Genomic DNA, 245,690 nt, shown 5'->3' on the forward strand with positions numbered 1-245,690 from the left:
AACCCCACCCCAGACGATCCTATAACCTCGACAAATCCCTTCTCTAGGCCCCACCACACTCGCTGCCTGTCATCGTTGTGAACTTGAAGTCTCGTTGACCACTCTGCCCCACTACTACCTTCGATGACTATTGCCCGTTGGTGGAGCATCTGTGTTGGTGGATTGCGAATGGCATCAACTCTACTTCTTGATACTGATGACTGTGGTTACAGATGGTCTCCTACCAGACGTTGAAAGATGTTTTAATTCTCAGGTTTGTTCTCGGAAGTTGTGCAGTGATGTATCCGTTGCGTACAGCTGTCAGCCTTTTGAACTGATCGTCATGGTGTCCCTTCATTAGGGTCCGTCTAGACAGGGAGTGTTGTTCAGTGCTGCCCGTCGTCTGAATGACAGAACGACTCGTCCTAACCGTCGGTACACTCCTCTACCGGGTAGGTAGGTCGTCTTGGAGCCTTCCCAAGCGCCATCTACAATACACTATTGTCAAGCTTGTTCTCTGGTCATGTTTGTTTTAGCTTTGTGATCACCTTATTCAAACAGGTAAACACCCGGTAACCATTCCTTGTTCTACCCGGGGTTTGCGTATGCGGTTGAAGGAGGTTATTTTCCTAGATTTTCGTACGTTGTAAAACCATTGTGTAATTTTCTATAAAAAGAAATTAATGAGAGCAAAAGAAGTATGGATCATTCAAATACAGTTTATTATCATTTCATAGTTTCCAGTTCATTCTTCAGTGCTTTAATGTATGTATCTCCTTCAGCAAACCTCAAACTTCCCTTAACTTTTGACGAGAAGTAAAGTTGAGGACTGGGGAAAAACTGATTAGACATAACAGGATGTGCCTTTGATATCACTAGAAAGGTGTTAATGACACAAAGCCTGCTGGGATGAGTTACAGCTGAAAGATGAAAACGACGATATACTAAAGGCTCTGTTGAGAAAGGCTAATGAGAACAGGAGCTGATAAATAACTTGATCTCCTAACGAACTTCGCGATCCCTTGGATGAATTCCAATTCTTTGTAGTCTGGGTTTTCCCACCCACACACCCTTTATGATAAAACACGAATTCTATTCTCGGAGAGCCAGAAGAAGATGCAATTTTTGCCATGTTTGTTGTGTGCACATCCAATGCCGTTGAAACACCACTGATATTTGCTCGACAGATCAAATCTTGGACCTCAGGAGGGTGGAAATCAGTGCGTTTGTCTTTGATGCCGAAAAAAAAAATTGATCACTTACTCCTCTCCTGTTGCTCTCTAATCATGAGGGTCAACATAACAAATACCAGTGGAACAGCTCTGCTAGAATTATCTTTTTTTTCTTTTTTCTTCCCCTGTATAACTTAATAGTTTATTATTATAAAGTTCTAACACTTGCAACAGCATGCAAAACTTTTACAGTTGCTGGACTTAGATGACATGCTGGACGTGCTTCTGGTGCAGTCGGACAGCCTGTTCTTGTGGAGAAACTTTTGGTCTCAAGGGGAATAAGGCAGTGTTCCATTTACTACACTTTGTTACATTAAGTATATTGTAGCAGCAGTAGTGCCCTCCGCAAGAGCTTCAGCACCCCTTTCTTCCCTCTCTTCAATATCACACGGATGTTTACTTACAGAATAGCAAGAACTTCAAACTTGTTAACAGCTCAGACTGATATTAAAAATTCCTTTATTGCATTTTTCATTGTGATTGCTGCCCCTGATCTCATAACGGTAACATAGACCAATGACTGGTTGCCATGATCGTAGGACACCAGAACGAGACCTACTTTCAACAATCAAGTGGTGTAAGTTTGGACATGTACCCGGGACGATTAATACTCTGTTGAAGGCTGTCAGAAGTACCTTGGAGGGTGGTCGAAGCCCCAGTGGCCAGAGAAAAAAAATGTCTTCCGAACATGAAGGAGTAGATTGAGTGTCCTGTGCAGGACCTGCTCGCCATCACCCAAGTGGCAGCTGCTGATGTATCCATGTGTTTCACCATTGTCTGAGTCTCTCTCTCTCTCGTACCCACACACAACCTTTCACTCTCCCAGTTTTATCAGTGTTATCAAACATCATTTACTTGAAAGCACGAGGGTTTTTGTACAGAGCTGCACGCGCTGGAGACTGGCGCCAGAAGGCTCTTTGTTTTGGGACTCAGAAGCTGCATGTCGTCCACACTGCTCCATCAGACATTTTGTTTAGTGTCTCGGTAGGGAATAGACCGCACTGCCTCCTGGCAAAACTCCCCTTGACTAATCGTGTAAGTGGACTACACTGCAAATTGTCCTCCCTTATCCCCCACACACACCTTCAGAGATTCCTCAACTCTTGCTTTCCCTTCACATCTTGCTAACGTATCTTTACTGTTCTCGATAGTGTTGGTGGTGAAAGCAAAATCAGAAACAATGTTAATATCTGCCTGTACAATTCATAATCTTTTCTAAGAATTAAAGGTGTAAATGTTTTAATGTAAGTATTGGTGTTAGGATTAAGAGTTACTCTTGAGATGTCTGTCTTAGACCGTGGTGTAGGAGTAAAAATAAGACTTGAAAAGACTCGAAAATTGTTTGTCCTTTCTTGCATCCGGGCAACAGAGGCAGGAGTAGAAGATGTGTGAGCGGTTCCCTCCTGGCTAACTTTATTTAGATGGCAGATCAGGTTTTCGCTCTCTTGCGGCTCTGTATGGAGCTTGATGCAAATTATGTGAAATCCTTCAAATCGAGAGTGATTTAGCTTTTTTCTGGCCGCCCTCCTCAAGCTCACTGAATTAATCTGAGTAAATGATCAACTTATAGTGTAAACTTCTGAAAATAATCTATTTTGTTCAGCTGCTTTTAATGAAAATTATAGAACTTTTTGCATCCCTTATTATTCGATTTTCACACAAGTATTTTTTTTTTTCCTCTAGCTCCGATTTATTTGTCCACCACTGCAATGCTTTTGAGTGCTGTACTCTCTACCCTGATTGAGGAATCAGTGAAAAAGATAACATCCCACACAAGCTGCGAGGTTTTTGTCATTAACAAATGTAACTGAACTGTCCCATTCGGATTGGGGAGCATTTTTTGAGCCATAAACAACTGTTTTCGTCTTGTCCAGATCGCAATGCTTCAGTTTCCTCTACAAAAGTTTTTTTTTCAATCCCATCGTCTAATAATTGTTTTAGTCAATTACATTATAAAAAACCAACTTTACAACAATCGTCTTTCCCTCTCTTAATCTAGGATCACTGTAATGTTATTTTTAAAAAATAATTGGAGTCGGGTCCCTGCACTAAGTGTCTTTCCTTCTACTAATAGCAGTCGCTAATTTGCAGTAGTGCCCACAAAAAAAAAAATCAGGAGTATACCTGAGCGTCCTTGGCATCTAGGTTTTACCCTACTTTGTTATAATTCCAGAAGGGTCAGGTAACTAGGACATGGGTTTGAATGTACCACCCCGAAGACGTCCGTGGAAAGATTGGAGTGTAAGGGCTTTGGAGAAATACAGACACGAGTAATCTCCTGGCGATGTTTACAGATAAGTGGTGGAGGTCTGGAGAAGGCGAGGAGCCCCTTGGGTTGACAGGATCCTACCCATGTACACTCAAGGGTCACTGACTACGATCCCACCTGCCACAGAGAGACCAACACTTGACCTCGATACGATCTAGACAGGTAACAAACACAACATCAATACATAAGCCACAAATATTCACGATTCTCATTTATCTTACTCTCGATATTATTGTAAAATGGTTTTCTTTGGTTAGACGGGTTAGAACAAGCGTGATTCGGAGACCGCGGCGATACTCGTCTCACAGGAACAACGATCCATCTCTGAATACTTTCCAGTCCAGAGATTTTTGTTTCCGCAATTATGTAATACACTAATCATTCAGAGCTAGACAATATTATTGTAATCCTTTCCGTCAATGATAGTACAGTCCTTCTCTTGTTATTTACAACAGGATGTAACATGTCACATTTGGGGTTAGCATGGACTGAAGATTGCAACTCATAAAACTTTAATATCAAGCTTGCATGTCCGAACTAGGATTTGGACAGACCTTTGAGCTTTGAGACATAAATAAACCGCATCTCTGATTTTAAAATTGTAATGGATAAAAAAAAACACAATGATTAAGTAAAAGCCACAACAAGAAATATTCAGACACAATGTAGCCACTAAACAAAAGCATGGAGACATCAGCATTTTTGAGCCCATCTGCATGCAAGCTGAAATTTCATCTTTACTGCCTTCGGGACGGGAGGAAGAGCAATGACATTTCCGCCGAAGAGCGACTTCAGCCTGCTGATGACCCTCAAGCTCTCGAAAGGGGCATAACGCATGAGAAATCAAATTCCCTCAAGGAATTGCCCAAAAAATGTGCTCTCTGGTGAGACCGAAATATGCTTTGTGGGAGGCAGAGGATCGTCAATATGTATCTATCAATAATCCCCCCTGCATGGCACAAGCGCCAGTCGTTGGCATCCGAGACCGATCACGCCGTTAAGTGGTGCGTTAAAGGACCTTAAACGGGTTGTGATGGACAGAAAGTAGAACAGTCCTCAAATATCTTTGGTTTGAAAGTTGCATTAAAGGGACAGTGCAGCCTCTGGATGTAATATTTTTGTGTAGCATCTGCAAATGTATCTGGACCATGATGCAATGTAGTCAGGACGGTTTAGTAATTTGCTTCATTATTTATTTTTGATGGTCTTTTTCTTTAGTTTGTTCCCCAACATTATCTCTCTCACTCTTTGTACTTTTCCCATTTTCTTTCTTTAATTTTTAGGGTGTTTTTTTTTTTTTGTTTTTTTTTGTTCTTGTTATCCTCTTTCCTGCTCTTTCAGTCTTCCAGACCACGCGTCATCTATTATCTTCATCACTCAGTACTGTACCGGTTTCTACATTAGTCATGTCATGGAACGATTCATTTGGACGAAGTTTCCTACATCAGAGGCAATATTTCTTCTGTCAGTCTGACAGGAGCAATGTCATTTTTGTTTACCTGTTTATGTTTTTTATTGCGTCAGAGGTGGGTGAATACAGCGTGCTTGGTGAGCGTCGTCTTGTAGTGAAGCAGAGATACTCTATTTTGTGGCAGTTGGGCCTTGTTTTACATGTTTTGGGGGAAAAACAAGGTGCTGAAAATGTTGTTCCCTTGTTTTCTCATCAATTGTTTGGTAATTTATACGTGAAAAGCATTCACTTACTGTGTTTGAAGTAGCACTCACTTCATTCTGCAGCTGTGTAATCTTTTCCAGAAGGGGAATTGATGGGTGGAAGAAAAAAGAGAGAGCGACGAACTTGGAAGTCTTGAAAACGCAAATCTTAGAGATATCATGTAAACATTATTGCTTATTTAAAATATAACCAGTCTCTTATACACAGTAATATAACCGTAGACTACAAAAAATTTCAATCGATGTAAAAGAAACGGTTGAAATGGTAATCTTTCCAGTAATTCTTCGTGTATATGTTCAACTTCGCTCAACGAGGTGATAGAGAAAATATTTGAAGCTCGGGGATGAAGGATTAAACCACAGATTTTTCTTTTTTTAAATACAACTCACATTTTATTTTATTTTTAGACATCTCAATTTACCTGATCATCCAACGATATGCCATCAGTTCTCAAGTACTGTAAGAACTGTTTATATGAAAATGTCTGAATTCCTGGGTTACTGACATTATCCCATTGCCTGCTGCCTCATAACCTGTTTGCACTGCTTAGCTTTATGGTTTGTTTACACCTAAAGACGATTGAATCTGTTGGCAAAACCAGTATATTTGTCTAACCGAACATTCCTTGAGATAAACCCTTGATTTGTAGGAACAATAAATTTCTTCAAATTAAGAGTTCTTTTCCAGACTTTGATAAATCTTCTTCTCGGTGACTCTCGGTTCTGGAGACCTTTTGTGCCAGACATTGTGTAGATGGGGAGTTGAATACTGAGAACATTTCTTATTTTGATGACTAGGCAGGTAGATGAGCGCCGCTGAGTATGTGGTGCAATAATTATCTCTCCGGGATGGTGCGCTCTTTAAACCAGAAATATCAAAGTAAAGAAAGAAGAAAGATGTTAGAAGTTGAAAGAATGCGCACCCTCCCTACATCTGTCTTTTCATCAACACACACACTCTCACACACAAAAGCACACTCACACACTTCTCTCGCTCTCTTGTTTCCTCAAATTTTGTTGAATGTGCAGAAGATGCTGGGAGACAGCTCTCGAAAATCTTTTTTTTAAAAATGACCCTGACATAACGATCAAGACAATTTTTTTGTAGCAGGGGGAATGAGACAAGCGCAAATACAGTCGATATCCTCAAAAATACTTTTACCCAGAAATCCTATCATTCAATCTCATCCGGAATATGTGCCTGCCTGGAAATTCTCCCTGGAACAATAACAACAACGACGGCGATGAAAGCACAAGACACAAGAGCAAGAAATACATGCCCCCCACAATGCCCTATGCCCCCCATGCCCCGCACAGAAAGGTATCTGTCTGTAAGTAAGGGCATTCACTGAGCATTAAAGACAAATCACAGGAAAGAATGCTTGTGAAAGAAAATAGAAGGAAAGGATGAATGAACGAATAAATAAATGATGAAATGAATTAGTGAATAAAGTCAATTAAAGAGAAGCAAATCTTCTGGAGGGATATTATAACTGTATTTTTCAGCCATGATTATAAAGGTAAATCCCACAAAATGGGACTCGATTTCTTTTTTTCTTTTTTTCTGCCTTTCTTCTGCTCTTTTCCTCGCAAATCGGGTTAACTTACTCGCAAATCAGTTTGACAAAGCTTTTCAGAAAGCTGCATCTAAAAACATCTTTTCCTCTTCCTCTTCTTCTTGGATCGATGGGGTGGGCGGGCGTTATCTGTCACCCTTCATCTAAATGCTCACATTTTTATATCCTCTCTAAAGTCTGGTCAGGCTTATCTGCCTTGCTTCCAATCCTTCCATAGCCACCGGTCCTCTATTCGATAGGGTTATTTTTTTTACCTCACATGTTATCTTTTACCACCTTTGGGTAGATTATCTCTCTGAGCAAATTTCAGCACAATCCTCAACTGTTTCTAACTCGATGACTGGGTGTCAGCTGCATCTCAAGTTCTGTTTATCTTTCTGTAACAAATAGTAAATAGTATCAAATTCTAGTAGACATCAATGCCAAGACAAGAAAAACTAATAAATAATGAAAACTACTATAATTATTATAATTATTATGATTGTTGTTGCAGCTGTTGGTGTTATGGTCATGCTGTGGTCGACATATTTATGTTTGAGTTTTTATTTTAAGAAAAATGTTTTAAGCACTTGCAAGCATTAGATGATCGGTAATATTTTACTAGCAGACAACTTGCTTGAAGAACATAAAGTTAACCAAATGCAGCTGAACAATGAAAATTTTAAGAAGTGCGATGTTTTTTCAGTCCTTGCTTAATCTCATCATTCCTGTAAACTTTTCAGGAATCTCTCTTCTCTTTCTTCTCTCTCTCTCTCTCTCTCTCTTTCTCTCTCTCTCTCTTTCTTTCTCTCTCACACACATACATTCTCATTTTCTATTTTTCTTTGTGCAGTCAGTTCAGTTTTTTTGCCTCCATTATACTCGGCGCGAGGACGTTGGGAGAGAAAGGTTCAAGTGAGATATTTGCCGTGGACTGCCTTGTAAATAATTTCATGTAGGAAGGACTGGACATGTTTTCTGTACACCTGCTGATGATGCAGGATTAAAAAACTCAGTAAAAATACATAATATTTTTCGAAAAATTCTACTGTGAAGTTTTGATAAATGATCATGGCTGAATCAAGCTATCAAAGTTTCCACTTCGTTATCACTCTGTGAAGACCATTACCGTATATCTAACAGCCGCTGAAAGCCAGGAGATGCCAGGCATCTAAAGTGCATCCACATAATGAAGTTGGGGGAACAGGGGGATAAAACATGAAAAGTGCAAAGAACTCATACAGTTACCACTGTGGAATGGGAATCGTCAAAGTATCAGTTACAAAACAGGATCTGTACCCAGGTAGACAGGGTGTCACCATAGTGATTACTGTAGAATTTCTCGTCAAGTATCAGTTACAAAAAGGGATCTGGACCTTGTCTACAGTATTACTAGCCCCAGACTGGACAGCTTTAGCCTAATTGCTTATAATTTATTGGTCACTTATTGCCTTTGCCTTTCATGTTCTAGCACCTGATGACATTCTGAGCAGCAGGAAGCAGTACACCGGTACTTTATCAAAAGCACATTCATCCTGTGTCAATAGAACAGAAGGATTTCAATTAATGTAACATCATCAGAGAAAGGATATTGCTTTAGACTTTTCCGACAAAAACCAGCATCGTATAGAAAATTCTAGATGGCAGAAAAAAAAGACGGAATGCACTTTCCACCAACGAAGCCAAACCAAAATCCCATGGAAAAGGAAGTTGTTCTCTAGACTGTGTGCAGCTTCTGTCTGTTATTAAAAGACTTACTTAACCGATGTACTTTAGTTGAACTGATGGCTTACACCATAGACACAGACAACGACCTGTGATGAGAAAAGGCGGCACTTTTAGAGACCTCTTAGACACCTACAAAAGACAGCTGCGACCTCAATACCAACATCAAATATACGGTCAATTTTATTTTACCCAAATCCGGCATCGTATTATTTTGTAGAATTACTTAAAGGACTTCAATCTGCTATTTTCAAAACGATGAAAACATTATTCCTAGAAAACTCGTGAGAGAATGCAGAGAAACCTAAATACGGCTTCAAAAATAAATAACTAAAAAACTTTTGTCTCTCATTTTTTATTTTAAGATATGTATTGACGTATGTTACATATAGACAATGTTAAATACATTGGTGTAGAAAAATATTTGGTTGCGCTGTTGTTTTTTTTCTGTTATTGTTTCTATTAATATTGAAAAAATGAAACATTTTTAAAACAATGGCATTGGAATTGTACCACCATCAACATCTTCTTTAGAGGAGAGAAGATGTGACAGCTACTAGGGTAGTTGCTACATCGGGTAGGAGAAAACTATTTTGTAAATCTTGCATTGGTAATGTCTTGTGTTTTTACCATCAGAATACTATCGCTGTCGTTTTTTTAACATTATGCCGATAATTTTTGCTTTGATGTTTGGGAAGTGTAGTTTAGAGTACTTATCTAGTGTTATAAGTATTATTAATTCTGTACTTTCTTATCCAGAAAACGAAGATTACAAAAGCTTATTGGTAAAGGTCACAGTGCGTGCCACGATCCGAGCAAAACCAGATCAGCTAAAGGATTTCTTTCTTCTTTGCTTAGCTAAGAGATCAGGCCTGTCAGCGAGCTAAAAGCCAAAGCTTGTCTATTGACGGTCACTCCTTCCTGATGTCGGAACAAGTTGAACTTCTTTTGAAATCCCTCAATTTATGTTGTGCTTAAGAGCTTGGAAGCTCTCGGTCCTTTGGGTCAACTCTTCTGTAGCTTTAAATAAAGATCGGGTGTTGTTTTGTTCATTAGAGTTAAATGGTTCATGGGGGCGAACTGGAATTGACTATAAGAGAATGAGGTAAGTATGTCTCTATTGTTGTATTAATGATAAGTTAACATCAAGTGGCTGTCATCCCTATGCTCATCAACTAACGGTGTGAAAGGCTCTCGATACAAACCCAGCAGAGCGCCAGTGATTCATGTATATATCTCACACCTTCTGTCTGCAGTTTACCTACTAGTGTCAGTACCCTTCCCATCTCACTATACTCCGTATGTGCAAAATTAGTGAGAACGCATATGCGCTGTTATCTTGATATCCACAGACAGCAGCAGACGGAAAGCAAGAAAAAGCAGCAAGGTTTATTTATTTCACTTTCTCTTCCTCTCACTCGTCTTCCAGGTTTACTTTCAGTCCTCCATGCGAAGGAAAAGTCGTCATCTTGAGTAGCTTGGTATTTTGGGGCAGTTTTTTTATCTTTTATTCTGCCTGCCTGCCTGCCTGCCTGCCTGCCTGCTGTCTGTCTGTCTGTCTGTCTGTCTGTCTGTCTGTCTGTCTGTCTGTCTGTCTGTCTGTCTGTCTGTCTGTCTGTCTTTTCAAGACATATTTTTGTTCAGACTGCATATGTGAACAACAAGTACAGCATCCTTGTCTTAAGACGGAAGTGCCTCATGCAGTTTCTCCACAAAGACATCAATCACATTTGGCAACCAAAATTGTTTAATTGGAGATTTCTTAGCAGCGGCAGATGACTGCATTATTTTGGCATCCTGGGCGGACACTTCTTTGGTATCTGACCACCTTCAAATGTTAATCACATGGAGAGCCACACATCGTGATTGCACTAATCTTGACATCAGACTAAAAAAAAAAAAAAGAAAAAATGAGAGTTTTATAAGTATAACTACCTGAACATAAGTAAAAATTTTACAAACATTCCTCACATAAGAATGTAAAATTAATGTGTTTTACGTTTTAAAAATGTTCTGTTTAATAAAAACAGAAAAAAAATTGACATTAAAATATAAAATGTAAGGCTGAGAACAGAAAGGTTATAACCGTTTTTTAATAACAAACGTCTTTTATAAATTTTTTCTTGTTTTATTTACTAACTTGATCGTGGGGTCATCTTCCCACGACTTTCACTATTCCTTTAACCGGTTTCATAACAGTTGACATCTTCCTTCTTTATCTCCCTCTCTCTTACTCTCCCACTTTCTCGAGCTCTCCCTTTAACTGTAAATTAAAATCACATCTTGGCATTCCAAACTCCATATGCAGAGAAGAAAATTAATTTATTATTTGTAACTTTCGGCATCTGCAGTCGCGTGTAACAAACCTGCTTAAAGACTTTGAACCTGAGCAGAAGATGGTGAGACAAGGACTGTATCTAAAAATATTCAGGAGAAAAGTACAATTCTTTACACTTATTGTCTGGAATTTTCTACAGGCTATTAAGAAATGTTAAGTCTCCCTTTAAATGGCTGCTTGTTCAATCTCACAGCTTGTTACTGTTAACACTTCTTTGTATTCACTGTGACCGTAAGCACCTTGCTAAAAGCCTATAAAAATAGTTTTTGGGATGGGAGGAGAAGAGAGAAAGGATGGTGCAGGAGAGAAGGGTGTTAATTAAGGCGAGTTATGTTTTTGTTGTGTGCAGTGTCAGCTGCTTTTTAAGATGCAGCCCCGTCTTCACCGAGTTTTCTTTCATTAGCGCGCCTCTGCTGCCAAGAAGAAAAACTCTCTCGTCAAAGGTCAAGGGTCGTCTTGTAAGGCGCACGTCTTGCAGGACTTTGAAGAGAGTCGCATTGAAGACCACACTGTGCTCCTTGTCTTGCTTTCAGGGTCATTCTCTTAAGTCACCCTCGGCAACCAAAATGCACATTAATGGAATTTTGTTTGCACTCTGCATGACTAACCACGTTTGCAAAGTTTTCCCAGGTTAGGATCAAAATTTCCTTATCATTTTTGATGATGTTTCGTTGGCAAAACAAATTTTTCATCAACAACTTACTGAAGCACAAGGAAGATTTTTTGCAGGAGACCTGTTATCTGAAGTAACTTGCAATTTTTCACTACTGTTAGAGGTTATGATCATCACTGCAAGAGCTCTGACTTTTGAGCACTTGTATCATATGCGATGTGAGAAATTTTATTTGAAGGGTGAACCCGAATATACATCAGATTACATTCAGTGTCGTCTCTCATACATAGTTCGCATTCAGATGACCATCACATGATTAGTTAGAGATTTATTTATTTATTTATATATATAAACTGTGATTGCTCTTTTGATTCCTGTTTATTTGAGCCAAAAAAATCTTTCAACTCAGAAGAAGATTTGAGAAAACTTGTTGCAAAAGATCAACAAATCTCTTGCTTAGACAGATTGGAGATTGGGTTTATCTTTGTGTCCGTCTCGGGATGTTATTGCTGCAACATTACTTGCAACATGTAAGAGAGAGTGAGAGAGATTTAGGAAAAACCAAGTAAATAGAAAGTGAGTCTTCTCTCTCTCTCTCTCTCTCTCTCTCTCTCTCTCTCTTTCTGTCTGTCTCAGTTATTTAGACAACTGGATACAGTCACAAACGGACATTTTTTGCATGCACTCACCTCTCTCCAACCCACATACACACAAGCACATAAATTAGTACAGCATCTGTTGTATGTATCTTCCATAGCTTATCTCTCTCTCTCCTCTGTTCCTCCTCTCCCTCAGTAATTAGTTGTCCCTTTCGTTTGCATACAAAAGTATTCTCTTGTCATTCCAGAAATTTTAAGGGAAGTTCACATAGTTTCCAATCTCAGTGCATCTTAGCCATCAGTATTAGAGATTCGTACATGAAAGCGAGTTTTCCTGTCAACAATGGCATTGTTGACTTGAAAACTATGCTCCTCCGCACTCGTCTTCTCTCTAGGAAGGAGGTATGTAAGTTGATGCTTACGTAAATAATTCCAGTGCAAAGCTTCTGTAAGGAAGACAAACTCTCAGACACCACTTGGAAGATAGAAACTATGAGAACAATATTGGTAGTGCTATGCTAGTTTATAGACTTGTAAAGCACACTGATCGAGTGAAAATGGTTCAAGGCTCTGGGAGTGCTTGAAGATCATTTTTAGAGAGGAAAGTCTTCAGCAAGGAGTCTGCTCCACGCGGAGGGAACCAGCGAAGACAAAGGTTCCCTGGCCAGCGGAACAGAGGGAAGGGGATGTTTCCCCCCACTATGAATCTGGTAGGAAACTTAAAGGCAAAAAGCTTTCGAAGATGTAGGGAAAAAATAGATAATACAGAATTTAATAGCAAGGCTGTTTTTTTTGGTTTTTTTTTTTTGTTGTTGTTGTTAGTTTTATTGAAGTTGCCGTTGTGCTGTGGTAAGCGCGGAGATTAGTGTGTAAAAAAGATGCTGGTTCCATTCTTGGGAGAAGCTCTTCTTTTTCTTTTGTTATAAATGCTTACTCTTTCAATTTTTCTGTATTTGCTTCTTCTTGCTATCTTTATTTTATAGATATTTCATGAATTAGCATTGAGCTTAGTTTGTGGATAAAGGTTAGGATATGGGTCAGTGTAACGGTTTTTGTTTGGTATAGACCGGTGTTTAGGACTTGAGTTCACAAAAAAAAACGGGTGTCTATATATATATATAAAGAATCACACACACACACACACACACACACACCTCGCACCCAACAGGGAAGGTAACCGTTTTCCGGAGAGAAGAATACGGCTTCACTTTCACACATTATCTGGTCACGGTGAATCACATTCACCGACTGCACATTTACTTAGTCTATTATTTTTTCCATTTTTTAGAATGTTTGGAGCCAACCCATCTAACGCTTTTATCACTCCATCAACTGTGAACGTCAGCGCCGTCTGAAGCGTCATATGAAGTCTGTGGAACACGCCTGCGGAAACTCGCATCAAGTCTCGCGAGATCTCGGCACAGATGAGAAACTGAGTGACGTCACTGACATGGCGGCGATCGTTCACGTCGGCACATAGTTGTTTACAACTCTCTTACTCTGTTCCCCCACCCTTTCTCGCACCCGGCACAGTTCACCGACCTCGCCAGTGGCAAGAAGTTCGAATTTAGTTTTCTTGACAAATGACTTTCAACCTACGCGTGGTTGTTTTTGCTGACTCTGCAGTCTATTTTGAACACGATGGTGTTGGAGCCAGTTGCTTTTAGTACTCGGTGAGCACAATGGCCAATTTTTTCTCCTTTCATGATGGAGTTTTTGTCTGTCTCTGCTTTTTTCTCGGTCAGCATCGTAGGTTTTTTTTTAAAGATTTGAAGCTTTATCTTTCGCGAACTCTTGCCAGTGTATTTCTGCAAACTTATCCTCAAATCGATAGAAGACATAATTCTCGCATTCTTACCCTCAAAAGAAAAAAAAAAAACATTTTGAATACTGGGGAAAATTAAGCGTGTCTCTTGAAAATCGCTAAGTGTATTTTCGTTTGATTACTGTATTGAGCCTTTAAGACTTTCAATGATTTTGTTACATCGCACAGTAGCAGCATCTTAATACTAATCACCCGATGACAAGCTTATCTAGCGCCAGGACATAGAGGTTGCAAAAACTCTTCAGAAAATTGACAAAAACGTCAGTTGCCATAATCTTATATAGAAATTTCATAAGATGAAATATTATTTTAATAAGCCTGACGTACATTCTGGAAAAAAAATGTAATTTGTGTTTCGATTCCGGATGAGAGAAAAAAAAAAGACGGACGGATGGGATGAAGAAAATAAAAGATGAACAACAAAAAGACAGAAAAACAAAGAGACTGAGAAAGAATGAAGTAGTGATTTAGTTTTAGCAACATTATGTATTATGTTTACCATATTGTACATCGGTTAGGCACAAGCTCTAGAAACTCTCTGCTGCCTCTCTAGTCTTGAATATTCCATGATGCCGGTGGCTCTACAAACTGTTCCGGAGCTCACTTACACACAGACAGACTGACAATCACTTTGAAACAGTTTGTCTGTGGACAGCCTCACCTCGAAGTTTTTTCTGCACTCTGTCTAACGCCCCAGATATTGCCCAACTTTGTTTTTAATTCCAGCTGATGTTGTTTAAAAAAAGAAAAATGGTGTTGTAAACTCAAGAGACGCACTGTCAGTAGAAAACTGAGAATTAATTGATTTGGAATTTTTGTTTGTTTGTTGTGTTTTGGAGTTTGGGTGGGTATGGATTTCGGGCTTGTTATTTTCAAGGGTTTTTAATGTTGTTGTTGGGCTCTGGGGGATGGCAGGGAAGGAAAAAAATTTTTTCTGAAGGTCAGACAGGACAGACTGTATACCAATACGGTTATGACACTCTCAAGCCACTACGATTACTGCTGGCTGATGGCTCTGGGCTTGTTTCTTGGTGAAAAACAACAAAACACTGGAGATTTTTAGGTGTTTTTAACTCTGTTTTTGAGACTTTTTAGCCTGGCAGTTTCACTTTCAGCCTTCCAGTGTGACATGTAATAAGGCAGCGAAAGTTCCTTGCTCCTATCTTTACCGTTCAGCCGTAACAAGCAATAAATTTCTTTATCCTCCAACTTCCGCGCCAGTGAAAGCCACTCACGCAGTCGACAGGCGAGAGAGAAAATACAAAGCCGCATTCTCTTATAAAAAGGTTTAGTTTTTAAAGAAGTTATTTTCATTATCCTTCAAGCTGTTTATGTATATGAGTGTACATACGTGTCAAATAGAAATGGAGAGAGAGAGAAAGAACGAGAGAGAATAAAAATCAGAAAATTCCATGACGAGAGAGACGGCTGAGGTAACGAACAACGTGTAGCTGTGAATCATGAAATTTTTGTGTGTTCTTTCTTTTGACTGTGGAGGCTGTGGTATCCTTGTAACGATTTATGGTGATATACAGATTCTTAGAAAATTTCTAAGAGTTCTCAAAGCTAAGTTAATGGGAAAGACGAGAGTGTGTCCACTCACATAAACAAGCATCCCGACACATCCATGAGCGCGCGCACACACACACACACACAAAACATGCACTCGCGTGACTTGTATAAGAATATGTATAAAATAAGAACGAAAAAAACATTAAAAAATATAATCCATTCAGATTAAATGAAGCTCTACATTTGAACGTGAAGATGGAGAACATACGCCCACTAACGCCTACTGCCAGACTGCTAATAAATCGTCTTCAGCGCTTCCTCTAGCTGTCAGACTATGATCTCTACGAGAGGTTCTATTAAAGACAGCTTGCCTCTCTGTTCTACAGAGGCTCTTTTTAAACTTTGAAAGACGAAAGTGTGGTCTAGTTTATTTGTTTACGATGCCAAGTGTTCGTGTCGTTCTCACATGCCTTTCTTGTACATATCCTCTTTTCTGCGGCTCTACCCCACACCCCGACACATACACACCGACATCCTTCCTTCCCTCCGACTCCTCTTCTCTAACGCCTTAAATTTATAAACTATTTCTTTCTCCCTTTTTTTCTCACACCTTATGTCTTATTTCTTTTCATCCTGTTTACCCTCGTGGTCTGAGAGAAGGTTCAAATGTTCTCATCTTAAGTTTTCCCCCAAAGTTTCAGCTGAAAAAAAAATGTAAGAAACTGTGTTTATTGTTTGTTAAATATTTGCTTTCTTTTAAAGGGGTGCCTTGTGTTGCAGTAGTTAAGACTTGCTTGTCACCACCACGATGTACGTGCGTACCTATTGCCCGCCTTCGTAAAAGAGAGACAGAGAGATGGCAAAAGGACAAAGGCAGAGAGAAGGAGAGGCTGAACGAGTCAAACGTGCTAAGTGTTTAACATTGCGCACAGGAAGCGATATCGAAAGAAGAATAAACATTTTGAAATTTGATTCTTTTTTTAACCCACCAGTCATGACAACTCCAAATTTTTCTTTTCTTTTTTTTCTCTTTTATTTTTTTTTTTTTTTTTTTTTTTTGCCAAATCTTTCACTCTTTTAATATTTCAGTTAATGTACAGATCAGGCTGTCAAAGCTGTCTGCCACTTATAACAATGTCCAAACCCCTTGCCGCTCTCTGACATAAAATACATTAATAACAGAAGCAGTCCCATCATTTATTTTATATTATTTCATTTTTCAATCTTTTGTCGACTTTATTTTGTTTTGAATGCATTCCATATTTTCTAAGCAAGGAAAAAAAGTTCTGTAAGATGCCTTCAGATGTTTCAGTCACGAAAGTTCTTGATCACACAAGTTACTGCAAATTTGGTTGCCACGAGGCAAAGCTACTTAACTAGCCGCTATTCAATACAGGAAAATCGTTACAGAAAGCAATTAGGTGGCCAAACGTTCTAAACATCTACCGTCCTAGTCGCATTACATAACAACACATTTTCTCTGGTGACCAGATTGCTACATGGCGTCCTAGAGGGAAGTTTAAACATTAATTTCTGTTCAGTGAAAGCTGAGTCATGCAAAGTCTTACTCAACTAGAGAGAGAGAGGAATATGTGAGGTACCTTCTCGAAATATCTACATGTTACTCTTGAAGAAGCTGAGGTCAATAAAAGTACACTGCGTGAAGTTTTCACATTTTATTTTCATCCTCTCGCTCACTCACTCCCATCTCTCTCTCTCTCCTGTCCTTTCTTCTTTCTTTTACAATCTTAGATGGTCTGTGGATTTTGTTGAAAGAGTTTATTTTAATTGTCTCTAGCGTATGTAACAGAAAATCGAAGGTTCAGCATTAAAGTATGGTCTTAACAATGCTACAGTTCTACAGGGACATCATTCTGTTCTAGCCAGCGACACTTCATTGGACAACTATTGTCCCCAAGCAAAGACAAACTGTTAGACTTGTGACCATATCTAGTTGGAAGTCATTAGAATAAAGCCTTAAAAAGCTTGTGCTTAGGGACTCGGTAAAACCTCATAACGATAGAAAGCTAATGGTAAGTTTAGGCTAATCTTGACACATTGCCTTCTTTCGACAAGAGGCAGAGGGCTGAAGACCTGTACATACCTTCCAAAGAACTGCATGGTCGATACCGGCCGAAGCCAGCGTGCAGAGAGCAAACTGATGCTTGCTACCGTCATCGGATCCTGTGATGGATGACAAGAGCATTGCCTTGCATTTGTTTGTAAGATTCAGGGAAGCGTATGAAAAACGCCGCGAGTAATAATATACTTCCAATAATGGCGCTGCTGGGTTGCGAAACAGAAGAAAGGGAAGAGGTATGTGTGATTACGATCTCTCCTTGTGTAACGTGTGAGAGACTTTCTGTAAAGATTTCTCTCTATCCTTCGGACATTATGTTCAGAATATTTGTGGCTTTTTTAGTGTGGCTTATTTTTGAAAAAAGTAGATTTTTTTTAATTTAGTGGGTGTGGCTTGAGCTAATTAAATAGACTGTAATTTACGTAATCTTATGATAACAGTACACCTAACTGTACAAAAAACGCGCAATGGTGGTGGGGAGGAGGACCAAAAAAAAAAAATGTGAGAGCGTTTCGCTCGAAATGATACAGAAAGATTATTTACCCCAAACTATCCCATAAATAGCTGGTTGATACATAAGGAGAGAACCGTGGACCAAAATCTCTCTGTAGTGTTATTTGGGCTAAGGGGCACAACCATGGATATAGATTTTATTTCACCTGCACTGCGCATTCTTTGTTATGTCCCTTTACCTGCAGTAAATCCCTTTGACGTCTGCTCCAAATGTTTTTTTCATTGCACATTGCACAAGAAGGATAAAGTTTCGAATCTGTCACTAATAGTTAAAGAAACAGTACATGTCAAAACCATTGAAAATTTGCTTTTTGATAAAAAGAGATTGCTGTAGATTTACGATCTGTCTCAGATGATGTCTAAAATCGATAGCTCTGGAGATGGGGATGGGGATGGGGTAAGGGTGGTGATCGATCGATGTAAAGTTTCAAAAGATCTGGCAACATAAAATTCTGTCCATGACTATCGATTAACAATTAATAAGCTCTAAAGGAAATTCAATGCAGTGAAATGTCTTGCGAGATCGTAAGCGTAATAAAATTAATATTTTTACATATAACTTTTTATGTTGTTATTTAATCAGTGTGCATTTTGCAAACTATAGATACAGATCGAGAACAAAACAGGACATTTAGGCGATCAATACTTTGTACCTGATTTTTCTATTCGGTAATGTTTACGATCAACGTTTTTTTTTTTTTTTTTTTTTTTCAAACTGTCAGAAATTGATCGTGGTAGACATTTATCGATAATGAGACACATTTGCGATCCGGACAAGATGTAGCCCCTTTGTGCAGCTGCTATTGGTTGTGGTGGTCACATGGTTCGACAGCCTTCTCCAACGTGTACATGTGTCGTCTGCTTCGATATGATCCTTCACGTGGTTTGAAGGTAATCATCTCGTACTATCAGTCATCTCATCTAGCAGGCTGTTGCGGCTAAAGCTGTGTGAAATTAAAGCGGCATATGCAGTAGTCTCGGATATAAATGAGATGGTAATAACACGAATTGCGACAGCGAAGACCTGACTGCTTATAGTAGCACATCCGCACCGCACCGGTTGTAGTGACGTCAACACGATCAAATCCTGGACGAAGTCTAACGTGACAAAAATTACAGACTTTTATTTCATGAACAAACATTTGATGACACTGGCCAGACTGCCGCTGGCCTAGAACAATTAGACAAAACGACGGCTACACGATGGCACGTCTTCTTGGTAAGTCTTCATGGTGGCATGAACATTGTGTATGTACGTGCGCGCGCGTGATGGATAGAAGGAATGGACCATGCGCTTTCGGATGCTTTTCTCTTTCATTCAACATTATTATATCATCTTTTTAAAAAAAATTTAACTAATGGGATTTTTTGTATTTTTTTATTTAGTGTTAAGATTAGTGTTCATCTCGTTCATTCATCTCCGCAGAAAACACTTTTTCAATTATTGTTTTCAGTATAATCACAGGATCTAGAAATAAAAGTAATTTCAAAGAAAAATTTCAGTAATTAGAAATATATATATATCTGGTGATTAAAATGAGCACGGATGTATATAGATAAAAGTTCGTGAAATGATTCAAAAGACATCATGGAGGATGTTGATGACAGGCTTTGTTGTGGTCAGGGGGATCTATCAGGGCCATTAAAAAAAATGTTCATATCATTTATTAGATCTTTAAAAAGAAAACTAGGAATTCATTAATGGGCCACTAGCCAAGGCATCTGTGATTTTAGTAAAATTCTGAGGCCTCCGAAAAATGGGAAAGTTAAGGGTTTACTACTAAATTACTGCTTAACTTGATTAACTCAATCCATTCAGCTTCAGTAGGGCCTGAGTGTTGCTGCTGACTAGCAGCTTGACTTCCAGTTATTGTGAAAATTTTCTTATCAAGAGCTTCTATTATTCTTGGCAAAGTATCCTGCAGTACACAATCAAAAGTGTAAACTATTTTCTTTAGTACGTATCTTGAAATTTATTTCTCAATCATGATTGAGTTAATAATAATAAACATGAGATTTATATAAAAGATAATCATGCTTATGAAAGAACATGCTCTCAGCGCTTGAAACAAGATTGAGACATGGACAGCATACAAAGAACAGAAGGATAAACAAAGTACTGATAGGTAATAACAGACCAAATATAAAGGATGCAAAGATCAAGGAGGTAACAAATAAGCAGTAAGACTTGAGATTTTCATCAATCTACAGAGAAAGACAAGCAGGCAGACTAGTCAAATAGACAGAAAAGTGAAAGAAAGGGTTAGAAGATGAACAGCGTTATGTGGACTGTTTGGAGTAATTATCATGTGCTTTTAATGTACATTTAAAGGATTTGATGGTTGGTATGTGCCAAACGTGGAAGGAAAGTTTAACAGTCAAAGAACTGTATAATCTGAGATGTATCTGCAAACTCTTTGTAGACAAGATCATTTCTGTTATTGAAATAAGACTATGGAGAGAAAACTGCTTTTGGTACCTTCTTTAAGGCTGCTTCATACGCTGTTTTATGTTTCTCAGAATGTGCAGATGCTAACAGTGATCCTCTGCATGTATGTGTGTGTGTGGTAAGAACTTTATTAACTTTGGTCAACACGTGTATGTACCTAGCTGTATATTGCTAACACATGAGCGCCAATAAATCTTACCTGCAATTGTCCTTGTGAATTAATAAAGTTATAAAAATTATTTTAAAAACATTTCTGACTATAAACAGTTAGAGACATTTTCAGTGACCTAAAATGATAAGTAAACAAATTATTCAATAAACCTTGTTGAATAAAACTGTCAGCACTAATTCATTGTAAAGCGTAAATGAAGTTACCAGCTGCCAGATTGTGGTAACAGATGTTGCCAAAATGCAGTGGTAAAGAGTCCTGATGTACAACGCATGGAGGCAAATAGGAGGAAGATTAGAGGATATTGATTGAAAAAATAAGCTGTGGTTGAAGTGAGCACTAGAGCTTTAGCTACTGTTAGTTATTAATTAATGAGATGTTGTTTACTGTAGCAAGCATGTAAAGTGTTCAAAATTTGTAAGAAATCTTTGTTCTGTGTTGCGATTTTGCATTTCAAAAGAAAAAAAAATCAGTTTATTGTTTAATGCTTTAAAAAAAATATAAAAATATAGAGTTACAAGCAGGTAGAAAAATATAAAAAGACTTTTCCTTATAGTAGCATTTCAAAGTGTAGGATCGTTCCCTCATAACATATTGCATTTAGGTATGAGTGATTTAAAGGGGGATTTAGGCTGCTTCGCACAAAAAAGCACAAATCAGTTAAGTTAAAAAGTTTATGTTCAGGGTCAGCACTGTTTACACAAAGACAGACTATGAGAGTACTTTTGGTCTGCAAAATGTCATTTCCATTCACTTTTTGTTTTTAATCTTCTTTCATTTTATTGTTTGTCCTTGTAGAGGGAGCTCTTCGAGAGAGACTTGCAAAAATGTTGACAGCTGTGAGTGACACGTAAGTTCATCTGTGCTTTCTTGTCTATAATCATAAATATTTTTTACTTGGGCATCTGAATCCCTACTTCTCTTTTTATTGTCATTTTTCCTCACTCTTTCTCTCTCAACACTCACTTAAGTTGGGCCATGTAAGTTTTCTAATCTATTTCAGGCTGGTTTTTTGTTTTTTTTTTTTTTTAAACTAGGATGAATTTTTTAAATTTTTTTTTTATTTCTTGTTTCAATTGCAGGGTTATCTTTTAGAAAGTGAAGTAAGGGCATGTCTAAAATCAACGATGCCTTCAATTTTTTAAAACCATGCTATAAAATTTATAATTTCAGGGAAAAAGAAAACCCTCCACTCTGGGGGATGGGTGTGGTGGCAACAGCTATTGCAGTCAATTTTTTTGGATCACTGGCACAGAAGGAACTGAAGGTGATGATCATAGATGACTACCCTGATTCCAGCCAGACACTTCTGACCTTTGGTCTGGCACTACTGCAGATACTGTCAGCTGTACTTGTTTTCCAATCAAGTAGTATCAGCTTTTCAGGCTCACCAACCAACAGGGAGGCAGCCATCCTGGCAACGTTTGCTCATGCTGGTTGGCTGTACCTGACTTCATACCGACTATGGGGACAGGACACGGGTGCTTCTGTGTCTTATGGAGCCTTGGAGCCTATCTTCTGCATTCTACTTTTGTGTATTGCAGCTGGGATTCCAACAGAACTTTCCAAGGTAGGTGCCGTTGCCGCAATCTGCCTTGGAACAGGAATGATGACTGCGACTTCTCAATTTTGATTGACAAGACAGCTTTAATTAGGATCATAGCAGCTTTGTTCTGCCTTTCACGGAACATGATCATCAAACACCTGTACGACAGCAACGTGAAAATATCCCTTCGCGGCCAGAACACCTTGCTTTCAGTTTTAGCCAGTGGAACTGTTACTGCTGTGCTCTTTGGGCTGGCTGTCTCAAGTACTATGGTGGTACCAGCTATGATCATAGTGGTGTCATGTCTGTTGTCAGTGGTGTCGTTACACCTGACCTTCATGCTGCTGTCTTTGTATGATAACACCACTGCAGTCGTCTTTATGCTATGGGCCCAGGTGGTGGACACAGTGGTGTTTGTCAGCTCTGTATCACGACCAGACATTTTGCTAATCCCTGTGGGTGCAGTACTGTTCGCTTTAGGCCATTACTATTATTTCAAGGATGGTGTGGAGTCAGGTACCATTCATCTCAACATGAAAAGAGGTGAGTATGGGTTCAAAGTAGTTAAAAAAAAAAATGATGCACTTTTTACACATTTTTCCCAAGCACTATTTACTTAAATTTCAACAGTCCACCTTTAGACACTTTCACTGACTATTCATTTTGTGCCACTTTTTTAAGGCTAAGGAGTGTAGCGTAATTTCTTTTCTTCATGTGCGTTCATTTTTGTTGCAGTAGGTGTCAACGAAATGATAACACGTCTTCAGTTTGTCCTGTATGCCTGCAGTATTATTGCTCTGCTAGCCATCGTTTTCCAGCCCAAACTTAGTGAGCGTGACATAAACATTCTCAGTTATGTTGGCCTGGACAGGATTGCTCGCAAACTGCTCTCTTTGAGTGCAGACCACCAATGAAGTATGGAGGTTTCCAGGTCTGGGGATCCAGAAGTCTCAGTGATAAAGCTTCTGTTGGTTTGGAGTACTGCTTTAGTTGTGGCATCTGCATTAAGAGATCTGATATGTCATGTAATCTAAATTTTGAATCAGGGGATGTAATTGTGTAATCTACACAGATATAATTGAGTGCTTCAAGAGTGGTTGTTTTGACCTAATACATACATTTTTCAAGTCTTAAGGCTTAATCTTATTGGTACGATTGGATTACCATTGCATGCAGAAAGTGTCTGGTGTTGTACAACTCTCCACCCTGACATGATTGAGCATTAGACTCGTACATTTTCCCGTATATAGATCTCCATAGACAAAGAATTATTTTGGTAATATGTTGATACAAATCATTGAACTATTCTAATGAAAACCCATGCACATTTAAATGTAGAAAATCTGTCAAGATCTCGTTTGCATTACTTATTTTGAGTATATGCATGCAAATGTTTTACTATTTTGAGGGATTTCTTGGTGAAAGAGTGGATATATTAAGGTATTTATAAATCAAGATATTCTTGTCAGGATATTCTGTGAAACTGCTGCTATAAACTTTGTCTGTCAAAAGATAACATTATTATAACCAAGAGTGTTATTTTTAATTAATAGTAACTAATAGCCTTATTAGTTTCATGTCACAAAAACAGGACTGTTCTCATATGGTCATTTTTAGTTTTTATTTGAATAGTTTTCACCATATCAGTAGGGTTAACATAATGGTATTGGAAAGGTGGTATGTGGTTGTTTATACCTCGGTGTAGCACAGCTGTTCACGTGTGGTTATTGGGTGAATAGAACTGTAAATAATTTTGCTAACAAGAAGCACACTGCTACTGCACTAGGTAAAAGTAGTTGAGAGAAAAGGGTCTGTTTTGTAATTGCTCATTGCAGAGATTGTTGCCATTTATTTGCTTTGTAAGACCATGATGGAGAGATGTCAGCATTTTGTACAAGTCGCTGTTAGTCTCAAATAACAGAAAAGAAAAATACTGTGATATTTATCAGTCCTTATACAGTTTTTGTGCATTTATAAATGTTCTATTATATTTTATACAAAAGAGCAGTTTGAAATGGCTGGTGTCATTATTAATCATGCCTCGTGTATTTATATTACCTCATGCCTCATAATGTTATTTAATGGCTAAATTATCCATTTATTTTACGAAAGATTGGCTAGTTTTACACAAGAAGTTTAACCCTTCAACCATGAGATTGCCGTTTATTGCAGACGCTGTCCATGCACATTCCTCTCCTAATCTGCCAAGCTATGTTCTGCAGCACTAGAGCTTCATGGCCCTCGATCATTGTAGTATGTCTTAACAAGCAGTGGAAAGCTTTACTATGATTTCCTGAAATATTTGATAGTACAGTATACATTTAGATTTATAATTTTTGTGGGTTTTTTTTAAAGGCATTTAAAAAAATATTTAGCCATCTGGTGGGCACTACAGTCTCTATCTTACTGGTCGAGACACTGTATTTTACATTCATTCCTTCATTTCTTGACTGGTACAAGTTATGTTTGTCCACTTGTACTGGTCTTTGGGACATGGCACCTGACAAGCCTGCCAACTCAAGCTTATCTTGAGCAGGGGCAAGCAGGCAATGTGCAGAACGACCAGTCCACATCTTCCAGTTTGTAAGCCAGTTCATCCTCTCACCACCTTTGTTCCAAACTCCCTCTAAGGTATCATAGTGTCATGCTAGGTCTAATGGCTGAACTAGGTCAGCTTATGCCATTTTATCTTTCAAAGTAAAGGTTCCTGGTGTCCTTTGAGTGTGGTGACCATGCTTCGCCAGTATTTTACAGTTTGACCAGAATGTTTCAGAAAACTATTTGGCTTACTCTTTCTCTTTTTCAACCATGTTGACAGTGCATTAATGCAGGATTTTTGTTTTCACTGGCTGTATTTTACATTGCCAACTGTGCTCATTAGTACTAACAAACGAGATAATTTTGTAAAGCTTAAATGTGGTTGTGCAAAGACATCTTAATTAATCTTTATTTCATATCATCATGTTAATTGTCCTAAAAGCAACCTTGAATGCTTCAGCTATGAATTTGTCAAAATGACAGTGTGTTTGGGACAATGGATCAGATGAAGTAGATAATCAAATCAGACAAATAACTTCAGTATTTTTACAGCAGTGGATTAAGAGGTAGCTAAATGCATATACTTTTCTTTCATTCTGAATTCCTCATTTTAAACTGCTTGTTTTGAATGCATGTCAGTTTCAGCTTTGCTAAAAAATCAGAAACAACACATATTTCTGATCAAAACTTGCAACAAGAAGCTTATTTTGTTTAGATTTGCTACTTGATGATGTAGACGTTTCAATGGTTTGAGCATTTAATTCATTTGAGGTGGTTCATTATACCTAAAAAAAAATGTTTTCTTCTGTAAATGACAATCAGGAAACATCTGACAAACATTTTTTTTTTTTAATAAATACAGGATGCATAGTGAGATGCAGATTCTAAAATGTTGATAGCGAAACTATTGAACTAGTAGGATTTACTTCCCTTTGACTATAGATGGGCCAGTTAGTCTTAGAAAGTTACCTTCCCATAGAATACTCAGTTACCACCTGCTCTCATTCATAGTAGACTGATGAGTAGACCTTGCGGGAAGTACAGATACTTTTTCCATGATAGTGGGTAATAGACATTCATATCTTTTTTGACTTGTACCCTGTGACCTTTCATAGTGCATTTCTGTTGAAATGAATGATTTAGATATTGAACATTGAGTATAAATGTGACTACAAAATAGAAAATTCAAATTCTTCATCTGTAACTATAAAAAAGATTTATTTTTACATTTCAGTTTACTAATGCATTTGTTGAAATTGACATTTTTTGTATCTTGACATAAATCCAAGACTAGTACCTTGAATGAGCACCAAACAATCTTTTGTATAAAAGAATGTTGATTAGAAGGTACTTTACTGTTAATAAAGGTCTGCTATGCTGTTTCAACTTTACAAAGGTCACTGTGGCAAAGGTTTTATCACAAAGTCTCAAAGACAGGCAAAAGAAGTGTAACCAGTTTTTGGTATTCTTTTGAAAAATGTTATCTTCATTCAGCGCCTTGCAGTGAACTGTTACAAAGGGTTTCACATTTAACATTATTCGTCTTACATTTTACAGCTTTTTCTCAAAAAAGAATATTGGAGAAGACACTGCATGTGTTTCAGATTTTTATTTGCTATAGGTTTGATTAAAACTACATTCTCATCTACTCTGTAGTGGCATTGTTATATAACTTGCTCTGTGGGATGTTTGAGGGGAATCAAGATTTGCTGTGTACAAACTGTACAAATACCTAAGGAAATTTGATGGCTGTTGATGAATTTGTGGTTGTGCTTCTATCAGAGAACTTCTCATCTGTGACATGGTTGTAAATCAAAAGTGAGCAAGAACTCCATTTGAGACAACCTTTTTGGTTTTAAAGCAGCTATTTTATATTTATATTCTGTTTAATGGAATTTGTGTTTATAATCCTCTGCTTGGTGTACAGTTCATCATTAATTTTTGTCCTGCACAGGCTGTGTGAAACTCTCTCTTAAACAAAGCTTTGCACAAATGAAAGGCCAATGAGTAAGATAGAGTTTTTGAAAGGGGGAAGAAAATTGTGTAACATTTTTTCATCACTGCGTTTCAAGAGGATAAGCATCGTTTTTTAAAAATTTATCTCCTGGAAAAAATTGCTATTGTAAAATGTAAATGTTTGAAAGTGAACACAAATTTTAAGCTTTACAGATGTTTACAGTTTGACACAGTGATACACCTATTAGGACTTATTTCTGCAAACACTTTGTTTTACAAACATTTTGTGGGTTTTAAATAAAGTAACAGGTTCATGGTTTTTTTGTTCATGTGCATTTTTACTAAATCTTTATTTCTATAGTGTCTTTTTCCACAATGCCCACATATACAAGCACACAATAAGCAAGTATGAAAGGTACTGTTTATTCATTCATGCTAAAACTCATATTGCATGTGCATACACACACAATGGGGGAAACCAGAGTACCTTTAGAAAACCACTGATGGATAGCCCTACAAACAGATGCCACAGAGATGAGTATTAAATGAAATTCAAATCCAAGTAATTCATTTCTCACAGTTCTTCCTCAGTATGCAGGAAGCTCTGATAAGACTATTGTCACAATAGTTGCTTGAAAATTCTGATGCAGGGGCCCCCTTTGCAGTGCCATATTGTATGATAGCCAGCTATCAAGGGAGGGGCCCTGCATCCAAGGCCTGGTGATTAGATCTTATAGCCACTCTGCCACCAGCAAGCAGTGTGTCATTTGTCAGCAGCATGGAAATCAACACAAATCTAAAAGCTTATCAGAATTTATTTCCTCTCCTGGTTTTTGAGAAAACCTGTCATAACTGCTTTTAAATTTTCAACATGAAAATATAAAGCACAGAGAATGAAAACAAAATGTCAAATTAACACCATGATAAAAAAAATAGTTTCATGTCTTTGGTTATACCAGTATAAGGGCAAAGGAATGATGCATTGGAATGCACATCAAATGTCTGCTGCTTGTGTCAGCTTTTAACATGGAAGCATGTTCATATTATGCCTGAGCAGATATGCAATCATAACAGGCAAGATTGTGAATATATATGATAAAATTTTCCATCCACAGAAAGCTTGTCAGAAAAGAATTGCCCTCTGCAGTAGTGTTTAACATATTATTTTTACAGGATGATCTAAATGTGTTTATGCTTAACAAAACACAATATGTGTCAGAAGGAAAATATAATACAGAGTAAATGTATGTCCCAAAAGTAATCTGAAACATTTTAAAATGCAAAATCATCATATAAAATATAAGCAACATACAGAATGAATACAGTAAAGACAAAGGTATTTATGATAAAATCTGTAACATGACCTAAGTTTATTTATTTTTTGCAGTATCACCCACCACAAATACCAAAGTGTTTCTAGCCAACATGCATACACATGTACTCTCCCTTTCTTGTGCCCTACAAAATGCTTTTCACACCAATGTTTACAAACATCCTGCCATTTTACACAATGAGGAGATGATCCACTTCATGTAACGCAGGCTGAGCAAAATTTTACTGCTGATTCACTAGCAGGAACATAAGTTAATTTTGCATTAAACAGCAGGAAATAATGCAATGAGACACAAAGGAACTAACTGTTATGGTGACAAAACTTGCATATACAGTGAATGAGAAACACACACGTGGAGATCATGGGGTAGACAACAAATTTCACCACTTCTGCCAGAGCTGCTTTTTGTGCTTCTAACACCACCACTGGCTGTACTGGTCCAACTACCAAGACTACTACTGTTTATGGTGGGGATAGGAAGTGAACATTTAGTTGACTAAAAACAATACCCATCACCATCATCAGCAGAGAGTCTGATGAAGGATTCTGAAAGACCATGTCCAGTCTGAAGGCACGTGAAAACTTTTGATTCACACTGTTTCTGGGTCTGCTGCTAATGCAGAAGCAGGCATAGCTGAAGCACTTGTGGTGGAAAAAAAGCATGCATATTAACACGTAAGTCACAGTTATAAAAGATTACAAGTAGTTGACATACTTTTGGGGCCATTATAACATCAGTTACTAACAACTGACTATACAAGTGATCCAATGGCTGTCAGTTTAAGGTCCTGTGAGAGATTCACAACAAATGGGTGTACATCAATTAGATAAAAGACATAAGAATATATCTTCAACTAAACATTTCTTAAAACATAACTATTGCAGTTCACGTTTAGTCTGTTGCGTTTAATTCCTGAAATTAAGTCTCCAAAGCAAAACAAACTGAAAAAAATGCAACTATTACAATACAATATCTCCTTGCTTTTGAAAAAGCCAACGGAGCATGCAAAAAAAAAAAAAGATAACCTATATGTATAGAGAAAAATCATGTTTCAAACTGAAAGCTAGGAAATGTAAAATGACAAAAATCTACCCTTAGGAGAATCTCAACTTAAACAAGTGTTTTACTGGCCATATATAGTAATGCTTTTTTCACATCACATTATCAAGCATAACATGCTTTGAGCAGGAATCACACATCGTAGACATAACAAGAACTCAAAAATATATTTTCCAATTATTATAGCAGAAACTGGTCACATGCACCTTGACTAACAACAGGCAGTGAATAGCATGATAGAGAATATTTGCCCAAGACTGGTAGGTTGCTGTCTTCATTTTCTAATTCTTTCGTTCATGTTTTTTGTCTATTGTCATTAGTTGTGATTATAGGCTATTTACTAATTTACCTGCTTGTCTTCCTCGGAATGATTCACTCCATCCTTTCTCTTTGTTTCCTGATCCCTCTTTGCATCTTCTATGTTTGTCTCATTACTTCTCTGCACAGTAGTTCCTCTTTCCCGCCTTCGTATATTGTCCATGTCTCCTTGTCTTAAGCGCTGAGAGCATGCTCCTTCGTGAGCATGATCATGAACTAAATAAATCACACATTTTTTAATTATTATTATTATTGTGTGTTTTGACTAGACTATGCTTAGTTATGGAAGCTGTTCACAATGAGTGATGATAGACTCCTCCTGGGAGAACGACTCAGGTACAGAGATAGCAGAAGTGATCAGTTTGGTGAATAGGGTAGGTTCTGCGATTCCAAACCTAGAGGAAAATTGCGAAAGGTATGAGATTTAAGACACATCATAACACAAAACGTGGTACTTAAAAAGAAATCATCAATACAGAAAATTGAAAAAATTTCGTATCAAGAAGAAAGTTCTTCATTTTACATCAGACTGCAGTCTAATAGTTTTATAAATATGTATAAAAATATATATATAATCATAATTTCTCTTATTCACACACGTGCATGCCTAAACTGTTTCCTACCAGAAAACTGTCCATTTCCCATTACTCCAGCTTCCCTCACATTTCTTGAAATACCTGGAAACAATCAGATGTTTTTCTAAGCAATTGCCTTCTGAGAAATAAAAGATCTCAACCAGGCAACTAGCATATGCAGTCATGGTGTATTCTTCCCTAAACATAAAATTTCTGAATGTTTTATCCTCTTGACAGCATACTTCTAAGCTCATTTTTTTAAGCTCTTGCTTTTAGTATTCTAAGCAAACATCTTGCAATATATCTAATCCACATATCCTTGACTGAACTGTATGAAGATGATAAAAATTTCATTGATTCATTCATCATTTAAATGGTACTGGTTGCGGAGTGGAACGAAAGGAATACTCTTTCACTCTTAATTTGCACTGCTCTCAGGTAGGGGTTTTTGGTCACAAAAGAAACTTTTTCTAAGCCACTTAAGTTTTCAGATGAAGATTGGGAATAAGTAAACAGAAGACACTTCAAAAACAACAACAACAAAAATAAGGCACCATTCTAACCTTGTTTTAGATCAAAGTTACTTTTAAAGTTGCATTTAGACTTACTTAAGTTGCACCATATAACGATTTACTTTGTGATCTTGAGCTGAAAGTCTTAGTTTAGAAGGAAGGAATATATGTTATCTACATGGTGATTTATGAGTTTCTCCCTTAGCTTATATAACTCCAAGAAAGTGGTAAAGAAAACCAAAAATAAAACAAAAGATAACTGACTCATTGTCTCCAATTTAAATCATTCTAGTGACCCATTTCATTTCCATGTATTTTATACCCACCAAGGATTCACAGGGTTGTTTCCCCTTGACCGCCAGTACAGCTGGTGGAAGTCACGGTGTATGTGCTCCCACACCGTCTCACCAGTACCTTCTCCCTGCAGATAAGAAGTGAGCTCAGACAAAAGTGACTGTTTATAAACATTTAAACATTTTTTATATGCTATGTCACATGTCTCAGGAATCCTAAAGCAAATTCTGCAATGTGACTCATGCATCAGCAAACAATGACAAGTTACACAAAATTAAATATAAAAATATTATTTTTCATACGTTATACATTATGTTTTAAAAAGATTCTGCTTCATCAGTCTCACCTGTGCTTGGGCAGACACTGCAAACTTGCAGAGGTATGGAATATTCACAATCTTCTCTCTGAAGAATTATTGCTGCAGCAGTATATCTTCAAAATAAAAAATCAACAAAACATCAATTTTTTAAAAGAAACTAAAAGCAAGAAAAGCAAAAATTCTTGCCCAAAAGTATGGGTCTGGGTACATATATATAAAACATTATTTTAACACATTGAAGCCAGCCACTCAAAACACAAGAATCTTGCCTAGGAAATAATTAAAATATTAAGACCCACTAAGGTATGCTTATTAGGATATATATATATTAAACTTTTCAGGTAATAATTTGACCTATTTTTCATGTACAATTACCTCTCTGACAGGTAAATAGTGTGAATAGAATCCTTGATGTCTTTGAAATACGTCTTGCACAAAGTTCTGTGAAATGACCTGCAGCAATGAGATGCCAAATGTTACAAGATTATAGATGAAAGAAAACTAAGCCTTAACGCTCAAGAACAGTTCAAGAATCACGAAGTTCACAACCTTAGTATAAATAGTGTTACACCCTCAAATCAGTTTAACAGGTAATTTATGACACCCACTAAAATACATCACTCACTTGTTGAGAAGGGTTGTCAATCTATCAATGTCAATGTCCTTTAGACTGTGATACTTCTTAACTGGCTCAGTGATCTTCAAAAATGTCCCTGACCCTAAAAACACATATAGAACCACACACACACACACAGAGTGACACATACACCCATGCACACACCACACACAGAAAAATAAAGCAATGTTATTATATACAAGCAACAATTTAGCCTTACTAAGATGGGTAGTTCATGTTTAGATTACAGAAAACCTCTGTTAAAGTAATCTACTGTAAATTTTGGATTATAAGCCATGACTTTTTTCCCCTAAATATAAACTCTGCAGCTTAAACAGCAATGCGGCTTGTTTTTGGATTTTCCAAATTCAGGAGCATCAGACTATTCTTAGCTTCTCTTAACTTTGTATACATTTGCAGCTTATTTGTAAATAAAGTAGAGACTTTTAATTTAGTGGGTGCAGCTTATATACAGGTATGCTCAATAGACTAAAATTTACTTTACTCAAATGCTAACAATATTCTCATTACAAAACTATATGACAATAAGATCTAACTGCTTGCCAAAAATAAGAACTACATGACACAGTCACACGAGAAGCATCTCTATACATCTGCGCCTTTTCAACTGTCTGGCCATATTTTGCATGCTTGGTGACTCAAGTACACTCAAGTGAACAAGCAAAGCAGACCTCGATGGGTGAAAAGCTCCACAAGTACTTTGTCTGCTGCTGTAATGACTACTGAGGTGTGTTCAGGCAGCTGGTACAGCAAACTACTTATTTCTTGCACCTGTGGACAATTATGGGATCATAATATTTAGCATAAAAAGAACTTTCTACACAAAGGTGGTAAAGATCTTAAAAATCTAATATAACGTTGGCAGCATTATTTACATCCACCATATTTCATGCACTGACAAAAATATGTTGTCTCCTCCTCTCTCCTTTCTTTTCTCTCTTGATCAATAATGTGGGTGGGAAACTGTAGGTTTCAATATCCAACTTTTACATTGACTAATTCCAGCCCTAAAACCAGGAGAAGATAAAAGAGTCTGTTGCTTGAGACGCTAGTTAACTATTCCTTGCTTGCAAAGAATATATACTATGCAAATTGTGAGCATCTAAAATCTTTTGAAAAACAGATAGCTTAAGATGTTTTCCCCATAGTTTACTCAAACATTTTCTCTGGGCACAGTATTCCTTTTAGGTTCATTACAAAGTAAAGATGTAGGAATGGTACTTCAAAAGGGACAAGAAAATCTTCAACACCACTGACAACTTTATAAAAAAATGTTTTTCTATCAAGTCATTTAAAACGACAATTTCCTGAAATTGCTTTGCCGTCCAAGAATAATAAGTAAAATATGGCCCAACGCTTAAAATAAATAAGTAAAGCATACAGATATAAATGAGATTTCATGCTAAACGCATGTCAGGGACCCTATAATTGTCCTCACAGAGTTCGTCGTCACAACAAATCAAGGAATATAAAACTAGGCTTACAGTGTCAATCACTCTTTGTGTGCACCAGACTTTGCCTTTAGCAGCCTGAAAATCAAATGGCAGGCTGATGTTGGGGATCACCTAGAAAAAACGGCATGGCAAAAAAAAAAAACTTTCAGTATTAGGCTTCTCCATAGATAGATCAATGAAGTAGAGCATAGTATTAGCAGTCCTTATTGCTGAAACTCATCCTATTTACAAACAGATCAAATCACTTAGGAATACGTAAGGTACACGAAAGATACAGTGATAAAGCAAATGCTTATAGCACACTAGAAAAACAAAGATAAAAAGATATGAACATTAACAGCTTCCTCAGAAAATAGATCAAAGAAAAATAAATGTCATTAAAGTGTTTTGATGCATAGAAAATGTGAGGAAAGAAATATCAGGTATTGCTCCTTCTGCTTCTCTCTCTCTTATACGCATAATGATACATGTACGTATAACTTATGCATTTAACACCTTAATCTCAACGTACTCACATGCTGCTTTTCATCTTGAAAACCACCTGTACAGTTCACTTTAATGACTTTTAATGGATGTAATGCCTTTGCAATAGCCGATGTTATATTCCAAGCTCTTAAGGGCATAATCTGGCCACAAGAGGTCTCCCCAAATGCTGGTATGATAGGAATGGTTTGCCTCATTATACACCACTGGATCAGATCTGAGTTGACATTGGTGACTGTTTCGCTGCTATTGCTGCAATAATTTTTTTTTTAAAAAGGACTAAGAGATAAGAAAACTAAATAAGCAGCAAGGCTTGGAAACTTTCTTTCACACAGAAATATATTTTCATTCAAGATTCAAGGATGATATGAAATGCAAGAAATTGTTCTTTTTTTCAACACAAACATTTTTTTTCAAGAACAATAAAAGATGGATATAGCAAGCTTGTTTGAAACGCATAAGCAGAAAGCAATTGTTCTTACCTCCTTTTATCCTAAAGTATACTTTTCATAAATCAAAAGTAATTAGGAATGAAAGTCCTTAACACATAGAGTTATGCTGACTATGTTATCCTCTGATACTATATTCCTGCATGCAGTGGACTTAAATTGTCAGACATAAAGTAAAAAGGACATTACCCACAACCATTGCACTGCATTAAAAGATATATTCTTACCCCTGAACTGCATTTATGGTGACAGAGTTGCAATGGGAAAATTCTAAACATTTCCTGTCAAAGTTGTTTCATTTACGATCTAAGTAAGATAGTTGTGTTTGGAAATGCTTCAGCTAAAATAATTATTTTTCTCTATGAGCATAATATTACATAAGAGACATGATAGTCTGTTACACACATTTGTACTACAAGTCTAAAGTGCAACCACAAAGTGTAGGCTATATATATCTGCAAAAGAGAATGAGTTAATCACCAATGGAGAAAAATTCTAAAAACACACAGCAGGTGTTATCATTATTATTATTGTTGTTATTTGCAGCAGTTTCTGACCTTGCTTCAGCTTGAATTATGCTGCTGCCAGCAAACAGCACTCTTCCTTGTACTCCCTGGTTATCCAGCAAATCACAAAGCATGCAACTGTTGCTTATTGAGGCAGCCCTCAAGTTCTGTAAATACAGACTCATTGTTAAGTTTATATGAGATGTGCACAAATTTTAAAGATACGTAAAGACATCTGCTTGCACATATCCTCTGCGCACAATATAAGCCTGATACTTTCATGGAAACACATGCGTTGCATACTAAGCAAAAAAAAAAAAAGACCCATTTTGAAATACAATACTGGAATGAGGTGAAAATACAAAATTACCTGTACTGTTAAAGAAGTGCTGTCTGTGCTTGATGAAAGGTTTCCAAATACGACAACTGGTTGCAATGCATTTCGCTGCAAGAAGGATATTGCTGATGCAAGGTGATCCAACTGCAATTAACAGTCATGATAATTATCTGCATATTACAGCAAAGCATGTGAAACATTTCTGAACCCTATAATAATCAGCTTACACATCAAACAGTAGCCCCCACTGACACTGTCTGAACCCATTTTGTTTGTAACTACAATCAAGTGTAAAAGAGAAAAGAAAAATTAAACGATTTAGTGAACATAACAAGATATTGGAACATCAGTACAAAACTGGCATGCTTGTTGTCTGTCTATAATCTATAGCTATCACAACATTTAGAAAAGAGAAGACATTGAAATCACTTAGCAATACAACAAAAAAACTGAAAAAATGTCATTGCAAATTGATATATTGTTCTTCTGTTATCCCCTTTACCCACTCAGCAAATAAACATATAATGCAAATAGTCATTTATTTGATAGAATAAAACTGAGCTAAGGAAAGTACAAGAATCACAGTCACATATTGCTAGGAACTATGGAATTTACCTGTATTATTCAAAAGTATATTTTTAAAATACATTATAAATAAGTTCTGCAATTTTTTTTAATCGTTATCACACCTGCTTAGGGTCAGCAAAGACCTCTGAATCAACTTCCACAACTGCAAACGGTCGTTTCTGATCAATATTTAAAAACTGCTTCAACCAAAAGCGTGCCTCTTTTGGATCAGTGCCAATCTGGAAGGAAAACAATGCACAGCAGTAGTAAACATAAATCAATTCTGGGACATGTCTCCTATTACTGTCACTACTGAAAAACAGAGATATAATTACGTAGCTCCTCAAAACACCATTTCTGATTGATATGTAATGTCTAGGTGTTAAGAAAAAACTTCAAAGACTGGTTGATATTTCTTTAACTTTGAAGCAGAAAGTTCCCCGTTACAGGCTCCTATCAATGACAGGAATACTTCCCCACTACTTTGACCACCCAGCAATAAAGGGGACTGTGTAATCAAAGGTAAAATATGGCTGATGAAAAGATTTAAGCTCATTTTACCTACTTTATCCTACACACAACTTTTCATTGCTTACTGCCTCTATAACCACATATCCTGCCCTTCATGCTGGAAACTTCTCACATCTTACTGCTTCCATGCCACAAGACTTTTAAGTATATGTTGCTTATATCAATTTTTATATAATTTTTCCAGTATGGTTCTTTGTATGGAAAAGAAGAAGCACAGAACTGAAGGGAAGGGTCACAGACTCCCCCTGACCCATCACTCTAAGATTTAATACTCATTAAATAATCAATAATCTATTTAGAAGTCAAACTTAAAATAAGCTCACAGTGTTCTGTGAAACAGCCTGCCTTCTAATACTGAACAACAGAAATCTAGTCCGCAGTTCTTCAAAACAGAATTACTGAAATATTTATATCACAGCATCTGATCACTTCCCAACATTAAACTAAAATGAAGACTCATGTTAGCTTTCCATATTTACTGTCATTAATGCAACACCAAGACTGTATATGTAATAATTTTTAAACTCTAAATCAATATCTTAATTACAGATGAAAAAAGCATGTTGCTTGCATATGCTTTCACATTAATAAAGAATTGTTAGTCTTTTTAAAATCAATACAGCACACATAAACACATACACTTTTTAAAAAATTCCCCTTTAATACAATAATAAGCAAGTTCCAATTTCTATCTTTTTTTAGAACTCATATCTCTGATACACGATAGCCCTGAGACAGCAACAGGTGCTTTAGAGACATACATTTTTTTTTCCTAATAAAGTAAAGCAAGAGAGTCAGGGTTTCTAGGCAAGACTAGTTCAGTCAGCATTTTTTCAGCACACATATCTAGGAGTCAAAAGGGCAAGATGTAAGAGGGACAGAGTGTGCATGTGTATGTGAATGCATGTATGTGCACATGTGTGAATGCGTGTGTGAATTCTTTTGTGCAGAAGTTGAAAAGTCAATAAGGTAAACACAATAACATCTTTATTTATGAGTTTAGAAAAATCTTTCATGATTCAAACCTAATCAATAACTTATTATGAAAAATTATTATTATAATTATAGGCCAAAGTTCTAGACAAGTGTTTAAGCATAATTACCTCATTTAGAAACCTCATTAGATCTGGCACAAATTCGGTTTGATTCCAGGGGATATATTTTTGGCTGTTGTGGAAGCTGACCATGTAGTCTGCACCACCTTTCCTCCTGGTAGCAACTGTTCGTCTTGTACTACATGCCGCAAGAGATGGTCTATTGGCACCAAAAAAACAAAACACCAAGATACAGACATAAAAAGATTGCTGGTTGTTTAAAATCTTAAAGAAACTATAATTATCTTTGTTTGCATGTCTCAATTAATATGCATATTAATGTGTGTGATGTATATGTGTGGCTACATTTTATATATAATTTTAAAAAATTTTATCCTGTACATCATTGAAACAACTTGAATATTTTATAGATGCAATTACTCACCGTGCAGTTGAAAAGCTGCGAATGTGCTTTTCGGAATTAATCACAGATACGGCAGCAAAATGTTGATGTAATAATTGTCTGCACTTTTGCACAAGTTGTCCTTCACTTCGACCAGTCTGTTGTGAGATACTCACAGCCAAACTCAAACTGTTTTTAATCTTGCTCAAAATGTTCCGTTTCATGGCTGAAGTTAATACAGCCATCAGACTGTCAGAGTTAACCATATTCAAAGGCTTCTAGGTGTAATGGAAATGAAATTTTCTTTGTCAGTAACATGAACAATCAAAAGCTTGTCAGAAAGTAGACCCCAACATGTGGCTTGCTTTCTGTTTATTTCATCAGCATGACAGGAGCAGGAAACCATGGCTGTCTTATCAGGAAATGCACAGCTTGCAGTTTGCTTTTGGTAAGGACTGTGGCAGTACCTGAAATAAAAAGTGCTGTTACACAGACAGCTCAAAAGCATACCATAAGGTGAGCATATACCTTTTACTACATGCTACTAGACAGTTATTAGTGCAATTTTATTCAGTAGATTATTATTGTTACTAAACCTAAATATATATGACGTCTCTATTTTTACTCTCTACTCATTTTTAAACAGCAGATTTATACATATTCAATCCACCCCACTCTCAAAACTGCACACATACACAGGGGTGCAAAGTAAAATTAAAGGATGCATGATGTTTAAATAAATGATAGAACTTACTTGGTCTAAATAAGGATATAAACTGAGAAACCCACAACATTTAAAATCTGAGGTCAGCTCATCTTACTAGTCTAAATAAAAGCCCATAGGTTTGCAAAAGATTATTTTCGGCGAGACAAGAAAGATAAAGTGAGTTGCGTCACGCGTCCTCGGACATCAAATGAACCTGGTCAGTAACCTCCTGGTCCTATATGCTGCTTATCTCAAAACGTTTTCATGGGCAATAACCCTGTACAACTACTGCTGAATGCGAACCTTCTGACATTTGTTTACATATGGCAGTCTGCAGATCACGATCCTCCAGACTCCAAAATGAAATTTGTCATACCCGAGCTTGATATACACACTAATGCAGATGCTCTAATTGTTTCAAAGAAATCAGCGCAATAATTTACATATTTTCCTAAAATATGGAGAGATATAAATATACATCTGTAGAGTCCTTTTAAAATGATCACGGTCGTGTATTTACCTCTCTTTGGGAGGGAAGCTTAATAAGCACTAAGCCGAATGATTTTGGTAGCAGACGTGATCTCCATTGTCACACTGTTTGAGAGTAGTCTCCCTTCTGCCGTCTGACGACCGATTGTCGATGTGGCATTTGGTCTATATGTTGATATAGCTGTAGTGGTGTACTGAGTTGATGTAGCTCTAATGGTGTACTGATTTATGTCTTCGGTTGTAGAGAGTCGGCGTCGAAGGGCTCCAGGACTATCCCTCCCTCACGCTGGGTGCGTGCGTAATAGCTGACCTAAAGCTGCCCACCCGCGGCTACATGGGTCTATTGTTATACCCGAAGTTACGAATTAAGTTGCCTGAGCCACCTGGGGAAACAATGACCAGACAGGACGGGGTGGGCGTGACCAGTGGCATTAGCTTTGGCCCATTAAAGAGCCACCAGAAATAACAATCCCACACAGCGTGCAGTCGAGGTAGCAGTCACGCCTCCCGACGGTGGAAATGGTGAAGATGACCAACTGGTGCAATTTAGAGACATATCGAAGTCGGCCTAGATCGAGTTGAGGCCAGCGAAGCACCAGAGTTTATTCCAGCCGCGGTACCTGCAGAAAACCGGGAGGAGGAGGTAGAGCAAGGAAGACGTAAGAGAGGAGACAACAGAGAGTGACAGAGAGCAACAACCTCTACGCTGCTCTAACGGAATCCGCTGACCGGTGGACAGACTGAACCTAATGCACCGATGTGCAAGTGGAAATCAGTCGGACTGGGCGAAGTTGCATGGTGTCCGATAGGAGATGCAAAATCTTTTAGGTTCTAGTTAGGAAACTCTCTCCCGGTGATACAGTCTGTACGCTGGGCTGTAAATGAAGTAATGGAGGTATTGGAGAGATGGCTTTTACCTGTAATGGAAACGCTTGCGTAACAGCCGGCCTGGAGCTAACCCACGGCTACTGGCTATACAGCCCTAGGGCGCAGCAACGGAAAAGGGGGGAGGGGGCAAAAATGTTTTTTAAGGTAAATAATGTTAAGGAACATATATAATTTTTGTAGACTGACATTAGCAGGACACTTTTCCTCTGCTTATAATTCGACCATCACGCTATTTTCTTTGTGGATGTATTACAGGAAAGCCCCATTACTGGAGGGGGCGTTTTCAGTGACCAGTTGACTAGAGGGCGCAGGAGAGACGGCAGGAGGGCGGAGGCGGCAGAGGGCGGTGTAGGCGGATGGGTGGAGAAGGGGGTGGGGGCGCAGTCAGGGAAAGAGGCGGGGGGGGGGGGGGGGAATGTGCGCAAAAATGGCCTGCTGTTTGTTTTATTTAAAATGATGAAAAATGCTAGGGAAAATTATCATTTCTATAAAATGATATTGGCATCATATTGCAGGACACCTTTCCTCTGCTTAATTGTAGATTCACTTCACACGCGAGTTTCTCAGTTCATGTGTTACAGGAAAACCTAGCTGTCATCTGAGGGCGCATTTGCAGTAACCAGCGGGGAAGAAGGGGGTGGAGGAGGAGTGGCGGCGCGTTGGTGGATGGGCAAGGGGCTCAACAGGGCGGATCGCTAGGATGGGTGGGACCAGGGCCGTGCTTAGGGGCAGGCAGACGAGGCATCTGCCTAGGGCCCCGCACATTTCATTAAATAACAACCGTGGCGATCGTGGTGTCAAGGGCCCCGCACATACCCTATGCCTCGGGCCTCGCGGGGGGTAAGAACGGGCCTGGGTGGGACCACATGCCAGCCACACCTTTCTCTCTTCTATCCTCAGTCGGAAGAAGTTCCATGCTTATTCATTGGAAACACTGCATTTTTTTAATTATCTAAGAGTGCGTCTGTCTGCACACAGTGTGAACGGAGAGCTTCTTGTTATGCTCTTTTGACAGAATATTAGAAACTGGTTATTCAGAGATAATACGTATTAAGACCTATAGGTTATGTACTTCTCTAGTTTTCAGCAAACTCTATCAGGCCGGACACGGAACGAGCGGCGTTGATGGCTATTGGAATGTGTTTGGGCAGCACCTTGACACCATGATTTACTTTACGACTTTCTATTGTTAGCGACTCTAAGAGTCTCCATTGTACCGCCCGCCCACCTGTCAGCGTAAGTCTTGGGGCGGGAAGGGCTTTGCCATTAGGGTGACATTGTTATATTTTGTGGGAGGCGATGTGGCACAGTATTTATCTCACGCCTAGGGCGCAGACAAAGATAATGTATATTTAATTTTACAATAGTATCAAAATCACTATTTTAAGGAAGTGCTCTTTTCTTTCTCCCTTTTAAATGTCTTTAAATTATTGTACTGAGCTTTTAGTATCATAGAAACTTGCTCATCTCGGAAAGATTATAATGAATGGTGCTTCACTCTCTTGGTATACAAAAAAAGGACAGATTACATGACCTTGTAAAACATTTATGTTAAAGGGAACTAGGAGTATTTTTTTCAGATAATAGAAGATAAGAACACAAATATGTGATATACTTTAGATAACTTTGTAAGTGGAGCGAAAACTGGTAAAAGAATATGAAAACATTGTTTTGAACGTCTAATGCCGGCACGGGGTCTGAAACAGAGGACTATTTCCAGGCCCCTTGCAATAATCATTACGTGTAATAGACTAATAGTTTTGTTATTTTTTCAGTATATACCAGGACTATGTTTATAAGTTATATAATTTGACTGACAACATCTACATTTAGATAAGTAACCTACTATGTGATAATTATTGTTAAACGGTACCGTTTTATTGACAACTGTCCTCGTGATCAAGAAAGTATTGTGAACAATATTGTACTCCTAAGCCACCAAAGTCACTGGTCCTTTGTGCCTCGATTGTTGGCAACATCTGTATTCACTACTATTACTGAAGCATCTTTCTACAGATGATAAGGTAATAATTATAATAATTAGTTTCATTTCTATGCAGTGTGACAACTAATCAGACTTCTTGATTTTCCGAATCAAATTGCTACAGCCTGCAAACCTGAAGCTGTCCTACTCTAAGCCTTCTTAACCTTTCTGTCCAAAAGAGAGGTTAGTGTCCCATCTTCATGTTGCACGATCTTTGAGGTCAGCCAGGGCCGCCGAGAGCCAGCCCGGGCCCCGGGACAGACGACCTCTCCGGGCCCCTTGTACTTGTAATCGTAAATTATTTTCCCAGTATATAATGTATTGTTTACAATTCGAAAGAAGAAAAAAAAAATCCACTGACCAAGGCCGGGCCCCCATGACAGCTGCGGGCCCGGGTACACCAGACCCCCTTGTCCCCCCCCCCTCTCGTCAGGCCTGAGGTCAGCTAGTACATGTCAAAGATTAAGGTTCAAACCAAGAGTGGAATGGTTATGGCCTGCCTGGCACGTTTTCACCCCTGTATTCTACTTATCTTGCCATTGACATCATGTAGCTTTGGTGTTTTTTTAAACTGTAAAGTAAACCTCACTTAACAACAGCATTTACTTTCGCGAATTATACAATTATATCCGTCGTGTTTAATAACATGTACATTTTTCCAGTAGGGGTAGATCCCTTTTGGGGAATCGGTACATACCTTTTAAACTGTCAAGTGTCCATGTGAGCTGGAGAGATTTTGATCATAGACAACCACCCACATAGTGTAATGGAGAAAGTCGCCTGCATTGGCCACTCACATTGTCGGTGTGCGCGCGCATCACTCGATCCGGGCGAGCATCGTGCGCCTCATTTCAGACTGGTGTGGGCGAACGGTTATGAATAAACCAAGAATTAACGGTCGAGACGTTCATACGGTCACCCGATCTATGACAGCGGAGACAGGAGACACTTTCCAGAAACCAGACTTCCTGCACGGTATAATATGATAGTGTCAAATCTTTTAACAAAGAGAGAGCAAACTTGCAGACACAGAAGCAGAAGAAAAGAAACAGACACGAGCGAGAGACATGAAATATCTCTGGAGTTCGTAGGCGGTATCTGCTCATTATACGAGTGATTCTGATCTTGAGTGGACGTTGCTTATTTACATTTGAGAATATTCTCTATGAAATAACATATATTTTTTAATGTTGAAATGATGCAGATTTTGTTTTGTTTTTCTTGTGACTTCTTGGTTTTCTCCTTCCACAAAAGAAGATTGAGAAAGCAGAAAATAAAGATTTAAAAAAGCCCCTTCATCTACATTTATATAATGTGTACGCATGTATCAACAAGCAAACAGGCAAGAGAGAGAAAGGAGGAGAGAGAGGGAGAAAGAGTAATAATTCAACAGCATCCCCAACAAAAAGATAAAAAAGATAAAAGCCCTGATCTTGGATCCTTCTCCATCTCTTTTATATTTATACATACACATATTCATAGTGACCCCCACATCAGCACCTGGGAGATAACCATCACAACCACTTTTATGAGGAAAAAAAAACGAGACCAAAGATTAACAATAATCAGCCTTTTTTTTATTGCCTCGTTGCCATGGCAACAGTGGGCCGAGCTAGCGGTGACAGCGGCTGCAGGAACGGCAAGACAGACAGCTGGAGATGGGAGAAGGCGACTCGAAGGAAGATGTATGGCACAGATAAGAATGGCATCGCCCTCCCTGTCCTCGCCTGACAGTTCGCACGTGCTCGCTAAAAAGTGAAAGGTAAGAACTCATTTATCGGTTCTCTGTTTCGTTTCCGTTCAGCAAACCATTATCGTCGTCATCATCATCATCATGAAGACATGATTTCAAATTGTCAATCCAGCTGTTCTTTATTTCGTCGTCGTCGTCTTCAGCATCATTACCATTATCATCATCGTCTTTGGAGTCGTCGTCTTTATAATCATTATCATCTTTTTCTTCCTCCTACTCTCTACTCAATTTCTCGTAATTTCTTTCATAAACCTTTCTGTTTCTTGTCTTGAAACAACAATAAACAGGGCCGGGTGAAGATTTAGGATGCGTAAATGTGAAGTGTGTTTATTTTATTGAAAGAACACCTCGACATTATGGGTGTAAATTATGGGTGAGCGCCCATAAGATCGGCAGACCAAACTTGGATGGTGGACGGGGAAAGCGAATTCTAGGCTCTTCCCTTTTCTCTCATTACATGCTAACTCTCCCACTCTCTCTTTATTCATGTGGTTATTCCGTATGGAGCATTCATATATATTTATTTGTCTGTCTCCCTTCCTGAAATGTGAAACACCATCAGTATCAGACTGTACTACTACGTCATGTACAGCAAAAATGATGACAGCAAAATATGAACATTTGCATTTGTGAGCCGCAAAAGCAGCAAGATGCACTTGCAAATGTGAACATAGCCAGGCTTAGCTTTCCAGTCCCAGTGCAAGAACTCAACCGAGGACGACACTTCGGGGTCCAGACAGAACCTATTCAAGTGCAAACAGCTTTTCGATGACAGCGTCAATAAGGCGCCTCCCTTGATCCGCCTGAACATCGGCAATAACATTAACAAGCCGGCGATGATTGGGGCCAAAAGGAGTGAGTGTCAGGGTTCGCTAATCGCAGTTATGGGTGGTAACGATCATGAGCGGTGAATGTCATAACGACACAATAATCACAGTGATATTGAAGATATTCTTACAGTTCCTAGTATTTCTCTTATCGCCGCGAAGAAGCTGCTGCTGTTACTTCCTCTCCTTGTCTAACGTGATGTGCTTGCTAATACATTACCGTCGCCATCACCACTACCATCATCATCATCATCTATCCATTTTTCCCCTTTCTATCTTTGGCAAACGCTCTTTTACAGTATTTGATCCTTAGTTTTGAATTTCTTACCACTGCAATTACAACATACACTGACCCATGGAACTTTCTAAAAACCGTTACGCGCATTTGTTTCAAAAATACTTAAAGGTTGATTCTCTGTGTGTGTGTGTGTGTGCGCGCGCGCGTGATAAGTAGCCAAGAACAATCCCTTTCCTCTTCTTCTTCTTCATTCCTCTTCTTCTTGTCCACCAAACTGATTCTTCTATGCTGCCTCTGAACAATACCGGGCAGACTCCCAAATCATCCTGGCGGGACGGAAACGGCGGATATAGGGACTGGCGATTGATGAGCACGGACTACCGGTCCACTGACCAGAGCTACTCTCGTCCATCAGTCTCACTCCATAACCCACTTTCTCTTTCTCGAAGCCTTTTTTTCTCTCGTTCTCTTCTGAATACTAATTCTCTTGTATTGACATTAATGACTCGAGTAAGTCCGTGTTGACTTCCATGTAATCCTTTTTCCGATGAGAATGTGGTTTAGGTATATTTTTTATAAGCTAGATCCGATAGGCATATGGATTTGCCGGCCAAACACGCCATTTCCTCTCTTCTTCTAGCAGCAGGGCAGGTAGAAGGAAAAAAAGCGTTCAATAGTCGTCCATGGTTAAATCGTCTGCTGAAGGACCATAAAGACGTGAAATATTTCGTCCGGCCGAGGGATTCAGACAGCGAAGAAAAAAAAAAAAACAACCCTACTTCCAACCACCAGGTCCCCATTATGTCAGACCCATCGGCACAACGATTCCAACAACAGTCGTATCTTTGCCTTGCACACATTTATTGGATAACGTTTTCCACGGGACCCATGAGCAATCCTTAGAAAAATGCTACATTTATTATATATATATCCTGTGCTGATTATTTGATGAAGAGCATTGTTTTGATACGTAACATTCTCCATAAGCAAGTTCTAGAAATCTGCTGCATATTTTCCAAACAATATTACTGGCTGCCTCGAAAATGAACTATTACAAACCGTAGCTTACATCCAGCATACTCAGAATTCTAATTAGTTTTCCACTCCACAAACACGCCATCTGCGCCTGGAAAATAGAAGAAGAAATAAGTTTCATAATGCCCACACGTCGAGGCAACATCCCCAGGAAAACACGCAACCTTTCGGAATAAAAAAGACAGTAACGGGAAATATTTCTTATACTTCGACAACCATTTCCAGCCGGAATGACATGTTTGCTCTACATGTTGCTTACTTTGCAGGTGAGTATTCTTGGCTCTTGTCTTCAAGGCGTTAGGTGTGGCATTTCTTACTTGTTTTCTTTACTTTATTAATTACACCGAAAACTTGGTTTACTCAACAGCAAAACTTATCACTCTTTCTGTTTTATTCGGCTCCATGATCCTCAAAACTGGAGGCTGATCATGTTTGTAATTACTTCCTCTTTATGTCGAGTCGTTCGTATTTCAAAAGAATTAATTATTATTTCTATTTAAAGTTCTTCTTTTTGTAGAAAAAGGCTGAGAAAGAGAACGAAAGACATAGAGAAGGGGGGATGAGTGGGATGGAGGTACGGAAATAGAGATCGGAATACGGTTATATTTTTAAGATAATAAAAAAAATCAAAATAACAGACAAAATCAGGGTATAAAATAACCATTCGTTTTATGCCATTATTGTGGATGATGCACAGAATATTTAAATGTAACAGATTTCGATTGACGATATTTACTGGACGACCACAATATAGAAGTACAGTCTATGTCAGGGGTGGGCAATTCATTTTCCCAAGGGGCCGGATGAGAAACTGGAATGGTTCTAGAGGGCCGGACTAATATAGTTAACTCAGTTTTACCCTATACTGTATATATATTATATTTACTGGCGGGCGGGCCAGCAGGCGGGCCGGTCAGAGACAGGAGGCGGGCCGGATCCGGCCCGCGGGCCGGCGTTTGCCCAGGTCTGGTCTATGTAATAAAGACTATTTTTGACACACCCTTTTGAATGAAATTCAGCTGAAAATCATATGTTGAAAACACCTTACATTCACATTTTTGATCATCGTCCATTCTTCTACTGGCTCTCCTACAAGGACTTTACTCTCAGAGCCTGAAAGAGTGAACTGTCGGCCTCAGGGCGGCTCCGCTATCTCCCATTGTTTCTCTCCCATTTGCTTTGTGATGAGAGAACTGATCAAGTGAACACATCAGACGAATGCTTTTAACCGCGGTCTTTGATGTGGTAGATGGAGCAAAAAAACAACTCCCTCGTCAGCTTAATTGTTCTCGTCCATTCAACGACACTAGGCGACTTCAAGAGAAAGGTGATGCTAATGATGTGACCCGCCATGCATGCAGACGAAAGTGGTTTCCCAAGATGCCACGAAGAGAAAGTCTTAGAAGGAAAATATCGCGCATAAATAATGAAGATATGTAGAGGAAAGTTTCTGTTAATACTTTGCTACTTCGATTAAATCGATATCGATTTTGAGGTCAGTTTCAATGAGAGGTTTCTTTATTGGGCTTGATGAATGGGCAACTTAAAAAAATTACACTCTGGTGTGTGTCTTGTGCCTATATTTCTTTTGCAGCATCGGATGGGGAGCGGGATCCCTAAATGTTGGCAAAAAAATTCTGCAGCAGATTAGAAGCTCTCCTGTGGATACTGTTTCTTAAGCCTTGATTTAGTAGTGATTATGGTGACGGTAGTTTTTTTTTTTCAAAGAGGTCGCTGATATTATTTATTTAACTTACAGCTGTTCATCAAAGTAAGAGGGGAAAATGTAGCGTGCATATATATACACAAAGGGGACAGGGTGACACATTTTTTAACTTCTTCTACTTTGTATTTAAATAATTGCAACTGATTGGCTCACTTTGAGTGAACCCTAAATTACAGGATGGTGTTTATTATGCATGAGCTTTACCTATCTGAGCTAGAAAGAACTGATTCTTAATGTCATGTTGGCTTTTCAAAAGACTTATTTAATGAGTGGATACGCTGTCTTTTACGACTTTCTTTATCCTGATCAAGGATGTATTGTCAAACTGTGGTATGCTTGGCTGAAGAATTTTTCACACAATATTTGTCACTATGTCATGTGACTGGATCCCAGTAGAGTGGTCGATGTGTATGAAGAGACGCGTTAGAAAGTACACATGTGGAGAAAATGGCGCCACGAGCGCTGATCTTTATGTCAAACAAGCGGCGCTGGCGACAGACAGGAACTAGTCACTCTCCATCCTCCAGATCCTCTCGCCCTCATCATTATCGGACAGTGATTTGAAAACGATATCACAGCTTGTTTACTGTCGAAGACTGTTTGCCTAGCTCCTGAGACAGGTACATGTAATTCGACACTTCCTTCCTTTCTTCACTCTCTCTCTCTCACACACACTCATATTTATAACTACACTCTCTTGTTGTCAAGGACAATAGTGCAATAGTGTTTGATATTGATAGTATCTACTGTTTTCTGTTTATTTTATACCACTTCTCCTGTGAATGAAAATGACCACTTTTTTTTCAAGTAATAAGAGCATTTTTTTTTTTTTTTTTTTTTTGCCTCAAAATTTCTTTGTCTTGCTCTCTTTCCTGGTCAATGTTTCTCGCATTCAAGGGATGACTGCACTCCCCACTCAAAAAATCTTCAGCCACAAAACTCAGAATCTAAAAGCTTTTAAGAAGTATGAGGGTTTTTTTTTTTATCTGGAAGAATTGTGCACTCTATTTAGTCTTAAGAGGTATGATGCCCATGGCCTGTTTCAGCCGTAGTAGTGAACACTCGTTATCTTGCCATCAGGTTTTCAGAATGGTTTTTCCCAGTTATTTCTCTTAAAGAGCCGCCAGACTCGCTTCTTGCCCTCGCCTCACCTGACATTTGGCTTTCTCTGTACAACACAACTCTTTATGTCTCTAGTCGCATCTCATTGTGACAGCTTCTGACTGCGTGATACACTGAACACAGACCGGAAGACTGTGGACAATAGGTCTTGATGAATAGTTCCTGGCTGGTATAAGAGCGGAAAGAGTTTAAAGAAATTCTCTCTACCCTCATCTCTATCACTTCCTGTCTCCATCTCCATCTCACTCACACGCACCCAGTTTAGTTGCTGAGTACTCCTCCTTTTTATTATTTGTTGATCGAAGTTCACATCGAGTTTCGCTCAAAATATTGGCTGAACAGAAGCTCTTTTGCTTGAGCTTTGAGTGAAAATAACAGACCTGTCTTTATATTCTCGATAACTCTTAAAGGCCACGAAAAGAAATCGTACAATCTCAGACTATTAGGCGTCGATCTGGAGATGACATTTGCAAATAAGCAAAAGTGGCTGGATTGTAATGCAATCGGGTCGAAAAATAAATGTGGCATAAGCAAGAACAAAAAAGGAGGTCATTAAACAGTGGTACAAGCTTGGTGTTTGCAATATCGATGAAACTGGATTCCTTTCCCGTCTACTTAACGACAGACCAGTCTCTGAAAACGACAGACGAAACAAAGTGAGTCAAAGGCTGTTTGTTTTGTTTTTTTTTAAGAACAAATTTCTGTTATGATTTGTTGTAACGCAGACAGCAGTGATATGTTTACAATCGCTCAACATGGGCAAGCACAAAATCCCAGACGTTGCAAGAAATTCAATCCAGAGTTATCTTGCAAACAAAAAGAACAGATAATAAACATGGTAGACTATTTTCTGCAGTCTCTGACCGTTGAATCACGTGAAAGAGCAGACAAGTTCTCATACAAAAGACTTCAAGCCATATGGTACCAAACAACTTCACGAAAATTCACCACAAAATCTTGCGACAACGACACTCACAGTCATCATCTGATTTCTGCGGAAGTCCCATTGATCTGGTATGAGTCATTTTCACCCAACATGCTGCTGATAATGTACCCTCCTTATGCGTTTCTCACCACAAAAGTGTGCTGGATGAATGAGGTCGAGGTAATGTACTGTAACATTACCTCTGCAAAAGTTAAACATGAAGCATCGAATCAAACGTTTGGCTAGCTACAGCCAAACCTACATCTCGTACATTTAATGAATCAGTACTGATCACGTGACTTCCGAACTTCTCAAGAAGTGCTTTTGCTTACAAGTTTTTCAAAGCCCTTTCCGGTTTGTCTGCAGAGCAGACGTTTTGCAAATATTGATCATCACCCTTTGCGCGAACTGCACCTAGTAAATCTTTTCGGCAATGAGACAACTCGACAGTATCTTAAAACATAATACCACTGTCGGCAGATCGAGTTACTGCTTCGCGAACTGCAGAATTGTCACATTTTAATGTAGAAAACTTTGCTTTTACAACTTAGAGTAAGTTTAGAAACTGGCGTCCGTGCTAGTAATGTAAAAACATGGATACTGTTCAACAGGGACGTTGTATTGACGTGACGCACGAACGTAGTAATGTAATAGCAGCGTCCTCGCGAGACGTCCCGTAGTAATGAGACGTTATCAGCACTGGCACAGCTGTTGTTGAGTGAACTCTATACTCGCAGGCTAATACTGTCGAGTGCGGTGCCAAGCCGGGCGGTCAGTTGACACAGACTGACCATGCCAGACTCCTCCAGACGTGAAGCAGTCCAAGTTACGCTTCTTTCCTTATTTTGTTCCTAATTGTTACTTTGGCAAGAGCAGGCAACTGTGAAAGAGAATTTGTCCACTTAGAACGTCTGTTTGATTTCAGTCGCTCCTTATCCGACCAATAAAGCTGACATTGTGTACTCGTGAAGACGCTTTCAGGGAAAGACTGCTATCAGCTAAAACCACGAACTCAAGATGGCGGTTTGCGCGCACTACTGAAACTGTTAAGTGCTAATTGGATGTGGCCATAGGACAGCAGTCTAAACGAAACACCCTAATTGCTTTCCTTTCATTGCTAGGATAGTGGAACGTCATTGCAACTCATCCACCACAATGGACGTGCCTGTCATTCTTCATAATGTGCGCACGGCACACCTCAAGGATATATTGCACCTGGCGGCACGCGACGTCTTCATCTGGCTAACCAGCTATAGCGTACCGCATGCCACTAACACCTAGAGTACCGCAAGCCCCCGTTTCGGGTGTAGTCTGCTACTTACATCCTCGGTAGCAGAAGCTAACTGTACACTGCAGCAGACAACTCAGTACTTTGAATTACTCTGGCGTTAGTGGAAGATGTATTGGCTAAAGAAGAATAATTTTCCTCTAGGGAAATATCTTGCTAGCAGAAAACTGCGCTACTGTGGACACAAAAGTCTGATGTTTTCCAAAAGAAGACTACTATCTGCCCTATTAATACTGCTTTAATTAATTTTAATATTTAATTATTTAGAACTTATGTCGATCGCTGTTTGCGATTTTCCCACTAAAGATGTAACTGTGTGCAGCCTGCGGTGTCTTTACAAACCATTTCGATTAACGGCACAATGACAACAAATGAGTCACAGAGTTTTCTCTGATGTAGGAGCGGAAACAGAAGCTTCAGCGATGTGGCAGTAGAAATGCTGGAACCCTCATGACGGACAGAATCAATAGAGGACGAAGTTAATGTAAGTCACGTGATCACAAAAAAGCGTCCACGAAAGGCATTTGGGTTCCAAAATGGGCGGAATGTTGGGAGAGATAGACAGAGACAGTGAAGAGACCGAAAAAAAAAAATGCATTGCTACACGACAGAACGAAAATGAGAAAACAAAGAAAGAAAAATTAACGAGGGGCACCCAAAAATGGAAACTTTTTAAACAGAGAGAAAAACGACTGGCAGGGACAGGAAAAAGCAAAGTGTTTCACAAAAAGAGGGAAATGATATAGAATAGAAAGGAAGAGAAGGTGGCATGTCCTGCAGGCACGAATGAGCGAAAAGGAATAATACATTTTTTGAGAAACTACAAACTAAAAAACTAAAAGAAACTATTACAAAAAAAAGTCAGAAAGAAATTTTTATTTAAGAATCTGTATTTATTTAAGAAATAACAACAAAGAATAATTTAAAATATATTTTGACTTATGTTGGAAGACGACTTCAAGTGAGTGGTGTAGATTCTGGATCATGACTCTTATCAAAACCTATAACAAAACCACTTGACTGTCGTTATCAATGCCGGCCACCGAGCGATCTCTGGTGCGGCCGACGGCCAGCTACTACAGCGACGCGCAGCCAACAAACCCCATCTCCGACCACTCAACTCTCCAGCAGTTCAGGCCGTGCAGCTTCCCTCAATCCCCCCAGGCACCAAGAAATACGTCTGCGACGGCTAGTACCACCAATCTGTTGCCTGCTGTACGTCCTCCGATATATATATCTACAGTCTGGCCGCCGCTAATGTGTACAATGAATGACGACGTAGTCACCGCGGCCCGTTCTTTGGGTTCTTCTTCGCCTGTTTATCGGCGGTCTTCCTGTCGCTGATTTATATCAGGCCATGATAATTATACTATCATTACTCACTGACTGAGACAAGACTCTCAGTGTAGTGCACTGTTTTGGCCGTGTAATCGCATTACAGATACATCCTTTAGCTAGATTTTGGGAAATCATCCTGACGAAAGCAAATAATAATAATAACAACAACAATAATAAGACAAGACAAGCAAGAAAGGATTGGTGTTTCATATGCTAGAACCCCCAAGAAGCAGTAATACGAGCTTACACAGATGGGTCATCTGCAGACGCCATCTGAAATCCTGTCATATTATGGACAGAGGTAGGAGGTAACCATACCAACAGAATCTCACTTCAACCACTGCAGAGCCCAAGTAGGAGTCCTGATCTACACAGTGAACAGGAGCAGAGCAAGTTCAGACTCGCAGGTCGTGTTCCTGACAGATGTCCCTCAAAATTTATTTTTTTATTCTTCCCTTAAAGACCTGAAAATAGTATTGCCAAGGATACAATCACGCTGTAGCATTGAAGACAATGAGATATTGACAGAATGACAAAACGTGTGGCTGAAGACAAGCAAGACGAACCTACGATCAGCCAAACAGTGACGAAGACCCTCCTTAAGTCTCGATCCGCAAAGACCACTCCAGCCACCAGACAGCTATCATCGAAATTAGACCAAGTGATAATTTTCCGCCTCCGGACAGGACACAACAGTCTATAGCACCTCCTATACCGGAAGCTACGTCGGTCTTATCCCCACTGAGTTTCTGTAGGGAGGCAGAACAAACCACTGAGCATATTCTACAGGAGTGCATCATCATCATCGTCGTCGTCGTCGTCGTCGTCGTCGTCGTCGTCATTTTCATAATGTTTATAAGCAAACTGAAACTGATAATTGTGTTTTCCTATAAAGGACAGAGCGGAGTACAAGAGTATCGTTATCGTTAAAACAAGAACGTTCACGCCTTGTTTGGCTTGACAAGGTCTGCCAAGAAGGTGAAGAGCAATTCGGCGGCTTCCCTCTCCTCCTGAACCCCACCCCATTTCGGTCTCAGTAACGAGTACGCCAGGCAGCAATCGATGACACTGTGAGGATTATGATAAGGCCGACGATAGTAAACATGGATTTCTTCGTCTGAAACCTTCACGAGTTGCAGAAGAGACTAAATAACAAAAAGGAAAAAAAAAGAAAAATAAATTAACAAAACTAAAAGAAACAGTCAGTTTCTCTCCCTGATTGCGCACAGAATTTCGGCTTCGCGTGTTTAGCTGGCACAACCTCTCCTCCAGCAGCTTTCTAACTTCACTTGGTCCTGGAATTTCTCCGAGCACATCGCTTGAATCATCAGCAATAAATCAATACAATAGAAATAGACCTCGTTAAAACCAGTGGGTGAGGGGGATACTCAGGCGGGTGCTGATGCAAAACGAACACTTTCTTGGCTCTCTCGTACACTGTGAACGGTCCTGTAAGTAGAAAAAAACTTAACCTGCCTGTGACCTCCTATTACCTGAGTGCGTCCTGTTAATTCTTTTCCCCCCTTCTTTTTCATTGGGAGAGTTGGAATGGAGGGTAGGGGTGTTATCGAGGAGACAAACGCAGGTCTATCGTGAGCATTTCGACTGCCCCGTTTCCTCTCAGCGGAAAGTGCCTGTCGAGATCAGAAAGAGTGAAAATTTCCGACCTCTGGGTCGATTGTCGGAAATCTCGTTCGGGGGCTGCGTTATCGCGAGGACCCCCGAAGGGCAAACTGTAGAAAGGCTTGCTGTCGGGTTCGGGGCTTTACTCGGTTTAGGACAGTCGCGACATTTTGCTCAGCGCTGGTGAAGGTCTACAAGAGTGCAATTTTCTTTTTCCAATAGTGCATGTCTTTTAATGCGTCCTTTGTTACGACGGATGAATTTTGTTTCAAGAATATTCTTATAGCTCAGAAAATGAATTTCAAACGGCAATTTTGAGTCAGGCCGCAGCTTTCATTAGAGACGAAAGAAATATCCACATTTTTAATGGAATAAAACACGTTTTACATTAATTAAAGGCTCATCAAAAATCACCTCATTCAATAATTAAGCATTCACTTACATGTATTTTTAATACATAGCATTTTTCAGATAAATTTCTCTATCTCATTCGCAGAAGTAGTGCCGGCTTTAAATACAGATTAGAGCAAGTGTTTTTCTCTGAACAATATCTTTGCTTTATCTCCTCCTTTCAAGTAATGTTTGTCTTCTATTTCCGACTCACACCAGGCTTCACTGTTTTTCCGGAAAATAAATAGTAGGAACAAAGACGAACATTGATCATATGACATTTAACAGGAAACAGGATGCGATAAATCGTACACCACACTCGACAAACACTTGTATCAATCTTGGTGGATTTTTTTTTTCCGCGAATAAAGGTTATATTTTCCGAAAATGTTTATCTTATTGGAGAAGAGAAGAAGAAATATAGGGCGAGAGAGAAAGACCTGCAGCAGATGAAGAAGACATGAACAAGGGGGAGGAAAAAAAAAAACGATATCCATTGCATGACATGAAGCTGAGGAACGGGCCGAGAGGTTTGGTGAGGAAATAGCCTTTTCAACGCAAAATCGATACGTCAGTGTCGCGCGAGAATACAGCCAGGCGCTGTAACATTAAGTCGGGGTTAAAGTTTAAAGTTAGGGTGAGATTTACTGCGCGTGTCAAATGAATTTGCAAAGGCCTGCAGCGCTTGTGTGATCAAAGTCGCCGCAGGTTACGATTCGCGGTGGCGGGCGAGGCGACACACGTGATGACAGATCGATAGAAGATGAAGAGAAGGAAGTGGCGGTGGTGAAAGTTGTGGTGGATGAGGACGGAGGCGCAACGCCAAGAAAATGGTGGCAAGAAACGCGTGAAACCCTCTCCCCATTCCCTTCAGCTCACCCCCTCTCTCATTTGTCACCCTTTTCTTCCACTTCCCCAAATCTCAAGGAGGCAACAAAGACGGCGCGCATGTCAACAGGGTAACTTTGCTGCCAGAAGATAAGCAGCATCGGTCTTCTGGCACTACCCTGCTTGTTGTGCGCGGCTGCGGAAGTGAGGATCGGGTCGCTGGCTGGCCAGTGTCTAGTGAGTCACGAGAGACATCTTTGCCGAGTGGTGATGCGACAAGTTTCTCCCTGCTGCATGCAGCTGGGCGGGAGGCGTCTACTTCAAGTCCCGCCATATGGCGCCACGATGCTGAGCTCTGGACGCGTTCGCCGCGCAGCAGACACGGCATTGCTGGTGACCTGCGTCTCCCAATGACATGGCTGCAGGTGCTGGCGTTGGCATACTCTAGGACAGAGGACAATAGCGCCTCGGGAGGGAAGAAAACATCTTTCGCTGATTCATCAACATAAATGCGCGGCCACAGACCAAGGCGATGCCTCGGTTACCAAGTTTTCTGGTTGGTTCGGAGGAGGAGGCCGTGCGAAGGACTCGTTTGGCCTGCGTCTTGGGCTCACCTCTCTGAGTGTGAACTTTAGACCTGGAGACAGATAAGTAAATTATCATGCAACTTACTCTATAAAACATTTGGGTATTGCGCATATGAGTTACAGGCTACTTTTCTCAAATATTGCACTAAATGATGTTATCTGTGTAAAAAAGGAATTATTTTTGACTTGCTTGCAAAATCAAAAGAAATAATATGCCCACTACACATCTCACAGTCTTAATTGTCAGTAGTTAGTACAATGCACTTTTAATTTAACTTGCACCTTCGAACATGAGAAGATCATAAGGTACTGAGGCTGGTATCAATGACTGTGTGGTTGTGGATTTCCTAGTTAAATGAAACACTTTGATGGTGTATTCTTGGAAAGTAAAAAACCTACATGGAACTGTGCATCTTTGCTGTAACAGATCCATTGCTTCAGTGCAGTGGACACAATGATATATTGACGACAAAGATGCTCTAACTTCCTATTTTGATTGTTATTCGTCAAGAATATGCATAACATCATATACATTAACAGAGCTTAACTGACGACGTGGAAGAAGGTTGCACAGAGTAAGCAACACAAATAACTCAAATGTCAAATAAGTCAAGAATTTAACTTTCTGCTATCAAGAGTGGCAATCGGCCAAACTGTTTTGCGCGCACTGTTCCATAGGGTGGTTGTCACCGGATATTAAAAAAAAATGTACGGAAACTACTTCAGGAAAAGATTAATGACTTCTTTAACCACCAGGATATTTCAAGAATAAAGGCGGCTGTCTTCCAGGCTTCTGTTTCCACGATGCCCGGATGTGTGCAACACAACAAATTCATTACCGCATGCAGCTGGGGCAACACACGTGTTTGAAGGCTTTGTCGTGCCACAGAATGCGAGTTATAAAACTAATGGCTTTTAGCGTCCATTAAGAACAAATAAAACAGGAAAGGAGGACAGGAAACACTGAGAATAAAGACGTCTACCTCCCACGAGTTTTCAAGGAGAATCCAGCGTGCTCATACGTGCTCTGTGAGAGAATCGTCGACATGTCAAAGGCCACGAGGAGACAGAATCAGCCCAGTCGGGACAGCGTCGCCAAGATCATCACCATCATTCGATATGTGGGTGACATCCAGTTGCTTGCGTCCGTGATTAAATGCCTGTGTTTGTGTGTTTGTGTACGCATGTCCAGTGTTACTGTTATTCTTTCTCGTTGTCTCTCCCTCGACAGTTGTCATTATTCTTACAATTCTATCTCCTCCAATTGTCATTAGTGTCATTAGTGTCATTAGCGTCAATCTCGTTACATTACTTTGTCATTATGGTCATTCTCTATCGCGACAATTTCCATTGTCATTATTGTCATTTTTTCTGTACAGCTGATATTATCATTATTGTCATTCTCTCTCTTTTTCTCTGGACATTTGTCATTGTCATTCTCTTTTTGATATTGCTCGTATGCGTGACGCTTACACGCACGTAGGTTTTTTGCTTAGAAAGAAAATGTCTCCTGGTTGATTATTTTTCCCTTGCTTTTTGTATCGGTGTCTTTCAATCAAGCTTTGGAAACTGTATTTTTAGTTGCTTGTTCCTCGATACCATATGGCACCTGCTCGTCTGTTTTGAAAAAAAAAATGTTCATACTGTAACTGTGCTCGGTTCCAAACTAGACGCCCGAAGGTGTTAAGAATTGCTACGAATTGTTTGGTTTCGCAGTTGCACGTTAGCACACAGCAGACCTATCGATGCCTCTCAGCCACGAAAGAGGAGCCGACTGCAGCTCCGGGCAACGAGCGGAGGTCTAGACATTGCAGATTAGATTGGTCGCCAAGTGACGTCGACAAAAGAGACTGCCCACGCCCAGAACTCATTTTACCCTGCCATCTTTCTAGTGTATGCGTTGGCCTGCGTGTACGCATGTGGTCGAGCGCATGAGATGGGCATGCAGAAAGAAGAACAATCGGACAGCTCGTTCAAGCACACGTGCAGATAACTGCACAGATAAATCAATGTTTGATTGTTCGGTTGCAGGTTTACTGCCTGGTGGATATTAGAACCTAAGTCATAAAGAACATATGCCGTAGGTCGAGTGTCAGTCCTTAATACGATGATACTAATTTTAGAACACTACTGAAGACGAAAAAAGCTCTGATGCATTCTGTTCAACACACTTTGCCGTGACCGAGAAAAAAACACAAGACTTTGGGGTGTTCAGCCAAATTGCTGCTGTCATTTTTCGCAGTCAAATGACAGAAAGCGTATTTTTATTTTTAAGTAGAAAACTGAAAACGTCAACCCGGGCCAATTGTTGAATTTTTTTTATACAAGAAACTCTTTCTTAAAAGGTAGAGAGAAGAGCTATTCTATAATCACTAAATTGAGCGCAGTACAAGACACTATGCCCCCAAATCTGGGTGAATATCCTATACCCCTTCAGTTCTCAAAAAGCAAGCTTACAAACTTCACTATGTTCAGAATGAGGTGAAAATCGCAACGTCAACGTGTATACGATACGCATCATTGACAAATGGTTCAAGTTCCCTCCTTGGCTGAAGCTTTGACCGCACAAAATAGCATTCCAACCTGTTATCCTGTTTGCCTGAGTGTACACTCCTGTGTATGACGTGTGTGACATTTATCTTAAATGTCTAGGATGGTACACGGTTTTTCTTCTAATGATTGAGAAAAGCTTAGTGAAAAACACTTTTTCCCCAAATTTGAGTGGAATACCCTTCTGTTCTGTTCAATATCCCCATGCAGAGAAATACCAGAATCGTGTCGTCGCGGTTGTATACAGATATGCCTCGTTAACATTCTGCTGGCTTTGGCCTTCTTACATGTTTCTATTTACATCCCTGACATGTTATTATCTCTTTCTGTGCATAGTGATGTCCGTCTGTGTGTGTGTGTCGAGAACGGAAGCGGTATTTACCTTGACTAAGGGAAAAAGTGTCTTGCTCCTTGAAGCTTTACCAGTCAAATAAAAAAGTGTTGACCCCACTAGTACTTTCCGGTGAATTCAGAATTGGCGAGTTAGTTGGATTCTTTTAAATTCAACATATTTTTTTCTTAACATTCCCAAGTGTTCATATTGTTTTTGAATAACACTTCCTTTCATATGATTCAGTATTAAAGTAGATTCGCTTGCAGTTATAACAGATACCTATAAATACGTGCCAGCATGCTTGTAATCATTGTGGATTCCAATCTATGCCACTACTCATGTGTTCTGTGGTATTTGCATGAATAATTTATAACCTCGTAAAAGAGCATTTATATGTTAGCGTGTGTAAGACAGACAGCGAAGGGAAGAGAATGTGTACATGAAAGGCATGTTTGTGTTTGTGACTTGTGCAATATTTATGAACTTTTGTAGTACATGTGATGGACTGAAAGTAAACACCAACCTGACCCTTTATGTCCAGGATGTTCCAGCCAGCAACGCTCTGCCCATGGCGACCTTGGCCAACAGCACCGTCGCCGCCCCGGGTCCTCCCGATCACGCGCCATGGCTGTGGATTCCGTACGTGCTTATCGCTCTCGTCTTCATCGTCTTCCTAGGCGCCAACTTCTGGTGCTATCACAAGAAGCATCGCGAGCGCTACCTGCGAAAGCGGGAGGAGACTCGCGTGAAGGAGGGACTCCTGGAGCGCCGGAGGATCACGGCTCTGGTGCGCTCCCACTTCCAGGCCCACTTTTTGTCCATCTCCACCGACTTGAGCCACCCTCCGACGCCAACACGGCGTTCAGAGGAGACCATGGGCTCGGAGCAGAAGATCGCGAAACCGGCTTCATCGACGGAACCGGAGCCTCCCGTTCTGGATCAATGGGCAGGCCAGAACGGCTTGTGCAGGACCCTAAGTATGTGTGGTATCAAAACTGAAAGCTAGCTTTCTAATTTAATAAACTGCTTTTACACGTGTTTTCTTTTGGGGGTGGTTATGTTTTGTTTTTGTTATTATGTTTTGGGAAATTCTGAACTGTTGATGCGATTTTTTACCAGGCACCCATTGAATAGCAGCGAACAAATCAGATAGGAATATAGACATAGTGTCTACAATGAGACACTTTTCTTCTTTCATAAAGTTGTAATTTAATTTTAATTGGAATCTGCTCCTTGCAATGACCTTCGGCTTGTGGCTTTTGTAGCTTGTGACCGAAGACATATGTTACCCTTCATATCTGTTCATATATGTTTGTCTGCCTGAGCAGTGTACAGATATTTTTCTATGCTTCTGGGAGGTGTTGTCAATCCATTTTTCGTGGACTATGTATGCATACACTGTCTTGGTATGTCTATAATTAAGTGTCCTTCGTGTGACAAAGCGCTATTGACCCGTTACATGTAACTGTTTGCCTTGTGCTCATTGTGGTTTGTAGGACGCCATTGTGCTCGCGAACGCAGATATATATATACATCATGATTCCTATTGCCAGAAACAGTTACATCAGTGAATGTGCGAATGCGTGCGCATGCGTTTGTACGTGTAGTGTGATCGCGTGAGTGTGCGTCAAGCTGTATGATAATATATTTAAATATAAAGGAACTTGAGTAATTAATTGCGGAAAAAACGTGAACTGCATATAAAATATATTTTCCCTCTTTCTTTTACTTCTTGATTACACTTACTGAACATCGTGAATTTTTTCGTTTATGTAACTTGTTCTCAATACAGCAATAAAGTAAATAATAAAATAGGAATAAGTGGCAATAAACTCAAATGTCAATTTGGTAATGAATCAAAGATTTAAAAGATATTCTTTAGACGTAAAACATGTTGTAAATATGTGTAAGGAGTTTGAAAATGTAATCAGTTCAAACTGTATTTTATGACAATTAAGATCAACCAAAAATTGAAATGGGTATTTTGGGGCTTTTTTTTTTTTTTTTGCAAAACTTGTCTAAACCGTCTATTATTTATTTTTGTTTTCGTCGTTGGTTTAGCTATAACAAATAATTAAGCACCAGGAACACCCACTCAAGAAATTCTCCATTCGTTTCCCATCCACACACATACGCAGTGTGAGAGAGAGAAAGATAGTAAAAAACAGAGAGGAGAGAGAGAAAGATATCGACCGACTTAGACGATTATCAGCGTTATGTACAAGTGCAAAATTATACTTCCCTGTGACAGACTAAATCAATTTCGATTTCTAAAATCATTTTTTTCGGGATATTCTTGTTTCGTCGAATGTATTTTATCTTTTCAAAGAAAAAAAAAGCTTAAGTAACTTATCTTTTTTTTTCTTTTTTGAGAGGAGGGGGGTTCTGTAACCTTTTCAGTAGATGTTGATTTCTTGTTCAAAGAAAAGCATCAAACTGAAGGCTTATGTGGATACGCAGGGCTGACATTTACCAGCATGCATCGCTATAATTCACGAAAGTACATCTTTTTCTCTTGGTCATAAACACGATGCAGCATAATAGGAAAACAACCAACAGCGAGGAGGGAAAAAACCTACAAAAATTGCATTTCTTGTGGTTTAAGCGCACACATGACAACTAAAAGGCAAAAAACAGAAAGTCCTTTAAAAAAAAAAAATCGACCTCCTGCTAATTATGCGCCGCAGATGTCACTCGATTTTCTTTATTTGTACAAACGCTCTCTCTCTCTCTCTCCCCACCCACTCACGTTGGGTTTTAAGAGTGGAAACAGTATGAGACATGTTTGAAAGAAAAAAAAATTCACATAGGCTGGATGATCAATATCGTTCGAAGACAACTTATATGACGTGAGGAACGATTAATTCAGCACTCAATATCTCTCCTCCGTCCTCTGAACATTTTGACTCTTACTTCCTGTGATCGAAATCTTTTCTATAGTTTTTTTTTTTTGCCCTGAGACAACCAATTGGTTAAGGGGTTCATGAGAAAGTAGATTTCAGTCTCTGTGCACTGGTTGACGGATCGAACAATCCACACGTCCGTGCTGCATCCATTTATGTTCGGTTCAGGCTGTAAGAATGATGCTTCGCGGAGTCTTGTTTTAAATAAAAGTCGTTAAACATACGTCTTTAATTGTTTTATTTAAACATGCGTTTGAGAAAAAAGAGGGGATGGGGACCAGCAAATGACTGATGTCAGTAAAGATCAGGAAAGCGGCTTCAGCACCTACAACAACCACGCAAAGCAGCTAAGTCTACTCTCGATTACTCGTTTCTCCAGTGATGATTGTTTAGTTATTTCACATAAAATCGTCGGCAAAGCCTTCGATATGTAGTACTACGAACGTAAGTTCGTTTCCTTTAATGGTCATTGAAAGACATTCTGCTAAAGAAAATAAAACTACTATGTAAAAAAAATGCATTTGTTTATTTACTTTAATTTCAGTAATTAATAAAAGTAAATGTACATTATCCGATAGATACAGTAAGTTAACACATGATTCAAAATTGAAAAATATATTATATATGGGCTCACAGATATGTAAACCAAATTAACTTAAACACTTCTATGCTACGAATCGGCTTACTGATCATTAGCAAAGAGGAAAATGCATTATTTTTGAGGTACCAGCAAAAGCAAAACACGATTTAGCTGAAACTGAGGACACAAAATGATTTTAACTTGAAATTTAAAAAAAAAATTGCACTAACATACCTCTTATTAAAAGGGAGTTGCCTATTATTATTTAGTTTGGAATTGAAAATTAACTGGAATTAACTTTTTTTAATAGCGTGTTTCAATGTTCAGCCATGGAGTTATAGAGAATTTCTTAATACAGAGTGTTTTCGCTAAAAGAGATCGAGCGAGAGTCGAGATGGTATAGAGGAATGGAAGGGACGTAACAACAATAGACCCTTGCACAGCAGTGAGACACCAACTGTCAGCCCCTGCCTTTGCTAGAGATTTTAATAAAATTCTCACGCACGACCTAAATGGGCATGTGCCCTGTTGTATTCACGTTGCAGTAATGAGCATACCCTGAAAAGTAATTCAGAAAAGAACAATCACTGAGAGACACTATAGACGTGTTGGTCAACTGTCAATACTTTGCCTCAGTACACATATATATATAATTATATTCATTAACTCGCATGGAAGAGTGATATGCTTCACGAAATCCATTCTTTCTTGTCCAACATTCGTCGGAAAATTTTTACTGTATGTTGTGTAATGATTTTTTTCCCCGCTAATGTACCGATGTCGCAATTTCATTGTACAAATATTTGCTCAGTTGCGAAAGTTGGTGTCCCGTCACGAGAAAGCGTTTCAGGACAGACACAGTTTGTGATTGGAGTTGGAGTTCGCTTGAACTGTAGTGTCATACGCAGTTTAACGGTAATACGACCTCATGTCATCGAGCTGATTCTCGACATCAACCATAGTTCTCTGCTCAAGCATAACCTTTACAAGCACAACCGGTCCTCCACTAACAAAGAGCCAGTCAGGGGGAATCTACTCTTACGACTCACAGTCTATGACGCTTCCGCATTGATAACTCCACTTCCGTATAGCCATCGACGTACGCAACCTTATAAAATCCACCTTCAAGTTCATTGACATCAACATCTGACCAATGTAAGTGGATCTCTTGAGCCCATTTGTTTCAGCAATCTTTGTAGTTTTAGTTCTGTAATATTATTATAAAATTCAAAATTATAGTCGATTGCCCGACTTTCGTAACTTACGTGGGTCGTACTGCTACGTGTTGATATACAGTACTAATCGGTTGTAGTATCACTTGCATTCTTTTGATAGCACTTTTGCAGCATTATTATATTTGCGTTTCTCGTTATAGAAAATGTAGGTCAACAGAGAATTTTAGTTCTTTACGATGCTGAGTTGAAGCTTGTTCTATTTTTAATGGGGGGGATTACAACGGACTTCAGCAAATTAAGCATTTCTTCCAATGTTCTAGCATGCGCAGAGCGTCTGTAACAATTGAGGAGATCCAGGCATTTAGTAAAAAATGGAAGTGACCTGAAATAAAGAATAAATGCAACGCTCAGTTTTACCGCTCAACAAGGTCTTCTAAATTCTGTGCATAAACTCTTCAGCATGTTTTGTTCTATTTATTATATCTCCATCATTTAAATAAGTCTAACTGCCAGTATAAAACAGACTCTAAGGAATTGTGCAGGCATTATCTCATTAAAAGAAAATTAAGGCATGACCGGAACTATGTAGTCTAAAACACTGGTAAAACATGCTTGTTATGTCCTTCTTCATGACTAACACATTTAAATTCTTAATGTAAACTTTACTATTTTGTCTTTATAAAACTAGTCAGATGAGCTACCCTCCATATGGTCCCCCTAGTGGATTTCCACCAGCACCTGGTGGATATCCAGCACCAGGAGGTCAGCCTGGTTACCCAGGTTACCCTGGCGCTGGGCCAGGCTATGGAGGATTTCCTGCTTCAGGTGGACAGGTAAACCATTGCTAGTTCAGTCTTACTAAGATGTTACTTTTAAACTTCTAGTACGTGTCTACAAACTGACTGAATCACACATTTGATTTTAAGAACAACCCTTTTATAAACCAGAAGTGTAGCATGAATATTGCAGTAAATTTCCCATATACTGACTTTTTCTCAGAATATTTTCTCATGAAAACCATAAAAGGTTAATACCTATGTTTTTAAGCAATCTTTTACAAGTTTTAGTTGATTTAGGTATTGTTTCAGTATATTTGACTGTCCACAAAATTTCATCTTTATTGTAGTCTCAAAATTATAACTAAAAGTTATGTGTAAATAGGCCTTTATCTTATGTTGAGATCTATATTGCAATAACTGATCTAACTGTTGCTTTAACAGTTTTCCATGCCAACACCTGAATCGGCCTCAGCAGCAGCTTATGGAGGACCACCTGGTGGTATGCCATCATATCCACCTCAGCCAGGTGGTCTAGGTTTTGGAGTAAGTCATTCTTCATTTTAATCTATTGTCTTGCTGTGAGAATCTGGTTCTACACTGAAAATATTGTCTGTTTGATAATTTTATTTGATCCTCTCCTCTTTCAAAACCTGTGAATTAATTTCCATCCTGTTATACAGCATTTAGAAGATTTTTCCTTATCTTTTCATCACTTTTCCTTGTTTGCAAGAATTTGAAAACTTAATAGCTGTTTCTTCCTGTATATGTTTGTTTTATGTGGACATCAGATTATTTGGAGTGACTGCTTTTAACATTAAGCTTTCACAGTTGCAAGGTAAAACCATTAGCATTGTCATAAAACTGTTGGTGTTTAAACTGTGCCTTTTCATTTTATGCCTAATTAATTTTCATTGTGAAATAAAACTTTTCAGCCTTTATTAATATTTGTACTCAGTACAGGAGAAAATAGAAATAAAAACAAGCTTGTGCAAATTGTGCTAAAATTGACTTCTTTCTATCCCTTTACAGAATTCCTTTACAGAACTGCATATGAAACAGTTGTGCTTGGTATTTGGGACAATAAACAAACATAACCTTCTATCGTGCCACACATAAAATGGGGTATTTAAATTTGTATTTTAAGCAAATAAATATATATTATCTAATGCATCACAGAAAGGATCTGCTGCACAACATCATCAACAGCTTCTTTTCCTCAACAGGCTCAAGCAGGAGGTGCTTATCCACCAGCCCCCTCCGTTGCCATGCCTAATGCACCTAATGCTGCTTGTCCTACATACAGTCAGGTACAGAGAGAGCACAGGGGCTACCATAGTTTGCAAGTTAATGCATGCTCCTCTTAACAAGCAAGAGAGTGACTGTTCTCTATCTTTTTTCATCTTTGCTCATAGATATGCATCACGCTTTGGGTCTACTCTTGATTGGTGAATTTGTTATGCCATTTGCTATCTTCTGGATTATTATTAATTTTTTTTTTTGGCCTGCACCACTTGACTTCTTTTAATGGAGCACTCCATTGACTCGCAATCTCTTCTGCATCATCTTGTTGCTGCTTTGCTTTGGATTTTAGGTCAACAGCATGGATTTAACTCTTTGATCTCCTCTGGTATAGTTCCGTGAATTTTCTTCACTGATGACATGTTAAGTTTATTAGCATAACAGATTACATAGCTGAGGGGTGGACATTTTTTAAAGTGACACTGTTGTGCCATCTGTAATTGAGGGTTTATAATGTCAAGAAAGATTATTTATTCATTAAACATTATTAGAATTAGATGTAAGAATCAGTTAAGATGTCTGTTTCGTCTTCAAAGTTTGCAGTAGATAAACTTAGCACAAGAAAAAATAACTCCAAGGCTACTTCAGTGTTATCTTGTCTTTCCGGTCATGACAGCCAACCTATGGAGGTGCACCAGGCTTTGGTGGTCCTCAGCCAGGCAGCTACCCAGCCCAGCCTGTTACTGGCTACAGCCAGCCTTCAGCAGGGTATGGTTCTTCTGCTGGCTATCCTTCAGCTCCAGCTGCAGGTCAGTATGGAGCTGGTCAGCCAGGTTATGGTCCTCCTCCCACTGGAAGTTATGGAGGATCATATCCTGGGACTTATGGAGCACCAGGAGTAGGTCCTGCTGTAGGGCAGCACGGTGTTGGAGGGCAGTATGGACAAAGTACAGGCTATCAAAGTGTTCCAGCAGCAACTACATACAAAATTATGGTAAGTTGATATCATATGTTTTGTAGTGCTATTATGAGATTATTCATTGTGGACTACAAGTCTGCTGACACTGATGCTAATTCTGTGCATTCTTTTCTCTTCCTCTCCCTTGAAGAAAATATAAGGGTACACTGAAAGTAACTTACACTTCTTATGGAATGCTAAGAAAGAGACAATAGAAAGTGAGGACATGTGAACATGTTCGCAGGTTGATGTTTTGATTTCTCTTTTCTTATACAAGCCACTTTTATGTTAAAAGGTTTTCTCTTACATTTTCTCAGCTGACCCATTTTACACTTACAGTAAAGCTGAAATACTTTTATATAAGTTTTTCATTGTTAGCTGAAATTTTGCTGAGGGCATGTATGATTGTGTTTTAAGGAAGAGGGAACCCTGAAACCATTTCCACGATTCAATGCAGAAGAAGATGTACAGAAGCTCAGAAAGGCTATGAAAGGAATAGGTAATATTTGTTATTATGGCTTTATTCTTTGCCTTGCAAGATGGCTGAGGAAAATCATTAATGTTAAGGTGTTTGATGGACTAGGATCCTCCTTTGTAGTCTTGCACTGTATATTGATATTTCACAACCATAAATTTACAATATTGCTTTTGCTTAATATAGATTGTTTTGATATCTTGAGTATGAAGTAGTTTTACATTTCTTTGTGTTGTTGAACTGCATATTACTTGTCATGCAGAAATACAAATTCTCTGATTCTTATTTTGATTATGCAATTGCCAAAAGAAAATTAATTCTGATCATATGTTATTAACCCCCATGCATTAATGGATTGCTGCCCAAAACGAGGTCCACTGGCGAGATGTTGTTGCGGCCCTATGCTCCTCGAGGAGTAACCAGGACTAAACAAACATAAATGGATTAAATTATTAATACAAATTACATTGCAAGTGGAGTAGAAACATATAACTATGAATCATTAACAGGAAAGCATTAGAAAGAAAACTGAAATTCTTTATATGTGATGTGTTTACCTACCAATTTGTCAAACCTATCCATATGATGAATGCAATGAATACATATCAAAAACAGTTTTGGACCTTTAAGCCAAAACTTCATCTAAATTTAGAAAATGAAATGCTGTAAACAACAGAAACTTTTACAAAAGAAAAGTTCCTATTGCATCCTTTAGTGCACTTTGCACTTATGATCTTGCTGATTTTTTTGTAATTGAACCGTTTTTTTCAATTTGCTGATAATTAGTATTGGCAATAGATTTTTATTTTATTTTTTTTGTGTTTGTCATCACAGGAACAGATGAGAAGGCTATCATTGATATACTTGGCTATCGAACCAATGATCAGCGCCAGAACATTAAGCTCATGTACAAGACATGTTATGGAAGGGTAAGCATGTGTGTGTGGCCTTGCATTGTATATCTACATGTACATTCACCCACAGATATTATTTTTTATTTGTAACATTGCATCCAGTAAGTCAGAACATTTTTCTCCCACTCTTACAACTTGGCCATTTATTGTCGTTGCCTTATTTATTGCAAGTTTGTTATTTTTGTTGCAAGGTAGTGGCAAAAAGAGAGCATTAAGTGCCCCTGGTAGGACAAATAAACAGGCATAATAAATTAGATTGAAAAGGCAATTTTTATTTGCCAATCCCATGTTTGTGAGCAGGGTGCAACAAATGACTACCTTATATAAAAATACTAAAAAGTTTAAAGAACACAGTACTATGATGTACTCAGGAAAGCTGTAAGGTTTGGCATCAATAAATAAACTGCCATAACTTTTGATGAGAACATTTGTTTTAAATTCTTTGTCTCTAATCAGGACTTGGTTCAAGACTTGAAGAGTGAGCTTGGTGGCCATTTTGAAGATGCTGCTGTAGCCCTGATGTTCAAGCCTGATGAGTATGATGCTTATGAGCTGCGCCGTGCAATGAGAGTAAGTGAACAATCCTTTCTTTAATATGATTTCCTCATTGTTGACGAAGAAAAGATTGTTGATTTGTTATATGATTTGTTGATGACATAAATGTTAAAAAGACAGACTACAAAGATCTTGGAACTGCAATTTTATTTTAAAAACTTAGATATTTAATGTAAGTAGGAGGGCTTTTTGAGAACATTTTACAGAGCCTTTATTGAAACAGTGCCAACATTTGGTTTCCTGTGTTAATAAGAGTGTTTGAGAGTAAGGAATAAGAATGTGCTAATACATATGTTTGATTCTGAGTTCCTCCATTTGGCTCACATAGATTTAGCCTTGATAGTTAAAGGAGGCATACAAGATTTTGAAGTGACAAAGTAATGCAGGATTTGTTGTCATTTGTGATGCCACGATGTAGAAGACTTCATTCTGTCCAAATAACTATTTTCCTAGCTGAGAGTAAAAATACACTTTGCCTTGACCTTATGTTAACCAAATCTGACCATGGTTTATCATGATACTTTTGATATCGCATTGATGTTATATTTTGAATGTTGTATGGCTGTCTTAAGAATGATTGGGATTTCTTGGAATTAAATAAACTCGTCAAAGACACATAACAACTTAGGTTAGAATACTTCTTTCTGTGTTGTTCAGCACTTTTTCCCCTACTCTTTTTTGAAACACTATTGCTAAAGTTATATTGGCCAGTGTGATATGAATGCAACTATTATCTTCCCTGAATTGTCTGCAGTCATTCTGGAATCTTATTGTTTTCTTATTATGGTATTGCCATGTTACTTTACATTATTATTACATTTATTTTGCATTAGATATGATAACACTTAATTTATCCCAGAGGCCTTTATATATCCTTTTCCTGTCCCTGTCAGTCTACAGGGTCCTTGCGACATAAGTTTTTTTTTTTAAATTTTTAAACTGAAAAAAATACAGGTTTATAAAATGATTTAGTGCATACATAATTGAGCCTCTTTTCTCAGTATTTAATCTTAATTGGTGTCCAGGAATTTCACTTCAGGACTTCCAGTTTATTATACTTTGTTTGAGCCAAATGAAGTTTAATTTGTTTTTGCTGTCATAGTCATGGTCCATCTATTAAGCATTGTGGACAGTCTATATTTCTTTGCACAGAAAGAAATGCTGTCTGTAAGATGTCAAATGTCATGTTGACATTTTCAGTTATGATTCCCTTTAAAATTCTCACTTTAGAAACAATATGACAGATTTTACATAGGTCATTAGGTGTTCATGCAAATTAACATTTTGGTAAGTTTACATGTTTGAATGTTACAGGGTGCTGGAACAGATGAAGCAGCTTTGATAGAAATCTTGTGTACTCGCAGCAACAGCCAGATCCATACCATAAATAATACTTATAAAATGAGTAAGTGCAGGACCTCTGAAGCTGGTAGATTATCAGAAATTTAATATTTTTGCTGTGATTAGCACATCTCTTTTCAAGTGAAACAGATTGTCTTTAAACACATGCCTAACTGCTGTTCACAAAGTGTTTGTTTCCTCAACCCAGCTATTCATCTCATATATGCCACACATTCACAGAGATCTGTATGCACAAATATATAAGCTGCTGAACCTGTTGAGGAATCATAGATGTTTTGCACGCTATGTACAGTTTCAGCTTTTAATAATAATTTAAACATTATGCCACATTTATAAGTATGTAAATTTTTCAGTGTATGGTCGCAAACTGGAAGAGGATATCATCAGTGAAACATCAGGGCATTTTCGTAAACTTCTGGTGTCTATGAGCGTAGTAAGCAAGGTTTTTGCCTAATTCCAATAGTATTTTGCAGGAGCTAAAATAAAAAAATACATAAAGCCATGGACACATACAAATGCATGCATAAAGAATTCATAATTTATATGCATGCACATATGTACTTGCAGATGTACATGTGTGCGTACATTAATCTATCTGTAACTTTATGTCGCATTTATTGTTTTCAGTCTAATACAAGTTATTATTGTTTACATTTAAGTTGTTTCGCTTTGAAAAGAATGCTTAAAATGTAATAGGCTTTAAATGAAGATAACATCATGCTATTACATTTTCTCCATTCATTATTCCCGTACATAATATAAATTTATAAATTAGTTATAAATTGTTGTATCTCATCTTAACTAGTGTGGGCATGTTATAGCCTGGATAGTTAAAGTTCTTTGCAGGTCATGGGTTTTGTGATTCATTTTAGGGTGGTCGCATGGAAAACCAGCCTGTAGATATGCAGAAAGCTCAAGCAGATGCCCAGGTAATATTTTATCTTCTTTCTTTTGCAGATTTGTTGGTAGTAGTATTAGTAGTATTGGTTTATTTCATCTCTGCCTTTTATCAATGTTTCAAAATTTCTTATTATAGAAAAGCAGCAGATTTTATTTCCATGCTAGTAAAGTGGAAAGCTTGTTTTTGCAAGTAGTTAAAGCAATGTTTAATTTGTAAATATTTTAAACTGATATATTTGTTATAATCCTTGTTTTGGAAATAAGTTATGAGGCAGTTGGTATGAATGTATAATTGTTGTGAATTTGTCTCTTTTTTAAATATTTTATTTGTCCTTGGTTTTTTTTTGGTGTGTTAAATCTGCTCAGAAAGTCTATAATGCTGGTGAGCGTCGGTGGGGCACAGATGAAAACACGTTTAACATGGTGCTGGCATCCCAGAGTTACGAGCAGCTGCGGGCTGTCTTTGATGCTTACAGCCGTATTGCTAACAAGGATATCGAACAGGCAATTCAGTCAGAGATGTCTGGAGATTTGGCTACTGGCATGCTTACTATAGGTGAGGAAAGCAAAAGACCTGACATTCTATCAGTTAACAGAATCTTTATATGTGATGTTATAGGAATATGCTGTTTAAAAAAAAAAAAAATTACGTTTGCTTGCAAACCCATTCTCGACTTTTGCTTACAGTTAAGTTCAAAAGTGGGGTGCGTTGGCGTCATGCTGATATATAATATTTCAGCTTTCAACGTTTTTGTGACACATTCAAATCTCAGAATAAGGCATCCGTCAAATTAAAAACAAAAATAAAACATAAATATATTCATACTTTTCAAAAATAGTATAAGAGATAGGGTTTCCTTTAATGTCTGATCACTGATTCAAAATTCAAAATCAATGTAAGCTTTTTTTATTTTTTTTTTTTTGTCACCATGGTGCATCAGATACAGGCGTTTAAGGTTATAATCCATTACAGGCATTACCATCAATCAAACTAATTTTTATACATATTTATATGTATAATTATGTATATCTTAGAGATAAGATTCTTCCTGGTAAAGGGGTTTATTTTTCTTGATCTTTTTCCGACATTTTGTCAGTTTGTGCTGTGTTCATGATTTTTGACTCTTCTTTTCAGTCAGGATGATTCGAAACAAGCATGGGTACTTTGCAGACCGACTGTATCATTCAATGAAAGTAGGTGGTCTAAGTGATGGCATTAAAATAGGAATGCAGCAGCAGGCAGAAGCATATACAAAGGAGTAAAAGAAACTAGAAAAGCCTATATTTTCCATTTAGATTCAAGTCTAAAAACCTTTGACTGTTGATGAGAATCTGCAGTGACAATGTTAACTTAAAAATTGTATTAACTGTTATGTTTTATTAACTTTTTCCTCTTTTTAGTATTTTTCCTGCTCTTTACAGAGTTATCTTTTATTAATTTAAGAGATAAGAAAAATTGAGCATGCACATTGACACAACACATTTAAAGATGTTTTTTGATTCTCCCTGAAAGGGTATGGGTACAGATGACCGAACGTTGATCAGAATTATTGTGTCACGCTGTGAGGTGGATATGAAGCAGATAAAACTAGAGTTCCAGCGTCGTTATGGCCAAACTCTAGATGCCTTTGTGAGGGTAAATATCTTTGTAGTTCATTTTATGTTGTTATTTTAAAATGCATTAATATTCACTAGAGTACATGAGGCTCCCTAGTATAAATGCTATTTTAAGATTTCTAAAATTCTACAGCAGCTGTGGATCTGATATCTGGAGAATATTTTTCAGCTGATGTCCAGGAACTAGTTAAGCTTAAAATGGGTCTTGGAAAATCTATAATATGCTCTTTATAAAGAAAAAATATAGCATCCTCAGGTGTTGATCATTTCCTCATAATTTAAATAGGTGTGTCTGGCTGTGGAGTAATTTAATTTTTTGTTGTTTACTTCAAGGATGATATCTCTGGAGACTACCGTCGCCTGATCTTGGCTTTGGTTGGAGGCAGCATTTAATAAAAGTGTAAAGGAAAACAGCAGCAAACACAATTCTTTTGCATTTGGACTGAAAAATAATCCAATTTATTACAAGGAGGAATACTTTCTCATCGTCTTCTTTAATTCTATGCTCAAATGGTTCTCTCTCTCTCAAATGTTATGCACACTAGCAACATGTGCTACTTGTCCTTAAAGAGTTTAGTGCTGTTTCTTAATATTTGGATTAATCTTGATTAATATTTTAAACTAAATTCATATTTTTATGTATGAAAAGTAGTTGTTTATAGATATAGTATAGAATTCTGCAAAGTTTTACATTTTTATTTATATAAAAAAAGAGCTGTTTTGTGGTTATTTTATATTAGCAGATACAGTGGATTCTTGTGCATGCTATGTCAGTGTGGTTCACTTTGTATCCTTTCTATTATTTTATCTCTTATATATATTTATGGCATGTGAAGTCTGTCTTCTTTTATGGTATTAATTGTGCAGTTAAGTGAATGATTTTTTCTGTTAAAAGATATCTTCCTGAACATGGCAATAGTACATGCTAAATATTTTTGTATATTTTTTTCAGTTATTTTTTTCATATAGATTTTGTTTTTTTTAGTATGTTCTGGGAGACATATATATATATGTTTAATGTTTATTTTCCAGTATTATAACCTAAATGAGCATCATCAACAATATCAGAATAACTTCCCCAATCTGTATGTGCTGGGGGGTGTTTTACTTTTAAGGAATCAGTAAGACTATAACTTACTGCTGTACCTGATGGATTATATTAAATCAAGCTTTACAACATGCAGGTGATAGCAACCAGTAAGCGGTTGTTTTTAAGACTATCTTGTTTCGTAGGAAAGTATCTTAAGATAGAAGACTGAAGCTCTACATCTGCTATGGATCAAATACCTGATGTCTAAAAAGCTTTGCTGAGTCAGCAGGATGAATATAAATTGACAATGGGCAGACATTGCTGTGCCTGCAACTTTCAGAGCCATGCATTTTGCTAACCACTTCTTTTTAAAGCTGACACTTTCATTTCACACATCTATATTCATGTAAGCGATTTCTCTGTGTGTTCTTTTTAAGTTTTCTCTTGCAGATGTGTAGTTTTTATAGTTTTATAATTAGCAGAGCTATGATGGTAAAGTAAACTAACATTTAATACTATCAGCTTAAGATATGTAATTTTAGAAGATGCATTTCATTTGTCTTAGTGTTTATTTGAGGTGTGACCATGCATGTGGACTGATGACATTGAAATATTGTAATGCATTGATGTTCTACAAATGCTTCTTGGGATGTATTTCATAATGTATGTGAAGTATATTGGTTTGTACTTTTTTCCCCAGCTACAATCTATATGAATTCAAATAATAAGCAGATGTCCATCACATGCAGAATTTATGTGAGTTTTTTTCTCTGTTGTTTTCTAAGGGAAGTGCGTTGTTTTTAAGATCAGTTAAATGCAAAGGAGTGTGGTTAGTTGAAACCATACCTTTAATATCTTTGCTTAAAAGTTATTTGGGTAAAAAGTAGCCAAACTAAGTTGTAGCTGAACTGCCCCAAAGATGCCATAAAAATATAAGCTTGCACAGGGAGTTTTTTATTATTGTTTTTTTTTGTTTGTTTTGGGTTTTGTTGTTGTTAACCTTGATACTGAGAGGAGAATTTGGGCATTTGAGAACAAGTGCCTGAGGAGGCTGCTCCAGATCTTATACAGCAAACAAAATCAGTGACATTATACCTAGTACAGGAAGCACTTAACTGCTTCATTGTAGTGACATAACCTTGTCTGGTTTGGCCATGTGTCCTGGCATACTATTTCTAAGACTGTCCTTTTAGGCAGCTTGGAGGAAGGCTGACACAGAGGTGGTTTAGAGGAAGAACTGGCTCACAACATGAAGGGCATGATCGGTTCTCAGCAGAACCTGCTCACTTCCCCTTGCCTGGCCTGATGGGCAGGGTTTGTCAGCTGCAAGATCTATTCATGTGGTCCCCTCAATGACCGGTAATGGGCATCGGGACGAATGAAAAATGTTCTTAACCTACTTTTAGTAAGTTGAAAGGTGATAAATACATACCCAGACATTAAATCACATCACCTCAACTAACAGGAAACAGCAGTATGAAAGCAGAATAAATCCCCTTTGATGGCTTCATTGTAATTGCTTTGATTGTTAATGATAATATCATCCTTAATTAAATGAACATAAGAATTATCAGATTTACTCTTGACAAAGGTTTGTAGAAAAAAAAATGGACTATGTCATTCTCAACAATCCATTCACTTACTGAATTGGTGCAAATATTTTGTTTATAATTTATTTGCTGCTCATATATATAGATATATGAGATCATGGAGGCTTCATATCAAAGACATGAAAGGCTAAACTGTTGAGTTTGTAATCTTGCTTTCAAAATACTGTACAGAGTCACAAAGCTCATTGTGCACACATGACGGTGAAGTCCCATGGAATGGTATTTTGCTCAACCACAGTTAAAAAACAAAAACTTAATGTGGAGAGTGGCTTAAAGATACAACATTAAGGCTGGTGCAGTCTTTAGTCATTTTGGAGATCAAACCTAAACATTTTTATTTGGATGGGTGCAAGTTGTGCATTACAAAAGAGAATGCTGATATTTTGAGCACCACCAATGAAAGTGAAGATGGGATTTTTAAGCGTCAACATCCAAGGAGATGAGCAGACAACAAAAAACATGAAAACAAAATTTCTTATGTAATTGATATGTTCAGATTTCTGACTAGCTTATCAAGTAACCTTTTGAGTGCCATGTAAGTGATGGATAACTACAAAGCAGTAGCTGTAAAACCCTCTCAGTAAGACAGTTACAACCCTTGCTCTCATAGAGAAAATCACTCAAGCATTTCAGTTGATATGAGCAGATAAATAATCTTTATACTAATTTATCCAAGAAGAACAGCTAAATATTGCTTTCACTGGGTGTATCAACTCCTAATGTGGATTCTAGCTAGGCCATATGGAAGATCATCCTAATAGCACTTGGATTCCCAGAATATTCCCTTATCTGAAGTGTTATGGTTCAAGACATAAAGAGACAAAGTTTTCCTTTACCTTGAGATCTTCCTCCAAAAAAAAAACTAACCTGCTGCTGCACGAACAGCTAATGATAAGGCAGAGACACTGTATTAATATCCAGTTCCGTCCAAACTTTTTGTACTTTTACCCAGCATCCTTTTTGTCATTGTTCATGGGAAATCAATCCACATCTCCGCTAACTGCCTGAGGCAGTGAAGAAATAACTGAATCCGATAACACGGCTGCTGATATCAAATCATGGTTTGCCAGCAAGGATGCAGGAACGCACGGCAGAAACAACGACGACGTTAGCATCTCCGCCACGATCACGAAAACGAAGATGAACGCGATGACGACTGCCGTGTCCTGCGCGTCGCAGAACCAGACGGCTACGTCCTCCAAAATGAAGTTTGCTTTCTCGTTCTTAATGATCTCCGCACAGGTGCACACCAGGTCCTCTCGGGAAGGGCTGGCGGCCAGTGTGCGGGACCACAGGCGTCTTCTCACGGCTGAAGTCGCCTCGCCCCAGCGGCGAAGGTGAAAGCGGCTTGAGCAGTAGGCCATCCTCAGCCGAGACGAAACGGACGACCATCCCGAGATGAGAAGAGTATGCGAAAAAGCCACAACCAGTCTCACATAGTTTACCAGGTCCCTCAAAATAAGTTGCTGCATGATCCTGGATGCCAGACGCCGTGACACGCTGCAGCTGCAGAGTGACGCTGGACATCCGAGTACGCAGACCTTGCCAATGCGTCACTAAACGATCCCTCCTGGCGGCACACTCGTGCAAATGCCTCCTAATTGTCGTCTGCGGCACGGCAGTGACCTCCCTCGTTGCGTTCCAGCCAGTCGGACTCACACTGTTTAGAAGTGTGGGTCTGGCGGCGGTCGTCCAGATCCCAGGGGTGTGCTCTCGGATAGTGGAAAAAAGAAGGCGTACAGAAGAGACCCATGCCATCGAGCTCAGCGATTGGTTTATCGTTCTGAAGAGCTCTCCCAGCTTGCTTCTGAGATAGATGCACAGCTGCAGAACCGAACCACTCCGATATGTCAGCATCCCTGGACGCCTCATACTGTAAGGACTAAGGTCTGCATTGTTCCAGTTTGCATTGAACGTCGCATTTGCTTCTGCCATCTTCATCATCAACCGGAGACCTTACAGGTACGTACAGCGGGTGGCAGCAGATAAGGACGGCAACTGATTTGACTTACTTTCTTGCTGTTTGTTTATTTTACTATTTTTAAAGTTATCAAATGAATTAATCGATAGTTGTGATTGTTTTATAAATTAGGGATTTTTTGGGGGGCTTTCCAATCTCCAACTGGACTGGCGTTTGAAAATCGAAACGCGGGGAGATACTTAGGTAGTGGGTCTTTTTTTGAGGCTTCTCTTCATCTCCCGGAGGTCCTTTTTCTTCGATGCATTTTGAAGAAATTTTGTTTTCAAGCTCGCTCTTGCTTGGGTTCTGTTTTCTCAACAGCTTCAGCCGAATAATATGCTCCAAGACGTGCTGCCCCACGATCCTCATAGCAACGAAGTCGTTAACTTATCGTGGGTTACCAGTGACTAATGTGACACTAGAAACCAAGAACGGACGTTTCTCTTAAATTTCTCTCTGTGACTACTGGAGTTCAGATTGGCTCTACCTTAATGACTACCTCTTCTGAAATTGCTTGACACTCCAGAACCTGTTTCAATGTTAAAACTCAGATTCAGCAGGTTAAATTTATCAAGGAAACAGCAATTAGGTCCTTCGGATTAAAAAAAAAAAAAATGGGGCGGGGGTTGGGGATGGGGACATGGAAGATCCAATTCAGCCTGAGCCAAGCAAGAAAGACCAGCAGGAGATGTAAAACTCCTTTGTCACTATGGAAAGCGAGGATTAGGTACTTTCCAGACTGTGACGACGCAAAGTTTATCTTCTCACTTTTACGCAAATAAAACAGGTGAGGGTTGAAATCTCCATCACCGTATAACTTGCAGCAGGACAGTTTGTTATCTCGGATTCGGAAGAGTTCGGTAAAAACGCCGTAAGGGATATCTCAAAACTTTTGGCTTGCTGGGGTTTTACAAAAAAACTTTCTGTAGCTCGGTTAGCTGATTCAAATCAGGGCACAACCCTGGCCCTTTTGAGTTTTCTGACACGTCCGTTACAGTTTACAAATGCTAATACACATCTTAACTCGCAATTTTGCAGACTAGCTTTTGTTACGTATTCTAGGTAACTAATATTTTTCTTTAACGATGAAAAAAAAACCAAACCTGAGAGTTTCTAAGTACAGAGTAAAATAGAAATTCTACGTGGAGGTAAGGGAAGTCTAAAGAACCAGATGACTGTTGAGATCAGTGATAAATGTCCTTTCTTTTGGAGTCTTTGTGAAATCTGAAACAAATCATTGAGCATTTACATTGACTTTAACATTTCTAACAAAAACGTGTTCTTGTCTTTAAATTAAACAAAATAATATGCATATTTTGATAAATCTACCTAAATAATTATATCATACAAAGAAGTTGCTAGTCGTAAGAGCGATTATTTTGATTTTTTTTTTTCTGCTTCTTAGGGTTATTTTGTTGTATTCTTAGCCCTATGTTGAGGTAGTGTAAGTTTATATGTGAACTTATGACGTGTCGTCTTCATTTGTAAAAATCTTTTTGTGCGAGTCAAAGGCAAATTTCTGTTCTTAACTTACTCCTTGTGCAGACAATACGACTGGTTGATTGATTAATTGCATCCATGAGCCATCAAAAAGGCCATCAACCTACTAAAGCATTGTGTGTTTTGTGTGAGGCACAGTGCTTCATACTGAACCTTCACCGACATGTGCGACGCTTTATATGGAAGACCATCAACACAAAAAGGGGAAAATGCAACGGTCTGAACACGAAGCTTACTGGCAGTTACTTGTAACGTTTTTGGTCGACAGACTGCGATCTGGTGACCCTATTTCCGGAGCTTTCCTTTCTCCCGAGTTCCAAGGCGCTGTTAAGTCTGCGAGGTACTCTGACGGGGTAATAATCAGCGATGCTGCTCGCCTGGCTCCTGGGCAAAATTGGTTGCGAGCCTTGCGATCGTCTTGAGCCGGCTGAACTGAAGCTTAAGTGGCTGGTCCTCGAGATGCAGGGCAGTGCTTCCACGCTGACGAGTCCGACGTTAGAGGAGGGGTCGTCGATGCCCTGGAGGGTCTCTAACAGGCCAGAGACGCCTCTGTTGACGTTTTGGTCGTTAGACGAAATCGGCTGTGGAGTTGTTGCATGCACGCTGCGAGGGGTCGCTGCTTCGTCTGACTTCTTGTGCGATGCCCTGGACTTCGAAGAGAAGCCGGAGGCTGGAGAGGCAGCACTGTTGAAGAGTGGAGAGATGACTGCAGATCTCGGTGTAGTTTGTTGTGATGCTTTGTTCTCGAAGGCGGGACTTTGATCTTTCGCTTTGGCTGTTTTCCAACAGAGATATCGATAAATAGTTTTACAGGTATTTGAAGATAATGTGTCTCCATAATTTGTACCGGAACCGACGTACATACGTGGATACATATACACATACATAGATGGGATAAACTTTCCGTAAAATCACTCATAATTCAGACAAAATCCGCGCCGGTTTTGGAAACAGTGGAAGATGCACGTAAAGATATATCTCTTCATCAGTTCACATAAATTCACGATAAAACGCATTTTCTGAAATCTCGATCTTTTAAAGGTATCAATTTCGGTTCTTGATACTCAGTTTGAAATAATTTGATAAGTAAATGTATACTTACACATTATTCACAGCTCTAAAATTAATTTTCAAAGAAACTATAAATGACAAACAAAAGAGCATCGGCCAGTTAGAGGATAGTGTTTGAATGCCCTATATCGTGCAGTTTAGATGTAGTCTACAGCAAGAATCAAGACAGGTGTAGCTCGATATACGCTAACAAACAAAGCGCACAGCCGCTGATGTCCTCAGCTAGTGTACACTCGTAAGACTCGACCGGCATACAACATTTGAATAGTGCCTAAGTACGTTAACTCATGATGACAATAATAAAGCCAAACTTTGTTCAAGCGTAATAGAAGCAACATAACTGCAGCATCCTTCTCTCTCTCTAACCCTCTACTCTCCCCTACAAATTTATATGCAAGTGGTCAGGAGCTTCACAACTTTCAGATCAGTTACGAAACAACAGGCTGGCATTTATGAGAAAGAATAATAGAAGAGGAGAGGGACAGAGTAGCCCCTCTCCCATGTAAGCCTGCCACGAACCTGCAAAGAACGATAATAACAATAGTCTCCCAACCAACAGGACACATCTCTCCGTGTGGAAGTAAGCTCAAACGAAATAATGCCACGAAAAAAAATTACAAGCAAAGGCAAATTGATGACACCATGTTAAACATGAATAATGGGCGTGGATAAAGATGAGGAAAATTGCGGAGTGAGCAGGATAATATATCCTAAAGCTGTACTGAAAATCTTTGAATGCAGAAGCAGAACATTTAAAGCTCACAAAGAGGCTTACCTTAATTTATGCCGCAGGAACGAGTTAGCGAAGCTGTAAGCGAAACACCTCAACCCAAAACCTAAACTGGACTTATACCTTCTTGATAAAGTACATGCCCTGTCCCCCGGTCGCTGCTGTCGTCGACCCATGCACTATGTTGAGAAGGATAATAAGTAATCATCGTGCTCTGTGGAGGTTTGGTCCAGGGTTTCCAGTGCAACGGGACGGGATGGGGATCATAACCACTCTGTAAGGAAGTGACGTCATTGGACGTACATTTATTCTGTGCTTTCGGTCCGTAGCTGCTTTTCAGGATGTTTGCACCTCGCTTTGGTTTCCTGCAAAAAAAAAAATCAAAAAACAAACAAACAAACAAACAAACAAACAAAAAAACAACCCAGATCTCTGGAGATTAGTCGTGGCCAATAGCCCATTGTATCATCCTCTCCCTTGCTACCCAATCAATCCCAAAACAAGAGCAGTCGCTACTTCCGTTGAGGGCACTTAAAAATCTGAATCAAGAATGAAGGAAAGGGCAAAACAAGTCTGTAGTCTTCATGATGTTTGCAGATAATTAAACTAAAATTACTACGTAAACTACTCGTCAAGCAATAATTAAATGAAATAGAATATCGGCGACTGTGGCATAATTCTGCAATGAAAAACAGGTTTGGTGTTTCAATAAGGTATTGAAAACATTAATGTGAATTACAGTGAAATTTGACGGGCTTACCAAACTGGTTGGTAGAGGTTCGTGCACCTTTCTTCCACCTGTCTTCTAAATTCAGCCAACTAAGCAGCCACAAATGAAAATACAAGTTCAGATTAAGATGCTGAACAGAAAGACTTTCTTCAGATGGTGCTGTATGTACCTAGGCACCTTTAACCACAGCACTCTCAGTGGAATAGGCATTGTCGCTCAAGCAGCTTTGAACAGCAGCTCTCCTCCTCCTCCTCCTCCTCCTCCTCCTCCTCATCATCATCATCATCATCAGTATACTGAGCTATGGTGGTTGGAGGATATCCAACCACTGCATTTAAAAAAGTATACCGATGGCCATGAAAAAGAAGTACAACCATTTTAAATGAAGAAGTAGATGTAGGCTTTTTTCATGTATTAGACACAGGAACCAAACATTCAACCTTGATTAAGGGATTTTTATTTGTAGACCGCTATCATGAACGTACTGTACTTAATAATACATTGCGGTCAAAGACCGTGAATAGAATACAGTCTTCGTTGTGATGCCTTTCACTGACAGGCCAATATCATCTATATAAATGCTTCCCCGTCAACGATGAAGGGGAAATAAATAAATTAGTTAAAAAACTTACATGGACTTGGTGACCGGTTTTAAAGGGTTCTGTGTCTAGAAAGAACCATGAATGCCATCCGACTTCGCCGGAGAAGGTGGCTCGAGGTCGATGAAAGGGAGTACCTGGAGCAGGGCGCCAGATGTATTCGACGTCAAAGGTTCTTTCTGGGGTGTATGGGCCGGTGTAAATGGGTGATGAGTCCTTTAAAAGATGTACCCGATCATTGGCTATGCCGTCTGGACCTGCAACACGGACGAGACTGGCATCATCATGCTGCTGAGAGAGAGTAGAAAGAAAAAGGTAATTAGCCCAATTATCTTAATTAAAGGTCTTTATTGCAGCCGTTTTAGAGGTTTGTGGACATTAGTCCGCTTTTGTTAAATTTTTTCATTGCTTTACTGATCCGATCGAAGTGTTAAAAGGTCCAAAGTAGGACAGTCTACTCAGGACATACTCCAGCAAACTGCACAAGTGACATTTACACACCGTATAAAATAATAATAATAATAAAACAACAAACAAACAAACAAACCCTCTTGATTGTGGGAGAAAAGGGACGACTGAAAGATACACACTTGGTGCAGTTAATCGACCTACAAAACGATACAGAAAGACTATCTTACTTAAAGACAACAAAACTCGCTCCTAGCTACGCCCATTTTTGACTATGTAGTCAAAGCCAAGTTCTGAGAACACCATCGATGTTGATGTGTTCATATAAACCCTGTCACAATGTAATACTTTCAGCCCGTAAATACTTTTTTGAGTTATCGATATTTTTGGGTGTGTGTGAGGAGAGGGTAACCGTCACAGAAAGTGATAACAATGAGTAATGAGAGATCGAGATATAATCTTTTTGTAATTGGTTTCTGTCTCAGAAAGTGATAACTATCTTGAGCTATGGGTGTTTTTTTTCATACTATTTGTCGTAAGATTGAAAAAAAACCCATCGTGATTGCGTTGTTTAGGTCAGATTGAGAATTGCTTTGTTCTGTCTGTCGCAAATAAAATTTTGTAATCTAGTTACCTTAGAAGATGTAAAGTCTTAGTTCTCCTAACAAAGCTTTACCTGTTTGCTAGGGACTCTTTGACTCCGTAAAGTGTAACAACATTAATGTAAGCTGCATATCGGAAAGGCCTTTTCAAAGCTCACTATGCTTATCACTGCCTCAAAGGAGAACAGCGGGGGAAAAAACCACACCATTAATTAAACAGGATTTTCGCACTAGGTTAGGTCACAAAAGCCACGATTACTCGACAATATCGCTCGACTATGGGACCAGTAGGGAGTGCCAGCTAACTCTTTATGTTCTGACACCACTGTTGTTGGTAGATATAAGGTCTGGCCAACGGGTAAGTTATGCCACGACAGGGGTAAGGATCGAGTGGGGTAGAAGTGTGACACATGGTGAGGGGCTTTCGTTTAGACGTGAGAACCACCGCGAAACGCTCGGCTAGTCTTCCAGCAAACACGAACACAAACGAAGATATTAAGTTGCACATTGGTGCAGTCTTATAATACTGGTGTCATTGACCACTGCTTTGTTCTGGGAGAGAGAAGGCAAAGAAAAACACCGGTTTACCTATACTGAGTGGGTGGGTTTGGGTGAATGGTTAAGTAGGGGAATGCCTGGGCAAAAGAAAGAAGAAGAAAAAAAGAGAAAAAAACATTTATCTTCCTATAAAGGCAGCCATAGCGGGTTACATTCTCTTGCTAGGAAACAAGTTTTTAAAACGTCTCTACCTTGAGCAGTTGAAGTGCACTAATGACACTGTGAAAATGTTTTGTTCGTTTGGTTTCTCTCTCTCTCTCTCTCTCTCTACCTGCAGAGTCCTAGTGCAAAAACGAATCGAACCAGGATACCGGTGTTGAAAGAATTCGCTTGACAAAAAATTCGTTCTCTATGTCTCTCTCTCTCTCTCTCTGGTATATAGTTTTCTCACTGTAATAACTGACACATAATATATACCAAATCAAACCAAATCAGCGTTGACAATTGTACTTACAGACTGCCAGACAGGTCTAACACCAATGTCTAACACCAAGTAGCTAATGGAGAGTTTCTCAAGATCACAGTAGACTAGCATACGCTATGACGACAAGCTAGATACAAGTGACGCAATTACGACAAACTAGTGATGTAATAATATTAATGACGTAATTTTGAGTGACGACGCGAGACATTGACCAAGAGATAGGGTGGGTGGGTGACACAGCAAGTTAGTTCTTAAGTGATTAACTAGCAATGCAATACTTTATTTGGCACAAACATTTATTACTATGGATAAAAAAGTGGAAAACTAAGTGGAAAAAAATTTAGAATCGGTAGATTTCTCCTGTTTCTCATACCAATATATAAATATAAATACACACATTATATATGTGTATATGTGTGTTGTGTATGGGTGCTTTTATGAATGTGTTGTAGGCATACGTCCTCATGAAGGTGAATTTCTTGCCTAACCCCCAAAAATGTGTGATCATGCGCTTTGTGTGTGTGAAGCAAAATAAAACCTGACAACACGAGAAAAGAGGAACATTGCTATTTTTCTCCCAGCTTTTAAAAAACGTTTTCATTCGGTCTCCGCTTTCTCCCACGTTTTTACAGATTTGTTAAGTTTCTTTGCGGTGAGATAAAAAGTACTTTTCAGCCGATCGACATGTATAGTCTTGACAGCTGCATCGTCTTTCCTACCCTCTTCACCATCTCCATCACAACAAGGGACGATTTTGAATAACAAGACTATTTTTCAGGACTGGTTGCAACGCCTACACTCTATCTAACAAATTTAGCTAAGTACATCCTTTGTGAACATCAAATTACAAGTAAACGGCATCATATCAACTAACGATGACAGCGATGACTTTGTGCTGGTTGTAACAATAGTAATCATATCGAAAATAATATATTTTGACTATAATAGAATTTCAAATATAAAAGTTTGTCTTTGCTGCTTGATATCGTACCTCGATGCCTGACAAACCACTTCTTCATCTTTACAACTTTAAATATATATCTCTTCAAATACGCGAGAAAATCGTTATCTTTCCTACAGATTTTTGTGGAGAAGAAAAACCTTATAATCTAAATGTATATATGTCAACTGTTTGCCAGTCTTTCTGTTATAACAAAAATTGGTATTGCTTTACCTCCGTTAAATCGTCAACGAGAGCACATCAGATTGAAGGATGCACTGAATCATACCCCCATTAAGTGCGCTCGCCTTTGCACAGTAAAGCGACAGATCGAAGGAAAAGAGAGGCATGGCATATATACGATCTTAGGTCGAGGATTAGGATGAAGAGAAGAGAAGAACATTATGGAAAAGAAGAGGGATAAAAAAGCACATTTTCAAGTTATCATGCATGCAACGGCCTCTTTCCTGCCGATTGTAGGAAGAGGATAGATCGATGACACGTACATGCCTACTTACACATACGATCGAAAACCTAGAGTATCTACAACTAACTATGCATGTATGCAAACTTTTAAAGCGATCACTGACTTACGAGCTCTTCTTTGTACAAATACGTACGTCTCTATGTATGGATACATGCAAAGCAAGTCGATCACGGTTGGTAGTCTAGCTAGCTTGCTCTTACCATAGCAGACGATTTTTTTTTCTTTAAAAAAACAACAACAAAAAAACAAAAAAACAAAAAAACAAAAAACCGCACACAAAAACAAACGAAAGAATAGATAGGCACAATGCTTACCACTGAAGCAATATAGTCCGGGGATCGGAAAGCAATTCTGGACAGAATCTCCTTGCATTTCCATAGAATAAAGTATATTTTTTTACAAGAACTTGTAAAACTGCTTCGGCCTCTTCCTGCGTAAGTTGTCTCAGGACAAGCCGTTGTCTTCCGTCAATGGCACATGAGCAAACCAATTTCATTGGCTGCGAGCGTAACTAAGGAAGCTGAGCGGCTTGTGAGAACGAGGCTTCACGCTTACGCATGTATTCCGAACTACACGCATACGAGTCGCGCCATTTTCTGCTTGCGGGTAAGTAATCTTATTTCAAAGCTCATCTTATTAGAAATGCCAAGTGTAACACGTTCGTAATTATTGCTAGTCTGGTGTTTGTAAAAAACATAATACAAGGATAGTTTCTCTGTAGATAAAAGTGCCCCATGCAGTTTACCTTGTTGACATGCTGGCGTTAGCAACCACAATACCGCATCATTAAATGTACGTTGGCTGTTGTTGATGCTTAACACCGTGTCAGTATCATGGCGAAACACTGATATAAATATATACTTGTACACACGAACTAACCGGTATTCATTAAGATGATTATGTATAAATTTCGGTCGATGCATGAAGTGGGATCAACTCGATCATCATGGACAGTGACTATTTGCAACGTGTAGTGGGAGAGTGTCTGAAGAAGTGTTTGGCAGAAGTTGCAGAAAAACGACCGTTTGACCCCATCGAGTACATTGCACAATGGCTCTACAACTATACCGTGAATGTGAAATACGAAGAAGAGGTACTGTCAAAATTTTTGTTATATACTGTGTGACAGATATATAAGATATATTTAATTGTTTTGATTTTGATGGCAGAAGATCTTATGGCAGTTTTGGTTTTCCTGATATAGATTTTTTTCGGTTAGTTTTATATTTATTAAACTGTTGAGATCCCTTTGGTGCCAGTATATATATATATATATATATTTTCTTGCTAGACACAGATATATCTTATAATTAGTGTATTCACTTTGACCCCCTCCTCCCTCATTTTATCAGTTTACATATCTATTAAGACTACCTCTCCATTTTTCTGTCTTCTTTGCTTTCGTTCCATCTTATCTGCTTTCTCAGTTTTTCAAGCACATATGATGTACTCCACACACACACACACATGTGCACACACTGACAAACATATTACACAAACCGTTACTCACACACATATAGGGGTTGTGTTCTCAGTTGCAGAGCTTAAATTTGTCTAAGCTCACGGGGAAAGTGAATGGAAATCTCTTTTTTCTCCATCCAGCAGTGAATAAGCACCTCTTTTGGGATAGAAGGCAAACAGACATTGATTTGGTCAATGAGTGTGCTGTGACACATGCTAGCTTTACATAATACCCTATATGCAGTAAAAATGCATACATAATGCACGCTACAGTAGTTACTTTTTAAAAGTGTCTGTTATCTTTCAGAAAATAGAAGAAGCCAAGCAAGTTGAGCAGGAAAAATCAGACTTTGAATTTGAGAGAAAAAAACGAGATCAGATGAAGGAAGAGGCTGTACGTTTTGCTGAAATTGCAGCAGAAAGAGAAAGAGTGAGTGCATTCATTGCTAGGTGATCCCAACTGTTCACAGAAGCTTGAAAGGTTGAATGTTTTGTTTGCTATCAGGTTCAAAAGGCTTGTGAAACATAGTTTGTTTCATGAATGCACAGTTTTCAAAATTTGTAAATTATCAAGAAGCTGCCAGTCTGTTTCATATGTGCTGATACACTACAAATTTGTTTGGCTGTATTATGGGAATCAAGCCAGAACAAAAGTTTGAATCTTAAACCTTTGTGACAGCATATGTTTACAGTGCATATGGTGTGTTTTTTTTAACTGCAGCAAAAAGAAGAACAACAAAAAAGAGAAGCACAAGCAGCCTTAGCTTCTAAGCTTGCTCCAGTGGAAGAGAAAGAAGAACCACCTGAAGACAGTGTTAAGACAGCTGAGGTGATCACTTTGTGTGCATGTGTATGTCAGTGTGGGCAGGACTGTCTTGCAATGTCTTAAGATTATTTATCACAACTCTAATTGTACTAAAAGCAAATTTTACCATTTAACTTAAAAAATAATAAAAAAAATAAAATAGAAATATGTAATCTTCTGAGACAAAAATCATGTCTCAGTTTCTGTTTGGCTACTATTTTTCACTTTACAGATTTGAAAGCCTTTAATAGTAGAAATTAAACAAGCATGGATAGGGAATGATTTAGGCTAGAGAATGAAACACACAAGCATTGCTGTTGTTGTGGCAGCAAGGATGTGTAGAGGTGGATTGCTGTCTGTCTGCCAAGACCAATGCTTAGCCTCTTGCGAAGTGAACTGCTGTTAGTCTTGGCGAGCCGTAACAAAGACTGTGACTAAACTGGAAGCTTTCTTGTATCATGCCTCGTTTTAGTAGTTAATCTGAAATGTGAATAAACCGGAAACTTTCTTGTCTCATGCCTCGTTTTAACAGTTATAACTGAAAAAAATTGTCTGCCAACAGTCCAGTGATATTAGTTTGTGGTGGCAGTGATGGGGATAGCAGCAGCACTATTGCAGTGTTAGTAGCAAACAGAAGCAATATCATCAGAGTCTGCTTTGTCAGTTTAGCAAAGAAGATAAACAAAATGAAACATTCACAGACTTGTTACATAAGGGAGACATTTTAAGAAATTTCTGTTACTCCTATTATCCAGATAATCTTTCTTCTGTTGCATGAGAATATTGAGGGTTAACTCATTTTCCAAAACCTCTACAGTACAAAAACTATATAGATTTTAGAGAAATAGGAAAAACGAAAAATTTATATTCTAAATATAAACTGTTTGCATTTTTCAAAGAGTAGCAACATAGAGTTTCAAATGCAAGCAAAAGGAAGTTACTGTAGACAATGTTGTTGCTTCATGTGAGTGGAAAATGTTTTAAAAAATCCCACTTCTGATGACTTCTATATGGATGTTTCAGGTGACAGTAGAGAGTGTTCCTCCTTCAGAAGCTGTGGCAACAGAGACACCTGCAGGAGAAGAAGGGGCTGGTATTGCTGAAGTCCCAGAGGAAGAGACAGCTGTTGCTGCTGATGAAGGAGGAACAAGCGAAGAAGCAGGGGAGGCAATTGAGGAATGAGATCTCATAAGGAGGAGCCTTATGTTCTTTCTTCCTTGGTTTTGTGAGCATAAAAAACAATTCTCAAACTGATTGACTTGGATGCTGATTAGCTTTTTACCTCACAGATTTTAGCTATTCCTCTTTTCCTACTCACATACCTCATTTTTCTGTTTTTGTTTAAAATATTCTTTACTGAAGTAGAGCATAGAACAAAATTCTGTGTGTAAGTCAGTCTTTCTCCATTTTGTTTTTTTAATTTATAGATGTGACATAAAGACTTACATTTTGTGTGTCTAATTTGTAGGTGTCTCAACATCAGGTGTCAGTCATCAGTACTGTCCATGATGAGGACATTGAGGTAATCGACTCATAAATATTTAGATACTATCTTTGATAATAAGCTTAAATGGGATGTCAACACTGACATGATCCTATTGAGAGACAGCAGCGCCTTTACCTCCTACAGAAATTCAAATCTTTCTATGTCAAATCTGTCATCCTCACTCAGTTCTATCAGTCCTTCATTGAAAGTCTCATCACTTGGTTCCACAACCTCTCCCTAGGGAACAGGAATAGTCTTGTCTAGATCAACTCTACTTGCCATGATCTTCTATTAACCTGTGGTGACCTAAGGTCGCCAACTGTATCTTACTGTTGCTGGGAGTATGCGTATATATAGTATGTGCGAGAGAGAAATTATTTGAACAAGTATGTGTATTTATCTGTATATTGCTAGTTGCTGGAATTGTCCTTGTTGGAATTATGAAGTTGTATTAATTTTTTTACAGTTCAATTTCTTTCCTGTCACTGAATAAATATAGTCTTTTTATGATAAGTGTTTAACATTGAAAACATATTAATACTATTATACAAGGTTTGTTAACATAAGACTTTGATATTTGAATGATGCTTTTGAACGTGCTGTTACACTGAAATATTTGATTTGTTAAAGTTATTGATACTTTCGAAGAAAGTAATGTGTATATGTAAAAATATATCAGTTAAGATGATTGACAAAAAGTGTTGAGTTATTTTTCATTCCTTTGTGTAATTTATTATTATTATACAAGATGGGGTTTGCTTCTGATCCCTGCTAAGAGAGCTTCCATATTATCTTTGATGGTTAAGTCAAAGAAACAATTTAAGTAATATGAGATAAAAATACACATGTTCTGTTTTACTTTATGAGTAATAAAATTTTAAAAAATCAGCTTTAAAAACTACTTTCTGCTTTACATATGGATTTTAATTATTCCTATTTGAATCTTTAGTCTCTAAAAGAGGTAGACCATGACATGGCACCAGTTATGCAGTACAGATTAGGTTTTGGTGAGCTTGATCTGTGCGACTACCTGGTTAGCAAGTGAACCTTTTGTCAGAAATAAATCTAAATAATAAGAGGCAGATGATATTGAAAAAGATGCAGTTTGTGCTGGTAATTTGTGGCTGTAAAGGGGAAGCAGATGTTAAACTAAAAACGCATCTTTTCAGAATGACGACTTAACTATCACCCTTTCCTGATCAAGAGTGTGCATAACGTGTGTCTGTAATTTACTTTGTGTATGAGGGATTGTTGTAGAAGTGTGTCTGTTATATGCGAATGTGGGTGCATGGTTGTTGATGATTTAGACCAGGGATGCACAACCTACGGCCCGCGGGCCATATCCGGCCAGCGACGCGGTGCCATCCGGCCCGTGAAACTTCTGCCCACAGTGCAGGAAATCGGCATGTTAGTAATAAAAGAAGACCTTATAAAAACGAAAAAAAGGAAGAAGAAGTATTTATCCCCACGTAGGGGCGTTTCCCGATCTTTTTTTTTTTTGCGATGGACGAATATTTCGATTCAGTGCTCCGACTTGGTGTCTCTACGATGAGGCCGGACATTCAGAAGTTGGTTTCGGGAAAACAACTTCAAATATCCCACTAATTAATATATAATTAATGGTAAGTACAACTTGTTTCTAATAAAAAATGGTATCTGCTCTATTTTTTTTTCCTTTTTGTATTTTTGCGGTGAAGTGGCCCGCGACACGGCTGTCCGAAATGGATATGCCCCGCAGGCCGAAAAAGGTTGGGCATCACTGCCCTAGACTGGCCTAGAGCAAAGAAACAAATCAGAAGGTGACCGGTAATCCAATGCAGACAACAACCGCGCCACCCTGACCCAGACGACCACATACGTTCCATGGAGACAACCCGAGCTCATCTCAACCCTCAAGTTCCACCATCTGCACGACCCACGATCAAGGAGCGCCATGCCAAAGACAAGCAGCTTAGTACAGCTATAGACTGCGCCCTAGGTGACAGCCTAGTTTTCCTAAAAGTTCTTGTTTTTGTCTAGTTAATAAGTACTAAAGCTACTGAGGGCAGGGTTGTTTCCCTTGTTTATGCTCAGAAAAGATAAGTACCGTTTAAATTACGATGTTTCTTCTGTTTTCTTAGCGACAAACAAATGTAAAAAATATGGTAAAACATTTATAAAATATGCAGAAACCATCACCATAGTAACTAGTCGTCTGTACAGTGAGTTCAAACCCTTTGTCTACAGTTGCTTGGTGTTTTGCTCTTATCCTTAATTAAAGTCAAAATGATTGTTTCCACGCTGAACCTCACAGCTACACACCAACAGTGTTATGTGGAGTCGGTCCAGGCTGACTGATGAAAAGAAAGTAATGTCTCCCTCTCCTTGAGCTTGATGTATCTAGTGTATGTCCTGATGTAAATAATGTATGTCGTGATGTAACGGCTGTTCACATAGCGGGTGGTGGTGGTCAGGGAGCGTGGCCTTTTACACGAATGTCTCTTATTTTCGTACAAGCACATCTGGTTGTATCAAAATAAATTTCTGGTTACTTACGTACTTATCTGTGCTGATGCGTTTATGAATATCTGTGAGAGCGTGGGAGGTGTTGGTATTCATCTTTAGGAGGTCTGTGCTAGTGTGTGTGAAAGAGAGAGTGTAGGTGTGTGCACGTGCCACTGTGGTGCTGTCCCACGCACTATCACAAACCTTCCCTAAAATATCCTAAATTGTGCAGCACATAACGGGTTGTGCCGCCCACTTTTTGCCATTCTGTGTTAATGAAAGCTCTGCACCAAAGATGAGACCCACTGGTTTTATTATTTCCTATGTTCTCAGCAATCATTAATAACACCAGTCCCATTTAATGTTTTTATGTCCACGTAATCGTGAAAATAATCCAACAGAATCTTCGTCGTCAAGTTTTATGACCAGTAAATGCTGAAAAATATTCGTGTTCATGGTGTACGTGGGCGAGCGGATACATTGGGAAGCGATTGGCACAAACGTATAGATGCTGGGAAGTTACATGCTGAATTTCTTGTAGGTTGGCAAAGTTCGCGTTGCACCAGTCAGAGACACTGGTATCACTATCATGTACCTGTGCCCACACACACATGTGGCTGAATAAATTGAACAAATCGGAATGTGTATTTACTGTTAATATTAGGTGATCCTGACTGCGAGGATGATGTTTTTCTCTGATGTAGGCGCCAGTAAAGGCTCTCACTTTGCTCTCCCCAAACCTGCGGTAGTGCTCATCTACAAAAGGTTTAATAAACTCATTAACACAACCCGCATGATGTTCACAAGGCGTTGCAACTTAAGGTAATCTCCAGGCAGGTGTCACAGGTAAGGCATTATAGTGACTGCAGCATCCTCTCCCCAGTCGTTAACTACGGTATCCACAAACATCAGATTATTTCCAAAGACATCGTCGTCATACTTTATGTTATTAATGTTACAGTCGATGGGACAGCTGAAGCCATTCGTTATTTATGCCTATCTCGAGTTTGACAACTTCCGTTTATTTAGGGAACGAGCTAGGGAGAAGGGTGATATAGGGAGTGGGCTATTCACACAGAAATGGCTAGTATCTTGCACCGAGTGTTACAGTCATTAGAAACAAAATTGCATTTTACTAGACCAGGCCTTTAATTGTTCTCAAAGTAACTGCTTGTAATACCAGATGACGCCAGCCCTTGCTCTGCCTTTTTGTCCCTGACGCTGACGTGGGCATTGTGGAGAACATAGTACCTCAGGGGCTTGTCTGTCCACTCCTCAGCGTACCCTATGTTAATGCGCGCTGTGACCACGACCTGTTCCTCTGGAATCGGCTCGTCTGCTTCTATCCAGATGCAATCGTCTGTAACCAGATCCCTCTGGTTGATGCTGGCTTTGGTGATGGCCAGAGACTGGCACAGTTTGGACGGTCCATTTCCCAGGTCTCTAGCCTTTAACGTCTTCTTGGACGAAGACTTGCTCCCTCTCAGTTCCAGCATCTTCTCCGTGCCTTCCACTGGCTCCACGCTTCGAATCAACACGGCGGCTCCCTCTCCTGAGGAAACACAAAAAACCCCAGACAGGTGTATCAGGTATATGAACTATAGTCTCTTTGATCATCAATGCTCCCATTTTTCTACCATAACTGACTCTTCTGATCGATGAAGCAATTTTCCAGCCACTCACTCTTCCCCAACCCCAAACCATTTTACGTTTTTGAGGAATTAAAATAAGAGCTACTGTCGGCTGGAAAGATTTTTGGTTTTTTTTTTGTGCAGAACCTTCACGCTCTTTTTTAATGAAAACCACCTATTCAGTCAAGTACAAACAGAAAAATGAAAGTTACAAGAATGTTTCACAAACAATTAGGCTAATTGAAAAATAGCACAATAGAGTGTTTTAGACCTGGTTAAGTGTTCTCTTCAAAGAAAAGGGGGCAAAAAAAGAAAGCACTGCTGCTAGTGAGAGGGTTTATAAGCTGGCTAGCTGGCAGGTTTCTAGACAAATAGGTAACATTGTGTTATGACATCAGCTAACAGAATAAATAGTCTGTGTAATAACAGCAACAAAACCACTGTTCTAGATCACTTAAAAAGGAACTTGTCTAACAGTCAGTAATAATACTTTAAACTTGCCTTCTGAAATGGCTAAAGAAAGAAACCTCACTTGTATTCAGAATTCTCTAATTGTAACGGATAAGTACTTAGTAGAGGGGGTTAGGCGGGAAGATCGACAACCGTGGTTGATCTGATCTAGGGTAGTGGGCTGGAAGTTGTTTGCCCTTGAGCAAATGACGTAAATTGTGATGTCAAAATAAGGTGACGTAAAAGATAGAGGAAAATAACGTTAGAGAAAACGGTGGGCAGAGAGCTAACGGCGGAACAGAAGTTGGAGTTGGTGGTTTTTCTCTGGACTTTCTCGCTACTGCTGCGACAGCGGAATAAGTATTACAGTGGAAGTAATACGGTGGTTATACTACAGGTGGATGTACTTCACAGATCGTGATACACTGTAGTCCGTGTCCGCACCGTGGGGAGCTCTGTGGCTTGGGCATCCCGCAGAATAAGTATTACAGTGGAAGTAATACGGCGGTTATACTACAGGTGGATGTACTTCACAGATCGTGATACACTGTAGTCCGTGTCCGCACCGTGGGGAGCTCTGTGGCTTGGGCATCCCGCAGTACAGTTTCTTGGTGGGGCCAAGAAACCACACACTGGTGTGAGCGAGAAAACAACGGTCCCAGAACAGAAAACTTGGTGCAAAACTGGTGCACCGACCTCCATCTGTCGCCTGGAAAGGACAGTTCCAAACAGCCTGAGAGTAAGCGTCGGTGGAGGAAAGGTTTCCTCCCGGCCTTCAGCTAACCTATCATCATCCTGCCAAACACCTAGGAGGCAACCGCATGTGCAAGACCGAGACGTTCTGCTTGTAAACTGTTGGTATCGTAAAAACAATTTGTCTTTTTTTAACAGTAAATAGACTTCTAGGAAAGAAGATTGGTGGGACTAAGTAGAATAGAGGACTTGGGAGGGTCACAAAGACTTTAATATAAAAAGGTTAATGTTTCATCAAGAACGAACATTTTATACGATAATACAGTGGATATTAACATTGGTAATTCATCAAGAAAGGACAGCTCCGGAGACAGCGGAATACTTCATCAGTGACAATATTCATGGGAATCAATTTTATTGTTAACTTTAATAGTACGTTGGATGAATGATAATATATTGGTAATATATCTTGTGTGGCGAATGAAGGAGTGAATCTATGAGTGTTGATACTTTGCCTTTGTTTCATTTAAAATTGTGTTTGAATTGAATAATTATTCGTGCCTCTAAGAAGGTACGCCCACCTTCAAGCGATCAGAATATTTTGGTTTGTGGAAAGAATGCGCATGTCCGCGGACGGTCCGTGACATTTTGGTGACCCCGACGTGATCGCTTTAGGGTGAGGCGGTACTAGGCGAGGCAGGTTTACATATATTGTACAAAAGTTATTATTGGTATCTGGTGGATTATTTTGACTACTCTTGTTTTGCCATCGTAGGATACATTTCTTTAAATTGTTCTTGAGAGACATGGAATTCCCGGATATAGATAGCTTTATAGCCCAGGGACTGAAAATGGGCTATACTGATAGTGCCCTGGAAAAGTACGTCCAACAGTGCATAGAACGTTTTGATAGATATAAAGAAAGAGAAAGAGAGATAGAAAGAGAAAAACCACCAACTCCAACTTCTGTTCCGCCGTTAGCTCTCTGCCCACCGTTTTCTCTAACGTTATTTTCCTCTATCTTTTACGTCACCTTATTTTGACATCACAATTTACGTCATTTGCTCAAGGGCAAACAACTTCCAGCCCACTACCCTAGATCAGATCAACCACGGTTGTCGATCTTCCCGCCTAACCCCCTCTACTAAGTACTTATCCGTTACACTAATCATGATCAAATTTTTGCAGAATACATAAAAATCAAAGAAAAGTCATACAATAATAAGAAAGCTGTAATGGTAAATCTAATACAAGCACTTATTACCTTGACTGGATATATTTATGCAGCAGTATATGCCATAGATATTGTACACATAGGCTGTGCCAGGCTGCATGAACATTGCTTTATTACGGTCAGTCTGACCCTTGTACGAGTGAGCTGCTTTGTCCACTGCTCCCAGATATGCTTCTGTTTCCACAATGCGGGCAGCTATTCGAATCCCATTGACCATTCGCACAATTCTTTTCCCCAGAAGAGCCATGGCAAGTTGTTGGCAAGGAACACTGTAAAAATTGCGATTCAGCCTCTCTGATAATTTAGCCTGGGGTAGGATTTCTTTTGGAATGTCATTTTTGTGGAGCAGTTCCACAGAAGTTGTCACTGCAATTTCCTTAGATGTAGTTTCTTTGATACTGAACTGCTTTTCTCCTTTGAGTATGATCGATGATGAATCACAATTCTGAAATGTGATGGGCTTAGAAACAGAGAGTGAGAAAGCATCTTCTTCTGAGCAAGAAGATGTCAAAAGAGCTGTTGAAATTGTTGCAGAGCATGATGCCTGATTTGATCTGTCTGCTACACGAAGTTTAGGCAGTGCTGAATGCTTCTCATTTTTATACCTGTCACTCAAATCTTGCACACTCCTTTTAGCCATAGAGATCAAAGTCTAGAACAAAACCAAAAAATCAATTATTTATAAGTATATTAGGTTATACTAGCACTGATCTGCTTGCATGCACAAGGGGTTTGTTTGTGTGTGTGTTTCAGATGATACCTGATACATATTCACATTAGGAAACATTTGAAAGACTCCAAAAGATTTGAAGGATGTATCATAATCACTGTCATATGGCATTATAAATACCACCCATAATACTGCACACAATTGTTTCTGGAAAGCTAACTTCTATTAATTATGAAAATTGCATCTTTATCCAACTATTAACATAACAAGCAAAATAGCTTATGCAAATTTGTTAAAGTCATAAAGCTAGTTATTATTTATGACTACATGGAAGCAGATTTCATTAATAATCAACATTACACTTGACTCTTATCACCTACCAACATGGTATGACAACTACTAATGCTAAAACTTGTATCTCCCAGCATACTGCTCAGGATTTACCATGTCGCTATATCACTCTCTTTAAAAGCTCAGCTTAGAGGCAAAGATTTACAAACTTGTTGACTGGAATACTCGGATCTTCAGCCCTCTGGTATGTCTTGCTTCTATATCACCCTCCTTACTCTAGAAACACGCATGTATAGGGGATTTAGACTGTGTATCTGTAACCAAGCTGAAGCATTTCTTTTATTTAATTTTTAATTTAATGCTACGTTTCATTACGGGAAGCCAAGACAGATATGAGCATCTGACTAGGAGTAGGGAAGATGAACTGCCTCAGTATGATTTTGACCACTCTTTGACGCAAAAGTATATGTGTTTCGTCGCAAAGCATGATCATGAAATATCAGCATCTTCTCAATGACTGTACAGGGGGCAGAAAGATGGTGTAAAGAAGATTGTGTCTTTCACTTCTAGAGCAAAGTCTGCATCAATGCTAAACAACTGCTGTTTCCAACCAAGCACAAAAACAAACCACGAAATCTACAATGTTAAGGTATACACGAATAATTTAAGTAAAATAATCTGGGCTGTATATGATTATAAACCAACCTCCAATATGCTTTCAGGATAAATTGTTAATCGCTGTTAGTATACATTCGAAGAATCAAGATATACAAAGGTAGACAACTCCCTGTTTGGTGGCTAGCAGAGAGAGTACTTTCCCTTGAACTGTGGTGTCAACAGAGAGCTTAGATGTAGAGAGGGTGCACTCCTTCTTTATCCTTACTTGTTAAGAAAAGTAGTGACGGAGTTGCGTCCCTTCGAAAAAAAAGATGCTACGCCGCAGTTGCTACTAGCAACCACTACTAAACAAAGTCGGCGCTAGCAGTGTTTATCTTTGGAGTAAATGTCTAGGTGTTTGCGATATCAAATGACCTTTATCTAAGAACAGATTTTTGTGTCTTTTATTCATGGGAATTGCTTAGATGAGGGTAGTTTGGGAGAGTTTTAATACATGTATGACAGCTGACTATATTTAAAAAGGATAACTTTTATAAATTCAAACAGCACATCCATGAGCACAAATTTGCATTTATTTAAAATCCATAAAAATCTAATTTATGAGAATTTATTAATATGAGAAAAGCAGTTAAAAACAGAATTACACATGAATATAAACAAGCCACATTCAGAAGACTTGCTCACATCTACTGAGACATATAGATTTCTGTTTACATACAAGCATGGGCAATAAATTCTCACACAAATCATAATAATCATAATTAATAACAAATCATAATACTACTATTAATAATAATGTATATATTTATATACATTCATATCCCTTGTTGTAATAACATTGGTTGACAATTGAAAGATAACAGCTATGCTTACTATGAAATATACAGCAAGCAGATACTCAAAAGGGATCATTCTCACATGTACTTTAAATGAAGATTTATAACATTTTCTTTCACACTTTTCTATAATAATTTTAAATTACTTTAGCTTAAAAGCTACAAATGATGTAACTTCAACATTTTTTGATTTCTTTTTGCTCCTTTTTCAAAAAAGGACACAGAGCTATCTTTCAAAGAAAAATGAAGGCGAACATTGATAAATAGATTAATCACACTTCCTTTCAGATCACATGCACCAAGTGGAAACAGAGGTCAATGCTTTTTAGCTCTTCCCACAGAAGTCGAATCAACTGAGATTTAACTTTTTTCCCAGGAAGTAACTGGTCAATATTTTTACAACATGTACACTCTAATATCTTGACTGTCTCACTCAGAATTTTTGTTTTTTTGGTGGTGGTTGTATGGAGAAAATAGTTAGAGGTCACTACAGTTATCATCAAAATTATTGAAAGTGATATTTACTTTATCAATAATGTCTTTGTCATTTAAACAATCGATGTCATGGTCATAGTCATTCTCGTCAATATCTACATTACATATCATTATGTCCTGTTGTTTGTCAGTGTCACAGATGTCAGAGTCAATAAAGAGCTGTCATTGTCCTTCTGGCAATTAGTTCCACTACTGTGATGAAAACAGGTTCTCAATCATGATCTGACGGAAGAATAATCTAAACTGTTCTGCGGTGGGATTATGTAGATGCTCCCCTTTTCCCTGAAAGCAAGAAAAAAAAAAGTCTTCTAAGCAGTCTTGATTCAGTTTTCTGTAAGAAGTAATGAAATACCATGATTTGTCTGAACTCATCAAAAAGCTCAAGCAGAGCCTGCACAGTCATCTTCCACCCTGTCAGACAAGGTAGTGCATTGGATGAGGGTGTTTCAACAGTGTCCAAACCATTGCAAAGTGTCACAGAGAAACTCTTTATGCCAGATGCAAGCTATGATCATCATTAGCCTTATGTGCCAGTTAGAGTGATCTCTCATGATAATGTTAATTAAAAAATAAAATATGACAGAAAGAAAGGCCATGATGGTAAAATGTGGCTTAGTAATATATATTGGAATATATCATTATCTAATAATCATAAGTTATCAACCTTGAATGGTGGATTTGGAATGGCGAAAATTGTGGGTACTGCATTCCAGACAAGACTTTTTTGGGGGTTTGACAGTTGTACTGACTTTCCTCGAAATGATCCGAGCAAAGACAGTATCCTTTTCCATACACATCAGATGGTGTAAGATGGTCAAAATCTTCCTTCTTCGTAAAGTTCATCCATATTTTGCACCTGTTGTAATGATTTTTTCAATATATTAATAACAAATCTTTTTTATAACACCTCACCCCAGTGGCGAATGCCTTAAATGAAAATACTATAACAAATTTAAATAGGTTTGTAATCAGATAAGTGAGAATTCATCACACAGTTTCACAGTATAATCAGTAAAGTCGTTTTAATAATCATAGAAATCGAGCAAACGCGTTATAGTAGACTGCTCTCAACTACAGTAGACACTTATAGATCGTAATTTGAGAATAAATTTGTAGCTTACCTCTCTTCGTCCTTTGGGAAACTGTGGAAACGTTTTTCTTTTGAGGTTGATTTAAATCTGGCGTTCTGACAGTTAATTGCAGAACAAAATTGCCCACCTTGCCTCAGACGATCGTCTAATTGTGCCGTGTTGTTTCGTAGCATCACGTTACGAAAGATAACTCTAACCGACGAGTTTTCCCGCGGTCACGAGTGAACCCTCTCTACATCTACATCTAAGCTCTCTGGTTGAACCACGCTAGTGCAGGTCCGGAAATCCCGTAGAGGGTGTGTAGTCTATGAATGAGTGGTCGTTGGTGTCGAATGCTCATTCTGACGAAACTCTCTGGAAAAGTAGTTGGTCCTGAAAAGGACCTTAAAAAAATTCCAGGCAATAATGTTCTGATTATATTTTTTTTTCAATGTTAATTTTAACTATTGAGAGAAAATATTTTTCAATCACTCAGCGCTATTGATTCTGCTGCTGATGGCCTCTTTTTCTTTCTTGTCTCCTGGCGACACCACTCGGGACAGACGTTGTTGTTGTTGACGTTGTCGTCTGCGACGTGGTCCTGCTGGAACCCGGCGTCGCCACGTCCAGAGAGACTTGGGAGTTGTTCTGGGCTCTGGGGGCTGTCACGCCTACACGCTCCTCACTGTGCTGGACGATCCATCCGTCAGCACCCGCCTGCTGTAAGGACATCTCGAACTGTGCATTCGTCATATTTGGCAGATCTCTCTGGAGTTCTTTCTTCAAAGCAGCTTTTGGGACGGTTTCTTCTGTTCTTAATCCTTTCAACCGCCTGGACGATCTTGATATGTTTGTCGGTTGAGATCTTGCGGCATCCATCTTCTCCTGCTGTCTCAATGAGCTGAGACAGTCTTTGCATCAAACTTCGTTCCTTTTATACAAAAGATCCCTCCCAACACTGACGTAACGCTGCTGTCCTAGTAACCGAAGATATGGGTGTTTTTTTTGTTTTTAATTTAACGTGGCTTAATATAAAAACTTGAACTTCGTATAATTGGTGCATGCCGGAAAATCTATTTTCCAGAATTGTTGACCTTATTGAATATTTCGGTAATTGTACAGATTTTTAGGTTGGCCATGTGAGTTGCAGAATTGAGCTACACATCCATTGACTCCATGGAATCATGACGTCTGGTCTATGGCAACACAAAGTAAAACCCTTATTATTGCTAAGCGACCTGCCGCTGTACAACTGCTATTTTTAACTATTGAGAGAAAATATTTTCAATCACTCAGCGCTATTGATTCTGCTGCTGATGGCCTCTTTTTCTTTCTTATCTCCTACACCACTCGGGACAGACGTTGTTGTGACGTTGTGTCCTGCGACGTGGTCCTGCTGGAACCCGGCGTCGCCACGTCCAGAGAGACTTGGGAGTTGTTCTCGCTCTGGGCTGTCACGCCTACACGCTCCTCACTGTGCTGGACGATCCATCCGTCAGACTCGCCTGCTGTAAGGACATCTCGAACTGTGCATTCGTCATATTTGGCAGATCTCTCTGGAGTTCTTTCTTCAAAGCAGCTTTTGGGACGGTTCTTCTGTTCTTAATCCTTTCAACCGCCTGGACATCTGATTGTTGTGGGTTGAGATCTTGCGGCATCCATCTTCTCCTGCTGTCTCAATGAGCTGAGACAGTCTTTGCATCAAACTTCGTTCCTTTTATACAAAAGATCCCTCCCAACACTGACGTAACGCTGCTGTCCTAGTAACCGAAGATAGGGTGTTTTTTTGTTTTTAATTTAACGTGGCTTAATATAAAAACTTGAACTTCGTATAATTGGTGCATGCCGGAAAATCTATTTTCCAGAATTGTTGACCGTATTGAATATTTCGGTAATTGTACAGATTTTTAGGTTGCCATGTGAGTTGCAGAATGAGCTACACATCCATGACTCCATGGAAATCAATGACGTCGTGGTCTATGGCAACACCAAGTAAAACCACTTATTATTGCTAAGCGACCTGCCGCTGTACAGACGCTATTTTAACTATTGAGAGAAAATATTTTTCAATCACTCAGCGCTATTGATTCTGCTGCTGATGGCCTCTTTTTCTTTCTTGTCTCCTGGCGACACCACTCGGGACAGACGTTGTTGTTGTTGACGTTGTCGTCTGCGACGTGGTCCTGCTGGAACCCGGCGTCGCCACGTCCAGAGAGACTTGGGAGTTGTTCTGGGCTCTGGGGGCTGTCACGCCTACACGCTCCTCACTGTGCTGGACGATCCATCCGTCAGCACCCGCCTGCTGTAAGGACATCTCGAACTGTGCATTCGTCATATTTGGCAGATCTCTCTGGAGTTCTTTCTTCAAAGCAGCTTTTGGGACGGTTCTTCTGTTCTTAATCCTTTCAACCGCCTGGACGATCTGATATGTTGTGAATCTTTGCGGCATCCATCTTCTCCTGCTGTCTCAATGAGCTGAGACAGTCTTTGCATCAAAACTCGTTCCTTTTATACAAAAGATCCCAACACTGACGTAACGCTGCTGTTCTAGTAACCGAAGATATGGGTGTTTTGTTTTTTAATTTAACGTGGGCTTAATATAAAAAAACTTCGTATAATTGGTGCATGCGGAAATCTATTTTCCAGAATTGTTCGATTTGAATATTGATTTCGGTAATTGTACAGATTTTTAGGTTGCCATGTGAGTTGCAGAATGAGCTACACATCCATGACTCCATGGAAATCAATGACGTCGTGGTCTATGGCAACACCAAGTAAAACCACTTATTATTGCTAAGCGACCTGCCGCTGTACAGACGCTATTTTAACTATTGAGAGAAAATATTTTTCAATCACTCAGCGCTATTGATTCTGCTGCTGATGGCCTCTTTTTCTTTCTTGTCTCCTGGCGACACCACTCGGGACAGACGTTGTTGTTGTTGACGTTGTCGTCTGCGACGTGGTCCTGCTGGAACCCGGCGTCGCCACGTCCAGAGAGACTTGGGAGTTGTTCTGGGCTCTGGGGGCTGTCACGCCTACACGCTCCTCACTGTGCTGGACGATCCATCCGTCAGCACCCGCCTGCTGTAAGGACATCTCGAACTGTGCATTCGTCATATTTGGCAGATCTCTCTGGAGTTCTTTCTTCAAAGCAGCTTTTGGGACGGTTCTTCTGTTCTTAATCCTTTCAACCGCCTGGACGATCTGATATGTTGTGGGTTGAGATCTTGCGGCATCCATCTTCTCCTGCTGTCTCAATGAGCTGAGACAGTCTTTGCATCAAACTTCGTTCCTTTTATACAAAAGATCCCTCCCAACACTGACGTAACGCTGCTGTCCTAGTAACCGAAGATAGGGGTGTTTTTTTGTTTTTAATTTAACGTGGCTTAATATAAAAACTTGAACTTCGTATAATTGTGCATGCCGGAAAATCTATTTTCCAGAATTGTTGACCGTATTGAATATTCGGTAATTGTACAGATTTTTAGGTTGCCATGTGAGTTTGCAAGAATGAGCTACACATCCATGACTCCATGGAAATCAATGACGTCGTGGTCTATGGCAACACCAAGTAAACCACTTATTATTGCTAAGCGACCTGCCGCTGTACAGACGCTATTTTAACTATTGAGAGAAAATATTTCAATCACTCAGCGCTATTGATTCTGCTGCTGATGGCCTCTTTTTCTTTCTTGTCTCCTGGCGACACCACTCGGGACAGACGTTGTTGTTGTTGACGTTGTCGTCTGCGACGTGGTCCTGCTGGAACCCGGCGTCGCCACGTCCAGAGAGACTTGGGAGTTGTTCTGGGCTCTGGGGGCTGTCACGCCTACACGCTCCTCACTGTGCTGGACGATCCATCCGTCAGCACCCGCCTGCTGTAAGGACATCTCGAACTGTGCATTCGTCATATTTGGCAGATCTCTCTGGAGTTCTTTCTTCAAAGCAGCTTTTGGGACGGTTCTTCTGTTCTTAATCCTTTCAACCGCCTGGACGATCTGATATGTTGTGGGTTGAGATCTTGCGGCATCCATCTTCTCCTGCTGTCTCAATGAGCTGAGACAGTCTTTGCATCAAACTTCGTTCCTTTTATACAAAAGATCCCTCCCAACACTGACGTAACGCTGCTGTCCTAGTAACCGAAGATATGGGTGTTTTTTTGTTTTTAATTTAAACGTGGCTTAATATAAAAACTTGAACTTCGTATAATTGGTGCATGCCGGAAATCTATTTTCCAGAATTGTTTGACCGTATTGAATATTTCGGTAATTGTACAGAATTTTTAGGTTGCCATGTGAGTTGCAGAATGAGCTACACATCCATGACTCCATGGAAATCAATGACGTCGTGGTCTATGGCAAACACCAAGTAAAAACCCACTTATTATTGCTAAGCGACCTGCCGCTGTACAGACGCTATTTTAACTATTGAGAGAAAATATTTTTTCAATCACTCAGCGCTATTGATTCTGCTGCTGATGGCCTCTTTTTCTTTCTTGTCTCCTGGCGACACCACTGCGGGACAGACGTTGTTGTTGTTGACGTTGTCGTCCTGCGACGTGGTCCTGCTGGAACCCGGCGTCGCCACGTCCAGAGAGACTTGGGAGTTGTTCTGGGCTCTGGGGCTGTCACGCCTACACGCTCCTCACTGTGCTGGACGATCCATCCGTCAGCACCGCCTGCTGCTAAGGACATCTCGAACTGTGCATTCGTCATATTTGGCAGATCTCTCTGGAGTTCTTTCTTCAAAGCACCTTTTGGGACGGTTCTTCTGTTCTTAATCCTTTCAACCGCCTGGACGATCTGATATGTTGTGGGTTGAGATCTTGCGGCATCCATCTTCTCCTGCTGTCTCAATGAGCTGAGACAGTCTTTGCATCAAACTTCGTTCCTTTTATACAAAAGATCCCTCCCAACACTGACGTAACGCTGCTGTCCTAGTAACCGAAGATAGGGGTGTTTTTTTGTTTTTAATTTAACGTGGCTTAATATAAAAACTTGAACTTCGTATAATTGGTGCATGCCGGAAAATCTATTTTCCAGAATTGTTGACCGTATTGAATATTTCGGTAATTGTACAGATTTTTAGGTTGCCATGTGAGTTGCAGAATGAGCTACACATCCATGACTCCATGGAAATCAATGACGTCGTGGTCTATGGCAACACCAAGTAAAACCACTTATTATTGCTAAGCGACCTGCCGCTGTACAGACGCTGTAGTTACTATGGTGATGGTTTCTGCGAAACTGCGCCTAATGATTCACACTTTTTCATCACGCGAATGGTTGAACAAAAATATGGTAACTATAAAACAGATCTGAAAATTAGAGATCTTTTGTACGTAAAGCGTTACGAGTCTGGCAAAAGACGCCATATAAATGTTTTATTATCATCATCAATATTAACATTATTAAAATATGGTGACAAAAAACTTAGGACGTAATAAAATCAACAATTATATGTTGATGTGGATTTTATTCAGGCCACAGAATCATGCATCTCGATCTTTCGCGCTATGGAAATATGAATTTTTGTAAGGTCCTTGTCTACCTGAAAAATAAAATAAAAAATAAAAACTGAAAATAAAAATAAAATGATTGCAGATAAACCACGAACTAAATATACGTCCGTGGATAATTAAAGTAATTAAAAAATTAGTTTTGTAAAGCACATTCAGCCTATCGTTATTAAGGAAAATGCATATTTAAATTCACTTATTCTAAAATGTTTTCTCAGTCTTATCCTTTAGACTTAAAAACCCTGATCAGGGTCCAGATTGCCCAAGTATGGGTATGCATGCAGTTATTAAAGTACAAGCATATTGTGGCCTAAAGTGAGCTGCTGGACTGTTGCCATTAGCTCCGGCTTTGTATGTTCAGAGTTTGAGGAATCCTTTCACCCAAATCCATTGCACAAGATGAGTTGTTTTTTCCCCTCATTCCATCACAAGGCTATTTTTAGCAGTTTTTCTATAATCTGGCATTTGCATTAGGAAAGGGAAAAATGAGACCACCGCAGTTCCATACGACGGTCAATACAATAACAGATTTGTATTTCTATTTGCTTATTAAAGTCCATGATAACATTACTCCATCGGTTCAGTAACTAGCGCAAGTTATGACAGCTCACGAACAGTCACAATTAAAACAAACAATGTTGTGTACACAAGACTGTTTTTCTCAGAATCTGTTATCTGCTTGCCAGCAGTTTCGTTGTAGTAAGCACATAAACATGTTAGAGAGAGAGAGACAATCTGCATAGCTGAAGATGATTTGTTGCATTTTGAAACTTTTCGCAGTACAGAGCCAAACAAAATAGTCCCACGATCGGTAACAAATTATTATTTTCAGTTGTATGTACAGGGTACAGATCTGTAGGTTAGATTATACAGACCAAGGTTGAGAGCACTCTGACATTACCGTTAAAGCAGCAAAGGCTTTAGTCACAATTAAAAAAATTACTTGAGGTCATGTCGTGGAGAGTGAATGTCGCAACCATTCTTCCTCCCACCTCTATTCTATCGTGTTCACTCACTCTCTCATTTCTCTTTTTCTTTTCAGATCACTCTTTTTCCTTTGATCTGTTCTTCCTTTGTCTGACAAGATGATAATATTATTGATTTGAAACACACTTGCTCCTTACAATGCAATGGAAGTTGCAGGTATAAAGATCGACGCTGAGTAGCAGTGGAGGACAAATAGTACAAATGAAAGGACAAAAAGCAGGGAATTAAGAACCCGCCCCCCTGGTATTTATGGCCGTGTAATTGTAAACACAACGTTTACATGTTTGAGATCAATGAGGCTACGATTCCATCTCTCTCTCACAATAATACTGATGGGCATCATTGTTCATATTGACTGTGTGTGATCATGGCGTGTATGTATAATGGTAGTAATGACACGTATTTATACTGAAGGAAGTAATATTTTATTGATTAAGACTTATTTATACTGATCATGACTTGTAGTTCAAAGGATAGTAATAAAACCTGTTTACAAAAATACTCATTTTTTTTTTGTCTTCCATAGGGCAATTACGTGGTTTACAGTTGTTAATGACATCTTTGCACACTCATACCCACTACACAAATCAACATCAGCCAGACCCATAAAATAAAGCAATCACAATTCTCTATCTCTCTTCTTCATCTGTATCAAAACCTTTGAATGCTTTCAGAAGCTTTCTAACCAACTTAAACACCTATTACCAACACTGACAAATTGAACATTTACCATCTGTTACTTAAGAAATAGGATAAAATTTAAATTCCTATAAATTCTGACATCAAACCCTATCTTTGTACATATCCCAATTTTTCCCTTTTGTTTTAATGCCTTTGTTTTGTAACAGTGCAGTGTTTCAATTTCATCTATTCAGATCGAGGGGTAGATGTAAAGAAAGGATAAAATTTGCTTTTTCTGTTATCTTCATAAATAAAGATTTGTCATTCATCTCTTTCTCTCTCTCTCACCCCCCCACCCCAACACACACAATCATTTAAAATCAGTGTGGCCTAAACAAAAGGACTGCCTCTTCCTGTTTATGTTTATACCGATAGCTATTATAACATCATTTCTTTTCTTGGCTTTGAATCTGTGCTTGGTGAATTGTCTGCAGCATTCAGTGAATGAACTAATATTGTTTAGCATGTTCATTGTTTTGTTAGGCTTTTTTAAAATAAAAACAACATATATAAATTCGACCTTCCTTGTTTGGGTTTTCTGAGATTCCTTATTTAAAGATAGTTTACAATGTGTATGTGGTAATCATGCAGGTCCATTCAAGAAGATGCCAGATGGAATTTGCGTTGAACTTGTCATTAGACAAAAGCAGTGTTGTAAATTATCTTGCATGTAAAAAAAAAAGGTTTGAAATGTAAAATGGTGGCCTTGCAGTCAACTAAAATAAAAAAATTAATATTTGGCAGGTTGGTAAATTTTTAAAACAATTAACAAAGTTGGCTGTGAAAGACTCATTTCCAAGGAAGAGCACTTATTAAGTGGAAAGAAATGAAGTTTTAAATTATAAGCGTAATATCCATATTGTACTTTTCTCATGAACATTTTAAAGACTTTTTGGCAGTGTGGTTCTATGGGTGTATAACATTTGCTGCAACACCCGAACACAATTTTATGTACAATTAATCTTCTCATACCACTTTATCATGCATAAAATAAACCACTTTTGTTGTTATGCATATATATTTTTATATTTTAGTCACTGTAATGATGCGTAATTTGATTACAGATATTATGATGCAACATTTTTATTTTCTTACAAAAGTGACACTGATGGAATGCACATCATCTATTATGACAAAGTTCATGAGCTAAGTTTTGTTTTATGTTTTGCTTTGTATTTTGTATCTGCATCTCAGTAGTTTGTTTTCTTGCATTACCATTTCATCAGCAGATTTTATTCCACATGATCTTTACTGTTATTTTCTCTCACAAATTTGCTGTCAAGATCCAACTTTACCAACAAAGTTTACAGAAATTTAATAAAGAACCAAACATATCTACATTTTTTCCATATGTGTTTATTCAATATTCATATCTAAAATCTTTATAGCTCTTTACACAGTGCAATTATACAAAGAGCATTAAAATTACAAGCTTCTATATGTACCTTTATACGCATCAAATATTTGGATCCACTTGTGGAGTTTGTCCAAAAAAGTCAAACTACAATCGTCTCATGCAAAATATCATTCAACATTTTTGACAGATGTGATCACCACAGTGATAATTTAACATTTATATAGAACTTTTTTGAATAATCTGTTCAGAGCACTTCAAAGTAATGATATACAGAAGTCAACTAATTAGCCAACAACCATACACCCATATTCACGCTTAACATACATGTTCACTTCTACAACAGACACCTGCTCATACACAAAGGAAGTACAGACGCGTGTTATGCACGCTCATGGTCAGGACAAGGTTTTAGTGAAGTCACTGTTCTGAATAGACACGTTTTGAATTTAGACTTAAAGGTGCTAAGATATGATACAATATTTTTTTAATGATTAAGGCTTCTGGCCCCATTTCATGGGTGGCAGGGGGGAACTGGTGTTTTACGCCAAGCCAGCAACCAAGGCTATATATCACGGCAAGGCAGCCAGCAACTAAGGCTATGTCATGGCAAGGCAGTCAGCCCTGAAAGCAGATGCCTCATGAACATACCCGAGACGAGAGATGAACCCAGAATAGCCAACCTACACTGTATTAGTGAAAGGCATTATTTCCAGGGGGGTACCAATTGATAATACACAATGTATAATACATTAATTTAATCATGAGTGCCTTCTACTGGTGCATGTATAATACACATGGTATAAATACAGACATACATCAACCCATTAGAATCATGTATAATGCACATGGTGTAAATACAGACATGCATCAAACCATTACAATCATGCATATGCATATATACACAGATATGTAAATAGTCAATAGAATTATGTATAAGCACAAACATGCACAGGTACAAGTATGGGTATGCATTAAACCATTTGACACCATACAGTTATGTAAACACACCGGTACAAATACCAATATTAATCATAGTTCATCCTGTAATCAACATTTATTAACTTGTATACCCATTCTAAACTTTACCAATCTCTTATGCCTCTGCCTTTCAGCCACACAAGATAATTGCTTAAAATAATATTATTGAATGTATTATATGGAAAATATCTTGAAATGCTTTGAATATCATGTTACTGCTGGTGGTGACAGCTAGTCTACCAGTCTGTTTCAGGATTTGTAATAAATTTATCATCTCCAGCGCCTTGACATTCCTTTACCATGCCAAAATCATATTTATACTAAGATATATTTATACAAAGATATCATATAACCATGTTAACATGTTCTCTTGTTTTGTTTGTGTAGTAGTGATATCATTAAATAGGCTTTCCTTTGGATTCTTTCTTCACTGTGCCATTCTTAGCAGATGGAGCAAATAATCCAATATACCGGACTGATGCATTAACAAAAGAAATCTACCATGTCTGCAAGTTAGATGTTCCTGTTACGACAGTCTAGATTTTACATTATGTTTGAAATTGCTAAAAACATTCTTTTCTTTTAAACCACTTCTTAGTAACACACTTCATAGTTTCTTAAAATCATATCAAACGCCTGACAAAAAGTCTATGAAAGCAACTCACAGTTTTTTTATGATTAAGTAGCTGCTTCTGAATTAAACCATTGTTTAGTAGGGACAGGACATACAGTTGAAGGTTTTAAAAGCAGTTAAGTTTTCTTTTAGGCATCTCACTAACTAAAGCATTTTATGGTTGTCTTTTTCCTTTTAAAACAGTTTTTTTGTAGTTTCCTTGTATTACAGATATTTCTTTCTATCTTCATCAGACGTGATGTGCAAAATTTCTTAAGAGTTAACTCACTCATAATGTATTAACTGCCCCTTTTGTTCTGACAACTGAAACTGACCAGCAGTTTCCTACTTTCTCTCATGTATACATACTGAAATCTGCTTGTGTCCGAAAAGTCAAAACAGCTATTAAAACAGGCCTTACAGCTCCTCTGCAACCTTGAAGGCAATGATGGTTCTGGTGGGTCTCAAAAAAATTTACATACATGATCTATTAATGAAGAGTGTAACTGGAAAACTTAAACAACTTCCTCATTTTCTCTTCTGGTTTATAAAAATTCCTGTAATATGTTTCAAACATTAATGGACATCACTCCGGATGAGCAAGTAGTTGTTTCAATATGCACACCCTGATGCACAGGGTGCATAAATATTTGAAACAGCTGAGAAATGGTTTTCATAGATGCTACTGGCAATTTAGACAGAAACCATTGTAGGGTGTTTCTTTTGTTGATTCACAGTTGTGCTGGAGGACTTCCACTGGGAGTCATTGTTGTTTTTGTACTTAAAAATTTAGTTTGTTGTAACTACTATTATTTCACATCTAACGTAAAATGTAATGTTAATTATCCACCATGTTGTATTTGTATTTTTACCTTTTCCTTTTAAGGTAATCAGGTGTATGAGTTTTTGAGAACATTTATTAAAATCCAATATATAAGTCTCAGTTGTGCTGGCTGGAACAGACTATAAATCAGTACAAGAAAAAAGGGAGAAAGCTTTGGCTTTACATACATTACACAATGATATTGACAATGGTCATGCGCGGCCTTGTGATTTTCTTACACCTTATGTGAAAATGTTTTTTTTACTCCTTTATAATATCTTTAGTTTGAGTTACATACTTTTTACGTCTACTTTTGTCTAGATGTTAGTGTAAACTTCCTCAACTGACAAAAAAGATTCATAGAAAAATTTACCTGTATACATAATCTCGATCAGGACTTACAGCTCTGTCAGCAGAGATGTAAACATAATCATCACCATGTTCCAACTGTAGGTCATATTTATACATTTCTAAAGCAGCACTTGGTGCATAGCCCTGTAACATCAGCTGTTCTAGACGTAACTTTGTTGTTTCAGACACATCTCTGTGCTTGATAGCTGAGGCTGCAATGATGGCATGGTTGTGACAGTGATTTATTTGTACGAGGGCAGGATAATCTGCTAGATGACTGTCAGATGACCTATAAAAACAGATAAAGAAATGCAAAACAGTTTAACATATGACACATAAAACAAAAAGAAATGTACACATATTAAATAAAAAGAAGAAACAGAAATACAAGTAAAAAAAATGACAAAACATTATTTTACAGAAGTATCTATGTTTGAGTGTTTGAGAAAGTATGTCAGCCACATTTAATAGGTTGTTACTATAGTTTTGTGCACGCCAATTCTTTTTCAAAAGGAGCGCTAGTCCTTACCTGCTTTTCCTTTTGAAGCCATCAGAATCAAAAATGTTAGTCTGATAAAGTGTCAGACATGTTGTGGCAGTGTTCTTTGAGCCTTTCCGAGCATCAGCAGTTGATGATCTAGGCTGAGTGGAGTGCTGACACCTGTACATCACCTAGATAAAACAAGACCCACAAAAGGAAGCAACAAAAGTAGAATCCCGAGTCTTTGTGCTTGGCAAAGGCCATCTAGAACCTTGATATTCATGAATATAATGTATTGTCTCGGCCCCAAAATATTTATATTATGATAGCCCCAGATGGTATTTGATTCTAGAACTCAAAGTTGTTAGCAAGTGCACTTAATTATATTACACTTAATGAGTATAGCATCCTATCAAAATTAAGACTAAGCTGACCACGATTAAAAATTGCAAATACTGTTTGTTCAGTGGTAATGACCTAATGTTTAATGTGATGCTATTAAAAGATTACACATTTGAAGGACAGAATATACCAGTATGGCAAAAGTGTTAATGTCAATACCTATGAGTTGTCTATGAAATGCAAATGACAAATCATTCATATTACCTTGTAGATGATCTTAGTTGACAGAGAAGGGTATGTTCACTTGATTCTCAAAGTAACTTTTGAAGACTCCTGAAAGCTGTTCTTCCACTTTTGCACATCATCTTTGGAAAACAGGTTAATTCTCACAGTAGCCTAAAATGATCATTAGCACCACTGGTCACAAGCATTAGGACAAGTGCACTAGGATCTACATCACTACTTAAGCATAGAGATGTTTACAAGTGATTGGTTAGTAAATGAGGAAAAAATAACATTAAAGCAACCTTTTACTTGTGACGCCCCCCTGACGAACAAAGGTACGTCCGCGCGCCCTCCTTAGCCAGCAATGTCAGCTAATTTCACTAATACCGGTATAAGAAACTTTAAAAGAAATGACCACCAGAATTAATGTGACCGATGGCGCTGATCTTGTGCAGTTCATAATAGACAGACTGACAGACAGTCGTAACTTGTTTAGCAAGAATCATATCCGCAGTGACAATGAATACCAGATTCCTGATGGAGTACGCAAAGGTGATGCCTATCATTTGTGTATCATCAGCATATGATTGACGAGAAATGTTGTGAGACTGGATGCAAGATATACAGAATGAACAGAACTGGGCCGAATACTGAGGCTTGAGGAAAGAAAAAAGTGAAACAGAAATTGAAGCAGAGAGAGAGAGATGTTGGACCATCAATAAACACAGTCTGCTTCCTATCAGGAGTTGAACCACGCTAGTGCAGGTCCGGAAATCCCGTAGAGGGTGTGTAGTCTATGAATGAGCAGAGCGTGGTCGTTGGTGTCGAATGCTCATTCTGACGAAACTCTCTGGAAAAGTAGTTGGTCCTGAAAAGGACCTTAAAAAAATTCCAGGCAATAATGTTCTGATTATATTTGTCTAATTTCAATTTTTCTTTTTTGAATGCTCATTTGACGATATCTCTGGAAAAGTGGTAGGTCCTGAAAAGGACCTTCAAAAAAATTTCAGGCAATAATGTTCTGATTATATATTTTTTTTCAATGTTAATTTGAACTATTGAGAGAATTCAGTCCCTCAGCGCTGGTGATTCTGCTGCTGATGGGATCTTTTTCTTTCTTGTATCCTGGCGACACCACTCGGGACAGACGTCGTCTGCGACGTGGTCCTGCTGGAACCCGGCGTCGCCACGTCCAGAGAGACTTGGGAGTCGTTTTGGGTTCTGGAGGCTGTTACGCCTAAACGCTCTTCTGTCTGCCGGACGATCCAACCGTCAGCTTCCGCCTGCTGCAATGCCAGGTCGAGCTGCTCTTCTGTCATCTCCCGAATATCCCTTTGAAGTTCTTTCTTCAAAGCAGCTTTTGGGACGGTTCTTCTGTTCTTAATTCTTTCCACCGCCTGGACGATCTGATAGGTAGTTGGTCTTGATGATCTGGCGGTGTAGCAGGATGAATCGTTGACTATGACCCGTTGAAGCGAGCTCTGCGCATGCGTAGCTACCATTTCCTGCGCATGCGCTGTCCGATACTCGCGTTTCGTCAGGTAAAAAGCAGGATGAACAGTTGATCTTCACCTGTTCAATCTCCATGAGCTGAGACAGTCTTGCATGAAACTTCGTTCCTTTTATACAAAAGATCCCTCCCAACACTGACGTAACGCTGCTGTCCTAGTAACCGAAGATAGGGGTGGTTTTTTTTTTTAATTTAACGTGGCTTAATATAAAAACTTGAACTTCGTATAATGGTGCATAATCTATTTTCCAGAATTGTTGACCGTATTGAAAATTTTTAGGTTGCCATGTGAGTTGCAGAATGAGCTACACATCCATGACTCCATGGAATTCAATGACGTCGTGGTCTATGGCAACACCAAGTAAAACCACTTATTATTGCTAAGCGACCTGCCGCTGTACAGACGACTAGTTACTATGGTGATGGTTTCTGCGAAACTGCGCCTAATAATTCACACTTTTTCATCACGCGAATGGTTGAACAAAAATATGGTAACTATAAAACAGATCTGAAAATTAGAGATCTTTTGTACGTAAAGCGTTACGAGTCTGGCAAAAGACGCCATATAAATGTTTTATTATCATCAATATTAACATTATTAAAATATGGTGACAAAAAACTTAGGACGTAATAAAATCAACAATTGGCCCCCACTAAGAACTAGTGTAAATGCATTGAATATGTTTTATCGGCAGTATATTATAGTCATAGCATTATAAAGCATGACATTTACACACATGATAAGGAAGACATATTTTGAATGTTTTATTTAAAAACAAAATTCAGTTATTATAGCATTATAAATATAGAACTAATTAATACGTTGGGTTTTTTTTTAACCACTTTTGCTACTTTCGTTATTTCATCTAACTTAATTAATGGTCTTCATGTTTTAATATTGTTGATAGCCATAGTGAATGGCTACTTTAAAGCATACCTATACCATTCTCATACTTTTCACTGTTCCTTTTTTATTTAAAATTATTGTTAATGTTTTCCTGTTTCTTCACATTTAGCACTAAATAAAGTTTGTGGTACCACGATGACTGATTGTATATATAATTGTTTGCATATATGCAAACTTTAAAAGTACAAAATCATGAACAGCACAAAGGAATATGCTTATTTCTTTAAATAATTCACAAAAAGTGATGCTTTTTAAGCACCACTTAAACATGGTATTCATTCTTGTTGTAGCATGATGGTTGAGTGCCAAGCAAGTGGTTAAGCACCAAAAATAAATTTTTAAAAATTGTCAAAGACCAAAATATTTTAGTACCGAGTAGTTCAAGTGCTGAGATTCCACTGGATTGTCTTTCTCAGTATGGTTGACAAACCTCAAAAGGGTTTGTGAGGTTTGTGTTTGGTGGGTAGTCTTATTGCATGTTGATGGTACCAGCAACAACACGGGAGTGGAGGACTGTAATTTTTTGCATCTGCTCAATTTTGTGAATGGCTCCAGCTGCTTTCTATCACTGAGATCTATTTTCTAAGAGTCTGTAGACAGGATAAATATGTATTTATCATTTGAGAAATGATATTTAAGTTCAGACCAAATGAAAAATTGGAATTCTAGACTCAACAGTTATCTATTGTGCTGTATTTTTGTCATTTTGCAGATTAGTATCTGAAATCAACAATGCCTAGAAGCGGAAGAGGAAAGTGTTTGTACTATCAAAGACAATGGAAGGAAGGGTAAGGCCCGTAAGGTGCGATGTTCTGTAAAGGAGTACCGAGACCTCGTGAGGTCTATAGACTCACTACAAGGCAATAGACCCAGCATCATTCAACAGGAGGAGCATGAAGCCAGAATCATTCAACAGGAGGAGCAAGAACCCAGTGTAACCTTTCCACTTGAAACCAGTATGTGAAAAACTAAATTACCATTGTATCTAGGAATGTCAATAATTGTACTATATATATATGTTAATTGAATATATGTATTCGGTGAATAGTATACTTAATAAGGAATAATTAAGGAATAATTAATTATCCTGCATATTCCTCACACCAGAGTATTTTACATCCATAGCTGTATTTTCTCATGTTTATCATTCCATAGCTTCATCTTCATGAATAATTAAAGCATAAATTAATGGATGACACATGGTAATCTGGTGCACAAAGAGCCAGTTTATTGTATTTTCTCAGTGATGTATTGGAAGTCATAGTTTATTTAAATGAGACAGAGACAGACAACCTTAGCTATCATTCTAAATTAGAATAATAAAAGTATGGTAAACTTCATTAGTCACAAATATTCATAGAACATTATTAATACTTATATAAATTAGATTTGTATAGAATTTTTACTTACACTGAGGGGTATAACAGTTGTTAGTAATATTAGATGATGCTCTGCATAATAATTCATAAAAGTTGGCAGAATAAAATGCAATGCTGTCACATAACAACTGTCAGTTGTTGGGCGTAAGTAGGATATATCATAAGCATTTTGATCAACAGTGCTTTGAACATGCAAATTTCTTTAAGAACTATTTCCAAGTGGAATAATTTTCTATAGTTGGATGTAGAGCACTGAAGAGATTGACAATCTGTTTTAATGGGTGCTCTTTTAAATTATATTTTACCTGTGCTATTAACTATGCACTATTAACAGATGAATCTGAGGTGGCAGAACCTATAGCAGCCACAAAAAAAGGGCAGTAAACGAGGCAGAAGGATGGAGAAAAATACGATCTGATCTGGCTGTTGCCCGGATGGAAGGATTTTGTCCTGCTTCAAACCAATGTTCCTCATGTGGCTCTTCTGAGGTTCCCGAAATCATATGGTGTCCTGACTGTGGACCCAACACTCTGTATTGCATGATGTGTAATGAGAATATCCACCGCATGGTAATGTACCATCAGGCGTATGTATGGAAAAATGTAAGTACTAAATGTATAACATTCGTGAAAGTATATTGATTGTAAATCTTAGCCTATTGGAATGCATTACACTGTTAGCGCTGTGTATGCTTAAACTGTAATTCAAATATTAATAAACACTATACAGATAACTGCTACATTGAAAATATTAAATTAGCTTGCATAGCTGTATACATATTTTTTCCTGCAGTTACAGAACATAACTTATTTTTTGTCTATCTGATAATTTGCTTATGTTTATTTTTTTTTCAGGATGTTTATATGTTTGTGCCCCTTATTAAAGAAACAACCCTCATCCATGAACACTCATGTGACAGCATATACTCTCGTCAAATAAGAGTTTTTGATGCATTGGGTATGTGTATTTAGCAGCAGCAGTATAAGAAGTACATTATGTAGGGGAAATAAAGCAAACCCAGGAACTATTTGCTTCTCAAAAAAGTTCCTTTATGCCATCAGGTCCCTCAAGGACTCCTTGCAAACATTACAATATACAATATATGACATTCTAGTGTTTAAACCAATAATTTCCAATGGTATCTTCAATGCCTCAGGATTTTTCAATGGCATTCACCTTATTGAAGACTGCATTTGTAGAAAAGGATTGATCATACTTAACAAGGAGCTAGAGTGGTAAAATGCTTTCATAAAGGTATGTTGGCCCAGTTAAATGATCCTATTCAGACTATTGGATAAATGATATGTTGTTGCAGGGAGACAGCATAAAGTAAAATCCCATTTCTGCCAGTGTGAGCCAGAAGCTGTTACCTTAGTTAGAAGGGGATTATGGCCAGCAACACCCAAACAGCCAGAAACAGCCAGAAACAGCCTTCACGATAACACTGATGGAGCTAGGGCGAATGCTACAGCTTGAAGGTCAATTATCTCTGCAAAAGTTTTGCTTTGCCTTAAAAAGAAGAACTACTTTCCTACCTCCTCACACAACTGACTGCAGAGACCTCTACCTGGCACTGGGTAATAATTTATGTAGTACATTATGTGAAACTGCATTATCATTTATAAATAGTATCATTTGTACTGAAAATTAATGGATGCCAAATTTGTTTATACCACTGACTGATTTTTTGAAGCTTGTCATTGGATATTTGCAGTTAGTTTAAGTGCCAAGAAAAAGTATTTTAGTTTGCAAATATATTGTTTTCAGGAAACGCACTAACTGAATTCCATCATCATCAAGTGTCGTGCCTTGAGATGGCACATTCTCCAGACATTGTGGGCAAGAACTGCCCAGTATGTACATTGGTATGTGTACTCCTGAACTGTCGGCTAGATGTCTGTATTAGTGCCAATTAGTCATTGCTTAAACAGGATTTATTACACATTTCTTTGCATTTAGGTTTCAACTGCTTTGCTAGCTACAAGATTTTTTTCAATCATTATGGGTTTAGATTTTTAGTAAGGCAGACATTTGTTTAAAATAAATCATTAAAGCAGGATTTAGGGAAATGTAAAAAAGAAAAAAAAAGGTAGATACTGATCATTATGTTCAATTAACTGTTTTAAGTGGCTCAGTAGTGCTGGCCCCGTCAAAGCATTTATCTCAGTTCACATCTACACACTGTCTGGTTTTATCTTCTCCTCTCTCTCTGGTTGTACATTCCTCTAACCAGACTTCTGCCACTATATTTGCTAGAATTCTATGCTGACTGCCTTCAAAGCATTAGTAAAACATACATTTTTTTTGCTTCCATATGTGGGTGTGGGTGTGGGTGGATGTTGCTCATGTGTTTAACAGTTTCGCAAAATTATGCATCATGAATGCCTGTAGCAAGAACTGGTGCTTTACAGATACATTTATGATTATATCAAGATTACCATTTAATGATATATTTATGGTAGAAACCTGAAAGGTCTGTCGTCTCTCAGTATGCAAGATTTACAGTCTTTAGTCCAGATGACAGTGTCAGGGACTTCGTTAATAATCACTGCCAAGCAGTTTCAAAATCTGTCCCTGAATCATCAGTGAGTGCAGTATTTTAGTTCCATTTAATTTTAATTGGTTGCTAAAACAGTATAGTTAACAGTACTGCGTAGCAACCAATCTAATCATAAAATGAAAGAAGTAACATTTTTACCATTATTACATATTGATATGTAAGAGGTTTCTATCAGTTTCTATCAATGATAAGTTCGAATACACCAGATAATTGTCTTCTGTGATAATTTATCAACTGAAATGTTTATTTTTAATAATATGAATTTTGTTGTTCTGTTATGAATATCAACATTATTATTTTATGTACAATGTTCTTACTTTCAGGAGTGCTCAGACTTTCAGGCTGGTGACATGGTTAGGGCTAAAAATTAAAGTGCAAATCTGGATATAAAAGGAGTGTTTGGCTCTGTGTGTCACCATGGATTTCCCCTCTATTTTGTGAACATGGAGCATGGCGAAAGGTAATTTATGAATATTAGTAATGAATATAACAGTACACATAGATCTAGTATATAACATGTTATTAATTTTAGAAGTTGTTTCAGATTTGCATATCCAGTCTATATTATGAAGCAGATTGCTTCAAGGCAGGTTGGTGCTACAAATGAAAAGCAGATTGTCATGTATGATATTGCCTGTAGACTGCAAGCTCATCTTGGGGTATGTAAAACACCAGTTGAATCTTATAGGTGTTTCAGATAAAATAAACTGACATTGTTTTGTATGTTATTGGTATTGTCTGTAGCATGGTATTGGTTTTATAAAAAAAACACCTGCATGGTGGTTTACACCAGGTGTATAATGACACCAAAGTTAAGTGATGATTATTATGTACTATATTTTAGTTGGTTTCTTATTTTGGAGAAGACAGAGTTTATAAATATGTACTACTGAATGATTACATCATATATCTTAAGGCGTGATAAAAATGTGTTGAGTTGGAGCTGTAGCTTTGTATATTTAGCCTTATTGTTTTATTTGCGGACATAACAGCATTCCAAGCGAAATTACTACTCTTCATTCAGCAGGCGGGAAGGATGGAGCTTGTCCACTTCCCAACGTGTGCATCTCTACGTCAGGATCAGCAGCAACAAATGTCTTTCCCCAAAGAAAGAATGATAGAACTTTTGGGGCTCTTGAAGGATAATTTCAGTGAAAGATTTAAGGATTTTCATGATTTGAAGGATGAAATACGTCTCTTCAAAAATCCATTTGCGGCAGATGTGTCAAGTGCCCCGACAGACCTGCAACTGGAACTGATTGACTTGCAAAGCCAGACATCCCTACTTGACAAATTTCGAGCGATGCAGACAATTGCTTTCTACGCAGTGTTGCCTGCAGAAACTTTTCCAAATCTCAGAAAACAAGCGTTAAGGATGATCATGATGTTCACAAGTACTTATGTGTGTGAACAAACGTTTTCAGTGATGAAACGGGCGAAACCCGTCTTACATAATCGCCTCGCAGACGAACATTTCGATTCAGTGCTCAGACTTGGTGTTTCTTCGATGCAGCCAGACATTCAGAAGCTGGTTTCGGAAAAGCAGCTTCAAATATCCCACTAAGTACAACTTTTTTTCTAATAAAAATGGTATGTTCTATTTTTTTTTTAATTTTTTTTTTGTTTGTAATTTTTGCGGTGAAGCGGCCCGCGACACGCGTGTCGGAATTGAATATGGCCCGCAGGCCGAAAAAGGTTGTGCATCACTGATTTAGACTATATATGATTTATGTAAAGCGCTATGAGGAAATCTTTGGAAAGGTGCTATATTTAGTTTATTTCTTTTTATGCCTTGAAGAGCAAGGGCCGCAACACCTATACCTTCCCAGCAGACCTGGTTTTTGGGCTGCTGCCTTCATTTGGGCTATATAAATCCTTATTATTATTAATACTATTACCCAACTGGAAGATTTTACATGATCATAGATTTTTTGCCTTATATATTTTAGTTTCAGTTTTATTAAAAGTGTTTAAGTGTCAGTGGAAAAATATTCCATCAAATAACCATACTTGTTTGGTAAGTTTCAAAAGGGTTTCTCCCTAAAGGTGATTTTGCATTATGGAGGTAGGGGTAGGGGAAGGAGGATGGTAGAGATGAGAGAAGAAACTGGAGCACCCAGAGAAAACCCCCACCAAGAATTGGTTACTTTTAGATGTTAACAAAATTTACTGTCATCTTTAAAAGATTTTATATTATCATTTTTCATCATCCAGCTATAGTCTACTGAAGTATTTGTGTTTCATCTGAGGTGAACATTTGATATAACATTCTTGCTTCTTAATTGCTTTTCCCCCTGATGACAAAGGACTTAACTCAATAGAGAATTAATTCTGCTTCTGAATTCCTTCCCTTTCATGACGAATCTTTGAGTAAAAGTATTTAAAAATGTGTGTAAGCACAGCCACAGAATACCAGCTAATGTGCATCCTTCTGAAATTAGTGTTCCAAAATAATATAACATTCATATAAAGTTCATATATCTTTCTTAGAGGCAGATATCATGCTTGCATAATACATTTTTGTACCAATAAAATTGTGATTGCAAAACATTTGCATGCTAGGGAAAAAGAATTCTTAAAAGACATTGTACACATACCCAAAGGCATGCTCATTTACACAGTAAAAATTCATACTGAAAAAACAGTTTAATGCCATTTTTTTTACCTTGCGTGTAATGTCTTCACATTTTTAGTGTGCAGTATGCTCATGTGTGTGCTCACAAGCAGGTAAACAAGAGCAATCACATGGTCAAGTTCTACAAAAATAAATTATTGCTATATGTAATATACCATTGCATTACACATGCCTCAAACTCTTTTGAATTAAAAAACAAGACTAGGCCAGGTTGGACTATTCTTTTTTTTTTATATTCCATTTTCTGCATGAATGGAAATTCTCACAAAGGCACCTTAAGTGTTTAGAATACCCTTTTCTCAACTGCACTTTGCAAGTAAACATCACATACAATCCTTTTTGCCAGGACATCATTCAGTATTCAGAAACGGACGTTGTGCGGAACATTAATGATTATGCATAAGCCATAGCATACTTCCAGGCAAATTACAATTCAATCCAGTTACTGCTGCATGCGGTATGTGTGGAAGAATGGTCACTTAACTATCAGTGTTATAACAACACTGAAGATGCTTTTATGAATATATGAACACAAGATTAGGTCAGTTAAATTATTTTCAGATAACAAGCTACTTGTGTTATAGAATGGAAAATAAAGTTCTGACCTAAGTGCAGGCAAGAATTAGATGTTCAAAAGTGTTGATCTTGATAATGGGAAAACTGTTCTCTGCAGAGATTTTGGGACTTACTATCTTAAAATGAACAAAACTTGGCCATTTGAGAATGAATAAGCCTCAAAGGTGTTAAAATGGCAAATGCCAAAAATAGCACATCATAAAGGGTAATTGTAAGCAGTTAACTGTAAGTGGTTTTCCTTGTCCAGACCATGGCATGTGGAAGATGGAGCTCCACTACCTTTTAACTTTCCTAATAAATCAGGTACCTAGTGTTGCTGGGCAAGCAGTGGGAGATAATATGACTAAAACCTATCAACCATTCTATGGTGTCTTCCCCTTTCATCATCAGCTCCAGCACTCTGAGCGACTGGTTCACGAATCTTTAAACTGGCATTTTTTTTTTACATATTATAGATTTTCACAAGCATTATTTTGTTTTAACAAGAATAGCAATAGCCAATGTCATAGCAAAGTCAGTGGGATATATTACTTGCAGATCTAGTATGTTTTAAATATTAGGAGATATCTGACATCAGAACCTTCAAAGAATATATCCTTCATGTCTGTAATGATAACCCTCCCATCAATTTTAAAAAACATTTTAAGGCAAGGTAGTGCACATATTTAAAAAAGCTTATAAAACCACAGCAGCAACTACACAATGAAATCACATTCAAAGACTTATCTAAAATGTACATGAGAAAATAAAAGTGATGTTACACAAATGCAATTTTCTTGGTTTCATACTGAGACTATAATGCCTAAATAATGTTTATCATCTACTAAAGCTAGGTAAAAATACAGGCTTAGATGTCAGTATTATATCCAGATGAGGTAACACATCACTAAAATATATTTCCGATACCTAAAACTCCTCATGACGATAAAACAGAATGAAAGTGACTGTCAGAACTAACATAACTGTTTTTTGGCTATAAATTACTACCATTCAGTAAAACTGTTACGGATATATTAGCTACCTTTCTCTTCACAGTTTAGTCAAAAGACATTTTAATACAGTCCAGTGGTTGTGAGCTGTGATAAATTAGAAGGAAGAAAACAGGTACTGAGCCAAAAGATTTTGGTTTGCTTTCCTCTTATGTAAGGGAAGTATTGAGAAATCAGGTTATGTATGACAATGATCAATATAAACTATTCATAAGCAAGATCTGAAGTTCCACATAGAACTGAAAAAATATTATTCTGTGACAAAGTAAGCGAATGATCTAATGTATACCTTAAAAATATTGTTGACAAATGAAAGTGTATTTGGAGTCCCCCAAAGATCAATGGATGGATGTGGCAACTTTCATAACACATATAACAATAAAAATAACTGTTGAAGTATTTTCCCAAACTAAACTGTTCAAAATAGATATTTGCCTTTTAGTCCACTCTCAATGCAACACAAATCTACATTCATGAATGCTTCCCAGTCTTGAAACTTGCACAAAATTAAACTCATAACAGTTTGAATGATCAACAACTATAACAAACTTTTAGAACACAATTATCTACAATCTCAAAGTCAGTAGTGGCAGCCATGCAGTACCCTCATATATACATGATCACTTGAGGACTGTCACAATACAGCAACAATAACAAATGATATGTCTACAATAGGCAAATTTTTTTACCTCATCGGCAGCTGGCCTATTGTGGCCAGTCACCTAAATGTCTAATATAAGTTGATTCACTTTCCAGCTTGCACAAAACTTTGACTCTTTATTTTGTGCAACGTACAAGCAAATTCTAATCAGCCATCGCTTGATAAGCAAATGTATCAAAAAACATAAAACACAAAGGAAAAAAAATCTCAGCAATAAATTTGATATGACTTCATTAGCACATCATCAGATATTTTTTATTAATCTAAATTTGTAGGCAAATCTACTAACTATGAAGAAAGAACATATCCTTCAATAAAGATTATAAAGTAACACAAATCAGGAAATTTTCTTTGTAAGCTTCTGCATAAACTGACAAATCTTTGATGAGTCATTTTAGGAACTAAATTCATTTTTGTGATAATAATAATATCACTTGACGAGACTTTTGACGTGTATACTAGCAGAATCAATGAAAGATAAAACTCAGCAGAGCAAAGTGGTTCTATTCGGTGAGGAAAAAGTCATGTAAAGATTTTGATTGTCAAAAATGAATGGAACATTCAGTACTTTAAAATGTTATTTATTTATCCTTATAATTATCCTATCATACCAAATTTTGGTAATTTAAATAAAAATAATTTTTACAAAAAGAATTTCTTCTTAAATGTTCATGAAAAACAGTTAAAAACAGTATTAAAACTATTAATCCCATAGGGACCACCCCAACAGTTATGTTTTTAAAAACATTAAAGTCTGTGTCTTAGACTGTAGATTTTTACAAAATCCATTTTACTAAAGAGCAGCTCAAGAGAATTTTGTAGCTTTGTCAAAAAAAAAATGAACAAATAAATTGTGGCACATAAAGTAAAATGAATACAGCCTGATAATTTTCTGCTGTATACATTTTGAAAAAATAATTTGTGTAATAAATAGGGGAGTCTAACAGCTTTAATAGTATTCATGGTAAGCATAGTTCAACGAGAGAAAAAGTAGTAACAAACTTTTGCTGTAGATGCAGGGCAGACATACTTCTTCCCATAAGTTAATTATTTCATCATTTGAAAGTAGAACCAAACTCTTTGGAACTCTGATGCTGCACAATACTGAGTGTTAAAAAAAGGTAGAAGCATGCTGATGCTGATTTGTTTGTGTTTGATGTTTGGGAAATTTGAATAAAAAATGTCAGGAAATGAATGTGGCAGTCTAAGTAGAAAATGGTAAGCTGAGCATCATGGCAATAATAATGATTTGAGAACATGTGAATGCACATGAAAGATTCCTGAGGTAACGAATCTGCAAAGGTTGCAGAAGGATGATATAAATATTTACAAACTAACCACAAAACCAAATATCAAGAGCACGTTTAAAACAGATAGCTACATCAAAATGCAATGTCTAGAGTGCTAGATGTGGATGATTTTTATGGAAAAAAAAATCATGTTCACAGGGTATTTTATTTGCCTTTTGCAAGTCTTTCCTCACATAAATCTGCACATAGCTATCTTGTCAACAACTAGTTTATAAAGATATCGAAAGAGAACATATGCTAGATGCAGCGATGGAACATTTATGATAAAATAATATTCAGGATAACAAACAAATGTCTTCAAATAATGAACGAAATGAAAACATACACAATAATTCCTTTAAAAGATCATGCCAGGACCAGCTATGTCAAACACATCCTTAAAAAGATTAATATATACAGACATTTCAGGCTGTTAAGGTACAAGTGCCATATCACTTTCCCATATCACTGGGTACATTATGTATTAAGCACAAATTTTGTGTCAGTTCTGCCATGACAAGTGGAGTTACTTTTCACAAACATACTTCTTAAAGCCTGCCATCTGAGCATAAAAAAAATTCTTTTGCACGTAAAATCTGCATCAGTGGATGCAAAATAAGTGCGCATATCTTGCATGTTTTAATTTATATGTTAGCACTAGAAAACAATGCAAAATAATAACAACACATCGAAGCATCATTTCAATAATAAATGCATTCTAACATGCTCCTTTCTTGCTTTCAAGTTTTGCATGTGGACTGCATAAACGATCAGTGATTATTAAGGTTGAAATGAAAGAGGTGACCGCCATGTTCATTCCCCACCGAAAATTAAATTAAAATAAAAGAAATATGATGCACATCTGAAACCACATTTAATAATGTTTCTTTTTGAGGTAATGTACACCTGTACATGACACTGTCGTTGTTAAAAGTCTTTATCCCAGCCTGTAAGATCATCGGGAGGAGGGTTTTCCTCTTCATCTGGATAATCATCAAAATTTGATGTGTCTGCAGAAGATTTCACCTGCAGGCAAACAAATTAATAATTAGTGAAAAGCAAAAGATATTTTAAAGTCTTAGGCAAGGTAAAATAAAAAAAACATATGCTTTCTTTTTGTACTTTTCTGTACTTAACTTCCAAGAGAATTGAAATCGTCCCATAGAAATAATGTAAAATCACTAATAAGCAGTACAGTGGGTATCTGCATTACTTTCTGCAAAGTAGATGTATTTAAAGTTTGACAGTGGTGAGTGAAACACATCTTATTAGTTGAAAAGTAGCAAGTTATGTAAATATTGTAAAAAAGAAAAACAATTAAACTTGTTAAACTGAACTAACTACAACTATAAAGCTATTATTTGCTCACATTTGGGATTATTGGAGCTTTGAGTGTCTTTGTGCGCAGTCCATCCCAGTTGAAGCTCTCAAACCATGTATGCTTTTGTATTTCACGTATACCACCACGTCCATATCCTAATCTCTCCATGGGATTATCTCTGAAAATATTAAATTCATCACCTATAACTTTCCTAAATGGCTTAGAATTGCATAATATCAAATATGTGGACAAAATTGTAATATTGGATCGGTCATGATTAATAGAAGGCAGACTCAGGTTTTCAAAAATTGACAAAGTGAAGGAGTTTATGCATGTGTGCAGGTGCAGAATGAAATGTTTGCTAGCATTGATGGGCACACATATACACACACACAATCATAGGCAAACTAATGCATAAAGAACGAGACTTGCCTGCAAAGTTTCTTGATAAGGCTTTGGGCGTTCTTGGTTATCTTCCGAGGAAAATCAACAGCGTCTATCCCCTTCAGGATCAGATTGTAGGTCTTCATAGGGTCAGTCCCAGCAAATGGAGGGCTAAACAAAATGATATCTATAAATACCTGCCCTAAAGCTCAGCTAATGTAACTCTCCACGATTCTCTGAATAATAATGAATCAATGATTCTCTTTATCTTTCACAAATCCATCTCTTTCACACACACTCACACACACACACAGATGCAAGGACATGCAGTCACCAAATTCTGATTCACCCTTTATCTATATACCTTCCAGCTTACCCCATGCTGTTTAGGAGTTCTCCGTTGTCTAACGTCTTCAGAAAACATTTCATGTATAAATTTAAGTAACTGGCACAGATTTGAGTCAGAAAATATATAAAATTAAGATGCTGAGAGCCCAGTTCAACAAACATTAAACAGCTAATCAGCAAAATTACTTACCTTCCAGTCAGTAATTCAAACATCAGGATGCCCAGTGACCAATAGTCTGCCGAAATGTCATGACCTTTGTTGAGTATAATTTCAGGGGCCACATACTCTGGAGTTCCACAGAATGTCCACGTCTTTCTGCCATGGCCTACTTTCTTGGCGAACCCAAAGTCCACCTAGAATGAGTAAAGCGATGAAATATGTGATATTCCATAGTATAGGTGTCTCAAAAGACAATGAACATTCAGTACATGTGACGTTTTTCAGTCAAATAATTTCATTTATTTAGTCTTTCACACAATTTTCAAAACATTTTCATTTTCGAATGCATTGCAGATACATAATTAGAAGGTCTATGGGACGAGGAGACCAAAAGCTAAAATAGTCTAAGAACCGAATATATTTAATTATATTATTATACACATCTACTACCAGACGGTTACCCTTTCCCTCCTGGTGATCCAAATACACACGTTTAGTTGTGTTGATCTTTGGTGTTTATTGAAAGTCGTTCGAGGGCTTAAAATCAGCATTTACTTCTAACACACATTGGCATATCTGTCAGACACTGCATGGGGACAGATTTGTCTAAGGTCATTGCACCGCTGGAATTGTCTTTAAGTACCTCGGTTAAGCCATTCTGAGAAAAGCACAGCATGACAGGTGTTCACATGACTGCCAGAATATTTTGTCTGGCTGCACCCTGACATGTAGTGTGCAAAAAACGAAAACACACAGTGTTATTTCTCAAGCCATGTCTAGAAAACTAACAAACTTGTATGTTAATCGTTGCTAGTTTCAGAACGTTCTTTAGTCTTCAAAGATGCATAGACATAAAAAGTATTCCTCCATTACACAGAATGAGACATGAAAGACATACGCAACTCTTCCATTTCACGGTACAAAGCATAAGGCATAATAATACATTACCGAGAATGAGCAATGAGAGTAACCTCTCTGTTACAAAGCATGGCCGAGGAGCGAAAGAAGAAATTTTCACAAGGCCAGCCCTAATGCTACGGACGATAATGCCAAAATGCAAACACATCAATTATGTTTAAATACATATAAAAATAAGCCAGCGAAGCCTAAGAAGAAACATAGCATAGATACAAATAAAGACGAAGATAAATGAAAATGTAATAAACAAAATAAAAATAACGAGGAAGAGAGGGGGCACCGACTAGAACATACACTGATGATCGAAGGACGTGTGTTCCCTTGAATCTTGCAATGTTATGGATGTGTATGATAGAATGTAGAAAAATCAGGAGAATTAAACAAAATCCAGCGCTGAGGTCCAAACAAGAATAGGGCTCACGCCCATATTTTTGGAGTCTATAATAGGGGAGCAAAGGGGCGGTTGAGGGATGGACGTCCAGGTGACTGAGATGTAACATCACGTATACCAGTCCTGCTTTTACAGAAAACAATGCCAGCAGCATGGCGGCCTCGACAAAGCTTCTCGACAAACGAGAAGACCAACAAATATAGCTTTGCAAAGAATCTATACATAATAAATTATCTATGGATTGAAATGATTTCAATAGGCCATCAAAGCAAGAAGCAACCTCTCAACTGTAGGAAGCACTCAGTACAGCAAGGATCCTGACGTGAACGGCAAAACGTAGTCAAGACGTACTGACCGTACGTGATGTGTGCGAATGTTCTCGCATACCCAACGTGTTCATTTAAGTAAATGCGGGAAAGTTGCAGAGCCATCTTGTACTTTTTTTAAAGTTATCCATTTTAACGAGCTGTCAAGAGGCGGGTTAATTGTGTCCTCGCTTGTCTGATCGATGAATTTCACAACTATTAGGTTTTAGACATTTTTGTCCTCTGACAGAAATATAGAATTTAAAAAAAAAATCAACTGTGAGAGCGTAAAGGTCATATGAATCCAGTGCTTCAAAAAACCCACATGTAGTCGAACGCATGCAGTAGCTGTTAAAAGTCAGACATGCGTGAAGCTGTAACCTGTGATAGGAGGATGTTTATGTTGTTTTTGATCAGTGCACGCCAAATAGCTACCCAGGGCTCGTTAACTTATACCATGCACCCCTCATTTGTAACCTAAAATACCAGAAGGATCAGGACAGAAAAAAAACTCAAAATCTTTTTTCCGCGAAGTGTATCTTTAGCAGAGGAACCTGCTCTGATTAATTTCTTCCTGTGAGAACAAGTACAGGCATTCTTCCTCCGTGTTACGTCATCTCCGGTCGATGTGCAAATCGCAGCGCCCTCTCTGTTCTCTCAAGAGCAGTGCCAATCACAGGATGCGTGAGGAGGGCTAGGCCAGATCCCTAAATTTGTTTGTTTTCGTTTTCTCCCCACCAGGATGCAGCCAGGATGCAGGATGGGCGGCTGGCTAAGGTGTTTGCGACAATCGGTTCGGCAAGAAAGGTGCGAAGCATCCGCGATTTGTGTGATGAGGCGTGAAATTCTTCAAATAAAACACGTCCATCCGAGTCTTATAATAACTGGGTGAAGCTCGGTGCGAGATCTTGACATCTGTGTTGTTGTCCTCTTGCGAAAAAAAGAGAGAGGGATTGGGGGAGGGTCGGGTGCCTGCCAGCGGAAGTAACATAATAATAGAGAATGGTGTCGGATGAGCACTGACAGCACAAGGCCAGCGGATGAGCAGGCAAAGTATTTTGTTCTGGAAACCTGTACAAAAATTCAGCACCTGGTCCCCATTATCCCGACAGCTTAATTGTCTCGATCTAACAGTTGGCTGCAACGCGGATGGCTTCCGTTACTTCAGTCTAACCGCCGTCTGGCATCCTGCCAGGGTCGACCATCCTCATCCTCATCAGCTGACGACCGTTTTAAGGTCGGTCTGTCTTTCTCCTTCTCTCTCTCTTTAGGCGAAAACTTCTATCTCATCACCTGTGTTACGCTCCCTTCAAAGTAGGAACAGACAACTGTTAATATGGGAGAATGTAGAGAAGGCATACTCGATGGTGGCTACCAGTCTTGCAAGCGTGCATCTCTCTACATCCCCGTTACAAACCTGATAGAGCAGCCAGTACAGATCCTTCTGCAAGCCTGTTCCCATCATATTACTAAAATCCTGAACCTTCACCTATTTCCTTCCTGCCAGTAGGTCTTATCAAATATTTAACTTTCCGCAGGAAAAAAAGGGAGCATTCACATCATCTCTGGGAACTTTGAGCGAGGAAAAACAGTCGCAGTTTTCGAGAAGTGGTTTAGTTTTTATAAAAATATTAATGTGTATTTTCGTAAACTATTTCTACAGTAGGCGAAAAGCCCTCAGGACTTCATAGGCATCATGGGGGAAAAAAAAAAAGGAGAAAAATTTCAAGGACTAACTTAAAATCACGCGGAAAAAGGGTTTCTGTTCTACATGCTTTAATGATACATCACGTGTAACTGAGAACATTCCAGGGAAGATAACAAATACATATTCCACTCACTTCTTGTCATCAACCATCAAATAAAACGCAGCGCTTTCTTTTCATCCAAACGGAAGGAACTATAAATACTCGGAGACCTCCATTCATCTGGCGTTAGTATGCATCCTCCGAGCTTTTATGATCCTGTTTCGAGCACGTGTGCACTGACAACACCGGACGTGCGATGTCAAACACGCAACATCAGAAATTCGAGGCCGGTATGTATGACTTCATAGCACAGACATTTTACTCTCAGAATGTTACGAAGTCCGACTCGAGGACGAAAATATTCTGCAGTTTTGGTCCAGGAAGTAACATTTCTTGGGGTAATTTTTGACGGTAAACTATCTTTTCGTCCTAATATCAAATTTCTACGCCTCTCATGTCAGAAAGCCTTGGACATTTTTCGTAAGGTGACCAGACGTTTCGGGGACGAAAGCGGGACACGTGCCGACGATGGTGCAGTTTTTCTTTCTTTTTTTTCTTTCTTTTTTCATTTTCAAAGAGAATAGGCTTTACCATCATTTTTAAGATTTTATGTTTTGTAGATTCTGGTTTAAGTTTCCGGTTTACTGGTGAATTTTAAAGTCACAGCACCCCTTTTTTACCGTTTTCCTACAACTTCTTAGTTTGCATTTATTGTTTAGGCTGTTGTTGTTATATCCCCTATGTTTTTCTTCCGAAGCATTTAAATGCATGATTACTTTCTCTCGTCGTGATGTAGCTTTACTTGATGGCACGGCATAAACCACAACCAACCAATCAACAATCCCACAAAATCAAATTTTACCTGTTAGATGGATGCCTTAAACATGTCACAAAAATTGCGTGCTAAAAGATATGTTTTGCAGCAGGGAAAGTTTTAAATACAACCGTAGCATCAAACTGCTGCTTGTTGTGGACGTGGAATTTCTTCCGGTAGCTGGCTTCTCCTGTGGCAAAATTAAATCTTGGCTAAGGTCACCTGCCGTCTTCTATTCATTAACCACTTCATTTTAACACAGCTTTTTCTTGTACTTAGCTATGAGTGCTCATGCTAGCACTTGACTTTTGCTGCTCGCTAAGTGTTATGCTAGACTTTTTAATTAATATTTAACTCATAAAATATATCATGAATATTTTAATTGGTCTTATTTAGTCTTCTTTGTAAACCTTGATGAATCTGGTTTTGGATGTAATGCAGAACTTAATATTATTAGTGTCTTAAAGACTGTGTTATGCGAAACTGTGGCGCAGGTTGCATTCTCAAACTTCTAAAACTAATAGCTCATTGACCATTATACAAAGCTAGGTTACCAGGTTATTTTCACCCAGGTGCTCAGAAATTCTCTTTGATGGCGGTATGTTTGGCTTTCTTTTGTCGCGGTGCACGACAGGCAGTGAAAGAACCCCAATCTGTTTAATCGCGTGCCTCGCGGCTTGCACTGACATCAAAGGCGACTTGCATCACGTGCCACTCACTGAGAGCGCGGCTACCTTTACATTCTTGTATGCACGGGCGCATGCTCTCTCGCCTGCACAAAGCATTGGAGAAGTACGTACGTATGTGGATGCCAATCGTACAACATGTTAGGATGCGGACTATTGGCTCATTTGCCAACCTTGCCAACCTTGCCAAAGACATTACCAATGTAACAGCCCATTTTTCCCCTCCTCTCTCGGACCAGCCATCTGAACGTGCCTTTTAGATGTAATGTGAAAAAAAGACAGAATAATGACCAACAATTATACAATATGGGAAAAAACAGATATAATATAAATATAAACTATTTAATATCTGATTGTGAAGAATGCGAGGGAAAAAACCCCAAATAAATCGCTTCACCCAAAACTAAACAAGATGAAAACAGAACAAAAAATTCCTCAGTAATGTGCACTCGATAGATAATCATCCGCATACAGCACAAAAACATAATAAACAGTAGATACAGTGCAAAAAAAAAAAAAAACAATGTATGAAGGTAACAACTACCTTGGTGCTTGGTGTCACTTAGAATCAGGACAGAATGGGGAGGAGTATTACTCAATGAGGGTTGTCTTATAGTGCTTGAGGGAGCAATCTAAAAATGCGGATCGTTTATTATAAAAGGAAGGAAGGAAGGAAGGAAGGAAGGAAGGAAGGAAGGAAAGAAAATAAAGTGTATTAAAGAAGGTGTTCGTTGCCCTGTTAGCTGCGAATACGCCTGCATGTCTGGAGTTGTCCAGACGCCTCGTATCACGTGCTTGCCAGTAGAAGCCTTGTGATCTAAGCCTTGGATATCTACAGAATTCTGGAGCTTTCGGATTCCTAGGAAAAGACAGATCCTTCACACAAGACACGGCGTCTATCTGTGAACCCTCCAGGGCAAGGCGAGGTGAATCGACGGGCACGAAGGTTACCAGTGGAACGATACCGATTATACATTTATCTTGCTTGAAAAAACAATCGTCCGGGTGCAAAAATGGATCAAAGAAAATTTGAAGCAGTTTAGAGCAAACCAGGTGTTGGTGCATTTCAAGGCACAAATTAGTGAGTGATCTTTGTTTAGTTCGTGTTTTTAAACATGCGTGTGTGTGTGTGTGTGTGCAAGCGTGCGTGCGTGAATTTGTTAAAAAGAAGCAGAGATAAAGAGAACATTGAGCACGCCCATTTGGTTAAAGTCTGTAGAAGTTAATTTACTCGACCAAATTCCCACAAAGAATAAAGAGAATGGAGCAACAAACTTCACTCGCAAACACACATAAAGCCATGCTGGCCATCGGGTTGGCTAAGCCGAGCATGACGTAGCATATTTTGGGCAATTCGATTGGCTGAATTTTCTTGCCTTGGGGACAAAATAATTTCGCATGATGTGGGGTACGTCACGAGAAGAGGAAGAAGACATGATGGAGAGACGGAGAAAGAGAGGGCGGGAGGAAATGAAAGCGGTTGTCGATCGTGAATGTAATTGAAAAAAACCGTTACTGTAATTGAAAGGAAGCAGGCCATAAACACAGAGCTTCGTTGGTCAACAAAGACGTGTCAAACAGTTCTGTTCGTATTTGCTGCGCGCGCAGCCTGTCAGCATCTGATTCATCTGCTAGAAGTGCTCGCACGCCACCAGGGTCTCCTGTTTCGTAACCTCCTCTCCCCATTCCTCTCTCTCTCACACACCCACACCACGACCACAACTACACGACCATCATTACACAACCACGCACTCAGGTAATCAAGGTCTAAACAGGAAAAACAAACCCTTCAATCATAAATTTACACCATTCGCAAAAGCACTGTGCTGTGTGCTCATAGGGTCAGTGTGGGCTGTCCTGGAAAACGAAAAGGCTGATGTATGTATTTTTTCAGTTTATAAAAGTATAATTAGGTTTTGTAAAGCGCGATGAGCCTAGTTTGAGGAAGAGGCTTTGCAAATTCTCCGAAGAAGAAGATGAAGATGAACATAATGATGATGATTTCTTCATGAATGCTGAAGAACACTTCACGAGCGACACAATATTCAAATATCCACCCGATCATTACATACTTTTCATTATTCTTATAGTTACCCAAGATGTCTTAACCCTCGTGTAATTTCTGAACATCCTAAGGACTGCGCATGACTATTATTGTATTGTGTCCTAACCTTCACGTCGCCGAGGACTAGTGGCGTTTCCTCAATCAGGACCTTAGCGTGATGGATAGCTCGATCAAGTCTCATTGCAGCGACAGGAAGCGAGGGTCTAAATAGCTTCAGAACTTTCGTCGATTATTTCCAGCGCCCCACGCCTTTGGCTTAATCGTCTAGTTGCAGCTGGCCATGAACAGGCAGGCAGTGTGTGCAGCACTGGAACCAAGGTAACCTCCGTGCCGGATGGAGCGTGCAGAGAATCACTGTTGCTGCTGATCGATTTACAATCGCTTCTTTGATGTCCGCGGCACCGGCATCACCTGCCTGCCAGCCACTCGCCGCTCGCACCAGCATCCATCAAACCTCTAAGTGTGCACTCCCTCTCAGATATGCTTCCATGGCATAAATGGTGGCTTTGTTATAGGACTGGTACAAGACTGTGTGTGGAGAGGGTGTGTGAATGAGAGAGTGTGTGTGTGTGTGGTGCATGTGTTTTTGTGAATAGATGGATGGATATAGAAAGAAAACATGAAACCACTGACTGTTCGAAGGATGGTCACCACGCTCGTAGGATAGCAGGAACTCATATTTGCAACACTCAAACGGTCTGGTCTGGCCATGTGACCCGGCAGGACGTTGGTCCTGTCGAAGAAGTCTTTGAAGGGTGGACGACGCCAGAGAAAGAACTGGCTTATGGATGTGAAGGGATAGACTGATCGTCCTGTACAAGATATGTTCACTATCGCCAAATACAGGTGTGAGCGGTTGGCCTTTTAAACTACCATCTTTATCAATGTGCTCTCCTGAACGACCGGTACCAGTCAAGGGACAATGCGTGTGCATATAAATGTGTCATCTTAACACAGCCATGTGTTTGTCCATCTATCTACTCACCAGTTTGACATAGCCAGCACTGTCCAGCAGTAGGTTCTCTGGCTTCAGGTCCCTGTAGACAATGCCCCGACTATGCAGGTAGACAAAGGCTTCAACCACACAGGCCGTGTAAAATCTTGTCGTCTGGTCGTCGAAGGAGCCTCTGTGAGGACGAGCGACAATGACACATTAGTAAAGGATTCTGTCAGCAGGAGAGAGAAAGACATGCTAACAGACACATTAAAAAAGTTTTAGTCAGAATTGCAGAAATGGATCCGTAATGAGATTCTGTCATAAATTTCTCTCATAAGACTATAAAGCTCTACTGTAGTATACTGGAGAGAAATACATTCGTTTTTAAACACAAGGACCCTTTAGACAAGTAGTAGACACGAAAGACCATGACAAGATGAAAGAAATAATGTAAGTAGACAAAAACAATGACTGAAAGGGTCATTTTTCGAGTGTTTTTCTCTGTCAGTCCCGAATCTGATACAGTCGTCGAAATGTCACACACACAAACAACAGGTACAAAACATGTGACACGAATAATATGGTTTCATCTAGGGTACTAGAACTGTTTCTGTCACGTGTGGTTTAAAGTGATCTTAACGACGATAAAATTCCTTGAAAGGAGGCGTTTTTATTTTTGCAGTCACCACCTAGTAGAATCCTTAAATGATGTTTGTGAGAAGCCGCGGGCACGACACTCCCTGCACCACGTACTACTGACTGTTGACATTACTCCAGGCTTGATCAGGCGATGTCTATATGGCAGATCAGATGCCAGTAGCCTCCTTTTTAATCAAATGGCGAAATGCCAAATGCCACGTTACAAAATGAAAACATGGTCGACCAAACCCTTGCAGGTCAGGGTGTCATGACCCGGGAAAACTGACCATCAAGTCTTCACCTTTCTTTTTTGCACAGTGTTGCATGGTAACATGACTGACTGTTCATTCTCAATCTTTGCCATAATAATAATCATCATCATAACTCATATCCTCCTCCTCCTCCTCATCATCATCAGCAGCAATCTTTTCTTCCAGTCTCGTCTTCTGTTCTTTTTTGCAAAATCTCCAGGCAGGTAGGCAGCATCGTCGGCTGCTTTCACATCACATCGCAATTTCTACGATAATTTATAATATTTATATGATAAGACCGTCAAATGTTCTTATAATTACATCTTTTCCTGTGTAATGTTTATCAGCAGCTACAGATTTTACGCCCTGAGATAATTCTCGCTCTGGTTAAGCATGGTGCGTGCAGTTGATGTTTACAACTCATCCTTCTGCAAACAACGTGCACAATCTTCTAATTCTACGTTCACGTGGTTGGTGCTGCAGGACTCATGCACTTAGGCTATGTGTGTGTGCGTGAGTGTATGTGTGAGTGTGTGTGTGAGTGTGTGCGAGTGTGAGTGTGTGTGTGTGTGATCGAGGGCATGTGACGTCCTTACGTTTGTGTGTTTGCATGCACACACGTTTCCTTGTATACAAGCAAAAGACATAGACACAGTTCACACTCGACTGTTGTTGGTGTCTATCTTTATGCGTCTCAGTCACTATTCTTAACATCAAGTATAAGTTTTGCAAAAATACACAGTTATCTTAGAATTCTTCATTCCGTATAGATAAGAGAAGAAATATTTCATTAGTTTTGTATTATTCCTCAGCGATAAAAACGGAATTTAAAGTGATGCAGAGTCAACGAAAATATAAGTGATGTGAGATGAAAGGGCGCTTGAGGAATGTCGATAATGAGAAAGAGTAGGTAAGATGAGTAAAGTGGAAAGATGTGGGAGCAAAGGAGAAAATAGAAAATAAGACGAAGTGGGGAGAGAGAAACAGAAACTGAAGAAGGAAAGAAAAGAAAAGGGAATGTCATGGGTGTCAGAGAGAGAGAGAGTGGGAGAGTGAGACAAAAGGAAGGAACCCTCTCACGCAAATCATTTTTCTTCTTGATGATTTCTCAGCCTCACTAAACTAACTTACTTGTCTCTGAGAACAGTCCAGAGTTCTCCTCCCAGACAAGCCTCTAAGAGCATGTACAGATATTTTCTGTCTTTAAACGTCTTGTACAACCTGAAAACCAAAACGCAACATCAATGGCAGTGTCACCTAGTTACACCATTCACAACTGTTATAGACTGTAAAGTACAAAAACCGGTGGACAAATATTACTAAGAAGATTTGAAAACTTCGAACGTGGCTAGAATACTGATATTACATTACATTATATCACTACTGTCTATGAAGACATGGATCTCACATGATTAAAAAATACCCTACATTTAATACAAAGCAATAAAACCGAGTGGGCGAACCGAGAGAATTTAATTTCGTGAAATCTTCTCCCGTATACCCCTACTCTCCCTGTCAATTAGTCTGACTCGATCATCTTCACCTGGTTACATTGCCTGAAATCGTGTTTGCCGCCAGTCTCTGATGCTGTCACCACCAGTTCAATGCAGGATTATTTTATTTTATTATTATTTCACACTGTCTTTGATCAATGGTATGTTGCTGATAGACAAAAGTAAAAGTGAAGATGCAATCGTTAACAATTGAATTCACCTGTTTTCCCTGTTAAGACAAGAACCATTCTCAGTTCGAATGTCTCAGTGTTTGCAAACTGTCAAAGGAACGTTTTGCACTCGAAAGCTACTCCAAAGCATTTGTTCCGGTTGCATAATCAATTTTTAAAAAAAACGAAGTTTCATCGAATTCCACTGATTAAATTAAAACCAATTTTCATCAGCTTCCCACCTCCCTTTGTTTCCAAGGTAACACTTAGAAAAACTCATCTTAATTAAAAAAATAGGCATGTCTACCTCCCCCTAACCCTCCTCTCATGTGAGATACGTGTTCATCCGTGTTCAGATGATCTTCTGTTTTTGACTTCAAATGGATTGGAATGTATACCACAGCATTCGTAACAACAGTACGCACGCTCCAGTTTTCATCTACTGCACGAGCTGATGTCAACAGGCGCTACCCCATCATTCCACACACAAAAGACATCTTACAAAGATATATGTTGCCGTAAGTTGGTCTTTGGTGCTTTAGTAGTGTGCTACTGTCCTTAACACGCTCAGACACACAAACGCATTCACATATCTTTGAAAATCCTTGTTTGCGAAACACCACTCACGCCACCTTTCGACCTCTCCTTCCAACAACAACAACCACCTCCTCCTCGCGTAAATAGTTTTTTCCAGCAACAAAAGACCTCACACGAGGAAATCTTGAGGCCAGCCAATAATCTCGCTTCCACAATTTTCTTTCTTTTTTTCGTTTTTCAATTGCAATGAAAACAAAGAGTTAAGACGAGAGAAGACGCCTGGCACACCCAGGAGATGAAGACGTGGGCATGCTCAGTACCTGACGATGAAATCACAGCGCGATTCTATCATGATCGTCTTTTCGTTCATGATGTGTTCTTGCTGCCTCGTCTCCACAATGTGATGTTTCTTCAGAATCTTCAGGGCGTATGTCTTGCTTGCATCGCTGTTTACTTGCACCTGAATTGACAGAAATTATCACGAAGGATTAAAAAAAACAGCAACACACATACATACTGCTGAGTTACTCACCCTTTCTGAAAACTGAGACACAAGGGAAAAAACCCTAAAGCCCTCGATAAGCACTTTCTGTTCATGTGAGAGATAGGAGTGGGGTTAGGAGGGTTAGAAAAAGAGTTTCCCTTTTTATACTAAAATTAGATTAAATTAAACAAGAAATTGGAAGACATACAAAATTCTCTTAAAAGTTTTACATGACACATCGCGTGCTGAATTATTTCCCGTTTAAACAAACACTTCGAGAAGGAGCAAAGTGCAAGAAAGTGCAACCGAAGGAGGAGAAAGAAAAGCAGCAGCTGAAGCAACAGAACAAAAAAAAAAAAAAAAAAAAATGGAGGATGAGGAAGAAGATTAAAGAAACTGATAGCGATAACAGTAAAGATTACAACACGGAGGAGGAGAAGCTGAAACAGATGAGTTCAACTACGAAGTCAAGCAGCATGCCTGCTGACTCACTGCTCTCCACCCCCTGCAGTTTGACAAACACAGGTTGGAGAGAAGCAGGCACGCTCTCCAGCATTGGGCTACTCACCAGCTCCACTCTGCCAAAACCTCCCACTCCAAGTGTGGCGACCATGCTGAGATCCCAAGTTTCAGCTTCGTGTATTCAGAGTCAACACTGCATAAAAAAGAGAAAAAAAAAATAAAGTGACATATATGTTGATTTATTTTTTTTTTAACTAAAAAAAAAAATCTATTTTATGTAACCCCCGAGGATGCACCTTCTACCTTTTCAGATAACTTCCTCGACATTTTCAGTGAGAGTACAGAGTTTAATCACCTGGGTCGTATTTACGAAGAGAGGTTAAGTCTCTGGACTGGGGAAACTCAAAGATATAATTATGTCTTGTTTACACAGTTTTAAAGGGGTGTCCAGACCCCATAAATGTTGTTTTACCCTTCGAGTAGTCGTTAAAAAGCGGTAGTAAAGATTACCTGGGTCGAAGAAGCACGCAGTAGTGTTTACAGGGTCTGGGTATGGTGTTGCTACTTCGGAAAAAAAAACACGATTTTTCTTGAGTTCCCCATTCAGGTGTGGGGAATGAACTTACTCTAGTTTCATAACTACAGTTATGGGTTTGCAGCATAGAGACCTTAGCTCTGATTCCTCCCGATTCTTTACACGTGTAAAGAATCACACACACAACGCAGGCACTAAATATTTATAATTTTTTAAAGGTAAGAAATCCGAGAAAAATCCACCGCCACAGACATTCTCCACAGCTATTCTCTACAAACATTCTCCACACTCTTTTTTAAAAATTCCTTTTCCTTCCTCGACTCTGCCGGTTTTTAATCATCGTTTAGAGATTGGTTCAATTTGTAATTAGTGCACATCGTAGGGAGCTTTTAATTACAGTTGCAGCCGTCCAGCTGTTGTGGTTATCGGCCATCAGTTAGTGTCATTAACTTGGCCTAATCGGTTTGATCAGAAGCCTGGCGTGCCAATAGCCGAGACCCATCATCTGTACAGAGAGTTCCAGCTGCTTTTATCTATCACGGGTCCCAATGCAGGGCGGACTATCTGAAACCAGACCTCCAGACCGGAATGCTGGGAACTTCTTTCATTTCTCAAGCAATGCAGGTAAAATGAACACCTTGCGTATATCAGTTGCCGCCTCTAGGTATCATGGTCTCGCGGTGTCTGGCAAAAAAATCCCAAATTTAGTCTCCCACTTCTTTGTCTCTCTTTCTTTCCCTCTAAAGTGGCCTGCTGACGAATTCCACGCATTGCTTTAACCCGGGCTCGGGTTCTGCTCACGTTGGTTCCCGAAAACCCGGAGAACAATGCTCGCGCATGCGTAAGAACGGCTTCCGTTGCAGGAGCAGGACTGCGCCTCTGCAAGTTCTCAGCTACTTTACAGTTGCCGGCAAGTCGTGCCGCGGTTAATTGAATCTTCCGCGTTTACGATCTGCTTTCGTTCTGCCATATTAGTTTGAATTTTTTTATGGTGCTTGTGTTACTTGGCGACAAGCAGATTTAGAATTTTTTACGAGGTTCTGCAGTGTTAAATGAATTATTGCCAGGACTGAAAAAGAAATCCCATGAAATGAAGGATTTTAACACAAGAGATTTAAGGTGTGGAAGTGGAACTCTCTATTCTCTGGTGGGGAGGATTACGAAAATAAAGGTATGGTCGCGCGCATGGATGCAAATGCATAATCTCGGGCACGTGCAGATGCTGACACCCTCCTGCAAACACGCGAACACTTTTGAAGAGACTATTCGTGCGCACACAAAGGGAAGTTACCGAATCCACGAGAGAACAAGCACGCAGGACGAGTCGCAAGCAGGAAGACGGGTGTGCGCATGTCTTGCATACATTACGAAATTCCAAACGCTCCTGAAAATTACCCGCACCACTCTCACCTAAACCACTCCTTACACTCGATCCCGAAATATCACCTGCAAGAGAATTGCCAGTGTACTCAAGAGAATTATCCACATCACGTGCACGCATTATCTTCATCTTTCTTCCACAGAAGTGTACACGTGTGTCAAGGACTGTTCAGAGGTATTAAGGTAGACACAAAAATCACAAAATGATTTGGAAGTGCGTGTAAACAGATGAACATCTTGGTCAGTTTTTATTTATTCCCAATGCATGTATACACTTAGAACCCCGCCCATTCCCCCTTTTAAAAAAATTCCCACTAAAACTTCTGCACTTTTTTAAAATTAAGTTTTATTCTCAGATCCCAATATCAAAGACAAGAGTAGTAAGAATAATTTAATAAGCGAGTTCTTTTTTTTTTTCCACAGCATTAAATTATCTTACTGGGGTCTGTCTTCTCGGTATAAATATAGACGAAGGTTCGGTCCTTTGGCAAAGAATTATAAAACCGTTATAAAAGCACTTTGCCAAGCTTGGCCAAACATCCAACTTGTTGGATGAAGCTAAGGGTCTTTCACAAACATCTCTTCAAACTATACCTATTTTAAAAAAAGGGCCTTAAATACTATCAAAGATATACTAAAGAATTTTAAAAAAGAGAGCTTGTGATTTTGTTTAATTCTCACTGATTGCTAAAAAAACTGTTATGCTTTCTTCACAAAGAAGTTTTTAAAAGGATATATATTTTTGCAGGTGAGACAAAGTTTCACAGAAGCTTCTTATATATTTATTTATTTTTTGCTAGATAAATCACCTGGCGTCTTCTTCTTCGTCTTCGTAAATTTGTTTCAGGTTGTCAAGAGTGCTGATCAGCTGCAGGTACGAGCTGCAGACAAAGAAAAAATGCAGAAAATTATAAAAAAAATTAAAGTAAGGCACAGACGGTATCGCAGGATGAAAAGATGCACGCAGAATTCGAGCAAAGGTTGAACTTTGAACGGGGTAACATGTAAACAAGAAACATTAGAATATAAAGGTCACTTACCGGGCACTCACAGTTAAATGGGGATGAGCACAGAGGCACATTCATTAAAAAAACCCGTATGCATCCCCCAAACACATAAAAGAGCGCGCAATTTTAAAGACCTGTGGAACTAATCAACCGTAAAAGTGGAATTTTTTATTGTGATAAGCAGGTAACTAGTTGTATACAACAAAGTTCTCTAATGACAGGAATTTAGAGATATTTTGCGCTAAGTCGAAAGATAAGATATCATGGACCAAAAAAGCACCTGCAGATCGCAAGCAACATCATGGTTGCTGAACTAGTGGACGGCACCTGATGTGAAAAGCTAAGAACACACCTGGTAAACCCAGCTACTCAATGTGTTCTACAGGAATATCTGTCACGTGACTGACCAGACTCGTCTTCAAAGCTGCGCAGTAATGGCAAGGTAGGATTCAAAGATAATCTTGCTGTGATAAGAAGGCAACGCAGGCTACAGACACCAGGAGGACTGTCTACAGACGATAGTAGGGTAACTCTTTCAACAAGTTAGAAAAGCAACCATCAAATATACTCACTCCCTGTCAATCACCAGACAGTCTACACCCTTGGAATCGGCGGCGATGATGTTCGCTGTCCTAACATCTTCTCTGTCAAAATAAAAAGGATAACAAGTCAAGAAAACTCCAGTTAGGTAAATTCATTCATATAATATTTGATTTGTTTGTCTCAAAAGAAAATTTTCAATCGGAAACATGCTTTTAATGTGTTATACATTAGCAGTTAATTATAAGCAAATGGCATCACGATTTTGTCCCCAGGTTAATGCCACATTCCAGTTTTGTGAATGAGCTTGCAGTAGTTCCTCCATCCATTCACCAAGCTGAAGAAAAAACTCCTTCATACTCTTTTACAACTGTTTGATATCCACGTCGGCTTTAAAGGACTAGTGGAAGAAAATTATTTTGATGTTTTTGTGAAATTGTGTATGCGCATGTCTGTTCTTGAGATACACTCATACAGACATCACCTTGTAAAGGAAAAGGTCAGTGAACTTAGAGGTCAGAACTGTACATATGTTTACTCTTTGAAAACCTCGGCAGACTGGAAAGCTGGGATCATGGGTCTACAAAAATAAATTCACGATTTTGACATGTTTGAGGGCATGGTGGTGCTTGTGCGCGTATTCCTCTAGAACGGAAGTGAGGGGTATTCACCATGATTAGGAGAGATAATATCTTGCTCTCAGCTTTACCCAAGCAATAAAACAGGATTCATCTGACTAGTCCTTTAATATGTGCCTTTCATTCTCAAAGATAGCATCATGCTACACGTTTTATTTGTTCCTTCGTTCCTTTCTTTTCTTCCTTGCTTTCGGCTTTTTTCATTATCTGAGAAGCTCGACCACCCTGCTACAGGTAGCTCAGATTTTAATCTGGTTCCTGCTCTTGAAACCGGCAACATGTAGGATCCTTCATTTTTTTCACCCCTCCCACCTCCTACCATTTACAGAACGACAACTCCTTTAGGGCCAAGCAGACCATCAGTCACTTTATACATCTGACAGCATCCTCTTCAGAAATTCTTTGGCTCGCACATTTGTGTCGAGTCCTGCGTCCTACTCGCTTATTTTGTCTCAACGCATTTCAAGACATCTCCATTCAAGCACACAAGAAAGTAAAGTTTATTTGCTGTCTGAAGTGTGGACTTGTCTGAAAAAATAGAGACAGGGCAACTTTGAGAACTGCTGGCAAATAATTGTTGCGTATTCACGTAGCAGTTATATGATTGGATATTAAAGTTTCTGGACTAGTCGTTGTGGGGAAGCACATGGATAGATATTTAGATGGCAGCTGACAAGACAAGCCACTCAGGGATGTCTTGAACGGTGGGGAGCAGGTCCAGACATTTGCCAATCAGCGGGAAACTAGTATGATAGGAATCCCACTTTGTGTGTGTATGTGTGTGTGAGTTGGTGTATGTGTGTGTTGGCGTATGTGTGTGTTGGCGTATGTGGATGTGTGTGTGTTGGCGTATGTGTATGTGTGCGTGAGAGAGAGAGAGGAGAGGAAGAGAGCTGGCGGGAAGATGAGAACAACAATTGACAGCTCTAATTGAAAACATCAATTAGCGGTCGCTGCTTCACGAGCCGAAAAGCACACAACTCTCATAACCATAACTCCTGTGTGAAGTAATTACAAACCCTTGCAATGCTCGCTCGCCAAAAAAATCGCCTTTCGTTAAGCATCGTATGACCTGCTCGTCCTGGGTCTTGGAGTTTCGTTTCGTTACCTTCACCTGTAAAATCAAAGAAAGGTTATAAGGTGCGGGCTGACAGAAATTATCGTTCACGGAACATGTCGACTATACAAGTAATTCAAATATCTGTACTCGATGCTATATAGCGGGGCATGTTGGCGGTGAAAGCGCTGGTTTAGAAAGGGGAATAAGTACGAAACATTTCTACAGGAAAACGTTGATTACTGTTCTTGCACTCTGTGACCGATCGGGTGCCATGCCCTCCCGCTGAGTATAGCCGATGAAATATTCCCAAGCCAACATTTTCTCTTGTAGCTTTACGAGGGAAAAAAATGGCATTAATTTAAGATATAATATGATGATTCATTTCAAGAATGATGAATGTTCAACATTTAATTTTCTAAGATAAATATCAGACAATCGGGGTGCTATCATTTTTATTTCAATAAACTACCCACGGATTGTGTTCATACGCAGCCGAAGTACCTAGACATCAGAATTTACACTGTAAAAGGTTTAAAACTTGATAGGAAGGAAAAGGCCTGACATTAATCAGGTAACAAACTTAACAAATGACACGCAGGCTAAAAACATTTATCAGGTACTAATACTCATTGCTGTTCAGTAAAGTCTGTTCTCTCTGTGAACCGCATCTCACCACTACACACATCTGGAAAGAAGCTTAGCTGCTACCGATCCCCCATCATCGTTATCACCCCCAATACCGTCATCGCGATCATCGCCATTATCATCAAATTGTCAAACAATTTATTATTCTTCCCGTCCAAAGTTTCCAATGGCATAGAACCAAAGCTGAAAGGATAAACCTTCACGAAGGTTGTGAGGATGGGCAACATTGTAAAGCTGCTGAAGACAGAGAACTCTTTCTAACACAGACCTGTCTAGATTGGTTGCAGGCCGTCTGGTTGTTTCACCTTTCAACATGCCAGCAAACATAGAAATTTCACTTGCCAGGGGACTGGTATTCTTAGTAAATAATTTATTTTTAAATTGTGTTTTTTTTCAGAACGGAAATCTAGTTCCGAAGAGACCGCAATTTTGCACACGGCCACGTCCTACAAGTTTCCTGTTATCCTTCCTGTATCTTCCGATAACACTGTGATTTTCTTTAGTACAAGGATATCAATAAAGCTGAAAATAAATGCGATCAAGTGATAAACCTGCGTAATCTTAGTTTACGAATCATTAAGAAAGTGATTTCTTGCAGGGGTGGTAGAGGGTGAGGTTTGACTGTGTGTGTTTGGGTGGGTAGGTGAGAGACAGGGGGAGGAAATCTCTTCGCATCAGAATCGGCAAAAGATGCTTGTTACTGAACTTTCAAACAACTTCTGCTGTCGTCCAACAAACGAACTCTGTTCTTTCCAGCAGCGGTTATCAGTGAGTAGTGGCTACGCAGCATGTTCGGGGGCGGTGAGATAAAATGACGAGAGGTTGCATTTATCTACAAACAGGGCGCGCGGCAACTCCGGTGCCACAACAAACAGAAAGTCAGACGTCGCTTCTGCCCTGACGATGATAGCAAGGCCTGCTAGTCGGCTCCAAATGTATGTTGGTGAGGGAACGAGGGAACAGGGGTGAGGGGTGGTTGGGAGCGATCTGTGGTTATCCCCAAAACCCAGAGACAGTCGCATCGTTGTTCTTGTGATAAAACTGCCTTCGAGCATGGGACTTGGCTAGAAGACTCACCGCATGGGGGAGGAAGGCAGGACGGAATGAAATGTGGGGAGATAGATGGAGGTGGGGGATGAGGGAGGAAAAGGAAGAAATGCAGAGAATGGGAGGCTGTGCTTTGTGTCCCAAGTGCTGGAGCTATGAATCAGCAAGCGCATGTTTCCTTTGCTGTCACCGTAATCATGGCTGTTACCTTATGGCATACCAGTCCCGAGAAAGAATTACCATTTCAGGTCTCAAGGAACAAACACGCATATGCGTGCGTCGGCACAATCTTTTGTTTTTTCTCTCTCTCTCTCTCTCTCTCACACATTCTTTCTTTCTCTCTCTCACACGAGCGCTTTCACACACATACCCACACATATTTTACTCTTACACAGATACACGCAATTAAGCATAAGAAGATATATGTACACCCACACACATTCTCACCTAATGAGCACGTGTGGATGCACGCACGTAAGCTCCAAGAAAACCAAAGAATGGATGTTTCACAACCATCGCGAGAACACAAGCATCTGCCACTATTCCATTAGACCTATGTCTGATTGTCCGTAAGTGCTGACCAGGGTTTCGCATGTTTTAATGTTTCTTTGTGGGCGACCCATCACATGGTCTTTAATCATCAACAATCTTTTCTCTTACCTTTCCTTTAGCGATGATGTAGAAAGTGTCTCCTCTTGCCCCTTGCCTGATGATGTACTCTCCGTTGTTATAATGAGCCTGGACAGAGGAAACGAACAACTTACTTTATACTAGTCTAGTCATAAACAGTAATTTCCACCCTCTGATGTTATAGTCTGAAATCTGATTGGGATGCTTAAAGAACTAGTGGAGTGCAATACATTTTTTTGAATGATCCATAAAGCTCAAAACATGTAGTTTTCCCAAATTTCGTTGAATACCAATGCCACTCTTCCGTTCTCGAAATACACAAACATCATGTCAAGAAAGGTGTCTATAACACGGACGTCAGGATTGTACATGGATATGTTTACTTTGCCTAGTCCTTAACCAATGGGAGACCTGGAACCACATATCAATTAAGTGTATCTGTGTACAGACGTGCTCTCACGATTTTCAGCTACTTTTGCTCATGACGATGTTTGGACCCGTGTATTTTGAGAAAAAAAAGGGTCTATCCACACAGATTAAAAGGAAGCAGTATCTTGCGCTTGGTTTTATAACATTATTATAAAATATTTTGCACCCATTATCACTTTAAACCCGAGGTCAAACGACGCAGCAGACTGTACATACACAATTTTTTGTGTTCCTGTTTAATACTATAAACATAACTTTGACAACCACGCGCGCACACTCACTGCGTTGTATTAGAAAAGAAACATTGTGGTTCTTGTCAGACTGATTGTTGCTGTATCCGGCTAAACCCCACGCAGCTTTTAAAGGGCTGGTTTAAAAAAGGATATTAGGGGTACACTTGATGCAAATGTCAGAAAGTTAGAAAAACCTAAACTTTTTCTTCTATAAAAAATTTTGATGAGGAATCAAACAGCAAGCACCTACTGACCTCTTCCAATACGTCCGCAATTTTACTTAGCGTTTCTTCTGGAAGACCTTGGAATGTTGGCACGCTGAAACAAAACAAATGAAAAAAAGCTCATTGTGGGCGGCGTTGCGTCGTATTCATAACAAATAACATTAAAAAATAATTATAAAACGGGCAGACAGGTCTAAAGAGCGCCTAATATTATGACTGCATGAATATGCAACATAGGTGCCTGAGTAAATATGCACAGAGGGTGCCTTACCCCTGTCTTTACTCAGAACTCACTCGATCTTACGGGAGAACATGGGCACACACAAACACACTTCCGCAAGAGTTAGGAGTAAGCGAGAGAACTAACGATAAAAAAAAAAAAATAAAAATCTGTTTTTGTGAAAGATAAACAAATGCATGGAAAGAGTTAGCTTAAGAATACATCACGTGTCATTTCGCTCTCGACTGCCTTAATACAGCGTAGTAAAAACTACCGTCAAGTTGCCAACTCAGGTTACGACTCCTATACCTTCAACATTTATTGTAAGTCATGATGTAGTCAGTGTAACATCTTGATTTGCAAAGCGTTAAACACGGAGAGAGGACAATCAGCAAGAGAGTAAAAGATAGATAAATACATTATGAGAGAAAGAGAGAAAGGAAAGGAGAGAGAATACGTAAAAATAAACGTTAGTACAAGAATCTGTTCGTGTGTCAGTCAATACTACTCTTCCCTAATAAAAAAAGCACCACCACTCCTGCTCTTGTCAGAATGCGAGAATCACCAACATTCCAGCCTCACTCAAAGTTGCTACAGGCACAGATTTCACAGATTTCACAGATTTCACAGATTTCACAGATTACACGCTGCCTTCCTTATCAAAGACCCGAGAAAAGCGCTGGAAAAGAAGTTAGGATGATAATGTAAATTGCTCTTGTACGAAGTTTAGCTGAGTACAGTGAGTGGAGCTCTCGTCTTGAATCAAGGAAAGTGACAAAGAGCTTTTCCCAAATTTCCCCAACTGTTGTGGCTTCTGCGAAAGACTTGCGACTTCAGTCCAGACCCGTACGGTCTGTAAGATACGTAAGCTGTTAACTATTTCATTGTGTTCACACACTGATTCCCACAGTAAACAGCAATCTATTAAAATGATAACTAGAATGAATGAGGAAATATTTAAATTCTTACTCAAGGAATTAATAAATAAATAAGCAAGCACACGGAAGGTGGGAAGAAAAAATAGAAAGAAAATAAAATAAAAATGAGACTAGTTCAGTAGTCGCATAAGATAAAGACGTAAAACCAAGGAATACACATCTGTTCCAAGCTAAACTCTCCTTATTATTACACTACGTGCGACATTCGATAGTCTATCATGGCGATTATTTGGATTAATCAGTAACCTGACACCCTGTCACATCTGTTAGACTCTCTAACCTTTCCATCCGTAGAGAATTTTTCACCATGGCTTTCTTTGTGGAATTAAAAAAAATATATCTCAGCACCTTGCTGCCATCTTGCCAGCACCTCATTGCCGACATTCTGAAGATTCGTATGATAACCTTTCTGGAAGACGACATAAGCGCAGGATCCATTCCCAGTACTGCCGTTGGATTAACCCTTAACTGCCACTCGTTGCCGTTAACAACACTCACAGCGGTGACGTGCTGCCCGTCTGACGTCCGACAGGTGTCGGACCACGCAACCATGTCCTGGCCAAGACTACGGCCACAAGCCTTTTGAGTCGAGTGTTAATATGCCTCGAGTGGACCTGAGTAAGCCGGCCATCTGCAATTCGCAAACAATCGACATGTTGGACCTTCTGCTTTCAGCTGCCAACAGGTAGGGCAACGGTGGTAGGAAGTAGGTTGAACAAGTTTCTTTTGTGACAATAAATAAATAAGACTTACTGATCAAACTATCCTTTTTCTGAAAGACAAGAAAACAAGTTGCTACACCTAAGTCGGGTGACTCACGCATACAGGCGCTTTCTCTCGTTTTATTTCATCCCCTCATCCATTCCTCTCCCATTTTGGGACACAGCTGAAAGATCCGTAAAAAGACCACACACACACAGCTCACTTCAGGTTAATAGAGCTGCTGCAATAAACGCCTTCTTCTAATACCACCCAGCGATGGAGTAAAAAAAAAAAAAAAAACTCAATTCATTCTGCATTCTCCAAAAACGTTTTTCATCATCTCTTACTCTTTAGTCCTGCAATGATTCAGAGAACAGTAAGTAAGGCGCTGGCTTGCGTAGATCATGTCAACGGTAAAAGAGGGTTCCATCCTATTTCTCTATAACCTTCTTGATGCCTATATCCATAATAACCAGACGGCTTCAGACTTGCCAACTGTGTCACAAATGGTGATGGTCGCTGCCCAACGTCTTCAGACCTTGAGCCAAGCAGAGCAGTTTATGAAGCAACGCCCACTGGCCCAAAGGTCGCTAAATATTGATGCTGCAGTTTGACCTCAGCAACAGAAATAAAGAGGTCACAGTACCAAACTGACCTTCTTTCCAAAACATGTCATGCACACCTGTTACTGAGCCCCTGAAATCACTGCCACCTAGCGGCTGAAACTTGTCAGGTCAAGCTTACTGACATTCTGTTGACGTGGCCACGTTCGATGCGAAGTGTACAATCTGTGAGGTGCGAGAAGATGGAGTGTTTGCCTGCCAATAACACAAGTTTTTGCTTGTCGACAGAAGTCCTCTTGTGGCCAGCTCAAAATCCTGTCCTGATCTCGACTTAAACAATTTGCAGCTTTGTTGGTTTATTCTGGGATCAATGGACTTACTCAAGACAGTTAATTCCAATTCGTGTAAGGCAACAGTTCGGACATTTCCAACATCCGAAATTATCATCTGCTTATAAAATATTTTATTACACAACTTCCAAACGAGACAAACTAATCGACCAAGTTAATTCTTAACCCAAGAACAGCACTGACGGCAATCAGCCAATGAAAACGCTTTATTTGAAAAGGCAATTTATGTTACAGAGTCGTAGTGCTTCAACCGCCGCTCAGTGGCGCCCCCAAGCTTTCCTGTTCCGTGTTCGCTGCCAGTCGCTGGTGGGCTGGCAGAAGTGGCTGCCAAAGATTATAAACGTAAACACTCCAGCATTTTTCTTTCAAATCACGACCTGGCAAAAAAGAAGCAATGATGTCTCGCATTGGCATCAGGGAAAAATCCGGGCATTAACGTGGATGGATTGTGCTGCCAGGTGATGCTAAAACACAACGTGCTCTCACCAGACGGCCCAGGTATGATGATGATGATAAAAAAGTTAAGAAAATAAAGCTGGGCGAACAACCTCGGTGGTTTCTAACAGCAGCTACCTTCAACTAGAGTCAAGATCCATCCATACCCGAGAGCCATCTGCTGGCACACAATTTCAAGGCGAATTTGAGAATTTGTCCAAGCTTTCTGCCGCATTAATTATTAAAGTAAACAGCGGCTCTAATTATCTGTTTTTTGCGAGAACTATAATCGAGAGCTGTGGGAAATGGAGGAGTGGCTAAAACACCACGACAGTGAGACTGGAGTGTCACGGGTTCACAGGGCTGACCATCCGGGCACTTCACTTTCCTTCACTACGTTTGCCTTGTGCTGCATGTATGCATGCGTCTGCATGCACGTTCGTGTAGGTGCATTGGATGTCTACCTCAGGAAGGTGTGTAGCGGTGTGTTTGTGTGCATGCATGTAGAGCCTCGATGCTGTTCAAATGAGATGTATTTTTAAATGATTTGATCAAGAGAGAGATTGTGGTTGTAGTTGAGGCGGTATAATTTGAGTTCATCTTTATATATATATGAACAAATCAGTCAATGTACTCATCTACTAAACTAAAAAAGACAGTTTCACTTGTGCACCAGATGTATACTTATTAAGGTGCCTCATGAAACACGAGCTCCACTAGTCTGGTGAAGAACACGTCTCTAGAAGAAGGACCTGCCTTATCGACATCTTACCGACAAAGCTCCCTGTTATGTTCGTCTGCGTTCGGATCCTTCTCATAAGCAATGACATAATCGTCGGCAACGTGTAGATGCTGAAAAGGTCTAAGGGTGGCTCCAGATGTTTCTTTGATAACTTTCACCAACTTGTAGATGGAGGATAAATGAGAAATCCCCAAAAGGCATTAAGGCAACTATTAATGTGGAGATATGGAGTGTTTCTCCAGAAAAAGCATGAAAGAGGTTATGGTAAAGGAGAGGAGGAAGGTAGGGGATGAGTGGGCTATGACGAGGGTGGCATAAAGCGAGGAGGTGGTGGATTCGACTTTAAGTGTCGAGCCCATCTCTGACTTTTGATCTTGTCTTGGTTTCTCTTCGCGCTCTTACGCCTTCCTACAAATTAACTGGATGGAGGGAATCTTACGAAAGAGCAGTGGCTGCACTGAACAGCAACACGCAGCTGCATGAAAGCTGCAACACAGCTGCAACAGCACGTGTTACTGGTGTGCCTCTGCAAGCTGTATTCAAGTTTTTTGGCCGCTGCAGCAGCTGTGTTGTAGGTATACTAGTATGTGAACAAGGATGCCAGAAGCCAGCTGCAAGAAGAACGATTACAGACCAAAGACCAAAGAACATGCAAACACACGCACACAAACATCACGCACGAGCTCGCTCGTGCAATTTTCATCCTACGCACCTTCTGAGGAAGTCCATGTGTTCGGAGTGTCGCAGTAGTCCTGTCCGCATCATGATGCTCTGGAAGCATGGCCGGTCTATTGCCCACAGTCTACAGTTTGTCAGAGCTGTAGAAAGTTGCACGAAATTAATACATAGTTTTTTCTATGTTGTTGAATAAATAACATCTGGAAACTGTGCTAAAATATCAGAAAAAGCTGGATGTATTCTCGTTAAATTAATTGACACGTTCATAAACTAAATGTCTTCGTAAAACAGACAAAACTTGTTAACGAAGGAAAGAAAATAAAGAACGAATACAAGAAAAACATAATAGAAAGAACAAACAAAAACTGAACTAGAACCAAAAATGCATTAAAAACAAAACAACAACAAATAAAGTAAATTAAAGAAGGGGAAACCGGTAAATACAAGAAAACAACGATGGGGGGAAAAACGTTAAGCAGATAAACAGCAGGAAATCTTTTCTCAAAATAATGGAGAACAAAATAGGAAAAAAATAACAAATTGGTAGACGTTCTCCCGTGGCTTGACTACTGTCGAAGTAGTGTTCAAAACCACTGCAGTGAACTTATTCGTGACTGAGAAAAAAAAAAATGGTCGAGAATTTCTATTTCTGTTTAAAAAAATGTAAATAAATCTGATGGGAGAGGGAGGAAGCACACACACACACGTGTTTCATCAGAGAGTTTACGGTTTTGCAAAGACCCTTACTGTGTTCCCCGCCATGAATAAAACAATTCCACCAAGTGGAGGATGAACATATCTGCATCGTAAAAGATAACAGCGAGTTTAAAATAGTGAAGTATGTGCATTTTAGCTTCTACTTCTCTTTCATTGTATGGGCGACATGCTGATTCGTGCACAAGATGCGACTGTGTGTTTGTCTGCTCGTTGTGCGCACACACACACACAAATAGCCGGTCATCATCAGAAAAACTCAGGTTGAAGAGCATCTGAAGAAGATTTGCAAAGCTGCCATTATTTGCAGCAAACCATTCGTTGCTTCACGGGAGAGTAAGAACGACAGGGTGCATGATTATCTCTCCTCTTTTGTTCTCTGGTCGCTCACCATGAAAGGTTCCTGACGAGAGGGCTACAGTAAAATTTGAGGTTCCGAAAAAATCTCCTCCTCCTCCTTCTCCCTCTATCTACCTATTTATCGTATTTGTCCTACATCGGGAAAACCTTTATGACTCGTAAACGCACATTAGCTGTCACAGTAAATGGACATGGGAGGCAGAATTGAATCGAGTTCTTAAAAGTTATTTTGTTTTGCGGGTTTTTTTTTTCAGAACTTCTGTCTTGCATATTAGACATTATGGTGATGTATGCATCCTGTCTTTTTTTCTGACGTATTTTGAAGTCTATTTCAAATCCCTAACAATTTTTTTCCACATCATTCCTAATAACAACATCGAACGTAAACAACGACATCAAGCTATAATCCCAAGCATGTGCTTGTGTGAAACTGTCAATATGAATGTATACGTGTACACCTGTGCGTGAATATGGCCGTATGCGAAAAATGTGTCCTTGTGTGAATGCGTGTGAAGCGAACGCAATGACAATAAAAAAGCTTATCACATAATTCTTGTCATGATCTCAACATAAATTAGTTAGTAAACAACGCCACTCGATCTTTCTGCAGGCTAAACAAGGAAGTGGAGGAGAAAACCTCATTTATCTTCCAGCTGCACTACATTTCGCCATCTCGCTCGACGTCCAATAAAACAGTGGAGGGAACAACGTCCTCAGATATCACCCTCTGCCCGGCAATCCTCAGAGCTTGTTGGCCGGCATGTCGGCTAATATTTGTAATCTTAGAAACGTACTGTCCTCCAAGTCGGAAACAGCAGTAAACACCTGCTGGAGGCATAAATAATGACATGAAAGAACTACAAGAAGAGAAACAGAGAGAAGTGAGAAAAAAAAAAAGGGGAACTGGTATTTCTGGGGTTCGGCTGAGCAGAAATGGGGTAAACAGTTTGACAAACACGGAGGACTAGCAAGTGCTATCCGGGATATGCTCAGGAGGTTAATAAACCAAACAGGGATGAGCAACAGATCCGGTGAAGCTGTCTGTTTTTTCTTTTAAGTAAGAGGTGGGAGGAAGCGGCAGAGGCCGATTATGGTGGCTTGGAATAATAGGTCGTTGATCTTGCACAATCTATCACCTTTACCACGTCCGGAAAGTGGGGCTGGAGTATCAGCTGTGCTCCGGTCTGGCGCCAAGTTTGTCGTTGTTTCCAGGCGACAATGCCCGAACGGCAGGTAAGTGATCCCTTGGCCTTTCGTTCCTATTTTTACTTTCGATCTTTTTCTTCTTTTTTTCTCATTTTACAAAAACGAATGACTTGCGAAGAGCTGTATCGAAAATTACCACAACGTAAGCTAATTCTGTGATACAAGCTCTACGTCACCATAATCGAATGTGACGTAGCCCAGCACAGCTGCGTGTCACGTAACCACAAAAACATTGCCCCGAAAGGTCACATCTGGTCGTTGACTGTCGTCCAGAAATCGTTAACGTGCAGAACGACGAAAATGCAGCAACGGTCACCGTGAACTTAGATATCCACCCGTATTATTATCCGACGTCCGTCCCATAAACGTGTTTTTCTCCCATTGACTTGCTCTGTAAACTGGACCAGCATGCCCTGCAAAATGTCTATTTATATAAACAGAGATGGAGAAGCAGCTCTTTGATTCTGATTAGCTGAAGATAAAGATGTGACAGATGAAAAGACTTTATAGCAGGTGTTTCCATTTGCCATCTTCCTCTTCACATTTGTTTACGCGTTTTATTTTTGATTTTTTCTATCTCATGTCATTGATAACATTTTCTTTCTAACCCCAGGCATCACCGGAGAAAAGCTTTCGTGACTATGAGCTACCAACAACATTATAGTAACTCGTTTGTTTTAGCCCTCGCTTCTCATCTCCTCGACGGTGATGACATTATTACAGATGGAGATTATTGATTTGTTCCATTATTCGGAGCTGATTCTATTAATGTTATCATATTTCTTAGAGTCTTCTCACTACTGTCTTTATAAGAAATTCTGTTAAAGCATGGCATGTTTTTTTTTTCTTTGTTTTCTCTCTCTCGTGCGGATGAATAATAATTAAATTAGCGCAGTAATGCCTTCTCTTTCGTCCTTTCTTGTACAGTTACAGGTAAAATTAGTGTAGTTAGTGGCTTTTACTGTCTTTCCTCAGCTCAGTTCGTCTCCTTTACAATCGATACCTGAGGTCGAAATAAGTTTCGATTTTTATTCTTCTTTAAGGTTTACATTACCCTGCCATTGCACATCTTTCTTTAGCTCAGATCCAACCCACACCTACACTAGTTATTTCTACACCTACACTAATTATATCTACACCTACACTAGTTATCCTTACACCTACACTAATTATCTCTACACCTACATTAGTTATCTCTACACATATATATACGGATTAGCACTCTCGAATGAAATGTAAAGAGTTTTAAGGCTCTTAAAGCACTACCGACAGGTTTTACTGTCTTGGCTACAGGTGGTTCACTCGCTACAGGTGAAAGATCAAGGACAGTTCATTGGGTCACACAAGTTACCTTTGACAGTCGCGGTCCTCGTGCAGTTGTACAAGATGGCGAGCTCTCCAAACACTTTGCCTGCTCCCATCGTGCACAGCTTTTGGCCTTCTTTGCTGACTTCCACTTTACCCTCTGAAACAGAGACAGATCTTTTCTTCATTTCCTTTATAAACTATTGTATTGCAGCCAGTACTACAAGAAATTCCAAATTATTTTATAATAATCATCTTCGGCTTACGAAATCAGCGCTTCATCTGCATCTGCAGCGAAATGTATTCCGTGTCATTAAAAGTCAAGAAACTCAATAACTTTTATCATCGTGGAAGAAAACCATAGCTATCAATCACACAAGTTGCTACTTAATGTCCGAGACAGGAAATATTTGAAGTAGCATGAAGCAAAACGAATTTCGCTCTTTTTTTCTCCACTTCCTTCCTTACTCTATATTTGTTTCTTCCCAGACCACTCGGTACAATTTAATTTTCGCGGACTAGTCACATGGTGTGTTTTCCACTTGCTGAATGTGATCATTTTTTTAAGAAAGTGAAAACATGAAAGCGATTCACTGAACTGATACCAGACGAGTAAGAAGCTTAAATGCACTTAAAAATATTTTAGCTCTCCGCGATCCTCAAAGTTAAGATCTGTATTTTTCGTTTTTTTTTACTTCGGTGTTCTCAAAACTAGTTAATTTATTTATCAAGACACACTTCTAGTCTTTTAAAAATAGGATCAGTGAAGTGCAGAAAAATTGCGTGCTCAACAGTTTACACACTCGCATCTCCCTCCCGACAGATACATACGAACGCGGATGCGAAAACAAGCTCGCGCACGCAGAAACAAATAAACGCACACACAAATTGGAGAGAATAAATATATGGAAGGGACAAGAGCACTTTCACCAATTGCCAATTATACCAAAATGCACATTTTTGAAACAAAAATTGACCTCGACGATGAGGAGGAATAACAGTTTAGAGTTAGCTTATGTTTGGTGAAATGCCAGGACTGTCCAAGAGTTTTACTGCTGCCATGGTGATCGTAGGGTAAACGTACTACAAAAAACAATTCACAAGAAATCACAGATCCGCAGTGACAGACAATCTCACCTCCAATTCCCCTTCTCTTTACCCCCTTTCTCTTTACTCCTTTTCTTTACTCCCTCTCTTTACCTCTTTCTCTGTACCCCCACTCCTATTCCTGCTTTCTTACTTATTTCTCTTTCTCTCTTTCTCTCTCTCTAGCTCGCCGATTTGCTCACAAAACGACAGATTGATGGGATATGTGATGTGTGTGCGCGCGTGCAGAAAAATAAGAAAGAGTTAGAGGTGGGAAATAAAGAAGTCACACACGGGGAGATGAAGAGAGAGAGAGTGGGGTGGGAGAGAAAGAGAGATCAGCAGTCGAGAGAAGACGCATGTCCTCCGCACCAACCTGAGAATCCCTCAAGATTATTTGTCTCTTGAAGATCAATACCAGCCCTACCTTCAAACAATTTTACTGGTTTAAAAACTATACGAGAAAAGACATTCCTTCTTTTCTGATCACGCCAAAAAGGTTGCCAAAGAAACCAATCGATCGTTTAACTGACAAAGGACTAGTCGTCGATTAAGACAATACCAGAGCACGGAGGTAGTTCTGATCATTTTCCTGCAAAGGCCTGACCATCAAACAGTCTTCAATAAAGCCAGTAGTGATCCTGTCCTGCAATACACCCGATTAACCCGGCTAGATATTGTCCGCTAATGGCCATCACAGCAAGATGCCTTGCATCCACCCGCCTTTAAAAGCCGGCTGTCTAATGAGCAGGAGGCTGAGCCAAGAATTCTCTAGAAGCCTGCGACTCGTCTGAGTGGTTGGCTTACCTCCTTACACACACACATCCGCCACCCAAACAACATAGCACCTGGTCGGACTGCACGTGCAAGGAGTAGATGAAGATGTATCACAGGTCCCTGTAGTGGCCAAGCTCTTCAAGAGATGACGACAAGGAACACAGGAAAAGATGATTTTTAGGAGAAAAAAAAAAGATTCTCCATTAGAGGCGTTGGAGTGGTACCGACGTGAATAAAAAGAAACTGACAAAACTAATTAATGTAAGAGGGCAGAAAAGAGTTCGCCATTTCTAAGCTTGACAGTTTGTAATGTTTCTGTCGTGCCTGTGAAAGAAAGTGTATTAAGAAAATGAATTCAGCATATGGAAAATAATTTTGTAGCGGGTGGGAAAGAGGTGTTTGTGTGTGGGAGGTTGGGGGTGTTACAGATAGAAATCATCAGGTGTGAATGAATTTGGGACATTGGAATAACGGTTCTCTTCCCCCGCACCATCTCACTCTTTTCTTCACGCATTCTCTACCTTTGCATCGCACTCTATTGTCTGTTCCATTATTCTATCATTTTGCTTCTTCTCTCGTCTTTTATCTCATGCAGCAGAGACGCGCATACTGCTCCTGTAAAATTCCCCTGCGCAGAATGTTTGTATTCGTCGCCTTACGTCCACCGCCATCAGGGAAGACGTGTCCCACGAAGGCAGCATGATCTTTGCAGGACGACTATTTATCATAAAGATACCACGTGCCCACATTACGGGTGGGTGAAACATGAGCCTGATAAGACCCACTCCCCCTGCCTGTCGACACTGGGTCAGATGGATGGCCTAGTGGATGCCCGCCCCATCGTCTGTTTCTTCTCAGTGGGACTGCTGTCGACGAAGGTGTTGAAAAGCGCGCAGCGATGCTCGACACGCTGATAACTCCGACGATACCCGCGACGGCGAGCATGTGTGACTCAGTGGTTGCGGGTAGGTCCTTCCACCCCACACACCCCAAACCTCCATAGCATGCCGGGTGACAGGTGATAAAATTATAAACCCTCGCTACCTCGTATTTTGCTTCAAATCTCGACAGTAAGGAGACTGAAGTGGCGCTGTAGTTTGCACAGGTGCAATATTCACGTGTGTACGCATTGATGAGCGCGTGCACGCACACCATATTCTCCACCACCCCTCCCCCACACACACATATACACGCAGGTAAACATACACACACACAAACAAATACACGCACTGTAACTATCAATCACGCTCAGCTGCGCGCTTAGAAACACAATAAAATAAAATATGATGCGTGGAGAGAATTTTGACAGAAGGGACGAAAAACAATCTCGCCGACCTCCCATATGTCATTCCTGCACTCAGGTAAACTCAGCGATTTACATTTCTCAGATTTCGCATCTTAAGACATAATGCATCTCACTTGTAGCTGCCAGTTTGACAGGATGTCTCTCACATGTACCTGCCACAGATTGACATGATGCCTCTCACCTGTACCTGTCAAGGTGTGACAAGGATACGACTTGCCGCCTTCCTCCCGCCCCTTCCTCATAAATCTCTAAAAACCATTATCATTCATAAAAGTATGTTTTCGTGTCACGTACGACAAAAACAACTTTTTCTACGAACACGACAGGAATAAAAGAACAAGCGGCTGTTGGTTGCGCAGGACGTGGATAAACACTTCCTGTTTCTCTCCGTCGTGCAGAAATAAAAATTCAGGAATGACTCACGCGTTTGGTAATATATTCCACGGTGACACGCAGTTGTTTGTATCTTTGTGTTGCAATTCCTGTTTTCTTTTTCTTTAATTTCCTCCCCCCCTTCTTTATTCCTTCTATTTGCTGACACTTTTTTCAAAAGATCCTTAAGTTTCAAAAACTATCATTGTATTTCCCAAAATCTCAGTGTGCTTCCGCTGTTCCAAACACCCCAATAAATTTTCGAAATGCTGCTTCAGAAACGAACTGAACTATCTATATTCTTTCTTTTTAATTTTAAAAAGTCGTTCGAAAAATGAAAATTTAAGTAATAAGAAAGCAAAGTAAATGAATTTTCGTGGTGTTAACTTTTTTGGGTAAATGGCTTGCAAGACGCTGGACAGAGTTTGAAGATGCGGCTAAAAGACTGCTAAGGACTTTTTCTTTTTTAAAAAAAAATGTTTATTCTGGGGTGGATTAGCTAGCTGACCAGCAAAAAAATACTTCACTGAAGAATTGTAGCTTTCACTGCGCTAAAGAGATGGAGTAATTAAGAGAGGATGACCGGGTGCTTCGGAAAAGGATTGAAGAAGGGGAGAGCATTAGGCTTACACCAGTTATCCATCCAGCCAGGAACCCAGAGGTTAGAGCTGCATAGTAATATCCACCGACACAATTTTAACACTTTAAAATGAGACATGCGATCACATATACAATAAAGGTGTAAATCATTGATTTTATTTACTTTAAGTGTGGGAGTGAAACATTAACCTCTATACAATCTAAACAATGTTGATGAAGAAGTTGTGAATAAAACCAGAAAAGCTGTCTGAAACTGAGATTCGTTTTTCTTTATTTCTTTTTTATTGAAATTTTATGGGAGTTTAAGCGAGCACTTCTTACCATCTGCATTATTAATGGAGATTTGAACTAGCGACAAAAGTTCGTAACCACAGCACAAGTGTGTCTATACCGACTAAAGCCTCAGTCTACTCTCAGATTTTAGGAAGGTGAAGAAATTTAGGGATGATGTTTCGTGACCTCGGTCGGTAGAGGGCATGAGGGTTCAGGAAGTTGGAACATGTCTAAAGATATAGTCTAAAAATGTGGAATTACAGGTTTCCCTGCTACGAGATGTCACCTTCAAATGTTGTTAGTCTAGTGGGCAAGGTGTGTATGTCCTCGTGGACAGCCTCATTTTTACAAACTTTAAAAAATACTTTGGTCGGGACAAAAATAGCTCAATGCCGCAGAATTGTGCAGGTTTGTTTTGACCATTACAGATGCTTTAACTCAATTGTTGAAGTGCGATAAAAGGCAAATAGCTGCTAACCAACATTTTCTGCTATTAACTAATGTTACCAACGCACAAATGTCTGCAAAAAAAATTTTTTTCAAATGATATTATATTAGAAATTCAATCAAAAGATAAAAGTTGGCTGCGAGGACTTTATTTAGTAATGGTTGATAATTGCCGATAACTCGTGCCGAGCACAACAATTCAAAGGGACATAACGCGTATTTTCTTTAAGTAGGTAAAGCTAAGAGTAAAACCTCCCTCCCTATCCATACTCTAAGGATAGACTTCAAATCAGGCCGCCGATTCTTGGGACCCAGGCTGAGGACAGAAATCATCCAACTGGGCGTGGCACCTGCTTCATTAGTGAAGGTGAAAAGCGACCAAAGGAAAATGGGTGAGCGTCTAGAGTGTGTCTTTAGCGTGAGTATGAAGTGAGCAGTCGAGGACACCATACCTTCCATGACATAGACGAGCGAGCCCACATCGCCTTCTTTGATGATGATGGAGCCTGCTTGGTTCTCCACTGGATACATGCAGTCGACGATTTCGCGTATCTGCCCCATGTCCAAGTTCTTCATGAAATCGTTGTCCAAAATCGCCTGACGAATCAGTTCTTTGGAACTGAAAAAATAAATGTGCAATTGACCATGAATATAACTGTTGGTGTCCATGCTAAGAGGTTTTTCTATCTAGCACACGTCTTGCTGGAGGGCAATGATGCAGATATATGTACTAAATAGCTGTGAATGAATACTCTTCTTGCATAAAGACTGGAGAAAATGTAAAAACATACCTCATAAAAAATAGTTCACCTCTCGTTAGCTTTTTTTTTTTAAGATGCGATTTATTTAGATTAGGAAGAAAACCATTCCAATGATTGATGACAAAGAAAACTGAAAAAATGAGCTGATGTTTAATAACATTGAAAAAAACTAGAAAAAAATACCTCAGACGTTAATTAAACTAAGATGGACGATTACTGCAAAGAATTACAGGAATTAAGGAACATTAAACTAAGAAATTAAGAACAAATAAAAAACAAGCAGAAAGAAAATGGGTCTAATTAAAAACTATGAAGTATAATCTTTTGAAACTTTGAAACATACCAATGAGATTCTCGGACCTACATAATCTGTATCCAGTCTTTAAGACACTATCAAAGAAAATGTAGCTGCCCTTTAGTCTTTCAAAAGTGAAACCAATTAGGGATGTCTGTTATTAGAAAACGGAACCAAGAGATTTTGAAAATCCTTCAAGAAAACAAATCAGTCGTGTGTGCACTGGGAAAATGTCAGGTAGACTTTCATGACTGTAACTGAACAATGCATTTCACAAACTCTTTCCTAAAACCTTAGACAGTCAACTGAGATAATTACAAGTGAGAGTTTTGTAATGCATCCTACCTAAAGTAAACCTCTCTTGAAATACAACTCTTCTTTGTAGTTTTGTAAACAATACAATGAAACCGTTGAGTACTTCTTTTGGCAGCATATGATAATTACTAATTTCGGGATGAAGTTGCTATCGTTGATCATAGTTGAACTAGGAAAGCTGATTATTGTTTGAACCTCATTGTTCTTCTAACAAAATATTTTAATAAATGTAAAAATGGAGAAGTTTATTCTGTTACCAAAGGCAAAGATTTACTTATATTACCACGTAGCTGCTGTCACTATCAAGTAAATATCTTTCCAGAAATTGCGATTTCTTAAATTGAAAAATACTATACTATTATTATACTTGACAAACGACAGGTAAAAAGTGTATAGGTCAAATATATTTTGTCCTAACTCCCCGTTAGTACATCATTGTATGTGTAACAAAAGTGAATGAAAAGTTTGAAAAACCGAAAGATTAACACGACAGAAATAAAAGACTAATAAAAGCTGCGGAGGTTGTAACCATAGCTTCCTTCTCAAACCCTGCAGCGCATATGAATCCCAGATTATTCTGGAATGAAAACACTCGCCCTCCCCCACGGCACGCAAGTATGATTAAAAATCAAAGCTATAATTACGACACCCTATGGCATTCATCGGGAAATAATCACTCAGGTCAAGGGAGCTTATCATTTTCGCAAACAGGGTTGCCAATTCAATGGCGCCCGATGGCTTCTGCTTGTAATTACACAATCGTCGCTAACATGGCAATCTGCATTTCGCCCAACGAAGTTTGAGCCTCATTTAGGAGCCATTGACTTTTTTTTCTTGGGGGAGAGGGGAACGGAGTTGGGGGGGATGATGGGCCACATGTCTTTCCCACCAACTTGCGGCGCTTTGGAGATGGAATCAAAACGCTGTTCATACGAGAAAAATCAGTTCAATGCATGCTTCGGAAAATGTTAGAGACAGAAACTGTGTACTTGGTCGAACCTCGAGATACGGAGTTGAAGGCAAAAGTCTTCGAATGTGATAGTTTGGCAACGTTCCTGAGATCGCAGGAAACCAATGGACTTGGTGCAGACGTTCGGGACATCGAAACTATGCTCAGCATACTTAGTCCAGACTTGTCAGCCAGTACTCTGCCAGTTCACCGGCCAATACAGCAAGGCTTTGGAGGCACTTCGGGGGTATGACCCTTTTTGGTACTTTGCCGGTGCACATGTAACATTCGTGTAATATTTGCAACAGGCTAAGTATCTCTTGCGGGCTTAAATACCAGCCTGAACGGTTTACTGTTTTTTTTTCAGGTATCAGTAGATATAGCCGTAGATATATAAACTAACCTGTAAATTTCAGCCCCCAAACCCATCCGTTAATTAATTATCCGCTACGATTCGCACCTGCGCTCAACGAGCGCTGATAACGTTCTTCACTCAGCACGCACAGACCGTGAGCTGAAAAGATCCGCCGTAGAAATAAGTGTGGTATATTAATACAAACTCACCACCTTGTTCACCTAAAGCTCACCATCATAACGAACCATTTTAATATGTAAAATTTTAGCTAATTGACCAACGCACATATCGTTTATCCCTTAAACTAGAAGATGAAGGTCGACTCTCTGGGTCGACTTTGTCCTTCTCCCGATCCCCATCCCTACACACGCGCACAAAATTTATGAAAAATGAAGGCACGCTTCAAAAGAGAAGGCATTGATTATATTCTCTTGACAACTCAAGTGTCTGATTGGCTTCCTTCAGTTGTTAGGCGCATCGCATCGCTCCCGCGAGCAAACTCTTTCCATGTGAAATCTCGCTGTAATTCATGCTAAGTGGCAGGAGGTATGCCGAGGTCTTCAGGCTGTACCTCACCCGTGACTCTCACGGTGAAGGCACGTGCGTCACAAGCAGCCCACGTGACTTGAATGGACGGCATCGAGAACGTCACTCATGGCTACTACACTTGCTAAATGCGAGGGAAAGGAGGAGGACCAGATGGTCCGGTGGTGGAAGAGTTACGGTGAGGATTGACTGTCATGGGTTCAATCTCGTCTCGGGCACGTTGTTCTTTCTCTGCACGTGGTACATGTTTACATGGCTGGCTGCTTTGCCGTGACGTAGCCTGCGAAAAAATACCAGTCTTCTTCCCCCCGACCCGTGCTTTTTCTAAACAGGTCTCTCATATTGCATTATCTAGAAAGCAGGAGATGTGCAGAGTTCATTTTTTCCCTCTCCAGTCTAAACTTTTTCTGCTTCTTCTAAAAGAGATGACTCACGTGAAAGGTCATATGAATCATGATGCAAAGCTGCGATAATCCTGAAAAAGCTCGAGAAAAGTCGGTTGAAAGAAGGTTGCTGTGAAACATCTTGTCGAGGGTGACAGCACGTCTCGACTTTTAGCACTTTCAAAGAGCTCAAGCCTAAAAAGCTGGTGATAAGGAACAACAGCAAAGTGAGACAGTCAAAGAGTTCATCTGGCAAACCGTTCTGGACACAGACTAGGAACTGAGGAGGAGGAGTGTGTGTGGGGCGGGGGGAGAGGGTGGCGGGGGTCTGGCGTACACAAGCGTGGTCTGTTGACGGAAGACAAGCGTGTACAGTTCTGACAGTGATAAAACACTGATACGTCTTGTCTGGCGCTGACATGCCTTGCCGCGGCCAGTGGTTACAGAAGATTTATCCCTCGGATACGGTAATATAATCTGTTGAAACCGTACCCATTTGGGTTCGAAATTAAAAGAACCGCATGATTTTTTTCCAAAGAGGAGAGGAGGATGGGAAGCTGCTGCTGGAGAAGAACAAAGAAGTTAAGACCGAAGTGTCGAAGGGTTGCAGTCAGTGGTGGCAGGCACCATCGCGTGTCAGGTGACATGAGGGTGATAACTCGTCGGCATGTCAGTCCATGCCCGCCAAATGAACCTTGCAGAAGCTCGATGACTGGACCTTCCACCACGCAAAGTGGAGGGAAGCAAAGCTGGAACCAAACTACTCTGTCCCTTCACAGTCCCCTCTATTGTGCTCTCTACAACGAAACCCATAATTTTATACACTCCTAACTTCATCACGTGGTCGGCTTCTCGTGCGTGTTCACGCTTGTGGACTTGTATTTCAAGCATGACACACGGCTATCAGGAGAGATTTGGGGAGCTGGCATCTTTCTGGCCATGGCCAGTCATTATTTTTACAAAATTGCTCTGGTTAATTCTACACAGGTCGATGACGGACGAAGTAAACCCTGTATGTGAGCTGGTTAGCAAACACGCACATGGAGGATTGTGTCTATGTCGTGTGCGCCTTGTGTTTGCTTGACTACATCAAGCTCAGCATGCAAAAACAAACGGACATTTCCAACATTTCGTGAGGTCTTCTGAGATTATGTGAAAACATACATACCTTATGTAAAATGCAATCTCTTTATCGTTCCTCAGATATTTATATCATGTTTTTATATGGTTTAAGTTAATGAAAAGTATCCCTCCTCTCTCTCTATATATATATGTAAATGTCCTTCTAGACCATTTAATAGCATGAAAGTTAGCTAGACTATTTCCTTGCCAAACAGAACTCAAAAGCATTATGGTACAGTTAAAATTGCAATAAAAATAGAAAAGTAGAGTGTATAAAGGATGAGATAACAAAAAGAATTTAAAAATAGTAAAGTGAAAGCTATTTTGCATATCATATTGAACACTATAGAACGTACAGAAGGGGAAACAACTGAAAAGAATGTCAAGTAATATTTGAAGATTGGAGTTACAGTTTTCTTTTGCGACACCAATCGATGTTTTTAGATGATTAATATCTTAGACTTCTTTTCCCAGCTATGTACTTCGCTTCGGCATCAGCAATCCAATCTGATGTTCTTATCTGTCGTCTGCCTTAAAAGTCTACTAAATAATGGCGGTGATTCCTCGGTTTCAGGACCCCAGCAAAGGAAGACAACTTCTACGTATGACAGTTCATAAATGTCAACGCGACTGTTTGTTTGATCAACGGCCTTACGCAGCCATCTTTAGTCGCGGCCAGGGTTTGACTGAACAACAACAACAACAACAACAACAACAACAACAACAACAACAACAACACAAATCTCTTGAATACATGGCATGATTTTACTTTTTTTTCAGTTTATTACCACAACCTCTAACTCTGAGGTATCTAGGGTTTAGGTCAAAAGGTCATTAATCTGAGATGACCAATGCAAAAATGTATTCGTCTCAAAAATACAAGACAGAAGAGACAGAAGAAAAATAAATCTTATAAAGACGTCTTTTATATTTCTAAAATTTATAGTCTGTTGACCTGAAGTAGGTTGACTTGATTCTAATGATGACTGCGGTCAACTTGAGTATTCTAGACAGACAAAAGGTCACATCGAAGCACACTGGTTCTGGTTAATCCCTAGCTTACTGTGTCAGGGATGCTAAGATTCATCGTGACAAGAAAATCCTCTTTCTGTAAAGCGAAACATTCTTGCTTTTCTCTCTCTCACACACACACATTTTCTCTTCTCTACACCCATTCTGATACCCTAGCACACAGAAACACGGTCTGACTCATTCAAACATTACGCTCCACTTTAAAAGAAAAAACTTGTTTTGAGAACCAACAGACAAAAGAAGTCTTCAGTTAGGACCAGATCCGTCACTTGTCCGGAATACCTCAGCACATCTTCCTGCCTATCAGGTAAGACCAGTCTGACTTGGGACACAATATTATGCAATGCTGAGAATATTTGCTCTCTCTTGCGATAAACGACTTCTACTTTCCGTCAGCTTTCATTTATGATGCATGGCGGCAAGTGTTTACTGGGCCCAGGAGCACGGTGTCTTAAGTGGACTTTTTTAATGCCAAAAAATAGAACCGCGTGTTTGCAGGTGCGCTTTGAGCAAACCGGTTTCACACACGACAATTCCAACCAGAAAAAAGGAGACGGATATAAAGATAGATAAGATGACCGGATGTTGATGAATTCATGTACTGACGATATGACATGATCATCAAGAATACTGGATGAATGAGTTTCATTGTGTGTGAGTGTGAGGAGAGAGGAATAACGAGTGTGTGTGTGTACACGTGCGATTGGTTGTGTCTGTTTTGTGTTTGTATAGATGATAACGGGGAAGGAAGACAATATGTAACCATGAGCGAGGTTAATTAAACACCACATTGATATTTGATTTTAAGTACAGTTAGTGTTGTCTATCTGCTTACTCGCCCGACCTGTACTCTTCTTTAATTTGACGCCAGTGCAGCTGGCAACAATGATGGACGGAAACTCATCTGTTGATGTCAATGGAGCCTCATATCAAGGTCAGCCATCTCTAACCTATTATTCTTAAAATCTCAAGATAACAGAGAAAATCGTTAGGGAGGAAGAGTAAGACAGAAAAAAAAGAGAGAACCATGTCTTGTTTACATCTGTTTTTACAGATGGACTAACAAATAAAGACCTTTGCAAATCGTGTGTGTATATATGTAATATTTCATGTCAAACCGTAAAGAGATAAAGCAACGTCAGCCCAATATAATACACATGTTTCATATATATATATAATTCACATATTTCCCTCTGCAAGTGACGCAGGTTCACAGACCTCACATTCACCTCTGCACGTGACGCACATTCACACCTGCTGATCCTTATGGCCGCCATACTTTGAATCTTGCTATCTCATGGTTTCGGTTGCATGCATGCCCACGCACGCACGCGTACACACACACACATACAGTCAGATGACCTGAACACACGGAACTGTAGGAGATATATTCACATCTGGATATATATATATGCAAACATCTGATACCGTTCTTCACACACAGATGTCTGCAAACATCATGCGTTCACCTTTACAAACAAGAGACACCCTGGAATACTCAATCAGAAAAAATAGAAAATTACAAACTGTACTGCCACACCTTTTTTCAACATCTGTTAAATACACTTATCTGATCGCAGGTAAAAGTTTCTCCAAAGTTCATGAAGGTCGCACTTCTATTTCCCCTAGTAATAAAACAGTTGGTAGTGCGCTTTCCTCTTCAACAGATAAACAGGAAATGCTTCTATGTGCCTCCTGCATTTCCGGAGAGAGCATTTTAAAACATTTTTTTTTACAGAAGAACACGCCATCGTGGCAACTAACAAATGTAGTCTTGAAGACCACCGAGCTAAGTATCTAGCTCCCGGAAGCGACTGTTCAAGAGGTCTACACACAATAAAATCTCTCAGAGATGCTGAAGTAGGCTGCGATGTCTATTGGAAGCTGCTCAATCCATCTTGGCTGTTGTGCATTGCACTTAGCAGCAAGACCTTCCCTCGCCCTTTTGTTTACCTGGCTAAACTATGTGCGCACGATAACAACAACAATCTCATTTAACTGCAGCTTACACCATCGGAAAATTGAAAACACGAGTACGCATGCGCAAAGCACATCCGCAGGTACAAACTTATTGAGAGGAGAGATGGACGGATGGAAAAAAAAAATGTTGCTGTTTGCTCTGCGAAACGTTAGCATCTGAGGTCCCTAGATGATGAGAGAGGACGTGTAGACAGACATAATCTTAAACAAACTCTAACCACGAATCTTGTTTGTTTATTTCATAGTTAACATTCGCGCGTGCGAAATAACAACATGATGACACACATGAATTTCGTAGTAGACGAGAGCTTGCTGCTAGGATGCTGTGTGAATGTATGATGTGTCTGTGTGTGTGTGTGTGCGCGTGCGTACTCCCAAAGATACGTGACACATTTCTGCAAGCAGTTAAAACAGTACGGTACCCCGTTGACATTCTCAATATCAACAAAAACAACAACAAAAACTGATATCGATTTGTGCAACAAGAAATAGAGTATCAGTTACAAGATTTATAAGCTTCCTTCTGTTGCCAGCTACTAGTTCTGTACAAACAACACCGAGCTGTCAAGACGAAGACCATTGTAGAGGATGAGACATCAGCTTCACGGACGCCGACTCCTTCTTATCTACTCGGTGTTTGTGATGTGTGACCTTTCTTGGCACAGCCCAACACATGTTATTTCCGGATCGAAGACGAAGTACTAATGTCTGTTTACTCCCATCATTTGGCTGTTGACTTCTGTCATCGTAAACGCTAACAAGAAGAGTTATCATGTAAAAACCTGCGAGAGGTGTAGGGGAGTCCAGCTTCTTTCGACACATTGTATATGGCATTGTAATCTGAGTTCGTACATCCCTCTCACTTGCACTCGAGTTTGAAATAAGAGCTTCGGTAATTTTTTTTTTTTTGTTTGGAAACGCTTTTTAAAACTTTGGAATAGAGTTTATGTGAGTGAGAGAGAGAGAGAGGAATGTATACAAAAAATGAAGAACTCTCGTCGGATCCATTCAATGAGTTCCTGATGTATCATCCTACGCCGGTGAGCTTCCCTTGCCCGGTACATTAATCCTGCACTGACACAACTTTGCCGATAAAGTTGTTTCCGATGCATTATTGCACATAAAGTGTTCATTGTCTACATGTGGTTCTTTGCAAGAAAAAAAAACCACATATAAAGTAGCACCTCAACTAGAAAATCATGCATTGTCCTACAACAACTGTGACCTTTGTGATATTCGGGAAAAAAGGCAAAGATTATCTGGATTACATGTTATTCAATTGCTGTGGTTTTATTATTCTTTACATAAGTAGTTTGCTATTTATAGCAGTAGTATAGCACCTTTTGTGTTCCATCAAATGTTGTGAAGTGTTTTACGAAAAGATGCAAAAACAGATAGTAGTAAGGGGAGAAAACTAGGGAAGGGAGAAAAAAGGGACAGACAGCCTGACAGACAAATAGCCGGACATATAAAAATAGGACAGATCGCAGAAAGTAGGAGGAGTAAGTCAAGTCTCATTTGAACTCGCAGCCTAATCAATCTCTGCGGCTGACGAGTCGTTTCCAGTCTTCACATACCTGAATATCGACTATGCAGAAACAAGTCATCTGTATCGAAAACTCATAATCGTAAAAGTTCGTTCGACTAAATTAAGGAAAAAACGCATGAGAAAAGAAATAAGAGCTGAAAGAGTTGCATAAATCCGCTCTCACACCGCCTTCTAGATATCTTGTTTTGGCATTATTCAGAGGATCTCAGTTTAAGTCTGAGTGTTACAAAGCAGTTGGGTTTATTGCCTCGTAATTCTACCCCTCCACCCCTACCATGAAATTTATTTAAAAGCTTTAGTGATGGCCGTTATTTTGAATAATTAATGACCAGCGACCGTAGTCATGAAGAGAAAGAGAGAGAGAGATGTTGCCTGGGGCAACACCAGGAACTCAATGTTTTAACTTGTTTCCCATATCGCCCTGTGAACACAACTTACCCTCGTTTCACAGCTAAGGCCCCAGAAAGCGTTTGTTAGTAGGAAGTGACGTATGATGGGTACATGCGCAATGACAGGCTAGGGAAAGGTTACTCGGGGTAGAGATCCTCGATTCTGCTATGATTGTAAAAGAAAGACCCCGCCACTCATCAGCAGGGTGCTCAGACAGTTTGGTGGAAAGCTTTAATTGCAGGATGAAGAAGCGATAAACATGGCTGTGTCGGGGGGACTGTGAGCGGGAATGAGACTGTTGAGTGTCCTAACAGAGGGCACACACGGGCAAGAGAGGGTTATGTCGTCTCTTTCTTGCATGATGATGTCCCATCATACTCCCGCACCGCAGAGCGGAAGAGAAGGAAGGTTTAGAAAAAGAAATCGTTGGGGACAGAAAGACTGGCGCAAAACACAAACAGGGATAATGTTATTTTCTTGTTACATTTAAAACAATATTACAATATATGAAACATTAAAATGCGCAGCGTGTGATACTGAAACTCATCAGATTTATGAACAGAAAGTATGAATATGTATGGCCTATATCCATAGTACGCAAAAAATGAAAAAAACAAAACTAAGATAATATTATGTAAGCTGTGTATTCTAAACAGCAAAAGCAAACAGTCCGACTCAATGAGCAATTATCAAAAAAAAAAATAAAAAAAAGAAAAAAAAAAAAGAAAAAAAAGCCTTAAAGAAATTTTCATTATTTCCACGAAACAATCTCAGTCTATAGTTGAAAAGGTAAATGTGTCATTTTAAAATTTAATAGTCGGGCACCTGACACCGAAAGAGCCCAAGATTGAAGGACAGTTATCTCAGATTTCAGAGAAGAGAAAGAGAAAACAAGCTGAACAGGGTTTCAAATGGAGACAGACAAGACATTTTTGTGTAAAAACTACGAACAGACCGGGTGTTTATGTGTGAAAAGATGGACAGACTTTGACATTATAGAGCAAAAGATTGCTCACTGTCGGACTGGATACGTTTTTGTATCTCTTCTTTTTGTATAAGTAAAATTAACCAAGTACTTATCCTACCTTCTAAAATGTGTGATATTATATAGAAACAATCCGGACTCAACACAGACGTGGGTGTATATACAGTCTGTGGCGCAGGTGTTCCATGAACAAATTAGTTTCTCCTGATGCGGGTTGAAGCAAATGCTGAAGGTGATAGCGGTATCAGTTGGGCTGGATTTTTTTTTTTTTACTTTTAGCAACACAAAATTCTAGAGACCACATCTGTCGACAGATTTTGTGCTTGTTTTTAACGAGAGCCTACAGATTTTTCTGTATTTTAGTACGTGTCCGCTATTTTCTGTCCTACATTTTATCTCATTAAGTCTCAACTCATCAAACGTTCGACAACATTTGTGTCCACGTCAGCACTGCTTACCTTTAATTCACTCAGCATGACAGCTTGGAATACCGATGGTAAACTGTTTACGATGTCAAAGGGTGGAAAAAACAGGAAGTGAATGGAAACAATGTGATCTTGCTGTTCAAGCTGCTGCTGTTTTCACAGAAAACATTTCCAGCAGAAAGTGAAGTGCTGTCAGCCCTTCCTCTCATATTCTCTCTCTCCGCCTAAACCCTCCACTGTGCATGCTTCTGAGGTATAAGCCTAGTTACCGGCACAACAGTCGGCACAGTGGGTCTTCTCAGACCAATCGAAATAATTTATGAGCAATTTTGTGAGTGTGTTTGTGTGTGTGTACGCGCATGTGGAAGAGATAAAAAAAAAACCGAGATAGACAATGGAGAAAAAGAGAGTTCATGGGCGATTTAATGTAATGTTACTATATTAACCTTATTTAGTGATATTCCCTTTACAAACCGGTCTGTCTTGCCAGAATCCAATTAACTGTCCTGTTAATTACATCATGTCCACATCTTTATGGTACAGAGTGTGCAGGGCAGTTCTCACCAAAATAATATGAATGTTCCGACTACATCAAATAGATGGAATAAGTAAAGTATGGAACTGCCTCGTAAATGTTGTAGTCCTCCCCAAGATAAAGGAAATGGCAGAAATAAACTAAGTGCAGACATGACCTTTGTTAATGTCAAACCAAACATTAAACGATACACTATCTTTACACGATATCCGGGAAACAAAGAGCAGGCATCAGAAGCATCACTGAAGCCAAGACCTATGCTCTTTATTGATCATCACTGACGGTTATTTTTTCTGAAAAGCAAGAAAATCCGTCAGAAGTGTTCTTGTTGTTAGCATTGCATTGACATTACGAGAGCATTACATCTTGTAATGAGGTATCTTGGGTCACAAAGTCTGGGACTGCTGTTACATAGCACTGGATAGATGTGATGGGTGTAATGTTCACACAGACAGGGTAAACAGGTGTATTAATGTACATGTATACTTGTAGGTCAGTACTCTGTACTCTTCATGTTTGTCTCTCCCTATCTTCCACACCATACACGCGTCTCATTCTGCTCCCATCCCTCTCTCCCCAACATTCTCTCCTTTCGTCTATCCGCTTCTCTCTTCTTCTTTCCCTCGCCTCTGTCGATGTCGCCGAGGACGTACAAGAATTTTAAAAACGAAATCGTTTACAAGATAAACCTACCTACGGCGTCTAGATAACGGCTGGCGTTCGGCAAGTGCCTGTGGGGAGAGTGTCAGGAGATAAAGAGGAAACGGACCGCCAGGAAACTCAAGAGGAACTCTTTGACGAAAGAGGCTTAATGTGGGATATCAACGTTCAAAAAAAAAAAAAGCAAACTTCAGCAAATATTTGAGCAAGCACGATCGTGACTCTATCAGCTCTAACGGACGGCCTCGACCCTCATCTTTTATTTTCAAGCTTGCCCACGTTGCCTGCCTCTCCACCCGTATTCTAGTTGCCCTCGCGTTCCTCACCCATCACTCCACGGTGTAGTCCTTAGCGTTGAGTAGTAATTAATTAAGCTCTGGCATCACAGATGTCGGGATGCTGTTCATCGGGGTCAGTCGCAGGTAAAGAGTTCGGACAATTGCCAGCCCTGCATTGTTTAAAGGATAATTATGATACTTACGCTGGGCTTTTCGCCACCCGTTTGGCCGGAAACGGCAAAGTGTGCATGGAATGGATGCTGGCAGGCTCGGCAGAAATGGCAGTCCGCTTAGGTCTCAGCTCCGACCCGCAGGTGCTGGTGTTCAAGTGGTGGGTGGCGGCGCCGTGGTTGATCTGGTGATGGTACTGGTGGTGGAAGCGGTGGCGGCAGTGATAGTGACGGGTGTGGGTGTGGTAGGATTGCTGCTGGTGTGGTTGCCAACGTGGTTGGTAAAGGGGCTGCGGGGGACCGAGTCGTCGCTAGGCCTTGTCGTGTGCGGGGGCTACCTGGGGAGATGAGGACAGACCGGTACTTGTCCAGCTCGATCTGCAACTTTCGGATGAGAGCATCCTTCTCGTCCAGCTCTGCCTCTAGCTCGTCAATGAGCTCATCTCGCTGACGCAGCTCCTCGATCTTCTCCTGCAGGGCCAGCTGCAGGTCCCTCAGAGTGCCCATGGTTGAACCAGACTCCTACTCGCGGGGCATCACCATCATCTTCAAATTCTTCACAACCAGAATCACATCAACGTCCTCCAGTGATCCCACATTGTCGTCCTGATCCTCATAAGAACCTCCTCAACTCTCTCTCTCTTCAACTGAACGTTCACACACAGTGTTCAACAACTGACGAAGACCTACAACGGGAGGGGCTGAACGTTGTATGTAGAGCTGTACAAGAAAGATAAACGATACCTTAACAGACACCCTGATGTACGGTCGTGTCATCCAAAAGCCAGAGAAGCCCCTCGCTTTTATCCTTCGGGTTCCTGAATGAACTAAAGATAGAATCATTCCTGTCGACGATATCTCCACGCACTAACTGAGCTCCACCTCACGCGCGTGAATCACAAACACACCTGTAGGTCGTTGAACTTGTACTTTCCCGAATTTACTTCAAGGAATAGTGTTCACCCGGATTTCCACACTTGAATGAAAGCTGTGAAGTAATCGGACACTTTTCCTCCAGCGTTATTTTCAATAAAAAAAAATAACTCATTCGAAAACAGATTTATTCTGAGGTGCTCCCACACACTTTCAAAATGCCACACTCCTACAGATCGTTACCTTCTTCCCTTTGATCTCTGGCAAGATGCGCGTGAGAGAGGTCGACGATGCACACCTGTGACTCGTCTCTAAGATAATCCGAACCTTGCATGCGTCTCCCACACTGTTTCCTGACAGGTGTGTTGTAGAGTAAACTCTTAGAATTAAGACTCAGGTAGTGCCAACGGCTAATGATTGGTATCCGCGGGAATGGCGAACTACTAGGTAGCTTCACGCCCCCGTACACCTTATTTATGGTGTGACTTCCACGGGGAATCCCCGACTACACCTGCCTGGTTTCCCCCTTCCTCTTTCTCAGCACGCAGCAGTGCTCCTCCGGAACATCGTCGTAGTTATTGCTCCACGTCACAACAACATGCGCGGAGGATGAAAGTGGAAGGAAGTGCAGTTACCGACAACAAGAGAAGATCGCCAACCGTGTTTGCGTTCCGATGTTTGCAGGCGTGAGGGTACCGACTGAACTCACTCTATCATCTCTTACTTTTTCCCACACTGCCATTCATGAACTGCGAGCAGTGCGGTACAAAGCTGCGGCTGCAGGGCGGGAGAGAGAGAGGAATGTTACTTCACAGAATGTCTGGAGTGTTCCTTTGAAACTTTACACTCTCACAACGCTTGTGTTCTTTCCGCTCCCACTCGCTCAAAAAAAGAAGGAAAGAAAGAAAAATCGAACACATAAATAATACCTTTGTCCGGTTTCTCGGTAACAGGAGAAAACTTGTACTACCGAAAGACACAATCAGCTTCAGCATTCAGCTTCTCTAAATCCGTCTTCATCTGAAACACAAGCTGGTGAAAAAAAAACTGATCTTCTTCCCTTGACACACGGAGAATCCTGAGAGATTGTTAATTAGCAGTTCAGCTGTCTCCTCTCATTCTCAAGAGAGGCTGATGCTCGAGTGAAGGCCACGTTAATCCAAGGGTGAAAAAAAACTACCATCCAAGTGAGCATCAACACCTGACCATCCAGACAATATTAGCAGGTGGCCACAACATCAAGAATATTATCACGTGATCTGCAGATAACTCCAGATGAAGTAGTGTTTCATTCACAAGAACAGGCGGCAGGAGCTCTCACATACTTGTTCATAGTTACTCTCCTACCTGCTTCCCACAGTCAAGTCGTACATCTTCCTGATCCTCCAGACAGCTGATCCTAAGGTAGACAACCCTTGTCGCTCTCCTCCCGAGTTGTGTTCCCTTGAGCAGCACACGGCGACGTTAAATAACCGCTTCTTTATATGGTCGAGCGAACCGGACCTGCAGCACGGCGCAGTTACAGACGGTCGTCGACGTTAATGAAAACAACTTTGCATACACTTAAGAATGGAACCTTCTTCCCCCGACATCACAACACCGGTTCTCAGCTCCCACGTACACCACGAATCCCCAGTCCAGTTTTTCTCCCCCCTGTGAAGACTGTTGACTGTCGTCAGTAAAAACATCAACACTCATTATGGCGGAGAACCGGTTGATAACGCGCGTGCCACGCCGGCGCCCGAAGGGGAAGGGGGGCAAGGAGTTGGAGGGAGGTAGGGAGAGGGTGATGGCGGTACTTAGCCTTGTGTGCTCTACATTTGAAGTTCGCTTCCTGCTGCTCGCGACGAGAGTAGCCATACGAACGCCTGCACTGCGCGCATGCTACCAGCCAGGGAAGGACCAAAGCACACACTGCGATCGCCGGTGATAACTTAGAAACCTTGCTCAGAATTCTGAGACTGGTGTTCTAAGCCAGGTCTGTTTTTCTGGGATTTTTTCAGGTGCGGAGAAACTGGACACTAACGACACCTTTCGTTAAGTTCGGCTTGAAAAAATACAGTCTTCAGGTGCAAATATCTTTCACAAGAAATTACAGGCCGTGGCCCTGTGTCGAAACTGATTGTAAGTGAGCAGGTATGGACAGGTGTGAACATGCAGAAGCTTTCTTGGCAATGACGTAATCGAGTTCACCAATGTCTTACCTGACTACACTCCTATCGATCTACGCCATCTTTAAAGTCCACAAACTAACTCCAAAAAGAGAATTCTGGAATGGATTTTCTTCTTTTGTTTCCTTATTTTTTTAGTCTGGCACCAAAGATGAGAAACGTGTTATCCTTAGAAAACGTTGCAGGTGGCGCTGTCACTGCAGATGGAAGTGAAGAGGTAGATGACGTCTACACGCAAACCCTGGATAGCCCATGCCCAGGCTAGAATTACCCTCGAGCTAGACGACACTTCTTTCCGGTTAGGCTAGATGCGATAGCGATGTTGGCGACAAGGTATCCATAGCAACAGCGTACGCCATGTTCGGAGGAGGGGGTGTCTCCACGTGACATGGTCCTCGGGGAAGGAGGGAGTTGCCGATTCGAACACACACATGAAACGTCATCCAGCGCACGGTCTCCCACGAACTTTACGACAAGAAGGCCACTCTAGCTCTCTCTCCCTTCAAACGACTGACACTTCCAGATTATGCTCTTGGTTTCCCTCGTAAATTGTCAAGCATTGCGCCCCGCGACTGCAGGCGTGGCTTCCTCCCCGCCGATGCGCGTGTGCCAGCATGCAACGCGCGTGCAGTTTCGTCTCACCCTCCCAGCCTCACCCTCACCCGGCACAGCGCCTTGATATCTGCCGATACAGGTAGCACGCAGGACTAGCGAAGCTTAAAGGGAATGGCAAGTGCAATAACAAAAGAATGATGATGACGACGACGATGATGATGATAATGATGATGGGTTGATTTGTATGGCGCTTGTCGACCTACTGGACTTAAATGACAAATGCTGACTCCAGATTCGTTTTAGCGATTGCTCACTTACAGTCGCATCGACAATAAAGCTTTGTGACTTGATTTTGCTATCCATCCAGCCCAGAAATTTTTGTTGTTCTGCATAGCTTTCAGTTTTAATTTCAGATTTTTAGGGCAACCCGAGAAATGAAGGGCGCACAAGAATGGGTCTGCGAAGGGTAAGTGGAATGGTCACGGAATAAGCAGTACAAGTATACGATTCACAAGACATTGGTCTTGGGTTTGAATTAGGACGAGGGTCAGCAGACAATTTACAATCAGGTTTAGCAGACGATCTTTACCTTCTGTCACGGACGCCAAGGATGCTGGGATGACAGGACGGCAAAGCATCGCGTGGTGACTGGTGGCAGCAGTCAATGACAGTCACTGACTTGTTATTAACGTAAACACCAGGTAATTGGTTGGGAGAAAACAAATCAATACACGTATTATAGGTCGCTACAGAAAGGAAAAGAAGCTCAAAAACCGTGTTTTCTGTAAGAAGCAAAACAGCTATTTACAAAAGCAGCATGGTGGCTGTGTCGTAAAGTTCGTGCTTGCTAAAAATAGATTGTGACGTGCATCTAGGGGAGAGCCGTTAGGAGGTGAAATACCCAGACAATACTGCAGCCCTGTGTTTGTTTGGGGGATGGAGTGCATTTTAACACCATAACTATCTCATAAAATATATTATATTTTAATACTCAACATCATTACTATGTCAGAAAATATTTTATTTACATCAAGGTGCGTACAAACACGGTGTGGAGAGAAATCTGGCGGGGGGGACATTTTAAGCTAGAGCGACCGTACATTACATATTATCGTACTCAAAAGTGCTCAGTGGAGATCATCAGAACCCCTTTGGTTATTGGTAAAGGTTATAGCCTCATAACCATTCCGTTATTGAGCAGAGATGGTTATAGCAACCGTGCTGATTTTAAGGCTAGCGTTTTACAGACGGCACTGCTCGTCGCTTCTGCTTCGTTGCCTTTCCTTCTCAAACTCTTTAAAAAAAAAAAAGTCAACAGCTGGATCAACCGGATGAGTATGCTGCGTAATACGGGTATCAGAGCGACTAGTGTGCATGCCAGCACCTTAGACGCCAGTGCTTTAATCGTCTGGATATCAGCTCCATCGGTTATAGTGACGTCACTCAGGGTGGCTTTTTTCCTACCCAAACTTTCTCATAAATGTCCCTGGAAAATCGGATGGTACATGCACTTTTAAGCACGGAAAGACACAAATATTCGTGCAATCTCGACCATCAAGTTAAACAGCGCCTATGCTGTGCAGGTTCCAGACTGCACCCTGAGAACTGGCTCCACACGACCTTCTCAAGAGTTTTTTTCTGTTCAGTCGCATCAGTCTAGAGAACATCCGTGATTGATTAGCACCATTTACGCAACAAACTACCGAAAAAAAAAATCAGCAGAATTTTAAAATATTTTTTTATAGCAGCCCCATGGCGTGTCTCCCAGAAAATCACGTCTGCGGTTTTCCGTAAGAGTGAGCTGCTCGTTAATGATGCGAAGGTACAGAGGTGCTCAACGAACAAGATGAACGGCAGGTCAACATTCATCACGAAAAACAAACTTCTTACCTGGCCTTCCTACATCTTATTTCAATCCCCCTTACCCAATCCCAGCCCCACCACCACCACCCTTGACGCTTCAAAAATAAAGCTTCTCTTCAATCCACAGATCCTCCCAGCCTCCCGCCCCGTTCTCTACTCCCCTCCTTTTACCTGCGAGAACTTTCGAACTGTCTCCCCGCTCTTTTTTTACACCTCCGCTGATCTCCCCCACCCTGGGTGAGGTCCAGGGCATGATCAGAAACTGGTTCTCCCAGCCAGGAGCTGACATATATTAGAGGGAAGAGCGCCGCGCCCCAATTTAGACGTACGATTGCATTAATTCTTTCGCGTTAGTGAAGACGGACACTTAAAAAAATGAGGAGGCGATAAGGGAGGGAGAAGCACTAGTTTCTCTGCCAGCATCTTGACAATTATTTAGTCAGCACCAAGTCCCATCCCAGGAACGCTACACTTCGCAGACACGTGTGGAAATATCAGCGGGGGGGGGGGGGGGGGAGATGGGAACGGGGGGAGCTGGAGGAGTGGGTGGAGTCAATTAGCTGCAGCCGACTTTTGCTCCCAGTGACAAACGACACAGGTGATTCGTTTTCTTGCCTTCCTCTACATTCCAGGCAAGGCAAAATACTGCTCGGTTCCCCTTCTTGGGGTCTGATGCATAAACCGAGATATAGCTTAAGACAATCCTAGACTTAGACTTGAGGCTGGGACTTCTCCTGGCTAAGAATTTAAAGCAAGTAAACCTGAGAATTGGAAGGCTAGAGGTTTATTGAGTCTCTAACCTTGCTATGGATGGGGACTATTCTACTTAGAAAGGGGAGTCGAGAAGTGTAGAAGACCATCAGAGTCCTTATAATACACACAAACAAACGCATGCACACATACACCGGTACCAGCAGGTAAGTGATGATTCCTTGAGCATTGCTCCTAACAACAGTCCACAGATTGCTTCCCCTTTTTTCAAGCTCTCTCCTTTTCTCCTTTTTTCACTTGCCTACTCATTTTCCTGAACTGCCACACTCTTACTTCTTGTACCTGACTCCTCTTTGCGTTTTATATATTTGTCTTTTCTTAGTCATCAGTACTGTTGTTCGTCCTTCCGTCCTTCGTATGTGATCCATGTCTCGTTCTTGTCTCAAGCACTATGAGCACGATCGTTACAAGCGTGATATACAAATAATGTATTTATTATTGTTGTTGATGTTAATTGGGACTAGTCCAGATGAAACAACTAGATAAACACAGCTGCTGGCCACCCGGGCCTGTCTTGCACGACGATGAAAACACATTTACGGCCCTGACGGGTGGGTGGAGAAAGGAACGGCCATATCTCTTCATCAAATGAAGTGGCCCGGAGAGAATGAAAGAGAGGAGAGAGAACGTTTGTGAAAAGGAAATTCCAGCGATCGATTCCTATACTTGAAGTATTTTTTTCTTCGTCTAGCAAATGAAAATGTAAACAGCAAATATTGACTGAGCCGCCGAGAATGAAGTTCGACAACGATGTCGAGGATTTTGTTCTAAATTAAGTGCGACTTTGAGAAATGCAAATGTGCGATGTTCTACTATTAAAAATGTGAATGTGTGAGGTTGGACTAAAAGTGTGAGGTGTGATTATAGAAAATGTAAATAATTGAGGTTTGACTGTGAAAAGTGGGACTCTGTGAGGTGCGATGACGAGAAGATGTGAGGATGTGACGATGTGACGTCCAAACACAAGAAGCACGAATGTGTGACGAACTGTGGCGCACAAAGACAATGTTTCCTCTTTTCCTCTTTTCTCTAGAATTTCCCTATCATGCCATCTCCTTCTCGCTCGCTAGCCTCCTCTCTGTCTTTTTCTTCTTTCTTTTTCTATCTCCCTCTCTATTTCTTTCTCCAGAGAAAGGATCGTTAAACTGCTTTTATCGCGTGAATAAACACGTGATTGTCTTGACTCACACAACTGGACAAAAGCTCTTCCTTGTGTTTTGAAGGCGGACCTCAGATCCATGCCGATGGCAAGTGAATTATGAAACAGACTCCACAATAATGAGGAGAAGTAGTAGTAAAAATGGACAGAAGTGAAAGAAACTGCGGGCGGGTCGGTTTATCAGTTTGATATGTGACCCTGGTGATAAAAATTCAGGTTTGTGCATTAGTGTCAGGCTGAGAACAAATTCATGTGTAAAAATAAATACTTTTTTATTACATGGAATCGTTCACAGAAAGCCAACACCAGGCTACGATGTAATCGCCGAAGAATAAGAATGCAAGTGTTCATTGGTGTTCTTTGGCAAGTTACCACCACTGAATTGCTTACCACCCACCGAACCGCTCTTCCTGTCTCTGCTTCTCTTCTCTCACACACATACATTGTAGAATTTACTAATTGTATGAGCAAAAATAGCTTTGACTAATATATTTTCTTACTTTTCACACACACACACACACAACATAATCATAGAGAAAATGGAAGGAAACATTTCTCATCCTGTAAAGTGTCAGAGAGACAAAAACGATTGAATTATCAGGATGCAGAAAGTAGCGATAGAAAGCTGTTTCCTGTTTTAACAGACAACCCAGGCCTCGACTTTATTGCCAAGCAGCTTGAAGAACTCGTGGCGGCAAACCATGTCTTTCTTTGCTTTTGGAACCCGCAGGTGATTAGTGACAGGTGAGTTTTGAGCATGGGAGAGGCTGGTGTGATTTCAGAACACAATGCCCTATTACCCTATATCCAGGTATTCCTGTCAATACATCAAACCACCAATGTATTTACTGCTATTAAAAACAAAAGTAGAGTTTTACATTTTGTGGTCATACGAGTTTCAAAGACACGCAAGATAAGACCACCCATCACATTTACTGTCCCTGATGAAACAGTTATCCCCCTTTTTCCTCAAATGCTGCGGGGTGGTCAGACATCGAACCAACATCTCTCTGCTATACTACCAAGCAAACAAAATGCTAGGCATCGGTATTTCTCCTCCGTGAATGTGAGATACACTGCGATGAGTGACGGGCTGCATCGTGATGTACGGAGATGGAGGCGACAAGCGGCAAGCTGATTGATAGACGGTAAACGCCGGGCATGAACACTTTTGAACGAAGTGCCGGACTCCTCTTTACCCTGCACTGATGGCTGCATGTGTATATTTTCATCCTTCAGGAGGGCTACAGACGAGTACATTACTGATAACTTTATTTTGGCAAGGAATAAAGATAACAGAAAATAATCTTTGGGTGACTGACCTCACCGGTATGTTTGCAACAACTCAATCTTACCCTCTCTTCAACTTCTTTCTTTCTCTCTCTCTCTCACAGAGAATTTATTGCTCCCGAATACTGTGAAATTTACTATGATTATATGAGGGAACGATACCGTAAGTAATATATTTTTCTATCTCTCTGTTTATCTACCCTCCTCCACCCACCTCCACACACAGGTTTCACATTCTCTTCTTCATCCTCTTTTCCCGCTCCTCTTCATCTTCGATGCTCTCTGTCTTTAAATTCAATTCTTTATCTCGCAATATGTCTTGAATATCAACACATCCTCTGGTCATAAATCACTATAAATCATTGTTTAATTATGTCTAATTAATGAAACACTATAATGAATTACGAATGTATTATCATTGACCGCTAATGTTTGACATAGTATTAACCTTACAGCCAAAAATGAACACAAGTAGAATCGACAATTCAAAAACTCTAAGACAACAGTAGCAACAATAATAATTATTCACAAAGCACTAGATTGAAGATTTGGACTGGAAATTATCCCCCTTTTAATAACCTTCCTTAGGAACAAAGCAAAGAAGGAATGCGAAAACAAAAACTAGCTAACTTCAAAACAAACAAACAAAATACACTAAGCCTAAAAAAAGTTGTGGAGAGTCTGAACATTTTTTTTTTTACTTCCTAATGTAAATCGTGCCTTGAACTTTCTGCCAAACTCGGAGTCCGCCAGTTTCATTTGGAGAATTAACGAGCGAGCGTGGTAGGTAGGTCTGGCCTCACAGGCAGGCAGCAGGCCCCGTGCTTTGTGCCAAATTAAACAGTGGCACAAGTCACCCCTTCATCAAGGAGGCTATAATCCCTCCATCTTTTTTTGACACCCTCCCTTAGCTGTTGGCGGGGCTGTAGGCCCTCCTGCCACACAGCGGAATTGCAGCAGGTTGAAAGTTGTGTCTGTAAATAAATGGGCTCAGACAACCCACCCTCAACCTTCCTTCCAACATGTGGCCGGACCTGGACAGTTGCTTATGAGCTCGGCTGCCAAGCATTTCCTTCGCCATGGAAATAATAACGGGCTGATTGGCGTACTTTGGCTGGTTTGTCTTCAGTTGTATTGAGCCCACCACCGGCAACTGTTTGTGATCAGTCAAGCGAAACGAGTTCTGACAAGACATATTAAGCTGGAATGGTGGAGTCCACAGGAAGACACTGGAACTATACAGGCTGTAAAATCGGTAGATACACATCCACCAGAAAATAAAACCTGAGGATTCGGTGAATATTTAATTTAAATATGTATTCTTATGCAATATTGAGTTGGTATGGTTTCTGCAGAATGTCCTCCACAGGGAGCAGGAATAACACATTAACCGCATTTAACAGCCCCGTGCACCGTAAGATAACGCGTTTTATTTGAAATTATCCAAGTCTGAGAATGTTACACTTCAGCATATATCTCTCAGAAACACAACACCCCGGTCTTGATGGCTTATCTACTTTTAATATGTTTTTGTTACCCTGGAACTGAATGGTGCCCGTTCTCTCGAGCAGTTAACAAGATAATGGGGTGAGCGAAGGAGAAAAGATAAGAAGGTTGGACTTAATTGATGCTTTGGCGTGTACGAATGTATACACCCACATTCCTAGTCCTGATGAGGACACTGAGGCGGTCCAAGTGGAGGATTTTGGTGGAGTTTGGCCGAGTCTTCAGAAATCGAGTCAACGGACAGCGAGTTCCCCAGCTGTGGGTGGGTATCCGGTTCTCCCAGGACTTCACCTTGGAATTTCTGTGTTATCTCCAGTTACTTTTTTTCGTCCATGCTTTGCATGCCAGGGGAAAGTCGAGCGACGATTCGCCCTCATCCTATCTCCATGACAATGCCAAATATGTTCCACCGCAAACCTGCCTTTGACAAGATGGCGTACAGCAATGAAGTGGTCATTTTTGTCTGTGTTTCGAGCAGTAAGTCCGTTAATAGAAGTCGTGAAGCAAACTGCACAATCCGCATTGGTGGCAAATAATGCTGGTTTTTTGTCATGGTGGGATTCCATGATTTCTTGGCAATTTTTTTATTTTGTCCCATACCGCAAGATTATGTTATAGCTCTTCTACCTCGAGGTCCAGTATCGCTGAAACATTTCTTTCAGTAATATATTAGTTATCACTCGTGACCCCAGTCTCGATCTCTGCTTGCAGAATTTATGTTGTAGGTCACATGATATGCTTTAAATCATTGCTCCTTAAATGTACTTCGCACGTGACTGCAATGCTAGAACACCAGACACATTCGTCATGACTGTTCATGGTGCCGAGTTCAAAAGTTCGAGTGATTCCAACTTCTCACGTTCTAAGAAATTTGTGTCTGTCTGCTGTCTGTTTGCTTGTTTGTCTGTGTGGTTTTTTTATTATTATTATCCTTTAAGGGAAGCGGTAGATACAGACGTCTTAAAATGGAAAAGTAGGTTCATCTAATATTTATCCATCTTTAATCTTTACTGTAATGTCAAAGATCTAAACATGTCCCAACCACTCTGATATAGACTTGCATAAGACCATAAGCAACATTTTCATGCCCAATAACATTTTTAACACCACAATCATAGCCAACCACTGCCTGGGGAAATCTTGGGAAAGATAAAGGCTAAAGGAGTTAACCCCTCGAAACTCTCGATGCTAGCACGGCATCAGAAGGCGAAGACTTTCCACCATGGAAGTGCCGGCCAGGGTCCAGCGACTGTTTTCACTACCAGTCCGATTTACAGTGTGGTTCACTTGGAGAGATGGACGCTTACACGAGTATAATGGTCAGGGTTAGGACTATAGGTACATGACAAACCATGTTGGATCGGATCAGAAACCACCACGCTCCCTATCGGCGACTTCAGCTTGGGGACAACGAAACGTGTGCTTCTGGAACCCAAGAAATCAAGCTGAGGGAGGGAACACCCAATCTCACGTGGAACGTACGCACGTGACATCAGTGCGGCAAAGTGAACAACTCATACAAGATACACACAGGTGGCGAACGTGTATGTGTGTAGTGTGTGTGAACGCGCGAGTGAGAGAGAAAGGTAAACAATCCGCGTGAGAATCGGAAGAGTAAACAAGATATTTTGTCGCTTTGTCAGCATCATTACCTTATGGTATCATGTTTATCGTTTCACCCTCGGCCTTCACCCCTATCACCTCTTAAATCCTCAGCTTGGCGAGAACCAGCCCGAGTCCAATAAACAGTTTTACTGCCGAAGGGGAAACAAAGGCTCCCGGTAGGGAGTCGCGACCTCGTGCTCTGAGGACGACCCTTGCCGTCCAATTTTCAGACCAGTGAACTGAACTAACTCCATGCTAATGACCTCGACAGCTTTCACGTGATTTACGGTCTTAAGAACTCAGGTAGTCTCTCAGGTACGATACCTTCCACCCACTCCCCACACTTAAACCCACCCCCTGGTTACGTCTGCTAGACTCAGCTCTATCATCGTCTCTGACCCCCTTCCCACCCTTTGCAAGACAGGCCTCAGCAGGTGAACCCCGGCTCTAAAGACATCCCTGCGTGGAGATGATGCGGAAAGGTTCGGCCCTATATCTGATCAGGGGCCGTAGGTATGAAAGCGAGAGTAAGACTTACCACCAGGAGGAAAGTGAAAACTCGGGGAAAAGCGGTTTGTTTCCAAAGTTATAAAACGATGTCTCAGACCCCGTGGCCATTATTTCATGTTTCTTTACCCACAGAGCATCTTTACCACCCTGTCTCCGGGTTTAAAGAACATCTGCGGGTTCTGTACACCTCTTTATAATTTTTGAAACAACTGAAGACGCTTGTCCTTGAGTTCCCTGTTTCCTCAGGGCAAAGACTTACCCTCGCGTAGTAACTACCGGCCTGTGAGGGATGCTTGTGTGCAGCTGTTGCGGCGAAGTGTGGCTCGTCCTGTCTGCTGACCCGTCGTCTTGTCAGCTGCTGCAAACAAACTGACGTCCCAACCCTTCGAGAGGTGCAGCGACGCGAGTGGGTGGTTCCGCACGTGCGACCTTTTAACCTGCAAGAGCTACGTCTCACGAGGTGTTTACCGAAACACGAGACCTGCATCAACATCCGTCAAAGGCTTCGTGCGCGACCAGGTCACGTGACTGCAAGGTTGGACGAGGACCTCCTGCTGGCGGGTGTTGGGTACTAAAAAGTCGCTGTGAGCCTAAATTATTCCCAGCTTCAGTGAAAAGGTTCACCTAACCTCAAGTCATATTTCAAAGCCCAAGTATCTGATTAGACAGTTTCTGTCAAATACGAACACACACAGCGGAAACAGTAATAATATTTTCCATTATTTTTTTTCTGTTCAAGAAAATACCCGTTTATGCCGAAACGCAGCTTAATAAAATATCCGAAAAATGCTGGTTTTAATTACAGTTTTTTTTCTGGCAGGCAGGAAATACGCAAAATGTCAATGGAGATAATTGGTAAAATTGTGTTTACTCGATGGGTTATCTGTCATGACCTCCTACGACTGGAATTCCAGCAGTGGCCCTCATGCCACTTTGGGGGAAGTAAGGGCAGTGAAAAGGATGTTCTGTTAAAGTCATTCCACGTTTGAGGCAATAAAACAATTTTGGGCCGTAGGAAAACCTTTCTAAAGTCTCTCCTCCCACACCTTATGCTTTGTCATGACTGGGGTTTGAACTGCCTTTTAAGTGCGTTTAAATGCTGTAATTTAAAATTGAGCTTTGGCTAAATAATTTCACGACAGGATATATTGTTTCTTGGTTGTTGCTGTTGTAATGTATTTGTTGATATTCGAGAAAACAGTCCCTGTACATGGAGAAGACTTGTCTGTGTAGTGGGAATGAACATGCCAAAGTCTGGCTGTGTGCGTGGTAAAGTAGATGCGAGTGTGGTGACAACCTGATGTTACTGTTTGTCTCTTTTATACAATGTCAACAGTTCTTACAGGCGGCACTTTGTCCTTTCTGTTATAAAAGAAAGTCAGCACTTGAAAGTTCCACTCACATCCCTCCATTCTACAAACACTTGCGCCCAGACAGTAGACACGGACACCAATCGGTTCTGCTTCTTTTCCACCAATTACGGGAATGTGCAGACGTCCCGTCGACGCCGAGAAACTGCGATCAGGGGGCTTCAAGATTCGCTCCCTATCCCCCCATTGCCAGCTTCCTGAAGGACGCAATTACAACGGGACACCAGCTGTGGTCGGCCAGGCTCATCGCTCACTCCCCCGGTCAGCGGGGTCATCGAAGTCATCGCGACTCTCTGGAACTCGCTTCACTGACCAGATCCTGTTTGGAACACAAGTCCGCGCCCTCTTCTTCCCGAAACAGAAGCTAAACGTGCGGCCACAACATTCTCGACCACCAGAATATTCATGGACACAGTTCTAATGGATTACTGAGTCAGGTCACGTGACTAGCACGCCCACCCTACCTGGAGTGAGAGACCGGAGCATGTCTGTTACCGGTTTGCGCATGCGCCAAGGGATGATCAAACATTTTAATCGAATTCTTGCTGTGTATGCGCAGTTTCTTTTTTTCTTTTGTTTGTTATTTCTGTAGATAGCAAAGCTCTGTATTAGCGCTGAACTTCAAAGTTTTTTTCTTCTATAGTCTCTAGTCGACAAGCGCGATCAAAACATCACATAAACACGTGTCTACATTTTTAGGCACTGAGATTTGGGGTCAAGATCGCAGAGGGGTTTCATCCATTTCATCCTCGAATGGGCTGTTACTTGTCCTCAGCTGCACAGTTACTACTACTTTTTCGGAAAGCTTCTTCCATCAATCACTGCAGACAGAACTTGAAAATAATTGGATAAATAATTGTTAACTGAAATGTTTCTAACGTCTGTGAACCGCACAATGGATGACGACTACTGACATTAAGGGTTCAGAGGTCAGCCCTGTCTGGGACTTGTGCCATCTTCGGCTTGTTCAGAGAACAAGGGAGGAGGATTTATTTATGCAGCCAGGTGGCCAGGCCAGGTGGTGGTTAACTCGCACCACACTGATGACTTGAGGGCTTTGACGGGGTGGAATGAAGGGAGGACTAAGGGTGGCAGGAACCTGACATGGTGTGGAACAACTAATAACAGATCAAAACTAAGAGCAGGAAACAAGAGGATGCATTTAGTTGTCTCCCACTGTTTGGTCACCTACTTTCTTCCATTCTCTCACGTGCTAAAGTTAGAGGCAGAGAAGTGGGCTTACTTTTGAGGAGGGACATTTACCTGTCAGCGTCCATGTTTTTGACATTTCCTGCTACTCGTTACAAACCCACTTCAAAGATGAAGGTGATGACGGTGACCGACTAACCCGCTTTAAATTATGGCAAACGGAGTTCATCACTGAGCTCTCCTTTCTCGAATTAAGTATTTAAAAGTTGGCTTTCACCTACATCGGTGTTTGACGGCAGCTTTGGAGTGGTGTACCTGCTGCAGCGCTTAGGATGCTACAAAACGCTTCTCAGGGTGTCTTTCACATGCCCCGTATTCTGACGGACCTTCCTAACAGTTAATGGCGCCGAAAACAAATCACTTCACCGGAAATTAGGAGTTACGTCCCCCTCAGACGGGTTGTCGCCCCAGTCTAACTCGCCCCTCTTCTCTGGCTCATGTCCAAACTATCTCACACCGTCTACCACGCTGACCTCATTTTCCTCCAAAAAATGTGCCAGGTCAATGAAGGTTTGTAGTTAGTGAGAAATTAGCTAACACTTGGCGCAGACAGGGGATAGGCAGTACCCTTCATCATCTCCCTCAACACCTCGATCCCTCCCATCCGCCGTCCTCGACCATCAGGACAGGGTGTAACGTGCGGTTTGTGGGGTGTAGCGAGATACGGAGTGGGAAAGTGTTGTCGTGTATAGTCCAGACCATTGTCTGCCTTTGCTCACATCATCCCTAACCACCTTTCCCCCCATACTCACCCTCGCCAGATTTCTTTTTTCAAGTCAGCCACGATGGAGAGACGCGCTGGGTGTTTGGCCAGGTGAGGGCCCCCAAGGTGTGCTGCAGGTAGAGTATCGCTCACTACTATGCAGCCGGAGTAGAATTAGGGAAAAAGGCTGGAATTAAAGTTAGAGATAAAAATCCCCCGCTGTGGTGTGATCTTGTAAAGAATCTTCTCCTCAGGAAACTCATTTTCTTATTGACACCAACACTTCACTAATTTGTATTGCGAAAGCTCTTAAGACGGTTGAGACTACTAGCCTGTACAGATGCCACGAATGACCAGTAAAAATATACCTACACTTGTCCGTGGTTTCAGAAAACAAAGACTGCGTCTTCTTTGCCTGGGAACAACTCCATCTTGTTTTACCTGGTCAGTCCTGGAGCAATGAACGCAAGACATGTCAAGCTTAAGGAAATTTTTGCGCTAAAGCTGCTTCTACACCATTGACACCACCATCAAAAGATTCTGCAATCAGGACGTTACATAGATTTATGTAGCATCGCTACGGACAATGCTTTTATGTCGTAACTCATGAACCCATGATGTACGATGTGCAGTATCTCTTGCTGATAATGAGCGCAAAGTACGGACACGAATTCCGCTCTGTACCACAAAAAGACTTTCCTGTCACAGCCAGATACCTTGTCTCAGATAAGAAAACTTCTTGCCCTGAGCTTTTTACCTTGGGAGGAAGATAAGATGGAATGCCTGCAACCAGTGTCGGCTGAGCAAGTCTACGGAAAAGCTTCATCACAAACAGAGCCATCTGCTGCCATTATCTCGCCAGCATCCTCACTCGCACCGTCATCGGGTCATCTTCTAAAGGCCAACGCTCAAAGCCCACCTTTGCAACCGATACCTTTGATAAAGGGGGACTCTAACAGATGTTCTTAGGATTTTCTTTTTAGCATTAAAAGGGAAATTCTGCACCTACTCCATCAAAGCCTATTGTCTGCCGGTAAAAACACCAGCAAGACGTTTTGTTGTTTTTGTTTTTGTTTTTATTTAAAGGCCGCATCGACATCACTGTCGTCGCAGCCAACCAACTACCACCTATACCACCAACTACCAACTATAGCCCTCAACAACAACAACAACAACAACAACAACAACAACAACAACAACAACAACAACAACAACAACAACAACAACAAGCTGCAGACAAAGAAAAGCCTGGTGTCCAATAGAAATGCAGTCGGGTACATCTGACGTTGTAAAGTAAAAATGTCTTTACCCTAACGATGCCTTCTCGGCCGGATGTCTTCACTCCACCTTCTCTCCTTCATATTTTAAAACTCATTAAGATTATTAATTTTCTGCCACCACACCCCACACCAATCCCCGCTATCTCAGTGCATCTGAAGAAAAGAAATAAAAACAACACAAAGAACCCTGATATTTTCAAGCTAGGAAAAGTAGTCAGCCATGAAGGAACACGAATAAAATGTTCCAAACACAAAAAAATCAGACATTTTCTGAATGCAAAACTACCTGCTGACGTCATAATAAGTGTTTTGGAGGTGGACAGAGAATGAGGAACACCCTGACACATGTCGAGTCTGGACAAGTTTTCAAGTTTTTATTTTTTGTGTGTGTTTACTCAGCTGCAGGCAGCTGCACCGGAGTTTGTTGTCTACAAGAGTAGGCGTGCTCGTTATGTTTTAAATTCTCATTTCCGAGTTTTTTTTTCGTGGGTCAAACGCGGGCAAAATCATCACGATGATATTAATTGTCTAAACTCTACTTCTCCTCCTCCACCTCACTCTCTCTCTCACACACACACAGACACTATGATATACATTCTGTCATGTCAAATTTCGGCCTGAAGTGCGTACCTTACCAGTTTATGTTTACAAGTTTACAACCCTCAGATTTGTTTATACTTGTGTAAGCAACACCGTCAGAGTGGCGGAGCTCTGTAAACTTTCATAACCATCCTAACTCTCCTCTACAGAAGATGACAAAAATAAGACAGTCATCTTCTGTTTCTCTCGCGCCGCACGTAGAACCTCTAAATTCGTTCACTTGTTTAACAGCTTCTTTTTTTAAATATCTCATCTTGTCTACCTGTTTGCTGTCAGGTAGGATCCGTCATTCGTGAGCGGTATCATAATAAGTTGTCATCTTCTGTCGACTCACAGGGCGGCACCGTCATTTATGTCGCCGCCCACAAAGAAATTTTGGACAGCTGTTTCTGAAAAGTTTTCTCTCGAAACACAAGTGTATATCCAACAGTGCTTTTCACTTTCTAGGATTTCGCTTTCTTCCAATTCACACCTAAGTATCAGGCGCTTGATCATCTTTTTCTGTATAATAAATGCGCTCGCACCCACACACACTTTGATTCCAGTACAGGTAAATTTCATCCGGCTCATACATCACTAGGGTAATACTTTATTTTTTTCTCCCATATACTAAGGTCTGCTATAAAATTCCCGATGTCTACAAAATGTTTTCGAACGGAGGCAAGAACTCCTCCACGATGTTACTATTTTTAGCACGATGACGCTATTCTCTCCACTTTTATTACATTAATTCAAAATATATAACTCTCAACTGTCTAGCTCAGCGTATGATTCATACTCTTGGGACTTCTTTGATAAAGAAAACCAGGAAAATTATAAAATCTTGAGTGTTTTGTTTTCACATTAAAAAATACTATTCACTCTTACTACTTCTTTGTCATGTGTTATTTGTTATGAGTCAGGGACAGGCAAGAACATCGTTCAAGATGCACTTCACTTTTAGAGGATACAACAAAGAGTTCCTACATCCGCTCTTGCAACCTTACAGCCAGTGGTTCGGAAAAACAGAAAAGGAAAAAATAAGTCAAGGTTTTATTGCAGACATAACCGACAAACCCAATCTAGGTTGTCAGCGATATCAAGTTCTTTAGACAAAAATTGCATTCCTGTCTCGAAACTGTCTCACCCTCTGATCTCATCCAACTACCGCTCCCTCCTTATGTAGCATCTCTCTTTCTTGTACATTCCATCCACAGCGGAGGAGGATAGGATACATTTTATCCCATGTCGACCCATCGTTGTAGCAGACGGCTACAGGACTGACAGTTCTGCCACAATTGTCGTAACGCGTTTCTTGATGTCTGATTTCCAGCGGTGCGTGTAAATAAATAAGTCCCGCTATCGCCTCGTTGCAAAATAATCGAAAGATATAATCGCGCGACGTGACCACGTGCAGCGGGGCGTGCAGTCAAACGACATTTTTTGTGTCGGAGGCCAGCCTGGCGAGGAATCGAACGCCTCGTTCCCCCGATCCCCCGGTGTACGGCGATGACACTCGACTTCACCGCTCTCTCTCTCTCGTTTGATCAGCTGACTCTCGGCCTTGACCTGTTCTGATCTTCCTCCGTGTCTGCCTCACAGACGGAGGAAACGTGAGCATGGGTTAGTGTAAGCGCTTATTCAGTCTTTGTTTTTCTATCTTTTTTTCCAGTATCATTGAACTTGTTTGAGTGTCGTATCAGTGTGTACTGTGTCCACATCGATATGTCATGTCATCCTCTTATCTCACAGCTTGTATGCTTAGTACACGTCTCCTGCCTCACTGACTCTCCCGTCATCGTCCGTCTTGTTGTCACGCACCTCAATACGTCCTGTCAGAACTTTATCTCACTGGCTCTTCATCTCCTTGATACGCTAGCTCTTCATCTTGTTGACTAAGTACCTCCTCATCTCTGTGCTCTCTTGCTGTCCTATCTCCCTGTGCGCCGACATCACTACATTGTCATCATATTGTCTCTGAGTATGTTGACAGATGAGAATATAATGTCTGCATATTCATGTCTTCTTTTCTTTAGTCTAGCCATTGTTTTCTTCAAGTTCTGGCTTGTCTGAGCTTCTGTTCATCATTGACTTGTTTACTTGAAAGAAAATGTGTCTCTACCTCATAACGGAGTAATAAAGCATGTACAGTTCCTTTGTCCTTTCCCCAAAGAGTGCTCGAAATGACTACATAAGTCTGTAAGTATCAGCTGTACGCTGTAATATCATATATCAAAAAGTCAGGGTTAGGGTTATTAATAATAAGCGCAAAATTTGTATAGCGCATACTCACACTCTTAAGGAGCATGCTCTTAGCGCTTAAGAACAAGAACGAGACATGGGAAACATATCCCCGACTGAAGAACAGACAAACAACATATGAGCTACGAACGGATAAACAACGGTACCGATGATGAATAAGACAAATACAGAAAACGCAAAGAGGAACCAAGTAACAAGGATTAATAGTGTCGTGTTTTTTCTAAAGGAAGACGAACAGGGAAGCAGCAATAAGTGGAAAAGAGGGGAAGGGTTTAAAAATGGACTAACATTGTGGGAACTGGTGTAATGAGTAAAGGTTGGAGGAGGTGCGTTTTCAGTGAACATTTAAATGCTTCAATAGTCTGTAGGTGGCGGGTATAGAAAGGGAGAGAGGATATGTAGGTTGGTGGGGAGTAGGAAGAGGAAGAGAGGAAGGTTTTCTTTCTCCGCCTTCTCTCACAGAAACTCTACTTGCATGATGGAGGACGTGCTTATCTACCTAGGTCAGAGTGGTGAGCACCGGCAATATATCATGCAGCGCGAGACGTCGACTGCACGAGACAAAGATGCACGCACAGTGAAACGTCAATTAATTGAAAGAAAGTGCACAGCAGCCCCACATCGTGCGTGTGCGCCGTTCATACGATAGCACGTAAACAAACAAAAATACTAAACCTTTCTCTCATCGAACGAGTAAGGAGGGTATTTTACAAAACATTCATATGGGGTTAGATTGACCGAGAACTAGGATTTTTCTCTCCAATACAAGACCTTTTTTCTGTAATGTATTCGTGTTTGTAAACTACTATTCAAAGCTACTTAATATTTTAATTCAACGACAGTTCGTGTTGAGGTCGAAATACTGGTTCTTATGCATTATTATTGATATTTTCATTAAATGAGGTTCTTGACAAACTTTTGCTTATGGTAGAAGGAAACTAAGCCTTTACACTCAAAGAAAAAGTAACTCTCACTTAAACTTTCGACACGTCTCCACACATCCTCTTTGGCAAAGTTTCTTTATGAATAAAATAAATATTTGACAAAGTTTATTTTTTTTCTTTTTTTCCTCATCGCTGGTCCAGATCACAACCTCCTATGGCCAGAAGTGAATTGATCTCGACGATAAAGACAGCTGTTGTGTCTGAGCCCTCCCTCTCTCCCTCATTTCTCTGAACCCTTAAACTTATGTAACAAAAGACATCTGAGGACTAAAACAAAATACGCACAGAAGCCTCAACCAGCCCTCTATCGACCTCTGCACGCTCAAAAGAACTTGATAAAGGTAGATAACTGTGTTTTTGATTCGTTGTCTTTGTGGTGGAGAGTTACCTACCGCTACTCGAGCATCCTACGAGATACCACACGCCACACATTTCACGGTGTCGAACTCCCCAATGATGCCCCACCCTTCCAAACCAACACAAGATTTATTTATCTAGCTGGGTCTGGATAAAGACAATTGCTGAAAAAGAAGAAAGCATCTGGAATTCGACAAAGGCTTCCGATAAAATGCATTTTTCATCTTCTTGTAACAGGTGGCGGAATAGCAAAAAGAACAGAAAAAAGAAAAGAAGAAGAAGAAGAAAGAAGAAGAAGAAGAAAGAAAGAAGAAGAAGAAAGAAGAAGAAAGAAGAAGAAAGAAGAACAAGAAAGAAGAAGAAGAAAGAAGAAGAAAGAAGAAAAAAAGAAAGAAGAAGAAGAAAGAAGAAAAGAAAGAAAGAAAAGAAGAAAGAAAGAAGAAAGAAGAAGAAAGAAGAAGAAGAAGAAAGAAGAAGAAAAGAAAGAAAGAAGAAAAGAAGAAGAAAGAAAGAAAGAAGAAAAGAAGAAGAAAGAAAGAAGAAGAGAAAGAAGAAAGAAGAAGAAGAAAAAAAGAAGAAGAAAAGAAAAAAAAAAGAAAAGAAAGAAGAAGAAGAAAGAAGAAGAAGAAAGAAGAAAGAAAGAAGAAGAAGAAAGAAGAAAAAAAAAAGAAGAAGAAGAAGAAGAAGAAGAAGAGAAGAAAGAAGAAGAAAGAAGAAAAAAGAAGAAGAAAGAAAGAAAAAGAAGAAAGAAGAAAGAAAGAAGAAGAAAGAAAGAAGAAGAAGAAGAAAAAAGAAAAAAAGAAGAAAGAAGAAGAAAGAAGAAAGAAGAAAGAAAGAAGAAGAAGAAAAAAGAAAGAAAAAAGAAGAAGAAGAAAGAAAAAGAAGAAGAAAAAAGAAGAAGAAAGAAAGAAAAAAAGAAGAAAAGAAAGAAAAAAAAAGAAAGAAGAAAGAAAAAAAAGAAAGAAGAAAGAAAAAAAGAAGAAGAAAGAAGAGAAGAAGAAAAAAAAAAAAGAAGAAAGAAGAAGAAAAAGAAGAAGAACAGAAAAAAAAAGAAGAAAAGAGAAGAAGAAAAGAAAGAAAGAAGAAGAAGAGAAGAAAGAAAGAGAAGAAGAAAGAAAAGAAAGAAAGAAGAAAAGAAAAAGAAAGAAAAAGAGAAGAAAGAGAAGAAGAAGAAAGAAGAAGAAAGAAAGAAGAAAGAAGAAGAAAGAAAGAAAGAAAGAAGAAAGAAGAAGAAGAAGAAGAAGAAGAAGAAGTGACCAGACGCTTTTGACCTCGTGTCTCTCCAGTGATCAAGCATTTTCTGTAGCTCAAAAATCTATTTTATTTCCAGGTAATTTTATGCTCAAAACTAAAGTTGATTTGGAAAGGTCAATGGTCAATCTTCAGGCTGCACTACCCAGGTACTAAAATATATTAATAATATCACTTCAGAGTTGGGATTTCAAGCAAATGTCACTGCTCTGAACCTTAAAAGTTATTTTGCAAAGGAAAAGCATTGAAAAAAATTGTCCTGGTGTCTCTTCAAGAAACTGGATGACTGCAGAATTTTCATGATAAAATGTTCACAACTTCAGGTTGCGCTACTAAAATATAAATATATATAAAATGCAGGTACTAAAAATATATAAAATATATCTTATCAAATTGCGTCACGTCCAGCCACCGGTTGTGCAATGTCTGCTCCCCTGCCATCAGCACCAGACATCGACTCACTGCGGGGCGTTGAAGTCGTCCTCAGCTGACGACTCGTCGCTGGCGGCGGGCTCCTCCCTTTATATGCCGTCGCTGTCGGTTGTTGTAGCGACGAGACGGGTTCGTTTGAATCGATGGCAAACGCCTGGATACACCTGTTGCCCCCGGTCGTCGTGCTTGCAGCAGAAGGACGGTTGTCTCTGCTGTCCCTGCTCGCGGAGGCCTGCGTCGCCGCAAAGGAAGAGGCCTGTGAGGCCGGTTGGCTGATGTTGCGAAGTCTGAAGAGGCCTTCCGTGGTTTCCTTCACCTGTCCGGCTTTAATGGCTCTCTGCAGCGCCGAATTCATTGTTGAAACGAGTACTTGCGACCGTCGCGGCACAAGTGGCGATGGACGGCGTACAGGGAATACCCCTGTTCTTGATAAATCTCTTTGATGGCTTTTACCACCTGGGAAACAGACAGCCGAAGAGGCATCCTCTGTCCCCGTCCTGAAGAGCTGCCTCGAGCTGACATGGTCGTCGTTGACTTGGTGATCGGAGTCGCAGGATCTGCCGAGCTTCTTGCAGTCAGCGGACGGTCAGCAAAATGAAGGTAGCAAGCGTGATAAACGCAGGCCTTTTATACAAAAGATCCATCCCAACACTGGAGTAAGCGTTGCCGCGGAACGCTGTTGTCCTAGTAACAGAACTACAAGGTAGATGGCAGGGTTTGTTTTTTAATTGCCTGTTTGTATGGCAATAACGTGGCTTAATATAAAAACTTGAACTTCGTATAATTGGTGCATGCCGGAAAATGTATTTTCCAGAATTGTTGGCCGTATTGAATATTTCGGTAATTTTACAGCTTTGGAGGTTGCCATGTGACTTGCAGAATGAGCTACACATCCATGGCTCTATGGAAAGCAATGACGTCGTGGTCTATGACAACATCAAGTAAGTAAAGCCACGTCATTGCCAAGCGACCTGCCGCTGTACAGACGACTAGTTACTATGGTGATGGTATCAGCGAAACTGCGAAACAAAGGATCACGGGATTCACGCGTTGTGAGCTGCAGCACGAGCTACACATCCTCGGCTCCAGGGAAAGCAATGACGTCGTGGTCTATGGCAACAGCAAGTAAAGCCACTTATTATTGCTAAGCGACCTGCTGCTGTACAGACGACTAGTTACTATGTTGATGGTTTCTGCGAAACTGCGTCTAATGATTCCACATTTTTTCATCACGCGAATGGTTGAACAAAAATATGGTAACTATAAAACAGATCTGAAAATTAGAGATCTTTTGTACGTAAAGCGTTACGAGTCTGGCAAAAGACGCCATGTAAATGTTTTATTATCATCATCATTATTATCATCATTATTATTATTCTTAAAATATGGTGACAATAAACTTAGGACGTAATAAAATCAACAATTATATGTTGATGGGGATTTTATTCAGGCCACAGAATCATGCATCTCGATCTTTCGCGCTGTAGAAATATGAATCTTTGTAATAGCCTTAAAAAAATGTCTACCTGGAAAATAAAATATAAATAAAATAACAAATAAAAACTCCAAATGATTGCAGATAAACCACGAACTAAATATACGTCCGTGGAGAATTAAAGTAATTAAAAAATTAATTTTTAAAGCACATTCAGCTTACCGTTAACGAAAATGTATATTTAAATCCACTTATTCTAAAATGTTTTCTCAGTCTTATCCTTTAGACTTGAAATTACACTTTAAAAAAAATTTAGTGTCCAGGTTGCCCAAGTATGGGTATGCATGCAGTTATTAAAGTACAAGCATATTGTGGCCTAAAGTGAGCTGCTGGACTGTAGCCATTAGCTCCGGCTTTGTGTGTTCAGAGTTTGAGGAATACTTTCACCCAAATCCATTTCACAAGATGAGTTATTTTTTCCCCTCATTACATCACAAGGCTATTTTTAGCAGTTTTTCTATAATCTGGCATAATGATTTCATGTCAAAGTTTCAGTGACTAACATTTTGTTTAAGTTATTTTTGGTGTTAATTAAGAGGGGTCATTTAATATATAATTTCCAGAGTTTTTCTAGTGTGAATATTTTTTATGTGGATAATTTCTGAACTTGGGAAATGGTCAAATTGTGAATGAAACATATGGGTACTGTCAAAATTTTTTAATGTCTACATTAGAAATATGCATAATCTGTATTGAATCAATCTTTGTGAAAGAAGGGTTTCCTTTGGACGTGAACAGAATGCTTGAAAAAAAAAAAAGGTGCAGGTGTAGGGAGCCTTGCTATGCTGTTGCTAAACACAGATCACCTCAATTTGAATTATTTTCCAGGTAATGGGTTGATTGTATGCATTTCAGTAATTGTAGTACTAGTGCAACCCAAAACTCAGGTATGATGAAAACAATATATCAGAGTGTCAAGAGAACCAAGAAGTATGTTTTAAAAGAATACAAAGAACAGTGATGATGTTTTGCTTTCTTGGTAACACATTTAAGCTCTCCTACTGGTCAGTTGATACTTCAAACAGGAGTGCTTATGTCTATGGGCTGCTGGGAAGTTTAGTACAGTTTACTCCCTTTGCATGTTTCTCAGTCTCTGTCTATGCTCTTTTGTGTGTGCACCTTTCTTTTAGAATGCTGTACAGAGGCCCACTGTTCAATCCTAAACAAATCTTTTGCAGTACTCCTTTTTTTAAATTACAACGCTTCTAGGTTACTTTTTGCTTGTGTAATTTTTTTTTTATTATTATTTATTTATTTTATTTTTTTGGTAATGTTTTGTGTTCCATATTATAAGATGCATTACTGATGGCAAAAAAAAAGCTTCCAAAAAAAAAAAGATTATAGTACAATGGTGGGACTGGGTTAGGGGTTAGAAGGGGGAGGGGTTGTAACCATAACAACAGTGGAGCTAAAAATTTGCTGTGATTTTATAGGGAAGCTGGAAAACTGATGCATTTAAGGAATTTTTTAGTTGGGAACTGATATGTACTATTTACAGATACCTTGAAAAGAGACCTTGTTTGTCGAAAATTTTTACCACTTCACTTGCATGTAGTTCCTCTGTTACCTGGGATGTGTTTTTTGTGTTCTTGCATGTGGGTATGTGTATAAGTGTGTGTACGAACATTGAAGGTGTAATGTTTATGTGCAGGAACAGGAATGTTGGTACATTTAATATAGCAGAAGGTAAAACTGAAAATCTGCAGATGAATGTAGCATCTCCCACAGCAAGGTAATTTATTTGATATCATTGCACAATTCTGTAAAAATTAACTTGTATTTTTGTTGCCTTTTAGAATTAACTTGTAGGAGCTGGTCCTAAACTGCATTTTGCACAAGCACAGAAATGGCTGTGCAAGGGAGTTGAGGAGATTTATTTCTTTTAATTCCATTTCTAGGTGTAGAATAAAGGGGGTAAATGCAGGTATCAAGGAATTTTTGTTTTGCAACTTATAAATGTGTGTGTGTGTCAAGCTGCAGACAAAGAAAAGCCTGGTGTCCAATAGAAATGCAGTCGGGTACATCTGACGTTGTAAAGTAAAAATGTCTTTACCCTAACGATACCTTCTCGGCCGGATGTCTTCACTCCACCTTCTCTCCTTCATATTTTAAAACTCATTAAGATTATTAATTTTCTGCCACCACACCCCACACCCATCCCCGCTATCTCAGTGCATCTGAAGAAAAGAAATAAAAACAACACAAAAAACCAGGATATTTTCAAGCTACGAAAAGTAGTAAGCCATGAAGGAACACGAATAAAATGTTCCAAACACAAAAAAATCAGACATTTTCTGAATACAAAACTACCTGCTGACGTCATAATAAGTGTTTTGAGGTGGACAGAGAAGGAGGAGAGCCCTGACACATGTCGAGTCTGGACAAGTTTTCAAGTTTTTATTTTTTGTGTGTGTTTACTCAGCTGAAGGCTGCTGCACCGGAGTTTGTTGTCTACAAGAGTAGGCGTGCTCGTTATGTTTTAAATTCTCATTTCCGAGTTTTTTTTTCGTGGGTCAAACGCGGGCAAAATCATCACGATGATATTAATTGTCTAAACTCTACTTCTCCTCCTCCTCCTCACTCTCTCTCTCACACACACCCAGACACTATGATATTACATTCTGTCATGTCAAATTCGGCCTTGAAGTGCGTACCTTACCAGTTTATGTTTACAAGTTACAACCCTCAGATTGTTTATACTTGTGTAAGCAACACTGTCAGAGTGGCGGAGCTCTGTAAACTTTCATAACCATCCTAACTCTCCTCTACAGAAGATGACAAAAATAAGACAGTCATCTTCTGTTTCTCTCGCGCCGCACGTAGAACCTCTAAATTCGTTCACTTGTTTAACAGCTTCTTTTTTTAAAATATCTCATCTCGTCTACCTGTTTGCTGTCAGGTAGGATCCGTCATTCGTGAGCGGTATCATAATAAGTTGTCCTCCTCTGTCGACTCACAGGGCGGCACCGTCATTTATGTCGCCGCCCACAAAGAAATTTTGGATAGCTGTTTCTGAAAAGTTTTCTCTCGAAACACAAGTGTATATCCAACAGTGCTTTTCACTTTCTAGGATTTCACTTTCTTCACACCTAAGTATCAGGCCCTTGATCATCTTTTTCTGTATAATAAATGCGCTCGCACCCACACACACTTTGATTCCAGTACAGGTAAATTTCATCCGCCTCATACATCACTAGGGTAATACTTTATTTTTTTCTCCCATATACTAAGGTATGCTATAAAATTCCCCATGTCTACAAAATGTTTTCGAACGGAGGCAAGAACTCCTCCACGATGTTACTATTTTTAGCACGATGACGCTATTCTTTCCACTTTTATTACATCAATTCAAAATATATAACTCTCAACTGTCTAGCTCAGCTTATGATTCATACTCTTAGGATTTCTTTGTAATGTGTTATTGTTATTAGCAGCTGGCACGACAAACAAAGCCAGACAATGGCATTTAACAAAAAGGAACTACATTGTTCGGAGTCAGGGACAGGCAAGAACATCGTTCAAGATGCACTTCACTTTTAGAGACTACAACAAAGAGTTCCTACATCCGCTCTTGCAACCTTGCAGCCAGTCGTTCGGAAAAGCAGAAAAGAAAAAAAAAGTCAGGGTTTTATTGCAGACATAACCGACAAACCCAATCTAGGTTGTCAGCGATATCAAGTTCTTGAGACAAAAATTGCATTCCTGTCTCGAAACTGTCTCACCCTCTGATCTCATCCAACTACCACTCCCTCCTTATGTAGCATCTCTCTCTTTTACATTCCATCCACAGTGGAGGATAGGATACATGTTCTTATCCCATGTCGACCCATCATTGTAGCAGACGGCTACAGGACTGACAGTTCTGCCACAATTGTCGGCACGCGTTTCTTGATGTCTGATTTCCAGCGGTGCGTGTAAATAAATAAGTCCCGCTATCGCCTCGTTGCAAAATAATCGAAAGATATAATCGCGCGACGTGACCACGTGCAGCGGGGCGTGCAGTCAAACGACATTTTTTGTGTCGGAGGCCAGCCTGGCGAGGAATCGAACGACTCGTTCCCCCGATCCCCCGATCCCCCGGTGAACGGCGATGACACTCGACATCACCGCTCTCTCTCTCTCGTTTGATCAGCTGACTCTCGGCCTTGACCTGTTCTCCTCTTCCTCCGTGTCTGCCTCACAGACGGAGGAAACGTGAGCATGGGTTAGTGTAAGCGCTTATTAAGTCTTTGTTTTTGACAAAGGTATTTGTTTTTCTTTTTCCTCATCGCTGGTCTAGAGCACAACCTCCTATGGCCAGAAGTGAATTGATCTCGACGATAAAGACAGCTGTTGTGTCTGAGCCCTCCCTCTCTCCCTCATTTCTCTGAACCCTTAACTTATGTAACAAAAGACATCTGAGGACTAAAACAAAATACGCACAGAAGCCTCAACCAGCCCTCTATCGACCTCTGCACGCTCAAAAGAACTTGATAAAGGTAGATAACTGTGTTTTTGATTCGTTGTCTTTGTGGTGGAGAGTTACCTACCGCTACTCGAGCATTGTCTTACAGCAGCAAGCACATGCAAAATGAATGAGATAATGGTGGGATGGAATCCTACGAGATACCACACGCCACATATTTCACGGTGTCGACCTCCCCAATGATGCCCCACCCTTCCAAACCAATACAAGATTTATTTATCTAGCTGGGTCTGGATAAAGACAATTGCTGAAAAAGCAGAGAGCATCTGGAATTCGACAAAGGCTTCCGATAAAATGCATTTTTCATCTTCTTGTAACAGGTGGCGGAATAGCAAAAAGAACAGAAAAAAAGAAGAATAAGAAAGAAGAAGAAGAAAGAAGAAGAAGAAGAAGAAGAAAAAGAAAGAAGAAGAAGAAGAAGAAAGAAGAACAAGAAAGAAGAAGAAGAAAGAAGAAGAAGAAGAAAGAAGAAGAAGAAAGAACAAGAAAGAAGAAGAAGAAGAAAGAAGAAGAAGAAGAAGAAGAAAAAAAGAAGAAAGAAGAAAGAAGAAGAAAGAAGAAGAAGAAGAAGAAGATGATGATGATGATGTGACCAGACGCTTTTGACCTCGTGTCTCTCCAGTGATCAAGCATCTTCTGTAGCTCAAAAATCTTCCAGGTTATGAATTTTTAATATATTTTATTTCCAGGTAATTTTATGCTCAAAACTAAAGTGTTGATAAAATGTCAATTTGGAAAGGTCAATGTATATATATTAATAATATCACTTCATGAAATGGCATCACGTCCAGCCACCGGTGTTTCCCTCTGCTCACCTGCCATCAGCACCAGACCTTGACTCACTGGGGGGCGTTGTCAGCTGACGACTCATCAGCGGGCTCCTCCTTGATCTGCCGTCGCTGTCGGCTGCTGTTGTTTGTACGTGGCAAACGCCTGTTGACCTGGAGGATGGATTCTGGGTTGACACGTTGAGACCCGGTCTCTCGTGGTCCAGAAGGACGGCTGTCTCTGCTCGCGGAGGCCTGCGTCGCCGCACAGGTAGATGCTTGCGAGGCCCGTTGGCTGATGTGGCGATGTCTGAAGAAGCCTTCCGTGGTTTCCTTTACCCGTCCGGCTTTGATGGCTCTCCGCAGAGCCGAATTGATGCAGCCATAAGAGTAGTCTCGACCGCTGCGGCACAAGTGGCGATAGAGGTCGTGCGTCGAATAGCCGCGTTGCTGGTAAATCTCTTTGAGGGCTTTTACCACCTGGGAAGCAGTCAGCCGACGTCCCCGTCTAGAAGAGTTGCCTGGAGCTGACATGGTCGTCGTCTTGGTGATCTCAGGATCTGCCCAGCTTGGTGTGGACGATCAGCAAAATGAAGGTAGCAAGCATGCTAAACGGGGGCCTTTTATACAAAAGATCCATCCCAACACTGGCGTGAGCGTTGCTGCGGAACGCTGTTGTCCTAGTAACAGAACTACAAGGTAGATGGCTGGGGTTTTTTTTAATTGCCTGTTTGTATGACAATAACTTGGCTTAATATAAAAACTTGAACTTCGTATAATTGGTGCATACCGGAAAATGTATTTTCCAGAATTGTTGGCCGTATTGAATATTTCGGTAATTTTACATCTTTGGAGGTTGCCATGTGAGTCACAGCACGATCTAGACGTCTATGGCTCCATGGAAAGCAATGACGTCGTGGTCTATGACATCAAGTAAGTAAAGCCACGTCATTGCCAAGCGACCTGCCGCTGTACAGACGACTGGTTACTATGGGGATGGTATCAGCGAAACTGCGAAACAAAGGATTCACGGGATTCACGTCGTTGTGAGTTGCAGCACGAGCTACACATCCTCGGCTCCAGGGAAAGCAATGACGTCGTGGTCTATGACAACACCAAGTAAAACCACTTAATATTATTGCTAAGCGACCTGCCGCTGTACAGACGACCAGTTACTATGTTGATGGTTTCTGCGAAACTGCGTCTAATGATTCACATTTTTTCATCACGCGAAGGGTTGAACAAAAATATGGTAACTATAAAACAGATCTGAAAATTAGAGATCTTTTGTACGTAAAGCGTTACGAGTCTGGCAAAAGACGCCATATAAATGTTTTATTATCATCATTATTATCATCATCATTATTATTATTATTATTATTAAAATATGGTGACGAAAAACTTAGGACGTAATAAAATCAACAATTATATGTTGATGTGGATTTTATTCAGGCCACAGAATCATGCATCTCGATCTTTCGCGCTATGGAAATATAAATCTTTGTAAGGTCCTTGTCTACTTGGAAAATAAAATATAAATAAAATAACAAATAAAAACTCCAAATGATTGCAGATAAACCACGAACTAAATATACGTCAGTGGATAATTAAAGTAATTAAAAAATTAATTTTGTAAAGCACATTCAGCTTACCGTTAAGGAACATGTATATTTAAATCCACTTATTGTAAAATGTTTTCTCAGTCTTATCCTTTCGACTTGAAATTACACTTAAAAACCCTGATTAGTGTCCAGGTTGCCCAAGTATGGGTATGCATGCAGTTATTAAAGTACAAGCATACTGTGGCCTAAAGTGAGCTGCTGGACTGTTGCCATTAGCTCCGGCTTTGTGTGTTCAGAGTTTGAGGAATCCTTTCACCCAAATCCATTTCACAAGATGAGTAGTTTTTTTCTCTTCATTCCATCACAAGGCCAATTTTAGCAGTTTTTCTATAATCTGCCATAATGATTTCATGTCAAAGTTTCAGTGACTAACATTTTGTTTAAGTTATTTTTGGTGTTAATTAAGAGGGGTCATTTAATATATCATTTCCAGAGTTTTTCTAGTGTGAATATTTTTTATGTGGATAATTTCTGAACTTGGGAAATGGTCAAATTGTGAATGAAACGTATGGGTACTGTCAAAATTTTTGAATGTCTACATTAGAAATATGCATAATCTGTATTTAATCAATCTTTGTGAAAGAAGGGTTTCCTTTGGGCGTGAACAGAATGCTTGAAAAAAAAAATGGTGCAGGTGTAGGGAGCCTTGCTATGATGTTGCTAAACACAGATCACATCAATTTGAATTATTTTCCAGGTAATGGGTTGATTGTATGCATTTCAGTAATTGTAGTACTAGTGCAACCCAAAACTCAGGTATGATGAAAACAATATATCAGAGTGTCAAGAGAACCAAGAAGTATGTTTTAGAAGAATACAAAGGACAGTGATGATGTTTTGCTTTCTTGGTGACACAGTTAATCTCTCCTACTGGTCAGTTGATACTTCAAACAGGAGTGCTTATGTCTATGGGCTGCTGGGAAGTTAAGTACAGTTTACTCCCTTTGCATGTTTCTCAGTCTCTGTCTATGCTCTTTTGTGTGTGCACCTTTCTTTTAGAATGCTGTACAGAGGCCCACTGTTCAATCCTAAACAAATCTTTTGCAGTACTTTTTTTTTAATTACAACGCTTCTAGGTTACTTTTTGCTTGTGAAATTTATTATTATTATTTTATTATTTATTTATTTTTTTTGTAATGTTTTGTGTTCCATATTATAAGATGCATTATTGATGGCGAAAAAAAAAAAAAAGATTATAGTAGAATGGTGGGACTGGGTTAGGGGTTAGAAGTTAGAAGAAATTTTTACCACTTCACTTGCATGTAGTTCCTCTGTTACCTGGGATGTGTTTTTTGTGTTCTTGCATGTGGGTATGTGTGTGCACCAACATTGAAGGTGTAATGTTTATGTGCAGGAACAGGAATGTTGGTACATTTAATCTAGCAGAGGGTAAAACTGAAAATCTGCAGATGAAAGTAGCATCTCCCACAGCAAGGTAATTTATTTGATATCATTGCACAATTCTGTAAAAATTAACTTGTATTTATGTTGCCTTTTAGAATTAACTTGTAGGAGCTGGTCCTAAACTGCATTTTGCACAAGCACAGAAATGGCTGTGCAAGGGAGTTGAGGAGATTTATTTCTTTTAATTCTATTTCTAGGTGTAGAATAAAGGGGGTAAATGTAGGTATCAAGGAATTTTTGTTTTGCAACTTATAAATGTGTGTGTGTGGTGGGAGGGGGGGTCAAGTCTCTATATATTCTAAATGAATACAGTTTTTTAAATTCCAACTCAGCCATATTCGAAACCATTTAAAAGCTCAGTGTGCCACCGATATGGCAAAATTTCATATAGACAATCATGACCATGTTTTTGTTCTAGTTGACGGTACACTGTTTTGAAGAATACATTAATAGAAAAGTTATGTACTAAAAGTCAATTTTATACTGTGGCACACAGGAATATAGAAAACTCAACTGTCACTCCAGTTTTTACATGACTAAATCACCAGAAAGGCAACACTTTCTGCCTGTACTGGAAATCAGTAGCAATTTGCTATTGTGGGTATAGTCCTGTGAATGCACAGTTATGGGAAGTCTGTAAATGAGTCATTTGGTCAAGAGCCATGTCAGAGATGATAGCCAGTTGCTCAATTTGACATGGATTTGTTTTAAATTTCTGCCTATTTTCATGACAGGAGTGCTCTGTTCCATACAGTTACCATCTTTCATTTGAATTTATTAAAAAAAAAAAAAACCAACTATATTTCTTGCAAATTACGTCACTTAAATGTTTAAAAATGCTCTTTATCAATGATGGTTGTCTTTATTGTAGGTTAATAGATATAAATATTAAAACACATTGTAGTTCATGCCTCCACTACTGGTTCAGTCACATTGCTTTTCGTCTGTATTGAATGAATTAATGAACCAGGTGATAGGAATATTTCAGAGATTTTTTGTTTTGTTTTTGTTTTCAAATAAGAATAATCTGGAGTACGTGAAGGTGAAAACTGGTAACTCCCACTACATGTATATATTATTTTCTTTTCCTGTTGATAAATAAAGAATCTTAACTCTAAAAAAAAAAATATATATATATAAATAAAATAACAAATAAAAACTCCAAATGATTGCAGATAAACCATGAACTAAATGTACGTCCGTGGATAATTAAAGTAATTAAAAAATTAATTTTGTAAAGCACATTCAGCTTACCGTTAAGGAAAATGTATATTTAAATCCACTTATTTTAAAATGTTTTCTCAGTCTTATCCTTTCGACTTGAAATTACACTTAAAAACCCTGATTAGTGTCCAGGTTGCCCAAGTATGGGTATGCATGCAGACGATGCAGTTATTAATGTACAAGCATACTGTGGCCTAAAGTGAGCTGCTGGACTGTTGCCATTAGCTCCGGCTTTGTGTGTTCAGAGTTTGAGGAATCCTTTCACCCAAATCCATTTCACAAGATGAGTTGTTTTTTTTCCCCTCATTCCATCACAAGGCTATTTTTAGCAGTTTTTCTATAATCTGGCATTTGCATTAGGAAAGGGAAAAATGAGAAAAATACTTTGATTCCCTTCTAGTATTTCTACATACAAAGTCTTTTTCAACAGGCTTTCTCACTTATGCTGTGGCACAACTACAAAACTGTAAACTGGCTTGCTGAGAAAAGTGGTGAGCAGCCACAGATTATGAACGAAGCAAGAAAGACGAATCATATACTCCTTTTTCGGCGTTCTTTGTCGATGACGACACGTACCATCATCGGCACGTGTCCCGCTTTCGCTCCCGAAACGTCTGGTCATCTTAATGATGATGATGATGATGATGAAAGAAACAGAAAAGAAAGCGATGTCAACAGGGCATCCACCACTACAGTTGACAATACAATAACAAAGCAAGGCCTTGTTAATGTGTAATATTGTCTTAGAGTGCAGTATATTCAGTATATATCGTAAAATGAAGTCGAGTTTTCTTAGAGGCACAGTGGAGATGCAGTCTCTAGGGCACAGGAGGGAGGCAAGCTCTGGGGCACAGAGGTGAGGAAAGCTCTGGGGTTACAGGGGGCTGCAAGCTTTGAGGTAGGAGCGCAGTGTATGCAAACCCAAGAAAGAGCGCGTATGCGAAAAGGGAGATAAATACCACAAATTCTGCTTACTTCTTCGCATGCCTTTCTCCAGTCGCGTCCCTTGAAATTCATCGTGCGTTCTTTCACTTGTTGATCTCTAGCGGAACTTTTGTATGTCTTTAGTATTTATAAAGTAAATCACCCGAAAGGATCACATGTAACACAAGATTTAAAGACTCAGAAATCTTTTCATCCAACAAAATGACAAGCAAAATGCTGCGAAGTGAAAGGAAATCAAACGGGATTTTCCTTAATCCGTTTTTTTAAAAATCAATGGGTGGTTTTCACGTGACGTCATCAGTTTTTGCGAGCTGCTTCAGCGGCCATTTTTCCTCCCCTCTTAAAGCAGTGGTTACGGAAGTTTGCTGGCAACTGATCGGTTATCATGGTCGTCTGCGGCACAAAAGGATGCGGAAACAAGCCCTGCAGTAAACGAAATGTTCCTCTAGATGTATCTTTTCATAAGATACCCAAAATTATTTGAACCAAGGCGACGAAACAAGAAAACTTACAGAAGAACGACGTCGTCTGCTTTACCGAGAGGATATTACAACAGAAGAGAAGTGGAACAAAATAGTTATCTGTTCGAAACACTTTGTTGGCGGTAAGAAACCAGACGCTTTCCAAATTGCTAAAGTATTTAACATTGTTCTGCATGTTGTACACATTGTGATAAATATTTTCTTCATTGTAGGTTGGTGACAGTTCACGTGATTTGAGTGAACATCAAAACAAGACTTTCATTATGCATGACCACGACTAATAAACTATAGCTATAGAGAGAGAGGCTAAAAAATGTTATTTCTACTCCATTATTTTTCTTTTTAGACGTGTACTTGGTTTATTTTGTTTCAGTGCTGATTATTATTATTTTTTGGTAGTTAATATCACAAAGATGTAATTCATGGGTTGTTTTATTCTTGTGTCTAGGAAAGCCAGCATATGTGAATTTCCGGAATAGCCCTTCGTGGCTTCCCACTCTACACTTGGGACATGAGCGATTAAGTACTTGCTCAGAAGCTGAGACTTCGAAAAACAGGTATTTGAGGCTTGTGTCTCGCAAAAGAAGTAATGCATCCGTCCCTACTCTAAATACTGCAAGCAAGAAGCGAAAATCAATCAGCAGTGAGGCAAGCCAGGAAGAAAAATTATGTGAAAGTGATTTTGGTTGCTCAAGTGCTTGCGAAGAAAGTTTACATGGTGACATAGAAGATCAATGTTCAAATGATCAGAACACTCAACAGATTTGGTTGCTCAAGTGCTTGCGAAGAAAGTTACATGGTGACATAGAAGATTCATGTTCAAATGATCAGAACACTCAAACAGATTTTGGTTGCTCAAGTGCTTGCGAAGAAAGTTTACATGGTGGCATAGAAGATTCATGTTCAAATGATCAGAACACTCAAACAGATTTGACTGGACTAAATATAGATGCAATCATTGCAGGACTCTGAGACCAGACTTCTTGATTCAGTTAAAAACAGACAACATGATTCTATTTATGAAAGACAGGTGTATGTTGAAGATGAAGCTAAAGTTCCATTCTACACGGACTTCCTTCATTGGCAGTAATGGACCTTATTTTCAGAACGGTAGAGCCATACATTCTAATCAAACACAGTCACTGTCAAAGAGCAAGAGTTTTTGCTGTGTTTAATTAAGATCAGACTGAACTACCAATTCCAGGATATAGGGTATCAGCTGAAAGTATCCGTGTCAACTGCGCAAAGGAGTTTTCATAGAACTCTTGATGTACTTGTAGCACGGTTGTCTTTTTTTGTTGCACTGGCCTTCAAGAGAAGCTCTGAACTGTCTATGCCTATGTGCTTTAGAGAAAACTTTAAAGATAAAGTTGCTGTTATTGTTGACTGTGTTTGAACTTGAAGCACAGAAACCCTCGGGCCAAAACCAATCAGATCCAAGTTTATTCCAACTATTAAAAAAATATCATTCTGCCAAATATCTGATTGGGATTGCACCACAAGGTTCAATCAGCTACATTTCAGATGCATTTGGTGGCAGGGCTTCAGACAAACACATCATTGAAAATACTTCTTTGTTGTCCAACTTGTTACCAGGAGATGTAATTATGGCCGACAGAGGTTTCAACATTGAAGATGAAGTTCTTTTTTATCAAGCTAAATTAATAATTCAGATTTTACCCATGGGAAAAAGCAACTTCACCACTACAAGTTGAAAATTCGAGAAAAATAGCCTCTGTACGAATTCATGATGAGAGAGTTATAGGCTTTGTTCGCAGAAAGTTTGGAATTTTGCAGTCTAAAGTGCTATTGACCTGATGGCAACAAAGCCTGGTGATGATAATCCAGTCATAGACAAAATAGTTCGGCTTTGTTGCTGCATTGTAAATTTACATAAATCCATAGTGCCTATGAGTGCTATAGTGCAATTTTTTAGTTTGAAATCAGCATTTATTTTCAGAATGCATGCTTGCAATCTGTATATGTTTACATTACATAGAAGTTATTCTCAGATATAAAATGCACAATTACTTACTGTAGTTCTTTTTCTTCGCACTTTATTTATAATAGCATGACGAATCCAACTGATCAGATAAGTTACTTGGTAAATTGATGTGAAACTGTGAACAATATAGAATTTGTTCTTTGCTGGAGATGTCATGCTTTGTATGATGTTGATCAAAATATTTGCTGTTGACAGAATATTGTTAATAATTTTTGCTTATTAACAGGATACTCAAACATGTATAATTGAATCAAATGTTATTGTCATTTGAATGCAAATGCCGTTTGCTTCCTCAGAAGCTAATTCAGAGCAATATTGATGCCAGAGCTTCTTTGTGGATTTTTAGATTACCTAACAATAGTTCTTCTTAGTAATCCATATCAGTGATGTTATTTAGATTGGGATTTTGATATGTTTCCTTCTTACACCTGTAATGATTTTTTTAAGTTATGTCCGTCAGCAGACACAAAAATTTTCTGAAAGAATTAATAAATATGCATTTGAATGTGCAAAAGTTCTTGTTTGATGTTAAGAAGAAAGAAAGAAAAGGTGTGACTGGAGATTGGGGTAGCAAGCAATGAGTGAGAGGAGGTGAAACTGGACACTTAATGAAGGGGAGGAGGATTGTGTTTCTTATTGAAGGAGAAGCCACTGCCGGACAGTGTGTTTTAATAGGGAGAAGAGAAAAGGATTCGGAGAGAGGTGGACGCTTGTTTAAGAGTAGAGAGCCATTTGCTAGACAGTGTGTCTCACTAAGTACATTTTAGTTTGGAGGTTGATCGAGTACATTTAGTTTGGAGGTTTTGTTAGTCGAAGTGTGATTGCCAGACAGTGAGTTTTAATAGTAGATTCCGTGATTTTTTGTGATTGTGCTAGAAGAGCATTGCCAAGACAGTGGCTTCATAATGTGTAGAAGATTCAGTGGAGATATGTATTGTGTTAGAAGAACCCATTGCCAAGAGAGTGAGTTTGAATAGTAATAGATACAGGATTTGTGTGATTGTGTTAGAGGAGACATGCCAAGACAGTGAGTTTTAATTAGTGTGCAAGGAGTTTGGTGGACTTGGTAAATGTGTTTGACGAAAGGAAGAGCCATTGTTATAGTGATTGTGTTTTCATAGGGTTTTATTTATTTATTTATTTTATTAATAAAACATAGGCAGACTCGTATAGGCAAAATCGTTTTGTTTATTTGAGTGAAAGAGCACGCAATTGTCCGACTCCGCTGGTGTGCTCGAGAGACGCTAGCGGTGTCGTGACACAAGCCGATATAGAGCCGCTGAAGAAACGCGAAGCGTTAGGGAAGGAAGATGGCGGACAGCGCCTCGTTGCTAACGTGTGTATCACGTGAGTGAAAACGACCCATTGTCGGTGCATGAGACTCTTCGGATGCTGATAATGTGCCGAAACACACACACATACGCATGTGTTTTACATAAATCTAAGATGTCTGCCCACTTCTCATCCGATTCCTTCTATTTGATTGTTTGTTTATTGTGTGTGTGTGTGTGTGTGAGAAAGAGAGACATTATTAGATAAGAGATGTGTGTTTCGAAAAAGTATAATGTGCACGTACGATATTTTTGCGACCATCAAACATCCATTTATCTGAATGTCCTTATAGTCGCATTTTTAACTTTTAATAACTGTCCACAGGTCTGAAAGGCAGTCTGGATCTGCTGCCCCATCCTTCCTCCCTCCTCCCACACAAACCTGACCACCCTTCCTCCTCCAACTGGCTCCTCTCATACGAGCTTTACAAAACTAGTCTGGGGGACTGAAAATGCTTTTTATTCACATCAGTATCCTACAATGTGCTCCCATCTTCATCCACGGCACTCACGTGACAGACATGCACACCAAACACGCCACCATTGACTGTCCTACCTCGTACCTTACAATGCTTTCTGACACATCTGTGACTCCTTCCCATAATTTTCATTACTATATGTCTTAATTCATCCAGTGTAACTCCTGCATAAAACACTGCTGGTTGACCACGCACTTCTGTCTGGTGATTGGCACCTCTCAATAACTCGCTACACCTCGAGCGGAATGAGATATTCATGGAGCTACTTGCGAATAATGGTCACGTGAATTCTACTATTTTACAAACTTCGTGAAGCGTCTGTTCCATATTTAATCCTTGTATCTCTTTCATCTTCTAAAACACTTAAAAAGCAAACATGAAAAAACTTGTTTAAAAATATTACCAAAGCAGGTGAATGTAAAAATAAAAAAATATATATATACGTGGACAGACTTTAAAAAAAAAATAATTTTGTAAGCCAGACAGTTCGTGGGCAGACAATATATGGGGAAATTATTTACGAGTCCCCTGGCACCATTAATGTTAAAATTGACAGCAATTTATCATTGACGTCTGCACGAGTGGTCAGGTGGAAAGGCGTAACACTTAAGGAGTAGATATTAAATACTTTATCGGTCGGTGCTGGGAAAGGAGAGTGGTGCATGGGCTCACTGGAGGACATGCTTTACATACATGGCTGCCCTTATTTGTTTGCATGCTTGCACATAGGCAGGAATGCGTGCACAGATGTAAGCCTGAAAACACTGTAAAAATGTGTATAATTATGTGAAGTTTGTGAGCTGACCTTTTTTTTCACTTGGCTTCTTTGTGTCCGGCAAACCCAAGCTCACCCAACAGTGTAAATACTTTGTTTACATGCGGACTAAGCTGACGTCCTTCCTTCTACATAGCCAGCTCTTGCCTGCACCTCCTGTAGTACAAACATCGCCTATACAACCCTCGATGGCTGGAGTCTCTAGTCTACCCGATACTCGTATGTCCTGGACAGCTGGCGTCCTCTGCTAATTAGTCTTATCGGTTAACGGTCCTGACCCCTAGGCTCTGACCTCGTTCCAGGCAAGTTGTCTCGTGTGTCGAGAGCAGAAGTGGGTTACTCAGATTATAAAAATATCATGTTGTATTAGTACTGAGATAGCACACGAGCACACGCGCGCGCACACACACACCTCTACCTGTGAGCTTTCAGTGTTTCCCTGAGCTTTACAGATGATGACAGAGAAGCAACAAAGTCTACATTGTGTCTTGCACTATATTCTAATAAATGGCCTGCCATAATATTCAAGGTATTTAGTTTAAAAGTCGCTGTGTGTTAGTTTCTTTATCAGCATGATAAACATTATTTCTTGAACGTTTAGTGAACAAGTGCGCCCCGAGTGACTTGAGCTGGAATTACGATCCACTTAAGTCGTTAAGCAAGTGTGACATTTTCATTTGTCTGGCTGTGTCAGCGCCAAAACGGAATGCAACAGTTCTTGGCTTTTTCTCAGCCCAACCATTCTCAGACACTCTGCAACAAATGATGTTCGCTTTTTTTTCTCTTTCTGACTCAAGAGTCTGCTGGGCGCTAGTATCACGGGGTCGGGGTGGGAGCCCGGTTACACTAGCATGTTCTTTTTCCATGTAACGATGACTGTGGATATAACTTTGATGTAATAATATTTTCAAGTACCGAGGTTGATAACCTGTGTGACCTGAACCCTGTGGGCGACTTCTAATCTTAATCTATCACGACCCTGTCTGAACGTTCAAATGAGAGCCACTAAACATAAATACTTATCCAAGCATTTGAGACACTGAATACATATTGAGTTTGAGGCGGTTGAACTTTTAGTGCATTTATATTCAAATTAACTTGAGAACAAAACTAAGATTGTTCTGATTCAGATAAAAAGTCTTCGTGTTTATTGGCGTGCAGCCAAATATAACAGAACCGAAAGTGGAGTACTGGATGGAGCTATACAGTGAAACATGTGATAACAAAAACAAAAACATCAACAACAACCTAAGGCCATGAGCTTTTACTGAAAACAGCAGAAACAGATGCCTTACACAGCTTCGTTATTGAATAAAATGGTGATAAGAATATATGAGATCGAAAATGGCACAACCGTGATCATTGAAGTATTGCCCTCACTACCAAAGTAAGCTATAATTATTCAACACAAAAACAGAAGACAAAAAGAAAAGACAAAAAAAAAAGTTTAAGAAGAAGACGAACGAAGCAGAAGAAGAAGATCATAAACATCATCAGGAGGGCCCCGAAAATTGCCTGGCCCTGATCTGAAAACCATGCAGGCCATGGCAAAAGCCCTCATTACAACAGGATATGTGCAAGACTGGAGTTAACGACCACCGCAAGGAGGAATTATGTAACGACGAGGAGATGCTGCTTAGCAACCAAGTTCTGCGGAGGCATCACTGATGTTGACAGGGTCGGACGGGCTGTGAAGTTTCGGAGCTTGTTAGGCGCCTTAAAACCTCATTTTGCTACCTGCGATTATCTTAGAGTATGGGTAATGAGCTCAGCTTGCATCTGCCCTCCTCCAAACCTTGCTGCTGTGAGTTCCACCAGCAAGCATTACAGAAACACTGATTTCGCAAAAAAAATATATAAAAAAAAAAGGCTGAAAAAATGGACGGGAAGAATTAGTTGATTCTCTCTCTGTCATACACACCACACATATGTGCACGTCTTCATGTGTACCTACTCAGGGAAGTAGATACCCAAGTGGTAAGAGTACTAGCTTAAGAGTTTGTGTGGCACAGCGGATGTCCTACCCGAGACCGAGACGTTAAGGTGAAATCTTTTACCCACTTAACCCATACACACACTAAATGTTTTAATTATTTTCTTGCATAAAATTACACAGTTTCTCGTGACCTCACACTAACACACGGGCCAAAACTCATCATGCTTCCTTTTTCCTAACTTTATTGGTGGCACAGCAGATTGTTAGCGACACGGAGACTACCCTGGTTTACTTCATTCATTAGCTACCACCGAGGTAGGTTTACCTCCGAATCGTACTTACCGCCCCAGGATGAATGAACTCGACAAATATCTTGGCACTAATTTAATCTTTGCTGGTGTGGAGAAAAAGGTCAAAGATCAGAAGCTAGCACAAACTGTCCGTTTACCCCACAACGCCCCTGTCGGTCGATAAACGACTTCTCGCTTCGACCGACTCGAAATTTTTGTTCCCGCCATCCACCTCCCCTTACTCTTTATTCTCTCTCTCTCACACTTCCCTCCAAACTCATATTCGCTGATAGGCCTGCAATCCGACCCTCACAAGCCCCTCCTTCATGCATGCCCAAGTCTTGTGCTGTTTTTTCCAATGGAATTCTTGATTTCCCTCCAACAAAGACTGAACCTGACTTTGTGGCGAAATGCCGGACAAACAAGCAAACAGATGCACGCACATAATATCGATATTAAATTAATCTCGAGGACACAAGAGCCTGCCAGCCATATAAATATCAGATTTTAATGGGTGCTAATAGCATGCAGGCGCATCAACACTGCATCATATCAATGTTAGTTTTATTCGTTCATGAATGCGTGTAATTCAATCCCCTTTCCCCCCTGTGTGATATCATTATTTTGATACAAAAATTGTAAAGCAAATTTTTAAAACTTAAAATCTAGAGTCGTAAAGCCGTTGTCGTGAATGGGAGGACTTTCTGGGTTTGTTTTTTTTTAAATTCAAAAGCACGCATATACTCTAAATGCAATGATACCTTCAATAGAAAATACTTCTAGTACTTTGCTAGGGTATTTTTCTCTTTCAGAAAAATTATGTCAGGATTACATTTTCAGGGTCTGCTACTTGTAAGAGTTTAAGCGTTCTTCAAAATAAACTGTCGGGTATCAGATAAAACAACTGAATTCAGTTCATTTCTAATAACCTTTCCACCGTGTTTTCAACCTTTGTGACAAATTCCAAACGGACATAGAAAGGTCAGAACTCCCACAAGTGGCTTGGCATTGGTCACAACCTCCAAAGCGATCGCAAAGTTGTGACAAACCTCTGTAAAACTTCGCAATGTGAACAGTTTGGGTTTTCATATAAAGAAACGTGAACATTTTAAGAAGGACCAATGATTTTCAGGGCAAAAACGCAATGTTTAAAGTCGTGCACTTCTGGCAGTTAGCACATGCAGGACTGATAACACAAGAGATAAGTGCAAACGTTATTGACAAGAACAAATGTTGTTTCTCTGTTTGGAGACTGCTAAGTCGGTTATCGTCTTTCGAATAAACGAAAACGTTCATCATGCCTCTCCACCAAAATAGTTCCTTTCTAATAACCGGGAAGAAATTTACAACAGTCATTGTCTGAAGTGCAGGCAACAAACTTATGCACTGGTGCCTTCTGTAGGGCGCTCACGTCTGCACTGTTGCTAGGTTACAAAAGACTGTTCACGTCCAAGTGAAACAACCGCGATACCTGTAGCAACGGCCAAACTGCAAGTTCTCGCTGCTCTGTGTGTGTGTGAGTGCGCACGTAAAAGAGAGAAAATTAAAAAAACAAGAAAAGAAGAGATGGATAGATGTTTTAAAGAGGAAGGGTTAGAATTCTGAGGAAAGGAAGAAGCACGTCTGCCCATCAAGAAAAACCACTTAAGCTTACAAGACTTGTAACTTTGACAGGTTATAATGCACTTAAACACGATGGAGAAAATATAAATATGTAAAGGACATTTAAACAACTTTTTTATTTCAAGAATATTCAGAAAGAAGCTGTTGTTTTGAGTTATTAATAGGATTGTGTTGGTTATAATTAAGCCAATATGCAAAAGTCATTTCCAACGGTTCAAGACGAACACGCAGCACGGTATCACATCCTTTAACACCAGATGCGTCAGCTACATTGCAAATAATATCAAAACACAAATAATGTTGTCTTCTAGTTGAAGTCTGGAATTTTGTCTGGTCCCGGTGTTTGAAAACAGTTTGCTAAAAAGATCGTAATCTTAATAAGATCTGCTGTACAAGAAATTTATAGGATTTACTTCTTCTAGTGTCAGCTTTCAGGAATGGTTCCTGCTAAAACTAAACTCTTCCGGCTGTCCAGGCATGCCAAAATCGGCAACTCTTGACCTTTACTACTGACAACCATTGTGTATTTGTCTGCCAGCTTTCCCCTCTTTCTTTCCTTCCATCATTTTTCTTTGCAGTCCATGCAGCTGACGTGACGAATGAAACACGAAGTCGAGGGACACAGCAACGACTCCAAGCCATTTGTTACTGATATACCAATATATATATATATGTTATATATAAAACAATTGGTAAAAGTGTTCTGATGATCGTCTGGAAAGGAACATGGATTTTTATAGTTCAGACGAAATGCTTTTACCATATCGTCTCCTCAGCTCGTCTCGTTTCGAAATAATTTTTAAAAAGACATCAACCCGTTGTTGGTGGTCACATCAGTAGTCAACTATTTCCCTTAACTAAGTGTGATACCGGCCTTAGTGTCAGTAGAATCTCGAATGTAGAGCACTTGCATTTGTAAACTCTTGTCTCGTGCTATCATGTAGCCATACGATCATGTACATTCAATTCTGGTGTTTAGAAAACTGATAAAGAAGATTGTAATCAGGGTGAGTGGGTGGGGGAAGAAACAAGGAAAGCAAAGCGGTAGAAGACAATCATATGTGTCACGTGATCTTAGTGATAGTGAGAAGCGATGAAGTGATGCATAAATACAAAAAAATGACAGGCAAGAAGCTAGTGAAATGGCAGAAGAGAGAAGAACAACCATAACCTAGGAGCCAGAGGCCCGAGATTATCTGTTGTGGAGGCAAAAGTTCCAAAGTCGTTAGCACACTGCTTCATCCTGATTAAGACGCGTGTGCTAACGCCGTTGCCCAAGTGCCAGGAGGAGATGCCAAGAACCGGTGCCAAGATGTACCACAGAGGAAGGTAGAAAACTTTGCACAGATCATTCGTCAGATTGCTGCATTTTGTTTTGTTTAGTTTGCTCCCGAGGGCAACGAATCGGCTTTTGCTTTCATTTGCAGAGAGAACATCAGTTCATTCAATGCATTAAAGTCATCTCACACGGAAAAACACACTCTTACATTTCTTCTTTTTCTTCCTTTTTTCTTATTATTAAGGGCAAAAGCTCGCAGGCAGACGGTTTACTGGGCGTTTCCGTGTGTGTGTCACAAGGTGCATGTGTGATGCGCAAGCAGACCTGGGATGCGTGTGCCTTTAGAGATAAGGCGCCAGGGCTGGTGGATCTGAGGATTCTTGGCTGGCTGGTCCTGTCATCAAACAGGAAGACAGAGCGAACTTGGTCTCGTCACCAGCCTTGACCTTAAAGTCACCCAGCGTCCTCAGCAGCCCTCACGTATCTGCCACGTCATCAGGCGCTAACTGGATGTTTAAATGATAAAGGTTAGATAAAGGTTTGTATTCTATAGGCAGGTTAGCTTGATAGCTAAGGGTTAGCCTCACCAAGTCGTGTGCACATAGGCAAAAACTGCTCGACATATTATCTCTCCTTCGCTCAGCCTTTGCTGCACATTCGTCATCGCTGCTCTTTTTATCCTTTATCGCAATGTCGGAGCGCGCCTTGAGCGTTGACTTTGTATTCTGAAAGGTTTCCAGTTTTTTAAAGAAATCCAAGACCAAAATGTTGGCTGTTTGCGCCAAAGAAAAAAAAAAAAAGAAACGAGAAGGCTTTGCCCTCCTCCACAATCTGCTGCAAACCTCAGCAGAAACTCATCATTGGCGGTCTTTTTGAAGCCATGATAATTCTGCATGGCAGGAATGACTGATGGCAAAAGCCATCGTCTGCCTGGAAGTAAACTATAAACAGGAGGCTGAGGGTTTGATCTGGAAGGTTGTCGCGATGTTGCACAAACTGTATCTTCCTCAACAGAACATCGCAAGTAAATCATCCGTGTGGACAAGGCGCCCATCGCCAAATCATCTGAGGTCCGTGCAGGCAATTCTCAAATAAATAAATCTGCTGTAACAACACACCGGTTATGTAACAGCCGACTAAAACAACCGATCGCGTGAAAAATTTGTTTACCGTTAAGCCCCACTCTTCCCGTCCCTGCTTCATGTGATAAAGTCGGTCAGATGAAAAACAGCATTCATTCCACTGATTATAAACACGAACGAGAAGAAAAAAAAAAAAAAAAAAAAAACAAGGGCAGCAACAAAAAAAAATAAAGAGACAACAAATTCTTTGCTCAAAATGATGTGTGGGTCTAGCTACCTGTGACTGGCACAGTCACCTGCGTGCTGCTACTGCGAGATACCGCTTGTCGGCCTCCCTCGCCGTTAGACATGTCAAAAAATAAAACGTTGGCAAGACAAACGCTCTCTACCTTCTGACGGTTTATGTAGGACACAGCCCGGCCAAGAAAAGCAAAAACAAAAAACAAAAAAAAAATACAAAAACAGAAACAAACCTCACCCAACAAACAAACTACCCCCCCCCCCCAAAAAAAAAAAGAAGAAAAAACACAAAAAGCAAAACACAAAAGACCCCAACAAACAAATCCCAAAACAAAATAAAAAAACAAACAAAATTTTAAGTAAATTACAAATTAAACATGAATTGTGTGCGAAGCGCGCATGCAAGCCTACGTTTGGTTTGTGAGTGAGAAAGTGCGTCTGGGAGAGAAATAGCAACCAAAAAAAAAAAAAAAAAATCAAAACAAAACCGAGAAAGGTTAGCAAATTAAAACGATTCACATGTATGAATATACGAATGTGTGTATGTCCCATTCGAAACATACTTACTTAGGGACAAATTTATTGCAAAGTACCGTGTACACACCACACCATGCATTACAGACCTAACTCGTAGTCAACATTTCTACAACTAATAATAATAAATATTTACCCTTCACACCCCATACAAGGCAAGTGTACAGACACAGAACTTCAAAGGGCACGAGGCGGTGTACCTGCTCTACCAAGAGGGTGCGCCACCCAACTGGAAGGTACTATTAATTTTTCTCGCAACCGCCAGAGATTAGACGGCCTCTCGACGCGAGAACAGTCCGGAAGGACTGCCAGTCCCTGTGTAAACAGGCGTGCCCACCTGTCCTGATGTTATTAACACACCTGGACATTCATTTCCTGTAATACGCTTGAGCAGAGAGAAAACTTCTTTGACCTCGCGACTAGGTAAAACTCACTCACGCACCGCACACGTGCACACAGACAGGTAGAGTACAGGCTCTCCTTGGCTACAATGTTTGTATGACTAGAGTTTTGGGGGTTCCTTTTTATTTCTACACAGTAATCTTCATTGAAATACATTCAGCGCCAGCAGCGATGAGGATGGGGTGGAATACAAGGTGGAATACAAGGAGGAGGAAGAATCGTAAGACAGACGTAAGCGCCCACCAGTTAAGGAGGCACTTCCAGAAGATTTGATAAAATAGCTGTATGGTAAGTGTTGGTCTGGCAGCTTTCCCTCCATCACCCTCTATCCATCTCCCTCTCCCTGAAAATGATGTGTTTGTGTGTGTGTGCGAGCGCGCTCGTGTGTGTGTTTGTGTGAGAGAAAAAAAAAACTCACTAAATGCTCGTTGCCAGTTGTTAGACAAGTGAAAGCCACTCCTGCAAGCCAGTCCATTTTTTTCCCAACCGGAATGGGTGTTACAGCTGTCTCGGAAAACGTTAAAACTCTTTTTTTTGAACAAAAGATGAATAAAAGAACAAAGGTCAAAGCCAGGACGCAGCACAGAGCAAATTTTTTTCCACCAAGGATCACCAGACCTCAAATTCTATTTTCAAGTGACTGTTTTGTAAGGTGTAAGATCCTGTTGCAGAAAAATCCGATTAATAGTAATATCTGCATTCACAAGACACCTGCCTTCAGACACCAATAACGAAAATATCACGTGACACCTTCAATCATGACACACATCCGTCATTACACTAAGTAATGTTAATGTAAACGCTGAACGAATATACTTATCAGACTGATCCACGCTATGGCTTTGATTTCCTTTCTCTCTCTGTGGATACTTTAAGCAAGGAATATACGAAAGAATCTTCTACATTATGTAAAAAAAGGCTTTGAAATAAACTCGGCAGAAAAACTACATTCCAGATGTAATGGTAAAGATAATTGTTGCTGGTGATATTTTATTTTTTTTTTTTTTTACAGTTTATTTCCTGATGGAAAGCCCTGACGTAGAGCGGGGTCAAAGGTGCATCGAATCATCTCGCGAGTTCAGACCAACGACCGTCGTGTGCAGCAGGCGGTGCTGGCGGCTGCAGCGGCAGATCAAAGGCAGGTGCTAAGTGAGTAGTGAGTAGTGCTAAGTGAGTAGACGGTGTTCCGTTAACAGGTTACGAGGACAGTCATGCCGGAGGGCTGGAGTGGGATGGGGATGTTTGGACTCCGGCCTTTAAATGTTAATAGGTTAGTTGTGAAAAAGGAGAATACTCTGGACAAAGAGAAGATGTCATTAGTCAGGTGACCAGCTGGGTATAGCAGTGCACCTTTATCGCAGTTTCCCAGTCAATGCGCTGAATACAGTCCAAACAAAGAAATATACAGAAAAATATCAATACAAAAGCACATAACATACAAACAGACCAAACCTATCAGCATAAAAGCAAAACACACAACAAAAAAAATCAAACCTCCCTTCCATTCTTGCCCGCGCACCTAATCATAGAAGCTAGTAAGCAAAACACAGTTTAAGGATACACACCCTGTGGTTCGCGAAGTAAAGAAACAAAATTTAGGAAAATCTAGAGTTGTTGTTTGGGTGTCACCTCGTCACAGACCAAGTTACAGTTACAGTTCACACCTAATAGTAAATTTAATATTCCATCTGTGACCGAACCTAATGCATTACTAAACACCCAGGAGAGTCTTGTCCGAAAATCAGATTGTCTAATTATTGCACGTATCACCATGGTTACCAGACACAATAGATCAAACTGCATTTAAATGTTCAAGCAAAAGACTGATGATAACTTCATTGATGTTCATCTCACTTACACGAATAAACGGTTATGGGGTTTTGAGAAGTCAGTGGAAAAGTTGAAAGCTTCAGATAAAATAAAAGGCCGCAGGCGAGGATATCAGAGTAACACGGATGCCCGCAAGATGCTCGGGTCAAGCAAAGGGCAACAAAATTAAAGCAGATCATCGCAGATAAACAAAATGGCGAGTGATTGCAGAAAGCATGTACAGAGCTTATCCTTACCCAAGTGATCCACAATGTGAGCAAAAACTCAAACTTTTGGTGAACTCCCCATTCCGATCTCAGGATGGGCAAATACAAATAAATCCGCGCAGAGACACAGTCGTCAAAATCGTGACGTCACAGTTGTACACAGAAGTTCGTAGCTCTCGCGCTGGCTAAAGCCTTTGCAGATTAAACGTATCCCTGTACAATCCTGATGTCGTGTCGTCAGCTCAAAAAAGAGGGAAAATGGATGAGTTTCTTGCAACGACAGACGTGTAGGCGAGTAATGGGATGTAGAGAACGGGATTTTTCAATCGGCATCTTTTTTTTTTTTTTTTTAAAGCAGAGGAACACCAATCTTGCCACTGGTAAAAAAACCCCAGAAGATTGGAGAGTATGGAAAATAAGAGACACTTATACAGATATACTTTCCTCCCTTCTCTCTCTCACACACACACGCAGTAACTAAATTATTTCCCTGAAATAAAGCTCTAGCCAGCCGAGGATGAGGAGAGATGCATGCAAATGATAGCAGATGGCACTGTTGTAACAGGAGATGCGACATGGACCAAGAGAAACAGCTGAACGTGCTCAGGTTCGCTCGAGACATCGCAGACGACAGCAACTTGTGAAATATAGAGAAACTGAGAAATTCGATCCACGGAGGACAGGATTACTGTGATGCACTGTCGCCATGGTCTCTGCATTTCATTCATGACAGAAAAAAATAACGGTCAAACTATTTTTTAAAACTTTCAACCGCTGCGTCATTAGGAAAGAACCTCCATTCAACACCCATTAGCTAAATTGCCAATTTGTTCTTCGCTCTTCAATTGTCTGTGTCCGAGAGTCTGATGTGAGAGATGCACTACTTTGTTGTCTTGAGCGTGCGGGGGACGAGAACCATGGTCTCAGAGCCAGTGTTACGAGCATCTTGCACGTGCTTTACCACTCAAACCTAATGTAATAAATAACGATAAAACCCGTGTTTTCTCCTGATCGTCAAGACCGGAGAACGAGGGTTCATAAATTGATGTGAGTCCAGTCCGGAGACCTGAGACCAATCCATAAACACGACACAAAGCACGTATAGTCTGAAAGTCATTGACCCTCTGACTCCCTTCACAGCAGATTTTAAAAAATCTTCGAAAATAGCGTTTTATAAATTTTATGTGACAACATTTAGAGAAACCTTAAAAAGTCAAACAAAAGCATATAAACATGTCAAATAACAAAATTTCAGCATTTCTGCACATTCAATATGCCGATTGCATAAATCAATTTCTGGGGCATGACAGATGAATGCGATAGTTGTCAGGCTGATTGATAAGGTTGTTGGTAAACATTTCGATTTGTAATTATTTGTAATTAATTGCGAGAAGAAGGCGAGGACACAGCCACGCATGTAAAATCAAATAGACGACGCCAAGAAGGGAAAGAAAAAAAGGCACAAGGGGAGTGAAGCGCACGAAGATTGGTCGAGGGTGGGTAAGAAGTAGAAAGTAGAAGAAGAAGAAAAAAGTCTATCCACGAGCAAGAGATAAAAGGTTTAGAAGGAAGATAATTCTTAAAGCGAAAGGTACACATCGTGAAGATAGCATCACCTTCAGGACTGTACAAAGTTGGTGAGCTCACTACGGCCACCAACCTCAGGATGCTGTCCAATGGCTTTTGTATCCATGAAGGTAACGTGTGTGACATACAATATCATTTTTCGTTTTTTTTTCTTTTTTCATATGCATCCAAGATACACACACACTCGCGCGCTCGCAGAAACAACGAGTTATGAGATGCATGAGAGACGGCGACTGGTTTCATGGCTAATCCAATGAAATCATTTTCGTCTATGATGAATGATTTTTGCTTAAAACAGGTATTGTATATGTTTGAACACAGAAATCGTATCATCGTATCACTACCACTGTCTCTGTATATTTGTATGCTAACAGTATGTGCATTCTATCATCAGCGTGTGCTAACATGATCTAGGTATATTTGCAAGTTTTACAACTTTCAGATAATTCCCTGAGGTTTTCACTCACCTTTGTACCCGAAGACATTCCGGTTCTACGCAGCAAAGAATTTCGCCGATCGTGCCTGGCGCACGTGGAGTGGTTCACGTACCCAGACAGTGATCTTGTTGTCCTCTCTGTTCAAGAGATAATTCTTGTGTGTGTGTGTGTTTGTTTGTTGTGTCTTTTTCCGCTTACTCCAGAAGCCAGTACCCGTCCAACCACACTTCTGTACCTTGTTCGTCCGCACGTGTTTTCGTGAAAGGCGGGATTACATGGCGAGACAAAAGGTGAGTGTCAGGCACTCCTACAGGTTGACCCTCACAAGGGAAGACAGAAGAATGCTTTCTTTGAATGTATTCACAAACACATTATTATGATTCGAATTATCGTCGGGAGCTTCAGGCATCTCGGGCTTGTACTGCGTAGAATTTACTTTGAGGAAACTAAAGCTTTTGCCAAACCCCGTTTAGGAAAAAAAATCCAAACATTTATCCATCTTGTCGCTCCGTTAAATATGCGTTAGTGTTTGACAGTCTGGTCAACTTTGTGTGACTTTTAGAATTCAGATAAATTTAAACTTGGGGTCTCGTGGCTATAATACTCCCAGTTATCACACAAATTTTCCTGGAAATTTATTTCTTCACTTTTCATTCATTCATCGTTTGACTGATACCAGGTGACAAGAGGTCAAGCTGGTGGGTTTGTAGAGGAGGGAGAGAGACAACCCAACTGTCAAACTGTTAAACACTGCTTCAAGTGTTTAAATGCGTTAAACTGTCCGTGACTACATTACCCAGATGTACAAGAAACGCATTTCCCGGTGTTAGGGTGAGCACGTACCCAAACCATTTTTCACCGAGACATCTGAAGTATAGAAAAACGACGTTTTCTCTTCCCCACCCACTATCTTCCATCAGCGGAAAATAAATGTTGAAGGCCATACACAGGTAATCAATCAACCGAGGAAATGTGAAGAGAGAGGAGAGAGAGAGAGCATCGTAATACATCAGCGATGAGAAACGAAATAACGATAACGCTTCTAATCATCCAGTCGCTGGGAGAGGGGTTGGCAGGGGTCTACAGGGAGGGGAGTGGATGAAGATGGCCATGCACAGAAGAGTTCGTTCATCTGCATGTTGCAACACATCTCTCGTGGTGTACCCGTAAGAACTCGGAGTCTCACACTGCATCCGAATATTCTTCGCCCCAGAGTTCGCACCCTAAACTCCTCTTCATCCCTTTCTCCGACCGCATCCACCTTTGGTGATCCGTAGTGGCATGAAGATTTTTGTGGAAACCGTTCCCCACCCTTTCCAAAAAAATGAGGTTATTAATGTGAACAGAAGCAGCCGAAGTTACTGCAATAATCAGCTAATAAAACAGCAACACGAATGATTGAAAAGAATTAATGATGCCTACAGCTTTGGCACGAACTGAAGTTGGTGAATTGAAATCACTAAATAAAACATTGAGATGAATGTCGACATTGTGGGGACAACCTTGAGTGTGGAAAGATCCGAATGTATACCTTTTTTTTTTTACTTTTGTCTGCGTGCTATCTCGGTAGATGAAAGTAACAAATAAATGCCAGAAGTGAGGAAAGAAGAGATGGACGAGAACCACTTGTAAGAGGTTTGTCTCACATGGAATGCACTTAGCTGGGAAATTCTATTGCCATCTTGAGAGATAGCCCTCCCGTCGGGGGAAACTGCAATCAGACATAACTCCACTTGTTAATCAGACATTTGGATGCTGGACCACTCAGCGAGCGTACAACACCAAATTCCTCAGGGAACCTCAAAGACAACGATGGGATGTATTCAAATGTGTTGCTCCTTAAGCTTTCACTTGTCATGGTTGCTACTTTCTCGTCCTTTCTTCACTCGGAAGTCCTCTAGGTTATTAATACAGTCTCTCTCTCGGTCTTTCGTTTTCTCAAATCCACCAAGCTCCATTTTTCTTCTTCTCTCTTAAAATAATTCTTCTTTTAATATATACTACTCACAATATAAACTTCTGATGTTTCAGAAATTCTGAGGTCTCCCCATTCAAAATTTATTAAAATTACTACCAATAAACTGAAGCAACTGGGGAACAAGAACTCATAAGTCGAGGAATTCGTTCCAATGTAGCTCTGAAATAAAGAGACATCAACATTGCAGGATGCAGGTATAAGGTCATAAACGCATTGACTACATTTTGTGCTTGTAACTAATACAGTAAATGTTCCCCATTCCCTCAGAAAATAAATTAATTTTTGGTGTTAATATAATCATTTTAGCCGGTTCAGAAGACTTGAGGTGTCGGACACTTCCACTGCGGTATAAAGAAGACAAAGGATAAGACCATACATCGAGACAAACTGTCTAGGAAATGTGTTGAAGGTGGACCCCAGTCTTTATTACCTTCTACTGTCATTACCTTACCTGATAAATGAGATGCCAGTGACGATCCTTGCCCCAGAGTCGATGCCATTTACCACCGAGGTACTGCGCTAATCTTGTCATTTGTATTGTTTTGTATCGGAACAGCGACTACTTCTGAGTGGAAGACAATAACGGTGGCTGCTCAGCTACCATGATGATTTTACCGGCTTTGGAACTGATTTTACCAGCTGTCATATTCATTTTAATATTTCGATTGCAGATGTAAGCACGTAGATATGAAAGCTAACCTAGTTTTGGTGATGAATGTTCATTCAATAGCCGAGTAGTCTAGTGGATGAAGTCTACTCATCCTCTTCTCATCACCGCGTTGCCGTGTCAACCTTCTAAATAAGAAATTACTTAAGTTGGCAAAAAATATTTCGATATATGTCTACATCGATCATGAGAGATGATTTTCTAAAATTAAAAAAAAAATACCTGCTTATTTAAAACTGGTTCACCTAGTCTGTGAGGAGAAGTGATTTAACGCCATTCCAAGGGGTGAGAGAAGAAGTTAGTGAGATGAATGCAGGGAAACATTGTGATCATAACGACGCCCGACATCTGTTGCTGCAGTGCTGATGATGCATGCAGCCAGCTGGTGGTTAGAGACTAATAGCCGCAGGCTAAGAGACAGCTTCCGGCCCCGGATATCTGCTTGGTCTGATTACAGACTTTCACAGTCGTCTATCTGAATTCCTGAATCCTTATTCTTTTATTGCTCTGTGTTACGTCATATGTGTGTGTGTGAGTTGTGTGTGAGTTGGTGTGTGTGTTGGGTGTGTGAGTTGTGGGTGTGTGAGGTGTGTGTGTAGGTAGAATGGTAGACAAGTCGACATAACACAGTCGACTCGAAGCACCACCAACGCAGGCGCCACGACCTCGTAGTTTACCGTCTTAACACCGTTGTTGCTGTTGTTATTGTTGTTTAGGCCGCTGCACGCGCCTGATGCATGTGCACGCTTTCAATCAGTAAATGCCGGCCTCTCCGCCCTCCAACTCCCCATCCCCACCCCCTTCACCCCACCCCGACCTGCTTTGCTGTCTCTCCCAGCATGCAACACACGCGTCAATAAACGTCACCGACTGGCAGAGATGTAAGACAACGATTCCGACATAAACATGGGGGATCGCCGGGTCAAAGTCGTTTTATTGTTCGCCTGTAAAACACATCGGAAGTGACGTGTAATGTGGAGAAAAGGTAAATCACGAAGCTTTCTCGGAATTCCTGCAAAATGGGAAAGAAAACTTTCGTGGACTGGGGTTGGCATGAGTGTCACGCCGGTGTGAGGATGTGTGACACACTTAGTCGTGACATTGCTCTATGCATAAAGACAGCAATCTTACTGCTAATTTCGATACATCTTCTACAAATTAAGTAATTTTCTGATATTCCAGTTACCACAAAAAGTGAATAGCTTATGCTGATTACCACTGTGGTGAGTGCGTGCGTGCGCGCGTATGTGAGTTTTGCATGCCTAACATACACTCCACTATCCCTGGACAAATCTTTTAAGACTGACCTCACCTCCACCACATCCTCGACAACTACATCTTGAGCGTCTAGCGCTGGGGTTGATGTACACCCAGACAGGAAGTGCATCTGCGACAGTGTTCTTAAATCTCGTCGGAGCGATGGCCGCTGGCGGAAGGCAGTTAAGTGTTCAATCCCGGAAGCCGACTTCCACTAGACAGGTCTGGGTTCAGGCCTCGTGTAAGAAACTTCCAGAAAGCACGCTGGTGAGGCAGTCCCTCAGCTGCCACAACAACCCACTTTCATACTCTATTGCTTTTTTGTGCTTATTTCCTCTCCTCTCTCATGGCTTACCTGTCCTCCTTCCTCTACCTCCATCCTTCCTTCCTCTTTCTCTCCATTCTTTCCGTTGTCTATATATATATTTATGTCTGTATGCAAGTATGTATCCTTTAATGTTTGTCTGTGTAGTTAAAATGAAAGAGGATAAGATTAGCAACAACTGCACCTGCTATAAACTGTCTTTAATGTTTTAAAACATGTTCATGTCACTCTGTCTGTGTATGCTGGTTAATTAACTCGTCAGCACTTGAGGCAATGTCGGGCTCTCAGTCAGCGCCGAGGGCTGTATTTTGTATTCATAACATCGTGAAGTCGAACATCAAACGCACTTGAATGCTCGCAAGAGGTCAGGATGCTCTGCTCCCTCCATCTCGCCGCCTCCCATCACAGACGAACCGTTCAACAGATAATAATGTGATACTAAACTCATCTTTGAGTGGGACGAACCTTTGCATCGTGAGCTTGTCGAACATCTCTGTGAATCAGGATTACTCCTGAAAAATATTTTGCGTGGGTTGAGTAACACTCATCTCATCCTACTGAAGGTACACTCTGACAGCATCCAGTTGACAGAATGGTCTTCGCAGATGCACATTGTACCAGCAAAGACTTCTCAGGAATAAAATCGTTTTTCATTTGGTCTTAACGGAAAAAATAAACATATTAGTTGCCATTATAAACTTTGAGCCATTTACTTGTCTCTTCCCTTGTAAATACAAGACACTTCCATCTCATTGTCACAATTCTCTAAGCTCTTATAATTTATGTTAACCAGCTTCTGCAACAGCGAGTCAACACCGGGAATTTTGTTCCTCCTTCGGAGTGACAAAATAATGTCAAAGAGACTTGGCAAACATGGAATCGCAATTTCCTTGCAAATACGATACTGAATCGTAAATCTCTCTCTGTGAAATAATCTGAATAAACCTATCATGGTCACTACAGTTGTCATGTCTTTGTCACTTTTCCGTTTATGCTCCAATTCGCGACAACCGTTAGATGCACACACATTCTCAGTCATTTCCTATTTTTCAAACGGCCCAAGGTTCAAATGAAAAGAGAGAGGCTATTCCTTCAGTCTGCGATAGTTCTGCGATCCATTCGTCTTCGCATGTCCCCACCCTTCCATGCCAAATATTATAAGATAAGTAAGATTTTTTCTTATTTATATTTGTCTAAAAAAAGACCCTCAGATTTCATTTATTTTTAAAATTCCGTTTTATTGACCCATCTGAGTGCATGCCTACACATGTGTAAGAAAGTTAGTTGGCCCTGTTATCTTTCATGCCAAACATGCTGTATTCCTTTCAAATTCTGATTTAGCAAAAAGCAAGCACTTCTCAAAGATCACTCAATCTAACCGCGATGGCATGGTTACAGGATAGAAAAAAAATCCTTCGGTAAATGAAGACGGTGCATGTTCCAGTTAACCTTATCGAAACACCAAAATCGATGAGCACGTCGACAGAGAAGAGGAAAGAGAGTTTCTAGCGGCGGCTGATCTCTGGACACAGTTGGCAGCGTTGCTGACGGGGTTGACGACGTCGCTGCGTGCTTCGTGAAGGAGATTCCTCCCTTCCAAACTACCCCACCCACTCCGTCCACCCAAACGTGTATCAAAAGGCACGAAGTTGATCTAACCGTTTTACACCACTTTCCAAACTATTTTTATTTATTTTTTTATTTTTTATTTTTGCTGCTACCGGTGCTAATGGCTGTCGCTTGTCTGTGTCGGCCTCGATCCTGTGTTCTTCCCTTTCTGCCGTCTGCTATCTTATCTCGCTCAGTTTATTTCAAAAGTGATGCCTCTCTCGAAATAACTGCCGTTCCCGAAATCTGCCTTCTGCGATTTATTAGCGCCGACGTGGATCTGGTTGTGGTCTAACGACGCAGGCCCTCGCCACCGATATCTGTAGCTGACGCATAGCCCGGAAGTGCTAACACTTGCGGAACTTGCTCATGGACTTCACATTTTCCAATATCTTCTCATATCTGGACTGAGGGGAACTCTAGCCGTAATTCATCCTTCCAAATAAGAAATTTCCTGAAGGTGTAATGACGGAGACCGAGTCCTGAGCGGTGAGCAGAAACGATGTAATGTCCAGAGATGTGAAACGTGCGTATCGCCCTCGGAGGAAATGAATGGAGGCGGTATTGACAATAAAATGTAAATAACTTTTCTAGATATTACTGTTGTAGACTAGACACCATTCTCGTGCTCTTTCTCTGTTTTTCTGTCATCTTCCTGCATTCAAATTGGGATGTTAGTCCTCGACCTGGTACCAGTACTAATAATGATAATAGTAATTACAAAAATGATAACAATAACGATAATAATAATTAAATTAGTAAAGCAACTTTTCCTATGTAGATTAAGGTCAAAGAGCTGTATTCGTTAGCTCCAAAGGAACAGTTAGGTATCAGCAGAACAATCGGATGGCACTGGGAAACAGGAACAAAATGGATGGATGAAGATGAGGGACTGAGAAACAGGCTGAATTATTAAAGGTAGTCCTTGAAAGATGAGTTAAAGACAGGACATGAAAGCTTCGAACTTAGACACAATTCTAAAAAGACTGAGGTGGGAGTGAGTCAGAGAATGCCAAACGGTGAAGACAGAGAACATCTGCCGAATTTCTCTCGTCTGACCTATGACCCAGGAAAGCTCAACACAGACTGACACGAAAAGACGCAGCTATAGTTCAAAGAGGGTCAAGAAAACATTTGTTATCCTACGTTTTGACTCATTAACCCTGGAACTAAATAGCATGGTAACGATCTCTCATTACCAAGGCAGTTTGATCTCATAAGTTTACGAGTGTTAATTTGTCAACAGGTCCCAAACACTGTCACTTGTACTCGATATTTCAATGAGTTGTAATATAATATGTATTTAACATTTTGGAGTTTATTTTGTATTTTGGTGTTATATTCAACTTCGATGATAAAACCCCTGATATGCAAAGGTAGATGAAAAGATCCGACAGATACCCTCTTTATGTTTAACTGTTTCATATAAACGTCTGCTTCTTTCCCAACTCCTCACCCACACACACTCACCCCCACGGCTACCCCGGAATAATTTCTTTCCTTTCACCGAGTTTTCAGCTTCGAGCCAGTTATTTAAATAGTGTATTTAAGTCCGGTCACGAAAATGCTATTAACTTGCTGCAACTTTTCCCGTCTCAAACTGTCCCATCCGCATAAATACGACACAGTATACTTGAACATCCTGGTGGCACCAACATCTGATACAGAACTTCACGTCTGCTTTATTGCCAAGACTAATGTATAGAGGTACGAGGACTCCCCAGTCCAGTCTTGATGTCCGTGTCATAACCGTCATCCTTTCCTACACCCTCCTATCACCCTCTTATCACCCTCCTACACCCTCCCATCACTCCTTACCACCAAGTCCATGACCAGTACAGCCTTGGAGCTGCGGTACAACACTGATAGAACAAGAACATTCAGCGTCTTTCTTCCAGTCAGATGCCATTCTTAAAAATCTTTGACAGAAATATAAACAAAAATAAGGGAAAATGAGTGTGTAGCAGAAGATAATCGTGGCGAACTAAGCAGAGTTATCTTCTCGTCGCTGCTGGCACCTCGTACAAACCCCGCCTTTGCTCTACAACAGTTTGAAAATACCTCCGTCTCGTCTGGGATTTTTCCTCCTCCCTCTCTCTCTCTCAGCACCAAGCCCCAGGGCTCGGCGAGAGCACAGAGACCCCGGTCCTCCCAGTGAAAGCTTTGCCACTAAGATTCCAACTTCTCCTTTAATCCCTTCCTGGGAAAATGTCCTTCACAGAGCAAAGACGAAATATTTGCAAAATAATTCAGTGAAGAAATTTTTTCTACGCCGATCGGGGTCCACTTGCACAATACAGTTTTAATTTTCAACATCTATTAGAATAATCAGTTATATGTGTGTGTGAGTGAGAAAGAGAGAAACAGAGAGATGGAGACAAAGACATCTGCACCAACCTGAACTGACTCACCTCTGCCTCACGAGTGAACTACATCATTTTTCTAGCAGTTGACAGTTAATTTTTTAGCGGTGACCACAGTGACGTACAAGGACACCCACGTACTGACAGGTGAGACCAGTCTCCGTCTGTGTTGTTATCACCAGGCACACAACCACAACGTCCTTGCCAGACAGACTTTGGTTTCCTTACACAACGGAACATCGTCATCGACACAAGCATCCCTTACTCCAGCCAAGGTCACGTGGTCATCCAGCCGCCAATTAGTCACAACACACAGATGTATCTTCTGAAATTATGTATGACACGGCAGACCTTCAGGCATCTGTGACTTTTAGCTTGTTTACATGTGTGTGTGTTTGCTTCATTCAGTTAGTAAATATCTAGACTGTCATGTGTATGCACGGCGCATGTATAAACGTGTTTACGTGTCTGCTCTGTACGTTGACGATTAGGTTTCGAACCTCATGGTATGTTCATATTCTTGTTCATATGCAAGCTCAACAATTGTACGTGCGATACGTGTTACACGACTGGCAGCTGTTGACATCAGCATCACCATCAACTCGTGCCTTGCGCGACAATGACATGACTAGACGATAGCTGATAACTGTTCATCCCCATTGCAATCACATGAGACCATGAGATATGTGCTTTATATGGTTCATGTATCTTACATGCGGTCTATCCTTGATACGTTGTGCGGTTCATTACTTTACAGTACTGAAAAATACCAAACCATGCTAGAAATATACTTCCTTCCTTCCTTCTCCATCTAACGATGGCTACTATACACATCAGAAGTGGGTAGCGACAGCTACAAAAGCCAAATTAAAGTCACACTCCCTGATTCAAAGTAGAAAGTATGTCACTGGGAATGGCTGAAGACTACTTGACTATGGATCGACAGGAGAAGTCCGCTAAATAACGACTTTTTTTAACGTTAGTTGCTAAATAAATAAAACTAGATATGTATAAGTATTTTGTATATTATAAAGAGAAATAGCACAAATTTATTCATATTCTAATTATTAACATTGCTACCCTTCATTTTTTGGGTGCTTCTCGGGTTTGTCTTTATTTATGTTCACTTCCATATCCGCTTCACAACAAAGCAACGGTGCTGACGTCACCGCTCTCTCAATTATCCGTTGGTCACTGTTTTAAATGAATTGTTAACGAGAGTGTCGTGCGGTTTGCATACAATGCTTCCCTATGACAACGAACATTTTTCTTTGCTCTGCCCCTCCAGGCATGCAGGTGACACATGCGCCACCTTCGGAGGCGGAAAGCAGTCCGTGACGTAGCAGCCCCGAGACGTTTTCTCGCGTTAAAACCCGAGATTCCGCGAGCTCACCCACGGCGCGTGCGGCAGCATTCTCAAACGAGTGGATCAACATCCGGCACAGACACACGGGATCGATGCTGCAATCAGAATCCTTGCTGCTGTCTTACTTATCTATATTTTTGCAGGCAGTGACTCTTGTTTGCCCTCACCCATCGGATCTCGACTGATGCGAATTCCCGAAGCTTGACTTGGCAGTTACAGATGACCGAGGCTGTGATTGTTCCTTAGGTGGTATGGAGGTGCTACAAGTCAAGGCAGGTGTAGAAGGTGTAAATTAAGTCCGTGGTAGGATGTTACCAAGTCAGACTCAGCTTATTGTTAGGTAGATGGATGCGACTTCGAAATTAAAAGAAACAATATATTCAGGAACTAATTGCTTCATGCTTTACAGTCCGTTTGCATCTCTTTCACTTATTTCTTATCTACATCTTTTATTTAGTTCCTGTTATTTATTATTTCCAGACATACATATTTTTGACGTGGTAAGAAATAAACTTTTCACACAAAAGCCACTGAACTTTAATACAACTCTTTAATAATAACGCAGTAAATAAATATTAATTTAAAAAAAATGACGGACAATTAAGATTTATGTATTATACGTGTATCACTCATAGTCGATGTTGGAATTATAAAATGAATGACTGACTCTTATCTGTTGCTTACTCATATTTCGCAACTCAGAAGGGAGTCCCAATGCACGTAGGAGAAAAGATGAAAGCTGCACAAGGGAAGACAATCTAGATGGCGCTAGTAGCGTCTGAACTGTTTACAGTCTGCGAGATGCTTTCTCTTTTTTTTTTTTGTTAAAGGCGGAGACGAGTTCGCGCACTGCCCTAATCTGCAATGTAATGCTTCACTTGGAATTGCATTTGGGCAAAAATTATCCATCAGTGGCGAACTGTCTGATAAGTAAAATGTGCGGGGTCGAATCCTGACAAACAAAAAAATAAAGCTCGAGTTGCTGGAAAGTCAACAAACACACAAGTCATTATTTTTATCCAAACAAAAAATGCGTCAGCTTTTCTTACAATTTTTTTATTTATAAAAACAGAAAGCAAGGATTGACCTAAACTAGTACATCTCATGTCAGCAGCAATTAAAAAGTTTGAACATTTGCTAATGAAACACTGTTCAATCAGCAAGCTATCATTTGTGATCTCATGTGAAGTGGCCTCTTTACTTCTTTCAAAACCAGAGGAGAGAACAGCAATTATCCAAGACTTTCATCCTATGAACCAAGCTAACTCAGACTTTCAGATTTCATGTCACTTAATAAATTAAACTTATCTAAAAATAATTTCGCACTAGGGTTAATTAAACCTCGATAATTAATACAGGGTAGAGGGGTAGATGGGTAAAAGATATTTCAAAGGATTGTTAGTATTTTCCCAAAAGAAAAAGAATGTGTCTGTATCCGAAACATTGGTATGGGACTTGCTCTCACGGAAGGACGTGTTTTGCGGATACCAAGCGACACCTGTAATTTATTATTTTTCCCCCAGTAGATTCCTCATCCTTCAGACAGCTGTTGCGTGTGCGTGCAAATCACTTTCTTCAGCTTTCGTTTCCTCATCTCTTAAGAGCAATACTTCAGGCGCCAACTCTCATCTGTCTCCCCCTTTTCCCTGTGTTTCTTCCTCCATACCCCTGCTGTCCTCCTTCCTTCTCCACTGTTCCTCTTCTCCCTGCCTTCCTGCTGACGCTGTCGTTTCTGCTGTCACGTGACATGCGTTCTGGGAGTTATACAATGTCTGCTGGTTTGTATGTGTTTGTTATTGTTTTTGTTACCAGTCTGCATACTGCCCCATCCCATTTCCTCGGGAAGTGCGCTGAATCCATTCTAGCACTTTTATTTAGCATCAGATTACGGTGGGGCGCCACCAGTAAAACTATTTCAAGCGCAGCATCACCACAAGCACATTGCCCGGGTGCGATCGTTTTAAGATGTAGCTGGAAATTGTTTTGAGACCAACATCACCAACAACACGCACACAAACACAGACAGAAATGCATGACTAGGTCGGCATACAACCTCACATGAAACACTTTATATCTCTAACACACACACACAAATAGAGAGGAGAGGAAGGAGAAGAAGGAATAGGTGTTTTACACCGACTAAGCAACTAAGGCTATATCACAGAAACATCCTATAGGCAGAGAAAGAAGAGATTGAACCCAGGACAGTCACGCCACCACGTTGCGCCACCGGACCGCAAGAGAGAGAGACGGGGGAAGGGATGAAAGGAAAAAAAAACTTGTGCTCTGTCGATGTAACATCAAATAATGAGGCTCTGACTGAATGATGAACGCATGTGCAGCTCCCCAGCCCTGTGGCTAGCATGGCATCTACACACAGCTGCAGGCGCACATCATGGTGTGTCTATCAAATGTCATGGAGCAGTGCAAAATCGATGTTTCTCCTCCTCCCACCTCTTCTTACTCTCCCATCAATTTGTAGATACGCACGCGCACGAGTACACACACACTTCTTACTCTCGCTAGTTATATAAACATACATAGATACAAGCATAAGTGTATAACCCTATGTCATGCTGACCCAGGGAACTCAGGGACGTGATCTAACATTACACATCTTAAATGAGCGTGAGCAATAGGCAATGAGATAGCAGCATTAAATAGGCGGACATATGAGTGTATGGAAGTGCAGAATGTATGAAAGTGAACAACATCTAGAGGAGAGGAAAAGGGGAATATAGAAAGTGTGATAGTCGGGAAACAGCAGACTTTACATGGACGACCAAAACATTGCTTACAACAGAACAAAAACAAAAAAAAACAACAAAAAAAAAAAAACAAAAAAACAAAAAACAGAAATGAAACAAGACGATTAGACCAAGAAGCAAAGAAGCAAACGGATGAATAAAAAGTGAGGAAGAATAAGATAAGACCACCTCAGAGTGCCCCTCACGCTCTCCTGTCGCTCTATTTACACCATGTTGCGCCTTTTATTGTGGGAGGCGGGGAGGTGGGGTGTACAACTGCCGGGTATTCTTAGATGAGCAGGCCAAGAAAAGCCGCTACATTGTTACACACAGACAGGAATAGCTCTCCACATTGAAGTGGGGCCCCGTCAGCCCGAGACCTCAAGTGCCTTCTGGTACACAAGCGAGGCTTCCTGTTTGGTCGCTCGTGAATCGTCCTGGTATTACTTACTGGCCTTCTTGACGCTCACCCCCACCACCACCACCACTACCACCACCACCACCATCACCACCACCACCCAAAACCGCCACCACCCAGACCACAGCAGCGCCCTCTGCAGCTGTATGATCAGCGGACCACTTACCAACCTACAGCAGGGTTTACTCTCCGCTGTACAAATGCCTCTTCGACTTCACCCCTTTCTCCTCCCCCTTTTTGCCTCGCGGTGCCCTTGAGGTTAACAACAACCCCTCAACCCTCCCTTGCCCTGAGTGTTGCAGTGTAGACAGGGTCTGTAGGGGGGTAGGAGTGGGGCGAGGGGGGAACTCAAGGACGCTGTGGGCAAGGTTCACGATTTCTCACGTCGAAGCTAATGACAGAGTGTGCGACCTCATGGGCAGTGATTTGGGCTAAACTTTTTTTCAATCATCCTTGCGAAAAAACAGTGTGCCATCGACTCGGCATGATAGAAAGCAAAAAAAAAAACAAACAAAAAAAAACCAACCAACAAAAAACAAAAACAAACAAACAACAACAACAACAAAACAACCCGACTCAATCCAGCTAAATACTTTGCTGATTAGTTGGTGGATGACTTACACTAACTTAACTGCACACATTCCACAGTGGAACACACAGTGTCTGAGTCATGGCACGCATTGGGGTGATCAACATGTAACACGATAAACAGAATATTTTACTCAAGCATTCGCCAAATTTAAAAACTGTAGCGGATGTGAACAGACCGAAAATATATGTTTCAAGAGAGCGACATCCAGCCGTGCATGTGATAAGACTACCGAAAATAAAACAATACAAATAATGAGGCTAAAAATAGAAAGGATAAAATTTGAGGAGTATTTAAAGTAAGGTCGAGGAGATAACCTGTTGAAAGGATTTTTGTTTACATTAGATACATGAAGTGAGACAAGTGTATGCACACAACGCACACAAGCAGCACAATCTGACCTTTTTGGACCATTTTGGACTTCTATAAACACATACATATATATTTACTCACCCCACACACACAAGCACAAAACAAACAACTGTCTTACCTTTCGGACTTGGCATACTGTCGGAACTTCTGTCCCGACATCTCCTGCAGAGACCTCATGGCCTGGGGCTCGGCACTGATGCCCTGAGCTCGCTGCTTGCGGGGTCCGGTGATCATCGGTGTCTGTGTCTGTGGCAAGGACGGACTTGAACTTGTCCAGCTTGCTGACCAGCTGCTGGATGACCTCCTCCTTCTCCTCCACCAGCCGCTGCAGCTCTCGGATCTTCTCGTCCTTGGCGTGCAGCAGCTTCTCCATCTCCTGAAGACTTCCCATGTTGCTCAGCGCGATGTCGTCGAGCTGGGATGCAAAATACTGGAAGGTTCTAAATTTCCAAATTGAAGTCTTCAGCTCAAACTCAAACAGATTGCTTTTCTCTTTGTTAATCGTTCCCTATAGGTGCAGCCGACAAGAGTCATCTGAAGGATGAGAGGCAGAAGGACAAGGTTGGAGGTGTCGCTGTGACATTCCTGACACATCATGTGTTCGATGAAGCACACTGTTGGTGATGTCAACAGCGAGAATCACTCATCACAGCGAAGTACGGACCTGACACACACGAGGGAATCACATCAACGGGCATTTCCTCTGGACATGTACCGTCCTCAGAATCCCTACAGAGTGCACATATTCACAAAGGGAAGCCAAACCAGCAACAGCAACCGGACGAATTTCTTGAAAGAAAAACAACTCCAGCGATCTCCGAGGTTCCTCTCCGACTGTTATTACAGCAGCCTTGTTGACGATGGTATCACCAGGCAAGAAGAGGAGGAGAATTCATCGGCTGGTCATTCAATCTTTCCCCCCAAGTCTTACTTATTCGCGCAACAGGTGGTCGTAGATGTTACGTTGGTGAAGTTATCTCCCGGGGCTGGAATTGTTGTCAGAGGCCAAAAGACCGCTGGCTTCCAGGCTCCACCCGTCCAGCAGCATCTGTGAGGATCAGAAAAAACGATGGATACAGTGTTACGAGCTTGCGCAGACCCCTTCTCCTCCTCAAGTCACCTCAACACCTTTACTCCTTCCCTCCCTCCTTCATTTCGAGCAGTTGACAGTTAGATAACTGCACAGCTGACACAACACCAATTTCTTTGCGGTGTGTTTTGCAGTAAAAGATGAGTTTAAGAGATTTTAAATAATCGGTTGAATTTTGTTGTTGTTGTTGTTTCTGGCGATACGTTACAAACGATAGATTCTCTCAAGTAAATATTTCGCAGACGATGCACCAGAGGTCGTTAACTGACTGCTCTGGAGATATTTGTGCGAACAATATCCAGAAAACACACACGTGTCACGTGTATTTATATATACACACGTGTTACTCAGAGCAGCGTGGTAAGCAAACCAAGATCTGTTTTCTGTTATTGCTACCAGTCGTCAAGTGCCTCAGCAGAACTAGAGGGAAACATCAAAACAACCGACAGCAAAAAAAAACAAAACAAAACACACACACACAGAACAAAAAACATAACAAACGCCTCCTAGTGTTATGTTACGAGGAGGTGAGTCTTCCACTGCGCCAGTGCCATCAGTTCAGTAGATTATTGCTGCTGAGGATGCGCTCTGTCAAGACATCTATCGATTTGAGTTTGGCAAAATACACCACTCTCCTCCCTCTGACTCCTCAAGGCTTACAGATTGTCAGTCATTCCTGTTGGCGAAGAACCAGGAATGTAAGTCAGTCAGTCAAGAAAAAGAATAGACAGAACAAAGAAGAGACAACAAGGAAGAGACGAACAGGACAAGGTAGAGACAGGCAGAACAAGGACGAGACGCGGATGGGAGAGAAGAGACAATATGTAAAGAAAAAATAACAGACGAACAAACAGACAGAAGGTATTCTCTCCCGAAGTACATAAGAAACAGAATGAGTCCCGTTACCTACCTGCTATTTTTAGCGCCGCCTGGTGGAGAGAACACGCCAGACACACTTAGTAACACGTCCAGCGGTTGCACCTCTAAAGTTTCTCTCCCCGCCCTCCCCACCTCAACCCTCCCCTGCCCCTCACTGAGGTGAACTGATAAGAGAAACATTGTAATCTACCTCCAGGTCCTCGCACTGCACTGATACCGGGCACAGCGGACATTTTTGCTTACAAAACCCCGAGGGATCTCACCCCCCAGCAAGCGTCTGGTCAGAACACCCTAACAAACAATGTTGTTCTTTCTCGGGGGTTGTAATCCGGGTATCGGACGGGATAGAAAGGTAAACAAGTCACTCATGTCTGTAATTCAGGTTGGCTACTTTCTAACTTGATATTTATTTGAATCCGATATCTCAGACGTGCACTGTTCCGTTGTACACCTCACATGGATACCTTGGTGGTTGACTTCTACATTTATGTGTAACTGAAACATTACAGACGACAAGAACGATGAGGGAGGCGAAGAAGTGCAAAGAACATGAATGAAGTTAGTTTTTTAATTTTATTGTTAAAGTGAGAAACAAATGTACATTTATCCTAATTCTCATTGCAGTTTTATCGCACGCTAAAAAAATAGATGGTGTGGAATTATTAAATACCAGGGGAAACCAATCTTGAAACAAACATTCATCATGTGAACCCGAAAATCTAAGTATGCAACCGCACTAATGGATTTCCGCTTGCGCGCGCACATCGGAAATGCCGCTTTCTCGCTGAACAGGCGTTTGGTTTGAACCTCTAGTTGGCCGTTATTGATTTGTTTCTTAATAAACTGGGGCTGGGAGGTCGTCGGTTTGTGCCGATGCTGATAACGACATGGTAAAGGTGAGAGTCCGCCATCGATTAGGTAGATTGTGTGGAAAGACTGGAGAAACCGAGCGCGAGGCATCTACGAGCATCTTCTGAGGTTTTCATCAAACATGGAGTCTTCCGGTTTCCGGTGTAATTGCCTAAAAATGTCTGCAGGCTTCAACAGTTTCTCAGCTCAAAACAAAACAAAACAAAACAAAACAAAAACAAAACATTTAGTATTCGAGTCTCAATTATCAATACATTAATGATGCTCGTCTGAAATGTTTAACAGTGTTTACAATAGGTAATTTATCTCACTATGATAAATGTCTGATAGTAAATGAGGATGTGATTGACATGTCATTGATACTATTTTTAATTAAGGTTTAATTTATAATTAGTGAAATAAAAACACTGTTTTTAGAGATGATGATTAACTTACTTGGTGAAACCTTTTTCGTCAACTGCATTTATTCTAATATGCTCTATATGTGAACAAATATAAAAACTATAAAAGCCAGCATGCTGTATCATAGTGTTTGTGCATGTGTTCACGCGTGTGTACACTTATCAATCGCAAGAGAGAAAGAAGAAAGCAGGATAAATAACAGACAACACAGACGGCTCAGAAATATGGCGGTGGTTGACGGAAACTGTTATGTCATTTCGTTTCTCCCGATGTCAACATACATCAGTGTACATCTTGACGCAGACGCAGTAAGCCAGGCGAGCACGGTGAAGGCTCGGACTCGCCACAAACGAAAAACGCGATTTATTTTTCCACTACAGCCCTCTTTTTTCCTGTCTTCCGTGTGACCTATACGACAAACTTTCCCCAAAAAGGTTTGGCAAACCTTTGACTTTCGTTTGCTGTGTCTTTGCTGTTTTACAACCATTTTTAAAATTTGCAAGTCGGCTTTGAGTTTTTTCCCCACTATCAATGTTTGGACAAGTTATCGTGGATGTCTTTTTTTTAATGAATGTTCGGTTTATCAAAATAAGTGTGTTGATATAAAATGTTAGCCGTCGGAAGCGATGTCTGCGTTTGTGGCGCCATAAAGATTTAGAAAATAGTATAAAAATAAGAAAAATCATGCTCGTCTGTCGTTAAAGTACTGAGTGCTGATACTAAGAGATAGTCGTTGGACTATGTGTGGTCTAGTCATTAATCACAAGATGGAGTCATTCAAAGAATGAAGGTTTAAAGTACCGGCTGACGTGTCCAGTTTGTAATACTTACATCAGCATGATTCACCAACAAATGTACAATCATAGGACGAGATTCGTGCAGCCTACAATATAATTAAATACTTCTGCTGTAAACACGGATTTCTCTCGTCTTGCAACGGTTTTATCACTGAAACATTGCGATCATAACTGGAATTATCATAAATTATTCGCTCTCTTGTCTACGAGGACAACCACAACAAAAGAGGTCGGTTAGAAGTGTTGACAAAAACAGTGTGAATCAAACGAAAAGCAAACAAAATGAAACAGTTCTTGCAAATATTAGCATATGAACTTAACGATAAGACTACATTGACCTTTATTTATAATGTTCCATTTTTTTCACATCTTGGTCTGATCCACCATCTTTTCCGTTGTTGCTTTATTTCATAGCTTAAATATATATCGTAATTAAGTCCCAAAAATCAGTTGGCAAGGCAGTTTGACAAACCGATGTTTCTTATTTTTAAAAAGCAGTTTGCCAAGTCTTTTTGTATCTGTTGTGTGTCTGAGCCTTAAATAACTCGTTCTGAAAAAAAAATGGCCACAGAGGAAGCGAAGAGGGGAAATAAATCTAATTATCTTTTTCCGGTTGTGATCATGAATCAGCGTCGTAAATACCTACAATCACCGACTTCTGCCTACAGTGTATCTCCAGTCAAGAGCGGGAACTCCTGCGTGAGATCACACACCATCTGCACTCACCAGGATATTAGTGTTCCACATACCACTCCTTACATCAATTACTCGGAAAACACAATTGCTTTATACGCTTCTTTTCTTTACTTTTATTTTTCTTCGGTTTTTTAAGTACAAACTATGCTTTACTGTTCTCTCTCTCCTCTCATCCTCAACCCCATCTTTCCATTTTTTCCTGTCCTGGTCTTTGATGAATTACCCTTCCCATTGTGTCAGCTCCCGAATGTCCAGAACCACCACAAAGAACATTAAAGCTTTCACACCTTTGACAAGACGGAGGCCGCTTACGTCACTCTTACAAAAATCCTCCCATTTTACTTGTTTAGCTTCCTGCTCCTACCTTCACTCCTTTCTTCTTGATAAAACGCACACACACACATTACCAGCACATTCTGTTAGCAATGTTTCATGCAAATGTTAACATATTTTACTGCTCTTCCCCTCAAACAATGTTAACCCTCTACTCGACCTGCTTTCAAACGGACGCACGTCTGTCGCAAGCTATAAATAAAACGCTGTATACAAACATTTCTTCCTCCTGTCTTCATAGCAGCAACAGTGATGGTGGTGAAGTCAGGGTGAATACGGTGGGGTAGATGTAGTGGCGGTACTTTCCCACAAATTTCTTTTTTTCTATGAAAGCTCTGGCAATGAGAGTGAATTAAGCTCACCCGTCCTCGGACAAAGCGACCATGATTACATTTGGACTATCTCTTCACAAATTAACACTCGTTCGTTCGCTCGCATTCTCCAGGGCTTTGGCATGAACTGTTTGTTTTCCTGAGGCCATTACAGGCTGGCTGCAGTATATTGCAGGTACGACCGAACTATCAACCATTCATTGCCCAGTCCACCAGGTTGTTGTATGAAAGCTTTGTGCCACGTAAGTGCTCTAAGTATATTCCCATCCGTCATGATCTGCAGACCTGTAACAGCCTCCGACAAACCGGGCTTCTATCACCGACTCAGATAAATCATCACTCGTGACCTGTCTAGTCCGATGATACATACTGGACCCAGGGATGTACTTTTAGGCATTTCAAGTGTTTCTCTCATTCGATCACCCATCTCTTTCTCTCTCAGCCAGAGATGTGTAAGAACACAAATACTGAGATCCAACCAAACTAAAGAATCAATCCTCCAACTACCCTTCCCCCAACACACACACCCCTCCCCATTCACTTCAACATTTACCAGAGCATACAGATTTCTCTCTTTAGAGGACTTTTTTAGGACATTATACTGCAAACCACTCACCGCTTCATCCACCCAAACATCTACTAATATATTTTTCGATATCAAAGAAATCTACGAATAGTGAGGCATTCATCTCCAAATATACAAGTGCATATTATAAAGAATATAAAGTTCAGGATGGTGTGCATAAATCAACCAAGAAATATTTTCATTATTATTACATACAGTGGCTGGTATGAAATAGCAGTCTACTTAAATAAATACATAAATAAAAAGGGTCAGGGTCAATTGAGTGACCTCGTAGTCATTGACTTCATGACAAAGCTCGCACGTGTGTTTTTCTCAATGTCAGAGAGCATTGCCCGATACTTGTCTATAATTTGAGACCCATAACTGCATACTTGCAATAGTATACCCCAAACTCTATACTTACATCCGACATTAACTAGCGACTATTGTAAACTAGATACGAAGTTGATGCTAACATCATCGAAAATGGCGTTCCGCTCGAGATGATGCCAAATGTCAATTCCGGAATATTTTAGAATTATGTATATGAGGATGTTAAAACCATTCTCCTGACAGGGACAACAGAGAGGGAAAGGTAGTCTTGACAGCCAGAACAATGTCCAGTTTATCACGGATGTGAGATACCAAAACAACGCACAAAGCTTTGTCGGGGGATGTAAGATTAATTTACTGCCGCTGTGACAATAAGCGGATAAAGTATTGTTGACTGACAAACACCACAACAATGCTTCAGACACACACACTTCCACCGAGCATTGTCAATTAATTCGGAACATTTCAAAATCCATTGAAATCTCGATTTTCATTGACCTCAGTTATCGTCGATTTCCGTTTTTGTCGATTTTTTTCCCTGCGAAAAATGTGTTTGGTTTTCGTCTGCGTGACCACGTGACCTGGCTGCTAATTTTGCGAAAACAAAGGGCGACTCACCCGCTCCCCTGCTCACTGTTGTCTTGTTTATCGTTGTCTAGCCAAGCAATTGCTTTTGTCCTTTGTTACTGATTGATAGTGTTAATACTACAATGACATGTAAGTGATTACTGCCTATACAGTATTCTGTGATGTGTTTATTTTGAGTTTTTCAGTTTCAAAATTCACGTTAGAGAAAATCACATGTACTCAAATCTCATTGTTAAGTGTTTCCTGATCCTAGTACCAAGAGAACAAGAAGGGAAGTGACCCCAGATAGCACCTTGATACGTAAGGTCCTTATGGAGTGGGATTCCCCTTCCAAACACGTATCTGTCTCTCTCTCTCCTCCTCGCTGTCTTACATGCACCAAGAAGACTCTTCAGAAAAAATAAATGCCACATTAAATATTCATTCATTCTTCAGATTAGTTTTTTATACTAATCTTCTATTCATATCATATTTTTTTAATTAAACACTACTTTTATTCTCTATAAAATGCGCTCAGTATCATCTTGAAGTGTCTACAACGACTTAATTAGGATTTACATGGATTTATATGGAAATAATTGCCTCGGCTCCTTCGTCGGTTTCGGATTTCGACTATTGTTTGGAAAGGATTATGGACGAAAACCGAGGTTTAACTGTATAGGTATGCACTTTTAAAGTTAGGGTATGTGACGGACGCCTGTAACTGTGTATGTGTAGCAGTGAACACGACTTAAGGAGGGACGGGTAGCGGAACTGAGTGTTCACTGGAACTCAGGATTATGTGTGAACTACATGGTGACGTGGCTGAAGGAAATAAACGCTTTCAGGAACTACCTCGGGTGGACGTGGACCAGCAGAGAAGACCAGAGTCACCCTGACCCCTGACCCCCTTAACCCTCTATTGGCTTGTTGCTGAGGTTTACCACAGGAAGTTAAAGTGTTGTCCTCGTCAGCTGTCAGATGCCGTGGATGACCAGAAGTAGAAACCTTTGTCTCTGTCAGCTAGGAGTAGTAGCGGTGGAGCACCTTTCCCTGGCCGAAGGGGTTATTCAGTACAAGACGATAACTTGTCTTCAAGAGAGATGATTCCAGGAGTATATACATGTATATGTGTGGTTGTGTGGTGTGTGGATATATTCTATGACTCCACAAACTGATTAGGGTTACTTCAAAACGTAAGTCTCCATTAATTTTTTCGTGCTGACAGTATTTAGACCTAGTTCCGAAAAGTAAAATCACTAGGGTGAGTTTTCACATTTGTGACATTTTGTCTCTTTTGAAAAAAACTGGAGACCTGTTTGATGGAAGGAGTGCGCGATGAAGCACAAATTTAAGAGACGAATGAGAGGAGAGATTGTATGGTGTTTATATTTTTTGTTATTTTGAAATATCTTGTGGCCCGTCCTACCCACAACCATCAACAAAGAGACTCACGATAACACAGGAGTCGGCCAGTGACAGGTCTTTGTAAATACATGAAGTGCAGGAACACGCGTGGACTCGGTGTTTGCATGTGTGCGATGTTGTGTTCGTGACAAGATGCAATCACGAAGCCCAACTGACACGTGTATAGGAGACCAGAAGAGATATAATTACAAATAATCGACAAAGGACAAGATGGCGCACTGGGGGGTACATGGAGTGGAGGATCTAGTGTCACGACTGAACGCGCTATCTTCAACACCGGAGATAGTAACATAGCAAAAACTAACAGACAAGACCTGTAAGCTTGGTCTCAGTTCTGGGTTAGAATGATAGAGCAGAGGTTAAACAGAACCATTAATAAAATGCAAGGTTTTTACAAATCATCAGTGACAATGTTTCAGACGCTCTCTCTGTCACCAGTACAGTGATGATCGGAATGTCGTGGGTTCAAATTCCCTCTCTCTCTCTTCATATGCTACCTGTTTACAGGGCCGGTGACTCAGCCATTTTCATAATTAAATCCTTACATGCTGACTCAGCGTAAACCACTAATTTTAAAAAAATCTGGCTCATTTAAAATCGTTTGGGTTTCAATACTCTCAGACAAAGTTATCAACCTCTGGCAGACAGAGTACATCGACAGTGATTTTGATCCCTGAAAGAAACTGATTTCTTTATTACTAAATTACTAATTATTGATAATGTGGTTTTCTTACGTTTCTGCACATTTAGTGAACAATACAAAGGCTGTACAGATGCACAAACTCAGAGATAGAACTTCGGTCAAGGACCGAGCGTTTCACTGGCTAGGGTCGAGTTGGGAGATTTGAAATGCTCGTTCTTCCGGTTAATGATTGTGATCGTGCATTCCTGCCCACGTTTCGTTACCGGATACGACAGTCCTGCTATCAAGTAAAGGACACAGCAACTATGAAGTGAACGTTAGCATGAACAGACAGCCGGGATCCAAACTTGACCTCTTCAACCCTGGTGCTCGACGTTGGCCATGTTCTCAGAAGGCGATCAACACAACGAAGATTTGACAAGTGTTTACATAAATTAGAGGA

General features: G+C 40.0%; 8 protein-coding genes and 2 long non-coding RNA genes across 36 annotated transcripts; 5 read left to right on the top strand and 5 right to left on the bottom strand.

The window, feature by feature from the left end:
* The first annotated feature begins 18,724 nt into the window (after nt 1-18,724).
* On the top strand, nt 18,725-26,889 carry LOC112562630. 6 transcript variants are annotated; one of them, XM_025236027.1, is made up of 5 exons: nt 18,816-19,134; nt 20,436-20,482; nt 21,334-21,383; nt 21,707-22,622; nt 22,815-26,889. In XM_025236027.1, the coding sequence occupies exons 1-4, from the start codon at nt 19,119-19,121 to the stop codon at nt 22,164-22,166; spliced, it is 573 nt and encodes a 190-aa protein (XP_025091812.1). In that variant the 5' UTR covers nt 18,816-19,118; the 3' UTR covers nt 22,167-22,622; nt 22,815-26,889. The 6 variants fall into 6 exon arrangements, 5 of the variants coding, with proteins under 5 accessions (XP_025091785.1, XP_025091812.1, XP_025091776.1 ...); XM_025236000.1 differs by lacking the exons at nt 18,816-19,134; nt 20,436-20,482 and adding an exon at nt 18,725-18,806 and having other exon boundaries at nt 21,332-21,383; XR_003098892.1 differs by lacking the exon at nt 20,436-20,482 and having other exon boundaries at nt 18,817-19,134; nt 21,332-21,383; nt 22,818-26,889.
* A 91-nt stretch (nt 26,890-26,980) lies between these two features.
* On the bottom strand, nt 26,981-43,210 carry LOC112562615 (N-acetylglutamate synthase, mitochondrial-like). 3 transcript variants are annotated; one of them, XM_025235972.1, is made up of 15 exons: nt 42,150-43,210; nt 37,428-37,852; nt 37,052-37,202; nt 35,540-35,656; nt 34,884-34,994; nt 34,565-34,680; nt 33,591-33,810; nt 33,106-33,186; nt 32,293-32,392; nt 31,610-31,703; nt 31,360-31,437; nt 31,012-31,097; nt 30,698-30,792; nt 29,908-29,961; nt 26,981-29,679 (listed from the first exon to the last, which is right to left on the bottom strand). In XM_025235972.1, exons 2-13 carry the CDS (start codon nt 37,649-37,651, stop codon nt 30,776-30,778), a joined length of 1,395 nt encoding a protein of 464 aa, XP_025091757.1. In that variant the 5' UTR covers nt 37,652-37,852; nt 42,150-43,210; the 3' UTR covers nt 26,981-29,679; nt 29,908-29,961; nt 30,698-30,775. The 3 variants fall into 3 exon arrangements, with proteins under 3 accessions (XP_025091757.1, XP_025091750.1, XP_025091766.1); XM_025235965.1 differs by lacking the exon at nt 42,150-43,210 and adding an exon at nt 38,612-38,824; XM_025235981.1 differs by lacking the exon at nt 42,150-43,210 and adding an exon at nt 38,140-38,276.
* Nucleotides 43,211-54,155: 10,945 nt separating this feature from the next.
* On the top strand, nt 54,156-61,142 carry LOC112562657. The gene is made up of 2 exons (XM_025236044.1): nt 54,156-56,253; nt 58,558-61,142. The coding sequence occupies exons 1-2, from the start codon at nt 56,179-56,181 to the stop codon at nt 59,020-59,022; spliced, it is 540 nt and encodes a 179-aa protein (XP_025091829.1). The 5' UTR covers nt 54,156-56,178; the 3' UTR covers nt 59,023-61,142.
* Nucleotides 61,143-62,498: 1,356 nt separating this feature from the next.
* Nucleotides 62,499-73,446, top strand: LOC112560141 (annexin-B12-like). The gene is made up of 15 exons (XM_025231747.1): nt 62,499-62,654; nt 63,363-63,507; nt 63,895-63,996; nt 64,677-64,760; nt 65,369-65,686; nt 66,068-66,149; nt 66,960-67,054; nt 67,496-67,609; nt 68,909-68,999; nt 69,310-69,389; nt 69,829-69,885; nt 70,223-70,412; nt 70,992-71,050; nt 71,370-71,492; nt 71,807-73,446. The coding sequence occupies exons 2-15, from the start codon at nt 63,367-63,369 to the stop codon at nt 71,864-71,866; spliced, it is 1,596 nt and encodes a 531-aa protein (XP_025087532.1). The 5' UTR covers nt 62,499-62,654; nt 63,363-63,366; the 3' UTR covers nt 71,867-73,446.
* Nucleotides 73,447-74,160: 714 nt separating this feature from the next.
* On the bottom strand, nt 74,161-84,607 carry LOC112560161. 2 transcript variants are annotated; one of them, XR_003098489.1, is made up of 6 exons: nt 82,726-82,827; nt 80,737-80,960; nt 80,135-80,193; nt 79,678-79,739; nt 77,810-78,348; nt 74,161-77,297 (listed from the first exon to the last, which is right to left on the bottom strand). XR_003098489.1 is itself a non-coding variant. In XM_025231792.1 (6 exons), exons 1-5 carry the CDS (start codon nt 84,498-84,500, stop codon nt 77,816-77,818), a joined length of 942 nt encoding a protein of 313 aa, XP_025087577.1. In that variant the 5' UTR covers nt 84,501-84,607; the 3' UTR covers nt 74,161-77,297; nt 77,810-77,815. The 2 variants fall into 2 exon arrangements, 1 of the variants encoding a protein (XP_025087577.1); XM_025231792.1 differs by lacking the exon at nt 82,726-82,827 and adding an exon at nt 84,437-84,607.
* A 35-nt stretch (nt 84,608-84,642) lies between these two features.
* On the top strand, nt 84,643-88,763 carry LOC112560169 (DPY30 domain-containing protein 1-like). The gene is made up of 6 exons (XM_025231805.1): nt 84,643-84,728; nt 85,050-85,215; nt 85,891-86,013; nt 86,305-86,412; nt 87,412-87,613; nt 87,857-88,763. Exons 2-5 carry the CDS (start codon nt 85,069-85,071, stop codon nt 87,568-87,570), a joined length of 537 nt encoding a protein of 178 aa, XP_025087590.1. The 5' UTR covers nt 84,643-84,728; nt 85,050-85,068; the 3' UTR covers nt 87,571-87,613; nt 87,857-88,763.
* Nucleotides 88,764-91,488: 2,725 nt separating this feature from the next.
* On the bottom strand, nt 91,489-96,126 carry LOC112560147 (DNA-3-methyladenine glycosylase-like). Of its 3 annotated transcripts, none has more exons than XM_025231760.1 (3): nt 96,033-96,126; nt 94,397-95,018; nt 91,489-91,910 (listed from the first exon to the last, which is right to left on the bottom strand). In XM_025231760.1, exons 2-3 carry the CDS (start codon nt 95,004-95,006, stop codon nt 91,507-91,509), a joined length of 1,014 nt encoding a protein of 337 aa, XP_025087545.1. In that variant the 5' UTR covers nt 95,007-95,018; nt 96,033-96,126; the 3' UTR covers nt 91,489-91,506. The 3 variants fall into 3 exon arrangements, with proteins under 3 accessions (XP_025087545.1, XP_025087562.1, XP_025087554.1); XM_025231777.1 differs by having other exon boundaries at nt 94,397-94,635; nt 96,033-96,115; XM_025231769.1 differs by lacking the exon at nt 96,033-96,126 and adding an exon at nt 95,537-95,603.
* Nucleotides 96,127-99,441: 3,315 nt separating this feature from the next.
* LOC112573463 lies at nt 99,442-118,287 on the top strand. Of its 17 annotated transcripts, none has more exons than XR_003101240.1 (11): nt 100,174-100,257; nt 112,493-112,703; nt 113,832-114,075; nt 114,833-115,100; nt 115,353-115,455; nt 115,814-116,075; nt 116,266-116,363; nt 116,961-117,083; nt 117,382-117,518; nt 117,603-117,717; nt 118,051-118,287. It is a non-coding gene; the product is annotated as an uncharacterized LOC112573463 (long non-coding RNA). The 17 variants fall into 17 exon arrangements; XR_003101241.1 differs by having other exon boundaries at nt 116,266-116,351; XR_003101227.1 differs by lacking the exons at nt 100,174-100,257; nt 116,961-117,083 and adding an exon at nt 99,442-99,476.
* On the bottom strand, nt 106,873-112,180 carry LOC112573494. The gene is made up of 3 exons (XR_003101243.1): nt 110,742-112,180; nt 110,184-110,326; nt 106,873-109,943 (listed from the first exon to the last, which is right to left on the bottom strand). It is a non-coding gene; the product is annotated as an uncharacterized LOC112573494 (long non-coding RNA).
* Nucleotides 118,288-119,525: 1,238 nt separating the features above from the next.
* On the bottom strand, nt 119,526-236,704 carry LOC112573499 (cGMP-dependent protein kinase 1-like). Its single transcript, XM_025253943.1, is given in 19 exon segments — nt 119,526-124,234; nt 124,578-124,707; nt 124,962-125,084; nt 125,452-125,615; nt 133,334-133,475; nt 135,307-135,396; nt 136,696-136,835; nt 137,428-137,483; nt 137,486-137,514; nt 140,046-140,117; nt 140,816-140,887; nt 142,441-142,535; nt 144,834-144,911; nt 145,720-145,783; nt 150,352-150,457; nt 153,949-154,062; nt 159,216-159,382; nt 236,432-236,568; nt 236,570-236,704. Coding segments are annotated over 19 exon segments (2,013 nt in total). The 3' UTR covers nt 119,526-124,135.
* Nucleotides 236,705-245,690: the final 8,986 nt, after the last annotated feature.

This window comes from Pomacea canaliculata, linkage group LG1 (assembly GCF_003073045.1).
Source record: "Pomacea canaliculata isolate SZHN2017 linkage group LG1, ASM307304v1, whole genome shotgun sequence".
NCBI lineage: Eukaryota > Metazoa > Mollusca > Gastropoda > Architaenioglossa > Ampullariidae > Pomacea > Pomacea canaliculata.

Bases quoted from the DNA above. Each gene is read 5' to 3' on its own strand.
- LOC112562615 (XM_025235972.1), bottom strand. From the start codon at position 37,651: ATGGTTAACTCTGACAGTCTGATGGCTGTATTAACTTCAGCCATGAAA. The intron at 37,203-37,427 runs GTGAGTAATTGC...TGGTGCCAATAG, and splicing joins CGCAGCTTTTCAACTGCACG to ACCATCTCTTGCGGCATGTA. The intron at 33,187-33,590 runs GTGAGTACGTTG...CGTTTTTTCTAG, and splicing joins TTCAAGATGAAAAGCAGCAT to GTGATCCCCAACATCAGCCT.
- LOC112560161 (XM_025231792.1), bottom strand. From the start codon at position 84,500: ATGGAAATGCAAGGAGATTCTGTCCAGAATTGCTTTCCGATCCCCGGA. The intron at 80,961-84,436 runs GTAAGCATTGTG...TCCGTGTTGCAG, and splicing joins CGGACTATATTGCTTCAGTG to GTCCAGACGGCATAGCCAAT. The intron at 79,740-80,134 runs GTAAGCCCGTCA...TTTTTTTTGCAG, and splicing joins AACCTCTACCAACCAGTTTG to GAAACCAAAGCGAGGTGCAA.
- LOC112560147 (XM_025231760.1), bottom strand. From the start codon at position 95,006: ATGGCTAAAAGGAGTGTGCAAGATTTGAGTGACAGGTATAAAAATGAG. The intron at 91,911-94,396 runs GTAATAAGTGCT...GTGTTTCCTCAG, and splicing joins CATAAATATATCCAGTCAAG to GAGAGGGAGCCGCCGTGTTG.
- LOC112562630 (XM_025236000.1), top strand. From the start codon at position 21,998: ATGGGGACAGGACACGGGTGCTTCTGTGTCTTATGGAGCCTTGGAGCC. The intron at 22,623-22,814 runs GTGAGTATGGGT...TTTTTGTTGCAG, and splicing joins TCATCTCAACATGAAAAGAG to TAGGTGTCAACGAAATGATA.
- LOC112560169 (XM_025231805.1), top strand. From the start codon at position 85,069: ATGGACAGTGACTATTTGCAACGTGTAGTGGGAGAGTGTCTGAAGAAG. The intron at 86,014-86,304 runs GTGAGTGCATTC...TTTTAACTGCAG, and splicing joins TTGCAGCAGAAAGAGAAAGA to CAAAAAGAAGAACAACAAAA. The intron at 86,413-87,411 runs GTGATCACTTTG...TGGATGTTTCAG, and splicing joins ACAGTGTTAAGACAGCTGAG to GTGACAGTAGAGAGTGTTCC.
- LOC112562657 (XM_025236044.1), top strand. From the start codon at position 56,179: ATGTCAAAGGCCACGAGGAGACAGAATCAGCCCAGTCGGGACAGCGTC. The intron at 56,254-58,557 runs GTGGGTGACATC...CTTTATGTCCAG, and splicing joins TCATCACCATCATTCGATAT to GATGTTCCAGCCAGCAACGC.
- LOC112560141 (XM_025231747.1), top strand. From the start codon at position 63,367: ATGAGCTACCCTCCATATGGTCCCCCTAGTGGATTTCCACCAGCACCT. The intron at 64,761-65,368 runs GTACAGAGAGAG...CGGTCATGACAG, and splicing joins CTTGTCCTACATACAGTCAG to CCAACCTATGGAGGTGCACC. The intron at 69,390-69,828 runs GTAAGCAAGGTT...GATTCATTTTAG, and splicing joins TTCTGGTGTCTATGAGCGTA to GGTGGTCGCATGGAAAACCA.